Source organism: Astyanax mexicanus, chromosome 11 (assembly GCF_023375975.1).
Source record: "Astyanax mexicanus isolate ESR-SI-001 chromosome 11, AstMex3_surface, whole genome shotgun sequence".
Taxonomy (NCBI): Eukaryota; Metazoa; Chordata; class Actinopteri; order Characiformes; family Acestrorhamphidae; genus Astyanax; species Astyanax mexicanus.
In genome coordinates, this window is record NC_064418.1 from 35893146 (window position 1) to 36142954 (window position 249809).

The following is a 249809-nucleotide window of genomic DNA, read 5'->3' on the forward strand; positions in this document are numbered from 1 at the left end:
CATAAGACCTCATAACACTTTACAAATATTTTGACAATTTTTTCATGTATAGCTAGCGGACTCTACAGCGCCCCCTAATTTGTTCATTTAATAAATTAGCTGTGGATGTGTCAAAATTTGTCTAATCTTCTCAAATTTTGGTAGGATCGTAGATAGTATGACCCTGCACATATTTGCAATTGGCTTGTATTAGCTCCGCCCAACAGGAAGTCGGCCATATTGGAATTTGTAATATTTTTGCACATTTTTCACAAACTCATTTAAACTGCTCCTAAAGTCTTTGTCAGATTACCTCTTATTTCGCTGTAAATGAACAACAGACATATTTGATGATAATTGCCAAAGGATTAGTTGATCGGTAAAACGGTGACCCAATGGCGAGCAATTGATTCACTAGAGACGCAACACTAAACCAAAGTGAAACCATGACACGGTCAGAAAACAGATTTTTGAAAATTCATGAAACTTGGCAAAAACACAAGAGACATCATTACACACATTTTCAGCATTGGTAGGACTGACTCCGTCCAACAGGAAGTCGGCCATTTTGAAATATCTGCATTTTACACACATTTTTCGTGTACATTGTCAAACTACTCCTAGCAGATTTGTTGAATTCTCTTGGTATTTGGTAAAAATAAACATTGAACATATCTGATGATAAATTGTGAAGGAATAGTCGATATCTCAAACGAGGACGAAATGGCAGATGGTTGAATTTGTGAGATGCCACATCAAAACAGGAGGTCAAAACCTAGGTAATGCCAGGTGTTTTGAGGAGGTTATAACGGAGAAAAAGTCACAAAATTTGACCGGCCTGCTTATCTAAGGCTGTTCTTTGATGAAGAATTAGAATTTCAAATACATGTATTTTAACAGTGCTATAGCGCCACCTGTATTTTAAATGGATATTTCACGTGTTTAACAGGATAGAAAACTCTTGAATATTGGCACACTCAATAAGACCTTAAAATTACTTTTACCGGTTTCTCGGTTTGGCCCGGTACGATTTGCGCTGTTGTGCGAGGGCCCTACGTCCCCCTGTGACAGGGGGACAACTCGTTATTATTATTCTGCCTCTTTGCGCCCATTTTTGAGGCATTTCCGATACTCGAAAACTCACGCATTTTGGCACAGGCCTCAAGCTCGGCGAAAATTTTAAAGTTCCATAGAGGTTGGACTTTGACGTTGTTCAGGAGCTCTATAGCGCCCCCAAACGTCGGCAGTGGCCGGGATGAAGTTTGTCCAACGTGCACCAACTTTGGTACGCTCATTGACCTCCTCATAATCAACAAGAATCACTAGGTTTTATTTGACTCCGCCCAACAGGAAGTCGGCCATTTTGACAGGAAGTTGCAAAATAAAAAGTTTCCCGCTGGGTTTCGGAGTGGTTAGGATGTTTGAAAACTCCTAAAATTTTACAGAGCAATTTGGCTTAGGCCATACTTTGACCGTAAGTTGAAATTTCGTAAATTCGTCTTTCATCAGCTCTCTAGCGCCACCTATTTTATATCATATTTATGAAAAGCTCTCAGCCTCTTGATGATTGGCAGATTCAATAAGTCTTTGAAATGATTTAGGAATATTTTGTCGTTTTTCTCATGTGTAGCTAGAGGACTCTACAGCGCCCCCTATTTTGTTTAGGCCATTAAATTAGCTGTAGCTGTCTCAAAATTTCTCCAATATTCTCGATTTTTGGCAACAACATAGAAACTATCATCCCGCACATATTACCCTTTGGCTTGTACTAGCTCGGCCCAACAGGAAGTCGGCCATTTTGAAATTTGTGGAATTTTAATACATTTTTCACGAACTCATTCAAACTCCTCCTAGAGTCTTTGTCATATTACCTCTAAATTTGGTATGGATAGGCTCCAGACATACATGGTGATAAATTGCGAAGGAATAGTCGATAGCTGAAACGATGACGTAATGGCGGACAATTAATTTAATGGAGACGCAACACTAGACCAAAGTGAAACCATGACACAGTCATAAAACAGATTATTGAAAAATCATGAAACTTGGTAAAAACACAAGAGACATCATAAGACACGTTATTAGTATTGGAATGATTGACTCCGCCCAACAGGAAGTCGGCCATTTTGAAATATGTGCATTTTACACACATTTTTTGCATACTTTGTCAAACTCCTCCTAGGGAATTTGTTGAATACTCTTGATATTTGTCAGTAATAAACTACTAACAAACCTGATGATAAATTGCGAAGGAATAGTCGATATCTTAAACGAGGACGAAATGGCGGACAGTTGAACTGCTTGAGATGCCCCGTTAAAACAGGAAGTGAATACATTCTGGTGTTAGTAGGTGTTTGAGGAGGTTAAAAAGGTTAAAAACTCTAAAAAATTTACAGGCCTGCTTGATTTAAGCAGTACTTTGATCTGAAATTAAAATTTCATATATACGTATTTCATTGGCTCTATAGCGCCACCTAGGTTTCAATGCATATTTGACATTACGGGAATGCTCAAAACCTCTTGAAAATTGACAGATTGCATAAGACCTAAAAACACTTTACAAATATTTTGACAATTTTTTCATGTATAGCTAGCCGACTCTACAGCGCCCCCTAATTGGTTCGTTTAATAAATTAGCTGTGGATGTGTCAAAATTTGTCTAATCTTCTCAAATTTTGGTAGGATTGTAGATAGTATGACCCTGCACATATTTGCAATTGGCTTGTATTAGCTCCGCCCAACAGGAAGTCGGCCATATTGGAATTTGTAATATTTTTACAAATTTTTCACAAACTCATTTAAACTGCTCCTAAAGTCTTTGTCAGATTACCTATTATTTCGCTGTAAATGAACAACAGACATATTTGATGATAATTGCCAAAGGATTAGTTGATCGGTAAAACGGTGACCCAATGGCGAGCAATTGAGTCACTAGAGACGCAACACTAAACCAAAGTGAAACCATGACATGGTCAGAAAACAGATTATTGAAAATTCATGAAACTTGGCAAAAACACAAAAGACATCATTACACACATTTTCAGCATTGGTAGGACTGACTCCGCCCAACAGGAAGTCGGCCATTTTGAAATATCTGCATTTTACACACATTTTTTGTGTACATTGTCAAACTACTCCTAGCAAATTTGATGAATTCTCTTGGTATTTGGTAAAAATAAACATTGAACATATCTGATGATAAATTGTGAAGGAATAGTCGATATCTCAAACGAGGACGAAATGGCAGATGGTTGAATTTTTGAGATCCCACATCAAAACAGGAGGTGAAAACCTAGGTAATGCCAGGTGTTTTGAGGAGGTTATAACGGAGAAAAACTCACAAAATTTGACCAGCCTGCTTATCTAAGGCTGTTGTTTGATGTAGAATTAGAATTTCAAATACATGTATTTTAACAGCGCCATAGCGCCACCTGTATTTTAAATGGATATTTCACATGTTTAACAGGATAGAAAACTCTTGAAAATTGGCACACTCAATAAGACCTCAAAATTACTTTTACCGGTTTCTCGGTTTGGCCCGGTACGATTTGCGCTGTTGTGCGAGGGCCCTACGTCCCCCTGTGACAGGGGGACAACTCGTTATTATTAGGGCCCGAGCACCGAAGGCGCAGGCGAAGCCTGCACCGGAGGTGCAAAGCCCTATTGTTTTTGGTCCGTTTATTATTATTATTATTCTGCCTCTTTGCGTCCATTTTTGAGGCATTTCCGATACTCGAAAACTCACGCATTTTGGCACAGGCCTCAAGCTCGGCGAAAATTTTAAAGTTCCATAGAGGCTGGACTTTGGCGTTGTTCAGGAGCTCTATAGCGCCCCCAAACGTCGGCAGTGGCCGGGATGAAGTTTGTCCAACGTGCACCAACTTTGGTACGCTCATTGACGTCCTCATAAACAACAAGAATCACTAGGTTTTATTTGACTCCGCCCAACAGGAAGTCGGCCATTTTGACAGGAAGTTGCAAAATAAAAAGTTTCCCGCTGGGTTTCGGAGTGGTTAGGATGTTTGAAAACTCCTAAAATTTTACAGAGCTATTTGGCTTAGGCCATACTTTGACCGTAAGTTGGAATTTCGTAAATTCGTCTTTCATCAGCTCTCTAGCGCCACCTATTTTATATCATATTTATGAAAAGCTCTCAGCCTCTTGATGATTGGCAGATTCAATAAGTCTTTGAAATGATTTAGGAATATTTTGTCTTTTTTCTCATGTGTAGCTAGAGGACTCTACAGCGCCCCCTATTTTGTTTAGGCCATTAAATTAGCTGTAGCTGTCTCAAAATTTCTCCAATATTCTCGATTTTTGGCAACAACATAGAAACTATCATCCCGCACATATTACCCTTTGGCTTGTACTAGCTCCGCCCAACAGGAAGTCGGCCATTTTGAAATTTGTGGAATTTTTACACATTTTTCACGAACTCATTCAAACTCCTCCTAGAGTCTTTGTCATATTACCTCTAAATTTGGTATGGATAGGCTCCAGACATACATGGTGATAAATTGCGAAGGAATAGTCGATAGCTGAAACGATGACGTGATGGCGGACAATTAATTTAATGGAGACGCAACACTAGACCAAAGTGAAACCATGACACAGTCATAAAACAGATTATTGAAAAATCATGAAACTTGGTAAAAACACAAAAGACATCATAAGACACGTTTTTAGTATTGGAATGATTGACTCCGCCCAACAGGAAGTCGGCCATTTTGAAATATGTGCATTTTACACACATTTTTTGCATACTTTGTCGAACTCCTCCTAGGGAATTTGTTGAATACTCTTGATATTTGTCAGTAATAAACTACTAACACACCTGATGATAAATTGCGAAGGAATAGTCGATATCTTAAACGAGGACGAAATGGCGGACAGTTGAATTGCTTGAGATGCCCCGTTAAAACAGGAAGTGAATACATTCTGGTGTTAGTAGGTGTTTGAGGAGGTTAAAAAGGTTAAAAACTCTCAAAAATTTACAGGCCTGCTTGATTTAAGCAGTACTTTGATCTGAAATTAAAATTTCATATATATGTATTTCATTGGCTCTATAGCGCCACCTAGGATTCAATGCATATTTGACATTACGGGAATGCTCAAAACCTCTTGAAAATTGACAGATTGCATAAGACCTAAAAACACTTTACAAATATTTTGACAATTTTTTCATGTATAGCTAGCGGACTCTACAGCGCCCCCTAATTTGTTCGTTTAATAAATTAGCTGTGGATGTGTCAAAATTTGTCTAATCTTCTCAACTTTTGGTAGGATCGTAGATAGTATGACCCTGCACATATTTGCCATTGGCTTGTATTAGCTCCGCCCAACAGGAAGTCGGCCATATTGGAATTTGTAATATTTTTACAAATTTTTCACAAACTAATTTAAACTGCTCCTAAAGTCTTTGTCAGATTACCTCTTATTTCGCTGTAAATGAACAACAGACATATTTGATGATAATTGCCAAAGGATTAGTTGATCGGTAAAACGGTGACCCAATGGCGAGCAATTGAGTCACTAGAGACGCAACACTAAACCAAAGTGAAACCATGACATGGTCAGAAAACAGATTATTGAAAATTCATGAAACTTGGCAAAAACACAAAAGACATCATTACACACATTTTCAGCATTGGTAGGACTGACTCCGCCCAACAGGAAGTCGGCCATTTTGAAATATCTGCATTTTACACACATTTTTTGTGTACATTGTCAAACTACTCCTAGCAAATTTGATGAATTCTCTTGGTATTTGGTAAAAATAAACATTGAACATATCTGATGATAAATTGTGAAGGAATAGTCGATATCTCAAACGAGGACGAAATGGCAGATGGTTGAATTTTTGAGATCCCACATCAAAACAGGAGGTGAAAACCTAGGTAATGCCAGGTGTTTTGAGGAGGTTATAACGGAGAAAAACTCACAAAATTTGACCAGCCTGCTTATCTAAGGCTGTTGTTTGATGTAGAATTAGAATTTCAAATACATGTATTTTAACAGCGCCATAGCGCCACCTGTATTTTAAATGGATATTTCACATGTTTAACAGGATAGAAAACTCTTGAAAATTGGCACACTCAATAAGACCTCAAAATTACTTTTACCGGTTTCTCGGTTTGGCCCGGTACGATTTGCGCTGTTGTGCGAGGGCCCTACGTCCCCCTGTGACAGGGGGACAACTCGTTATTATTATTATTATTATTCTGCCTCTTTGCGTCCATTTTTGAGGCATTTCCGATACTCGAAAACTCACGCATTTTGGCACAGGCCTCAAGCTCGGCGAAAATTTTAAAGTTCCATAGAGGCTGGACTTTGGCGTTGTTCAGGAGCTCTATAGCGCCCCCAAACGTCGGCAGTGGCCGGGATGAAGTTTGTCCAACGTGCACCAACTTTGGTACGCTCATTGACCTCCTCATAAACAACAGGAATCACTAGGTTTTATTTGACTCCGCCCAACAGGAAGTCGGCCATTTTGACAGGAAGTTGCAAAATAAAAAGTTTCCCGCTGGGTTTCGGAGTGGTTAGGATGTTTGAAAACTCCTAAAATTTTACAGAGCTATTTGGCCTTGGCCATACTTTGACCGTAAGTTGGAATTTTGTAAATTCGTCTTTCATCAGCTCTCTAGCGCCACCTATTTTATATCATATTTATGAAAAGCTCTCAGCCTCTTGATGATTGGCAGATTCAATAAGTCTTTGAAATGATTTAGGAATATTTTGTCGTTTTTCTCATGTGTAGCTAGAGGACTCTACAGCGCCCCCTATTTTGTTTAGGCCATTAAATTAGCTGTAGCTGTCTCAAAATTTCTCCAATATTCTCGATTTTTGGCAACAACATAGAAACTATCATCCCGCACATATTACCCATTTGCTTGTACTAGCTCCGCCCAACAGGAAGTCGGCCATTTTGAAATTTGTGGAATTTTTACACATTTTTCACGAACTCATTCAAACTCCTCCTAGAGTCTTTGTCATATTACCTCTAAATTTGGTATGGATAGGCTCCAGACATACATGGTGATAAATTGCGAAGGAATAGTCGATAGCTGAAACGATGACATAATGGCGGACAATTAATTTAATGGAGACGCAACACTAGACCAAAGTGAAACCATGACACAGTCATAAAACAGATTATTGAAAAATCATGAAACTTGGTAAAAACACAAGAGACATCATAAGACACGTTTTTAGTATTGGAATGATTGACTCCGCCCAACAGGAAGTCGGCCATTTTGAAATATGTGCATTTTACACACATTTTTTGCATACTTTGTCGAACTCCTCCTAGGGAATTTGTTGAATACTCTTGATATTTCTCAGTAATAAACTACTAACACACCTGATGATAAATTGCGAAGGAATAGTCGATATCTTAAACGAGGACGAAATGGCGGACAGTTGAATTGCTTGAGATGCCCCGTTAAAACAGGAAGTGAATACATTCTGGTGTTAGTAGGTGTTTGAGGAGGTTAAAAAGGTTAAAAACTCTCAAAAATTTACAGGCCTGCTTGATTTAAGCAGTACTTTGATCTGAAATTAAAATTTCATATATACGTATTTCATTGGCTCTATAGCGCCACCTAGATTTCAATGCATATTTGACATTACGGGAATGCTCAAAACCTCTTGAAAATTGACAGATTGCATAAGACCTAAAAACACTTTACAAATATTTTGACAATTTTTTCATGTATAGCTAGCGGACTCTACAGCGCCCCCTAATTGGTTCGTTTAATAAATTAGCTGTGGTTGTGTCAAAATTTGTCTAATCTTCTCAAATTTTGGTAGGATCGTAGATAGTATGACCCTGCACATATTTGCAATTGGCTTGTATTAGCTCCGCCCAACAGGAAGTCGGCCATATTGGAATTTGTAATATTTTTACAAATTTTTCACAAACTAATTTAAACTGCTCCTAAAGTCTTTGTCAGATTACCTCTTATTTTGCTGTAAATGAACAACAGACATATTTGATGATAATTGCCAAAGGATTAGTTGATCGGTAAAACGGTGACCCAATAGCGAGCAATTGAGTCACTAGAGACGCAACACTAAACCAAAGTGAAACCGTGACATGGTCAGAAAACAGATTATTGAAAATTCATGAAACTTGGCAAAAACACAAAAGACATCATTACACACATTTTCAGCATTGGTAGGACTGACTCCGCCCAACAGGAAGTCGGCCATTTTGAAATATCTGCATTTTACACACATTTTTTGTGTACATTGTCAAACTACTCCTAGCAAATTTGATGAATTCTCTTGGTATTTGGTAAAAATAAACATTGAACATATCTGATGATAAATTGTGAAGGAATAGTCGATATCTCAAACGAGGACGAAATGGCAGATGGTTGAATTTTTGAGATCCCACATCAAAACAGGAGGTGAAAACCTAGGTAATGCCAGGTGTTTTGAGGAGGTTATAACGGAGAAAAACTCACAAAATTTGACCAGCCTGCTTATCTAAGGCTGTTGTTTGATGTAGAATTAGAATTTCAAATACATGTATTTTAACAGCGCCATAGCGCCACCTGTATTTTAAATGGATATTTCACGTGTTTAACAGGATAGAAAACTCTTGAAAATTGGCACACTCAATAAGACCTCAAAATTACTTTTACCGGTTTCTCGGTTTGGCCCGGTACGATTTGCGCTGTTGTGCGAGGGCCCTACGTCCCCCTGTGACAGGGGGACAACTCGTTATTATTATTCTGCCTCTTTGCGTCCATTTTTGAGGCATTTCCGATACTCGAAAACTCACGCATTTTGGCACAGGCCTCAAGCTCGGCGAAAATTTTAAAGTTCCATAGAGGCTGGACTTAGGCGTGGTTCAGGAGCTCTATAGCGCCCCCAAACGTAGGCAGTGGCCGGGATGAAGTTTGTCCAATGTACACCAACTTTGGTACGCTCATTGACCTCCTCATAAAGAACAAGGATCAGTTTGATTTATTTGACTCCGCCCAACAGGAAGTCGGCCATTTTGACAGGAAGTTGCAAAATAAAAAGTTTCCCGCTGGGTTTCGGAGGGGTTAAGATGTTTGAAAACTCCTAAAATTTTACAGAGCTATTTAGCTTAGGCCAAACTTTGACCTTCAGTTGGAATTTCGTAAATTCGTGTTTCATCAGCTCTCTAGCGCCACCTATTTTATATCACATTTATAAAAAGCTCTCAGCCTCTTGATAATTGGCAGATTCAATAAGTCTTTGAAATGATTTAGAAATATTTTGTCGTTTTTCTCATGTGTAGCTAGATGACTCTACAGCGCCCCCTATTTTATTTAGGCCATTAAATTAGCTGTAGCTGTCTCAAAATTTCTCTAATATTCTAGATTTTTGGCAACAACATAGAGAGTATCATCCCGCACATATTACCCATTGGCTGGTATTAGCTCCGCCCAACAGGAAGTCGGCCATTTTGAAATTTGTGGAATTTTTACACATTTTTCACAAACTCATTCAAACTCCTCCTAGAGTCTTTGTCAGATTATCTCTAAATTGGGCGTGGGTAGGCTCCAGACATACGTGGTGATAAATTGCGAAGGAATAGTCGATAGCTGAAACGATGACGTAATGGCAGGCAATTAATTTAATGGAGAAGCAACACTAAACAAAAGTGAAACCATGACACGGTCATAACACAGATGATTGAAAATTCATGAAACTTGGCAAAAACCCAAGAGACATCATAAGACACGTTTTTAGCATTGGTAAGACTGACTCCGCCCAACAGGAAGTCGGCCATTTTGAAAAAAGTGTGTTTTACACACATTTTTTGCATACTTTGTCGAACTCCTCCTAGGGAATTTGTTGAATACTCTTGATATTTGTCTGTAATAAACTACTAACATACTTGATTGTAAATTGCGAAGGAATAGTCGATATCTTAAACGAGGACGAAATGGCGGACAGTTGAATTGCTTGAGATGCCCCGTTAAAACAGGAAGTGAATACATTCTGGTGTTAGTAGGTGTTTGAGGAGGTTAAAAAGGTTGAAAACTCTTGAAAATTTACAGGCCTGCTTGAATTAAGCAGTAGTTTGATCTGAAATTAAAATTTCATATATACGTATTTCATTGGCTCTATAGCGCCACCTAGGTTTCAATGCATATTTGACATTACGGGAATGCTCAAAACCTCTTGAAAATTGACAGATTGCATAAGACCTAAAAACACCTTAACAAATATTTTGACAATTTTTTCATGTATAGCTAGCGGACTCTACAGCGCCCCCTAATTTGTTCATTTAATAAATTAGCTGTGGATGTGTCAAAATTTGTCTAATCTTCTCAAATTTTGGTAGGAGTGTAGATAGTATGACCCTGCACATATTTGCAATTGGCTTGTATTAGCTCCGCCCAACAGGAAGTCGGCCATATTGGAATTTGTAATATTTTTACACATTTTTCACAAACTCATTTAAACTGCTCCTAAAGTCTTTGTCAGATTACCTCTTATTTCGCTGTAAATGAACAACAGACATATTTGATGATAACTGCCAAAGGATTAGTTGATCGGTAAAACGGTGACCCAATGGCGAGCAATTGATTCACTAGAGACGCAACACTAAACCAAAGTGAAACCATGACACGGTCAGAAAACAGATTTTTGAAAATTCATGAAACTTGGCAAAAACACAAAAGACATCATTACACACATTTTCAGCATTGGTAGGACTGACTCCGCCCAACAGGAAGTCGGCCATTTTGAAATATCTGCATTTTACACACATTTTTTGTGTACATTGTCAAACTACTCCTAGCAAATTTGTTGAATTCTCTTGGTATTTGGTAAAAATAAACATTGAACATATCTGATGATAAATTGTGAAGGAATAGTCGATATCTCAAACGAGGACGAAATGGCAGATGGTTGAATTTGTGAGATGCCACATCAAAACAGGAGGTCAAAACCTAGGTAATGCCAGGTGTTTTGAGGAGGTTATAACGGAGAAAAACTCACAAAATTTGACCGGCCTGCTTATCTAAGGCTGTTGTTTGATGTAGAATTAGAATTTCAAATACATGTATTTTAACAGCGCTAAAGCGCCACCTGTATTTTAAATGGATATTTCACGTGTTTAACAGGATAGAAAACTCTTGAAAATTGGCACACTCAATAAGACCTTAAAATTACTTTTACCGGTTTCTCGGTTTGGCCCGGTACGATTTGCGCTGTTGTGCGAGGGCCCTACGTCCCCCTGTGACAGGGGGACAACTCGTTTCTCTTATTTTCTGTCTACTCCTCTCTCTTTTTGTTCTCTTTTCTTGTCTATTTTTTTTATTGCTCACTTTCTTTCTCTTTCCCTCCCTTTAAGGTCCTCTTCTACCATATTCTCCCACTTGCTCTTATTCTTTTTCTCTCATTTTCTTTCACTTCCCTCTCTTATTCTGTTTCTTTCTTGTCATTTCTCTTATTCTCCGTCTCTCCCTCTCTCTCTCCTTTTGTTTTGTCTTGTCTCGCTTGTTTTTATTTTTTGCCCAATTTCTTATTTATATCTCTCTTTTTCCCCTGCTTTATTGTCCTCCTCTCGTCATTTTTTCCCCTCCCTCTCTCTCTCTTTCTGTGCTCTCTACCACTCCCTTGCCCTCTTCTCTGGTTCTTCCTTATTTTCTCTGTTTCTCCGTTTTCTCTCGTACAATCTCTCTCTGTGAAAATATATGCAGTGTTTAAATGGGTGAGGAGGCGGTTTTTTCACACAGATCAGTGTACGTTCTGCTCTGTGGTTTTGTGGTGACGTGACATTGTCAGTTAAAGGAACGAGTTATTAATGGTGTTGTACTGAAACGATCTTGTTATTGATGTGATCAGTTCATATTTGCGACATCAGCGTCAGCACAGACGCATCAGAATCACACGGCCCTGAAATTAAAGTGAATCTATTTGCTCTAGGCTTTGATTGGATTTGCTTCAGTATAAAAAAAAGTCACTCATTAATTTTACTGAAAGATTAATGAAGCGGAAGCAAATGAGATTTACAAACACTGACAGCTCATAGATGTAGGTGATAAGAGCGCAGGAGGAGGGGCCTGAGAGAAGTCTCATTTACCTCGACTCCAGCTTTTAAATAAGTGCAGTCCTAATCTCTTTTAACTGGAACCAATTTGGCTAATAATCCTGTTAGCGGAGAAGACACACACACACAACACACATCTTATTTTCCAAGCTTCCCTGCAAGCTAGTGACATCATACAGCTCTGAGATGTATAGCTTTTTGTATGGTATATGAAGCACATGGTGTCCTAAAGTATAATGTACAGAAGAATTGGTCCAGATCCAGACTGCTGAGAGCTGCTATTTTATTTAGTAGTGCTATGAGCATTTTATTTAGTAGTGCAGGACAGCATTTCAGCATTTCCAAAAGTTAGAATCATTAAGATAAGACTTTAGTTTTATTTCATAAAAAAAGCATGGTATCAGTTAGCCATTAGACTCGTGGAGAGGTGTTGTGGGGGAGGCTTGAGTACATAAGGCAGCAGTTAAGGCAGTTAAACACTAAACGTGATGTGAATAACCACATGAAATAGTCAATTATTGTGTTTTTTTCCCCCACAAAATGATACACACCAGATGCCCCGCAATTTTGTTTGGAATTTCACTGTGTTGACTTCACCGCAAATAAATGAACAAATGTGCAGAATATCTACGAGCACAACAACAAAAAACAGAAAACCAACTAAACATGACTAAATTTGACTTATGAATATAGAATCAATAAAATGTGTCATTTGAACAAGAATGAACAAGATTTTGCTTAAGAGTCTAAAGAATTTGAAGCACTTTCAAGACTTTTAAAGATAACTTTGAAAAAGTTCAAGTAGTAAATCTAATTTTTATTGATCTGGTAGCCATGTGGCTTCTAATGCTAGTGTCAGGGTGTGACCAAATGCAAGGCAAAGAGGCACATTAAAAATAAACACATTTTTATTTGTTGGCGCCTTTCAAGACACTCAAGGTCACCTTACATTCGAGAAACCCGGTTTACATACAGTACGTAGATCAAGTAGTACATACTTAAAGCAAAGAAGCAGTAGCAATGAAATATAAATAAAAAAGCAAAGTAAAAACAAGATGAAATAAATACAGAATTTATTAAAATAACTTAAAATACAACAATCATAGTGAGTAGGCCATCTTGAAGAGATGCGTTTTAAGAGCAGTTTCAAACTGCGTAATTGAGTCCAACCCACGTATGTGAGGAGGAAGCGCATTCCAGTTTCAGGGCTGCATAAAAAGAGGTTATGAAGAGCTCTAAAAGTAAGTAGTAATATTTTAAACATTAAGGAATTTAAAAAAAATCATTTTATTGACTCTTACCATGGTAGAACTTTCTTGCAAACTTCTGGTTTAGGACGTACTCTCCACCCTAATGAGAAGCAAAGCCACGAAATTGCTAACAGTGCAAACATTGCCTTTTTAAAAGATTGGCTCAGCCTATTTTACACAGCAGGGTTAATCACTTTTTAACATTTGATTTTAAACAATTATTTTTAACTGGAAAATATTATACATTTAATAAGCAACATAAACAAGTTTACCAACAACATGTTAGTCCTAAATATTAAATACAAACAATACTGCTTAGCGATTTAGTTCTCTGTTAAGACACTGGTTTCCCCTCTAGAAAGGTACCAGGTAGTACATTCCATTACCCACAATTCAAAGCATGTCGATAAAGACATGCTCAGTAGGCCCGCACTTCCTTTAAAACCACCACCTGCTGACCCACCCTGCAGATATGGCTCCTGGGGGACAGACAAAAGGCAGTAAAACAGTTCTGGTGAGCTCAATAAAAATGTTAAAACTCTCTCATTCTATGGTCTGACTCTTCCTTTACTAGTGTGCACTCCTAGCATTGAAGAGTTTTTTTGGTCTATAGTATGTGAATATGAACAGTGGTTTTAACCTTTTATGAGTTCGTTGAAATAGGATAAACAATTGAATAGGAATGGTAATATTTTAACAGCAAATTCAGGGCAATCTTAAAAACAAAACTATGACTCAAATAGTATTTAATGTTGTAATATATGAACAAAAATTGGAACAAATTTAAGCTGTAAACATGGTTGGGACCCAAGCATCCACCAACTCATGTGGGCCTTCACAGCTAGTCAGCAGTATTGTAGCAACACTTGGTATGGAGATATGAAACAAGGCTGTAGTCCTGTTTAGCATTTTTATTTACAATAGTGCAAAAGTGTAGCATGAATGCTAGTAAGCAGCGGCGTCCTTATCCACCCTCCACCCCAACACCATCAATCATAAATAAATATTAAAACTCTCTAATAACCTCAACAGAATAGGGCAGTTGCTGAGCATTCTGGGAGTCTTGCTCTGCTGCAATATTTAGTGAGATCAGGAACAGAGGTTTCAGGTACATTTGATTATTCTGGTGAGAACAGTTTCTTTGTCTCATTAAACTTGAACATCGTTTGAGCTGACTTTAGAGCTGACAAATAGTACATTTTTTACATTTGTTCTATTTCTTTAATATGCCTTCTTTTGTGTTCTTACATTCTTGTTTCCTTCCTTGATATATTCCACTATTATTCTGGAACATATTGATCAGTTGATTAAAGTTCCTGAATGATTCAGTGTAACTATTTTTAAAAAAAATCATGCTTTTAATGTGCCCTCCTGGTTTAAACGGCCAGGGATATGGGTGCCCCTATGCCAACTCTGCGGCCATGCCCAAGTTGTTCCCACGGCGGAAAGGACTCAGCAATGAAGTCATAAGGCCACCCAAGCAGGCTCAGCCTATTCGAAGTGCAGAAGGAGAACGGGACAGCGATCACGCTGCCGGACATTTTCCGTCTAACCACCAGGGGAAGTAAACAACGTGAGTGGAGGGATGTTGACTGGCAAGATCTTATCTGTGCTCAAAGCAAAATGAGCAATTTTCTAAAAATGTCTGTTTGAAGATGTGGGTTTGCAGCTTGTTCACACAAACAGAGCGAGAGTGGCACAGAAAAGGAGCAATAAACAGTGGTGAACACGAGGAATGAAATTACAGGAACCATGAGTTGTTAGATCGTGTGGCGTGCATGCATTGAATGTCATTCGAAGCAGACCTGAGAGATTCCAACTTAAACAACCAATCAAGTGTTCCCAGATCGCTGTGTGTGTGTGGGAGATGAAACAGCATCCTCTTTCAGAGTACAGAAATTTCTCACACTATTTCACCCTTTGCTTAAATCAGCAGTAGAGACACACTGTTTAAAAAAAAAAACTTAAGGTTGATCTCCTTTACATGATTTTTAAGTCAGCTGGACAAAAACTATTGAATTACACCTTAAAATCCTTAAAATATAGCAAAATTATGACCTCATCTAAGGTTCTAGATAAAAGTTGGTGTAACTAAATCTGTGTTGGCAAAATTTAGAATTGTTGTTGAGGCCAAGCCAACATAGCTTTAGTTGAACGGGGTTTACAGGGCAATTCTGCAGGGGTTTTCACCTGATGTTGGTCACGCTATTCATATATTGGGCATATATTGGGCCTCCAACCTCTCACTTATCATCAGTGTGTAGATACTGAGGTAGAGAATATACAGTATTTAATGGAATATAGAATTTGCAGCAAATATTGCTGATATGTATGTGTGGAATGAAGGGGGTTCCAGTATAGTCTTTGTGTAGTTTGTGTGTGTGTGTGTGTTAGGAGTATGGGGGGTTTCACCCAAACTCCACCCAGATAGGGACTTGAACCCAGGAACCCAGCACAAAGAGGCATTACACTACGTTCTTGACGTAGTGTAGTGGATAACATCTATCTATCACAGTCAAGTTCAATGCTGTGCTATATAAGTTAAGACCACCACACTACACCAGTAACAGTCATTGGATAAGAATCCTACACTCATCTACCTGTGTATCATCACTGAAATGTACGTCTCTCTTGCTGAAAGTGTCATCCAAATGCTGTGAATAAATGTCTATGGGTCTTTAGAATGACCATTTTGCACCCCCACAGTTAAATATCTCTTGTATATAACACAATAAACTATATACTGTATGTTGCATGCTATAAATTATTGATCTGATCTATAACCACTGGCTGGTTAGGTGCATTAAACATGTAGGCAACTGTGGGAAAGTTCTCCTCAAACTGGAAAAATAGCTCAGAAAAAGAGGAATAAACAGACTGGCTAAAATGAGAAAGGCAATTAGATATTTGTTTATAAAGAAATGTTTACAGCATTTCAAGAAACAAGACTGCTATTTCTACTCATGCTGGTCTAAAATTGCATTCTGTTGGGAATTTCCCAGTCGCCCCAGTCTCCTCAGTCTCCTGTTGGTGTTGTAATTGTTGTGTGAAGGCCAGTTTATCTCAGACGCTGCTGTGGAAGCGCGGCAGTCGTGCAGATTGTCGGCCGCAGCCGGATCTAGATTTGATAGCCTACAAGCTCCAGGGTCCACCCCCAGCCTCTACCCCACTGCTGGACCCACAGCACGGAAAAATCCCAGAGCCGGAGGATCAGAAGCAGGACTGATGGAAAACAGGGGTGCTGCTAATTACTGACTAGTAGGAGCTGAGGAAGGCTGTGGGAGTGTGATGAAGGTCAGATGATTGTGCATGTTTAGGTGGGTTCCATTCAGAGCAAGGTCATGACTGATTTTGGCTCATTCAGACCAAAACTCCCTATCTCTCCCTTGTGGGATTCACACATTCCAAGACGGTGAAATTGCTCAATCCCTCAGACCTACTGAGAGCCTGGATGCTCTCCAGAACAGAGCTGGTCAGAAACTCCTGCAGCTGCTCATGACTAATTTTACACCAATACCTTTTTTCTTCTTGTTGTCTTTACTTTCACCTCCCCGAACATTGTGTAAGTATAAAGTTTCTAAATGAAGTGTGTAGTGCAGTAGGTTATTTAGTGGTATTGTTTCATTATCATGATACGAGTTCTCACAGCACTGAGAGAACTGTGATAACATTGCAAATAACTCCAAACTAAAATTGTATTACCCGTGTGCAGCATCAGAGGGAGTTCTTCATGGGAGTTCTTCAAGCAGGCTGGATGTAGAGTGAGGTAGAGCAAGGTAGAGGTCCACAGTAGAGGTGGGCGTTAAACGCAGGGCCAGTATTGCCGATATCGATACTGATACCAATACTTTTTAATATTTAAGCTTTATAGATCCAAATGATCCAAAAACCTAGGATATAATTTCACCAAACATTGTAAGTGATAACAAAATACTTTAGTATCACAATCAACATTTTTTGTTTAGAAACAATGGAACAGTAACAAAACAAAGTTTAAATATAAAATAAAAAAATATAAAAAAAATAAAATAAAAATTCTCCCCTCACTAGACATCTTTTCTAGTTCTTTGTTTCTTTTTTTAATAGAATTGTCATTTGGAAAAACAATAAAAAATAAGGAATTGTCTTCCTTTCAGTGCAATTCAAATGCAAGTTTTTCTTAAATAAACAGAGTGTAAAAAAATATCACTCAACACAAATCTCCTGAGGTAGAGGCGTGTCGACTCGAGGAGAGCGCTGAGTGGGCGGGGCCAGGCTGAGCCTACCTGCGTGGCGGTTTGGCTGGCTTTGCTGAGCCATGTGACACATGTGCAACAACAAGAGACCAGAGAGTAGACTGTGGTGAATCTCGCGAAGCAGTCAGTGCGTGCGGCAGAGAAAAAAGCTTGAATATCGATATTTTTACACGAGTATTGCTCAATACCAGTACCAGCGTTGGTATCGATATTATCGATATTTGGATCGATCCGCACACCTCTAGTCCACAGTGAACACACACCAAACTACTTCCTAGTCTGAGAAAAAAAGAACAAATAAAATAAGGCCAAGTTCAGAAAGAAGTATTTAGGTTTCAGCATCAAATATTGGGAAATCAATTGTGTAATTACTTTATACATCATCCATGATTTCTATAAATAACACTTTTCAGACCCACTCTAGTCACTGGATAACCGGTCAGGTTCCTAGAGTTTTTACTTAACTGGGAAAATCTTTTAGATACAGAGCAATTTACTACAGGAAACTCTAAAAACTTTTTGTATTTTAATTTTATTCTAATTATTAACCATTTTATCGCTTTACATTTTTTTTTTTTTTTTTTTTTTTTTACAATTAACTTATTTTTCAGTCCCTGTAAATGCTCATCTGCATTGGAAATGAGGGTTACCATCAATAGATTACCCAGTGAAAATAAAGGCTGACTGTACACCCCTACTATTATTTTTCAGTAATTGTTGAAAACTTGGCCAGGGCAAAAACTCTCAAAAGTAAAAGCAACCACATGTAGCTCCACCCCTTACCTCTGATTGGCTACCAGATACCACCTGCAGGACATTTCAGTTTATTACAGTAGAATTTACATGCACTGCATTTGACTTAAAACATTCCACCTACTGGACAAACAGGGTTTTCAGTGAGAGAAAAAAAAAAAAAAAAAAAAGACAGTGGTCTGAGGGAGGGGAAGAAAAAAAAAACGACATTTCCAAGGCAATATATTTATAGTCCACACAAACATAAAAATCATACACTTTTCTTTTACTTCAGTAAAAAGATTGGCACCAAAACAATAATCCAAATATTATATTAAAACAGCTCCTCATAAATCAGAACACCACTGCCCAATCCACACATCCACAAGGGGCCTGGGGACAAAAAGGTAAACAAGAAAAAAAAAAAGAATATGGTTATTATTCACACAATGTTTAAGAACACTAAAAAACACCTCAGACCTAAAAAAGTGACAAGACTGTCTTCCTAATATTTCATATTTACTCCTAAGCCCAGCCAGGCTTTGAAGAACCACTAGCACAAGTGCAAGGACTGCAATTATTTATGACCCATCAGCTTCTTAAATTTAATAAAGTGAGCAAAACCCAAAAGAAATTCTAACACCAAAAGAACAATAACCAGAAAAAAAAAGAAAAATTAATCAAAAACCAAATCTCAAAAAAATAAAAAAAATTATATATATATATATATATATATATATATATATATATATATATATATATATATATATATATATATATATATATATCTTATGAACATAAACAAGAACTTGTTTTTACCTTAAACCCAAATAGCTGTGCCTACCATACCAAAGTCATGCCCCTAGTCAGGAACTAATCCTAATAAAACAAACATCACTCATTTAAACACACCAGATAAGAAATGCTGACATAAATAAGGACTACCACCTGTAGCTTTTAACCAGGTTACTAAAAAAAAAAAACAAGAATCCATATTATCTTAACAGCACAAATAGCTTCAGCTTCCAACAGGAACTACAGCACGAAAAATCAAATGAAAAGAAGGGAAGATATGCCTATAGTCTGCTTTTAAGGAAAACAAAAGGACTAATTTACAGGCAATCAGAGCATGGAAGAAACCATTTCGCTAATTAGCCACTACATGAAGGGGGGAAACAGCAACCGAGAGCATAACCAGGAAGAGACAAAATGGCCGCTCCAGGAAATGGAACACAGCAAGAAAACAAAATAAAAGTCTATGCCATCAAACATGGAAGGCACAATAAAATTATTTTTACAAAGTAATGTCTATTGGTCCATTCATAATAAAATAGTGATATCATGTAAATAACAACTAGCAGGTTCATATTATATCAAAACATAAAAAATGAACCAGCATGACTAATGTAGTTCTCCTACCATGTCCTAAAAATACATTTTATTTGTAATGCAATTTACATTTCAAAGAAATCTCAAAGTGCTACAGCAAAAATAAAATCAGAAACAAACTTTTAGGAACAAGTGGATAAAAACAACAAAAATTACACACATCAGAGATAAATAAAAATGTCCTAGTAGGCCTTTTTGAATAAGAAAGTTTTATGCTTTTCCACAAGTATGACCAGACTACTAGTCAACTAATTATAACCAACTAATCAAATGGATGAACAGGCTGGTCATACTGACGATGCTGATAGACCTTCAAACTTGACTGTATTGATTGTACACTATGTTGGTCAGGTAATCATTAAACACCATTAAAGACCAGCTTATACGATCTAAAACCAGCTGCCAGCAGGGAGGGCATCAATTTCTGTAAAAATGATATTTAAATGCAGTATCAGAGTGCAGACTATAGTCACTCTCTTATTGCAAAAGACTGACAAACCTGATGCATGCAGCACCTCTATAAAACTCTGTAAGTGTGTGTGCACATATTGTTGGGTTTTTGTTTCTTTCTTAAGATGCAGAGAGGCCTACATTTAATCTACACTACTTTCCTGAAAATGTGTGTGTGTGTATTCTTGAGAGTGAGAGCAAGAAAGAGTATTCCTCTGGGACAACTCCCTGTTATGTTTCACAGATTGTTTCATTTTCACTTTCCACACAAAGGCAGGTAGAATAAATTGCATCTTTCCTGTTTGCTTATGATCTTGTGACTGCGGTATTTTTCAAGTGAAAAGGAGAAAAAAAACGGGTGAGAATATCAATGCATATTTCTGCCTGTCAGTGGTGTAGGATTGCTGCTTTTACATTAAGGCATATTGTGTTTATTTTTCTAAGGTGTGATTTCATCCATGAAAGCAATTTATTCTCTCTGCAGTATCTCATGGTTTTGGAAATGCTGTTGAAATGCTGTTGTTAATATGCAGTGGGAAAGAGAGAGAGGATCTGGAGAAACTAGTGGGACAGCGAGAGAATTTAAAAGAGTGGTTCATATAACAGAAAAAGATACTCTATGATGGTCACTGTTAATCAGGTGTTAAGCTTAAAGCTAAACATTTTTTTTTGCTGCTTTGAGATCATATTCTGAGACAGATCTTCCAATATTGTGTAGTTTTCTCCAGGCTTGACTTTTAAATATCATGACCATTTGTTTTGTTTGACCACTGGCCTCTTGTGACTTATGGTAATTTATTCAATATGATGAAATACAGTTTTAGAAATTCTTTATATGTATATAAATAATAATAATGCAATTACCCAGCTTGACTATATACTAAACACTCAGAAATGCTTCTGCTTTCAACTTAGAAACAAAATAATGTGTATTGCCACTTTAATATGATTTGTTGTTGAAGATGATGTTACTGTTGTTATGCTTAGACAGCACTGTATTTTATATAGTCACAGAGACTATAAAAAAAAGATGAACGCCGTGTCGCCGTTCCCATTCGTTCAATGAAAATGAAGGCAAAATCTTCCGCCATGTTGGCGATCCCGAAACCCGAGTCTGCGCAGTAGAGACCAGAGGAGGGCGAAAGACTGTGGAGAGCAGCCTACTCATTTACATAACCCCGCCCCTGAGGGCTGCCTCACGGTCACAGGCTGCAGAGCGGAGCTGACTGTCTGTTATTGGTCCCGCCAATAACCAGCCCTTTTACAATAACCACACCTTTTTGAATAGAGCTGAATAACGTTTTTAAAAACGAATTCTGTGGGGATATAAAAATATGACAATATAAGCAGAGGTTTCACTAGCTGCTGCATTTAAATAAAGGAGGTAGAATTACAGTATATTAGAAAAAAACGTGATTGAAAGTTGTCTGTTTTGCCATTGAAACCTATGGGGATGGGTGGGGTTACACGGCTTTCTGAAACCGAACAGCAGGGGGCGCCCGACCTGTGGTGGCTTCACTTTTGAGAGACGATGCTCTCTGTCCAGCTATACACAGTCTATGTATAGTCACACCCATGAAGCTGTCCTAAATTGAAAGAGAAAGACAGAGAAACAGAGAGATGGCTGCTTGGTGTTCTGGCAAGTTACACACACACACATGCACACACACACACACACACACACAAACTGGGCTGTGCTAATGAGCTCTCATTAGTGTCCTGCATCTCCCTGCTGTCCTCTCTTTATTATCATAATTAGGCCACTCTCACCTCTTTCCACAGACATGCAGCACATGACTCCACACGTTCTCTACTGCATCCGCTCTCATTCTCCATCTGTTTGCTTCTGCCTTACCTTTCTTCTTATTTGGTCTTTCCGGTCAGGTTCTGTATGGGATTCCATCCCTGCCTATCCAATCTCTCTCTCTCTCTCTTTCTGTCTCTCTCTCTATCTCTGTCTGTCTTATCTACAGCATTTGATGTGGTCTGACACATGAAACAAGCTGTTGCTATTTAGCTACAGCACATCTAACAATATGTGAAGCTGTGTTCCTGCACACACACACAGACACACACCTTTTCTCTTTTTAATTTAACATCTAACACTACTCTTAGTTGTGCACCTTGTTGATAATTTGCTGTACAGTGGAAAAATCCATCTGAGGATGACAGAAAGAGAGCCTCGATGAACTCAGTACATCACAGCCTCAATGTCATGCACACATTTGGACCTATGACAAGAGAACTGCAGAGCTGCCAGCCCTTGAGTGAATACATAAATGGAAGAGTAGGTCAAAGGATTTCATCTCTTTTTGAAATTCCTAATGAATAAAAATATAATTAGTGGAAATTAGAACTAGATCTAGACTGAATTTTAACGAAGGTCAAAAAAGCCTCAGCTAATGAGAGACACTCTTTATTGAATTCTGTTTGGATAAAGAGAGTTTTGGCTAAGTATCCCTCCAACAATATTATCATTAGCTTGCATTGCAGTCTTTAGAATGTGGCGTTTCAACAGGATGTGCTTGGTGTTATTGGAATATCACTTTCCTAATGAAATGCTGCATGTGCTGGCACACAATGTGCCACATTTTGTAACACAATGCATTTCAAACGACATCTGAGGTGTTTTAGAGCAGATAGGGAGTCCTATAAAGAGGTGAGATATATAAACTGTGAATGAAAACCATGCTGCTGTGTCAGTGCTGATATCCGTGCTGTTTTTATTAAGCCTCTGATTAGTCCTACACCCTTAAAATAACCATGCTACAAAAGGCTCTTTGACTAGGGCTATAAAGGAACAACCTAATTGCATAAAGAACCATTTTTATAGAGGTGTGTGAAGAACATTTAATTTGGGAAAGAACCTCTACATCTAGAGATGGTTCTTTAAGCCTTTAAAATGTTCTTCACACTCACAAATTTCACACAAAATTTAAACTGACATGCCAGAAGTCATTGGATGGTAAAATGTAAATGTTCAATTGCTGAAGTTGTTTTATCATTTAAAGGAACAGTGTAAAATTAAATGTGGGTGTAATAAAACATGATAAAGAGATATATACTAACCTTTGTTGAATAGCCCACCTCCGTTCTCCCGCAGCTTTCTGAGATCCAGTCATTTATTATAGTTTGTCCAGACAAGTTTTAGAATGGATTATATTGGGTATATTTTGCCCCTGCATATAAATAAATTTTTACTGATTAAATCACTGTTATTCAGGCTCAAAGTAGCTCCACACCTCATTGGTAGAATCTAAAGAGCTATGACATTTAAAACAAGGCATTAATAACACACATAATAAGTACATTAATATTATGCTTATTTTTGAAAATAAACTTTGATCATACTTTAAAAAAGTGTATTTTAAATAAATAGAGTACTATGAAGTACACTTTTTAGTTAGTGTAATTTAGTATACTTCTAAAATACTTATTTAAAAGTACTTATTTTAGAAAAATGTGTTAAAAACAACTGTTACAGCAGTTCACTTTAAGTACAATCTATTATGTAACTTTTTTATCAAATAAATTAATTTAATTATTTTAAATTTGTAACATGCTAAAAATTGTACTACAGTATATTACATGTATTTTGTACCCAATGAAGTATACTAGAAGTGTTCTACTTACAAAAGACAGGAACAACAAGCTTATTTGTACTGTATAATGTAAATAGATCACATATATTTAACATCAATTCTTAGTACATTTCTAATATACTCTGTGTATATAATAGTGATACAGTTGTTATACTCAATAAATGTATAATAATTTTACTGCAAACATATTTTTTAAATATGGGGTTACATTCATGAAGTAGTATGTTTAAATGTCACTTAAGTATATTTAAAATAATTACATTTTAGTACAGTTAAGTACACTTAAAAGTAAGACTTTTGTACTATTTTTATACCATTAAAGTATAATAACTGATCAAAATATAATTCCTCACTCAAATAAACATCTTAAAAAATATTTTTTTAAACCAGCTAATATAATTTAATATATTGTTACAGATTTAAAGCTGGTCTCATATGAGCCATATATACAACTGTCCCAAATTCAACTACATACATTTTTATATTATTTTATATTATATATCATGCATATTATGCTTCACAATATATTTGACAACACACAAACAGTCCTCCTGCGTCAGTAAAAGCATTATTTCCTGTTAACCGCCATATTGCTATATTGCGGTTATCACAACAGCCCTAATAATAAGAAGCCATGTTCTCTGGATATTAAGTTTAAGAAATTGAAATTAGTCCTGGCTTTCTGTAGACAGTTCTGTAGTCAGGAATAACTGTAAATTCTGCAGTTTACTGAATAAGCTTATTCTCTGCCCACAAACCAGCCCTGCAAAACCAATCTTGTTGAGCACTGATACATCCCCTCCTCCTCTGAGCCGTCCTCCGATTCCCCAGGCTGCCTCTCCTCCTCTGTTCTGAGTTCTCTCTCTCTCTGAGGAGGGCTGCTGGATTGACAGTGAGGCTCATGGGTGCACATGTCTCTAGAGTTTCAAACATCTCATCGTGCATTTATTTTTGGAGTGCCGATACAGAGCCCCCAAACATCAAAGCAGAGCAGCAGTGTGTACCCAGCTGCAGCAGGTGTGTGTGTGAGAGTGTGTGTGTGAAAGAGAGAGTGTGTGTAAGGCAGATGTAGTTTACAGTGGGGTGTCAGTAAGGCAGTGGTGTGTACGAGGAGGCAGACAGTGGAGGTCCTCATTATCGTAAGGTTGATTTTGGCTGTTATCATTAGGTTTATATTGACTGTTATTAAAGCTTCCGAGTGGCTGTTATCATTAGGCTTAAACCGTCTGCTATGATTACAGTGATGTTGTCTATTGTAATACATTTGATGTGAAATGTTATCATGACTCAGGATTGACTGTTACTACAAGCTTAATAATAGCTGTTATCATTAGCCTTTATGCTGACTGTTATGATAAACTTGATATTGACTGTTATGGAAAGGTTTACACTAAGTCATCATGAGGCTGATTTTGTTTGTTATGATTAGGTTAATACTGACTGTCATATTAACCTGACTTATAATAATGTTGATACAGGGATCTTGCACCATTTTACAAGTCAATTTTAATGCTTTTTAAAACCTCAATAAATATAATATAAGACCCAAAAATGTAGTCATAATTTCTTTACTTCTCTCCCGGGTTAAGTTAAAATGTTAGATAACTCATCGCTAATGTTAGCCAGCTTTTCGTTAATGTTCCCATTCTATCCCTGGTAATGTTAGCTAGCTTGCTTTAGCTAGCAAAAGCTTGCATTAAAGTTAGTATGTTAGCTAGCTCACCGCTAAAGGTAATATGTTAGCTAACTCCCCACTAATGTTAGCTAGCTTTCTGCTAACCTTAGCTAGCGTTCTGTCCCTGGTAGCGTTTGCTAGCTTGCTTTAGCTAGCTAAAGTTAATATGCTAGCTAGCTTGCCACTAAAGTAAGTATGTTAGCTAGCTCGCCGCTAAAGTTAGTATGCTATTTAGCTCGCCGCTAAATTTAGTATGTTAGCTAACTCACCACTAATGTTAGCTAGCTCTCCGTTCATTTTAGTTCTCTCCCCAGATTAGATGTTTACAATAGGCCACCTGCATTAAATGCACCATCTAAAAATGTAATACCTACAGCAAATTTACTGTAAACTTAAGATAATTTAAGACCTTAATTACTCAGATTTTAATTTAAAACGTTTTAAGACTTTTTAAGGACCTGCAGAAACCCTGTGATAATATCTGTGTGATAATAGACTTTTAAAATATGATTAATATCAAACTACCACCTCCAGAAAACATATTATTCCAAGTAATCATAGACCAACCAAATAAATCCTGTGCAGAGCAAGAATATTGTAAGGGGCTATAAAGTGTGTCAAATAGAGACTATTAATCAGTGAGTTTACAAATGTATGTTTTTAATGCAGCTAAATATTTTCTTTGAATTCTTGCTTGGAATATTTATTATTTACCATTTATTCAAAGTAAAGCAAAAAAAGAGATATGTTTTTTTGCTCAGAACAAATAATCATGTGAGTATGTGTTTGTGTGTGTCTAAATAGAAGTTGTGTGCTATGCATAGAGGTGTAACAGATCACGAATCTCACAGATCGGAACACGTTGCAAATTTTGCTATTTCAGTCAGAATATTTTGAAAAGTAATTATCTGTTTATTGAAACATGAAGAAGTCTGTAGTGACTGGGATTTAGCAGCATGGCTCCAGCACATTTATAAATCCTTTGTTTTCCCTAAGGCTGCAACAATAAGCATTCCACATACGTTAGTTACGCACATATACTGTATAGTTCACATGCATATAGAACTGTGATGGGTGAACTGTACAGATCATGGATTATCCATGGCCTACTACACCGCTATCTGAGTATAAGCATGTGTGTGAATAATTAAGAGCACCAACAGCCTGGGGTAAGAAGCTCCTCCTCATTCTTGCATAATTAGTTTATATAAGCGCAAGTATATATATGTACAGCTCTGGAAAAAAATAAGAGACACTTAAAAATTATGAGTTTCCTTGATTTTACCAAATTGAAAACATCTGGAATATAATCAAGAGGAAGATGGATGATCACAAACCATCAAACCAAGCTGAACTGCTTGAGTTTTTGCACCAGAAGTGGCATAAAGTTATCCAAAAGCAGCGTGTAAGACTGGTGGAGGAGAACATGCCATAATTTATTGTCCTGACGGACAGTTCTGGTGGAAACAGAAGAGTTGAGGTGCACATTGAATTCTGCCGTGATTTGGGCAGCCGTGTTTTTATGGATACAATCCGGGTTAGCACCCGAACATCTCTTTTAGACAGCTTCCTCTTGCAACCACAGTTAATCCTGTTGGATGTGGTTCGTCCTTCTTGGTGGTATGCTGACCTTACCCTGTATACCGTGGCTCTTAATACATCACCAAGACTTGCTGTCTTGGTCACAGATGCGGCAGCAAGACGTGCACCAACAATTTGTCCTCATTTAAACTCTGTTATGTCACCCATAATGTTGTGTGCATTGCAATATTTAGAGCAGAACTGTGATCTTACCCTGCTAATTAAACCTTCACACTCTGCTCTTACTGGTGCAATGTGCAATTAATGATGATTGGCCACCAGGTTGGTCCAATTTAGCCATGAAACCTCCCACACTAAAATGACAGGTGTTTCAGCTTCATTGTCCAACCCCTGTATGTAGCTACAGTACAAGTAATGTATATTTGTAGAGATTCCAATAATTTTCACTGAATGTAGTTTGTGAATCTGCTGGTACATCAAGATTAAAGACTGTAAAATGGCTGTAAATAGAAACCTGTCAATCGGCTGTAACAGTAAAACAACACAGGTTTATTATGTCAAAACTGTGGGAAAAAACAACAACTGACATTTAGCACTCTCAGTGCTATATATAATCAGGGAAACGTTTTAGTTTTTCTAGAAATAGGCACTGCACGGAGCACCGTTTCAGCGTTCAGCGAGGATGCTGTCAGTATTCACCGGATGCACAGATCCGCAACACTATCAGCGCCTTCGCTTCTGCCTGTTTTCATCTCTCCTCACCTGTGCTTATCCTTCGCTCTTTATCTCTCTGCCTTCCCTCAATCCCACTCTCTCTGCTCCTCAGCCCTGCTGTCCCAAAGGAGCGCTCACTGAGCCAGCATTGTCTCTTCTCGTTAGACAGAGAGAGAGAGGGGAAGATGAAACACTAGAGCAAACTGGGAAGAGTGCAAACGTTAGACAGTGAAAAGAAACAGCGAAGGACAGGGATAGCTACAGAATTGGAAATAGAGAAAAGGCGCGAGAGAGAGGAAGAGTGGGAGAGAGAGGGGTACACATGCTGTTTTTTTTTCCAACACTGTGGCCTAATTGGCAGAAGGGTAAGAGGCAGTGGAATGAGCAGGAGCTGGAGAGAGAGAGAGAGAGAATTACAGAAAGCTGCTCTGATGTTGGCATGCTCATGTGCTGATCCACCTAGTGATCTCTCCCTGCTGCACTAATGATGTTTACCCTGCACCTCTCTCTCCGCTGTTTCCTCCGCAGGCCTGGCTCTGCCTCCCTCTCTCTCTGTCTCTCACCAGGCACAAACAAGCCAGATTCTCAGCGTGCTTTTCGCAGTCATCAAAAAGGAGTTTGTTTCACCCTTTCACCTCTTCTGCTGCAATACAGCAGAGATTTGATCATGTTGCTGTAGGAAAAGCAGTGTTCCACTGGCCCTGTTTTAACCTCCCATTCGTTTTTAGTGAAGAATAGAGTCAGGTGCTTTAATAGGTGTATCCAGGCCATATTCTATGGGAATGAGCAAGCTTGTATTAAACCTTTAGTCTAAATCATTTTTACTTGTAGTTGAGCCTTGGAAACATGCAATTAAATATCTTACCAAGCTCCTGCAGACCAGTGCAGTAGTGTGGAGAATGTGTCCAGAAATTACAATTTAAAAATACATTGTTGTTATACATCATATACCCTTTTGTTGTTTTTGTCCAATTAGAACCCACAATGGACAACACACTGTATTGTAATGATCAGGACTGGTGACGTCTGGCTAAAATTGTCCATAAAAAAAGACAAAATGTCACAAGATTTATTTCAATCCAGTGTTGCATTAATTTCTCACCAAGATCTTGCAGCATTGATGATGGTAGAGTCTGACCGCTGCACAAAGCAGCGCTTCTCCAGCACAACCCAAAGATTCTCAATGAGGTTAAGGTCTGGACTGGTGAACAATTCATGCGTGAAAATGATGATCTCATGCTCCCTGAACCTCTCTTTCACAATTCCAGCCCCATGAATTCTGACATTGACATCTTGGAATATGGCCGTGCCATCAGGGAAGAAAAAATCCACTGATGGAATAACCTGGTCTATATTCAGTATATTCAGCTTTAATTCTTTTGACCCCAGATCATTTGCTTAGTTAAATAGCTTTTTTTTTTTTTTTGGCCAGGCAGTGTATAATGGTTATGATTAGTTATGAAGGTTACACAGTGTCTCCCACTTTAATCGCTTGTGTTTTCATCTTGAACAAGAGGTCGGTTTTAATGTAAATGCAAAAATAAATACATATTAATTTGTCTGTTGAGCAAAAACAATTAGCCATGTTTCTGAAGTTCTCGTCCATCCTATGGCATTCGTTTTTGCATTTACGTCTACATTCCGTTTGCTAAAGCTAATAATGTAATTCTGGCCTCCTAGCATCTTCCAATTCCATTTTTTCTTGTTGCAAACAAACGTGTCAAGTCTGAAGTGTTATCCTCTGCAGAGTGGATGTGTGCTGTGTGGTCTTAAAGCTGCTATTTCATAAACACCCCAAAGGCAGATATGCAATCTACTGTATACAGTACACCCGGACTGCAGCCTGGTCCATTAACCAGAGAGATGCTTACAAACACACCAAGCCTCCTCTATAATTCAACATTTCAAAACACTCCGAAAATAATCTTTAGAACGACACATCACCCGCAGTGACTTCTGGGTTTTATATCTTGTATATCTCGGAGTGAGCTGCGAACGCGGCGGCCCCCAGATTGCATTTGGAAATGATTAATTCACATGGGGCAGGCTGTGCATTTATGCATATTCCTTTGTGAGCTCTGCTATATTTACATTTCTGTCACAGGCTGATTGTCTTCTCTCCTGTCTTATCCTCTGCAGTCCTGTCTGTCGGGGTATGAAATGCTCCCTCTCTCCAGGAGGTCCTTTTAATTAAATCTATGGACGAAACAGCGAAGGCAGAAAATGCCCCATTAATTGAACAAGCCTACCTCAAATAAACTTGTGTTTAAGATCCAGAAATCTGTCCTCCTCCCCCTCTCTCCTCCTCTGCCCACACCCCCGTTCCCTATTGGCTAGTTCTCCAGTCATCCACTCTTTTGTCATCCTCACTCTGCCTTGAATCTTTTCCTTTCTCTCCTTTTATAAGAGGATCTCTCAATTTAATTCTCTCTTCCCTCTTATTCTTTCCATTTCTGACTAATACTCTTACTTTCTCTGTGTTCCCCTTTTTCTTTTATTCTTTCTCACTTTCTCTCTCCTCATGTCTCACTTCCTTTCATTAACTCTCTCGCTCTCTTTTCTGTCTCAATTCTCTCTGTCTCTATTTTATCATATGTCTCTCTCTTTTGTTCTTTATGCTCTCACAATCCCTTTCTATCCACGCCCACTCTCTCTCAATCTCTCAGTCTCTTCTCTTTCTCTCTTCTCTTTCACTCTTTTGTTCACACTCTCTGCCTCTTTCTATCCTCATCTCTCTCTCTCTCTCTTTCTCTCTCTCTCTCTCACTCACACACACACATACTGACACACACTCAGTGGTTGTGTTCATGGTTTGACTGCAGGCTCTTGGTTTTCCGCTGAGGGATCTAAACTGAAGCAATTTGAATTTCTCCGCCCCCAGAAGGGAGCGTTTTGGAGGATTTTTGAATGTTAACACAAATTTTCAAACAGCGCAGTCATGTTTGTGAGGGTGTGTGTTCTTGCCTTGTGGATATTCAGTTAATGCCAGACTGTGGAGCTAAGCAGATTTAAGCCCCACTCTGTTTCTTCCCTAAACTGCAATCTGGCAAGAGAGACATCAACTGACGGAGGTTTTTCAGACTGCACAACACACACCAACCAATTAACCATGACTTAATTACAAGTACACACAGATTTGTCCACAGAGTACCTCATTCGTCAACATTACATCACACCAGAGACAGGAGAATGGATCAAACTCCTGTTTGTATTCATGTGTTTGATTATATTTGTAGATTAGGTATGTCCAGGTCCACACACTATGTCATATAATTAACATCTCACAACACACAACATTAAATAAAGCAGTGATTTATGTTGCTTTACACTGGTTCATTTGACAGCAGAAATATTCAAGGCCTACAAACAAACTGAGGTAACTGAGGTAATAAACTGTAGCATGACTGCAATTCTTAACACACACCTTAGATGACTGTATATACAGCCATGTAAACATCTTGGTCACCTTGTAACCACAGCCACAATAACATAAAATCACACAGTGAGTTTGTACAGTAAGACCATGTGTTTACAGTGCGATGGCTGAGTGTTGCCTTTTGCACTTGTGTGCTTGCATTGTGTATGGATTCTTACAGACAAAAGAATTCAATTCAATTCAATTCAATTTTATTTATATAGCGCTTTTTACAACAAAGGTTGTCACAAAGCCGCTTTACAGGAAAAACAGGTCCACGCCTCTTATGATCAGCACCACAGAGATGCCAATTTTATGGTGACAAAAAAAGCATCAGACCTGGTAGCAAGGTTCCACTGTTTTAAAAGCAGCATCAATATTTTCAGCCAAAAAATAACCCTAAATTAATATTGATCGAGAAAACGCTAAAGAAAAACTGACATAAAATATTTTTTAAGCTATTGGAAAATATGCAATAGTTTTCATGGGAAAATCTCAATAAAAATACATGATGACCTGAAGGCAGGGAGAAGGAAAAGGAATAATTAACATAATCAATACATCAATTTGTAATGTGCCGACAAAGAAAGAAACCACTAGTGTACAATCAAACAGACATGCAGCAGGTCCACCAAGGAAAACAGCAGCTAATGACGGAAACATTGTTAAGACTATAAAGAAATAAGACAAAGCAACAGGGAAGAGTGAAGGTCTCATAATTCACATACTAAAAAAGACTGTAACAACAGAAATATAGAAACCATCCCACAAAATGCCAACCACTCATCAGCAGTAAGAACTGGCAGATCAGACTGAAATTTGCAAATAAACAGAGATGAGCCTCAAACTTCTTGGAACAAAGTTTTATGAACTGATGAGACCAAGATTAACTTTGATCTGCACATGATCCAAGACACACACGTCCTTTGCTCGAACATATTGAAGGTAGAGTCATGGCTTGGGCTTGCCTGGCTGCCTCTGGAACAGGATCACTGATCTCTAAGGATGGTGTGAGTCACAGTGATAGCACGTTTGAGAGCTGATGGAGAAAATGCATCCAGTCTAATGAGAAAGAACTTCATCATGCAGTAAGACAAGGCCTCAAAACTCACTGCTAATACAACAAAAGGACAAATTGGAAAGTTTTAGACTGACCAAGAATGAGAACGTAATCTGTCTGTAAAATAGTAATAGCTCAGAATAGAAGGTTGTAGAACCCAAGTGCAGAGCAACAGAATCCGAAGCAGGTAAAAACTCTACAGGAACCCCACAACACAGGTGGAAAACAAAAGCACAAAAACGTGCGGAAAACAAAAACTCGTAAAGGGGCGGGAAACCAAAAAAAAAACGAAAACGGGTGGAAAAAAAAACGAAAATGGGTGGGAAAACAAAAAGCCCAAAAATGGGTGGAAATAAAAAAAAAACGAAAACTGGTAGGAAAACAAAAGCCCGAAAACGGGTGGCAAAACTAAATACCCGAAAATGGGTGGGAAAACAAAAACCTGAAAATGGGTTGGAAAACAAAATACCCGAAAACAGGTGGGAAAACAAAATGGGTGGCAAAACTAAATAACCGAAAATGGGTGGGAAAACAAATACCCGAAAACGGATGGGAAAACAAAAACCCGAAAATGGGTGGAAAAACAAAATACCCGAAAACAGGTGGGGAAACAAAAACCCGAAAACGGTTGGGAAAACAAAATACCCGAAAACAGGTGGGGGGAAAAAAACCCGAAAATGGGTGGGAAAACAAAAACCCGAAAACGGTGTGAAAACAAAAAAAAACGGAAAACAGGTTGGAAAACATAAACCCGAAAACAGGTGGGAAAACAAAAAAAACACAAAAACGGGTGTGAAAACAAAAAAAAAAAACAAAACTGGTGGGAAAACAGAAAAAACAAAATGGGTAGGAAAACAAAAAAGCGAAAACGGGTGGGACAACAAAAAAAACCCTTAAACCCGGCAGAGATCCGAGAAGGCAAGTGGGAGAGTAAACAAAGCTGGGCAGAGAAGCTTGGCCGCCCCTCATAAACCGGGGGAGAGAGAGAGAAAATAAAACAAACGGCTTCTCAGAACTGAATGGGGAGTGTATAAGGTGGTAGTGGACGGAGCTGTGGAGAAGGAGGAACTGTGGTTAACAAACAAAAGGTAAACAAAGAAGAGTAGCAGCGATCCTCGCGCCGCTCGCATACACACAAACGCACACACTCACTCGCTCGCTGGATAGAGAGTGAGCACGAGGGAAAGGGGAGCAGAGCATTGAGTCGCTCAGCCCTTACTCCCACAGATTCGAGAGAGAGAGAGGGATAGGGGAAACTCGAGAGGGGAAGAGAAAGCCGGCTATGCTGTCCAGTCTCACTCCGAGCACAGGCAAGAAAATGGCACTTGCCATAGATAGAGCAGGGAGGAAAAGAGAGCCAGAGCTCGGAGCAAAATCCGGCATAAATTCGCTCCCATGAGCTTCAAAGATCCAGCGCTGAGTGGCTGGCTGGCTGCCCTTAAATAGGTTGTAGGCAGGTGTTCGAAATTAGCCAAATTACTTCTCAGTGCTGGTCTGGAGTGCCTTTAGGCACCCTGGAGTCCTTACAGATGGATGATCACAAGCCATCAAACCATTTTAATGTTTTTTTTTTGCATCAGGAGTAAAGGAATAAAGTTATTCAAAAGCAGTGTGTAAGACTGGTGGAGGAGAACATGCCAAGATGCATGAAAACTGTGATTAAAAACCAGGGTTATTCCACCAAATATGAATTTCTGAACTCTTAAAACTTTATGAATATGAACTTGTTTTCTTTGCATTATTTGAGGTCTGAAAGCTCTGCATCTTTTTTTTTGTTATTTCAGCCATCTTTCATTTTCTGCAAATAAATGCTCTAAATGACAATATTTTGATTTGGAATTTGGGAGAAATGTTCGTAGTTTATAGAATAAAACTTCATTTTACAGAAACTGATTCAGAAACTGAAGTGGTCTCTTATTTTTTCCAGAGCTGTATTTAGACAAAAGTACTGGGACACCTGCTCATTTGTTGTTTCTTTCAAAATCAAAGGTATTAAGAAAGATCTTGTCCTGATTTTGCTGAAGTAACTGTTTCTACTGTGCAGGAAAGACTTTCTACTAAATTTTGCTGTGAGAATTTGATTGCATTCAGTGACAAGAGCATTCGTTTTGGCAAGTTGTTGGATGATCACCAGTCCACCTTATGATCCCCAACCCCTAACTCATCCTAAAATTACATAATGGACCACCACCATTGAACACAGTTCCACTGGACATATAGGAGCAGTTACCTACTGGGCAGAGATTAAGCCTAGTCTTGGACGACACAGAATTTTGAATGTAGATTTTCTGTTGAAAGGAAAAATAATTCACAACTACATTTAATTCCTGTCCAGGGAACTGACCCATGGTGTATCTATAGATAGAGCTCATAAAATCAAGAGTAGCCTATTCCATAATGTACCACATAGGAAATATATACATAAAAAAACATAAATAATTATGATCAGAAACTTTAAACTGACTCATCGGCTGCAAATGACCCTTGAAACTGTGATAAATCATCCGTACAGAAACTTAATGCTAAAGTAAATGACTGGAAAGTGCACAGCTACAAAGTTTCCAAGCAATGTTCAATCACCCGGACCTGAAGTCCGGACATGGCCTTAAATCACAGACATTTACACAGTCATGGCCTACTGCGTTTTACAGTACCTGAGATGAGTAGTGTTAGGGTGATGTTCAGGTACAGGCGCTGGGTGTGTGGCTCCCCTGTGGAGGCCATGACAGTGGATTTGATGTGGGGTTGAGGAGTTGTACTAACTCATTTCCCCTCCGTGTTCCCCTGCTTGGCTCCTGCCTCCTGAAAGGAGCCCCATTGTGAGGGGCTGGATGTCACAGTGCTGGGGGCACGGAATGCCCGGGTGCTTTACAAAGACGCTCCTGTTCACACTGAACACCCCCCCTCCTTCCTCCTCTCTCTCTTTCCCTCGCTCTCTCTTTCCTTCTCTCCTGCACCCTGCTCTAGGCCAAGGTCTGCACAAGTACAGGCTAAGTGATAGATGTGTTCCGTTACACGATCCACGCTGCACTGAGCTCTCTGTGATTAGAGCGAGATTAGACGCAGGCGGAGAGACACCACGCACACAGACAGTCTGAAACTCAGACAGACAGACAGACAGAGAGTTGGAACGTAACAGCAGGAGTTCAGAAACTGACCTGGGTTCACTTTTTTCACTGAAAAGAAGTTTAATGGATACATTCCTCTTTGCTTTTAATGACTCTTACTGTTAATTTATGATCTCAATCAAACTGAAACCTGAAGATATAACACAGCAGTGTAATTTCAAATCTTAACAATAATACTTTTCATCTTAGCCATATTAAAAACTTTTCAAATACCTGTTTTTAATAATTTTGCTGTTTATAAGGACACACTTATTTATTTATTTATTTATTTATTTATTTTTTACAAAAGTACTGGGACACAATAATTGAACCCAGGTGTTTAATTTAATCTAATTGCCCCATGTGTATAAAGTAAATGCAGTCAACTGTCATTCCACCTGTGGAACCTGTAAAAAGGGTGGGTCCAATTCGATAATAATGCCTATACATTTTTACTGGGATGTCATAAAAGTTCCTGTTTGTCCATATAGCATATGCTAAAATTTCTACATGAAACAAACCTTAATTTTAAAGCACAATTTCTATTTATTTGCTGTTTATTTCAACATAATTTACTGCATTTTATATGAGTATATCACACACATAAAATATACCATATTCACAAACCATACCCATTACCAATGCAATACAAATAAGCTTATACAATATACATAAACCATCGGTATACACTGCATACATAGATGCAGTATAATATAAAAAACAAAATGTTTATTTAAGCAATACTGCTCAATGGAAAAACACTATCACTCTTAACTCTCTTAACTCAAGTAAACTTTCCTGCAGGTTCTTGGATGTCATGGGGGTTTTGGTTCACCTTTTTGGTTCACCTTTTTTTAACAGCAATTGAATTGTCATGTTCCTCATCTTGATCTCCAACCTATACAGTTCCCCTGAATATAAATATATATATATATATATATTCTTTTAAAAACACAAGCTGAAAACGCTTTTTACACAGTAATTTAGATAAGCCTGTGGCCTGTGGTTCATATGTGCTAGCATGCTAACTCTGAATTGAACAGTCAGAGAATAAAACATCACCTGTGTGATCTGTGTATAAAATGTATATTGTGCATGAAGGTTTGCCATAAATAGAAAAAAATATAATTTCACTTACAGTTGTATATCTATAACCATATTTTTTGTTATTCAGACCATTCTTTGTGATTTTTCTATAGCCACCCATTAAATAAACATTAAGGGGAAAAAAGAAAACTATGAAATGTGGGGGTGAGCAGGTTATGAACATATTTTGTTGCAACAGAAAATCATGTTTTAGAGAATGGTATCATATGTTGCTCATCGGGGAGTTCTGTAAGAAAAAAATGAACATAAAAGCAGAGGGTCAGCAGAATGATGGAAATTGTTACAACATGGACGGATGACCAGCAAGCCACAGAATACTTCTAGCATTAATCAAGTTAATTTCACAAAGCTGTGGCTGACCACAAGACACCAAACAGGTGATTCAGCTAAGAGGCGGCGGCAAGACAAAAAAAAAAAACACACTGGTTTTGGTGATGAATGCTGCGGCTGTAATGTCCTATCAGTGAGACGGGCGGGGACGGCCGTGGCTGCTTTCTGAACTCTCTCTCTCTGTGGTTCCTCTCCGCTTAGACTCCTGTTTCGCCTGTAATTCTCCATTTTTACTGCCTGAGGCTCCAGCCATTATCAGACAGCTCCCAGTGTAAACAACAGGGAGGACCATCCATGTCAGGATATGAAGTGCCGGTGGTAGCCATTGAGTGGGCCTGGCTCTATTATCTACAGTTGTAGACAAACGCAAGCCAGCTGTGTCCCACAGGCCTCCAGAGCAGCTGATATATTAACTCACCTATTTCCAACAAATACATTTGGGGAGAATCACCACAGAAGTTGTTTAGATTGGTCTGAAGTCTTTGGTCTTTTTGAATGGCTATAGCTTGGATGAGCATTTGTGAAAATATGCAACATGATTAAATGTGATACTTTTCATACTTGGGTTTCCCAAAAAAATATTAAAATTTTTGCTGTTTTGTTAAGAATTACTGGTCCTGTGTGACTAAAAGACTAAGTTAAATTTAATTAGGCAATAAAAAACACTTTTACTTATATTGTGTTAGTGTGTGGTATTGCCTCTGGAGTGCTATCTCACTGCTTAACTGCTAGTGTGTGTGTGTGTGTGTGTGTGTGTGTGTGTGAGAGAGAGAGCGAGAGAGAGAGAGTTGTTCCACAACCAAGCTCATCACCACCATTCAATTTATTGTGAATTTGTGCATGACTCAGCTCCACCGCTCAGAAACTCAGCTAACAAACTCTCTGCTTTTTCCATCACTGAGACACTGAGTGCACAAAGTATGCGTGAACCAGCACAAACACACATATCTCACAGATAAACACACAGACACACACACACACACACATACTCTAAGAGAAACCACCTCATCACCCCGCATAACCTTCTCTCATACACACACACACACACATACACACACAGACATACAAATCACTCTAAAACTAAAACAGTGCCTTATTTGCACAGTTGCTGAATGTGTCGACTTTTCCACCCACTGGCCACCCGGCCTCTCTCGATGAGAGGTGGTCAGTCTGAACTTAATTCAAATCATGCAGAAACTCAGAGAGGAAGAGAGAGGGTGTGTGTGTGTGTGTGTGTGTGTGTGCGAGTGTGTGTGGTTTTCCTGGACAGGGACACTTATGCATGTGCACTGTCTTGTCTGCTAGAGAGGTAACCAAATATGAGCACATTATTTAGAACATATTAAAAACAGAAAATACATTATACATTCCACGCTACTTCTTGTATCTTGGATTCACAAGGATTGTGTGTTTAGTATTGCATGTCTGTAGTAACTACCTTACAATAATTGAAGTTGCAAAATACAAAATACTAATACTAAACATAGTTTTAATCCAGGGACCACGTTCTGATAAGGTAGTGTAGTCTATAAATGTATTACCCTACATAATGTATGTTAAAGTGTGTTTTTTTTAAGCAGAAGCAAATAAAAAAACAGCAAAAAATGTGCTGTATTATTTTCACATGAGAAAATGCAAGCTGGGGTAGCAGACAGGGTAGCACAGTTTTATAGATATAAATATAAAAATGCACTTTGATAGGATGATTTGACAAAATAGCACAGTTTTTTTTAGAAAATTTGTATATGGCCCTACAGTGGCATAACTCAGAAATAAATCTACATTTTTTAAACATATCCATTTTTTCTCTTGTCTAACTGTCATTCTCTCCACTATGTTGGCCAGATACCTGTAACCAAATCCATACACTATGATTGGTTTTTACTGGTTTTGGATAATCCTGATTAAAATGGTGTCTGAATAGTTTTCCACCAGGACACTTCAGAGAACCACATGAATACCTGCAAATCGGGTTATATTATATAAAACCAAAATAACCTCGCTGTCTATACATGTATATCTGGTATTTCCACATATGTGCTACCAGACAGCGGCGTGTTTGCCCACATGCTCTTGCTTGTTTATATATGCGTGTCCCCGAATGTTCATCTGTGTGTGTTTGTGTATCCAGGCTACCTGTTCTGGAATGGTATGAAATGGATTTCAGCCTGGAGCGCAGTATTTCAGTTATCTCTCGCTCGCCCGCTAAACATTCCAGGAGACAGCTGTGCATGAAACAACATCCTGTCCCGTCTGCAGCTCTGGCCAGCTCCCCCTCAGCCAGGCCAAAAACTGCACCCTAATACACCACCTGCACAATCTGCTCCTCACCAGCTCCTGCCCTTCTGTTCCTCATGCTGGAGAGACCTTCTGAAGAAACAGAGAATTTGAAGTCTGTCTGGACATACATCTCAATTACATGCTTTTATTTTTATTATCACTTTTTGGTGAATTTTGCAATTCCACAAAAACACCATTGTAATGATTTTAAAGCAGCTTTAAAAAAATGGACTTATCATACAGTGCTGCTTAATATGTCAATGTCCCAAAGAAAACATGCTCCATATTAGAAGATTACTAGAAACTTTGACAGGATTATTAGTTTCATCTTCTAAATACTTAGGCATCATGCTAGATGATAAGCTCTCTTTTAAAACACATATTGAGTATATCACTAAAAAGCTAAAGTTGAAACTTGGATTTTATTTTAGGAACCGTTCTTGCTTCACTCAACAGGCTAAGAAAAAATTAGTTGAAGCAACCTTTTTACCAGTTTTAGATTATGGGGATATAACATACAGACTTGCCCCAAAAACGACACTGCAATCGCTAAAATCCGCATTAAGATTTATAACAAGTGCCAATTTCTTAATACATCACTGTAAAATGTATGAAATGACAGGTTGGGCTCCACTATCAGTTTTTGTGTATAAAGGAATTATTGGTCAGCTTCTTTGTATAATTTACGCTCTAGTAGTTATATAACATTAGATATTCCTGCTGTTCGGTCTGAATTTGGAAAGAAGTCTTTCAGTTATGACGCACCTTCAACCTGGAATGATCTTCAGAAACATTTTAGATTAGATCAGTTTATCTCACTGAGAGAATTTAAATCATCTGTCACAAATGTTCATACATATGCTTGTTCTTGTTAAAGTATTTTGTTTGTATGTATGTGTGTATTTACTTCTCTATGCTATAAGGGTGTAGATTAGTTGATTTGTGTTTTTGTGCTGCTGTCTTGGCCCTCGTAAAAGAGATTTTTAATCTCAATGTGACTACCCTGGTTAAATAAAGGTAAATAACAATAAATTAAAAATATGTAGTTATTGTAATATATGTGTTGTACGGCCGGTGGTGGGGTGGGGGGTGGTTGCAGAAGGGGTACCCACTATATATTCACTGCACGCCACTGGAATAGCATGTCATAAAAACTCACATAGTGATAATGTGTAGGTGTCCCAATATGTTTAACAATAGTACATAATAACATGTATACAACATGTTACTACAACATAATCGTACATAGTCGACACATTTTACATTTTCAATGGTTGCAACAATGGGATTTTGGCTCAGTCAGCACAACTGTATAATTACACATGCAGCATGATATCCCATAATCACTGTATTTTCTTTTGCCTGCTTTACATTAAACTCAGTTAAACATGCGAGTGGCTTATAAACTGTTTTTATAGGAGTGTAATTACGATTTGGTGAGTGTCTTTTCAACAGGATATCATTACGTTGCACGCTGAGCTGTTCTGTATTTTTTCCCCCTTCAGTCCCGGCTACCTTAGTCTGTTAATTTGGCAGCCATGATGTCATGAGGAGTAAAATGGAAAGCATGTGTGGCCTACATCCAGCAGGACTGAAACTACGCAGGGGCATGGCATGGATGTATGTATGTATATATATATATATATACGTATACGTGTGTGATTTAGGGGCTTGCTTGTGTGTCATATATGCTGTTTGCGGTGGTGTACAGATCGTGTGCGAGCTGCAGTTGGAGATGGCGGATGTGTGATCTGGCAGCGGGGAATGAGTGGCTTTATAAAATTACACACATGCTTGCGTCTGTGCCAGGCTCCTCCATGAGCCAGGCCAGACAGACAGAAGGAGCAGACAGACAGCAGTGTGTGTGTGTGTGTGTCATTGCCAACTAACCACTGTCCCCTGGGGCTATGGGACACCACTGACACTTTTTGAACAAAAGCGCTGTCGAAGTGACAAGGTTCTTACAGACACACACACACACACACATATATGCATGTATACACACACACTCACCGTGAGAACACATTCATAAAACATTCCTCGCTTGTTTTCTTTATTACTGCTCTGTGTTTTTGGACCGCTTGGCTCAACGTTATATTCATAGTTTACCGTTTGAACCCTATCATCAATTATTGAGCGTGCTGTGTTTTTGTACCGCACTCTTGTGGGTGTGTGTGTGCATGTTTTCCACCATTCTGTCAGTGTTTCATTAAATATATGGATGTCCCCTCAACTTTTACTCGCGCTTTGTGGTTATGGTCATGGTAACAGCGAAACAGTTGGCGGAGGTTTGGCTGGAGCACATGTTTTCTCTACCTCTGAAAGAAAAACAGGATTCGCGCATTTTAAAGGCCGGAATGAAGGAGCTTCATCCGCCCTGGAGTTGCACCGAGCGCCTCCGTATTGTTGCGGCTGCTCCCTGTCATCACCCCTGCTTTATACACAGCACAACTGCTTACTGTATGATTAATGTGCAGGGCCTGCGCTCAGCAGCAAGAATGACAGATTCTCAAGGATAGGGAGAGAGAGGGAGACAGAGAGAGAGAGGCATAGAAAGAATTGGAGACAGCACATTGAATTTAAATCTAACAAGCTGACTGTGGTACACTGCCAGAGCTGTATTGTCACCCAGACATGTGTATAACTCAGCGTAAGTGACTCTAATCCAGAGAGTACTGCTGCACAGAAAGTGTCAATATCAGTGTGGGTTCTGTAGCTGCTTACACTACAACAATGCATGTGTTGCTATGACCACAATAACTCACATAATAACTCAGCTCTACCCTCTATCCTCTTCTGATCATGTTCTCATGCTCTTCCAGCACCCAGTCGTGCTGCTTTTTAAAAAATGAATAGCCAAGTTGGTGCAATAACACTGCAATAATGCCAGAACTTTGAAGCAGTTCCATATCTTAGATCCCGGTGAAAACTTTCTGGCTGAAACTTAACAATATTACTAATCTGCCACACCCACTTTCAAAATGTTTTTTATTATTTGTTGTTGTTTCATCATAAAATGATTTATGGTTGTATCATATTCAAAGTGAACGCAGTCTGAAGTAGGTTACTGCTGTGAACTCTGATCATAAAGCAGCTATACTAACTCAACATTTTAACAGAATATTTGACATTATTTAGAGCTAACATTTATTAGGACCATAGCAAACTGGCTTTTAAATACAACACAAAAAGATTGTTGTGTCTTCAGCCTATAACTTAAACCCCCCACCTCCCAAACACTCATACTTCTGTTTTTTTTTTTTTTTTTTTTTTTTTTACAATTTTGTGGAGGAGAAACTCAAGTATAAAGCTTAGATGAAGCAGGTATATTGGGTGCTTACAAGCCTGTCAGATAAGGTATCAAAACTGATCCCTTTTATCTGGCCCAAGCCTGGATGATGCAAACATTTCAGGTCAGGGCAATTTTGGTACAGATCCAGCCCTCATCTACATTATTTGCACCCTGATACCTTCCAACGTCAACTTGAAACCTCATATTCTACATTCACAAAGGTTAATGTTGATTGTAGATCTATATTTGTTTTTATGGAAATATAAATATAGTGTTTTAATCATACATGCAGGTCCATTTCTTAGGAAGGTGTTGGATAAAAATTATATTTTTTATTTGTGTTAAAAACACTGTTGTTTAAGCAATATTCTCCTAATCCAATCAGTCTAATTTCCTCTAATTGAGCATATGATACTATTAATTTTGTAAGTTTATTACAACTGTATTATTGTTGTGATCTACATCAATGGATCTGCTGCCGCACTGAACATGTAAATATATAAACATGCTAAAGGTTTTGTAGAAACCCATGCTCCATTTTATTTAATAAGACAAAAAAGCATTAGTGAGGTCTGGTTTGAGGTTGATGTTTGTGGTTAGTTTTGATTCACTCCAACTCATTCCAAATACACTGCCCGGACAAAAAAAAACAAATGTCTTCACCTGGATATAACTAAGCAGTTAATCTGGGGTTGATGCTGCAGTTGGTCAGGTCTAGGTTCAGCAACAGTATGTGCTGAAAGAATGAGGTCAGCTGACTACCTGAATATACTGAATATAGAACAGGTTATTCCATCAATGGATTTTTTCTTCCCTGATGACACGGACATATTCCAAGATGACAATGCCAGGATTCATGGGGCTGGAATTATGAAAGAGTGATTCAGGGAGCATGAGATCATCATTTTCACACATGGATTGTTCACCACAGAGTCCAGACCTTAATCTCATTGAGACTCTTTGGTATGTGCTGGAGAAGCGTTGCTTTGTGCAGCGGTTTGTGCAGACTCTACCACCATCAATGCTGCAAGATCTTTTGAAAATTAATTAATGCTGCAAAACTGGATTGAAATAAATCTTGTGACTTTGTTGAAGCTTTTTTAAAACAATGACAGAGTGAATGTGTGCCGCAATCCAAGCTAAAGACGGTTCAACGAAATATTAGAATGTGTGGCCTTTTTTTTTTTTTTGGCCAGAGCTCCAACACTCCATCACAGTAAATACAATTCCACTGCTCCAAACCCTTCACATGCATTTCTTTGGCCATTATATAAGCTGTGAATATATCCATTATATATGGGTATCCATACTGTATATACACACACATGTTGTCTCTCAGCAGAAATATGGCTGTTCATAGCCGTGCTGAAGGGCCATAAATAAATTGTTGAAAACTTCAGGGCCTCCGTCTTCAAAAGGCTCAGAGCGAGCCGTCCTGCATAACGGGCTTGTCCATTAAACCATTTATTTTCCTGTGAGTAGCATTGCACCATTGGTGTTAAGGCTCTGTTTCCCCTGTCGCACAGCAGGAGGCTCCATCACGGCTGCCTCCACAGACAGACAGACAGCTGCAGCTGCTCACTGGAGGTGCAGAAAGGAGGCAGTACACAGCAATTGCTCTAGATACTACCGCCCCCTGCTGGATTGCCGGTGATGTCCACACTCCGGTATGGGAATGGTAAAGACCTATGTCCAGATGATATGCCAGCATAGCCAGTAGAATAAAACAGAATTGTTAAGGCTTGGTTTTCCCGTGAGGAAGCCTCAGGCTAGTGTGGAAGGGACCCAGCCCAGTGTCTAAGGTGAGACTTCTGAAAGATTTTAGACAGTTTTCACACAGAGTGGAAGCATGAGCCCTTCTGTACATTTTCCTTTTTTTTTTTTTTTTACAAAATAAAACGTATACTACAAGGTGCATTTTAAATCAGTTCATTTTCAAAAAATCGTCAGTGCGCCTTATAATCCAGTGCGTCTTATGTATTAATTTTACCAGTCAGGGTGTAAGAAGCAGTAAAGCCACTCCGCTCAGCACTTAAGCAGGAGCATTATTAGCACTAGCCGCTAACTGCGCTAAGCACTCGCTGTTGTGCCATTCAGAGGCAAGTATATCAAACTGTAGTCGGCGTGTTTTACGTGTGAAAACAAGCTACGTGGGACGAACTGCTAGCTAATATTGCCCTGGCTTACCGGAACACTCAGGGTTCCTCAGTGTAACACTGTCAGGCAGCACTTACTAGTGCTAACCCTGGCTAGCGCTAGCTTTTAGCCGCTAATGCTAATGCTGTTGCACTCAGCCTTAGTGGAAATCAGGAAATCTAAGCTTACATTAAATAAATGGAAGCTCTTTACTCACCAGAATAAACAGTTTTCAAGAGAGAAATCTGTGTAGATTAACACCCAGTGTTTGTTTAACTTTAATAGAAAGTGTTTTTTCTTAAGAATTACAGTTTTGTTCACTTAGCTTAGCTTTACTTATGATGACACACCTGTTCCTTACTAGTGTTGCATAATAAGACTTATAATCAGATGCACCTTATGTATGAAAATAGATGAGAAAATAGACATTTATTGATAGTGCGCTTTATAATCCTGTGATATAAATACAAATGTTCAAATGTTTGTGTTTAACCTCACTCACAAGATAACACCTCAACACATATACAGGTGTGGGTGCTCCCAAAGCCATCACCTGAGGTGTTCAGTTTGTATACAGTTATCCTGTGACTTTTATATGTATATGCCCACAAACAGCTTATCCTGTCCCTGTAGAAAAGTATTGCCTGTTAATGAATCTGTTTGCTAATACCAGACATGAGTTTTTGGAATATGATGTGTTCCAGTGCAGAGCTGTGGTTCAGGCTCTTGATGTGGTGATATCTGTTATTAATATGGAAATGATGTTTTTAGTTTTCTGTTTTTATCTTTTTTGGTAAAGAAGAGAACGAGTCTGTTACAGTCTGTTCCGTTCCTTCCGTTCATGATGAATCGCCGTCCAGTCTTCCGTTACCCAGCCTGAGCTGGATAAGAGAACGATATGTTCAGGCAGTCACAGCCAGAAATGATCTGTTCACTTCTTCACTTCAGTGAATCACTTAAGGGTCATCCAGGAAACATCAGTGAAGTTCTTCAGATCCATATTTGAAAGGAGCCTATCAAGAGTTTTTTTTTACATTAGAAAAGCTTTGGAGATCGCTTTGGATTGGAGATCAGGATTGCTTTGCCTACACAAATAATATGTACAAGAACGTCTGGCATAATCTTGTGTCTCCATTAAAATTGAGTGTTTTGATAAGAAGAGTCTTACGGTGAAGTCACTGACTGTCTGTTTCTTTCCATGCTTGTCCGTTTCTCCTCAGATGTGATTCGACAGTCCCGATTCCAAAATGGTTGGTACGCTTTGTAACTTGATGGCAGCAACACCTCACAAAAATTGGGACATGGGTAAAAAGTGCTGGAAAAGTAAGTTGTACTGATATAAAACAGCTGCAATATGAGCAATTTAAGAGCAACTTACTCACATGACTGGGTATAAAAAGAATTTAAGAGAGGCAGAGTCTCTCAGACACAAAGATGGGCAGAATGTCTCCAATCTGTGAAAAACTACATCTTAAAATTTGGAACAAATGTAAAATTGCAAAGATTTTGGAAATCCAGCAATACATTTACAGATCATAATATAATCAAAAGATTCAGTGCTGGTAATCTTCAGGCCCTCAGGCAGCTGCCATCTTTGCTTCTGAGAGACTCTGCCTTTCTATAGTGCTATTTTTACACCAAGTCATAAGAGTTAGTTGCTCCTATATTGCTTCTATTGCAGTGGCTTTTATTGCAGGGTTCCTGCGGTTCCTTAAAAAGTCTTAAAATGTCTTAAATAAAAATCCGGGTAATTAGGGTCTTAAATTGTCTTAAATTCAGTCGTTTTAATGCCGTGGGAAAGCATATACTAACTTTAGCAACGAGTTAGCTATCTACGTACCGAGGAGAGAACTAAGATTAGCAGAGAGCTAGCTAATATTAGCGGCGCGATAGCTATGTAACCGGGGAGAGAATTAAGGTTAGAGGAGAGCTAGCTAACATTAGTAGCTAGCTACGTTACCGGGGCACGGACTAAGGTTAGCAGAGAGCTAGCTAACATTAGCAATGTTAGCGCAGAGATAACTAAGATTAGCGGAAAGCTAGCTAACTTTAATGCTGGCTTTGTTCTTTATCACAATGGAACAAAATAAAAAAAAAAATAACAGAAAATGGAAAACGTTAAGTTTTGATTTCCAAAACAATAAATTATTTTCTACCAAAGAAATTATGACAAATTTTTTGGGTCTTAAAATATATTTATTGAGGTCTTAAAAAGGCCTTAAAAAGCAATGGTGCCAGTACCCTGTATTGTACCACTTACTTTTCCACCCTTTTGTTGCCTATGTCCTTGCTGATGCTATCACATTCTGACTTTTAATATCTGATATTCTCTGTTCTGTTGTGAATAAAATATGGGTCTATGAGATTTGCAATTGGGGTTGTATATTAACTATGAATGGTGGTGCTAAGAGTGCAGCAGCTATACAGACAGCATTGCTAATAAGTAATGCCCTGCCTTTTTCAAATGCAAGACTACTGTAATATTTGCATCACTGAGTGCTTGTAAAACTTGTAGAACCGAAGCCTTCATCAGACCCAGCTGGGCACCACTGGAGTGTCTTATGTCCTCCACACCTGTCGTAACATATCCATCAAATCATCATCATCATTCCTCTGTGGAACTGGAACCTCAAAGCAACATTTGTAATAATACAGATACACACACCCATTAGGCTTCTCAGCTATTCACAAAGAAGTTATAGAGATATCAACTGCAGTGAAGTAATTACTGGAATGGCCTGACGTTTGTGTATACAGAATGCCTGCGTCATACAAAGTGTTGATTGTTGGCTGTAAAAGCTCAGCGCTTGGGAATTACATATTTTTCATTCTTTTTTTCTCTCTTTCTTTTTTTGTTGACAGCACAGATCTTATGATTTATAATCTGTAAATGAGATGCACTTGGTTAACAGCAGAGCTGTCACTGAGTTGGACACTGTACGAGTAGATGAAAAGTAAATTGAAACCAGGCCACGAGATTTGCTTATCTTGATCATATATTACAGTAAAGTACACCTCCAGCCGTCCTGCCGGTGCTTTTGAAGGCCTCATAAATAGGCCTTTCCTGGGAAGGTCACACTAAACCCTTCCAAATAAGAATAATGGACTTGATGACATTACTGCAGTACTTATTCTATTCATTTATATATATATATATATATATATATATATATATATATATATATATATATATATATATATATATATATATGTGTGCATGTACAGTTCCTGCCAATTGGAAGGAAAGTGAGCCTTTTATCGGGTTCCAAACATATGTTTCCAATGTACTTGAAAGCAGTAACTATGCACGCTCTGGTGCCAAAAAAGCAGACTCCTTATTTAAGCAGCAAGATTGTCTTTAACAAAAAGGCTACTTTTCATTGGGGTAAATGTATCCTTCAGTAGGTATGAAAAGGCCACTAACCCTCTAGGGTAGCTTACTGCTCTGGATCTTGCTCTCTGTAATAGCCTTTCATGAGTGGTCCCCATAGGGAAATCTGATGAATGGCCTAATATGCACATAGATCATAAAGGACTGGGCATATACATAGTTTGAAAAATATGTATGTGTATCTTGGGTTCATACTGCGAAGGCTTCCCATTATACAAATATAACATGACTGTATATGATATGTAATAAAAGTAAATATAAATTATAATACATACAGAAATCAATATTTGGTGGAATAACCCTGGGTTTCAATCAGTTTTTATTCAGTTTACACCTGTCTTACACTCAAATACATATCAAAGAAATTTATAATTTAAAAGTGGTCTCTTATTTTATTTTCCAGACCTTTATGTTACATTATGCTGTATGTATGTTTACACTGTCCACCAAAAACCCTCTCCAACCCTCTGTATATCAAAAATTCAAAATGAGCGGACAAAGAGAATTGCTCACAAAGAACAAACAAAAAAATAGCTGTAAAAACACATAAACTTAAAAACTGAAAATTAAGAGTTTTTCCTTGTATGTATTTAGGCTTATTTATTCTCGTTTATATGTAAAAAATAAATAATAAAATACTATACTTTTCCACCAATTCACAGTGGTACTGCTCTGTTCCATCCATATCTGTAAGTTTTTATTGATCATGTACAAATATATATACAGATACATGTGGGAAAAAAAATAAGAGACAACTTAAAAATCTGATAAGTTTCTTTGATTTTACCAAACTGAAAATCTCTGGAATATAATCAAGAGGATGATCACAAGCCATCAAATCAAACTGAAGTGTTTAAATTTTAGCACCAGGAGTGGCATGAAGTTATCCAAAAGCAGTGTGTAAGACGTGTGGAGGAGAACATGCCAAGATGCATGAAAACTGTGATTAAAAATCAGGGTAATTCCACCAAATATTGATTTCTGAACTTGAATATGAATATGAATATGAACCTGTTTTCTTTGCATTATTTGAGGTCTTAAAGCTCTGCATCTTTTTTGTTCATTTTACTCAAACATATACCTATAAAGAGCAAAATCAGAGAAACTGTTTAAGAAACTGAAGTGCTCTCATAATGTTTTCGAGAACTGTATATGCAAAACAAAAAAATAATACAGAATTCAGACATATTCGATGTTCAGCATGAATAAGCATTTACATAAATATATCTTTGTCTATGTTAATTATGTCTATTAATATGTGTATGTACCATGTATAAAATCACAACATTATAATTGGTTGGTTAAATAGATTAAATTTTACATATATTTTAATATGTAACTGTTTATTCTAATATAAAATTATGTTTATTCTAATATATGTCACATGACTAAAATCTATATATTGCCATTGAAATATATTGCATTTAATTTGTCAAATGATGGATTTAAATTTTAGGGTAATTTCAAACAACAATGTCTGGAGTTAATATTAATAATAAATATGAATAAGCTTAGATTTTCTGTTGCTGCAAATTTGGAGAAAGTTTTTTCTTGCTCCATAGATTTTAACTCCATAGATACTAATCTAGGCATATTTATTAATCTTAAAGCATATTAAATGCTTTAAATGCTACTATGAAAAATCCAGTAACAATGGATATTGATAAACAAATGATTGAGTAATGAATAAAAATCTGTGCACTTTAAAAGAGTAAATTTAATGCATGTATCATCTGTAAACAGGCAAAAACTCTGCTGTTATTTGTATTAGAGATTCCCAGCATAGTGGCCTTCTATTAAACTCTCTCAGACTTCCTTCAGGGAGAGTGCACTTCCTGTGGTTGTCTGCTGTCTGCCCTGGCGTGGTCCCCTCTGCGTGACTCGGGCCTGTCTTGGGACAGGCTGCGGGAAGGCCCCCTCCCTGGTTGGGCCGGCATCCATCCCCGCTGGCACATAACTGTGATCTCACACGGCACACACACAGTTCATACACGGCAAACACACACACTCCCACACAGAAACACATACCCACACTGCCTCACAGCCTCATAAAGCCTCAGTGCTGGAGTACGGGTTGGGCCAAAAGTTTACAAGTTTGGACGGAAAGCTCTAACACTACGGGTCACAGGAGGAGAGAGAGAGAAGGAGAGAGCGAGAAATAGAGAACAGAGTGAGAGTAGCGGGATTCACGCACACCTTACCTTTTATTAAGCCCAGGGTAACATCAAGTGCACCAATGGAGCGATCCAAATGCGAAAATAATAACATTGGCAAATCCGAGCCAGAATTCATAACCTCCGGTGGGGTAAACTTTTAAAAATGCCTGGGTTTGTCAGATGGTCTTTTGTAGTTTAACTCGCCTGAGTCGGTGTGTGAACATGATCCAAATCAGAACTGGAAAGATCTGGTCAGAGCTGATAGTTTGTTGATGCTGTAAAAAAAAAAAAGCTGGAGGGATATTCAGGATATGAGGAAAATAATGGAGCTGGCACTCTGGAACACAGTGAGTTTCACATTTGTCATCGTTCTCCATTATCTGTTATCTCCTCTATCTAGTATTGACAAGTGGACATTTTTTTTGCTCAATGTGGCTCAGATCAGATTTTTTTCATGGCTGTGTGAATGTGCCAAATTCAATTTTTTTAAATCAGATTTGATTCACTTTCATATCTGGCCCTGAATCGACAGTCCATAGACGTGACATAAATGTAAACGGTCAAATCAGAATTCATGAATCTTTTTGCTTTTACATGTCGCATGCGCTATGTGCTTCTCTCTCCTACCCACATTCCACTTGGTGCAGCTGTGGCAGCTATAGCTGCATAAAACAGCAAAAGCAAACCACCTGGCCTTTTTTCTCCTCCTCGACCTGAGCATGTAATTCAGATGAGCTGTTTGCTGTTTCTCCACTCCAGCAAAATATGCTTCACATATGAGCTGCTATCACATCTATTTCCCTTTACAAAGCTATGAGTCGTCTCTCAAACATGACGTTTTTTGTTGTTGGTGAAGAAGGCGATGTTTATACATGTATCAATGTGTGCATGTGAGACGTTCATAGTCTGGATGACTTCAGAATTCCTTTACAATGTAGAAAAAAAAACATGAACAATTAATTTTTGACTGGTACTATAATATCAGGATTTATAGGAACCTATCTAGAAGTTAAGTCAGAGTTGGTATTGGTAAAATCAGGCATCGCTATTGAAAGGGAAAAAGTGGTATCGGTGCGTCCCCAGAGTAAACAGAATTTTCTGTGATCAGACAATCTGTGATCAGACAATGCTGTGATCAGACAATGCTGTGATCAGGAAATTGAAAACATGTCTGTCCAAAAAGTGTTAATATGAGTATTTACCGGTAGATGACAGCAGTAAAGAGTGTTCCCTTGTGTTTTTTATCACATTTTTTTATTCAAGCAATTTTGGGATTGCAAGAACTAACCTCCCTTGTTCCTCTAAACTGTTCAGTCTCCTAGAACAGGACAGCTTTGATAAAAAAAAAAAACTATTGTTTACAGGAAGTAAAAAGGAAATGATGTACATGTTGGTGTGCTTTTTATGCAGACACAAAAAATTGGATCTCATCTTGTCACACTGGGAGTTTCCAGATACAATCTACATCCAAAATGCATGTTAATGCCAGGTGTAAACAGGCCCCAAGTTCCTTCCTTTTGATCTGAGGAGTTTTTTTTTTTCATACACACTGTTTTCATTGGAACTGAAAAATCTGAACTATTACATTAGTAGATTGAAATGGGTGGCCTCTTAACTGCTTACTGGAATTTTGCTTTGGGTCTATTTTTACAATACAAATGAAATAAAAAAGAAAAATACGAAGTGCTTATTATTAAGAAATAACCCTGTAAAAGTACATTGCATATTTCAAATCTATGTTCCAACCTTATGCCAAGCTGTTACTGGGACTCATAGCAATGATTTAAGCTATGATTAAGTACAGTGACTTACTACTTCAACTCAATACTCCATCGGCTTCTGTTCTTCAAAACTCGTCAGATTGAGCTACAGCGATGCAGAAAGATGAGATCTCTTCTTTCTAGAAGAGAGAGAGAGAGAGAGAAAGTATAAAAGTGGAAATAGCAGGAGGTAAAGGGCAGCAGGAGACAGGAAGTTCTCCTGTGCTGAAAGGCGTAATAACTGATAATAAATAAGACCAATATAAGAGAACTCTTTCTATATTCTCAGGTTACACATCTGCTCAGCGAGAGACAGAAAGAGACTGACAGGTGATTACACACGGCCACGTCTCCGAGAGAGAGAGAGAGAGAGAAAGAGAGAGATTCTCTCGTTTCAGGGCCCCTCTGCAAACTCTCTCCTTTCATCTGTGCACCTGTTTCTCATTTCCCGCTCAGGCATGAGAGGGCCATGCGGATGGCTATAGCGGCTCGTCCGACACGGCTGTCAGAGTCCGTCAAGAGAGCAGGGCTTTTCCCCTCCACCAGGAGCATGGACCGAGGCATCTGCACACACACACACACACACACACATCCTCAGCTGTGGCTGGGTCAAAGGGTGTCTTAGGGAAGTACCAACACTCCTGGTTTATTTCTCTATAAACTAATACGCTAAACACATAAAGACCTATCCGGACGGGGGGACATCTGTGAAAAATATAAAAATAACACTTCTACTCAGTGATAAAACTCTTGCATCTGGACTGCAATTGAAAAAACAGGAGGACCAGTGAGTTTTTTGGCTTTCTGTCACATGATATCACGTTCAGTAGCTCCTCCATTTCCACTTGTTGTTGTGTTTACATGGATCTCAGTGGAAATGCACGTCCAACGTGTAATTATAGTGTGTAGCAGTGGACAAATAGCTATTTTATTCAAAGCAAGGTGACGAAACTCAGAAATGTGTGTCCAGACGGGATTAAAACCACCGGAGGACTACTTAGTTCTGAGAAAAACAGAAAGTAATTCAGCCTGTGATTTTTTTTAAAGTACGTCTGAGAAAAACCCATACATGGTCGTTCCGGGCGGGAATAAAATCACAGAGGACCCCCCATAAAAGAGAAAACTAATCCCGTCCAGATTAGGCTTAGTAAAAACACACATTTACTCGTTTTAACAATTACACTGACATGCTGCCAAAAATCATGGGATAGTGATATGTAAATTGATCATGAAGTGTTACCCCAGCAGATGATTTGGGTATGCCCACACCTTTGTTGTGAGGAGCTGGTGTGAGTGAAGTTTAATGCTGTCCAGCATGCTCATGGCAAGTTCACATTTCTAAAGTTGTGCAGGAATTTAACATACCTCGATCTACATTGTCACTTGCATCATAGAAGGCATTATCACCCACAGTGGGCAGCGCAGTGGTATTGTATTTTGTACTGTATTATGATTGTGACCAACAACCTCTGTCTAGAATTGCCCATGCAAATCTACAAAATCATTCCACTCTGGATTTATGGCGTCTATGTACATGATTTATATAGCATTTTCCACCTAGATTATGAATATTAAGCCTGCAGCAGTTTAGCTTATTTTAAAATCATAACCAAAAGTTATGAACAAGCTGCATTTCAATGTGGGGAGAGTTCATTGTTGATGGTAATGGAAAACAAACCAGGTATCAGGTACCCAAAAGCTAGTTGAGCCAAGTAGTGTAGGTACCATTCAGTGGAAAAACGGCAAAACTGTTAAACATGGGGGTGGATGGATCATGTGTATTCAGTGTGTGTTTGCAGCCAGTGGCATAAGGAATATTTCACTGGTTGAGGGTTCACTAAAAATATCAACAAAGTCAGGAAGCAACTTCACACTGTCTGTCAAAAAAGGCTGAAGATGAAAATATGGCTTCTCCAGCAGAATAAAAAATAAACAATAAAAAACAAAACTGTACATCTACACAGATTTATATCCTGAAAACTGTTTATTTGGGTGAGTTAAGCGCTTCTGTTTACTTACAGTCATCTTAGATTTTCAGTATTTTACCTCGGTTAGCAGCACTTAGCTCCATTTATTTTAAAATAATTTTTCTTCTGCTCTGATCTTTAAACACCTCACACCTATAAACACCCCCACACACACTCTTCTCACCGTCAAGGGCACATCTCTCCATCTCCTGTACCCCCTCTGCTCCAACCAGCCATATCCTCTATTTCCTTCTGCCCATCACTGCGGCTCCATATGTCGGGCGGCTGCTTTGATCACTGATCCGTTGCTGTGGGATGGTGATGGGCGTAGAGGTTTCTCTCTCTCTCTCTCTCTCTCTCTCTCTTTCTCTCTGTCTCTCTCTTTCTCTCTCCTCCTGCACCCCTCCATCCCTAAGGAGGCCTGAGCGCCTGTCCAAGTGCAGCTGCTTCCTCTGAGCACTGGATGATGGAAGTGAACAGGGGTCAGAGGGTTCCACGCATGATCCTCTCACGTTCCCCTCCGCGGCTAGGCGAACACGAGCACCGATTTGCTCTCGGCCTCACGGCGCTGGAATGATGTCTCTGGTGAATATTGCATCATTGAGCGTCTAAATGCTTCGAGCACCAGAGACTGGGACTTGGATTCGGCACTGTGTTGTGATATATACACTGTAATTCCGTTCCTATAAATCTGACTATGTTTTAGCCATGTTACAAAGCTCTCCCCATGAAATAATCTTTCAGTGCACAACTGCTACACACAGACTGCTTGCAACACAGCTTCAATAAAGCAACACTGTGTAATATGTGTATTTTTCACTAGCATACCTATGTTCCATCAATATAATATATTCTTCTAGTTGTAGGCTATATTGTATTTTATGTACACTCCTAAAAATGGATTGTGAATGGTTTGAGGCTTGGAAATATGGTACTAGAAGGACCCTTTAAAGAAACAATTTTTTACTAGGCATATCGTCATAATTACATTAGCGATTTATTGTACAATATAGGAATATGATCTCATAATATTAATATTACCTATTGTGTTTATTCAGCAAGAAGAGCCCACCAAAGTAAATTAGCTAGTATGTTGAAAAAAAACTGTGTTTTTAATTTTACTTATGTTCTATTTATGTAGGATATTTAAACATTTACATTAAACATTTATATTCCAGTTTCATTGTCTGAATATTGTGAATAGTTAGACGTTCATTGTTCTTTAGTGCAATTGCATTGTTGTGCTATCATTATTATTTCAGTGGCATTATTTGTCAATAATATTGGTTTTTATTAGACATTTTAGACATTTTTAGACAAAACATTCATTATTTTGAAGATATATATAAGAAGATTTTGCACAATATGGGTTCTAACCTAATATTTGCTTTTGATATGAATTCTGATTAATATAAGTATATACAAATAGACAAAAAATGAATACAGGTTCTGTTTGGGATCTCATGACAGATGTGAGTATGGAGGCCTCATGGTAACACTTCAATCTGTCCTTTGCATTTAAGCGACACACTCCCCCAATTGCTGGTGTGATGATCAGGGGAGCTATTACATACTACAGTCAGTCACCCCTAGTAGTGATACAAGGGACAGTAATAGCTCAGAAATATACTGCATGCATGTGTTGCCTCTCATGACTGGGCATGTTTCAGCAGGATAATGCTCACCCACAGCAAGGGTTTCCCCGGAATGTCTCCACTAGTCTGCAACAATTTCCTTGTCTTGCCTGGTTAAATATCAGTTTTGGCAACCAACAAGTGAAAAGCATCTACAGGCCCAGCTGCAACAGGAAAAAAGTGCTGCAGGATGCCATACAGAACCTGTATACCTCCTGTATCATAGTCACCTGTATCTCTCCTTGTGTCCAGGCTAAAGGTGGCCCAAATGGCTACTAGAGCCTTCTTTTAATTTTACAGTTTCCCCAACAAACGCATCCTTTCAGTCATGAATGACTGTTTTTTGTAGTTCATGTGGGATTAATAAAATCTATCTTTGACCTTATTGTTTAGCAAATCGACCATGTGTCATCACTTGTCGTACTCATTCTGTGGCTTAAATGACTAAGATGGAAAGAAAGTCTGTTTAATGTCATTGCACATTGCACTTTGCTCTGTTAATTATTTAATGAACATGAGCAACATCTACTGCACTGCTCTGTTTACAGATATATATCTTACCTTGTGTAGTACATTTTTATAGCCTTATACATGTATATATATACATATATTTTCTTCTTTTTCTCGATTCTTCTGTGTTTTAATTTATGTTTGAATCTGTTTCTTATTGTATTGTTTTGTTGCTGCTGGATGCCTAATTTAGTATCTATCTATCTATCTATCTATCTATCTGTCTAATTTCCCAACAGACAGAGAAAAACCGAGAGAACAGGCTAAATGGTAACTGATGACTGAATATGAACACAAGGCAAACTAAGGTATCTGGTAACTCGTAACATCTTTACACAAGGTCAGGAGTGCTGTATAAGAGAGTGTAGAATTTTCTGATGTAGCTGTGAGTGTGATTTCTCTGCCTCTGGAGTAATCTCTGGACTTTGCCATGGTCAGTCCGTCTCTGACGAGGAGCAGCTGCTTCCTGAGTCTGTCTAATGTCTCCTTTACCGGACTGTTCCCATCTCAGCCTTACCATCACTGCTCTAGCCATCCTTCTGCAGCGCTGAACTGAAAGCTTAAAAAAAAAGAAAATACAGATTTACACAGATTTACACTTGCTTTGTAGCCAATGTGTACTGGTTGTAAAACAGTGAGGCAAAAGAAGCAAACATTATACCACATAATGCCCCCCAAGATAAGTGTCCCACCCCGTTAATGTACCTAAAACATAATGATTTATCAAAAACTTAAATAATTGAAATAACTTTTATTCTGAAGCAATTTCTAGCATCACCCCGCTACACATTTCTAATGCCACCCACTGTATTTACCCTGGTGCAGGCCCTGCACATACATAAGTCTGACCTCTCAATGTGATTGGCAGAGAGGCTTTTAAAAATGCTTTTATGGCCACTAAATGCATCTCTGTAAATGCAACCAGTTCACCTTGCTCACCTGTAGCCTATTCTATCCTGCTCAAGGAACCATTTGTAGCATATTGAGTTTATGTCTAGACTTAGACTCTGTTCCTGTTTTTGATACATTACACAGTTCCTCACAAGAGAGCAGCTGATTCTGTACAGTCAGCAACATGAAAGAATAACACTGACAGAGCTGAAGGGACGCCACAGTGTGACGCAGCACCACGACAGCTTGTAGAAAATGACTAAACTGAACTGTGAATGGCTGCTGAGGGGTCAGCGCATGCACAGCTGACAGCAGGAAACAAAACTGTCCTTTATTAAGTTTCACTCAGTGACATCACACATAAATGTGTTTAAGAAGACTAGAGGGATCCAGTAAAGGAACGTAACAGAACAGCCCTGTAAATCTGAGCGTAAATCTGAGTGTAATTTATTTAACACGGGTTTGTTAAAAGGCTTAAGAATGAGAAGCACATGGTCATGGGTGTGGGGCATTCTTGTGATTCCTAGGCAATGCTTGTCTTATTAAATCACCCCTATATTAACCAATTTCCCCCGTTCCCTGTGTGCCGAGCAGAGAGTAAAGCAGATGGAGTGGCAGGCCGAGGCCCCGGGCGGACACATGCTGCTCTGAGAACTATAGTCAGTTAGGACACACTAATTGGGCAGAGCAAGCCGAGTGGATCCACTACACATGCGAGAACTCTGTGGCCAGCCTGGTGAGACTGGTCAGGGGTGACATGGTGAAAAGTTCAGCCTCTGTTCTCACTGAGAAGTCTCTTTCCCTTTTTTCTTTAACCTAGCTTGCTCTCTCTCCCTCTCTTTTTCTCTCTCTTTTAAATCCATTCCGTGTTCATGTTTATGACCACACACACTAAAAAACTCTGGGTCAAGCTCCACAGGGCAAAGCTCTGCGTTTTTATATAGAAAACACTAAAAGCGAAAACAAGCTGAGATCACGAATGCGAGGTGCAGGGAGGAGGAGTGCAGGCTGTGCGTGTGAGAGCCTGGGCTTCTCTCAGCATCCCGCAGAGACGGCTTATACCTGCCAATCCTCTGCTGGCTTTCTTTTACTACCAGTGGTTTCTCCACCCCCAAAACCAAGACTTTTTACTGCTTTCTGTTTTGTGTTTCTCGCTGTTTACATCTTTTTCTCTTCTGACCAAGCTTTTGGAATTTTCAGTGTGGTTGTCTGAAGCCCATTCTGTCCCAGAACTTTCGTTGTGAGGACTGCAAACAGGCCATTGACCTTTTAACCAATCCTATAAAGGTTCATACACATTGATTACAAAAATAATTTTGAATGCTTTTCTGTCCATTTGTATATCTAAAATGTACAATTCTCTTATACCTTCACACACAGAGTGAACACACTGTGAAAGATGAATCCAACAGCAGGACTGTCACTGTTTGCCAGTGTGAAGGTCCTTCACACTCCAGGGTCCTCCAGCAGGTTTGTTTCAGACTGGTGCTGGTGTGACCTCTGCTGGCTAATTTGTTACACTGCTGGATCCTCACAACAGGGGGCAGCATTGTTACTTACAGGAGCTTCCAGGTTCGCATTTCACAATGCTTGGCACAGGCTCGTTCAAATGATGGTGGATTTGTTTGTGGCACATTTTATAACATAGGACTAAATAAAATAAATTCAGATGTGGTATTAAAAATGTATTGTTTTCTCCACAAGATTGCACTTGTGAGAGACAGGCTTTCAAATATTGTGATTTAAATATTTACTTTTTTTAATGTTACAGTAAAACTAATTACAGTAAAATTGCCACATAAATGCACTGGTAATAGGCAAAGACTGGCTATCTCCTGTGATGGTGGAATTGCTATGCCATTATGGGAAAAATAGAAGAAATATTCATAAATGCATATAAACAACAAGCATGCAAAAGTGTACTGGTGAATAATTATTACAGTGTGTGAAAATATAAAAAATATCTTCAGTTATAGTGGAATAGTGTAGGTATTATGAAGAAATATGCATAAATGCAAATAACTTGTGCTGCGGTTAGCCAAAGACTGCTCTATTAAATGGTAGTGGACTTGTTGTGGACTCATTACGGGACAAATGTGAGAAATATGCATCAATGCATACAGTTTATATATGAAAAATTGTACAGGTGAGAATTGTAGCCAAAGACTGCCTCTCATTTGAAGGTGAAATTGTTTTAGAATTTACAGGAAAATATGAGACTTAAATATGGAAAACTGTACTGGCGATAGCCAGGGACCATCTGTCTCAAATGTTGGTGAAATTGTGTTGAAATTGTGTTTATAATTATTGGGAAAAAAATAAAAAATGTGTAAATTACATTTATAATATTAAATAATTCGTTTAATTTAAAGAGCATTAGGGGTTAGGTATGGGAAATTGCACAGGTGATAGCCAAGAACTGCCCCTTATAAATGGTTATGGAATAATTATGATATTGTTGGAAAATATGAAAAATATTAATACATTGCACAACAAGAGTGCAGTGGTGGATGTGGCCATCACTGGTAGTATGCCAAAAATGTCGATGTCACGTCTGGTGCTGTTAGCTCCTCTGTCCCTTCCACACCAAGCTCTAACGGAGGTTCTCAGGTTAACAACTACACTACCCAGAATGCACCACCCGCTGACATCACGCACTCACCTGATCACGTGACACCTCACCTGCTTCCACCAGGAAGCCCCGAATACTGATTACTGGCACTATAAAGGTGCACGCCAAACAGACTTCATCGCCGCGTATTGTAGGTTATCCTCATACAAAGCGTTACTTATCTCTTGTCTCAGTTTACTTTGTGTATGACCTTGCTTTTTGTTTCTCGACGCCGATTCTTGCCTCTGCCTTTGATATTGGATTGTTTGTGTATGACCTGGACTGTACTTTCACCACCGCCTCTTGGATTATCTCTGATACTGGATTGCTTGTGTATGAACTCTGGACTGTCTCTCGTTTATGGTATGGTTTTGTCTGCATTGCTCTGTCTACTGGTGATCAACCATATTTCTGTATCGACCCTGATTACATCTGTTTATTATTATAATAAACCTACTTTGTTTTTATCAGTATCTGCGCTTGTCTGCTATTCTGTTCTGACCATGACAGAATACGCGGCCGAACTAAATCAGATAGCAGATACTGAGGCTATTAGATCTGGTTTAGCCAACCAGGGGAGGCTACTCGGTCAGCACCAGCAAACGCTCGCTGGTGTGACCCAAGCTGTTTCTGAGCTAGCCCGCCAGCAAACCACGCAGCAGCAACAACTAGCTGAGCTGCTAGCTCACCTCAGAGGCGTAACTGAGCCTAGCCCTAGCCCGTTAGCTGCCCCCAGTATGCCTAACGCTAACTCTTCTGTGCCTGGATTTTCTGTCTCTAAACCGGAGTTGTTTGATGGGGATCCGGAAAAATGCAGCGGTTTTCTTTTACAATGCTCCGTGTTTTTCAGTAATTCACCGCCTACAACCGATAAAGCTAAGATCGGTTTCATTATCTCACGGCTTTCTGGTAAGGCACTCGAGTGGGCTACAGCTATTTGGGAAGAACTTTCTGGGGCTAGTTACACTGACTTTTTGGTTACTTTCCGCTCAGTTTTTGATCATTCGCGTTATGGACAGTCTAATGGAGAACTTTTGCTGGCTCTTAAGCAAGGTCAGAAGCCGGTGGCTTCCTACGCTCTGGAGTTTCGCACTCTCGCGGCTGGTAGTGGGTGGAATAACGCTGCTTTGATCAACGTGTTTAGATGCGGACTTAATCCAGATGTACAGAGGGAATTAGCCTGCAGAGATGATTCCCTGACCCTGGATCAGCTCATTTCACTGTCGATCCGGTTGGATCAACTTCTCTCGCGCCGACCCAAGATCAGTCCTCGCACTCAACACACTCCTGTGTCTCTGCCCCGCGCTCCCACTCCAGAGAAAGCTGCGCTGCCTGCCCCAGAGCCCATGGATATCCAGAAAACCCGGCTAACTCCAGAGGAGCGGCAGCGTCGAATCCGGCTTCGCCTATGCCTTTATTGTGGAGAGGCCGGGCATTTCAAGGCTGAGTGTGGTCTCCTGACCCGACCTGTGAAAGCTCCAGCCCTGGGACAGCGCGTGGAGTGCTCTCCACGCGCTAACGTGGTACGTAAGCACAACACAATCCTTCGCTCTAAATGTTTTACTTTGCCTGTTAATATTGTGTTACCTACTGGTATGCTGTCTGTCCCAGCGCTTGTAGATTCCGGGTCGGAGGGGAACTTCATCAGCCAGGACCTAGTTAAGGAGCATGGAGTGCCCACCAGAGAACTTCTACGTCCATTGGCCATCCATGCTGTTGATGGAAAGACTGTCCGCTCCAAGCCGGTTACCCTGCAGACTCTGCCCATCACTCTACAAGCCAGCGCTCTTCATTTTGAGGAACTACCACTTTTCGTGCTTCCCTGCACCGAGCATCCAGTTATCCTGGGCATGCCATGGCTGAAGACTCACGATCCCACTGTCTCCTGGCGCGATGGGGATATCACGGTTTGGTCTGCTCACTGTCATGAACATTGTTTAGCTCTGGATAGTCTAGTTATTCAGTCTACTTCTGTAGAGAGTCCTGAAATTTCTGATCCCGTTGTTGTACCCCCTGAATATTCAGAGTTTTTAGAAGTGTTTAGCAAGGAAAACGCTACTAAATTACCTCCGCATCGATCTTATGATTGTGCCATCGACCTAGTGGAGGGTGCCACCCTACCCAAAGCTAGAGTCTACCCCCTTACACTCGATGAGGAAAAGGCTATGCATGATTATGTCACCGAAGCATTAGCCCAGGGTTTCATTCGGCCGTCGAAGTCCCCTGTCGGGTCTGGGTTTTTCTTTGTTAAGAAAAAGGACGGGGGACTGAGACCTTGTATTGATTATAGAGGTTTGAATGCCATAACAAAGAAATTTGCTTACCCTTTGCCCTTAATTCCTTGTGCTCTCGAGCAACTGCGTACGGCTACTTACTTTACCAAGCTTGATCTGCGTAGTGCGTACAATTTGGTTCGCATTAGGGAGGGGGATGAGTGGAAAACAGCGTTTACCACCACCAATGGCCACTACGAATATTTAGTTATGAGCTATGGTCTCGCTAACGCCCCCGCAGTGTTTCAGTCATTTATGAATGATGTTTTTAGAGACATGATTGGCAAGTATGTTACACTTTTTATAGATGACATATTAATCTATTCCTCAGACCTTGATTCCCACGTGCAGCACGTGCGCTCGGTTCTCCAGAGACTTTTGGAGAACAATCTATATGCTAAAGCCGAGAAATGCGAGTTCCACCTTCAGAGAGTCGCATTTCTCGGCTATGTTATCAGCTCCCAGGGAGTCCTTATGGATGACTCGAAGGTAGACGCCGTTACTAGCTGGCCTGTTCCCCAATCTATCAAAGATCTCCAACGTTTCTTAGGATTCGCCAATTTCTACAGGCGTTTCATACGCAACTTCAGTACCATAGCTGCCCCCCTTACAGCATTAACTAAGAATGCTACCAAAATTCTCAAGTGGTCCCCTGAAGCTGACCAAGCTTTCCAAGCGTTAAAAGCCGCCTTTGTCTCTGCCCCCATTCTCACACATCCTAATCCAGATTTACCCTTTGTTGTTGAAGTCGATGCTTCTAATACTGGCATCGGAGCAGTTCTCTCACAACGCAGCGGTTCACCGCCTAAGCTTCACCCCATAGCCTTTTTCTCAAAGAAAATGTCACCAGCGGAGCGTAATTATGGGATAGGGGATAGAGAGCTGCTGGCTGTAAAACTAGCTCTAGAGGAGTGGCGTCACTGGCTGGAAGGTGCTGCACATCCATTCACCGTTCTTACTGATCACAAGAACCTAGAGTATCTCCGTACTGCTAAACGTCTAAACCCCCGTCAAGCTCGTTGGTCATTGTTTTTCTCCCGTTTCAATTTTTCGATCTCGTTTCGTCCAGGTAACCGTAATACTAAAGCTGATGCCTTATCTCGTGTTTTCAGTGCCCCAGACGACACATGCCACGCTTCCGAACCCGAACACATTCTGCCACCCACTGTGAAAGTAGCAGCTATTAGATGGGAACTCGATGACCTTATTCAGCAGAGTCAAGCTAACACACAACCTCCGGAGGGTTGCCCTCCTCACAAGATTTACGTACCTGAGCAGTTTCGCGATCAGCTCATTGGCTGGGCACATGCTGCCCTTACGTCCGGTCATCCAGGCGTTACACGCACGCTACAACTAATCTCAGCTCGGTACTGGTGGGAAACCATGCGAGCTGACGTTCAAACTTTCGTGGTTTCATGTTCTATCTGCGCACAATGCAAAACACCCAAAACCCTTCCAGCCGGTAAGCTATGTCCTCTACCTGTTCCAGAACGACCATGGTCACATATTGCAGTAGATTTTGTTACCGATTTACCTGAATCTGAAGGTTACACTACTGTCCTTACTGTTGTAGACAGATTTTCTAGGGGTGTTAAGTTTATCCCTTTTCCTGCTCTTCCTACTGCTCTTCAGACCGCCCAAGCTATATATACACACATTTTCAGACATTATGGGGTCCCGGAGGACATTTTGTCAGATAGAGGTCCTCAATTTACTTCTAGGGTATGGAAATCGTTTTTTGAACATTTGGGTGTACACGTGAGTCTCACTTCTGGGTTTCATCCCACTAGTAATGGTCAATGTGAGAGGGTTAACCAAGAGTTGGGAAAGTTTTTAAGATTGTACTGTTTTAAGCATGCGTCAGAATGGTCTCAGTATTTAATTTGGGCTGAAATAGCTCAGAATTCCCTGATTAACTCCACGTCTGGTCTCACTCCATTCCAGTGCATTCTGGGTTACCAGCCTCCGTTAGCTCCGTGGACAGCATCATCCACTGAGATCCCCGCTGTCGACGACTGGATGAAGCGGAGTGAGCAGGTGTGGGAGGAGACGCATCAGCAAATCTCGGAGGTTTTACGGAAATATAAGGAGCAGTCCGACAGACACCGTGGTACCACCCCCCAATACCAACCCGGAGACAGGGTGTGGTTGTCGACCCGGGACTTGAGGTTTGAAGGGGCCTGTAGGAAACTGCTGCCTAAGTATATTGGCCCATTTAAAGTGTTGTCTCAGGTTAATGAGGTGACTTATAAGATCGAGTTGCCGGCTCAGTACAGGGTGCATAACTCATTCCATGTTTCTCTGCTCAAGCCTCTTGTCCCAGGTCCGCTTGCTGAGGGTGTTCCAGATGACGTGCCGCCCGCGGCAGTGGAGGGGGAGGATTCGTCTACCTATGCGGTTCGAGAGGTGTTGGATTCACGCAGGCGTGGCGGTGTGCTCCAGTACCTCATAGACTGGGAGGGTTACGGCCCTGAGGAGCGTTGCTGGGTTGCCGCCGGTGACGTGCTGGATCCTGCTCTACTGGCCGAATTTCATGCCCGTCACCCTAGTAAGCCTGCTCCTCGACCCCGTGGGCGTCCCAAGCGCTCACTCTCTTCTTCGGCTCCGGTGCGTAGGGGTTCCCAGTCTCGCAACCCCCGCCTGCCCGTCACCTCTGAGGCTACGCCTGGTCCTCCCGCCGGTACTCCCTGCCCGTCGGGTGGACGTCGTCGTGGTCGTCCCCGTTCCGGCTCCGTTCCGACTCCCTTGGGGGGAGGTACTGTCACGTCTGGTGCTGTTAGCTCCTCTGTCCCTTCCACACCAAGCTCTAACGGAGGTTCTCAGGTTAACAACTACACTACCCAGAATGCACCACCCGCTGACATCACGCACTCACCTGATCACGTGACACCTCACCTGCTTCCACCAGGAAGCCCCGAATACTGATTACTGGCACTATAAAGGTGCACGCCAAACAGACTTCATCGCCGCGTATTGTAGGTTATCCTCATACAAAGCGTTACTTATCTCTTGTCTCAGTTTACTTTGTGTATGACCTTGCTTTTTGTTTCTCGACGCCGATTCTTGCCTCTGCCTTTGATATTGGATTGTTTGTGTATGACCTGGACTGTACTTTCACCACCGCCTCTTGGATTATCTCTGATACTGGATTGCTTGTGTATGAACTCTGGACTGTCTCTCGTTTATGGTATGGTTTTGTCTGCATTGCTCTGTCTACTGGTGATCAACCATATTTCTGTATCGACCCTGATTACATCTGTTTATTATTATAATAAACCTACTTTGTTTTTATCAGTATCTGCGCTTGTCTGCTATTCTGTTCTGACCATGACAGTCGAACACAGGCTTTTAGAATTGGCCAGGCCTCAACAACTATACACTCACCCAGCAGCTCAGAAAAGCACAGCGGTATCCCAAATGTAATATTTTATTATGTTTATATTCACTGTGGTAGTAGTAAACAGTATTGTGTACTTAGTTGATGGGCATCACCTGATCCTGTCTGTCTGTCCATGTTTATGTGTCTGTTCTAGCCCCACCACTAATATTCACAATTCACAGTATTCTCACCTGTGCCTTTGGTGTCTGTCCTAGCCCCACATTAAGCACTGCAGAGGGTGGTGAAGGCTGCACAGAGGATTGTTGGAGTTAGCTTCCCCAGCACCACAGACATTTACACCTCCAGATGCAGGAAAAGGGCCACCTGCATCAGGAAGGATCCCACCCACCCAGCACACGCACTTTTTGTCCCACTCCCCTCAGGCCGGAGGCTGCGGAGCATTAAGTGCAAAACAACAAGACTCAGAAACAGCTTCATTCCGGAAGCTGTAAGACTCTTAAACTCCACTTAACAACACACTGCACTGACACCAAGAACAAATTACTGTTTACTGTTTACAAACATGGTCACTTTACTTGCACTGAGACACTTTATCTCCACTGCTCTAATTCACATTATCGTGCTGCTATAGCACACTTGCACTCTGGACTTCATGTTGCTGAACCTTCTACTCTCTATTTATTTATTTTTATTCTTTGGGATATTTATCTATCTATTTTGTATATTCTATTTCTTTTATTGTATTCTTTTTTTTATCTATATATCTATTAATAACAGCTCTTTGGGTGTAAAACTGGATCGTGAGATCACAATTTCGTTCCACCTCATGTACCACATGTGATGCGAATGACAATAAAATCTCCTTGAATCCTTGAACCACTTATATTCACAATTCACAATATTCCCACTTGTATCCATTCTATAAAAAAAATCTATATGATTATAAATAAAGTTCAAATTAATGCGCTGAATAATGTCCAGTGTTCCTACATTTTTTTAAATGTGTGTAGAATGGCATCCAGCTTTTCACCTACTATAATTAGTTGCTGTTGTTACCACACAAACACTAGTTCAACCACTAGATCTCTTTAAAATGATTGGCTACCACTTCTTTTCCACCGGTCTATGCCATAGCTGGACCACAGAGAGGTGGAGCAAATGTTGCCAGATGTTGCCCAGGTTTAGGCCATATCAAAGTTGCTATATGTAATTTAATGAAAGCTTTAGGTCTAGATAGAAGTATTAATTATACTATATGTATGCTTTTTTGATGAGGACAGATGTGTTAAAGCAGGAAAATCACAAAACTAAAGTGCAGTTGAGGCCTATAGGACTGAGGAAATAGCTATTCTGCAATCTGTCAATTTAGAAACTGGAGATTTACTTTCATCAGAAGTTGTCTAAGAATAATTTAATTACAGAACAGGCACTTTACTGGAATGTCTTTAAACACATACGTGATTATTCCATTCCTCCCACACACACACACACACTCTCTCTCTCTGCCTACAGCAGGCACTCTGTCACTCTGTTCTGAATATAGTTATAAAAAGACCATTTTAACTTAAACGCCCCTACCAGTGAGATTTCCAACAAAAATTGGGGAGAGCCTCACAAATAAGCTGGTGCTACATTTCAAATGTTTGGCTCTTTGTTAAACTTGCTCAGCCAACACCCTGTAAGCATCGACAGCTGACTACTTTATAAACCTTATACATACACTCCTTTTTTATGATTTTAGAATTACACTTATGTGCAATCCTTAAATACATTTTCTTTCTATATTTCAATCACTATTATGATTAATCATCATTATTCTTTTCATTATTATTACCACCACTGTTAAGGTTTGTTTTACACAAGAACAGATGTGACGATCAATCTATGTGTCGGTATCGGATGATTTTTAGCCAGAATACGATATCAGTGATCAACCGATATTCCTCTGTTTTAGCCGGAGTTTAGAGTTAAGCCAGAGACTGTAAAAAAGATGGACGCCGTGTCGCCATTCCCATTCATTCAATGAAAATGAAGCCAAAATCTTCTGCCATGTTGGCGATCCTGAAACCTGCATAGTAGAGGCTAGAGCAGTGGTTCCCAACCTATGGGTCGCGACCCAACCTATGGGTCGCCAAAGATCCACGATGGGTCGCGAAGCCCTCTTGATTTTAAGGGGTTTAATTTTAATACTATATATAGTCTAGGGTAAGCAAAATTCGCCGCGCTGCGCTGCGCTCTCTCTGTCTCTCTCTCTCTCTCTGGCGCGCGCGCGGGCGCTCTCTCCGGCAGCGCGGAGCTGAATTCAGCGCGAGGCTGAATATAATAATATAATAATATAAGAATATAAAACTCAGTTTAGTTAAATAAATGAAAATGAGTGAGGGCCTGTAAAGTTAATCAATTATTGTCCAATATTTGGACAGGTTGAGGTTTTGGTGAGCTGTTTTACTGATTTGAAACTGAAACTAAAACTGATATTATTCTTTTTTTTTGTTTGTTTTTATTTTATATAAATTATTTTTTATTCATTTTAAATAGTTGTATTATTTTATTGATCTAATTATTTTTTTCTTCATAAGATAAAAATTCCTTATGTTTTATGTATCAATTTTTCCTTTTTTACGTGTTTATTTTATTCATCTATAGTAAATGTCAGTTTTTATTTGTCATTTCTAACCCCCCACCCCAACCCAATTATACACTTACATCTTTTACATTTGGGGGGGGGGGGGGGGGGGGGTTATGTTGGGTCACCAAAGCTTACAATGGTAAAAATATGGGTCCCTGAAGAAAAAGGTTGGGAACCACTGGGCTAGAGGAGGGAGAAAGACTGTGGAGAGACAGTCTACTCATTTAAATAAACCCGCCCCTGAGGGCTGCCTCCACAGAGCTATACACAGTCTATGGTCCCACCCATACAGTCATCGGTCTCACCCTGACTAGGTGTAACCCAGCCCTTTTACAGTAACCACACCTTTTTAAATAGAGATAAATAACGTTTTAAAAGACAAATTCTTTGGGGATATAAAAAATTGACAATATAAGCAGAGGTTACACTAGCTGTTGCAATTGAATAATGGAGGTAGAATTACAGTATATTGGGGAAAAAACCTGATTGAAAGTTGTCTGTTTTGCCATTGAAACCTATGGGGATGGGTGGGGTTACACAGCTTTCTGCAACTGAACAGCAGGGGGCGCCCGACCTGTGGTGGCTTCACTTTTGAGAGACGATGCTCTGTCCAGCTATACACAGAATGTGGGTTGAGCAGTTAAACTGGAAGCTGCAGTTCCTCATTCAACCACTAGCTGGAGCTGCAGCAGCAGGTCTTCACACACTTAGTGCTACGAGCTCAGCCACAAGCTACAAGCTACAGGCTCAGCTCAGCTCAGCCTGGAGCATTTTTACAGTTTCTGCAGTTCACATGTGTAGGGCCAATGCGCCTTGCAGTGAAATGAAAATAAAGATTTTAACCTCACTAACTGGTTAGTGGGCTCCTCCATTCCTTATCGGTTTATACTGGACGCGCCGTAGAAGCCGCAGCTCTGCTCAAATTAAAAGCACATTGATCAGTTAGCGCACCATCTCATAATTATAACTACCCAGTTTAGCAGACACGGCCGCCAGGTAAGACTGTTAAAGGCAACCGAAGACTATTAAAGGCTATTGAAAGGGCTATCGGGCAGAAATCAGTACAGGCAGGTTGGATAAGTGAGCATATTCACGTCCTCTCTGCGGAGAATACGCAGCGCTGCCACAGTTTCGTAAAAGAAAATAGTCTTCCTCCGTGTTGTACTGTTTATTAAAATCATTAAAACAGATTTCGCTTATTCTATCCATTTGGAAATTAAGTTAAAAGCTCAGTTTTATTGCTGTACTTACTAAAAAATGTGGGGTTTATATCAGGTCCAGGCTCGTAATGACAGTTTATGGTGTTTACCAGTTTACCAGTGTCTTTTTTTGGCGTAGCTGTAATAAGGGGAATCTGTACCAGGTTTGCCTGGCATCTGTGTGGCATTAATGTGGCATTTGGCCCCGCCCAAGATCGGCACGGTATCAGCGATCGGCCGATCAAGATGCAAGACAAAAGGCGATCGAAATCGGTCCCATAAACACCGATGGGTCGTCCCATCTTACATAATAGACATAACATGTAGCTGTATAGTGACCTTTAACCAACAAGTCATGAACTGTTTTGTCCAGAAAGGAATGTCCTCCCATGGATTCTTTCTGTAGCTTTTAAGAAGTTTTCCTTGTCACTGTTGTTTCGGCTTGCCTGAAGAGTCATATTTAGGCCACCAGTGGGCAGTACTTCATTACAAGAGCAGATAACTAGGCACCTCATTATGTTTTCACCACTGGGAAAGTCATCCTCGGTAAAAGGCCGTTTATAACTGATCTGTATGCCTTGTCCACACAGTGACTACAAACCAACTCTGGCAGCCAGCACCCCGTGCCACACATAAGCATTGACAGCTGAATATCTTCTAAACCTTTTAAATACACTCCTTCTTTATGATTTTAGAATTATGTTTTTGTGTAATCCTTAAATACATTTTACTTTATTATATTTCAATCACCATTATGATTAGTCTTCATTATTCTTACCATCATTGTTACAGTTTTACACCAAAACATAATAGACCTAATATGTGGCTGTGTAGTGACCTTTAACCCTTTAATCCTTTGGGACATTGTCTAGAAAAGGTAAAGAAGGTCCTTCACAACTGCAGTTTGTTTTTACTGTAAGAGCACCCATAGGTAAGCACATATTAGGCTAAGGCATTTTGAAAATGAAGGCACATCTTCATTATTTATTGCAGGACGATTGGACACTTGATCACATTTTCCCATAAGAAGGGCAGCCAATAAGGGACTTTGGGACTCTATTGTTTGCCACTTTAGAGGGCACTTCAGTGCTGTTTTTGTTTGTTTGTTTTTTTTCTACCGTAGGGGGCTAGAAACGAGGGACTGGGAGGTCCTCTATTCCTACATTTGCGTAAGTTTGTTCTTGCAAGATAACTTGTCCATTCTAACTAGTCCAGTACTTCACGTTCTTGGTATTGAGAAACACTGGACTACATACAGCCTAGCCCTACAGGAAGCCCCCTGACCACAACACACTAACCACTGCCTGGAGTCCCCAACATACGGCTCTTACTCCTAACCCAGAATTTGTCCTCTCTCCTCTTTAACCTAAACCAAAAGTCAGGTTTTAAACTTTAGTCTAGTTCTGGACTGACAGACAGAAATCCTGCTGTGTTCTCACTCTCCACCAGCACACACATTCCAGTACTCCAGTCACGTGAGCTGCTGTTCTGTGGTCGGAGTTGAAGCAGTTTGTCCCTCGGCGCTTTCCATCGCGGGCTTGTCCTGCAGTGTAAACAAACAGGGCCGAACCCACCGGAGTTCCCTGCGCTCGGTGCCGCTGCGCTGACAGCCTGACAGATGCAGCTCCTGCGGGCTTGGATTAGCGGGAAAGTCCGGGTTTAGAGCCTGAGCGAGCTGCAGCACAGCAGCGCTGAACTGTGGAGAGACTGAGGGCTGCGCTCAGCTTACTTTCTGTTCTCCAGGAAAAGCTGAACTAAAGGAAGAGACCAGCGGACTGACTCTCACACAGCCGCGGGTAGACTGAACCTACTTTACTATTAATATAACTTCTGATAACGTTACATGATCTGATTCTGTCGGGCTGTGAGTTTGAGAGTGAGTGACCGAGTGAATATGTGTGAGAGAGTGAGTAAGAGCAAGCGTGGGAATGTATGTGAGTGAAAGTAAGTGAGAATGGGTGAGAGAGTGAATGGGTGAGTAAAAGTAAGTGATAATGGTTGAGAGAGTGGATATGTGAGTGAGTGAGTTACTGTGAGTGAAAGTAAGTGAGAATGGGTGAGTGAAAGTAAGTGAGTGGGTGAGAGAGTGAATGGGTGAGTGAAAGTAAGTGAGAATGGGTGAGAGAGTGAATGGGTGAGTGAAAGTAAGTGAGAATGGGTGAGAGAGTGAATGGGTGAGTGAAAGTAAGTGAGAATGGGCGAGAGAGTGAATGGGTGAGTGAAAGTAAGTGAGAATGGGTGAGAGAGTGAATGGGTGAGTGAAAGTAAGTGAGAATGGGTGAGAGAGTGAATGGGTGAGTGAAAGTAAGTGAGAATGGGTGAGAGAGTGGATATGTGAGGATGTGTTTGTAAGTAAGTGAGGGAGCAAGTAAAAATGTGAGTGAGAATGGGTGAGAGAGTAAATGTGAGTAAGTGAGTGAAAATAAGTGAGAATGGGTGAGCGTGAATGTGAGGATATGTTTGTGAGTAAGTGAGGGAGCAAGTTAAAATGTGGGTGAGAATAGAGAGTGGATAAGTAAGTGAGGGACAGAGTGAATGGGTGAGTAAGAGAGTGAATATGTGAGAGTGAGTGAAAGAGAGCAAGCATGACAACATATGAGTAAATAAATAATTGTGTAAGAGTGTATATGTGAGTGAGAGTGGATAAGTGATTGAGTGAGTAAGAGTAAATATGTGAGTGGATATGTTTGTGAGTAAGTGAGGGAGCAAGTGAAAATGGGTGAGAATGGGTGAGAGTGAGTGAGTAAGAATGACTGTGGGTGAGAGGGTGGGTAAGATGGTGAGTGGGTGAGTGATTGATAAAGAGTGAATATGTGAGTGACAATGGGTGAGAGAGTGAAAATATGAGTGAAAGTAAGTGTGAATAGGTGAGAGTGAGTGAGTGAATGAATATTTGAGTGAGTGAAAGAATATGTTAATATGTGAAAGATAGCAAATGAGTATGTGAATCATGGAAAATGAATACATTAATAAGTGAATTAGTGAAGGTGAGCAAATGAATATGTGAAGGAGTGAAAGTGAGTGAGTGAATATCTTCACCGTTCCATGTATAGTTGCTGTTTTAAATATGCATGTTTTTCATTGCACAGTGATGATATGTGAGTGAGAGAGAGTGAATGAATATATGAACAAGTTAAAAAGAGCGAGTAAATATGTGAGTGATTGAATATTTAAGAGAGAGAGCATGAGTGAGGGAGAGTGAAAGTGAGCGAGGGAGGAGTGATTGGCAGTAGAAGGAACCAAATGTCCTCAGGCAAATGGAAAATTGTGACATTAAAATGGTATCCAAGGAAAACACAATAAATCTTTTTTTTTACTTGAAGAACTGGTATAATTTCCTAATCATTTTGCCAGATCCCTTGGAAACTTAGGAACACTGCACTGACCTGAGGGATATGCAAGTGGGGCCTCCTGTTCAGAACATGTAAGTAATAATGTTTATTTTTATAGTACATTTAAAACCAATGTGCTTCAACAGTTAAACATTTAGAAGTTAAACGTTCAGCTGGGATTTAAAAACAGGCACAGATGGGGTGTATCTGATGTCAAATAGCTGGTGATAGCAAAAGTAGGATACTTTTTTGTTTGTTTAAGCAAGACTATAGTAATTGGGCTGCTGATCTCAAAGATATTGAGGGAGTGTACATAGAGCACAGGATGTGTCCACAACATAAACAAGTCCATTTAAGGGTTTAAAAACATCCATGCCATTTTATAATAAAATATTTGATGCTTTTTAATTGGGTGTAGACTGGCCACGGTGTCATTTGCATATTTATCTGTGTTTGAGTGTGTGTCTAATAATATCCAGTATGTACATTTACATTTAATCTCTAACGTATATGTTGGAATTTGACAGCTAAAAGGCCAAAATGAAAGAAATGAAGGTCAGACATCGCTGAGGATGGCAGTAGATCAGCCACTCTGATGGAAGGACAGAAAAGGTAATTCTTCTCAGCCTTAACTGATTTCTGTCAGATATACAGTAATAGACAAGTTTGGGCATCTTTGGCCAAATTACACAAATTGTTGTTTTTATTGAAGAATAGATTCCACAAATGACTGGAAAATCATAGATGAAATTTTTAAACCTTAAGGGTTGAAACCTTAAGTTGAAAAGAACAGTACAACATCAATTGTACTACAAAATATATGAAACTGTCTCAATACAAGAACTGAATTAATTGTAGGTGCTGTGAAAAACCCCTGTAAGGTGCCCAATGATTTGTTTATGTTACGAATGACTATTAGCTACAGATACCGTGTTTAAAAATAACATACAGATGTTTCACAGAGTGTCTCATTTGGCCAAGTATACACAAACATTGTAGATTATATTTTTGTTTACTTCTGAAGAGAAATGAAGCCAATAGAAGCTTGTTCCAATGTGCTGCTTTTTTTTTTTTTTTGGCTTGTATTTTGACTCTTATTTTTGTATTTTGATTTTGAGTCTGATTAAACATATGTGACTACAGTATATGTGACTACAGTGTACATCTCACATCACATATCACTTTGAAATAGCTGTTTGTTGCCATTCTTGACATGACTAAATACTTTTATTCTGTGTGTATTTCTCCTTAGCTCTGAAGAGGATGAAGCCTCCCAAAAGAGGGGGGTGCTTTACAAGTGGCAGGGTTACTCTTGTACCGTTAACCCAGAGAAGGTGCTCCTGCCTAGACCTGTGCTTCAGGCTGCCTTGGGGATTAACCATGGAGTTCTACTAACAGAAGGTAGATATTGAACATATAATTAATCTTATTAACCATCAAATATGACTCAGGTTAGCCAGCATTGCACAAGCTGTGTGTGAGTGTTGTCCTGCCCATTCCATCAGAGTTACTTAGTGCAGTATTAAGTCAAGCCTGGAGTAGTATCTATTAGTCAAAAAAGAATCAACATAATTTCTGCTGGTACAGACAACATACACATATTGTGGCGTCAAGTGTCAGCATGTAATCCAGCTCAGATTAACAGCTAAAATCCTCTCGTTTACAAAGAATATAAATCCAATTTTAATCCTATAGCAGCCATCCAGTACATGTGTACTACTGGCTGTGTGAATGTGGGATCTGCATGCTTTGTTTTCACAACAGAGCGGCGAGCGAGGGAGGGAGGAGCGAGTCAGATCAGAGATGACGAGTCCTTTCACGGTCGATTCAAAGTCTGTTTAGTCTACTCACAAGTTCTATTAAAGCAGGACAAATATATAATTAGAATATTTATTTATACAATGGTATAAATGACAAAATTAATGAAAATCTGTGAAAAATGTTTGATTTAGATTTTTGTTGCTGACAAGAAAAAAAAAACATTTGGTGCATCAGTCATTTTTAATCTTTGAAATTTTTCCTTTTGCTAGGTGGACTTGTCTACAGCTTTGGAGAACAGCCATGGAAGCAAGATGTAAGAAGCCAGGCAGGGGACCCTGTCTTGGAGAGCTCTCTGAAGGACCTGCTTGTGGTCTGTGTGTCTGCAGGCAGCTTCCACTGTGGGGCTATCACAGAAGATGGTGGGGTTCACATGTGGGGTGAGAACTCCAATGGCCAGTGCGGTGTCTCTGGTTTGAGCTTAGTGCCTAATCCTACCCGTGTCAGCATCGTGGACAATGAAACTGGTCCTCCAGAACATGTCTGGACCCTGGATGTGGCATGTGGGGCCCAGCACACCATAGCCCTGTCAGGGAAACATGAGGTATGGGCGTGGGGTACAGGCTGCCAGCTGGGCCTGGTCACCAACGTATTCCCTGTGTGGAAGCCGCAGAAAGTAGAGCATCTATCAGGGAGGTACGTGGTGCAGATTGCCTGTGGTGGGTTTCACAGCCTGGCTTTGGTTCGCTCATTACCCCCTCCGGGGTCACATCATCAGTGCATGGATAAATGTGGCCAGTGTAAGCAGCAGCGTTACACCATGATTGACAAGGACGACCATGTCATTATTTCTGACAGCCATTACTGCCCGCTAGGTGTGGAACTAACTGATGCAAAGCAGGATCAGAAATCTAAGCAGGGATCTCCAGCACTGACGCCAAAAACAGATCTCTCAGACCTTGGGTTCTCTGAAGACTTCTGCCCCAGTCAGAAAGCTTTAGATGGATCCTACCAAGAAGACACAGAGGTTAAGAAAGAAGAGCTCCGCAATGAACCATCTTCTGTGTCCATGACTGACAGCTCCAAAGCTCCACAGCAACACCTCACTAAACTAAGAACCAAAAGTTCTCCCTACCCTGACGAACAAGCTCTGAAAGACTACCTCAAGAGGATGTCTGATCAGTCCGTTACTGAGCATTTCGAGACTCTCTCTATGGCAGGGTCACGTCCTCCAAGCCGCCAAACATCACTTAAGGATCCGTACAGACTGGACCAGAGTGACAAACCCACATTTCCTTCTTTAGTCAAACTCAGCACAAGCAATAGTTTTGAACTCTCAGATTTTGCACCAGTCACTTCACAAGATAATACACCACATTCTTTAATAAACAGCCCAATTGGACAGGCTACGTCTCCAATGGAGGATTCTGTCTGTGATTCCTTACATAATGACTCTGACAATAATGAGGTCGTCAGTCCTAGTGACCCTATAACTACTAACGATAGCGAGGAGGACACCTGTGACACAGGCTTGGTGCCTCTGAGAAATCATCTGTATCCAGATGAGTCTTTAGAGGCTGTAAACAGTGCCAGCCTCATTGACGTTAGGATTGATTTCAAGGAGGAACATAGTCGCAGAAGATCTTTACCAACTCTACTCACAGAAGGTAATTTCTAAGGAAGTTAAATATAATGTTAACAGTTCTTTTCTAACTCTTGATGATGTCAATCAGACAAGATGTTATTAGGTGTCTGGACTCTGTACCTTCAGTTTTTTAACTACGCAATATAAATCTAATATAAATCTAGTAGATCAGTATGCCTGTATGTCTAGATCATAAGTAGTTGCCTGAATATGGAAATAATGTTTAGACAAAATTCCACATTTAAATAGCTTTGTCAGACATTAGTATTTTTCCTAACAGAATTTTTTTCCTAACCTTTAGAAATGTGCTTTAAGCTCCCACTAAACACTGGATAAGCTGAGAGATATAGAACCCTGCATTGTACACTGCAATGGTAGAGTAATATTACAGGCTTTTACACAAATATGAGTTTGTGAATGTGCTTTGCAGTGTTTTTACAGTTCTTGCTAGGGGTGTTGTGTGTTATCTTGTGTGGTAGCCGGGTTTTGGCCTGGATTGAAAATTTGAAGGGAAAACTGCTACATATGTTGCTTCACATAATTTCTGCTATCTGTGTTACTTTATTGTGCTGTTTATATTTTTCCTTTTCCAGATAATGGTGCATACAGCTCTGGAAAAAAATCAGTTTCTCTGATGTTGCTATTTATAGGTGTATGTTTGAGTAAAATGAACATTGTTGTCATTTAGAGCATTTATTAGAGCATTTATTTATTTGCAGATATATTGGCTAAAATATAACAAACGAGATGCAGAGCTTTTAGACCTTAAATAATGCAAAGAAAACAAGTTAATATTCATAAAGTTTTACAAGTTCAGAAATCGGTATTTGGTGGAATAACCCTGTTTTTTAATCACAGTTTTCATGCATCTTGGAATGTTCTCCTCCACCAGTCTTACACACTGCTTTTGAATAACTTTATGCCACTCCTGGTGTAAAAATTCAATCTGTTTAGCTTGGTTTGATGGCTTGTGGTCATTCATCTTCCTTTTGATTATATTCCAGAGGTTTTCTATTTGGATTTGTTTTTTCCCCAGAGCTGTATATACAATTCTAAAACGTCTATGTAAGATTACTAAACAAATGACTATGCAGAGTTTTTACATGCCCTCAGAAGATTTAAATATTTGTGAATTTTAGAGACCTGGTAAAAAATAGAACAAGGCTAAAAATATTCTCTGAAAAAAGTGAAATCCTGTAATAGCCATAAGAATATGACACTGCTTAACAAATGCCTCAAAATTTGACACTGCCGCAAATTTACTGTGGAAGTGGTTACTTAATTTCTGTTGAGCATCTGTCAGTCAGCTATATTGAGTCTAGCTGCATATCTTTGCTCCCAATTTAGTGACAGATGTAGAGATAAAAGAATGAGGAAGTAAGACACTTTATACACACGTTTATCACCACCGAATGAGACATACAGTAAGTGCAAGCTTTTTGCTGTGTTCATGACTTTCTTTCTTACTTGCAGATTGACTTCCTTTCTGTATAGCCATTTTTAATCTTTAATAAAATAACACTGAACTGTTTATCTCCAGGAACAGCTTTGAAAGTGATAGAGAATAAAGGCGCAGCACGCGCAAAAGGGAGGGTGCGCGTAAGAGAGAGGGGGGGCACGCACGCTACAGAAAAAGGACGCAGCGCGCGCAAAAGGAAGGGCGCGCGTGAGAGAGACCGAGAGGGCGTGCACGCGAGAGAGAGAGCAGGCGTGATCTAAATTAATCACATTCATCACTTTTAGCTAAAAATTATGTTCGACTGAACAGTTAAAAATGATTTTAACTGAGGAGCGAATTAATAATTGGCGTTCACTTAAAATTCCATATCTTTTTTTATTTCACCTGTTTACCATACCAGACATCTTTAGACCAGAATTACCTCAGTGGAACAAAATACAATAACAGTCCTTTTCACTTCCAGTCTACTTCTCAAACACTGTATGTTCCACAACAAAATCAAGCAACATATTGTTGTTAACAACATTTCCAGCCTAAAATGTTAATACTGAATGATATGGCAAAAATTTATATCCAAATATTATATTGCAAAAAATGAGAAATGGCTGAAATAACAAAAAAGATGCAGAGCTTTCAGACCTCAAACAATGCAAATAAAACAAGTTCATATTCATAAAGTTCAGAAATTAGTATTTGGTGGAAAAACCCTGGTTTTTAATCACAGTTTTCATGCATCTTGGCATGTTCTCCTCCACCAGTCTTACCTACTGCTTTTGGATAAGTCTCTATGTTCCACTTAATTATATTACAGAGGTTTTCAATGTGGTAAAATTAAAGAAACTCATTATTTTTAAGTGTATCTACATGTCTTAATTTTTGTAATAATTGTGATATCAATATGAAATTGAGTATAGGAAAGAAAAAAATGGCAGCTTAGCCACAAAGGCTAACAGCTACCTGGCAGTTAGTGAAAGTGTTTTTCCGGGTTTTGATGTCAGAATGATGTTACTGTGTAGATTGTGAATGTTCTGCTGTAGCGCTGGAAAGGCATTCAATCAACATAATGTGTTATTTTCCCTGTGAAATCAAAATAATGTGAAAAAATAAATGTGTTAGTGTGACTGCGGGGTGTGTGATGCTCTTTGTGTTCTTCTTCCTGTAGTATCCCCATTGGTTTTACATCGGACAAACCTTTCCAGAAATGGGGTCAGTACAACCTCAGATGGCTCTGAAAAGGAGGATCTTCTTCCTTCTCTGTTTACAGAGGTGTGGAGTTGGGGTAGGGGTCAAGAGGGTCAGCTGGGTCATGGAGACGTCTTGCCCAGGTTAGATGAACCTTTTATTATATAGCTCTGAAAAGAAGATGCACAACTTAAAGATGATGCTTTTCTTTGATATTACCAAATTGAAAAACTCTGAAATATAATCAAGAGGAAGATGAACTGCTTAAATTTAAAACTGCTGTATTTAATGTATTATATAATGTATTGTCAATAACAGTTTGTGTAATGCCTGAAACACTGGAAATAAAATAGCATGTCTCTCTTTTCAGGTTGCAACCACTTGGCATCAAGAGCTTGAGCAAAATGGAAGTTGTTAAGATTGTTGCTGGATCAAATCACTCCCTGGCCATAACAGCTCAGTGTCAGGTGAAACCACATTGCACATCCTCCTATTGTTTTAATGCTTCTCTACTGGTGTTTTGCATATTTTACACACTGAATATACTGATTTGGGTAAAGCTAGGGTATGTGATTTATTTTAATAACACATTTTTGTTATAGTTATTGACTCATGTCATTAAAACAATTAAATGTTCTGCTAAGAATTGCTAACAAAACCTATATGCACTTAAATATGCAGGCTATTGGACTGCAAATACTGTGAAGTACGTTCTTGTGGACAAAATGAAAGATTAGATGGCCTCCCTGCTTGTCTAATAAACAACCAATGTCCTGCCCACATGAGCACTCTGCATATGAACATATTTTAGTATGTGTGAAATCCGTTAGACAGCGCTACACCCACACACACAAACACACACATACAGCTAAATGTGAGCTAGTGAGCTAGATTTACAGTAATGCCAGTGAGAGTTTCACAGCTACATTCAACAGCTTGCACTGCTAAAGAAATAAAAGAAAGACAAGCAGGTTTTGAAGAAAATAGGGTAAATAAATCATTTTTTGGGTAAATTTGTTATTCATTCGATATATGTGGCCAGTAGGGGTGTCACGATTCTCTAAAGTGATGCAGAGTGATTCAAGTGATCTGTAATACACCACATTAGGCACTAATGGTCAAATTTAAATCATTAATTAAGATATATATGTAATGCCATCTAGTGGCTTTTTTGGTAGCAGCAGTGTACACATAACAAACTAAATAATACAAAAAATACAGGAACAGTCATGTAAAAAATAATAGAACAATTAGAGCTTTAACAAACTGAACTCTATCCTACTATAGCAGTTAAACAAGAAAAATAAGATTTTAAGACTTTTTCAGTCCCTGAGAATGACAAGTTTTTTTCTTTAACAAAGATTATTAAATTTATCTGAGAGAAAGATGCTCCTTAAGGTCCCAAAACTATTAACATATTTGAGACTAGACAAAACAACTGTTATTTTAATATTTTCAAGTTTTTCTTGATGAGAATGTCCACATTCTCTGGAGAAAGGGCTGCTCTTTGAGTGTGCTACAGTGTGCTGCGCCATTTGCGTAGCGTGCTGCGCCATTTGCGAAGTGCGCTGCGCCATTTGCGTAGTGCGCTGCGCCATTTGCGTAGCGTGCTGCGCCATTTGCGTAGCGAGCTGCGCCATTTGCGTAGCGCGCTGCGCCATTTGCGTAGCGCTCTGCGCCATTTGCGGGAGGGATCGTCGATCCTCTTTTTGACTTCGATGCTCGAGACCATGACATAATTTCATGACATTGGCCCTTATTTATCAAGGATCTCAGAGTAAAAGTCCTGATCTGAGATCACCTCTTATGACAATTCAGTTAACTTTAATTTCTCTAATCTCTAATCTGAGAAGTTAATGGGCCATTGTTAATTATGGGCCATTGATAAATATGGGCCATTGTTACCACATCAAGTGTGGTTTGATGGCATTTATGATATGTTAGTCTATGTTTTTTCTTTTTTTTCTTAGTCCTTTTTTTTTGTTTAAATTAAGTAATGTAGAAAGTATATCAATAGTATAATCAGGGATAATCAAGCTTTTGTTAGAGTAAATTCCTCTACTGCTTGGGAAAAGGTTTTGTACTAGATTTTGTACTAACAAGCATTGTTATTATAATTGGATTAGTGGGGTCAGGATGCTGGATGATCACCACTACACAATTTAACTGCACTGCCCCACAGCTTAGTGCTGGGGGGCTTTAGACCCCTGTAGCTTATGCCTGGCATTAGGCCTAGTGCCAGTAGGTTCATGTTGATCTTATTCTGTTGGTAGGGCTGAAAGTAAGGGATAGTATTTTTTTTTAAAGTAACTGTAAGTTTACCACTCACTGGTTTCAACAAAATATCCACTCCAATGTTAAATGTCATGATTTTGTTTTATGCTTTTGTTAACATTTTTTTTTTGTTGTTTTTTCAGGTTTACTCTTGGGGTAGCAGTAAATTTGGTCAGTTGGGTAATATGAACTCCCCAAGCACTGTGCCTCATCTTGTGAAGGTATTAATCAGCCACCATTACCTTTACTAGTAGAACAGCTGTGTGTCACATTATGTATCTAACATGTATTTATACAGCTCTGGAAAAAAATAAGAGACCACCTTAGTTTCTAAATCAGTTTCTCTCATTTTGCTATTTATAGGTATATGTTTGAGTAAAATGAACACTGATGTTTTATTCTGTAAACTACGGACATGTCATTCAGAGCATTTATTTGCAGAAAATGAGAAATGGCTGAAATTACAGAAAAGATACAGAGCTTTCAGATCTCAAATAATGCAAAGAAAACAAGTTCATATTCATAAAGTTTTAATAGGTCAGAAATCAACATTTGGTGGAATAACATTTGGTTTTTATTTTTTTTTTATACATCTTGGCATGTTCTCCTCCACCAGTCTTACACACTGCTTTTAGATAACTTTATGCCACTTCTGGTGCACAAAAATCAAGCAGTTCAGCTTGGTTTGATGGCTTGTGATCATCCATCTTCCTCTTGATTATATTCCAGAGGTAAATTTTGTCAAAATCAAAGAAATGTATTATTTTTTTAATGCAATCAATTACGGCACCAATTTTGACCCTCTACTTCCTGTGTAATATGCCTTGGCGCTTCCAACCTGATACAGTTCACTCATTCCATTGGTCAGATAAATGGTGCAGAAACAGAAATGGATTCTGGGAAATTGTGTTTTATTGTATATAACATGAAAAATGACAAAAAGAAATTTATAAAAATACACAGGACATTTTTAAGGGTAGTACACTTTACATTCAAATGTCCACTATAAAAACGTGCGTCTTAAGAAGAACAAGTTCAATTAATCACAGAATATTGTTGTAAATAATTTGATTCTTTTTAATCCACATGATTCATGACACCACTAATTACGTACAGTATATGAACTCACAGGTCTTGTGTTGTATTGCTATAGATGTCAGACGGTATTCGAGTGTGGGACGCAGCAGGGGGACAGACCCACACTGTACTGTTGGCTGATGGAGACTGCTTCCAGCCCATCCTGTACTACACTGGAGAGCAGATTCAGCCACGAGCCGACTCTCAAACTGGAACATACACTCAGACACCTGCCCTGCTGCCCTTCTGCATGAAAGTACATATGTGATTTTTAATCATTTTGTTACGTAATACTGAATTATAACATGATTTGTAAAATGTTGGATTATGAAGGTAATATTAAAAAACTAACCAAAAATATTATGCAATATTAATTAGTTGGTTATACACACAATCAATAAAACAGATTTCATTTTTCAAGTCAAGTCAAGAGGCTTTTATTGTCATTACATCTGAGTACAGGTACACAGTGTGATGAAATTACGTTCCTCCGGAACCATGGTGCAACAGAACAACAAGCAATAGACAACATAAAGTGTAGGAGTGACGACAGTGCAACATAAAATTATAAAATTATAACACTAAATAACAATAAATACAATAAATACAAAGGACGAGACCATTTAAAGACAGGACAGTGCAGTACCGATACGGTATAATAAGTGTATAGTGGGGATAAGGTGCAGAGATGTGTGACATACTGTAACATATAAAACATATATAATCACAGCAGTTACTGAGGTAGAGTTTATAGTTTTTAAGAGTGCAGTATGGAATATACTAAAAGAGTACTGGTATGTGGTGTGTTTATGTATCTATATCCAGATTGGCTATGTGAGCAGTGTAATTGCTGGAGGAGTGAACTGTGCGGCTCTGGCTGATCAGAATGTGATGGGGTTCATTGCCACTTTGCACGAGCTGGCGTCAGCAGAGAGGAAGTTCTACTGCTCTCTGAGCAAAATGAAGAGCCAAATACTGCGACCCCTACTGGCTCAGGGTATGTGGCAACCTTAAGAATTTGATAGTTTAAAAAAGGGATGTCTGCACTTTAAGGTTTTTTAGTTCAGCCTAGATTTTCTTTGTTTTCCCTGCTAAGCTTTGTAACTGATTTCTGAATGAGGTTGAATAAGGTGTGTCTGAGCTGGAAACTTAGTAATCTAAAGTAGCCAAACAACTTTTAGGACCAGTTGGACAACGCCTTTTGTATAAATAAAAGGTTCAGGATGGTGCAGCTTATAAATTTTATAAATTTTATAAATTTTTGTATGAAATGCAGATTTCTTTATTGAGTATTTATTGAGTTTTATTACATTGCTTTCATTATATGTAGAAATAGCTCTATATTCAAATTTAACCTGAGAGTGCAAGTCGATTTTTCAGATTTTTTGCTTAAAGTCCTGTGAATTTGATGAATATGGTTTGCACCACAGACGTTGCACAATAATTTTTATGGACTTTTTATGATTTCTATGAACTACAGTTTTAAAAACCTTAACCCCTTACCTCTTTTAAATATCTGTTATTCAATATTATATCAAATCTCCTCAGTAATATCGCATAAAAGATGAAGAACTTGTACTTAATGATTTTAGATATAAATGTTCATATATTTTTTTAATAATTATTTTCTGACTTCCTCTGATTTGTCTCCTAATAGAGAATCTCAAGTCATATCTGGGCAAAATCTCCATGCATCTGTTCCAGAAAATGGCAGGGTGTTTCAGTCGACTGTGCCATCTAACGGGGCAGAACAGCACCTCTCTCACCCAGTTCCTGCAGCACAGCAGAGATGTTAAATCACTGGCTATTGTGAGAAAGGCAGCCCTTTTCTTAGACACATATAAAGAGTACGTCTTTTATTTCACTACAAAAAGACATTTGATTCTATAATCATACAAAAGAAGACAATGTATCACTGGACTAGACTCATAAAACACCACTGATCTTGGTTATTTCCATTTCCATTCACAGTTACAGCGGCCCTGTAGGGAACTTCCTTGTAATGGGAGGATTCCAAGCCCTGGTGAAGCCCTCACAGTACGTTTTATACTCTCTTCTCGTTCATCACCCTGAAGGTATTTCTGAGACCTTTTCTGATATGAAACCAATTTCCCTCGTTTCAGAGAATGTCTCGGGAAAAAGCTGGACCTGATACAGAAGCTGTTGGAGCTCAAAGAGAAAAATGTGGCGCCCAGTGATTTGCTACTGAATCTGTTTTACATGCCATTGCAGCACCTGCGTGACTATGGCAGACTTCTTCTGAAGCTGGCCACTTGCTTTGATGTGGTGAGTGTAGAAACTGTTCCCAGTTTCAGTTCTCAATCCTTCATCCAGGTGTCTTGTAGTAGGTGTTACACTTGTTTTCCTCTCAGACGTCGGTGGAGTATCAAAGAATTCAAGATGGCTGCTTGCAGTATGAGGTCTTGGCTCATCTCCTAAGCAAACAGAGGAAAGAGGCAGAAACTACTCACACCTTTTGGAAGAACTTCTCTGGAAAGAGTTTGGTGAGAACCTGAACTGCTCTCTGGTTTTCTGTTTTTAGTTATAGTAAAAGTAAGAAATCTTGATTATTTGATAAAGTGTTCAAGATCATAGAGCATAGATTCTCTGCCAGAACCCAACCCGAGGTCCGACCCAAAACAAGATTTCCCACCACTTTCCTCAGGCCAGGTCGGGTCGGGCTCAAGAAAATAGTCTGTTACTTAGGCGTTTGTTTTTTAATGCTATTTTTATTTTATATAAAGCTATGGCATAATAATCACAATATATTAAAGTATCAAATCAAACTGTGCTTTAAATAAAGTTGCACAAGTGCGCAGTGCACACTCCACTTGTCCGTATTACGCACTCGTGCAGTGCAGTGCATGGCCTTATAATTGTAGTTTGTTTAGAATTTTTTTTCTATTCTTAAACCATGGTATATTATATTAGATTAGAGGAAAGTCATTCAGATGTAATTCCTTTAGCCTAATTTTCTAATGTTTAGGCCTGTGGAACATTGTTCGCATTGTTTGTGTTTTAATCTTTCAGAGGTCTGTTCTTGATTAACATTTTACTTAAATAATAGGTCTATGCTTCTTCAGTGTTGCAATGTTAATTAACATTATTCTGAAAAGATTTTGCTCACTCAAACAGCCTGAAAATGTTTTTTAATGCTCAGTTTTAATGCGCTACTTATTTTAAAAAATGTTGGGTTTAATTCGGGCTTGGGCTAAGGCTCAAAAGGAAGTTTATGGGGCCGGCTCGGGCGGAACGTGCACTGGCTCAGAGTCGGGCTGGATATTTTAGGCCCGATCTAAGCTCTAGTTTAAAATGTTCATGTTTGTACATGTTTGTTTCTTACTCTTCTCCTTTGCAGGAGTCCCTGCGGAAGCCGTCTCGTCGTTTAGTGTGTGAGAGCGGCAATAAGGGCCTGACGCTACAGAACGCTGGAAGATTCTCAGTCAACTGGTTCATTCTCTTTAACGATGCCTTAGTTCATGCACAGGTTGGTCTTCTTGTGCTGTTATGTCATATATTAGTTTTTTTAACTGTGTCGTGTCGTATGGTTTTAAAAATGTAAGTTTTACATGTCTTTTTTCACTCAGGGAACCATTCCATCTAAGAAATTTGTAAGTATATTTTGGTTTGGTTGCTCATGCTCCCTAGACTTGGTTTGGGACTCGTTATCTGCCATTGTTGTGTATTTTGGCATGATCATAAATAAAAAAAATAATAACTGATACCTTACATTTAGATCCAGTTTTGTTAAACTGAAGTAGAGTAGTTTATTTTTTAAGGAGAGGAGAAAGGAGTGAAGACATGTTCGAAGCAAGCACCGGGTAGCTTTTAGCCTAGCATAGGTCCCTGTCTGCTCTTTAAAAGAGGGCACAGAGGTATTTCCGGTTCAAGTTCTGCCTGTTTCCTGTTCCAGACACTTACTATTCAACACCCCAAGAAAAATATAGTTTTATGCGCATTCTGTGGACCCCTTTAAATGTAGCCAGAGATATATATTTTGTAAAAAAAAAAAAAATTAAATGATAAAAACTTGCTTTGGAGTGACCACAAATATGGTCCTACCAATCCAAATAAGGCAGAATTACAGTTAATAGCTGCTTGTTAATAAAAAAATAAAAACTGTCCCAAGCCAAGTCCTGCCCTTCTCTCTAACCGTGCTGATCATTGATCATTATGGGCAGCCAGGAAACCTTTGTCCTTCTAATTGCTCCACCTTTTATTCTTTTTTTTTTTTTTTTTGCTCAGACCTCAATCCTTTGTGATTAGTGACTCATTCTGCTGACACGCCTTTGTTGCCAAGTTTCAGCCTGAGTTTGCAAAGCTCCTCTGGAATGCTGGACTTGATGGTTCATTGTGTGAATGTGAATTGGTATTATGCAGTCTGCAGGTTGCTGGTGCTGATCACTTCATGTTTCACTCAAACAGAAAGATCATCATCCTCTCACTTTAATTTCTATGTTCTCACATTTTTTCCATTTTCAGTTTCTCTGGTCAGTCTTTTCTGAGCTTTGATCTTTGGACGGCTAAACAATGTGTGGATGCAGCTTCTTCCTGGGTTTCACTTGAACTCTTCACTCTTGATTATGATCATGTTAATCGATGTTTTGATTTGCTCCCTCTTCTTAATCTTTTACTTGTTTAAGCACAGGCACCAGAGACACATGCATATTTACACAGTCTTGTGTGTATGTGTTAATTACAGGGCCTCCTATCGTGTCTGGGCTAGAGCTGGGCAGTGTGATAATATCTAACTTCCTCCTGATAAATTACATTAATACGTCACAAAACACATGTTGTGGATATCATCAGTTTCTCAACACCACACAGCAATATCTGTCATATTTAAAATTTTCTTTTAGTCCTAGTTGATTGGAATTAGATCAGTGCATTACATTAAAAAAAAAACTTCACAGATTTCTCTCCTGAAAATTGTTTATTTAAGTGATTCAAACATTGTAATCAAGGTAATCAAACCTTGATCTGCCACTTTAAAGACTACCCAATCTGCTTCAGTTATCCAGTAGCCTCAGTAACAGCAAACACGAATCATATTCTGTTGTAAGTGGTTTGTGCACTGTGTGTATATCACTGCTCTCTGCCTCTTTCTCAGTTCTCCTCTCACTTTGTTTATTCGCTGGCAACACTCTGGGTGGAACCCTTCTCAGACGAGTCTGTTGGCCTGTGAGTTATTCTTTTACTTATTCACCTTTGTCCCAGATATTATTGACTTCATACCCTCACATTTCTAATATTGTTTCATACCTGGTCCAAACCGCTGTTTATACTTACTCATGAGCTGTTCAGGATACAAAGGAGGTACCAAATTACTGTATAAATGCTTTTACTCAGCACTACACTTCAGATGTATGCGCTCTTAAACTCTCATCTCTTCTCAGCTCAAGGATAGTTAAGTAGCTACAGCTACAGTGGTCCAGTGTTTGTGTACCCTTTCAACATTTAGAAATTTAACCTAAAAATACCATTTTTTTATGCAAGTTAAAAAAATAAAAGTAGATTAGGAGAACCTCATCACACAAATTAGGCAAAAACAGTTGTATTTATTGAGGAAGATGAACCAATATTAGTAGCAAAGCATCACTGTAGTGAGTTGAATGAAGAGTATGGAATCCTTTGCCCTCCAAAACATGCATAGTTGTTCTGTTGTACTTAAACATTGAGATTCTGCTGACATCTCCCTCAATAATGTTATCAGGCTGGGGCTGAAGCTGACGACCCCTGAAGAGAGCTTTGTGGTTCTGGCATCTTCCCCTGAGGAGAAGGTACAAGGCTTATCCTCTTCTCTTGGTTTATACTGATCATCTATGCTGAGTAGAATTGTTTTCTTGCTTTTTTTTTTCTTCTCATCGCTCTGTTTCTCTCTCTCTGTCTCTCCACTCAGGGAAAGTGGCTATGGGCCATCAACCAGGCTGTGGATGATGCATTAGGAATAGGCCTTGATAGGAGGGGCATTAGTTTCTCTGGCAGTCAGAGGGTGGAGCCTCCTATCTCCCGCACTGCCACTCATACCTTCACTAAAGAGGGCAGACTGAAAGATGCTACATATATTGGCCGCTGGCTCTCTGGTAAACCCAATGGCAAGTAAGTGCATCAGAAATAATAATAATTTCACAATATTTCAGGGTATTTTTGCTATAACATTATATATTGCCAAAATGACAAAACACTGGAAAATATTTCATTAATTTTAATGTATATAGTTGTGCAACATAATAAGTATTCAGTTTTAATTAATAAATGTAGGAGCAAAATTAGTATTACAACAACTAAATCTGTGTTCTTTTGTCTATTTTGTAAGCAACAGTAAATTACTAGGACTCAAAATGGACTCCTTTCAAGACTAAATAGTGCTATTCTCGCAATATACTACTGAATCGCAAAAAATGAGAATTAGGTTTAAAATGTGAAACTCGTATATTATATAGATGTTTTACACACAGAGTGATCCATTTTAAGTGTTTATTTCTTTTATTGTTGATGAAGTCCTGCTGGAAAATAAAATCCGCATCTCCATAAAAGTTGTCTGCAGGGGCAAACATGAAGTGCTGTAAGATTTTCCAGAAAAATACTCCACTGACTTTGGACCAACACCAGCAGATGACATGGCTCTCCAAACTATTACTGACTAAATTTTGCAGGTTTCATTTTCCAGCAGGACTTGGTACACTGCCCACACTGTCAAAAGTACCAAATGGTTTTATATAATATTACATAACATAACAATATTTTTGAGATGCTGATTCTTGAGTTTTAATGCAGTGGGAAAAAAAACACCTTTATATTGAATTTTTGTTTAGAATAGAATACAACTGAAACAGTCCACAAAAAGTCTCACATTCTTAAATCTATTATGTATTTATTTTTTATATCTATCCTAACAGAGGCACCCTAAAGTGGCCTGATGGCACAATATACTGTGGCACGTTTAAGAATGGCCTGGAAGACGGGTCAGTAAACAAACCAAACCATACACAAACATGACTGTTTAACTTGTAAACAAGGAACTTAACTGACCTTATTTGTTTGTTGTGGTGTTTTCTGTGCAGGTTTGGTGATTATATGATGCCCAATAAAACCTTCAACAAGTATGATCGTTATAAGGGCCACTGGAAGGAAGGCAGAATGCATGGCTTTGGAACATTCTGGTAAAAGTCTTTCCTGCTCTTTAACAAATGTTAATATGAAACTGTTTTAGCCTCATGATTCCAGCTGGTCCTTATCCAGTGTGTGTTTTGTAATCAGGTATGCTACAGGTGAAGTATATGAGGGCTCGTTTCAGGATAACCAGCGCCATGGCCATGGCATGCTGAGCAGCGGCCGCCTGGCCTCCCCGTCATCCAGCAGCGTGTTCATTGGCCAATGGCTTCATGACAAGAAAAACGGCTACGGGGTCTTTGATGACATTACTAAGTACTTAATTCTCTGCTGTTAATTTCACTTTTTAATTTTGTGCCTTTTTGCTGTAGATACTGAATGATAATTTCTTATTAAATATTATTTAGAAAAAAATAGTACATATTGAATAATAAGCACAGACTAAATAATAATTATTGTTAACTGTTAATGCGCATGCGTGTCCCACGGGGGGGGGGGGGGGTCGTTCTGAGGGAGAGCGATGTAATGTGGTTGTGTGAATACGGAGAAGTGAAGTTTGGAGTTCGTTTAAAACGCGTGTCGTCTTTGTTCACTAACAATTATGTGCTGAATAATAAGTATAAATTCAATATCTAGTAGATACTAAATAAATATTTAGTACATATTTAATAATAATGAAGTAGATACTGAATAGTTAGCACATATTTAATTTATAGATACTAAATAATGTGTACTTACTAAATAATAATAAATACTGAAAAAAGTTAATACACTTTGAATAATATATAGATACTAAAATAATGAATTATTAAAACTACTTAGTAATACTGAAAAACTACAGGTACTGAGTATTTAGCATTTCCAGAATAATCAGTGGTTACTGAATAATTAGCATATACTAAATAATTTATGCACTGAATAGAAACTAAAGCTCTATATGTCAATTGAATTATCATTATCATTAATATGCACTACATAGGGACTGGGGCTTTATGGGTTAATATTTTACTTTAAATAATTAGAGTGTATAAAATGGAAGCATTAGGGGTTAGTAATTACTGTCACATGTTATCATATTTACTTTTTAAAAGCTTTACTGTGCAGTGATTAATTTCCCTTTCTTTGTTTCCTTTCTTAATTTAGAGGAGAAAAGTACATGGGTATGTGGATGGAGGACCAGCGTCAGGGGAGCGGTGTTGTGGTCACCCAGTTTGGGCTGTATTATGAGGGAGCCTTTAGTAATAACAAGATGATGGTGAGTTCTTGTGAGCTGCTGTGGCACTAGTGCACTGTTTGACTGAGGTATAGAAATTAATCCTCACTTGTTACTTGTTATTCCAGGGCAATGGGCTTCTGCTGTGTGATGATGACACTGCTTTTGAAGGAGAGTTTTCAGAGGACTGGGTGCTGAATGGAAAGGTATTATTTAAACTCTAGCACAAGTGTACTTTCAGTGAACTTGGTTAGCTATTCAAGGAATCATCCTTATAAAAATCATGGATTTTTATAGTGTGATGTGGTTGTGTGCAGGGAGCCCTGTCCATGCCTAATGGAGACACTTTTGATGGCATCTTTGTGGGCGAATGGGGCTCTGATCTGAAAGTAGCTGGAACTTTTATAAAGCCAGGCCTTTATGATACTGAGAAGAAGGAGAATATGCCCTTGTAAGTATCTGAGTGACACTCCCACTGAGTTTTACATCTTGTTGGATATAATACTTTTTTTGGGAACAATATCAAGTTTGGACTTGTTTTAGATAGTGTACCTGTCTGTGTGTGTGTGTGTGTTTGTGTGTGTATTCAGGGTGGTCGGTCGTTATGTAGTTCCTGCAGAGCAGAAGTGGAGGGCTGTATTTGAGGAATGTTGGAGCCGGCTGGGTTGCGAAACTCCAGGGCAGGGAGATAACGAGAGAGCCTGGGAGAACATCGCAGTCATTCTGACAACCAGCCGCAGACAGCAGAAAGAAAGGTACATACAGATTACATGCACACAATGTAGGATAAAAGATCAGATATACAGTTGTATGAAAAAGTTTGGGCACCCCTGATAATTTTCATGATTTTTAATTATAAATTATTGGTTGTTCAGATCAGGAATTTCAGTTAAATATATTATATAGCAGATGAACACAGTGATAGTTGAGAAGTGACATGAAGTTTATAGGATTTACAGAAAGTGTGCAATAATTATTTTAACAAAATTAAGCAGGCGCATACATATGGGCACCCTTGTCATTTCATGGATTTGAATACCTTTAGCACTAATTATTGGAACACAACATTTGTTTGGTCATTGAACCTTGATCTAAATATGCAGGGAAATCCAATTATAAGAAAAAAGTTAATGTGTCCAATTGCAAGTTTTTCTCCTCTTTGTATCTCTGAAGAGTGGCAACATAGAAGCTTCAAAATAACTCTTAAATTACTTTAGAAACAAAGATTGTTTAACATTGTGCTTTAGGGAAAGGATACAAAAATCTATCTCAGAGATTTCAGCTGTCAGTTTCCACTGTGAGAAACACAGTAAGGGAATGGAAGACCACAGACACAGTTCTAGTTAAGGCTCAAAGTGGCAGACCAAGAAAAATCCCAAATATTCAGAGGACAAGGATGGAGAGAACAGTCATAGTCAACCCACAGACCAGCTCCGAAGACCTACAACATCATTTTGCTGCAGATGGCTTTGAGAACATTGTTCAAGATTCAGTGGTAAAGTTGAATGTACAAAGAGTGCTCACTTCCTATTTGTAGGTATGTTCGCATATTTATATTTCATGGTCAGACAAAACATTTAATACTCTCATATCAGTGTGTGCAGCCCAGGTACTCTGAGCCGCTCGCAGTGTAAGATGCTGGAGAGTTTGGAGGTGATTCCTCAGCACGTGGGGCCGGTAACTGCTGAAACCTACGACACTATCCGCCGCTACATCGTCAAGGTAAGACCACTTCTCTCAGTGAAGGTCTCTAACTTTACAAGAGGTTCTTTATTAAGGTAATAAAGGCAACTGTTCTACAGAGAATAGTTGCACCACCATTTGAAAGTATTTAGGGTTCATTATCTACATTTTTGCCTTGTAAAATGTTTTTCCCCATAGGAATTGGGAGATTCTTTATAAAACCATTAACAAAAAGCAATCCTGTTTTTGTGATGCAAACTTTTTTTTTTTCATTTCAATTGTTGCAAGAAATATTAAGTGAACCCTTTTAGACATACCTGGATTTCTGCTTTGATTACAGATAAAATATCACAATTATAGACAAACTCAGTCTAATGATTGATATATATATACAGACTCCAGCAATGCTTTTGTAGGTTTTTCAAGCTCCATGCATTTCTATAACATACTTTCTGAGTTTTTCTGTATGTTGCTTGCATCTAGGCTATGTTCACACTTCTTGCTTGTGAAGAACAGATTTTTCAGTATCAGGCTTTGTGGGACTTTAATGACCAGAGAACATGTACTTACACTTACATTTTCTAGCCTGCACTGTGGATGTTCTGCTAATACTTACCATGCTACGCTCAGTGATGTTCTCTAGGAGGAGAATTTGGTTAGTGGTGTTAAAAAGTATTGACCCTGCTCCCCCCGTGAGTCTACAATATGACGTCTATCCAGTTGCTAGTGGTTGAATTATATTAATAATCTCTGCAGAATTCCAGGTACCTCCTTTTTTTTGCAGTAGTATCTAGAGACAGTTTTGCCGATTAATTTGGTTTATATGATTTTATTTATATTTTAAAGGATTATCCATAGACCATAAACAGAAATCATATTCATGCCTGTGGACAGTGCATGACTATGACATCAGCACTACATTTTTAATGTCATTAATATGCACTTATTATGATGAGAGTAGAAATCTAGAGGTTTAGGTTGGTACAAAATATAAAAGCTCACATTGTAAAAGTAATGAGTATTCTCATGGATTTTGGCTGCTGTTTGAACACAATATGTCTCTGCAGATGTTAATTTTATCTCTGTTGCACTTACTGTAATCTATCCGCAGTCATGTGATACTCCACTACATCCTCTGGGCTGGCTGCTGGAGACGCTGGTCACCTTGTATAGAATGACGTATGTAGGTGTGGGTTCAAACAGGAGGCTCTTACAGCAGGCGGTGCAGGAGATCCAGTCCTATCTGAAACGCATCTTCGAACTGATCGGGTAAATGCACATTTATACTAGTTTTGAATAGTTGTAGCTGTTCATTCTGGGGGTAGGGTTTTGTTTTAGCTTAAAGCAGGAATCTCCCAGAACTCCAGCCATATATATATTCCTATAGTCAGTCTTAGCATAAATTTATGATCGCTAGGACAATATGACATTACATATTAAACCACATATCAGAAATATTTTGTTATTTTTTCAGTTTTGATTTAATGTTTAGTTTATTACACTTCTGATTTTCGTTGAACAGGTTTAGACTGCATTGAGCAATGTAAACTACAGACTGCTCTCATAAATTAGCTTTAAAGTCACAACAGTACATTAAATTAGCTAAAATATCTAAATGTTTATATGTGTATCAGTAGTTTAACACTATATGATTTCTTCTAGGTTTTTGTTTCCTGGTCTGCCTGAAGAGGGGGGCTTTATCTCTGAATCCTCAGGGAGGAGGCCCAGTGACTCCCTGTGCAGCAGCATTAACTCTGACACCGGGCAACAGGGGTAAGTCTGTGATCTTATTCACACCAATATCTGCTAGATTCTAAAAAAAATACATTTAAGTCAAATCCTGCATTAAATATGTGCTGTTTGTTTAATTGAACAATTAGGTAGCTGTAGGTTGTAAATAGAGCTGGGCGATTAATCTATTTTATCGATATTTTACAGTTAAGGACGATGTGTTTGTATGAAAATCGATTTTTTCGAGTTTTCATTTTCACCACCAACGCTCCCCTGAGCTTAACCCCGGCCCTCTCTCTGCCGCGCAGCACCGCCCCCCTCTCCCTCCCTCCCGCGCGCAGCACCGCCCCCCTCTCCCTCCCTCCCGCGCGCAGCCCCGCCCCCCTCTCCCTCCCTCCCGCGCGCAGCCCCGCCCCCCTCTCCCTCCCTCCCGCGCGCAGCCCCGCCCCCTCTCCCTCCCTCCCGCGCGCAGCCCCGCCCCCTCTCCCTCCCTCCCGCGCGCAGCCCCGCCCCCTCTCCCTCCCTCCCGTGCGCAGTCCCGCCCCCTCTCCCTCCCTCCCGCGCGCAGTCCCGCCCCCTCTCCCTCCCTCCCGCGCGCAGTCCCGCCCCCTCTCCCTCCCTCCCGCGCGCAGCCCCGCCCCCTCTCCCTCCCTCCCGCTATAATTTTGAGACGTGACTGCCTATTTAAAAAGCAACAGAAGTAGTTCATTTGTTGAAGTTTATTTGTATCATTTCTAACATATTTAGAGTGTTTTTCTCTCTCACAATGTTAATCCTTTACAGCTTCAAAAACATGTATTATGCAAATTAGGCGATGACGCCATTTAGCGACTTCTAGCTACTTTTAGGAGATTTTAGTAGGGGAAAAAAACGATTTAAATCTAAAATCTGATTTTTTTTTTTTGTTTTTTAAATCGAAGATTTTTTTTTTTGGGCCATTTTGCCCAGCTCTAGTTGTAACATATGTCATATGTAACAATACGATCTTTTCATGATCCATATTTAGCTTTTCAGATTTGGATTTTAAATAAACTTTTAAATACACTGACATGCCAAACATCAATAATATTTTATTATTCCTTTTCCTGGCCAATCTAGTATTGCATTCATTTTTCACCAAGATCTTGCAGCATTGATGATGGTAGAGTCTGACCACTGCTCAAAGTCTTCTCCATCCAGCACATCCCAAAGATTCTCAATGAGGTTAAGGTCTGGACTCTGTGGTGAACAATCCATGTGTGAAAATGAGGATCTCATGCTCCCTGAAGCACTCTTTCACAATTCCAGCCCCATGAATCCTGATATTGTCATCTTGGAATATGCCCGCCCCGTGTAGTACTCATAATAATGAGAAACAAAAAAAACATAACAAAATGTATATTTTAACAGAAACAGTTAGTCATATTTTTTAGCCATTCATTTTGTCTTTTAAAAATGAGACCTACAGTCGCGGTCATGAAAAAACTGGTATTTTTTGATGTTTTCCAGTTTTTTATCTTAAATGAATCAAGCGATTGTTCTTTCTAGGTATCTTGTCAAATTATGTAATTAAAAAAAAACAAAAAACATTTAAACATTATTCTGCTATATCATAAGAAGCCATGGTTATACTTAGGAAAGATTACGTTTTGATAAGCATTGATAACATTTTATTTTAGCTAAACTAACGCTACTAAACTCTTACCTCAGACTTGGTGATTCGCTGCTTGTGCAGTTTCACCACGTCGAAGCACCACAAAGAGTCCACTTTATATCATAAAATCTGACGCGAACGCTGCCCGCTTTGACCGGTGTTCTGTTGAGTTGTTCTACCTTGTCAAACTGTGCTTCCCTAATGTATATTTATGGTCTCGGTAAAACGCGGACTCAACCTGAGATCCTATTTAAACATATAAGTACTTACACAAGATAGCTAACGCTAAATATTTGGTATAACCAGAGCCATAAGCTCCTCCTTGGTTATCTGACAGTGTCGGCTCTGTGGCAGCCCAGCTTCAGCTCTGTCTGTGGGCAGTTCCAAGCTAAGGTGGGCGAGGCCATGAACTGACAGGTTGATGTAGACACAGAGCTGTTTCTAATCGACTTGTTTTTCCTGAGTATTTTCTTTTACTAGCTATGGCAGAAAATGGGGGTTGAAGAACAGTTTCATGTTCAGCATCATATACAACTCAGAGAGACCTATAGTATTTCACAAAGAACAAGAAAAAGTGGATTTTAGCGGAAGGAAACATGTGGATGAACAGCTGAAACATATGTTGATATATATATGTTATATATATATATATATATATATATATATATATATATATATATATATGAAACATTACATGCAAGGTTTTTGTATGACAGTAACTATGCTGTATGTGTGCATGTGCTTTTTGTGCTGCAGCTGGATCGTTAGTAGCTCCAGTCTGCTGATGCCAGTTTTGTTGCCTCGTCTGTATCCTCCTCTGTTCATGCTGTACACACTGGAGCGAGAGCGAGAGGAGGAGGTGTACTGGGATTGTGTGTTACGCCTTAACAAGCAGCCTGACTTGTCCCTTCTCACCTTCCTGGGAGTGCCTCAGTGAGTCACTGAACTAGCAAACAGACATTCTTATCACACACACAGACACACACACACACACACAACCATACACACACACACACACAGACACACCTGTAATCACACCATCTCATTAGCACCCTGCTATGCGGTCTGGCAGTACTTACAGTATGCAGTGTTCTTAAAGAGATAGTGCCCTGGTAAAAGTACACTATATGGACCAAAATTATTGAGACACCTGTCTATTCATTGTTCCTTTCAACATAAAAGAAGCTTTTGTTGAAGTTTAAAGGCTTAAAGAAAAAAAGAGTTTAAAGATAAAAAAGTCTCCAGTCTTGATCCCTTACTTGCCACAATGCATTAATCTTGCACCTGTCTCTTTACTAAGTAAACAGATAATATATTAATATAACCACGAATATATAAGCACATTCATTTGTTCAAAGAAAAGGCAAAAGGTATAAATAAATTCACAAATGTAAATCACAGTATAAAATTGACTATTAAATTGTTTCCAAACTGGATCATTATCAGTCCACTAATCCATAGATTCCATCCTGTCTATATAGGTCAAAACAGGTTGCCAGATACGATGAAATCTACCACTACAGCCTGCCAAAGTGTAATTAATTTTTTCTAAAATCAAAAACTGCATTATGTCGTTCACCAAATTTTTAAAAGTAGGAGGATTTTTCTCTTTCAACTTAAGTATTATAAGCGGTCTTGCCACTAAAGTGGCGAAAGCTTCCACCTTTGAGCCAGATTTCCCTAACTTAATCTCCTAAGGGGTCACCACGGGTATCGCTGTTATAGGGGAAGGCTGGATTGGCTGCTCAAACACCCATGAGGAAAAGTTAAAGACAGAATATTTTGGGAAAAAACTAAACTTGTAAGAATATGTGGCTATTTCTGTTTGACATCTGTCACATACTGAAATCATATTTTGAACAAATTTGGCCAGCATGCCCTTAGCCTGGCTTAGTAACTTAAACTTTAATTAAACTTAGCTTAATTGATTTATTTAAAGGAATGTTCAAATACATTTAGCCATACAGTATATTGTATTTGTTTGCCTGTTTATATGTTTGGTTTTCATTTTGCAGGAAATTTTGGCCGGTCTCAATCTCTGTTCTTGGAGAGAAAAAAGAGGTGATGCTCTGATTTGATATAAAGTAATAAATGTTTGTATTATGAATAGTTTATTATATGTTATACAAAATCTATAGATATTAAGTAGATGATTGTTATGTGGACTTTGTTAATGTAATACGGATTAAAAAAAAAAACTTTTCCTTAATTGACAGGTGCTGGCTAGCACTAAAGATGCTTGCTTTGCTACTGCAGTGGAGACCCTGCAACAGATCAGGTTATAAAGCCAAGATGCAGAAAGTTTGACTCTGTTTCTGTTCTATTTCTGTTTTCTGTAGATCTTATTTAAATGATTTTTTTTGTTCTTTTGTCTGCAGCACAACGTTCACTCCAGCAGATAAACTGCAGGTAATTCAGCTGACGTTTGAGGATGTCACACAGGAAGTGCAGGCTGTGCTGGGCCATGACTTTTTGTGGTGTATGGATGACCTCTTTCCCATCTTCCTCTACATAGTTCTGCGTGCACGGTGAGCTTCATATTCTGTTGTCTGCTCTGCATAAATGTAGGTGTTTGATGTCTTGGCATTGTGCAATACAAATGGGAACAGATACAGTATGTGTATGTTTTAAGATGCACATATATTATTGTATATATTGTTATATACAATATAACATGCAGGGCATTGACAACAGTACAGATAAATTAATTTATGACTTACAGGTGAAAAAGTGCAAGGATTCTTATAAAGAATGAAGGAGAACCTGCAACAGGTTTCTCTAACAATCAGAAAAATAGTTGTACCCAGAGAGAAGGTTCAGATCGTAATGCTGTTCAGAAAGCAGATAAAGGTTACCAGGAACAAACAAAAAAAATCGTAGACTGATCTGGGCAGTAGTTATTGAGTTACACATACAGAATGCAAACAATGTGTGACAACAAACCATTTATCTTGGTGCTGAACACAGTGCCAAGATAAGATGGATGTGTTGGTTGTCTTAACCAAAAAAAAAAGCAGAACACATCACATGTCTAGAAGCCTGGTGTCATGGTGTGCAGTGCAGTTTTGTACATTACATTACATTACATTGTATTTAGCGGACGCATTTATCCAAAGTGACTTTGGATAACCAATAAGCATAAGCAATAAAGGATGTAAAAATCCAAGGCAAAAAGTAAAACATTTAGCAGTAAATTTAGGGTTAGAGGAAGAAAGGAGGAGGGAAAGAAGAAAATTGTTAGAAGTAGTTAGTTTATAAGAGGTGTTAGGAGAGTAAGTGCTCTTTGATCAGGTAGCGAGTTACACTCCTGCTGGTAGGTAGTGGTAGGTAGCTTGTTCCATCATTGGGGAGCTAGGAAGGAGAAACTCTAGTACAGATGCCCTTCAAATCCTATAATTTCCCCAAAAATCATCAGTGCTCTTTTTAATCCGGTGCGCCTTATGTTTGAATTTTACCAGTCAGGTTGTAAGGAGCAGTAAAGCCACTCCGCTGAAGTACAGCGTTATAGTTTAGTTCTCCAGCACCAAGACTCGAGACTGGAGCACTGTTAACATTAGCTGCTAACTGCACTAAGCGCTAGCTCTTTTGCTGGTCAGAGGTGCATAATATCGGTATGTAGCCTGCTCCTAACCCCAGCTAGCACTGCTGGAGCAGCATTAGCATTACCCTCTAACTGCGCTCAGGTTCAGTGGTGAGTATATCGGACTGTAGCCTTATCGATTACCATGTTAAAACAAGCTATGTTGAACAAATTGCTAGCTAATATCGCCCTGGGTTACTGGACCACTCAGGGTTCCTCAGTGTAGCACTGTCTGGCTAGCCTTAGTAAAAAAATCTAGATAAACAGAAGTGCTTTCCTCACCCAAATGAGCAGTTTTCAGGATAGAAATCTGTGAAGACTAACATCCAGTGATCATTTGACTTTAAAAATAATGTGCCTTATAATCCAGTGTGCCTTGTGTATGAAAATAGACCAGAAAATAGATGTTTTTTGAGAGTGCGCCTTATATTCTGGTTTGCCTTATGGTGCAATAAATACAGTAATAGAACATGACTTATAAGTGACTCATATTCCCATTGCTATAAACCTAAACAATAAAATAAGAAAAAAAAGATTTTATAATATGTTTGCTTGGTAAATTTCCCTACATGTTTAATGTGTGTATGTGTATTAATTCAGCATCAGAAACCTGGGCTCTGAGGTGAGCCTCATAGAGGACCTGATGGATCCTGCTCTACAACATGGAGAACTTGGACTCATGTTCACCACTCTCAAAGTACGGATTAGAGTAACTCATACACTGTGTCAATATCACACACCATCAGATTCTTAGTATATTAATATAGTACACATTTTATGTTAAATGTCACACATCCTTAGGCTGTCATGTCGCAACTCATATAGTATAAGACTATAAGGCTGACTGAAGTCTTATTTACTTCTGCATTCTGTCTTCTGTTTTATCAGGCTTGCTACTACCAGATTCAGAATGAGAAGACTACAGGCATCTAGAGGCAGATATGATCACCAGGTCTTTGAGGTTTGGTCCACTGACACAGTTTTTGGATGCAGTGCTTTACACTTTTTGATCAAGCAGTTCAGCAAGCAGTTATCCTCATATCCTCAAATGTGACTGTACTGTTGGGAGGAAACTCTGCATTGACAGTACTGAAAAAGATGTTCATCTTCTATTTTTACAGCTGCCTCATCGCACAGTAGTATTTGTGAACTGTCTATCTGATTTTATTTGCTGCTTTTTATACACTGATATTTTACGATGGGCTACTTTTGAATTGTGCACAGGTCGTTAAATCTCAAAAGGGATTTTGGAAATATTGTTAAAGTATTATTGTTATTGAACTTCAGTGGTTTTAACTGTTGATTTATTATAGGGATGCACTGACATGAAGATTTATGGCCGAAACCGAACAAAACATTTGGGCTAAGGCCAATAGTCTTTTTCTTAAATGTTTGTTTGTTGTTGCAGATTTTTACCATATTTTCTGCACTATAAGGTGCACTATTAATGAACATCTATTTTCTGGTCTATATTCATACATAAAGTGCACCGGATTATAAGGCACATTGTGAGACACTAGTAAGGAACAGGGGTGTCGCCATGTTTCCATTCTAATTTAGCAGAGTAAGTAAAAAAAAAAAAAAAAAATTTAATTTTAAAATTGGATGTTAATGGATGTTAATCTACACAGATTTCTCTCCTTTATTTGGGTGAGTAAAGCACTTCCATTTAAGTAAGTAAATTTAGGTTTCCAGGGCGATATGTTTTCCCCACGTAGCTTGTTTTAACACTGTAAACATGCAGGCTACGGGCCAAAAATACTTACCTCTGAACAGTGAAAGAGTTTGCACTTTGCACGGTTAGCGGGTGATGCTATTGCTGCTCCAACAGTGCTAGCCAGGGTTAGCAGCAGGATACACTCCAATATACTCGCCTCTGAAAAGCAAAATTTGCAGCTAATTTTAATAATACTTCAAGCCACGGTTTTAGAGAAATGTCACTGAAACTCCCATATAACGCTGCACTTCAGTGGAGTGGCTTTATTGCTATTTACACCCTGACTGATAAAATTCATATATAAGGTTTTTGGGAAAATTAAAGGATTTTAATTTTAATTTTATAGTGCGCAAAATATGGTAAATGTTATAGCCTAAATAGATTTTTGTTTTGCTTTTCAATAAGAGCAGTTACAAAATTACATACCAAACATAAATGTTGCTGAACGCTGTATTTCATTTAGTTTATGCGAGTAGAGATTAAAATTGAACTTGAACTGCTGTTTGACGGCCGTTTGCCGCCTCTCTCCTTGATCCGGTGTGCAGCACGACTGGGAGATACCGCGAAGATGCTGAACAGATCCTAATGTTAGCAGAAACGCTGCAAATGTTTGGTGTGAAGTATTAAGTCTTTTCACTTATTTGTTTGACAAATATTTTCGGTTGCCAAATATTTGGTGCATCCCTAATTGACTGTAACTGTTATAACTTGTAGCTAGCATACTAACTGCACTCTCGATGACCGCTTGTCTTGTGCACACTCCACACACCTCACTGTTACAGTTTCTGCCCTGATTTAAGCAACCATAAAGAGGGAATTTATATACTGTATTTTTGTAGTGCTAAAACACTGGAACCTTTTGGAATGTATTATTTAGATAAATCTATTTGTTTAATGACTGATTTTGTAGTTACTGAGTTCACTGACTAAAAACAGCGCTGTTCTGAATGTAGCATTAGTGAATAATATGAATACTATTATATGTAGCCACCTGTAAAAAACGAAATTATCGTAAAACAGGAAATGCCTGTCGATATAAATGAAGCACTGGAAGATTTACCAAAAATATCAACTATAATAGATCAAAATATAAACTATAATACAAAGACAGAAATTGTGAAAAAAGCACCATGCAGAGTGGGTTACTTACAATAAGTACTGTGTTTCAGTGCAGACAAGCGTTTTTGGATGTGTGTATGTCTATTGGGTGTATGTAAATCCACACATCCATATGTTACTGCCTTTGTCTTACTGAGCTCTTCTTTTCTACCACCAGCATCATCAGAACAAGTGTTATTTTGTTTTTAACATTTTGACCTATTTTAACCATTTGAATCAGAAACTTGTTCTGTTTACATTGTGTCAACATTTCACAATGTATGTGCCCATATAAATACTTCAAATTATTACTAATATTTTCCACTGACTTACATGGAAAGTCAAAAAAGTCTTCTGTGAATTAGTTGTTTTTGAACATATCAGGTTCCTAATGATCATGATGATGTTTAAAAATCTGTTACACATTCTTCTTCATGGAATATCTGCATTTGGAAGTGTTTGTGACCTGTAAAAATAATGCTGTGCTTTTGTTACATCTTCAACGTTTTGCTTTAGTGCAGTAAAGGGTCTCACTAAGCTGCTTAAAATATTTAATGAATATTTTTGATTAATAGTTCAGTAGCTCTGTTAACACTTTTTTTTTACTACTGAATATTTCAAGACTGAGTTTTTTTTTAAGGTAAATGATAGTCGTTGCTCCTTCACCACCACATAAATGACTATAACTGACTGACAAGAAAATAGAGAAAAAGAGGTTAATTTTTTTGTATATTATTCTGATTCTCTCGGTGAAGCTCAGGCCATAAAGAGCAAAAGGGCTAACATTATTGTGATAAAGGGCTTACTGATAATATAGCTATAAATTGTCTGAGTGTGTTTTGTAACTCTAGTAGGGAATTTCCTGTGATCTGCTGAATTGATTTGAGTAAATTACTGAGTTATTACAGAAATAATATATATGAGAAAAATAAATAAATCTTTTAACAAATAAATGCATGGCCTGTGTCTCTCTTATTTCCTCATTGATCTCAACTGTTTTCTACACTGGGGGCATCTAACTCCGGAGGTCCTGGAGTGGTGGTGGCCTTTAACACAAATTGGTGATCTCTGTGCTGTTACATACTGTACCTGTATTTAGCTGTAGTTATACAATGAATTAGGAATATCACCAAACTATTCTGCACTCTGGCCACCTCTTGTACTACTACACCACTGGTGACATCTTGGTGAAATTGTAACTCACTTTAAGGCCCGTTTTATTTTTGAAGTGATGTGAACCTTGTGCCAGGGCATATCTGTACATTCTAATCATTACTGTACTTTGAGTAAAGCGTTTTGAGCTAAAATAATTTATCATTATTGTATTCTGATCAAGCAAAACCATAATATGAATACTGTGTTTGATATGTTCAGTTTATTTCTGAAATACACAGTGGAAAATACATTTAAATATGTATTACATAAATGTACACATTAGTGTTTAGGACTCGCAGGACAGAGTTGAATATGCAGTTTTCTTTTGGCTTTGTTCAGATTGCCAGCCCAAATCTGGATTGTATCTAGATTGATTTTGAATAGTCAATAACCACATAAAATCAAGGTTCATGAAATGGAGGTGCGATTGTTTAAATTGGATTTGGACAGATGTGTCTTAGTCAAATTAGACTAACAGATCTGATTTCAGTAACAAATCTGTCATGCCTGCATCTAAACAAAGCCTAATATTCTGTCAAAGGCTAAACAGTATTTTTTATAGACTTACTCTCAAGTATGTAGAACAATACATGATCAGCTTTTATCTGTATTATATTTAAGCTCACATATTTGAACAAAATGATCATAACCATAAACCCCAAACCCAGCATAGAGGGGCTGAGTGAAGGTGGTGTGGACTCTGTGGAGGAGGTTCATTGTGTCAGAGATGCTGTAGAAGCACAGAATTCCAGCACTCTGATCTACATACACTCCTATCCTGGAGCTGTTGGGGACCACAGGTACTGCAGTCTCTTCTCTATTGTGTTTGAAAAGGAACCTGGAGCCACGGTGGATCAGACTCCAGGACTGATCATTAGACCCAAATCCTGACTCACTATCTTCCCCTTTCCTGTTGATGTTTTTGTAAGAGACTGCAATATTAACATTACCGGTCCTAAACTCAGCCTCCCAGTAACAGCGTCCAAACAGACTTTCTCTACAGAGAACTTGCTGAACTCTGTCAAATCTCTCTGGATGACGTGGATAAGGTCGGGGCAGGTGCATCACTGTCACAATTTTGTTCCTCCCACTCAGAGCAAGCTGTGGGTTTGCTGTGTTTGGATCCAGAGTGAGCTGACAGGCATCTGATGGAGAAGAGAAATTTCAAACACTTAGCCCAAAATGTAAAATACAGTCACATGGCTAATGCCAGAAAGTGTTATCACAGAGGATGGCTTGGGAATTCTCACATCTGCAGGATGTGAAGTGTTACCTTGTAAGTGAGGCTGAACACTCATTGTGAATGTCAATTTGAGTGGGAACTGAAAAGTGAGTACTAGATGGATGGGAAAATCCATTTTTTTAAAATGTGCAAGAATTTAGCAATCCTTAATACACAATTTCACGTGTAGTGGGAAGGTGATTTATACATATATACAGTGCCCTCCATAATTATTGGCACCCCTGGTTAAGATGTGTTCTTTAGCTTCTCATAAATTGAGTTTTGTTCAAAATAATATAGGACCACGATGGAAAAAAAGAGTAAAATACAACCTTTAACTGAAGTGAATTTATTCAGTAGGAAAAAAATCCCACATTAAGAAATAATTATTTAACATCAAATCATGTGTGCCACAATTATTAGCACCCCTGATGTTAATACTTTGTACAACCCCCTTTTGCCAACAAAACAGCACCTAATCTTCTCCTGTAATGTTTCACAAGATGGGAGAATACAGAAAGAGGGACCTTTGACCATTCCTCTTTGCACATTCTCTCTAAATCATCCAACGACCTGGGTCCTCTCCTCTGCACTCTCCTCTTCAGCTCACCCCACAGGTTTTCAATGGGGTTGAGGTCTGGGGACTGAGATGGCCATGGGAGGAGCTTGATTCTGTGTGCGGTGAACCATTTCTGTGTAGATTTGGCCACATGTTTAGGGTCATTATCTTGCTGAAAGACCCAGTGACGACCCATCTTCAGCTTTCGGGCAGAAGCCACCAGATTTTGTTTTAAAATGTCCTGGTATTTTAGAGCATTCATGATGCCATGCACCCTAACAAGGTTCCCAGGGCCTTTAGAAGAGAAACAGGCCCACAGCATCACTGATCCCCCGCCGTATTTCACAGTGGGCATGAGGTGCTTTTCTGCATACTCAGCTCTTGTGTTACACCAGACCCACTTAGAGCATTTGTTGCCAAAAAGCTCTATCTTTGTTTCATCTGACCAAAGCACACGGTCCCAGTTGAAGTCATAGTACCGCTTAGCAAACTCCAAACGTTTGCGTTTATGATTGTGAGTGAGAAATGGTTTCTTCCGTGCATGCCTCCCAAACAGCTTGTTGGCATGTAGATAGCGCCTGATGGTTGTTTTGGAGACTTTGTGACCCCAAGAAGCTACCATTTGTTGCAATTCTGTAACAGTGAGCTTTGGAGAACTTTTTATTTCTCTTATCATCCTCCTCACTGTGCGTGGTGGCAAAATAAACTTGCGTCCTTGTCCAGGCTTGTTTACCACTGTTCCAGTTGTTTTAAACTTCTTAATAATTCCTCTGACAGAAGATATGGACAGGTGTAGGCGAGTAGCGATTTTCTTGTAGCCATTGCCTGACTTGTGAAGGTCAACACACATCTGCCTCACTTGAATGGTATGTTCCTTTGTCTTTCCCATGTTGAAGATAAATGGCCTGTGTCACGTCATATTTATACCCCAGGGAAACAGGAAGTTGTGAATTACTAATTAAATGTTCCTACATACTCTGATCAACTTCGTGAACTACTGTAGAAGTGACAGAAATACTTTTATTAAATTTATTTCCTAAGAATTGTTAGGGGTGCCAATAATTGTGGAACAGGTGATTTTATGAAGAATAATTATTTCTTAGTCAGGGATTTTATTTCCCCCTTAAAATTTACTTGAGTTAAAGGTTGGACTTTACTTTTTTCCCATCGTGGTCCTATATTATTTTGAACAAAACTCAATTTATGAGAAGCTAAAGAACACATCTTAACCAGGGGTGCCAATAATTATGGAGGGCACTGTATGTGCATGTGTGAGAAAGATACTTACATTTCAGAAAGTCATCTCTAGTCTGTGATAAATGGAAATAACCTGGTGGTACTCTCTGACTAGGAGCTGTCAAGGATGAAGAAATAAACCCTGAAAATGACAGAAAATCTTAGACACCAGCAACAAATCAAAAACGATACTTGGACAATTACAGTCCAGTACTTAATACCATAGCCATGAGTGCAACATGTGTTTCCCACATTGATTCAGTGTTCTTATAACTTTGCTTAGGACATTAGAACTAGACCTAGTTGTTAAACTAGTGGTTAGGTGATGGGTCAGTTCTAACAGAAGTGGATTAGATGTTGCACTTATCTGTTACACCTGTAACAGCTGGCTATGGTATTTAGTACTGGACTGTAATTGTTAGTTAATGTAAAGTATTAACTGTAATTATTTTTAAAGTTTTCCCTCTAAAGATCTGTTAGCCAGATTATGTTGCTACATTTGTGATGGTGAGCAAATCTTCCAAAATTTACCCATCTTGCTCATGCATTTTAAAATTAAATTTCTCACATAATATTCTCATATAACTCATTATACCTCCAGAAAATGTGACAAGTTTTGGTTCCACTTGTTCCATTACTTCAGTGACAGCTTTCTTCAGTTTCTCCAAGGAGAATAGTGGACTGATTGGGAATTGGGGTATTCCTGCAGATTGTGGAGGAGAAGAAAGAGACTGGAAACACTGCAAAGAGATAAAAGAAACACACACAGATAAATACACTTTGGGAGTGATTGGATTTGTATCTCTTTTAAATGTGTCTTGGGTGTGTTTGCTCCTGCATTTTAATGTGACTTGATCTTATCCAAAGAGTACCATGATGAGTACCAATGTCAGAGAATCAGAGATGTTACCTGGAGGAAATTTATGGGATCTTCTGTGTCCAGAAGCTTCTTCAGCTCAGAATCTCTCCTCCTCAAATCAGCAATCTCCTGCTCCAGTTTCTTTTGGAGTTCTTCAGCCAGACTCAGTTCGACCTTCTCCTGAGCTCTGATCAGCTCGTTCATCTCAGAGCGTCTTCTCTCAATGGACTGAATCAGTTCAGTAAAGATCTTCTCGTTGTCCGCTACTGCAGCCTGTGCAGAGCGCTGTTAGGAGAGACACAGAGAGGGAGAGCTTAATCTAAAGCAACTGTTTTAACTACTGTTCCACAGTGGAGCTCATCATTGGCTGATTGGAGGACAGTACCAACTTGGGGCAGCACTTGCTCAGTGGTGGGTCAGTGTTACCAAGTTTTGCTAAGTTACTTGGGCTCTTGGCAAAGCCCCTTAACACTATGCTCCAGAGGTGCTGCAGCGATTCCTACACTAGATTATTTATAGTCGTAAACCCCCTTTAATAATTCCCCACGTGCTGAGCTGCCTCCTGCTGTTTGCTTGATGGTGGTGCAAGTCCATTTTGGTTGGATGTTGGTCTCTGTATCATAAGGCATTTTCTACTGTGTACACTTACCAGTGTTTGGCACAGTTGTCTAAACCCTTTTGTTTTTTTATTCCTTCTTTTTGTTTTATTTCAATTTCTCTCCCATGTATAGAACTGGCCCTCCACTACCCTGCTGCAAGACTGAGCACGTGTCCTACACTCACTTGCATTCTCACAATGCATGACTTGCTGTCACATTAGTCACAGCTCACATTATTATCTCAGTCTTTCTGTCTAATTATTGTTATTGTTGCTATTTGCTGTGCTATTTGGTGTTGACCAGATCAAGATAAGCAGATGTTCCCCTTTTAAACTGTGGTTCCTCTTAAGGTTACTTTCTCTTCACCTCGGGGACTTTTTCCTTGCCACTGTTGTAAAGCTGCTTTGTGAAAACTTTTTTGTTGTTGTACAAAGTACATTTGTGAATAATACCTTTAAACTTAAATCTGAACTGCCCTCTCGGTTCTGCATCAATGGCTCTTAAAATTACTTTATTACTGTGTACAAGCGTATGTTCAACGCAGAAATAGGCTACATGTCCAACAAAAAATATATTGAATATGGCATAATTGATAAAGTGGCTCCTCCTGTGGTCAGTGTACTTACTCTAAGTGTCTCCATAGCCCCTCTCAGATCCTGCAGTTTCTTCTCCGTCTGCTGGATTCTCAGCTGAGATTCCCTCTGAGCCTCCATCAGCTGCTTCTGTAGACAAAATACAGCGACATACATGAAGGAAGTTACATGTTAGACACACAGGCATTTACGAATATTGTGTGTGCCATGTCTTTTACATTGCTTATAACAGCTGGTTGTTAATTTACTGAGCTTTCTCATTTATAATAACCAGTTGTAATGGCAGAGCAGACAGTAAAGTTCCTACCTGTTTCTCATCTCTTTCTGCTGCAGCTGACACGGTCTTGTGGCCACTGTGTTCATCCATCACACACAGAAGGCATATACACTGCTGATCAGAGCGACAGAAAACCTCCAGCAGTTTATCATGACGACAGCAGAGCTTCTCCTGCAGGTTCACGGAGGCTTCGACCAGCTTGTGCTTCTTATAGCCAGGAGATTCATAATGAGGCTGAATATGAGCTTCACAGAAGGAGAGCAGACACACCAGACAGGACTTAACTGCTGTTTGTTTTGTTCCAGTGCAGATATCACACTCCACACCTCCAGATCCAACAGGAGAAACTGCAGCAGCAGAAACAGCAGCAGCAGGAGCAGCTTGAAGCCTCTTCTTCCTCTGACTCTCAGCTAGTTCAGCCAGCATGGTGTTCTTGTTGAGAACAGGCCTTGGGCTGAAAATGTGTCTGCACTGGGGGCAGCTGTAAACCCCCTTCTGATCATCCTGACCCCAGCAGTCCTTAATACAGCCCAGACAGTAACTGTGTCCACAGGGAATAGTCACTGGATCCTTCAGCAGATCCAGACAGATAGGACAGCTAAGAGTGTCCAGCGTTTTCAGAGCAGCTTCTGCCATTTTACTACCCTCACAGAGACAAACAGACCAAACAGGAAAAGAGGGAGATTCTACTTTTGTTTCTCCAGAGTTTTCTCTTTCTGTGGGAGTGGCTTTCTGTTCGTGTTTGTGTGAAAAGGACGTTTGAACTCTGAACCAATGAGTTTAGTTTATTTGTTGCTTCAAAGTGTATCTTATTTTTTTAAAAACTGACAAAATAGAAAAAAAAAATCTGTAAAAACATTTTTTGCGAAGTGTGAGTCGGTTTATGGCGAGTCTGACCACTCCCTATCTCCCCTGTTATATCAGAAAATGCTGCTAGAGGGAGCCTGTGAGTGAATCCTCAATGAATGAGGACAGGGTAAATGCAGCTAAAACTAACATTTATAGTTTTTAACTACTTGTACAGGACATTTCTGTCATTTCTAAAAGTAATATTACCCCATAAGAACCAAGTCCCAGTTCTGAATATTGATACAATTTTTTTTTTTATTGTGATACACAACTACGGAAATAATAAAAAGGTTAAAATACTAAAGTAACAAAAATGACATTAACAATTTCATAACTTGAACATTTTGTTCTAGAAAGGGTGTAAGAATTAGTTGTATGTGACATTTTTTTATTATTAATTATTATTATTATTATTATTATTATTATTATTATTATTATTATTATTATTATTTAGACTAGGCTAAGCTAATGCTAAACTACAGCAAGCTAAGCTAACCTAGCCACAGGTTAACTAGCCGGCTAGCCAACAAAACAGGCAGAAATGCTCGCAAACGCGCAGCTTTCACATGAAGACGACTCCGCGGAGCAGGAGAGGAGATTTCAAGGTCCTAACCTTTACCATTTTCGTTTATTCCCAATTTAAACTAACGTTGTGGTGTTAGCCTGTATGAACCATACACCGTTTTGTAGTTACGGTACTTCTGTTACAGACAGTCTGCTTTTTTTTTTGGAATAGTGCTGGACAACCTGGCCAAAATTTATAACACGACATATTCCTCCATTTCGGTCGATACGATATAATTTTGATATCGATGTAAATACTTTGAAGGCTTTAGAAAAACTGCTAAGAATCCCTGCAGTGAAAATCTGTACACTAACGTTACTGTCATAAATTTTAATTTAATTAAGTCTTTAAAACCTCCTCTAACAAAAACTGTGTAATACTTTATATATTTACTCACGTGTGAAATATAGGTGTGCTCTCACGGATTTTATTTGCTCACGTGTAAAATATAGGTGTGCTCGTACAAATTTTCCATGCTCTTTCTCAGATTAACTCTCCTCTTGTATCTGCGCGCGCGCTCTCGGATATATCATTCACGAGCTGGACAGAGCATCGTCGTTTAAAAGTGATAAAAGATAGATAAATAAATAAATAAAACTAATTGAAAATGAAAATAACAAAATGATAAACTAAGTTTAAAAACTAATTTAAAACAGTCACAGGCTTTCTGATAATGATTAAAAACTAAAAATGTAAAATTTAAAATGGTTTAGTGATCCCAGCGAGCTGAGCTTCAACATGTCCTCTAGTGAGTTTCAGCCCGCTGGTGCTCTGTGGTTAAAAGATTTTCCCAGTTCACTAAAAACTTTTGGTATCTGACAGATAATCAAGTCACTGGAACCAGTCTAAAAATGACTTATTTATTAAGATCAGAGAGAAGAGATATAAGCTGGCAAATGAAAATGAAAGTGATTTATAAATACACAGTGAAAAAACGTGCACTGTGCGTAAAAGCGCATGCCCTGCGTAAAAAAAGCGTGCCGTGCGTAAAAAAGGCGTGCCGTGCGTAAAAGCGTATTCCGTGCGTAAAAAAGGCGTGCCGTGCGTAAAAGCGCATGCCCTGCTTAAAAAAGGCGTACTGTGCGTAAAAAAGGCGTGCCGTGCGTAAAAGCGCATTCCGTGCGTAAAAGAGCATTCCGTGCGTAAAAACGCGTGCCGTGCGTAAAAGCGCATTCCGTGCGTAAAAGCGCATGCCCTGCGTAAAAACGCGTGCCGTGCGCAAAAGCGCATTCTGTGCGTAAAAAGGCATTCCGTGCGTAAAAACGCGTGCCGTGCGTAAAGGCGCATTCCGTGCGTAAAAGCGCATTCCGTGCGTAAAAACGCGCGCCGTGCGTAAAAACGCGCGGCGTGCGTAAAAGCAGATGCCGTGCATAAAAGTGAGAATGTGTGTAAATGCGCATTTCGTGCATAACTAAATGCGCGCCATTCTTAAAAACGGTACGGAGTGTAACACGTGACTACTTCCCATGTGTCGTATTATTTATATTATATTTATTTTCCTGTACACTGACTCGAAGCAAAAAAAAAAAAACTGTTCACGTTTTTAAGGTCCTGTAGGGCCTTGTGAAGATTTTCAGAGAAGAAAGGGACATTAAAAGACTGGAAAGGGACTGAGGAATGCAACTACCTTCAGCTAGTCAGTTTTTGGAACTCTTACTATGTGCTTTAGTTAACTATTGTAGTAACGCAGACAGTGCTTCTTATTGGTGGAGAGATTTAACTTAGAACGTCCTATGTCTGTTTAATACAGAACACGTGTTTTAGTTTACAATTACAGGATTTTTTGGCCAACCTAGCCGAGCTATGTTGCTAGCTAACTAACCGTGTTGGTGCACTTGCTAGCAAGTTTGCTCTATTTTTCAAAGCGTGTCACTTGTTTTTCTCCTGCCAGCTCATATAAATCTTTGTATGCTGAAATGTTTTTTTGATTTTCTTTTGTATGTTCAGGACAGCTGTAATTTTACAAAGTAAAAGGGTGGTTTGTCAACATGAGAAAATTATTAATAAGTGTTTATAAACAGTGTTGTTCAAATAAAGATGGTTAGGCATTTGCATGATTCCCCTATAAAATGCATAATATCATTAAACATTTCAAGGAATTGTAAAGAAGGGCAAAGGTATGGCGTCGTTTTACTGCCAAAATTCAGAAGCAAAGTTTTTGAATGCAAGAGCCTATTTCATGCAACTCTCACGGATTTTATTTGCTCACGTGTAAAATATAGGTGTGCTCACACAAATGTACCATGCTCTCTCTCAGATTAACTCTCCTCTTGTATGAATCTGCGCGCGCGCTCTCGGATGTATCATGCTCGTGTGCTATCTAGCTGGTCTTAATGTTTCGAGAGCGTGCTCGCGGAGCGGTACCTGCTCAAACGCGGAGCTTTTCACTGCAACAAAGCTGCCAAAAGTCTCCAGCCAAATCAGACGTGGCAACAGGATTTGACCAATTAAATTCCTAATGCCGCTTGCTCTGCTTTCCCATTGGTTGAAAAAACTGCAATGAATTCCCCCGCCATCCTACCCACTGTAACTTCTACTGAAACGTTGATATTGTGGTGTGGACCGGATCGCGGCCGAGCTTTATCGCGGGAGATTTTAGGTGCGGAGCGGAGCGCGGCCGAGATCCGCTCGGTTAGGGTCGGTTTTGCTGCATCGCGGGACATTTTAGGTGCGGAGTGGACCGGAGCCTAGCCTAGCCTAGCTGGCTACGTGCCTGTATGATTACGTCATCACGCACTGACGTAGCCCGGCTACGGAGGCTGATTGTGTTCAGCTCGAGGAGGGTACGGCGCGAGACTGGGAGCCTCCACCATCACAGCTGCATCACCACAGCTTGTTGGGCGTGGCTTCCCCCGCATACGCGTTTGTGGGCAGAAAAAAAGCGGTTACTTTACAGTGTAAATTGGACAAGCTTGTGATTTGTTAGCTGGGATATATATGTGTGTATGTGCAGATTGAATAAAGAGCCGGGAACCAGACATGCTGTTCTCACAAGTCATTTTTTACCCTGGTCAGCATCACCACATCAGGTTTCAGTGGCATACCGGGCTGCAGACGAGCCGCCACACTTGGCTAGCTAGCATTAGTTTTTTTAGCTAGTATTGACCCACACCCTTGACTGGGCAGAGAATAAAAGAGAGGGAGCAAACTCAAGAGTATTGGGGTGGAGTTCGGGGCAGCTTCCCTGTAAAGCGTGAAGCCGAAGCCTTTCGACCACTGCAAGGATTTAAGAAGAGGTCTGACTGTGAAAGGCTTGGGAACTCCAACGTCTGAGTGTTGGAAGTGCGACCTTGTAGTCTTTAAGAAAGCCAGAGGATGAGCCGATGCATGAGGAAGGCAGTGTGGAGGTCCAAGGAAAGAAAGGTAGGGAATTAATTAAGGTGTGGGCGATGAAGTGAGAAGACGGAGTGGGAAGAAATGGGGCGATGGGAGACAGAAGAAGCGTAACGAGGGAGGACAGACAGACTGAGGAATGAGATGGAGGGAGAGAGAGGAGGAGTGGTTACGCTCGAGCACCACCCTACGAGACTGTAGGGAGGCGGAGCCACAGCCCACCAGCGGGCCGGGCGGAAACACGCATGTTGGAAAGGGAAACAGGGAAAAAGGGAAAAAACGGGCCGCGGTAACGGCGTGGGCACCAGGCGGCAGAGGTAAAAGAGAGAAAGAAGTCGCCGAGAGAGCGAGAGAAAGAAGTCTGGAGGTAACCTTTCGGTAGCGGCCAGCCCGGGCCGAGGAGCCAGGAGAGGAGATACCAGCCGCGGCGGTTGGGGAAAGACGCACCGTAATCAATGAAGGCAGCCGGTGGAGGAGTATGTGTGGACGAGAACAGCCGGTCGTGCGAGGTTGGACACCAGCCGCAGGAGACATAGAGGTGGAGTACCATCGTGAACCAGGTAAAGAGCGGGAATCAATTTAATCAGTTTAATCGCGAGGTTGTTCAACGAGCAGGTAACGTTAGAGAGGAAGTGACGGTTTAAATAGGAGTGAGGGTGTGAATCAACTCCCAAAACTAAGCTATAATATAGCTAGCTTTTTGCGGATGTATTCTGATCGGTATTACGCAATGAATGTATCAGTGGTAATTTTCCCAAAATAAATAAGTCTGTACACATGTATGAATAAAATACAAAAGGTTACACGTGAAGAGTTAAGTTACATGTGTACAATATGAAGACTAGCGTTATATAACCTCTATAGTAGACTCCTGCCATTTCATGGACTTGCATATGATGACTATTTTATTTATTAATGGAGTGATTAGATAAACAAGGTACTAGATTATTACTGTAAATACTGAGTTACCTCAAGAAAAGCTTTGTCCGTTTTATCAGGTCCACAACTTTTACCATATTCACATTTTCCCCCCCATTTCATTTAGGTCAGTTTTCAGATGAGAGATTGGCTCCGAGCCTTTGTCATCATCCATCCACTATTTAATGTATTTATTGAGTTTCATCCTGTAATGCTAATGTCAGAGGGTAGTAGTGTAAGCCTCTGACGGGGCTAAATTAAGTCTGTGCTCCCAGATGTTGGTCCCGCAGTGAAAGTGGATTTATTGGACTGTATTTGGCAGCAATTTTCCTTTTTAACTCTTAAGTACCCAGAGCTGGACTCATTCTTGATGTGCTTAGCATGTGTAAGGGAGCACTAAAAGCAGAAAGAGTTAAGAAGCTTTGAGTGGCAGGCGGTGTTGTGGAAGAACTGGTAGGGTGGAGGCCTCTGCCTCCCGGGATTAAGCAGGATAGAGAGGGATTACAGGCTTCTTTTCTGGCCACTCTTTAGTGTAAAATCACGTATATGTTGGAAACCGGGGCAAAGGCAGGGCATCACCCAAAACCGGGGGAAAAAACATAATAGGATGGTACTCTATCTCCTGCCCCACTGATTGTGGACTCTAGAGGGGAGAGGAAGAGCTGAGAGTGAGGTATGTGTATTTTGGTAATATCTGATCATTGTCTGATCCTGCTGTCTTTACCTAAAAGAAATGCATAAAATATTGCATGGTGAGAATAGCTTTTTACATTTTACGAAATGCATTTAAATAGTGAAAGTAATACCAGTGATAATCCAATTTATTTCAGAATGTGTGAGCTCTAAAGTGATTTAATTCTAATGGGTGCATAGTGTTTTGAACTGTTTAGCAGTCTGGGTATCTGTCTAAATCTACCTGCCTGTCTGTATACCTGTCTTTCTGTCTGTCTGTCTATCTATCATCTATCCATCTATCACACGTGTCAAACACAAGGCCCGCGGGCCAAATGTGGCCCGCCACGTCTTTTTATGTGGCCCGCGAGAGCTTGTAAGATCTTAGTGTCTATAATAAATAAGTCAGAAGCGTTCTTTGACCAAAAAATACATTTCCCACAATGCTTGTCGATTGTATTACCCGCAAAGTTACGGCTTACTGCCACTACACGGCAGTGTAGTCATTGATGTGGAAACCCTGCCGGAGGGAAGGTGTAACTTCGCGGGTGGAATTGAGACATATAAATGTTTATCCCATAATGTCCAGAAAAAGAGAAGTTGATGCAGACGGACGGCTGTGCTTCAAGGCGAAAGACCGGTATGCCTTTTGTGTTACGAAGAGTGTTACTGACCAAAATAAACTCTTTTTAGGAGAGATATAAGTTCTGTGTAAATATTTATAAGACAATAGCTGACAAAATCTGTTTTAATGACGTTAATAAACATCACTGGGACAGCGCTAGTCGCAGTTTCACCGCAGCAAAGTACGAGGACGTGAATCACTTATCTAACCAGCCTTTACTAATTTCTGCCCTCAATGACCCTTTCAATAACCTCCAATAGCCTTTAATAGTCTTCAGTAGCCTTCAACAGTCTAACCTTGCAGCCGTGGTGTGTCCACTAAACTCCTGAGGTTAGCAGCGCGATAACTGACCTGTTTATAATGTAATCCCAGCAGTGACTCATGCTCTAAACGGCTGCTGTTAGCTGATTGGGCTGAAAGATGAACTGTAGAGAGCTGTATTATTCGGTTACAAAAATCTTTATTTCATACACAGAAGAACTTAAAAATTTTAAAAACGCTCCAGACTGGCTGAGCTGAGCCCTGTAGCCCGTGGCTGGGCTGTAGCTCTGACTCAGTAACAAGACTGCGGACTTGTGGTGCTGCTGCTGCAGCTCCCACTAGTGGTTGGATGAGGAACTGCTAAATCTGAGGAAATGCTATGTTCTTAACAGCTCACAATTTTTGATTTTATATTTATTAAGCCTTATTTCAGTTAATAATTTCAAAGTTAATATAACTTGATGTCATTTCTATTCACTTGAATAGTTTGGTTCTTGATTGATGGAGTTTTTGGATTTCATGACATGACAAATTAAAAGGATTTATGTTAATAGAGCAACAAGCAAACATTTTTTCCATGCAACTGTAATATTTGATTGAATAAATAATATATTGAGAGTTATTTAACATTAAGGAGTAATTACATTCATTTACATATATTACATTTGGTTACATTTTATTACATTTATAAGTTACATCTGGCCCTCGGAGGACAGCCAATATGCCAATGTGGCCCTCGGCCAAAATGAGTTTGACACCCCTGATCTATCAAATCAAATGAGATAAAGGCAGCTTAACAGAAATGTGATCACAGGACAGAGAATCAGACAAGACATTAAACATATAATACAGAACCCCCAGTGTGAGGTATCTATCTATCTATCTGTCTGTCTGTCTGTCTGTCTGTAGAATTTCTATGTATATAGCTTTCTATTTAATAAACAGACTAGGTCTCGGTCTATAAGTCTATCTATCCATCCATTCTTCCATCTGCCCATCCATCTATCCATCCATTACTCTGTCCGTGTATATGCTGGTTTAGATAAGGTGAAGATTATTAAGGGTCTGTTTAGACCTGAAATCCTGTCTTGGTCTCAGTGAGATCATGCTAAATATTTTTTTTTACCTATTTCATCTAAGGCCAGCATTTTTATAAAACATATCCTGTTGGAGAGCTATTTCTGAAGCACTGTTTGGGAACTGAGTGTGGTGATAGATCAGTATGGACCGGATTAAATCTAGTGCATGGTGAACTCAGCACTTCTTTATATAAAGCGACCCAGGTCACATGAATTTATTAGAATACTGAAATTGTGTCTCATCCAGTGTGCTGTACGTGACCCAGAATGTCACTCATGTCTAGGTACAAAGCACATAATCTGTTTGTTGGTGTTTTTGTTTTAATAGAACCTCTGTGATCTAGAGTACGGAAACACCTGCCATGAGGCAGAGGGTGGAGGCAGAGCAGATGACTGACACCGGACTTTGTGAAAATGGTGAGAATTGAACGTTGATAATGCAAGTAAATCAGCTGAAAAAACATTATTTAATTGTAGATAGCCCAATAAATCACATTCAAGAATATGATGTATATTTCAATGCAGATCATGTTAAAATAAAATTGTACTTACATTTACATTATCTATAAATTATTAATGGGGGCTTAATACTCTATTCATTCTATGTCCTTTACACAATGTCTGTCCATCCTTCCTTCTCTTCTTTTTAGGTCTAACTAAGATCCTAGCAGAAGTGGTAGAGGAGGTGAGGTTGTCTATAGATAAGGACATTAATGGAACAGATCTTCTCCACAGTCTGCTCAGTGCACCGTGGCTCAAATCTCTGCTCAGGGTCAGTGAAAGCATTGCTCCATATTTAAGATTTAATTCATACATTTTTAAATCCAGCCACTCAATATGCAGCATTTAAATTAAAATGGGTCTGAGGAAACTTTACCTTGCCATGCTTCATTAACAGGGTAATTCGTGGTCAGTGTACATACTGCTATCCCATCTTTAGAATGACTTTTCGAATGTCATTTTATACCTCAGAAGCATATTCGTGATTGTATGTATTTTCTATAATTTTTCTCTGCCAGGTGTATGAGTGTTTACTGGAGTACAGGAGGATTTCCCCCAGCCCGTATCTCACCTATGCCTCAGCACTCACTCAGGAGGTGAGAAATCCCTCTCAGCAGCACACATACAGAAGCTCTTCATATCCACTTACTGCTACTGACCTCTGCCCTGTCCTCTCTGCTGTGTCCTCAGATCATGGGGGATATGAGGTCCCTGCCTAACCCCTCCGCTGAGGCCCAGGAGCTCTACATGCTGCTTAAAGCACCTCATTGTCAGGTGAGTAATGTGAAGGAAAAAAAGCTCAGAAGATCTTAAGAGAGTTTTCTTGTGTGTTTAGGAATTTATAGTTTTTTGCTTTAATTGTAATTACTTAAGTTCTTTAATCTTGCAGGATCAAGTACAGAATTGTCAAACTGGGTTCCTTCAGTATTGATATCTGTCATACACAATGTCTAAATGTTTGTGGACAACCCTTCTTATGAATGTATTAAGCTACCTTATGTTACACTACATTCAATGCTAACTCTGATGTACAATTGCGCACACACACAGCTTTTGTAGTCCCTGTAGAGATTTGTTTAATATTTTAGGGATGAGTTGGGGGTGAGGTGGGGCAGTGATCAGCCAACATCCTGACCGCACTATTGCTCCTGTTACTAAATGCAGTCAAATCTTTAAGTCAAAGCTACATACTGTAGGCCACTAGGGGCGCATATGGGTATGACGCCTAACTGATCAGCTCCGTGGGGCAGAGGGCTAATTTCACTTTTTTGTGCACCTTTTTTCATATTTATACACCAAAGTTTGGTCTCTGTGAACTTTTGGACACTTTAACATCATACCGTGTGTGCGGCACGGTCTACTATGGCGGCTAATCGTCCCAAGTCGGAGTCGTCTCGTACAGGCCGCGGCAAGACCGCGGCGGTTGACTCTTTAGCTTCACCGCAATCTGAGAGTGCCGGACCGGAGGGCATTCTGAGCTACGAGTCCTTCCAGAAAGCACGATGTACGATGAGTCAAGAAATATGTGGTAAGATTGACGGGCTAACCGCGGAGCTTCGTTCTTCCATTGACTCACTGACCAAGAGAATCGATGGCCATAACGAAGTTTTGACCGAACTTTCGCAGACAGCCTCCTCTCACAGTGATGCTATAACCAAGATGGAGTCGTCTCTGCTCTCGCTCCAGGCAGAAGTCAAGGCACTAACAACAAAATGTGAGGACTTAGAAGGGCGGCAGAGGCGGAATAATCTCCGTTTATTTGGTGTTATGGAGGGAGCAGAAGGACCTCGTCCAACTGAATTTGTTGGTGAGCTGTTGCAACAGCTGCTTCATCTGGAGGAGAAACCCATGTTAGACCGGGCACACAGATCTCTCCGCGCCAAACCCAAAAGCGGCGAACCCCCGCGACCATTTGTGATTAGAGTTCATCTCTACCAGACCCGTGAGCTGATTCTACGACGTGCAAGAGAAGTCTCAACCTTACAATACCAGGGTAAGAGACTGTCCATCTTTCCTGATTTCACCAGCTCCGTGGCCAAAAAACGAGCCGAGTTCAGCAAAGTTAAGCGCCAGCTCAGGGATTACACAGGGCTCAAGTTCGGGCTTTATTTCCCAGCGGAACTAAGGATCACTCTCCCAGATGGACGAGTTCGTAAATTCGAGGACCTGCTGGCAGCGCAGGAGTTCATACAGAAGGATTTAAAGTCACTAGCACCGGCCGCAGGTGGGAAAGACTGAACTTTTCTTTTTAGAACATAAAGGTGCACATAGCAGCAGGTTATCACCTTGTGGACTTGATATGGACATGTACAGGTAACTTTACTCTGCGGTGTTAAGTACAGCCCTGTAACCTGTAATATGGTTATACTAATCTTAGCCCAGATAAAGGTGAACCTTTCTGCTTGTTATAAGGTTACGGCATTAATGCTATTTTCTTTTTCATTGTTGGAAAAAATATGCTTATCATGTGTCATGATCCACTGCCCTAACGGAATAGGGGTGAGGGAATGTTTAGTTGGTACGGCCATCGTTTGCGTCTTATCACAGTTAAGAAAGGGGAGGGTAGTTTTGCGCGTATCTCGTTTGGGGAGATACTTCAGCAGTGGGGAGGGGGGTTAGAGGGTGGGGAGCAAGATTCTCGCCGCATGCAGTTTAGGTTCTTAGGAGTTCTTATACAAGCCTCTCAAACACGTTTTTTTAGTTATTTGTTTCTCTCTGTTTTTCTCGTTTTGGTTTTAAATATATATTTTTTGTTTTTTAAAATCCTCGGCACTCTCGATTGTCAATATACAATGATCAATATCTGCACTTTGCAGTATGGCAGTGATTGATAATGTAAGACAACAGGGAGAACGTGATATCAAGTTCATTAGCTGGAATGTTAAGGGTCTTAACCAACCAATTAAACGTAGCGAAATACTACATCATTTGCAGCATCTTGGAGCTCAGATTGTTTTCCTGCAGGAAACGCATCTAAAGAAATTGGATCATAATAAACTCCGTAAAGGCTGGGTAGGTCAGATATTTCACAGTACATTTAATGCTAAAGCAAGAGGCGTTGCTATTCTTATACATAAAGCAGTACCATTCAGAGCTTCTGATATTATAGCAGATTCGTGTGGGAGGTATGTTGTGGTCACTGGGAGAATTTATAATACACATGTCACTTTAGTTACTATCTATGGCCCTAACTGGGATAATGAACATTTCTTTGGTGAAGTTTTTGCCAATCTACCGGACTTGTCAACAAGACATGTGGTGGTAGGGGGAGATCCGAAGATGGACAGGTCCTCCACCAAGACCAATACATTATCCAAGTCTGCCCAAACCATTAAAACATTCATGAATGATTTTGGTTTAACGGATGTTTGGCGATATCTCAACCCTCAGACTAAACAGTATTCTTTTTATTCAAATGTCCACCAAACATTTACTCGGATAGATTATTTTTTAGTAGATAATAGGTTTTTGTCACAGGTTCAGGATTGTATGTACAATGCCATAGTTCTTTCTGACCATGCCCCTCTTATATTGACTTTATCTGTTCCTCAAGATTTTTCTCCCAAAGCACCATGGCGTTTTAACAACCGTTTACTATCAGATGATAGATTTGTCAAAGTTATCACTGCGGAAATAATTTTTTCATTAGTGTGAATAAGACCCCTGGGGTATCACCTTCTATTTTATGGGAGACGTTAAAAGTTTATATCCGAGGACAAATTTTTGCATTTACAAAGTATGAAAATTACATAAGAAGAAGAAAAATATCGGAGCTCACTCAACAGATCTCAGACTTAGATGGCATGCTGGCTAATTCTCCTGACCCCCAGATATAAAAAACGGCTCAGTCTCCAGACAGAGTTTGATCTTCTATGTACAAATAATGTGGAGGAATTATTGCTCAAATCTAAGGCCACTCATTATGAACATGGGGATCGTTCAGGTAAACTGTTAGCGCACCAGCTAAGGCAGCACGCTGTAGCTAGACAAAGAAATCAAATTCAAACACCTACCGATATAACATCAGATCCTAGACTTATAAATGACCAGTTTAGACAGTTTTATGTTTCCTTGTATACATCAGAACACCCTTGTGATAATTTGGCACTGGACAATTTTTTCAGTAAATTTAAACTACCAACTCTGAGCGCAGACCAAACTATGGAAATGGATGAACCCATAACAGAGGAGGAAATCATAAGGGTAGTGCAGAGCATGCAGAATGGAAAATGCCAAGGTATTGATGGGTATACGGTAGAGGTGTGCCAAAAAATCGATTCACATAAGAATCTTGATTCTCATTTACTACGATTCAGAATCGATTTAAAATGTCCCAAAATCGATTCTGAGGGGCGGGTTTTAGACTGATTTTGGGCTGGGTATTTTTGTTGGACCTGGCAACCCTGGGGATAGCGCTTGTCCTTTCAAACGGAGATCTTCCAGACACACACAGAGCGTAGGTGTTTGAGAATCACCGGTAAGATGGCAGAACAAGCACTATATTACATTAGATTAACGTGTAGTTTCAATGTTTTATGGCAGAATGCTTCATAACAAGCATAAAAAAGATCGCTAGTAGTTAGTTTCAGTAACTGTTAGCTAGCTAACTAGCTAACTTTCCAGTTCCACCTTAAATAACGCTACAGGTGGCAGCGGGCTGCAGCATTTAAGGCGGAACGGAAAAATACAATAAGCTAATCAGAGCTAATTTCAGCTCCTCATCACAGAGGAATTAAGGAATGGACCATATGAATTAATTTCTCCACCTCCTGCCCCCTTTCTGAAGAAATACAACGACCTTAAATTAACTAGTTAATCAGCAGCTGCTCCTGAACTTTAGCGCTCCACTGCTATCATCACATCAGCCCAGCAGCGTCACCTACACACCACCGCTAGTAGCCTGGTAATAAAGCAGTGTTATTTATTATTTATTTATTGTTCATTAACGTCATTGTGATATCCCAGTGATTCCTCTGTCATTGAGGACCCACATTCCTGCACATTTTATTGTTTTTGTAACACATTACCTGCTCCAGGACCAGTGTATATTATGGAGGGTTTTTTTTTCAATAAGATTCATAAGCCAGAAGCAGAAATTTTTATAATTCAAATCGTTTTGAATCAAAAATCGATTTTGAATCGAATCGTGGCCCCCAAAATCGGAATCGAATCGAATCGTGAGATAGTAAACGATTCCCACCCCTAGTATACGGTGGAATTTTATAAGAAATTTATTAACAAATTAGCTCCCCTACTACTTGATATGTTCCAAGACTCATTCGATAACGCTAGTCTACCGCAAACTCTTGCACAGGCCTCAATATTTTTAATATTAAAAAAAGGTAAAGATGCCCTACAATGCGGATCATACCGCCCTATCTCACTACTCAGTGTGGACTATAAAGTGCTTGCTAAACTGCTAGCAACCCGTATGGAGTCGTGGCTACCTAGCATTATCTCCCCAGATCAGACTGGTTTTATTAAAGATAGACATGCATTTTCTAATATCTGACGCGCATTAAATGTAATCTATTCTCCCCCAACACAAGATGGCCCTGAAGTTATTTTATCAATGGATGCAGAAAAGGCTTTTGATCGTGTGGAGTGGGGTTATCTTTTTTACACACTGGAAAAATGTAACTTTCCACAGAATTTCATATCCTGGATTAGACTTCTTTACTCTGCTCCAAAAGCCTCAGTTAGGACCAATAATCTTAATTCTGTTTACTTCCCGCTCCAAAGATCAACAAGGCAAGGCTGCCCATTGAGTCCGTTATTGTTTGCGGTGGCCATAGAACCTCTTGCCGAGGCGCTGAGATCTAACGACAACATAACTGGTATATTCAGACATAATAGGGAGCAAAAACTCTCACTTTATGCAGATGATTTGCTTATTTATATCTCCAATTTACCCACTTCAATACCCACTATACTTTCAATCCTTGATTCTTTTAGTTCTATTTCGGGATACAAATTAAATCTGTCCAAAAGTGAATTATTCCCCCTCAATTCAGCTGCCACCAAATACTCACTACATACCCTGCCTTTTAAAGTAGTACATGATAAATTTAAGTATTTTGGAGTTTCTATCACAGATAAATTTGAGAATCTCTTCAAATGTAATTTCTGTCCCCTAATAACCTCCATTAAAAAAGATTTAGCCCGCTGGTCCTTATTACCATTATCTTTAGCCGCAAGAATTAACACTATCAAAATGAATACCCTACCTAAATTATCATATCTCTTTCAGACCCTACCTATTTTTATTCCTAAATTATTTTTTCGAAAATTAGATACCCTAATTTTGGAATTCATTTGGAACAAAAGGCCCCCTCGATTACGTAAATCATTATTGCAACAAACGAAATCATTAGGCGGTATGGCACTTCCACATATACAATTTTATTATTGGGCAGCCAATTTACGTGCATTGCAGTTCTGGATTAGTTACAATTCATTTCATTCTCCCCCAGAATGGCTACATTTGGAAGCTGCCTCTATATGCTATTTTATATACCCCTTTAGACCATAATGCTCCCACCACTATTAAAAACACAGTTGTTAAATCATCTGTGAAAATTTGGAAACAGTTTAGAAGGCATTTTAATTTTCAAAATCTCTCCCTGTCTTGCCCACTTATCTCAAACCATCTCTTCCTTCCATCAACTCTTGATAAAGGGTTTAACAATTGGGATAGAGCAGGGATTAAAACACTGCACGATTTATATGTCGAGGGCACTTTTGTATCTTTTCAGTATTTAGTAGAAAAGTTCTCAATCCATAAAAATAACTTTTTCCGTTACCTTCAAGTACGTAGTTTTGCCAGCTCTGTAACTCCCCAGTTTCCCTCAGCCCCTGAACCCACGGCACTCGACAAGTTTCTAAAACCACTGCCACTATTTCAAAAAATGATTTCTCAACTTTATAACTTAATTAGTTTGGTTCAAGCTACATGTTTAAGAAATCTTAAAGAGCAATGGGAGAAGGATCTAGATGTACTCTTAACTGAGGATGAGTGGCAACAAATATTATACAGAATTCATTCATCCTCCTTCTGTGCTAAGCATGGAATGATTCAATGTAAACTCTTTCACCGAGTGTATTGGACTAAAGCCAGACTTAACTAAATTTATCCAGATACAGACCCACTATGTGATCGCTGCCATCGGGACACTGCCTCCCTAAGACACATGTTCTGGCTATGCCCATCATTGTTCAAGTTTTGGACTGAAATCTTCTCAACATTATCTGAGGTTTTAGAGATGCAGTTGGATCCTAACCCCGTTACAGCAATATTTGGTGTCCTTCCATCTGCCTTGTTAATGTCAAAACATCACTCTGATTTTGTAGCCTTTGTGACTTTGTTGGCAAGACGGTTAATTTTATTGAAGTGGAAACTTTCGGTTCCACCTATGTGTTCTGAATGGATTAGGGATGTCCTTCGGTATAGCACACTGGAACGAATTCGATGCACTCTGAATGGTTCTCTTTCAAAATTTAAAAAATCATGGCAGCCCTTTTTCACTTTCATGGATAATCTTTCACTTGCTGCAATTCCAGAATAATGGTAAAATGTTTCTCCCTGTACTCAAAGCTTGGAACATTCTCCTTAATCAAAATTATACTAAGAATTTACGCATGTCCTTATGTTGTGTGTCCGAGGAATGTTTTTTTTTTTCTCTCCCCCTCTCCCCCTAATTATTTAATTATTTTATTCTGTCACCTATATAAAAACAACCTTGTCCAACTATTTTTTTTTTTTTTACTTTACACTAATTTATTTATTTTATTTACTTTGTGAACTGCTTGTGTGTTATATTCTGTGAACCAGAACAATGCTACTTAATATGCTGTATTTGCTGCGCTCCCCAATGTTCAATGTCAATGCAAAACAGACAATAAAAAGATTTACTCAAAGCTACATACTGTAGTAACTAACTGGATAAACCTATTTTAAGCCTTGATTTAGGAAGAATCATTAAATAAGCAGGTGTCACAATACTTTTGTCCATTTAATATGTGATATTGGATAGTGAACGCTAAACACAGTTATGCTGTTTTTATGTATGAATTTTGAAAATTGTCCAGAGAATTAGGTCTGGACATTATAAAGAATTGCCCTTGCACACTTTTTTAATGATTTTCCGAATTTTCCATTGTTCTGGTTGGTATAGCCAAGGGTAGCACCTTTTGTAAATCATGCAGGAGGCACTTAATCTGTATGTATGACCACAGATGCCCATATCAGTTGTACTGGGCATTACCTGGACATTGTATTAGAGGGCTGGTTGGATAGAGTCTGGGTAATGTCCAGTACAACTGATGGACATTTGCCTTCACAAATACAGCTTCCCTGTTACTTTTTGTGTAATATTCAGAAAAGTTGTGGGTTATCATACATGGTTGATTTACAGAGGTATTCTCCCCTTAGGCCCTGCTTTCAGCTCATGACTCTGTTGCTCAGAAGAACTACGGCCCAGTCTTGCCACAACTTCCTGATGACCTGCCTGAGGATGAGGAGGCCATGAGGATAGTCTGCCTAGTAAAGAACAAGCAGCCCCTGGTGAGCTTAGTCTTCGTAAACTTCATGTGCAATAAAAGATGTGATTTGTCAACAATAATTTCTTCTTTTTTTGACTTAAATCAAACTATGACTTAAGTATTAATCTACAATGCAGATTTTTTTTAAATAATGAAGAAACACTGCCTTTAAGGTGTATCCATTTTTTTTATTGGTACTGTACAGGTTTTAATACATTCAAGGTCAACAATTTATCTTTAGATTCTAGCTTAGTTTTAAAACCCCTTTACCTGTTGACGTGTTATGTTATTGTGTAATGCAGCTTATGTAATAATGCAGTGAAAGGTATAAGGTGTTTGCACACCATGTTGTTCGTGCTCTGTCTGATCAGCCGTAAGTATCTGACTGTTATGCAATGATGCTACTTTTTTTATTTGGTTTATTATTTACAGCTGATGTCAAGGATGTATACAGTTACTGTTTCCATTAGGTTTATACACTCTTTTCAGTGGTAAGCAGTGTGCATTTGTTTAGTGTTTGGTGTAAATTCTGTGTTTGTGTATGAAGCTGTGCTTTTTGCTGTTTTTTTAAAGAATGACATATATTAGGTAATTAAATGCTATTGTATTTTTAACCTAACATGCACTTAGGACTTTTTTTTTCAACCTCAAGAAATATATTTAAATGCTTTGCTCTTATTGGTCACCCCATGTATTAACCCTCATTCTGAAATAGGTGTGTGTGTGTGGATGGGCCGATACGTATTATGTTAATGTTTTAGTTTTCTTTAATATTCCATGGCAGTAACCTTTTATTTGAATATAGTTAAATACATATAGTAATTGTCTTTACTAATCTGTCACACACAAGAATGTTGGAGGGGGCATGTACGCTCAAAGAGACAGCCTGAGGCGACTTGCCTTGATGAGGCATGTGAGCTCAGGTGAGGATCTCTCCCCACAGGCCTCAGGGGGTCCATCAGCTTCCTCTGGCCTGATGCCCTCCCCACCTGCAGGCCAGCCCCACTCCATGCCCAGCTACCAGTCATCTGGCAACTGCAGCCTGTGCCTCCATAATGGCCGGTTGTCAAGAGGAGGGCTGAACCAGTCTGCTCCAGCCGTCTTCAGCTCAGTGCCTGTGGGTAAGAGAACAGGAGGAATGGGTTAGCTTTGAGACATTTATTCATGGCTGCTTTTCTTTGCCTTTTGATTCTTTCTTCAATGCAGTCTTAATGCCTTTATTATTGCTTAACAGAGTTTATTGAAACCATAGACTGTATATAAACATGGACTGGAGGACAGTTGTTGAAAGGTTATACCAAAATGTCGCTTATGCTCTCTGATGGCTGGCTGCAGTACAACTTCTGACCCTGCCCAGTTGGAGGGAAGCAAGATATACAGTAAACATTATCATATTGTATAGAGATGGACCGATCAGTGTTTTTGAGTCTGCTTTCAATCGCAGATACCGATCTTGGGCGGGGCCAAATGCCACATTAATGCCACACATGTGCCAGGCAAACCTGGTACAGATTCCCCTAATTACATCCACGTCTAAGCAAACACTGGTAATTTATGCTGATAGTAAATAAACAGAAGAGTGTTACTGACCAAAATATACGCTTTTCATGAGAGATATAAGTTATGTGTCATTAATTATAAGACACCAGAATTTTTATATTTATATGCCAATACTGCAGGAATGTATCCCAACATCAGCCGCCTCACAGCCTGTTTTTCGGAGTCAGCTTACTGCCTAAAATAGCTCATATTTACTGTTAATTTATAACTAATAATATATTATTTTAAAAAGAACAACAGTAATCTAACGCTCCAGCTAAAGCTTAGATTGGGCAAAAAAATCCGGCCTGACTCTGCCCGCCCAGATAAACTGTTTTTATGAGCGCGGACCTGATATAAACCCCACATTTTTTAGTAAGTAACGTTACAGCAATAAAACTGAGCTTTTAACTAAAGTCCCAAAAAGTTGGAATGAACGAAATCTGTTTTAATTATGTTAATTAACAGTACAACACGCTATTTTATTTTACGAAACTGTAACAGCACTGCGTATTCTCCGCAGGGAGGACTTGAATATCACTCACTTATCCAACCTGCCTGTACTGATTTCTGCCCCCAATAACCTCCAAAAGCCTAGTCTTCAGTTGCCTTTAACAGTCTTACCTGGTGGCTGTGTCCACTAAACCGCATAGTTATAATTCTGAGGTGAGCGGTGCACAAACTGAACAACGTGCTTTTAATTTTAGCGGAGCAGCGCGTCCAGTAGAAACCGATACGGAGTGGAGTAACTCCGTTACTGCTGCTGCTGTTAGCTTTTGTGCTAACAAACTCTGTTACTCCCTGATTGGGCTGAAAGATGAACTGTAGAGAGCGGTATTATCCGGTTAGCGGGCTTAAAACCTTTATTTTTTTTCACTGTGAGGCGGACTGGTCCTACACATATAAACTGCAGAAACTGTAAAAACGCTCCAGATTGAGCCTGTAGTCTGTAGCTTATGGCTGGGCTGTAGCACTAACTGGGGTGAAGACAGCGGGGGTCCTGCTGCTGCTCCAGCTCCGGCTAGTGGTTGGATGAGGAACTGCAGCTTCCTGTAAGCGAGCCGTTTCACCAGCCATCCACACACAACACTGCTTAACTGCTTTACCCTGAACTCTAGGCTAGGATAGGCTAAATCAGAGGAATACCGATCGCCGATATCGTATTTTGGCTAAAAATTGACCGATATCGATACACTGCCGATCGATCGTCCCATCTCTAATATTGTATTATAGTTACACTATTTGAATTCGATTAATTAGTAAAAAATATTTGGTGCCGAGTGGTCCAGCAGTCTAAAGTGCTGCTGATATTTTAAAGATTGTATGATCATGAAAATTTACCACGAAGGCTTGAAAAGAAATTTATTGGTAAAAAAAGTGTATGAAAAGGAAGTACTATAATATATTCACCCTTATATACAGTACAAGTATACTGTTTTATACACAGTACGTGTGTTATGTTCTTACTCTTACATATTGTACACATTTACTCTTATATACAGTAACCCTATATGGCATAAATCGTATTTAGGAGAAAAAATATTTCACTCCACTTTTTGAGAGCGTAGCGATTCCTGTTGATATGTCAGTCACAAAATGATGATAGGAATACCCCAAAATTACTATAAAATGATTTTACATTGATTTGTATACATTTAAATATAAACGTGCTGGACATATACACTTTATTTAATGGTGCTCTGTACTTTTATTTTAACTTTTATTGTTGAATACACTTCTGAATCTCACTTAATCTGGTATATATGTTCTTCATACCTCACACAGAGAAGATTCAAAATCATCTCCCCAACCAGACATGTGCCCGAACAGCATCCAGCCCCTCCGCCCGCTGTTCTAAGTCTCCTTGTGTGGGCTTCTCTTCTGGAGTCAGCTCTCATCCCCACACTGCTCCATCCAGTCCCCCTCTCCGGACATGCATGACCACGCACACTGTCTGTGCACCTCGCCACACCCTGGAGCTGACCAAGCAGCACAGCCTGGACGAGCTCAGGACCACCGTGCACAGCATGGCCAGCAGAATGGAGCGCAGCAACAGCGATGTCCGCAGCCTGAGCCAAAGGATGGTGGCAGTGACCGAGAGGATGACCGACAGTGTAGAGGAGAACGCTCAGGCTCTGAGCCTGCTGGCAGAGGTGGTGGACAAGCTGCAGGGCCTGATTGTAGCCAGCAAGACACATGAAGCCTCATGTTGTGCTTCCAGGCCTTCAGATGAATCGCATCATGTGTCATCAGGACCACCAGCCACAGCTAAATCACCAAGTGTTCCTCACCAGGCTGTTTCTGGAAACCATGGCAAGTTCTCTAATGCCTCTTCTTCTTCTTCATCATCTTCATCACCCTCATCCTCTTCTACTTGTTCCAGCTCTTTTAGCTCATACACAGACTTTCTAACATCACAGGAGCCTTCATGCACGCATAGAGGAGCTGCTATAAAAGCAATGGCCTTCAGAAGTGAAAAGGAATCAACGGTTTTCTCTAATGGTTCACCAATGTCAAGGCCAAAGGATGACTATGGAACAATAGGATGTCTCTCCAGCAGGAAGAGAAAATCAAAGATCAAGAAATAATTCAGACTCTCCTGATGATGTTACTCCCCATGGAGCAGCTTGAGTTTAACAGGCAATTGTTTTTTTTGTTTGTTTTTTTACTGTGTAATTCCATGTTTTGTTCCATTTTGTGTGAATTTTACTCACATGTACTGTGCAAAGTGGAGGTGGGCAATATGTCAAGATTTTTAGCATAACTTCAAATGTATCAAATGTACCATTATACACAATATACAAAAATATTACTTAGAATATTGTGGATATTGTCAGTGCTTAAAAAACACCAACCACCTGATCAACACATTTTATTACAAACAATGTAATTATACCTGTTTAACTGAGGGAAATGCATCAAAATGTAAATATAATTACTAGTTTTGAAGATTGGAAGATGCTTGAATATGTTACAATAGGTATTTTTATACCATATGGTATATACCTATGTCTAGTTCCTAAGGCATATCTATCTAAGGCATTTCATTAAGTGTTTGTTTGTTGTTGTTGTTTTTTTGTGTTGTGTTTTATTCATTCTTCCTTCTGTTCTTCTCATACTAATGATCTTTTTCATCTCTTCTTCTGTATGTTTTTCACTGTATATTAATAATTCATTTCATAATCTTTGTCTTCATCATTGCTTAACATCTAAAGGTTTTATGTGACATTGTCAATAGAGTTCACTAATGTGTGATGATGAACCAGTAGTCATTCTTAATTTCATAGGGTGCAACTATCAAGAAAGATGAGAAAACAGGAGAGATCTTCATTGCCAGGGTGATACATGGAGGACTAGCAGATCGCAGTGGTATGTGGGCTGGTCATTGCGACTGTATTGCTCTTATTAGCTACAAAATGTTGATTAGTTTGGTGCTATATGGTAATTAAATTTTATTTGCAATGTAGAAATATAGTGTTTGGTAGGTAGGACACATAGTGTGTGTGTCTAATGCAAGAGCTTTCAAATCATATGTATAGCACTTCTTCACAGAAATCTAGTAATCCATCAAAAAATCAACAAAACAAATAAAGCACTAGTGAGCAAAGCAGTGGTCCCAGCGGAAAAGATTACACTCTATCAAAGCTGGAAAAAACAAACTCACCAAAAATTTTACACTCCGGTCAATCGACTTAAAATTATTAATAGAAACTTTCCATGCCATCACATAGCACTGTTATGCTTAGATGTACTAATATAGTCATATTAGTGTTAATATCAGTCAGTATAGTCTTATTTTTCGCACTATAAGGCGCACTTAAATTCAAATCCTTAAATTATCAAAAAAATCATCGGTGCACCAAGGCTGAAGCAATATTAGCATTATTCGCTAACCTTGCTAAGCGCTAGCTCTTTCACCATTCAGAGGTGAATATATCGAACTGTAGCCTGTGCATTTACCGTGTTAAAACAAGCTATGTAGGATGATCCGCTAGCTAATATTGCCCTGGCTTTCAGGAATACTCAAGATTCCTCAGTGTAGCAATAACCGTCACTAGCGGTTAGCCACTAATGCCAGTGCTGCTGCACCCAGCCTTAGTAGGAATCTGGAAATCTAAGCTTGCTGTAATTAAATGGAAGTGCTTTACTCAACCAAATGAACAGTTTTTAGGAGACATCCAGCACTCATTTGACTTGGAAAGAAAACTTTACCCTCCACTGAAATAGAAGAAAAACATGGCAACACCCCTGTTCCTTACGAATGCCTTAATGTGTCTCATTGTGTGGCTTATAAGCTGGTGCACATTATGTATAAAAATAGACCAGAAAAATAGATGTTCATTGATAGTTCGCCGTATAGTGCAAAAAATACTGTAATAATAACAAATACAACCACAGACATGGGAACACACTAAAATACTGGCATCCAACCATTGAAGTCAATGGTTCAATTGTAATTATGTTAGCAATGTTAAACATCTTCTAACAGTTGTAATTGGTTTTATAGGTCTTCTCTATCCTGGAGATAAACTGGTAGAGGTGAATGGGGAGCCAGTGGAAGGTCTGGAGCCTGTACAAGTCATTCATATACTGGTAAGATTGGCTCACTTCCTCTATGGAAGAAGTGCACTGCCGTATATAAGAGTGAACTCATTTTTTGTTTGTTATTTTTTTACATTTGGCAGGTGCATTCTCAAGGAACTATCCTGTTTAAGCTGATCCCCAACTCACCACAGCCTGCTATCAGCCAATCAATCGTAAGTATAATCTGTAATTTAATCTGACTTTACACTTAAAGGTGATATAACTGATCTTACCATTGAAAGTAATACCAGCAGCCCTACACATAAGTAGACAATAATGGTATCTGGTTCTCATAGTTCAATAAATAAAATAAAATATCTTGGTCATTGTTACTTCAGTTCCAAAGCTTGGGTTTATTACAAAACAAAACAATCTTCAGTGGAGGAGCACCCACCACATACTGATGGACAATGTTTTTAAATATTTTTTTAAGATGATTTTAAGTTTTAACATATTAATTTCCTTCATCTTCTCTATGCCTAGATGTTTGTGAGAGCTATGGTGGACTACAATCCACTGCAGGACCCTTCCATTCCCTGCGCAGATGCAGGAATGGCCTTCAGCAAAGGGGATCTGCTAGAGATTGTGGACCAGAAAGACATTCAGTGGTGGCAGGCCAAGCAGATGCCCAATGCTACAGCCTGTGCAGGTCTTATTCCATCTATAAGCCATTTCAGAAGGTAAGTGACAAATAAGAATAATACCTCAGGTATGATCTTCTTAGGAAGGTCCAGTAATGTTTATCTCGTTTCAAGTCTCTATTTATATGCTATTTATTCAGGATAATTTTGTTTCTTTTTGTCTCTTTTTTTGTTTCTTCTTTGCAGCAAGAAAAGGGAGTTCTGGTGGTCTCAGCCATATCAGGCCCACACTTGCATAAAACCCTGTAAGTAGATCAAAGACACACAAGCAAACACACACATCCTTTTGCATTGTGACAGAAGTGTTGTATAAGAAGACACTCTTCTGTCATCTTCCTAATGGCTGAACTCAGAAGCTTGATTATCTGCTCCTTATTGAGGCAAACTGAACTCAGGAACAGTATCTACCTTTGATTTGTGATAAAACATATTAAAAGTATTCAGATATTTGTGTTCTGGTTTTTACTGCATCCCCTAATCTTGCCTATATGCAGTGAGTGCAGCTGATGTTGGTATGTACAGCTGTTGGATGTGAAATGCTATTCTAGTTATATGAGCCCTTCCAACAAATAACCACATATCAAACATTTTTGGAATAAATTTCCTCTATTACTGTAAGTTATTTCATTTGAAGTACCTTACGCAATAAACAAAATATGTATAAATTAACATTTAGTATTTTTAAGTTAAAGAAAAAAAGTGACAATAACCGATTTCTCCCAAACATGAGCAATGGTCAATATATGGTTATTTTTTGGAAGGGCTAATTTGTGAATGTCTTAGATTAATCCTATCCAGTTCTGGTGCACTAGATTCTTTAACATTGTGTTATCAGAATACAGACAAAAAAAGGTCATGACTGCAGAGCATGTTTATTGTCTGTTTCTTTTAAAGGAGAAAAGGATGGAGAAACTATTGAAGAGAATTGTCTAGAAGCAGGTGATGACTTTATGCTACATCTTCATTGCCATAATATAATATATAGAAGATATATTGACAATATACACTCTATAATTTGATTATGTGTTTGTTTGCAGATGACGAAGATTTAGAAACCGGTAGGTAAGTCTTTTACATGGAAGTGTTAGATATTTAAAAAAAACTTGTTTGCTTCTGTATTCTATGTAAATTACAGTTATGATATTACTTCACTTTGAGGTATATTTGAGGTTTATTTGTATAGATTCAGAATCATATTGTTAGAAAAGTGGATACAAATGCAAAATTCAAACATTGAATGTGATTATTCTGTATGTATTTTACTATATTAAATAGTTTTTAAATAAAAATGCAAACTTTTTGTTGACTGCAATCAATCCACACAGTAATGCTTTGAAATATACTAGAAAGCCTTCCATGGACAGCACATACAGTTACTCAAACAAAAGCAGGATAAATTCTTTTTGAAAATCCTTATATATTGTATTTTCATACTGTATTTGAATTTTAGATGTTTTTTTTCCACTTTAATGCATTCTGGAGCCAAAGAACTAAAATGACAAGTTATCATTTAATATAAACTATGATTTCCAAACTTTTGAATAGTGTTGTGGAACTTTGCTTTTGTTAATGACATTATTTCTCTGTGTTCTGCTCTAGAGGATGGTGAACATGGTGGACATATAGAAGACTTTTATATTGGTAGGCATTTTGCATTGTATTTGCATTTGCATTGTAGTCTAGAATAATTAATGCTACCTGACACATACAGTCTAGCTGCATATTACATACAAATAATGTAGTCATCAAGTACAGCATAAGGTTTACACTGTACAAAAAAACTTAGTGTTATTAAAGGTTTTATAGTTATAGAAAGCAGAAAAAAGGCATTTAAAAGCTTTGAAATCAGTTGATAGTTTGTAAACTATAATGTGACCTGATTCTTTAAGGAACAGCCACGGGGAAACCACACAGAGCTCACCACAGACACTGGATTATACTATAGAATGCGTGCTCGTGCCTGAAACCTAGTGAATAAAGCAGTAAATGAGTCACAGAAAGTTACTAGAAACTATGAAAAAGCACTTATTATTAAGGTTTTTTACAGTGGCTTATTCTCAGATACTCACCGTAGTGATGCTATATGTTTGGTTTCTGATTGGATGGACTGAAATGAAGAAATATTTTGTAAAAACAACGATAACAAAATGTAGTTGATTAATACACATTCCTTATAATTAAATCACTGTATATTGGTGTATAATGGACTGACTGATTTGTATAGCGGGGTTCAGGAACAGCCTGCGGTTGTGGAGGAGGAAGGCACTCATTAAGAGGAGGCAGTCCTGTCACTCCTGCAGCAGCAACAGCTGTGCCTCAGCCAGTCCCTATGAGGAGGTGATCAACTACCAGCGCAATGCCAACGAAGCCCCGCGCCTCATCATTCTCACGGGTAAAAGCTCTTATGTGTGCACAGATTTTGCTGACTGTTATTTTCAAACAGATTTCTGTGACCACTAAAGTATGATACTTTGATATATTTTACTTTAGATTTTAGGGGTAAACTGTAACACTAACTGGGTTTTAAAGTTTACATTTATTAAGTGTTTAAATTGTGACAGTAATGTAATAATATTTGATTTTTTACCTAAATGAAATCTGAATCATGCGCGTATCTAGCCCTTTTTTAGAAGTGCGCAAGCAAAAATCCCCCTAAAAGTGAAAGCAAAAAGGTGTTTGTTGTTTTTCTAAGCAGAAGTAGATATATTTTTTACCTAATACGGTACAAATATATCATTAAAAAGGATTTTAAGAATGAAAATACAGCAGTCTCCCTACTTAGATGGTACAGTCCCTTTTCTCTCGACGCTGCGGTGCTCCAGTGCACACAGTTAAACAACACTATTTATACTGTTATTGTCCTACACTTTTAAATTTATTAGGCTCTTAGGCTCGTATCCGGTGAAAAGGTGTTTAAAATCAAAGTTTACATAATAGTTTAGTCTGATTTAAATCTAAATAATTCTTCTTCTTTTGAAACCTTACCTTTCCTGTGAACTCTCCTCAGATTCATTTACAGTCTGTTTTTTTAAAGGGGGACACCAAAAAACTCTGATCTTAGAATCACCTCTGTTCTGAATGCATAACTATGTTAGGAAAGCCTGCAAAGAACCCTGTAGTTTTGGGGATTCTCTTTCCTTAAATGTCAGATCAAACTTACAAAAGATTTTTTTTTTAATGAGCTGGATCAGGTGTGATTGGTGTGGAATATTTAAAATGCTGGTTCAACCCACTGTCTATAATATAGTAAATTGTTGTAATTCTTCATTTATGAATCATTTATGATCTAATTATGTAAGAAAAGTGTGTGAATCTGATGATAAATCCAAAATAATATGAAACAAAATACTTCATTGGATATAATATTTTAATGTGTGGTTTATTTATTAACTTTACACTGTTTGTCTCAGGTCCATCAGGAGTAGGAATAAATGAAATACGTAGGAGACTCGTCAAATTCAATCCCAACACTTTTCAGGCACCTATACCATGTAAGTTTACACTGAGAGAGAATTTGAGCAGTGAACTGAATTTGCTGGTACTTTGATTGTATATGTTGGTATATAATTGGTGTAATCCATTTGGTGTCATGTTTAATTCACCCCAGACACTACACGACCCCCGAGAGGTACTGAGCTAAATGGACGAGAATATCACTTCATCACCAAAGAGCTGTTTGAATATTTGGTGGTTAACCACAAGTATGTGTGTATATATACATAGTTTTTACTTTCTTTGATTGATGTTTGTTTCATTATTTTAATAATAATTTCTATTAAAAGTTCTGATGATGGTGGTTTTTGGTTCATCTGTTTAAATGCTGCAGATTTATTGAATATGGGGAACATAAGGGTCACCTGTACGGCACCTGCTACGATTCCATCAAAGACGTTCTGGACAGTGGGAAAACCTGCATCATTGACCTCGATCCTCATGTTAGTGTTTAATAATAACATATTATTACATATGTAGTCTATTCACATTTGATTTTTGGAAAATAAAAAATGTATCTTGTTTACTGCAGTGCATCCCTGCAGCAAGAACTAAGATCCTGAAGCCCTATATCATCTTTGTAAAACCTCCATCTGTTAAACGCATGAAGTTAACAAGGAGGGACGCCAAGTTTATCGCCGGCAGCTACTTCAAGAGAACTTTTAGGGTAAGAAAAGTCATCTTGTGTTCTGTTCAGTGATTCTACAGTGTAACTGCTAATGTTTATTTGACTTTAGACATTCTTTGTTGGTTGGGAACTCTTAAAAAATGAAGTGTGCCAAAAGGGTTATTTATAGTAATATTATAAAAATCTTATTGAAGTAATTAAAATGTTTTTGTCTGCATCAGTCAGATGTAATATATATGTTTTTTATTTTGCTTTCTGCTTCAGGATGAGGATTTTGAGGAGATTGAAGAGGCGGGGAAGCTGATGAAGGCTCAGTACAGTCAGTTTTTTGACTGTGTGATTGTAAATGACCGACTTCAGGACGCATGCAGGGATCTTTTCGCAGCTATTCGGCACGCTCAGGAGGAGCCACAGTGGATACCAGCCAGCTGGATAAGCCTTGATGAACCATGATACACACAGAACTGATGTGGAAATGGAGCATTATGTATTATGTACTATCTATGTGTAGATGTAATAGTTCACTATATAGGTAGTAAGGTATTTGAAACTGATTAAAAATGTGAATTTCATGCATTTGAGTGGGCAAGAATATCAGCTTTTAAATATATACAGATATGTTGACTTATTTGCACTTATCGAAGTTCATTTTGATAACTTATACAATATGTTACACTTTTTAGAGAAGTATAAAAACAGATACCCAATTCTGCTTGTCTGTGGACAATTGTATGTTGATTTTGTTGATGTTGATATTGAACAAATCCCAAGTGCACAGAGGACTAACGTTGGAGGTTCAGTCATTGTGTCAAATATATTGTTTTATTACAGGATTTTGCACTAGTTCACTCTGTTTGTTGCAAACTGCTCTCTTTGTGTTTTTTTTTTTCAATTTTATATCATTTACAACCAGTCTGTTTATTTTTTATGAGCCACAATATCTCAATTTTCTCACAAACTCTAGTTATCTGAAAATATTGACCTTATTTAATAAAAGTATATTTTGAAGTGTGTTTTGAGTGTGATTTTAGTATTATCCAAAAAATATTGCTCCCAGAAGAAATCATCCAACAGTTATGAAACTTAGTGGGAGGTCGTGGCAGACAGTCACGGAGGGACTCTATAAATGGCAGCAGTTCATCTTCAGTGGCGAGTCCTGCTTTTGTCTTAGTGGAGAAAACCAAAACATCTGTGTGTGTAGGTACTGTGGTCAGTGCCAGAATCACATTACATGTCTTGAAGGCCTGAAGCCCAAAATTAGGTTTTCTGAGCACACACATCTACGCTTTATTCCAGCAGGACGATGCTCGTCCACATACTGCTGACATCTCAAGAGCTTGCCATGAAGACACAGTTGCTATGCCATGGCCAGGGATGGATTATCGTGGGACACCATTAGGAACCTCTAGAGCTGGCATGTTGCATTGCACAGTACTTGTACTTATGTTTAGCTCAATATATATGACAAGACTTGCCCATATCAGTACATTGCAAATCCACACCTTTTTCTTGTTTTTCATTGAAACATTTCTTCTGTCTGAACCCATTGGTTGCTTGGAGAGAATAAGCAAAAATTATATATATTTTTGTCCGTTGTGTTAATGCGTGTTTGTGCTGTAATGATGTGGCTGAGGCATTATGTTTGGAGGAACTGTCTGTTATAGTGTATGATGAATGACTATTCTTTAAAGAATGTTTGAATCAAAAGGCTGATGAATGGTCTGTTGGCCTGCATTATGTCTGTGTGTGTGTGGGCATAAGAGCTGTGCCTGTGTGTTTATATCTTCCTCCACGTCCTCAGAACACACACCAATCTCTGCCTCACTAATTCCCTGCTTGGCAGATGCAGGCCTCTGTGGATTTAGTGCAGGATTAGATGGCCTCAGAGCAGCTCTGGGCCACCCTCCTCCCTCCACTCCGCCATATCCAGCACCATGATGCCGACCTGAGCACAATGGGGAGAAAACAGGCAGTAAGTCAGACTATCTGTCACTTACTTAGAGCTTACGGTCTCCTGCTCACTTACTAGAGCTTACGGAGCAGGAGACCATACTGTAGCTAATGAAGCACATACTGGGGCTGGGTTTGGGTTAAGTTATGTTAAGGCTACAGATTGGGCTGGTGACTGTGGATTAGTCTGCGTTCCTGATTCAGTCAGTATGTGTGGGTGTGTTTAATCTGTACAGGAAATTTCCCACCACATTGTCTTTCAGCATGGTCTGCTATTATTCGATTTACTTAGCTAGGTAATAGTTATTTTGTCACAGCTGTATAGATATAGAGTGCTAATTGATCAGTATTCTCAGTATTCCACAGTTCATGCATACTATACAGGGAACATATTATTCATGTTTGAACAGATTTTATCCAGGTTTTGGTTGGTTTTCATGTTAACTATACATTTATTTTGTTTAGGCAAGAACACTGTCTGTATATATTCCTCACATCAGTTTACAGCATCTATTTATCTTTATCTGCTCACAATTCCACCTTTTTCTTTAACTGTCTTTCCGGATTACCTGGCATTTGGGTTGGGGTTACCTTGTTGTCTTCATAATCTGGTTATCTTAAAGAGTACACCTGAATTTAGATCTGGGATACTAACTAACTTTTCCTTCTTCCCCTCCTTCACTCCTCTATCCCATTATTTCCCTTTGACCTCCTTTAGGCCCTATCTAAAGATGTTTTTACCTTTAACTTCTATTACTTTTGTACTTTTGTAAGTCGCTTTGGACAAAAGCGTCTGCCAAATGTAATGTAATGTAATGTAATGTAATGTGATGTAACTAATGATACAAGAGAGCCTGGTTTGAGTTTTTAATGGTGAAGTTTTTTGTCTTGTTTTATGATTCCTATCTACTTATTTTTATATTAGTTCATGTTCTAATGCTTTTATGAATACCTCTTTTTTCTATTATTCTCTTGTCTTATTTTGCCTTAAAAGACAAAATATTAAATTCTGTAGTTCATCAGGCCACAATAGTAGTGGGAAAAGTACAAAACTACTAGGGAAATATTGCTTTAATAACAGAATCTTAAATACATTTAAAACCTTACTGACTTCCTGTGTAACTTTCACAGATGTATGAATAGAGAATGTGATTAACATTTTAGGAAAGTATTTTAACTTTCACCAAAGTACAAAAGTAAGCCACAATGCCACTGAACACATTTTGGCAGTAGGTAAAAACAGAAAAAGTGAGCCAAATTCAATGTATCATCTTAAAAATTCCTCAGAGCTGCTGTGAAACATCTGTAATACAGGGAATTTATATCTTCTGCAGAAACATGTAGTCAGTCAGTGAGTTCAGAGAGCTGGTGAGTTCAGTAAGAACTGGAAGGGTAAACAGAGGATCTACAAAGTATGAGACATTTGTAGTTTCACTAGACAAAAATGAAGACTTCCTGTATTTAATCCTGTCAGTGAATTTGATTTAGACTCTACTGGTGATCTGCATTAGGTGCATTGGATCACAGTCACAATTCCAGTCAGCTCTGTGTAATGGGTCTAATCATGCCTGCGACTGGCAAGCATGTGTGTTTGGAGGTGTACTCAGGTGACGTGATTGGATTGTGATCTCATCAGCTTACCTGTGAAACATGTGGAGGCTATAGAGAATAGTTCTACTCAGCACTGGAGCCCAGGGTTATGGTGCTGGCCTGTACTAGAACTGTGACTGTAATCTACTGATATTGCTCATCTTTCACTGGACTATTCTGGTTTACAACTGTTTGCTCTCTTGTCTTTCAGCGTGGAGTGCCTCCAATGCAAAGGTCAGTTTCTGTGAAGATTATCTACTAATAGAGGAATGAACTCTATTGAAATTGAAACCTGTAGTAATAGTAACCTGTAATAGTACATTTTATTTGTGTGTTCTTAAAAGTTGAATCAGGTCTGTTGTTGTTTTTATAATAGGCCAATATAATATAATATAATAACCACATAGTTAACAAGTATTTTTATTATTTATCACAGTTTACTTACTTAAAAATACCCATGTAATTGTATTATTTGTGCTAGCCATCTTAATTATGTGCATCATACATTCCTCAACTCAGAACAACTGACTCCTCCAGATGTGATGATAAACTTTTGTCTCGTTCTTTCCCTTCTTATCCTTCCATGATTTCACAAAACACAATAAAGTCAAGAAAATGGAGGTGAGTTTGAGATCTGGAGCTGACACCGACCACAAATAATTTGTTTATTTCTATTTCTCTTTATTTCTAATTCTTAAACAAATCTACAGTCCCAGGAAGAATTGTAGACTGGTATAGACACTTAGTAAAAAACATTTACAATACACCACAATTTACATTACAATTTACAATTTTCATTTCTATAAACATTATCTTCAGCACAGTCACTATAAATATATTTAGTAATTAATGTCACCAAACTGTTTTCCCCCTACAGATCATTGTTTGTATCATGATATCATGATAATTCACACATAAATAAATTAACAAATAATTTGCCTCATTTCTGGTGTTAATTTTTACCATTTGAAGCCCTTATTGTGTGTAATATATGGAAATACCTAATATAAACTCTAAATCAGCCATTTTTTTTCATGTACATGTTCATTATATTAATTTATCACTAAGCTAAAGTTATTGTTAAGATATGTTGCTCCAAATATGATATTTTAGCAATATTTTTCCTGTATTTTTAGACATTTAAAGGAGAATTAAATATTTCTGCAAATGAACTTGTCTCATTTACAAAAATAATTATTTAAATAATCTTACATTTTTTTATTTATCCAAATAATCATTTAATCATCTATGCACATCAATGCTCCAGAGACTTCTTCTCCACTTGGCACCACTTGGCACCTTGTTTCGAAGAATGCTAATTAATTTTACCTCACTGCCCGTATTACTCACCTAATCTAATCTTAAATGCCTACTAGTATCTGATTACCTTAATGACTTACCAAGGAAAGACCAAGAGAGAAACTCTTAACATAGTTCTGTAACCTTTGTCTGCCCTCTGCCCAGACGAGCTGCCCACTGCCAAACCCAAGAAGAGAAAGGTTAAGAAGGAGATCAGTGATGTGGAAGAGACGGAGGGTGAGTACTGCTGTACTGTACTGCTGATCAGTAGCTCACTGTGCGTTTATTCTCCTCTTGTTTTCTAAGGTCTGTTTTATGTCTTTCTTTGTTTAGCACCATTGGCCTTACCAGCAGGAGCAGAGCCTGCTATTGAGATGGAGGGGTTGGCCAGTCATGTGGAGTCGGATAACAGAGATGTTCTGACCCCTGAGCCTCAGGATGTCCCACCACAGAGGAAGAAGAAGAAAAAGAAGGCACATACACTTGGTAATGTGTAAACACTACAAATTTATTACACATAGTGGTGTCAATTAATTATAAATGTTAATATGATTATTAATCGTGATTATTCATACCTTTTCTTCTTCTAAATAGTAAGATTTTAATAATGGGTATTATATGTAAAGGTTAATAAAAGAAACAGTGTAAGATTAGCAAAAACCTTGTTTATATTAGTGAAGTAAATTGCTTCTATGATGCAATCCTTCATTTATAAAGATACAGGTGTTATTTGATTTCCCAGAAAGGTGCAAATCTTTGTTTTTTCAGTTGTGTTTATCTAAGTGTGTAACACTGTTGTTTTCCTAATGTTAATGGCAGATGAAGGTGATCAGCAAGATCTTGTAAATGGGGATGCACGTGAGGCACACACAGATGGGGAAGAGGTTCCGAGGAAAAGCAGAAGGAAGAGGTAAAAATAGAAATTGAATCATAGCCGGCTCATAATTAAGAGATAACAAAATGATAGAATTCACACATTTTTCTTCTCTCACATCCCCTCTACAGAAAGTCAAAGATAGCAGAGAACCAGTACACAAATGAACTGGGCGTGGAAGAGGATGACATTGTGACTGACGGACACGCCCCCATCACTCACCACTCTCTGTTCTCAGCTCCTCTGGGCCACAGCCAGCCTCTCAGTAAAGTGTTTGTGGAGAGAAAAAGTGAGTGTAACGTACATGAACACTCTGATTAAAGAACTGCTTTAAATGGTAATCATTCTTCTGCTAATGGGCTGTGCTGTATGTTTAAATCTTATAACATTTATATGTGTGCAGGAAGGTTTCAGGCGAGAGATCGCCTGGATCTGACCCGGGAGCAGTTAGAGGAGTTCATGGAGGTGAGACCCATATGGAACACTCGGGACGTTGCCATGAGGGTTCACAGTGGTTTCAGGTAAGTAATATATTTTTTGCAGTGTTTCAAACCCTAGGCTGCATTTTATAGCATCACATCAATGTCAATTGTCTGGGGAGCAAAAACACCACGCAAAATTTTGCTTGTGTAAATTTCTTTCTCGTGAGTGCAACTGTGAAACTTGTGAGCACAAAAATAAATTAATTGTGTGCACGCTGAACTAAATATTGCTCTCGAGCTTCATTTTTCTCCTTTTCAAGTGCCTTTTTCCCTCAAATTCACAGTTGTCCTCGCACGCTATGTGCATAGCCTGCAGCTGCTCTTTTTGCTGGAGTGAAGTTTTTGCGTGCAAGTATAGATGGGGTGGTTTTGACAGTTTCTGATGGGGTTTAAGGTTACCTCCCTCTGCAAATGCTATTGGCTGATATTTCTGGGTTCCTTATACGAACAGCCTGCTTCAGAAAGCAAAGATGGAGGAATTCGGGGAAAAAGGATATATAGCTAGCTATGCTAAAAGCCAAACTTTGGGTTTATCTAAATAATAATAGTTATAATTCGGGGTTGCACATTTCTGCTGACCGCTTTGCTCTGTCATTGCACATGGCGCACCTATAGGAATAGACTCCTATATGACTGTTGTCTAGGTTCATTTTAGTCAGACATAGATTTTGTTGACATAGATTTGTTGTCTTCAATATTAATCTACAATGTAGAAAATAATAAAAATAAAGAGAACAACTTGTGATTAGTACTGTAAGCTAAATGATACCTTATATACATAGCAAACTGAATTCTCTGTTAGTGCTGTTTCCCCATTTAGCTGATAAAAATAACATTGTGTCCAACATTTTTTATATCTCTCTGACTACAATGCACCTGGATGTAGTGTGCTTCTAATTCTGACTTCACACGTGGAAATTAGATTCTTCTAACTGACTAGTGTGTGATTGGATTATAAATGTCTTACCAGCTTTAAATTAGGGTTAGGGTTGGCAAGCCATATTGCCCAACAACATACAGTACGTGTCCATAAGAGAAACATAACAGAATCAGAGAAAGCTTAGTTAAGTATGGTTGTACGTAGCCCTGAATATGTTAAGGGGTTTCGCTACCCATATAAAGGGATGTATTGTTCCTTGGTATTGCTATAGCAGAGCCACATTTACTGCTCCACTTCATATTCTGCCTGTAAGAGCCACCAGAGCTAATGGGGTAGTCAATCAAATGATTCTGCAGTACCAATAAGAAACAGTGCTGAACATCAGCAAGAAAAAAGTGCAAGAGCATACTGAGAAAAAAATTAAATAGTCGATTTAACAGACACAATGAAGAGAATGAACATACCTACAAAAAACCTGATCATAATCATGTTTCTGGGGTGGACTATTTTAAAAAAAGGACAATTGATGTGAAACCTTGACAGGTGTTAATTCTATTAAATGTCTGTTAAGCCCCGGCTAGATCTCTATTAGCTCTTTGTAGTGTGGTAATAACTTTCCTTATCATACTAAATTCAGTTGCTATTAAGTTGTTTTTATGTAGTACTGCTGAGATATGTCTATGAAATGTCTATGTATGTAGTTTTGAAGGAGAGAAGCTAAAGTGTGGATGATTAATGATTAATTTTCACTGATTCATTTTAGCTTTAACACATCACATCTTAATCTGTCACTGAATACTAAAGACATCATGCCTTACAGTAGGTGTCTGTGATTGCCTCCTACAGGATCATCGGGCTCTTCTCTCATGGTTTTCTGGCGGGCTACGCTGTGTGGAATATCATAGTGGTTTATGTGCTGGCTGGAGAGCAGCTGACCACACTGCCCAACCTACTACAGCAGTACCACAGCCTAGCTTACCCGGCCCAGTCCCTGCTCTACCTGCTGCTGTCTATTAGCACTGTGTCTGCCTTTGACAGGTGTGTGGGAGTAGTTGGTACATTGCAGTCTATACCTGTTTGCACTCACCAGTCCCAAATGACCTACATTTAACATTTTAAATACAATTTAAATACAGATCTAAACCAACAACATGTAGTTGCTGGAATTATCTAACATTTAGTGTTAACATTATTTAGAATAACAGGGCAAGCCATCAAATAACACAAATCTAAGGAAAAATTCTCTGATCTTCTCTTTTTTTCTGCATAGGGTGAATCTAGCTAAGGCTTCCATGGCTCTGCGAGGATTCCTCACGCTTGACCCAGCAGCCCTCGCTTCATTCTGTGAGTCCAAATGAATAGCAACACTGTTAATGATGCTTGTAGGAAGTGAGCTATTCTTTCAGTATAAACGTGCGTCTGTTGTGTTCCTAGTGTACTTCGCAGCTCTCATTCTATCTCTCAGTCAGCAGATGACCAGTGACCGCATAAACCTGTACCCCACTGCCAATAAGACACTATGGTAAATATACTGTTTCATATATTATTTACTTTCGGATTTTCTTTGTATCAAAGTAGAATATTAAGTGTAAAACAACTAATAGGAAACATAATTGTTCCACAGTTTTGCAGTATTGCAGTATTTTTTTTTCGCTCTCAACTCCAGGGCTTGCTTTTTTATTAATTCATTAATTAATTTATTAAATTAAGTTTTTACATGTCACATGTCCACATTTCTCCTAGAAAGAGTGAATTCCTTGTACTTTACCTTTAAAATGTAGTTAAGGTTTAAAACTGGACTGTGAACTGTAAACATGTATCATATTAGATACGTATTTGAATTTATGAGATCTCTACAACAACACTGTTAATTAAATATTGAAATAATCAAGAATTAAAAACCTAAAGTAAAAAATATTTTTTTTGCTTTTAAGTTCCCAGGTCACATTAGAACAGATGCAATTAAACACTAATTAAATTAAAGCGGCAGTCCGTAGTACACGTGTCAAACACAAGGCCCGCGGGCCAAATGTGGCCCGCCACGTCTTTTTATGTGGCCCGCGAGAGCTTGTAAGATCTTAGTGTCTATAATAAATAAGTCAGAAGCGTGCTTTGACAAAAAACTACATTTCCCACAATGCTTGTCGATTGTGTTACCCGCGAAGTTACGGCTTACTGCCACTAAACGGCAGTGTAGTAATTGATGTGGAAACCCTGCCGGAGGGAAGGCGTAACTTCGCGGGTGAAAATGTTTATCCCATAGACTGTATATAAAGATGGACGCCGTGTCGCCGTTCCCATTCATTCAATGAAAATGAAGCCAAAATCTTCCTCCATTTTGGCGATTCAGAGACCAGAGTCTGCGCAGATGAGACCAGAGGAGGGAGAAAGGCTGTGGAGAGACCGCCTACTCATTTAAATAACCCCGCCCCTGAGGGCTGCCTCGCGGTCACAGACTGCAGAGTGGGGCGGAGCAGAGCTGACGGTCTGTTATTGGTCCCGCCCATAAGCAGCTCTTTTACCATAACCACACCTTTTTTGAATAGAGCCGAATAACGTTTTAAAAACCGAATTCTGTGAGGATATACAAATTTAACAATATAAGCAGAGGTTACACTAGCTGCTGCATTTAAATAATGGAGGTAGAATTACAGTATATTAGAAAAAAACGTGATTGAAAGTTGTTCTGTTTTGCCATTGAAACCTATGGGGATGGGTGGAGTTACACAGCTTTCTGCAGCCGAACAGCAGGGGGCGCCCGACCTGTGGTGGCTTCACTTTTAAGAGACGATGCTCTGTCCAGCTATATACAGTCTATGGTTTATCCCATAATGTCCAGAAAAAGAAAAGTCGATGCAGACGGACGGCTGTGCTTCAATGCGAAAGACTGGTATGCCTTTTGTGTTAAAAAGTGGTACTGACCAAAATAAACGCTTTTTAGAACAGATATAAGTTATGTGTAAATATTAATATAATAAACATCACTGTGACAGCGCTAGACCAGCCTGTACTGATTTCTGCCACAATAACCCTTTCAGTAACCTCTAATAGCCTTTAATAGTCTTCAGTAGCCTTCAACAGTCTAACCTTGCAGCCGTGGTGTGTCCACTAAACTCCGTAGGTTAGCAGCGGTCTAACTGACCTGTTTATAGTGTAATCCGAGCAGTGTCTCCGTGACGGCTGCTCTAAACTGCTGCTGTTAGCTGCTTGGGCTGAAAGATGAACTGTAGAGAGCTGTATTATCCGTTTAGTGGGGGTAAATCCTTTATTTTCTACACAGATTAACTTTAAAAAGTGTATTAAAAAAAAGGCTCCAGACCAGGGGTGTCAAACTCATTTTGGCCGAGGGCCACATTGGCATATTGGTTGTCCTCTGAGGGCCAGATGTAACTTATAAATATAAGAAAATGTAACCAGATGTAATATAAAATGAATGTAATTACTCCTTAATGTTAAATAACTCTCAATATATTATTTATTCAATCAAATATTACAGTTGCATGGAAAAAATGTTTGCTTGTTGCTCTATTAACATAAATCCTTTTAATTTGTCATGTTATGAAATCCAAAAACTCCATCAATCAAGAACCAAACTAGTCAAGTGAATAGAAATGACATAAAATACAAGTTATATTAACTTTGATCAAAATGTTTGATACTGAAATATGGCTTAATAAATATAAAATCAAAAATTGTGAGCTGTTAAGAACATGTGACAGATTTAGCATTTCCTCAGATTTAGCAGTTCCTCATACAACCACTAGTGGGAGCTGCAGCAGCAGCAGAAGCCCGCAGTCTTTACTGAGTCAGAGCTACAGCCCAGCCACAGGCTACAGGGCTCAGCTGAGCCAGTCTGGAGCGTTTTTAATTTTTTTTTTAAAAGTTCTTCTGTGTATGAAATAAAATAACCCCACCAACCGGATAATACAGCTCTCTACAGTTCATCTTTCAGCCCAAGCAGCTAACAGCAGCAGCTAAGAGCAGCCGTCACGGAGTCACTGCTCGGATTACATTATAAACAGGTCAGTTAGCGCGCTGCTAACCTCAGGATGTTTATAACTACGGAGTTTAGTGAACACACCACGGCAGCAAGGTTAGACTGTTGAAGGCTCCTGAAGACTATTAAAACAGGCAACGCAGCGTAAGCAAAAAAAACAAAAACCACACACACACACACACACACCAAAATACAAGTTAAGATAAAATATGAAAACGAACATAATAAAGCATAAATAATTAAATTGAATTGCGGGCCAGATGTATGCTTATTTTGTTAACCCGGATGTGGCCCGCGGGCCGGTACTTTGAGACCCCTGCTCCAGACTGACTCAGCTGAGCCCTGTAGTCGCCTGTAGCCCGTGGCTGGACTGTAGCTCTGACTGAGTAAGTTATAGACTGCGGGGCTTGTGCTGCTGCTGTAGCTCCGACTAGTGGTTGGATGAGGAACTGCAGCTTGCTGTAAGCGAGCAGTTTCACCGGCCATCCACTCACAGCACTGCTTAACTGCTTAACCCTAAACTCCTGAATCAGATCGGCTCAAATCAGAGGAATATCTGCTGATCGCCGATACCGTATTTTGGCTGAAAATCGGCCGATACCGATACATCGATCGTTTCATCTCTATTTATGTGTTTATGTAGTTTTTGTAATTAAGCATCTAGTTTGATGCAAGGCGGTTGCAGTCAGTTTTTTTTGTAAAATGCTAAATCTGTCACATGTTCTTAACAGCTCACAATTTTTTATTTTATATTTATTAAGCCTTATTTTAGTATCAGACGTTTTGATCAAAGTTAATATAACTTGTATTTTATGTCATTTCTATTCACTTGAATAGTTTGGTTCTTGATTGATGGAGTTTTTGGATTTCATAACATGACAAATTAAAAGGATTTATGTTAATAGAGCAACAAGCAAACATTTTTTTTTCCATGCAAATGTAATATTTGGTTGAATAAATAATATATTGAGAGTTATTTAACATTAAGTAGTAATTACATTCATTTTATATTACATTTGGTTACATTTCATTACATTTATAAGTTACATATGGCCCTCAGAGGACAACCAATATGCCAATGTGGCCCTCAGCCAAAATGAGTTTGACACCCCTGCCGTAGTATTTTGTTTCTAACCTAAAAGCAGAAGCATTTCTTAGTGGAGAAGGGATAAAATATTGTGTTTAATGGTACCAGTGTGCTGGAACGACCATCTCTGCCAAGTCTAAAATATTCATTGTAAAAACGGCGGTCTCAGGTCGCTTTTTGCAAAGTTCATTTGGCGACATCTTACGTCTTTACTTGCATACGTCACATGTACATCCTCTGAAAGCGGATCCGGCTTGTTTTACGGTGTGTTCACACTGCAGCGACCCGAAGCATTTTTCACTCCGCCTCCCACTGTTCTCTTTGGAGAGCGGCTGGTCCTGAGCTGGATATTTTAGCAGGGTTCACCAGGCGATAAATGGATAATGGATTTTAATAAACTTGCTCGAGTGGTGAAGAAAGCGATTGGCAGCGATGCCGCCTTGCTGCAGTGTGAACGTACCATTACTGAACGCGTGCAGCTGGTGGAGAAATGATGGGAAACTTCAGTAGGGGAAACTCAGACCCCAGTAGCTCATTTACTCATAATAAATACAAAGAAGAGTCTAAAGCGCTAAAACCAGGATTAATATTAGACTGGCGTTTGAACGGTGGAGAAAGAGAGATCCGTGACCTGAAAGGGTTTAAAAGGCAAGAGCTAATTCAGTTATTTGGCTTTTACTACTAGATTCTAAAGCGCTGTAGTCAGAGTTCTTACCCAATACTTGGGCTGTGAGTCCGTTTGGGTGGCGATATGGTAGCGAGTCCAGTACGATAACACAACAGGGGAGACTGGATGTTGAGTATTAGCAGAACCACTTTTATTGTTATACAACTCTCTCCCTCTCACACGCACATACATACACAATAAGTCTAACTCGCCCCCTAGTGGCTACAGAGCTTCCTATATTTCTGAACGTATCATACAGAACATATTCACATTTTTGCTCTACTAATTATTATTTATTGCTCTTATAAATATATAATATAAAAAAATATAATATAGATACTATATATATATATTTACGTCTATTTACACATGCTTATTGAAGGCAAATGTTTATTATTCTCACATGATTAATCATCAAATAATGCCTTTAAACTGCATTTCACCATATTTAGTTTTCTAGTTAACTGTCTGTTGGATGTAATTGCGCTCAGTATTTCATCTTTTCATTTTCATTTTACACAATTTATTTACATTAACCTGCATTACAAACACCTTTACCCTAAACTACAAATGATCGTATGTATCCGATTTAAAAATATTTTAAACTAATATACAGTATTTTCACTGACAAAATTGACAACCTTAAATCTCGGGCGCGGCTCGCTCTCTCTGGCTGAACTTAACCTGGAATCGGATTCATCCGCTCTAAAAAAGAGACCGCATCACACCCGCCGTTTAAAACGATTCTTCCGCATGATCGGTGCAATTACCCATTCTCACCAGAGAGGGCCCTCAATCCCCCAAATACCAAAATTTACGGACAACGCCAGCATGTGAATTTGTTCAGATCCATCACCGGCTCACCTGACTTAGCACTGATTTACCAAACCAGGTGTAGATAGGTTGGTAACTGTAAATATATATATATAAAATTAACACTTTAGTAGAAGCATTATATGTATTTAATAGGAGAATTTGATAGTTCAGGTTTTAAAGGATAGTTTTATACCAGAATACCTATTTGTTTTAAATAATACTGTACTTTGCCCACAGTACAAAAGTACACAGATATGTATTGTTGTAAATTACTTTGTACTGTGTATTTTATTATCTATTGTTTTATAATATCTTGTTTCCAAAAAAAAAAAATATTTAATTAAATTAAAAAAATAAATAAAAGCAATATCAACAGTGTTTTCTGATTGTAGGCCTCCAGGTTCAGAACACCAGATTCTGCAGCCCTGGATTGTGGTGAATCTGGTTGTTGCTTTACTGGTTGGACTGGCGTGGATCTTTGTCTCTACCAGGCCAGACATGGACTACACTGAGGGTAAGATATGTGTGTGTTTCATTACACACCTCTGGAGCTTTAGATGCTAATAATAATAATATTTAGTAATACTGTTAATAGTCTTCTTTAAAGCAATGGTGTTCTCCTGTGTTTGTTTCACAGAGTTTTTAATGGCGATGGAGGTGGAGGAATATCCACGACATGATGAGAAATCTGACCTACCTGTCTAAAGCCCAGACACATCACCAAACATCACATCAGCAAATCACTACTCACCAGAGGAACCAGTGCTACAGGCATCCAAAGCAAAGCATCACGTGTTTTAACAGGAATTCTGTTTATTTTGTAAATTACAACTATGTAAATCAGTATAACTAATAATATTAAATAAAGTTTTTTTGTAACAAACTGTTTCCATTCTTTACAGTCAAATTTGATGAATATAAATAAACCTTTATTGTAATTATCTTAATAGAAGGGTAATATTTATATATTAATTAGATCCTGTGGAAGGCCATGCTACAGGTAATGGTAATGTGAATGGGGAGAAATGTGTGAAATATTACATTTAAATGGTGATAATACCAATAAGTTTTTTTATCTGCTAAAGTCTATTTCATTTGCACTTAAAAATGCACACACAGCATGTCTAGAATAGGAATCTCTGGGGGCCAGAAGGAGAAATATATGTGCAGTCACAGGCCACAGACTTAAACATCTATTGACGTTGGTGGCCAGCTGGGTTAAGTCCACCAATGTACTGCCATATTAGTGTTCATGCAAAATCTAGGCACATATGTATTCTCAATATGTCACCATTAACCACTGCAAAAGGAGGGCTTGCTTGTTTTAAAATAAAATAAAAAACATATGCAAGCCGACATGTAGATTTAATATAATTAAGCACTCATTTACATAACAAGGTGTTAGATAATAAATATAAACAAAACTATTCCATTTGGGAATGTATTGTAGACTGTCAAGTAAAAACACTAATTTTTAAATTAATGTTATTTGATTTTATTACTGAGTCAACTGAACTGACTACTGACTCTTTCTCTTTTTTTATTTTCAAATGTAAAAAAATATATTCTTAATTTAATTATTCATAATTAATCATCATATAATAATATATAAATATGATCTCACATTTTCATCACGAGTAAGTAGAGACGAGCTGCTGCATTCAGAGTAGAGTCCTGTGACCACTGGGGGCCGACACGAGTCCTGAGAATACACTCAATACAGGAGAAGTGCTGAGGCTGAACTACACCAACATTATAGTGTAGTATTCAGCGCAGTTTATAGAGTGCGATTGCGACTCGTTTAACGCTGCTATTAATAATGTTGCAATTATACATTATTATTTCATATACGTTAGACACATTACACACACATTTTCAATTTTGTCCCCATGTAGAGCACAGATTTCCCTACTCTTTTGTTTTATATTTAATGTTTTCTTGGTCTGTGTTTGTTGAATTTCTAATGTCTTAAAATTTATTAAAAAACAGTCACAAAAACATTTACATATGAAACATTTTTAGTTTACAATTAAGCATGTTTAATATTTCTTTAAACTACAATAAGAATTATATACAGAAATAGAAATATATAAATATTTATTTCTCTCTCTCAGACAACATTTATCCTAAATTCCAAATAAAAATATCGTCATTTAGAACATTTATTGTCAGAAAGTGAGAAATGGCTGAAAAATCAAGAGAGATGCAGATACCTTTTAGACCTCAAATAATAACAATATACATAAATAAATACAAATAATAATAATCCTGTTTTTAATCACAGTTTTCATGCATCTTGGCATGTTCTCCTCCACTAGTCTGACACACTGCTTTTGGTCAATTTTATGCCACTCCTGGTGCAAAAATTCAAGCAGTTCAGCTTGGTTTGATGAATTGTGATCATCATCCTCTTGATGATATTCCAGAGGTTTTTTTTTTTTATATGTATACCCAGTGTCCTTATGTCTTGTTCTGGGTATTGTGAATTTCTAATGCATTTAGAAATATACATAAGAAAAATGTTTAATTATTAAATATTTTAATATAAACAATTAGTTTTATTCATTGATTTACTGTTATTTTTTTTTTACTGTTTTACTGTTTTGTTTTTTAAAATGATACCATCATTCAAAATTACACACATCACACACACACACACACACACACACACACACACACACACACACACACACACAAACACAGAAACACAGAGAGAGAGAGAGCGAGCGCGAGCGAGCATCGTCGGTTGTGCGCGTGAGAGAAAAAAGATGTAAGCTGAAAGATGGCGGAGCTACAGATGCTCTTGGAGGAAGAGATTCCTGCGGGGCGGAGAGCGCTGCTGGACAGTTTCACTAACCTTGACAGAGTCGCTGAATACTGCGAGAGTAACTACGTTCAGGTAAATCGGGTGAATACTGATTTAAAGTGTTTTTAAACTTGCTCAACTCGAGTCTGCGGCTGGAAATGGCTAGTTAGCCTACTAGCAGCTAGCTGTACTACGCGCTGCTGTCCGAGGCTGTGCTCCAATACGCGCGCGCCTAGCTAGTGTAACTGTGTAGATCTTCTGTCCAGTCTATGCAGGAGTTGGCCGTTGGGTTTTGAACACGCTGCCTAACTAGGGAAGAAGTGCACGAATTGGGACTCAGCCCAACCGCTCATCTCGCCCGCTGAAGTGGAGTGTGTAACTACTTTAGGTAGGTTAGCGTTAACTAGCTTTCGTGTAAACGAGTTGTACCAGGTGTGTGTTTGTCAGCGAAAAAGTTTAACATGAGCTAACTGTCATTTAAAGTCACATGGCGGTTTTTGAGTTAACGTTCAGTTTGTAAACTTCGTGTAGACGTTAGTTAACGCTGCGTTTGTACCGCGCTGAATAAACGGGGGGTTCGCCGTGTTTGGCAGCGAGTAGACCTGAGGACTGTTAACTCACAGGTAAGTTACTGGTAACGTTAGCAGACTAACTTTACTGTTGTTGTTGGACTTTATGTGCTTTAAACAATGTGTCAGTGTTCAGATATAACCTAAATTAAGCTGGAATCACACTGTCTTAATGAACAGCTTGTGATTGTAATTAGTTAGTGTATAAAGTGTTTGGCCATGGCTTATAGGATGTTTCTCAGTCATGATCCTGCCCTGCACATTTAGTGATTCCCCCCCCCCCCATGTTGCATGAGGGAATCAGTTGTTTTAGTAGCAGGCTTGTATACAGTAATGGAGACCCAGACTTAAATAACAGTACAAATGCTCAATCAAAAAAATGACTTGAGTAAAAGTTAAATTGTCCTTTCGGCACCACACTTAAGTGGAAATACTAAATATTGAACATTTGTCCTTAAGTATTGCTAGCAGTTTATTCTAAATTGTACAACTCAAGTAACGGTAACTGTGTTCTGTAGTCTTTAATAGAAAGCAGTGGAAAGTTTGCAGAGCGATTCTTGATTCTCTGAATGATGAGGTAGCTTTTTTATACCCGGTGATGATGATAATGTGGGTTCGGAATAATTGTAACAAGTAACGATACAGCATTTTAGTACTTAAGGACAGTATTGAAATAGTTCTACTTTCCTACCATACATCTCCGGTTAGGGGCAGGTAAAGCAGGAGATGTGCATGGCAGTGTGTTTCAGGACCAGATTAGGTAAACACTGCTTTAGGGAAAGTAAATGACCCCTTCTTATTCAATGGCTTTTATTTCTTTTTGTGAAGATTTACTGAAGACATTAAGGCTACGCAGGAACATTTTTGTAAACAAAATGTGTTAAACACGAATATGCTTTATACTTTAGATTCTTCTAATTAGCCATATTTAGCTTTAGGGACAGATCTGCACACTCTTGGTATTTTAATCTCAGTGTCGTTATGAGGTAGAGTTACCTGGAATAGTTTTCTCAGCATCTTGAAGGAGCTCCTACAGGTGCTGAAAAAAACTTGATGATTTTTCTTTATGCTGTGTGAGGGGATAGTGGAAGCCAAACACTTTTTTGTTTACTGTGTAATTCAATATGTGTCCTTTAATTGTTGTGATGTTTTAATATTATATCTAAAAAAAACTTTGAATGAGAATCTGGTACTGAATGATCAGGTTTTGTTTTAACGAATAATTATTTTGATAGTTTTTACGAGTATTTATTTAGCCAACAATTTCTTTTCTGCCATGCCCTCAATCGCTTTAAAATATAAAAAAAACATTATGCTCTCTATATATTAGGGGTGGGAATCGTTTACTATCTCACGATTCGATTCGATTCCGATTTTGGGGGCCACGATTCGATTCAAAATCGATTTTTGATTCAAAACGATTTGAATTATAAAAATTTCTGCTTCTGGCTTATGAATCTTATTGAAAAAAAACCCTCCATAATATACACTGGTCCTGGAGCAGGTAATGTGTTACAAAAACAATAAAATGTGCAGGAATGTGGGTCCTCAATGACAGAGGAATCACTGGGATATCACAATGACGTTAATGAACAATAAATAAATAATAAATAACACTGCTTTATTACCAGGCTACTAGCGGTGGTGTGTAGGTGACGCTGCTGGGCTGATGTGATGATAGCAGTGGAGCGCTAAAGTTCAGGAGCAGCTGCTGATTAACTAGTTAATTTAAGGTCGTTGTATTTCTTCAGAAAGGGGGCAGGAGGTGGAGAAATTAATTCATATGGTCCATTCCTTAATTCCTCTGTGATGAGGAGCTGAAATTAGCTCTGATTAGCTTATTGTATTTTTCCGTTCCGCCTTAAATGCTGCAGCCCGCTGCCACCTGTAGCGTTATTTAAGGTGGAACTGGAAAGTTAGCTAGTTAGCTAGCTAACAGTTACTGAAACTAACTACTAGCGATCTTTTTTATGCTTGTTATGAAGCATTCTGCCATAAAACATTGAAACTACACGTTAATCTAATGTAATATAGTGCTTGTTCTGCCATCTTACCGGTGATTCTCAAACACCTACGCTCTGTGTGTGTCTGGAAGATCTCCGTTTGAAAGGACAAGCGCTATCCCCAGGGTTGCCAGGTCCAACAAAAATACCCAGCCCAAAATCAGTCTAAAACCCGCCCCTCAGAATCGATTTTGGGACATTTTAAATCGATTCTGAATCGTAGTAAATGAGAATCAAGATTCTTATGTGAATCGATTTTTTGGCACACCTCTACTATATATATATATATATACATGTACATATGTATATATATATATATATATATATATATATATATATATATATATATATATATATATATATATATATATATATGTATATTTATATATATATACATATATATATATATATATATATACATATATATATGTATGTATGTATGTACAAAGCCACATGGTTAATTAATTTCGTTGCTGTACCTTCAGTGCATCTATAATAAGTAGATAGTGGCACGACTTGTATCCGCAAACCCATTGTGTTGACGGGTTAAAAAAAGGAGAATAGCAGTAAGAAGCCCACGGTTCCTCTACAGCCCAAGCCTTGGTAAAAGGGCACGAAAGGCAGAGATCACAGTGTTGTCACTCTGCCCCTCCTTTGGGGAAGCATGCCCTTGCACTTCTTTCATTCCCGCATCCCTCGCGCCTCAGCCATGTGTCACATCCCATTTGTGACATCAGTGGAGGGAATGCAGAGTTACAGTGACCGACCTGGTACCAGAAACCTGATCTTATGTGCTGGAGCAGAAACCTTGGCATGACCCCAACAGAGGCCAATTTTGGCACCAGATTGTAATTTAATCCCAGGGCTGTTATGGTGGTACTGATGTTTATCCTAACTGGTACTGAGTATTGTTAAAATGTTGTTGATTGGCTATATTGCTGATTTGTGGGCATTTTGTGGGCTCACAATGGTGATTATTCTGGGAAACCTGTGGTACTTGTCCTCCCTCAGTGGGACAGAATAAAGTTTAGGGATTTTTTATTTATGAATGTGTTTATTTGTATGTTTGTTTTGAGTATTTTCACTACTCTGAATTCTTTGCTTTGGTTCTCAGATTTTTAAAAGATGAGGTAGTACCAGCCAGACACAGCATGCGGTGTCTCCTGAGCTTCTGTTGTAAAAAGCTTTCTTTCATGCTCTGAAGCTGTTCAGTCATCAAATCTTTAGTGTCCCCCTAACAGCACTGCCATTGTTTTTGAGCAGTGGAGGTTGCTCCCAGTGGGCACATCCTCAGGGAGGCTTGGTAAAGTTTTTATCACTTGTGCTTTATAACTAACAGCTATTTGTGATTCTTCAAGCAGTGATTTAACAATTCGTACAAGACTGTGACTGCAGTGTAGTGAAAAACGGCCAAAAGTGTTTGTTTATAATGTAATCTATACCAACAGTTGTTTTGCAGCCTGCTGCTTGAAATCAATACATAATTGACTTTTAACTGTGTCTAAATTGACCAATAACCATTAGGTTGGTTCCTGTGGTGTATGTGTGTGTCCGTGTCATTATAGACTGTTCTTTATCTTTACTGGATTAAATCTTTTTCATATCCAAAAACCCTCCAGGGCCCTCAGGTGTTCATTTTCGTAAGTAGGGGTCATAACCTCTGTGCACGAGTAACATTACACCAAAGCACAGCAGGTTACAGCCAAGCATATTTAGCACCCTATATGTTTGTACTGCCTACAGGCTCATCAAATAGTGCATGCCAATTTGACTTGACATAGCAGACGTGTCTATAACAGTATTGAAGATGGAATTAAAAAACTGAATATTCATAATTATGACTTTGAATATGACTATTTTTGTTTTTGGTGCAATAAGTATAAGATGTAAAATGCGTTGCCAGGTTTAACCATGATGTAAGGAGTAACTATTGTTGCTGCCATCCTGCAGTATCTCATGAATGGGTCAGGTCACATTCATGACATTCTTCTCTTATATTTAAACAACTAATTTTATCTCTACTTTTAACAAGGCGTTTTGGAAAATCATCTGCCTTTGTCAGAACATTAAATATTTTGTGTTGTGAATATCGTAGAGATCTATCAAATGATCTTTTGATTTTGAATTACTTGAATATGTGTGCTGCTTAGTGGCTGTTTAACTGTTTGTTAATGAACATAAACATTCTGGCTGATTGGTCGCATTAGGAACGTAATGTAAAGGTGATGTTTTTGTGCAATGTTTTTCCTGATTCCTTTCTTATTAGTTTTGTTGTGGCCCCCTTTGAGTTTAAGTGCAATAATCCTGTAGACTAAAGACCAGTGCTAAAATATTTATACTGTAGCACAGAATGGGTGTAAAATTTGGTGTTCTTTTAAAACAGCTTTCGGTACCATTTGGCTATTTTGTTTACAACAAGAAAAACAGATTAAGCAGCAAGTGTTCCTTTACAAAGCATACAGTAGGACAGGCATATTGTATTGACTCTTAATAATACTGTGTAACTTTTGATAGTCATACAATTAAGGATAATCTTTGCACAATTTCCTATTTTAATGCTTTTGTGATTTTCAAATGACTTAAAATAAAACGGTACAAAATACAATTTAAAACAAAATGTATTTATGTCACACAGAAACATGATATAACTGTCTGTTACATTGCTTAACACACATACACACACACACACACACTCACACAGTGGCAGACTATAAGAAGAGCTCAGACAGAGGAATTAGTCTGTGCTGTGACTACATTACCCCGCCCCCATCAGCACCTTAAACACACAGCCGAAAGTAACATAAAGGCATAATTTACTACACTGAAAAATAAGGGTGTTTTGAATTGCATTGTTAAAGATGACTCAAGTTTCATACCTACTGATATACTGGCTGTGATCTAGGGCTGGGTATCGCCACCGATTTCTATAATCAAATCGATTTTGTTTCCTGATTTTGTATCGATTCATTTAGGTTTTGTTTGGATATGAAAAGTGTTTTACATAAATGTAATACTTTAATTGTACAAGGAACACTCAACCTACCATTATTAAAAATGATTGTGTAATAAAATCTATGATGCACCATGTATGATAAAATAGACCTCCTTTTATGATTAAGTATATGTTGTTAGCTGTAAATTATTATCTTAACTTCATATTATATTTTTTCCACTAAAGCTATTTTTTTCATTAGGTAAAACCCCCTATTCTCACACACGTAAATATACCCTTTATAACACTGTATCACATTTAATTCACTGGCATGGAACTTCTCCAATAGAGAAACTGTGTAGGAAGGGTGGCAAAGAAAGCATTTCAGAAGGGCATTATGAAATGAATCTTTATATAGAGGGCACATCGTAATTTATTGCAAGAGGTATCCTACACTCTCAAAAATAACAGTACCTAACTGTCACTGGGGCGCTACCCCTTTTGTCACTGGCTCTCTTTAGTTAAGGGACATATTTGTACTCTTTTTCTTCGTGGCTAATTTGCACCAAAAGTTGCAGGTTTTCATTTATTTTGCCACATTTTCACCAATTAACAAATGTAATGGCCTTATTTTTGTCTTGCTCTTCAAAGAAAAGCCAATTAAGGAACTACAATATGTATTATAGATATTTATTAAACTCCAAACATCCCAGCAGATATACCTAAAAAGCACAATGTTTATACTACAGTCTGCCTGTGATGAGACGGACCCCTTTAGTTCGTGTGTGTGAGAGAACCCTGGCATCTGGATGTTCTACTGTCTCCTGTAGTTTTGGGGTCCGCTGTTCTATGAAATGAACTTTGATTTACCACTGTGGATGAAATGTTCTGTACAAATAAACTAGCCTTGCCTTGACTATGACTTCAGTGTGTTTCCAGTTGCCTCCTCCTCCCTTGAGCTGGTTGACTGGAAAAACTTGAACAATGACAACAGCCTTTTCCTAGTGAAGTGTGCACTTGCACATGCCATTGAATAATGTTCAGTGTCTGCCTGTAGCACCATGTAAAGTATGGAGGGGCGTTCTCCCATTCCAACCTCATCCAGCTGCTTTTAGTTAGCCAGTGTTGAGAGCCCTCCCACAGGTAATTAGAACCAGGTTCGACAGTCTGGGTTTAGGAGAGAGCTCTAACAGGGGCTGAGCATGTTAGGGATTCTGGGTAGGCATGGTGTTTCTAGAGTGTTTGTTTGGATGGTAACCCTGGACACACTATGACACAAGCATATTTCTTTCAGTGTACAATAAATTATGTATTCCCTTTTGGATGGGTTCGTGTTTTCCCCTGAGGAAGAGGAAGCAGATGAGAGGAATTCTTGGAGAGTTAAACTAACCCTTTGACTTGGAAATTATTGGTGGTTTTTGTTTGATTGGACCGGCTGATTTCTCTAAACTCAGTGAAGATCTCTCTGTTGGGACAGATTTCTTCTGTCCAGAGGTCTTCTGTGCACATCCGATAAAGCCTCACTGGTCAATCTGAATTCTGCACCAGAATGACAGAATGTCATTCGAGGCTCCTGTGAGTCTGTGTGACAGCTTTCATGTGCACTGACAGCTCGGTTAGTGCTGGTCAGAGAGAGAACAGCCACACTAAACACCCACAGCTACTACAGCCTGCTAGAGTAGTTAAACAAGATGTATATTTTTAAAAATGGTAGGTTGAGTGTTTCTTATACAGTTAAATCATTAGTACAAAGATAGTTTGGTTTATTGAATTTTGTTTTTCTTTTTTTTTTATCTGATTAATAGTTTATTAATAAAAAAAATACTATAGGCTGGAGATGGCGATGGACAATTTCAATCTAAACCTGGTTACATTGTATAAATTGCACTCAAAGCTGAATTATTTATTGGTTGACAAATTACCACCACACTTCTGCTTTTGAGTCAGATTTATTTTAGTGTGCATCCTCTTCCAGTTCATAATCTTTGCTATTAGGTTGAATTTCCCATTTTATTCTGTATGCTTCCCATTATATACACATTTGAAACACCAACTTGCAACAAACAATTGACATAATAATATATTTAAAATATATGATAATGCTGAATGTTATATATCAATATGCTGAAATATGCCTATGCTAAATTTATAAAAGCATGAAGGAGATATTTTTTTAAATATTTTTTACATCTCTGGGGTAACCCTAAAGATGCTTGTAAATTTGGTTAAAATTAAGATAAAAAAGGAGATACTTTTGTACTTGGTTAACTGTTTGAGGTAACAGTATTAAAATACTGAGTTTATTGTTTGGAAGTTTGTTTCGCTACAGGAAATTGGAGATATAATACAGTTATGTTTTGCCAAAATGAACACCTAATGATTTCAATTGATCTTTAACTATTGACTTGTCAAATAATCATAAATATAATTAATGATGGTGACCAGTGATGTCTGGCTGGAATTTTATGTATAAACAGATACGTCACTCTGGCTGACATCACTTGCTCACTCAGTGCAGGAGGCCCCACTTGCGTATTCAACAGTTTAGCTCAACTTCTGGAGCTTCCATCAGACACATCAAAAACCATGGGACATAATCAGTTGCTGTAACAGGATATATGGCTTGTCAGTGCATTTATGTGCTACAGACCTGTTCCATTCGCAGTACTTCTCTGCAGGGACTGTCTGTGGTGTGTGTTTGTACATCTGTGTCAGCAGTTGTTGCAACTTAAAATAGTTGAGGGAATGTCCATAAACATTTGGACATGCAATGTATTGTTCTTTGACTAATTATGTTCCTGAAACATCTAGATTATTGACTTGATTGATGATTATAAAAGAGGGTGCTTTGACTTCTGCACAGTAGTCTAAGTTGTATTTTTGTTCTCTTTAAATATAGAAGTATTTGATTTTGTTGGATATCTAAATAATGTAATCAGTAAGATTGTAAAAACCTCTAATATAAGACTTTTTCTCAGGTGCTTTGGTCACAGCATGACTGTTCAGATGGGCAAGATAACAGACACACTCACGTCTCCTAGTGCCCACAGAAAGGGTGGTCAAAGTGGGAATGATTACAGAGTAAACATAATGGGTGCTGTAATTATAGCAATTGTGCAGTGTGACTGCTGAAAATCCATGATTGAAAGGTGGTCGCTCAGAAGACAGTGGGCTAAAATTGGATTTTCTTTCCTCCTTTTTTGGTCTGACAATTGAGATTGCTCACTCTGTCTTAAGTATGTAATGAGCTGAAAGGATTTATCATGAAGGCTTTGTCTGGGTGTGTAATAGAATCCTCATTTTTGAGCAGACATTGTGATTGTGTTGGGTTTTTTTTAAATGTCTAGATTTACTGAGCTAAAGTGAGTTGAATTTCTATCTGATGTTGTTTGCTTTACAGTGATGTGTTGGCTAGAGCAGGGTTGGAAAATCAGGACTGGCAGTGTAAACAGAGGTGAAGGTCTGCTGGAAGAATAGTTGTCCTTTTAGGGTAAGGATAGCAGTTGGTTTCCTTTGTGGGCATTGGTGGCCTTTTGTGTGGGTGCGTTTAGGGATGGAAAGAAAGAAAAGCTTTGTTATTCTGCTCTTCTACCTCTCTCTGCCGTGATGCCATTTTTCTGTGTGTTGGGAGTGCTAAACATGTGTATTAGGTGAAGAAGTAATGCAGTTGTTGCCTCAATACCTGAACACTGCTGTCTAGACTAAAATACCTGTTCTCCAGACAAATGGAAAATTAAGAACATTTAAAAAGATTTAGGCTAGTTCTGCTCCTGTTTTGACTGTGTTTTATCACATTCTGCTGAACTGCTTCCATTCTTATTTCCCAGCTGCACTGATATTGATTTGTAATTGCCTCATAAAAGGAACATAAGTGGAATTGACAGCTTGCTGTGCATGGGGAACAATAAAGCAGGGCATTCAGAGTTGTCTGCCTGTAGTGGCACTCAACATAAGTAGCTGGCAGAGCAATTTTTCTTTGAGTAGTGATTTCTTACCTGTTTGATAATGACTGCATGGTTATGTTGAAGAGGGTGTTTCAGTAAGTGTTGGTAAATTAATGGTAAATGTCCGTCAGATTTAAGTTCTTGTTTTTTTATTTCCTCCTGATTTGAAGCTTTCTAAACACACAAACAAATATATAAACATTATCACAATACCTAGGGGTGTCCTGATTTGATCACATGATCGAAAATTGTTCACATATTTTTCTAAGGATTCTGGTGGAAAAGGTCCGGATAACTGATTTATTAAAAATATAATGTTATGTGTTACTCCACAAGTTAACTATATACACTGCAGTACACACGCACTGAGTATGCTCACTGTGTCACATTGTTATATGCAGCTCCACTGTTGTTTATCCTCCATTAAAGCTATTATTTACACTTAGTAACTTAGCAACTGAGTGACTGGAAAAGCATCAAAACTACCCTATAATAAAACAGAAAAAAGTGTACTCTAAATCTAGTCTGCCAGGCCTAAACCAAAATAGACTATTTTTACTGTCTCCCTCCTAAATATACAAAAAAACAAATACCAGCATTAAAATTAATCACGATCTTAATTATGTTTAATCACCAAATAATTGTTGTTGTGACATTTTCTTTGTTCGTTTATTTAAAAAAAATGCAGTTGTAATATAATAATTAAAAAATTAATAAAACCTTAATAGACAACTTTTATGTGTTCAGGACATCCCGAACAATACCTACAATACACACTATATAGGATACAGAAGATGCTCTGGTAGTCTTAGAAAAGCTCTTACTTTTATATTCAAAGTTTACTGAAATCCATCCTATTAATCAAGACTGCATATGTTCTTCGTTAGAAATTAATCAGTGTGTTTAAGGCAATTGCAGATTTCCAACATAATTTTTTCTGAGTGCATTTTCTCCCTAAATGGTAGGGCCTAGGTTTATTAGTTTATTGCTTTTTTTTTTATATTCTCTATGGATACTGTGACTTTTATGGTGAAGAGCTAGACCTTTTCTCATTGCAGTAACATCTGCAAACATGGAGTTTTTAAAGGTAAAGAGGTTTAGACTTGCAGGTCAGCATTAGACGTGCATTTTTGTGATCGTTCTATCAGTACACATGTACACATGAATAGCACTAATGTTTCATTGTGTTGCAAAATACCATGCTTGGAAACAACCCCCACAAATAATGATCCCTCACATTTTTTAGCCTGCAGTGATTTGCCACCTGAAAGTAATTATCGAGCTTGTCTTCACTGCGGCAGTGTAGGTGGTTCAGTATGTCTGAACGCAGACACACTGGAGCGAAAAGCAAATAAATCTGCTAGTGGCAATCTGGGGGTCCAAGCTATTTGGCAGAATCAGATCCCACACTGAATTTACTAATGTAGGGGAGTGCAGGGCACAGAGCCTATAAGTATCATAAACAAGGTCAGTTCTGTCTTAAACATGGAGCTTTGTGGCCTCCACCTACTTAATGCGCGACGAAAATTGCGTGCTTTGCATGAAGTTGAATGTGCCTTCGTGAATTTACGAACTGGAATACTTTCTGTCTTTTTGACTATCACCTACATTCTCAACCAATCAGACTTTTTTGTGTAGTGCCTTTGGCCATGGAGTTTGCCCAGCTTGGGCAAAAGCTTTAAGATAAAAAATAAACTTGCATATTTGGTTCGGGCAATATCTTATATTAGGGCTATAAAATAAATCCTATTTTTTCTTGATGATTTTTTTAAGGTAAACACCTCAAAAGACCTGTGATAACCACAAACTCAAATTAAATTAAATGCATGTAGCAACAGAGGGAGCCCTTTAAGCTGCAGACTGCACTCACGTGAAATATCTAGCCTTCAAAAAATTAGTGCAGACAAGCCAAGTGCTAAAAAAAAAAAACTATTTGATGAAAAAGTTTACGTCCAAATAAAGTTGTCCAAATAAGATATATTACTTAATATTAGTATACATGTTTTATTTATTTTATCTGCCCTGTCTTTTTTTATGAAGAGAACACAATGGTGGATTTAGATGTAGGGTGCTGTGATGGTTAGATTCGTAGGTTCTGGGGATTGATAACAGATGGATGACACTGTGCTGGTTAGTTTAGTAGGTTTTGGGGTTTGATATGACATGCGGATTATGACTAAAGTCTACTTAAATCTTTGGTTATTAACCTCAGAACTACGTAATGCAGCTAGCGGCTCAATGCTAGCTGAACTCAGCAGTGAGTATTTGTGTGAGTTAGCAAATTGTTTTTAGAGGTTAATTAGATGTTGATTTTTTTTGTACCATATCTAACCAGCAGAGTAACATCATTCTGATAAGTTCTACTGTTTAATATGATGTACATGATGTCTGTAATTAGGCTTTCTGTGTGTATTCTGTGTGTTTATGTCTAAATTCCATTTTTAAAGTGTACGGTTACAAGCTGAGCACGAGCTAAGGTGACTGAAACAGAACAGATGAGTCAGCCTACTGTTCCCTCAACCTCTGACTTTCCTTTGTGTCTCTACCCTACCAAAACGCAGGAAACACCATGGCTCTGAGAACGGTCTCACAGCTTCATTGTGCAGTCTTCTCCTCTCCTCGGGCAAGAGAAAACAGACTTCCAACTAGGTCAGGATTAATGGAGCCTAAGAAGAATGGTGGAGTAGAGGCCTAAGACAGAGAGCGAGCGAGAGAAAGAGAGGCGAGATGAAAAATGAAAGAGAGAGAAGGAACAGTATACCAAGCAAGTGAGAGGATAGAGAGAGGAAAGGACAGGGTGAACAGGGTGGGGGCATGCTGAGGAGAAATACTGTGCTGTCAGTATGTATAACAGTCCAGAGCCCAAATATTACTGGGTCATATCTAAGTGGTGGCCAAGTGCTAGAGACTTTTACATTACGTTGGTTTATTTCTACGTTGATGGCAAAAATACATTGTATATCTTTTAGTGTATTTGGGATGGAGTGTTTTATTGCATTTGCCTCCCACTGTAGTTTTTACCTTGTATTACATAGGACGACAGCTGGACTCGGAAGTAAATGGTTACCTGATTAATGATGCACATTGGTGTAACACCTTCTACATAGTTGCCTAAAAAAAGAACACAGTATTGTAAGGGTTTTCTATCAAAAATGTAATTACATTATAGTCGATATTGTGTTGCCATAACAAATAGGTTTACAGAAAGCATATTAAAATGATTCCTGTCATGAAAAATATAGGGAAGTCATTAGCCAGGTTTCAATTAAAAATAAACAGAAGTTATGCACAGCTGTGTAATTTGGGCAGAAAGTAATTGCTAAATAATTGCAGTTAACAGTTATATGCCAAACAGTATAAAGAAAACTAATAAACAGAGCATTACCAGACGTGCCAGGTTAATTATGTAAGTAAATAGGAGAAAAATAATCAAGCATCTGTATATTTTTCAAGTTTTTTTCAGGTTTATTAAAAGCAATGAAATTGTATAAAGAATAAAAACAACGTATATATATACGGGCTCTATTATTTACAAAAAGAAACTAATTTGAGAATTTTGAAGAATCAATTCTGTGAGTTGGATACCTTGCTTGGATCCAGTCATTTCAAGAATTCAAAACATTGTAATGTTTTTTGTTTAGCTGCATTATAAAAATATTATGTGAAGATGTAGAATATAAATATAATGCTCTGCTAAATCTAAAAAAAGCTCAGTTTTATTTGTTATTAACTTAGTTTGAAGACTGCTGTGGAAATATGGACAGTTGCTGTCATATCGAGATCCGTGTGTAGTGCAGAGGAAGACTGTAAAATGTTGTGTGTTCCTTTGTTGGTAACTGTAAGGTTATTACGTTAACATGATGAACAGTGTGTCCTGTTCTCTTCCTCTGGACCAGAGGCATGCTAACAGATCTGGGTCTGAGAGTATTCTTACGCTGCACATTTTTAATGAAGGGGTTGCTAATGAGCTGATGAATTTAGACTGGTTTGCTGGAACAGGGAAAATACAGGCCTCTGAGTTCTAATTATTATGCTAAGTCAAAAATTGAAAATTAACAGCTCAGAAGAAGAAGCTTTTTTTTTCTTTTCTTTTTTTTATATACCCAAAATCCATTTGTTGTAGTGCCTACCTGTCTGCTACTAATTTTTGAGAAATTTCATACCAGATCGGCTCAATCCTGGAAATGCTGAAATTGTCATATTTTGATTATCCTTTTTTTATTTGTTGCTTGTGATCTCAAACCTAAGGCTGAGCAGCTTTTCCGTTCAGCGCAAAGTGGCTAAACATGTGACTCATATTGTTAGAACATGAAGTCAACATGGAAAGATTGTGCAACTTTGTACATAAAAGCCCCATCCCATTTCGTCCCTTGGCTCTACCACTTAACCCCACCCCTCTGAATCGGGTGGAAAAGATCCTGATCCCTGATTTATCAAAAATGTTACATTTTTACTTGACGAGTAAAAGACTCTGCTGTATGCACTAGGCCTGTCAGATTTTTTTGTGGACGATATATTGTCCAAGAAATTATTGCGATGGACGATATTTTTGTAATTGTAATGCCACTGACATAATAACAGAATAGCATAAAAAAAACAATTCTACACTTTTTAAAACAACACAGTTTTCATTAATCGTTTATTAAAATTAGTTTGTATTGTAAATTAGTAGAATTATATACTTATTTCTTCACCTTTATGTATACTTATTCTTCACCTTAACTTTGTCACGCTGTGTGTATGGAGTCAAAGTTATTAAAGCATGACTGGCTAAAATACTGTTCACTGTTATATATGTGAACAAACATACAAATAAACACAAAAGACGGTATCACAATTATCAAAAATGATTGAGTTCATGCTCATTTATTGTACGAGAAATCTATATTGCAGTTATTGTGACAGTCCTAGCATTCACGCTTTGAGAATTTCACTGGCAGCAACAAGCCCCTCATATCACCCATGTTTGCCTGTTGTGTCTGTTCCTAACTGTTCAAGCTATCGCTTTGCTGCAGGCTCTCGGGCTCACTCACTTCCTGTAAATCCTATGAACTTCATTTCACTTCTTAAATATCACTGTGTTCATCTGCTATATGATATATTTGCTTGTTCGGATTTGCTGTACATCCAATGATTTATAAATGAAAATCGTGAAAATTATCAGGGGTGCCCAGACTTTTTCACCTAACTGTATACATGTGTTTAAAAACATAATGCATGGACACAAGCATATTTTTATAATGCAGCTTCCCTACAGTTGTTATTAAAATCCTTCAAAATCTTTTAGCATTTGCATCATCATTTGCTCCAGAGCTGTATGAGCATAGTTGTATGCAGTTGTATACTAGGTATACGGGTATAGTAGCTGCTCATCTTAAGGACTAGTTGTAAGGGAGAGAGATGTACATGTTTTCCTCTATGGTGCTATGATTTTCAGCTGCATATGAATATACTTAGAGGAGCCACGGTCTGCTGCTGCTCTGTGTAGGAAGAGGATTGTGTGGGTGGATAGTTTTTCATATTAGTCTCCATGATAATGATTTGTTGGAGTATTTATTCTCCCTTTCTGTGTTTCCCCATCTGTGTATGTGTCTCTTGTCACAATGATCAGTAAATCAGTCTTTACCTGTGTACAATTTTATCATGAAGTACTGGTATGGATACACTAATCTGTTACCAGTGTTGCTGATATTATCAATCAGTATTAACCACTGCCTTTGCCACAGTAATTGCTGGCATTTTTGCTGTAATTTAAACACTCAACCTTCTAATACTCAAAATTACTTCCATTGTCATGCCACTTATAATCTAATATGAGTCAATGTATATGAGAGCAATAAAAGCTGAACTAGTAAATCTGAACAGAAAATACTGCCATAGATAAAATAACAAAACTCACAAACTGAGAACGAGTTTAAGGGTATTAAAAATCTGTCAGCCTTGATTCAGTTAAAACTAACCATGGTGTGATTGCTTTAGAAGTGTGGTTCAGTAGGGTAAGTGCAAATGCAGTCTTTAGAACCAGACTTGTGGATTGTGACCTCCTGAGTTAATTCGTAAATTAATTTTGCTGTGTTTAGTTTGGAGTATGAAAACAATTAGCCCTTTTTAACAATGTGGAAAGGGCTCCATTCCGTGCACCTAAATTTGAACAGTTTGGTGTATTTCCACCATAAAATATAATGGAAAATATCATTCTGGAGCCAAAAGCCGAAATCGAAAACTCTTGTGCCTCACCTTCTGTTTATGACTTATTCTGTGACGTATACACTGTTTCACTATAACTGGTGTAAAAACTCTGGCTGACTCACTGAAAAGCACTGAAAAACAGTTTAAGAAAAATTATTTTGGTTGAAAAGTGGTAAATGTGTACCAAAAGCATTTATACGAAGCAAGCACAGGATGTTATGTAACAAGATATATGTGCTATAGCCATTCCTGAATATGAAGTTTGTACAGGGTCTTGTCTGGTGCTTTAGTTAGCAGGGCTTTTTCTTAAACCACATACATTAATGTTTTAAAATTACTCACCATTAGAACAAAAAAGTTAAAATAGTTCCCTGAGTGAAGATATAAATATATGTGCAAGGTTGGGATTCTTTCACAGGTACTGTGTTTTTTTTTTTCAGCTTTATCATATAATATTAATATTTGTACTTTTTCAAAAATGTGCTTTAATGCTGATATCATTGCTTAGATTTAATATGTTTTTAAATATTTTTCTCTGTTATTCACTTGCTGTATATTTATTCCTGCCGGTGACCATGATCTCACTCCATACTGCTGGATGTTTGCCCACTGTGACTGTGGTGCAGCAAATTAAATTCTGCCCGCTAGTTATTGCATGGATCATGCAGGACTCGCGGGCACACCCACCTTTGGCAGACCTTTATCTGCAGCCTTCTGTCATACGTGCGTCATGAATCGCCTTTTTTTTTTTTTTTTTTTGACTAATTTTGGCATTTTTGTTTGTATGGATGCAAAGTAAACCAAGGCTGAAATGTAATCAGGACCAAAGTATGCATCACAAAAGAGTGGTGACCATTAAACATGGCTAATCCTGCGTTTAGGAATGGAATTATCCTCACATGGAAGAATCTTGATGAGATTGACATGGAAAAAAAATTGATTTAATATTCTCTAGTATGCGTATCTCTATTTAGGCTGAAATCTGTACCCATAGCTATTTTCATATCATAAATTTAGTCAGTTTCTCAACCTCCTGCTCTTTTACCCATGTGCAGTCATGTTCAGAGGCTAGGCCAAAGCCTAATTATTTAAGACACCCTTTATAAGAAGTCATTATCAGGGTTTCCTGCTGCTTTTCTGCTCAGGTCAGTGTAGCGTGGCTTTGGTGAGTCCACTGCTGCAGAATCATTAGGCTGCAATTACCATATAATTACTCTGGAACCTAACCTCTATTACTTTGTTTGGGGGGGTGTGTGTGTGTGGCTGACTCTGGAAGATAGGAGAGTAAATTGCGTTTTCTGTCCTTGTAGTAACACTTCAGTAATCTTATCAGTGCTGTCCTCTGTGGAGAATGGGTTTTTGCTGTGCAGTCAGTGTTCAGAGAGGAGTCTCGTAGCATCTCACACCTGTAGACCAGCATCAGCCTTCCCTGAGGCAGAGGAATTTGTATCGGTCAACACCTGTTAAACACCTGTTGATGGAGCAGATTTGGCCCAGATCTGTTTAATGGGCCCTTATCTGGTTTGCAGTATGTTTCCTGCAGGGATGTTCAGATTGTGTTGACTTGTTTTAGCGGTCAGTATATATTCTGAATTAGGGTTGTGCCATATCGTATCGTACGTGATAAAATCGCCAAAATTTTTGAATACCGTGAACGATATAATACCCTAAAAATATTGTGCCATATCACCCATCCCTGATTATCATATCAGGGTACTACTTTTTGACTGTTTTTTACAAAAGAAAAAAAATCATAAAAAAAATGTAATATTTGGTTGCAGTAGTGTATTCTTGAAAAAAAAAAAATTATAATATCGGCAAGAGTATTGTTATCGTGAAAATACCATGAAATATCGTGATATTATTTTAGGGCCATATCGCCCACCCCTATTCTGATTGATCTTACACATCTGTTATACTCACTATCAATTATCAATAATTATGTGCAAATTGTAGTACTGTGTACAAGATAACTTTTTCCCGCAGGCGACCAGACTGTTGAACAGCCACTAGACCAGTGTTCTGCATCCATACAAACTCACTGCATCCTGCACTTACTTCAGACTCTTCACACTTCCACACACATATTTGTACATATATATAGCATTGTAATATCTATAAATTCAGTTATATTTTCCCTTACATCTACAGTGCAATACCATATGCCTATAGTGCAAGTTATTTTGTATATTGTTTAAGTTAATTGTTTATTTTCTATTTTATTTTATTTATTCTACTCTATGTTGTAAATGTTTTTATCTGCATACTGTGGAACCTGTACACCTGTACTCTTGTGATGTGTTGATACAGCCGACACTCCACAGCTGTAGAGAGAGCCCATTTGTAAAGACATTGATTTTTGCTTATTTTTACTTAATTCCGCATTAAAGCCTCATTTTGACTGTGTAGATGCTGGCAGTAAGTAGCATCTATATTAAGGCTTTATATCAGAAGAGGACCTTTTCATTTAGAACAGTCCTCCCTGTAAGCCGAAGCGCCTGTGGGTGGGGGTCTGTGTGAGAGTGCTCCCCTCCCCCCCCACTCTCACTGCAGGGGAATGTGAGTGCACCCAGCTCTGGAGCAGCTGTGATGTCATCAGTGCGCTCCACTGTTATTCACAGTGCACTGGATCTGCATATTAGTGTCAGCATGTCAGCATGTGTCCTGGGGGGAGGGCCCGCCACTCTGACCTACATGCCCGCCTGATGCTAGTCCACAACACTAACATTTACATTACGTTTTATTAAGCTCACATTTTTTTGTGATTTGCTGAACGAATTCTGGAAGATTGGCTGATTTTATGAGCTATGACTAATCTAACTGTTCTTTGAGAGTTCAGCTTTCAAGTTGTTTAGCTTCCAAACCCATTTAGATCACTTTTGAGGATCAATGATTAACCCATAGCCTTTTCTCTTATTAGAAATAACTGTGCTGCTGCTTTTTTGTTTTGGGTATTATTTTGTACTGTGAGGGGTACTCTGGGGTCTGGGGTATTGCAGGCGAGACGTTTGTTTGTGCAGTCATGCCGAATTTCACTGTGTTGAGCACTGCTTGAAGTGTATGTGAGGTGACTGTCCCCTCCTGGCACAGCAGTGGCACAAAGATGGGGATTGTGTTTAAACGCTCTCACGCAGAGTCACTCTCTCAGATCACAGCTCAGTACAGGAATCAAAGGACCCACAGTCATGTGACACACTGCTGCAAAATGTTGCACTGAGAGAAGTGCTGAGATCCTGACATTCCCCACGCACACACACACACACACACACGCCCCTGTCTGTCCGGTTTTTCATTCATTTTTACGAGACCACCTAGATCATAGGTTGCAACTAAAGAATAACCCACCCACTTCTTGATGACCGCTTTTATTAAATAATAAAAGGGCTGTTTATGTATTTTTATGAATTCAAAGTTGGGTATGCTTTGCTCCAGACAGCATAACAGTAAATAGCCTTTATTAATTACATAGTCATAATCAGGAAGACAGATCATCTACAGACTACATAATATATGAATGTATATTGATGATTGATTGCTTAATTTCTAGGAGTGTCACGATTTCGATATTTTATCGAAATCTATCGAAATTATGTCATGGTCTCGAGCCTCGAAGTCAAAAAGATGGTCAACGATCCCTCCCTCTAAGCTACGCAAATGGCGCAGCACGCAACGCAAATGGCGCAGCACGCAACGCAAATGGCGCAGCACGCAACGCAAATGGCGCAGCACGCAACGCAAATGGCGCAGCACACTAGCTGATGCCACGGAAATTGTGACTGCTCAAAGAGCAGCCCTTTCTCCAGAGAATGTGGACATTCTCATCTTTTTAAAGAAAAACTTGAAAATATAAAAATAACAGTTGGTTTGTCTAGCCTCAAATATGTTAATAATTTTGGTACCCTAAGGAGCATCTTTCTCTCAGATAAAGTTAATAATATAGATAAAGTATATAATATATAATAAAAAACTTGTCATTCTCAGGGACCGAGTCTTATTTTCATGTTTAACTGTTATAGTAGGATAGAGTTCAGTTTGTTAGGGCTCTAATTGTTCTATTATTTTGTACATAACTGTTCCTGTATTTTTTTTTATTATTTATTTTATGTTGCACATTGCTGTTTTAATAGTGCACATTGCTGCTACCAAAAAGATATGGCATTACATATATATCTAAATTAAATTATTTAAATTTGACCATTAGTGCCTAATGTGGTGTATTACAGATCACTTGTATCACTTTGCATCACTTATATCAAGCCCACCTTTTAAAATAAGATATTGTAAATTTGATGAATCAAACCAATGAATGACCATAGACTAATTTTAAGCTGGCATAGGCCTCTCTGCTGTAAAAAAAAAAGAAAATCGAATCGAATTGTGACCCTAAAATCGGAAATAAAATCGAATCGAGGATTTAGAGAATCGGGACACCCCTATTAATTTCCTATTTGATTCATTACTTACTTTTTTTGTATTTCTTCTTTTCTATGTTCCAGTCCCCAGATAAGCACAGAGCACTAGAGGAAACCAAAAACTACACTACTCAGTCCCTGGCCAGTGTTGCCTATCTGATCAACACACTAGCTAACAATGTGCTGCAAATGCTGGATATCCAGGCGTCGCAGCTACGCCGCATGGAGTCCTCAATCAACCACATCTCACAGGTAAGCCCAAGGCTCTGAGATGACCAGCTGACGCCTGCTCATATGCTTACATACCTTTTTATAAATATGCAGTGCTCTCTTGTGGAGAAAATGCTACAGCATGATTTAGGGACATTCTGGGTTCTTAAATTTCACTTACCATTAACAAAAATCCTTAATTTGCCTTGAGCTCTGTCCGGTAGCTCTAATTTAAAAATATCACAATATTTCAGGGTATTTTATGCTGTATTCTTGGAGATAGATTCTTGGAGAGTCTGGATATGTAAATGATAATAATGTAGCAAACTAAATAATGTAACAAAATAATTTTATGTGGTTAAGTAAGTAAAATTAATTAAAACACTAAAGTTCAGAATATTTAGTGTGTTCATAAAAATAGGAAAAATAAACAAAACATTCCCTTACCACTACTATCATTATATGTTTTTTTTTTTTTTTTGTTTTTTTTTTTCTATATTGCTGTTAGATTATATTGTGTTTGTTAAAATATGGAAACACCCCTAATTAGCTGATTGGTTAAATCAGGGTGTTGAACCTTTTGAAGGGGTTCCAGGTTTGTTTTCTCATTCATGCTTAATTTTTTCAGCTTCCCACCTGTTTCTTTCTCATATCTGCCAGACTTGAAGCATCTTTCCTGCATCACTGTCACTTCATGCTGCACATCATTCAGCCCTGTTTGAGGAGCTGGAGGAGCCAGCAGCGGTGGCTAATTCCCCCTTCCTGAGTTGTTTATTTAACAGCTGTCAACAGCATGCTGTCTAACGGGATTAAGGAGTGCCACGCTGCAGCTCCTCTAACATATTAATCAGCCTCCTCTCTTCAAGCTTTTTCCACATGAGCTTCTTCTGATTTTGCAGGAACTGAAATGAAACAGATCTGCCTATCATAGCCTTAAACTGTTCAATGCTTCTGTCTTTAGACACTTCAGACACTTTGCTTATCCATTTCTTATAAAATCACACAACGCATTTCTAGTGGTAAAAACAATTGCCATTAAAATACCTAGATAAAATACTGCAGATAATGTCCAACATGCTCAATACACAGTGCAACATGTATGAAACTGAACAGAATGTATTTGCTGCATATTTAAGCTTAAATAAGCTAAAATTAAGAGAAACGCAGAACAATGGTATATTACATTACTGATATGGGTTTCAAAGTCTGAAGAGATACATGACTCTTATTTATTTCAAGTTGTTCCTCTCTGAGCTTTCATTCTGTTTTGTTTTTTTGTTTTTGTATCAGACAGTGGATATACACAAAGAGAAAGTGGCAAGACGGGAGATTGGCATCCTGACAACCAATAAGAACACTTCCCGCACTCACAAAATTATTGCTCCAGCCAATCCTGAGCGGCCAGTGCGTTACATTCGGAAACCTATTGACTACAACATGCTGGATGACATTGGCCATGGAGTGAAGGTAGGATCACTTGAAGTCCAAACCACTTGAAGCTCTCATCTGTGAATGGTAGAAAGATATTTTCAGCAATGCATGACAGTGCTGTTTAATACTAACCGATATTCTGTGGCATAACTTGGCGTGTCTCTCTGTTTTTGTCTCTAAACTGTCACTAACCTGTCTGTGCTTCTCCCTTGCTTCTTTTCTCTGCTTCATTCTTGATTTAAGTGGTTGCTTAGGTTCAAGGTAAGGGCTTTTACATGTTGTGTGCAGCTCAGGGTGTTTTTTGTGGGAAGGTGGGATGATTTCTGCAAACTGACTAAAGCCAGAAACCGTTATAGGTTCCATGGTCATTTTAGTAATTTTACTATTTACGTAAGGCTGGGCGATGGTATATATTTTTAATACAAAATTTGATAATATTTCTGAAAATGGTGGTGATAATTGTTGTATTCAGGCTATTAAGGTTTATGTATTTTAAACTAGCTTACAAGACACAAAATGACTACATTTATCTTTAGTCTGTGAGGCAGAGGACAGGAATGGAATTGCAGAATGAGGCTTAATATGGACTTTGCACATGAAGACAAATTTGACAAATAAGAAATGAAAAAAAAATTAAACTAAGTTCAGAAAAATACAAGATATATTTTAGCCCCATTGTCCAGCATATATTAAATAATCCTTACTCCTGGCGTTACCCTGTGCTGTTTGCCTTATTCCTCCTTCCCCACACTGAGCAGAATAGCAGTGTGAGCATGCATGTGTTGTATTGCATATGACTTCAGACAGTGTGACCCTTTTTGCCACTTTGCCCATGTGTTAAGCTGCCAGGGTGGCACAAGCCGCTTCCTGTCTCCGTGTGCGTTTCTGATTGTTCCCATGCCAACGCTGTGCCAACGGGAACTTTCACACTGCTTTGCTTTTTTGCATGTGTGTGTGTGTGTGTGTGTGTAGCATTTTTGCATATTTAACTCCTTAGCAGTTTAAAATGTTTTTAATTAATTTTTATATTTAGAAATGTTTAATGCTTATATTCTTTCATGTAAATACATGTATTTATATAATTTTCTGTTTTTTTTTTTTTTTTTTCAGGTAAGCACCCAGAATATGAAGATGGGAGGTCTTCCTCGGACCACCCCACCCACACAGAAACCTCCAAGCCCCCCAATGTCCGGAAAAGGAACTATAGGGTATGTGCTCTAGGTGCTTTGCTGTGCTGGGCTTGAAGGCCACAGCTCTATACCAGCAGAATATTATTAGTTTGTTTATGTGTGCTGGGTTTGTGTGGGTGGCACATTTTGCTTCATAGACAATAGTCCTTCTCAGAAGTCAGATGTCATTCTTCATAATTTATAACAGCATTTTATGGGATGTGTCACAGTAGATTGTAGCTTTTATACGCACCCCCTACCCCCAAACACAAACACACACCAACACACACTCTGTTAAATCTGGGTCATATATGTGTGTGCCCATGCAGAACTCTGGTTTATGTGTGAGGACACTGCCGTAGGGCACGTGTTTGGGTCATGACACTTCCCTCTGGCTAAATTCTTTTTTTGGTCTGTGGGTGACATTTACTCTTTACGCTAACGAAGATGCTTGTTTAATCTTCGGGTCAGAAGATACACATGTTTAATGAGGACTGACCTCTAAAATTGCCAAAGCAAAAAATAAATTGCTCGATAGTAGACCTGTCACGATAAGAATTTTTTGTGGACGATATATTCTCCCAGATATTATTGCGATACACAATATTTTTGTATTTTTAAGACTATTAAATGCCACTGACATTATGATAACTGAATAGCCTTAAAAAGTAATTATACACTTTTTAAAGACAGCAAAAATGTAAGTAATAATTTATTATATTTTGTTTGGGAATTATATACTTTAATTATATAATTTCTTCACCTAATTTAGTCCACACTGTGTGTATGTTAGTCACAGTTATTGAAGCATGACTGGCTAAAATATTGTTCACTGTTATGTATGTGAACAAACGTACAAATAAGCACAATAGATGATATCACGATTATCAAAAATTATTGAGGTCGTGTTCATTTATTGTACGATAAATCGATATTGCAGTTATTGTGACGGGCCTAACCGATAGAAATAGAATCAGTTGGGCTCCAAGTGGTCCAGCATTTCAGTGATGGCTAGGTTTCACATGTTGTAGGCAACATGTGCTTATCTTCACCCCCCTAGTGTTGAGGGGAGTTTATATTCAAGGGGATAGGGTAAATGACCTTCCAAATTGGGTAAAAAAAAAAAGGGGTAAAATTAGAAACAAATTTACAGTATTAAGTCAGTTTCAGGCAATGCTGCAGCATCCCCTCCCCATTTTTTTAAATAAACTTTAGGGTGTATTATACTAAACTGAAGAATTACTGCACTTTTACACTGCTTTTCTTTAGCCTGCTCGCTGCAGGCAGCCTTATGTGCTGCTGCTAAGCCAGATTGGACAGTCATGCTACTGTGGCTATTAGCCAGTGTCTGCTGTCAATATCAGCCAATGTGACGTCCATTTGTCATTGTTTCTTATTCTGTATTCAATCAGTGCATCATGTGTATAGATCTATAGTATTTCAGCACTGACATGGTCAAAAAGGTGTCACTGTGTGTGTGTGTGTGTATGTATCTGTAAGTTTTGTCCGCATGATGATAGCCAGTGATGTTCGTGTTTTTGTATTTTGTCTGTTAATGTGTTAATCTGTTGTCCTTTAAAAAGGTGAAACTATGCCTGAGAAGCGGCATCCGTCTTTTAGGTTGAAAATGTAGCTTGATTTAATGAAATGCACTGTTCTGAATGAGGGTTAAGCAAGTGAAAGAGAGTAACAAAGAGAGAAGATTCTGTGCCCTGAATCTTAATGGTTTGTAGAGATGAATGGCATTGTGTTTGTAGGCAAAAACTTGCACTGTTTACAGATTACTGAATACTCACAGGTTGCTCTTTACAAACCTTTGTGAGAAGAATGCTTTTGACTTCTTGTATAAAGTTGTCATTTGGGAGATAAGAAGGTTTTATATGAATGTGTGCCGACTATGCTTTTTATGTTAAATATCTACAACTTTTGAAAAATTTTAACTGATCTAACTGGGAGTATTTTAACTTCCACTGGACCTCCTGTAGAGCTCAGATTATACAGTATAATCTGAGGTAATGCAACATTTGGTTCTTTTCTGGATAGCATGCTGATAGGAATTTGATTGAATTTTGAATTTCATAAAATAGACTTGGTTATAACCTATTGAGTTACTTGGTTTTTAACAAAAGGAGTTTTTAAATAATTTATTGTACTGATAGACATGGATGTATGATTTTTTTTTCCTCCACAGCTTCATGTTTTCTTTGTGTTTAACCAGAATAATATTATATTTTAAGTTTTTTTTAATATTATAAGTTAAGTTTTTTTTCCCCTGAACCTTCATTCAAACTTCTTCCAAACTCTTAAATGTGAATGACACATTTTTATAGCAATATGACCTGTTGTTCTGTTGTATCAAGTGCAACTTCTTCTCTTTTACATTTGTCATACCATATATGGGTTACATACAAACATATTTTTCTCCTGCAAAAGTAAAATGAATTGTTGCTTTAGTTTGTGATCATATGTGCTGAAATTCCATAATCACAGCATTATGAAATGTCTGCTGCTTTTAAATGCAAACAAGGCTTACTTTTGATGATATTGCATCATTGCAACTGTATTACCAAGCTAAAGGATAATACAAGGCCTAAACATCCCACAGACTTTTAAAGTTTTCAACCCCCTGCTCCTGACAGGAGGCATTCCCCCTATAGGACACTGGAGCCAGTGCGTCCCCCTGTGGTTCCTAATGACTATGTCCCCAGCCCAACGCGCAACATGGCGCCTGCACAGCAGCAGAGCCCTGTGCGCACAGCATCAGTTAACCAGAGGAATCGCACGTACAGGTACCCTTCTGCCTCATACCCATATGCCAACCTCCAGCTCTGTCTCTATCTATGTGCTTTCCATCACTCTGCTTTTCACTAACTTCAGTAGAACTTGGTTTGCTGCTGCATTAGTTTACAGGTGGTTAAATTTTATCATATATTAATTTATTTTATGACAATTAGAAAACATTGACTTGGGTCAGTTGGAGCAGCTCAAAAAACAGCTTAATAAAATTCAATAAAATAATACTTTTAGATCTGTTCTTTTATGAAATCTAAAATGATGAATTGTGTAGGTGTTAAGGGGCACTCGTTTCCTTAGCATCTTTTAACCATGAGTTTCTTATTAACATGCAGTCTGATTAGATACTTTGACAGATTGCAGGGAGACGTTGTTACTCGTGCCCACGCTCACTCTGCATTGGTCACATTCACAATTTCCATTCAAGGGAAAGCATGGATAATACATTTAGACAAATTCATATAAAAAGGGTAAACATAACTCTTAGGAATAAACTAATACTCTCTTCTTTCATTCTGATTTAAATCCTTTAAAAGCCCTGATTACAACCAGTAACAAACCATTAGACATATGGACATGGACAGTGCATTATCTCTCAAAAATAATGCACCAACAGGTCTAGCACTTCTGCTTTTTGGGGTAAATTATTATCTTTAATTCCTTCTCTGAAAGGCAGGGCAGATCTATTGAATAAGTTGGCAAATCTGGTTCCTCTTCTAGTCTGTACCGCAAACACTTTGGTTGCAAAATGACAACATAAGAGAAAATTGTGGCTTAATTTCTTAGAAGGGAGTGCACTCCCACTGTCACTGTTGAACTGTCAACTTTATAGAGGATTACCACAAACACTGTTCTCTGAATATTACTGAACCTGCTTCAGGGATGTAAACTGAGCATCTGTCATGGAGAGGGTCTTCTGATAGCTTACTTAGGAGAAAATAATGTCCAATGACTAAAGGACCTCTGTGAAAGTGAGCATGGTTGTGCATCGATTCAGCAAGGTGTCTCCTCCCTAACCCGTCTCTCCATCGGAGGACTTTATGGACTGTGAAACAAGAGGCTTCCTCCTACGCTTCTACGCTCCACTCACCCTCCCCCTTTCTCCTTTTGAAGCCTGAGACTTCTCCACTGCGTCTGAGTTTACGTAACTGTGCTCCGCTAGTTCTGTCTCGCCGTGTGCCATCTGCAGTGATGCCCTCAATACACTCCTGAAAGGAGCTGCAGAAATCCACCATGGATTAGGGCGCGCTTGCTTGCAAACACTCATATATGTTCACATATATCACATATGTTCACATACATCCCAGCAACGTCATGCAAATGTGTACGCGTGCACACAGATACTTTTCTAAAGAATATGCTACCCCCTTCATACCTGCACTACACATGCATCATTCCACCCACATGGTCTGGAATATTGCCTTTTCATTCAGCATTCTGGATCGGGGAGAGCGTGATAGATATTGTTTCTGTCCCTGTTGCTCTGGAAGTTGAAAATGTTACAAGACATCATGTGTGGGAATACTAAACAGATGATCAACCTTTGGAGCCTGGTGATGAGCAAATTATGCAGATAATGCAGATAGCCTGAGCAGAAATTGCAGAAATGGAATACGATTTATGATGTGCTTCACAACATTACATGTTAAACAGGCACATAAATCCTCATTTACAACCTTATATGAAAAAAAGGTTGTGACAGTATGAAAAATGCAAATAAAGAATGCAAAATTTATGTACAGACAGTATAAACATATTCTCTCTAGACAGCATTGTATTTGTTAATGTACATGGGTTGGACAATGAAACTAAAACACCTGATTTTAGACCACAATAATTTATTGTCCCGACGAACAGTTCAGGTTGAAACAGGAGAGTTGAGGTGCACATTGAATTCTGTTGTGATTTGGGCAGCCGTAGTTTTATGTTTTTGGATACAATCCAGGTTAACACCCGAACATCCCTTTCAGACAGCTTCCTCTTGCATCCACAGTTAATCCTGTTGGATGTGATTCGTCCTTCTTGGTGGTATGCTGATATTACCCTGGATACCGTGGCTCTTGATACATCACAAAGACTTGCTGTCTTGGTCACAGATGTGCCAGCAAGTCGTGCACCAACAATTTGTCCTCTTTTGAACTCTGGTATGTCACCCATAATGTTGTGTGCATTGCAATATTTTGAGCAGAACTGTGCTTTTACCCTGCTAATTGAACCTTCACACTCTGCTCTTACTGGTGCAATGTGCAATTAATGAAGAATGGCCACCAGACTGCTCCAATTTAGCATTTCAGGCCTACAACACATTTAGGGCTGGGAATAATTTAGGTAAAAACTGAATAATTAAATGTTTTCAACAGGTGATTGTAAACCTAATTTGGTAAGGCTGTATCATCAGAAGACTGAGACTTTGAGGAAGAAGAAGGACCTTTTGTTTGACAACAAGTGTTTGGGGAAAATAGAACCATATGACAAAGGAATTGCTTTGGATTATTTTTTCTATCTTTGCAGTATGCCCTTTTACCATAACTGTGCGAAACAGAAGCCTTAATTTTAATGTTAAACATTTACAAAATCAACTTCAGCTTTTCTTGGCTCTAATGCTGGGATAAATTATCACATAGTGCAGTTGTGTGTACTGTGGTCAGGTGAATCCGTATGGACGCCCTGTGCTCCAGAACAAAGAGAGTGTTGGTACACTTATGTGTTGGAAGTAGATTAATGTAGAAATGCACAGTAAGATCCTATAGCAACTTACCCTGCATTCAATACTACCTCTTTTTAAACAAGACAATGCAAAACCTGCGCTGCATGTCCATCTGTATACAAAAAGGAGACAAAATAAATCATTAAAAACAGTGTACGGAACCTCAGGCTGTTAAAATAAGAAAGAAAAACTAGTATAAACTGGTTTAGTAAACAGCTTCAGAATTTCTGTGAGCTGCAGTGCTTGTGTGCTCGCTTTGGAAAGGTCATTGCAGCATCCTTCCCATGCTCTTTCACCTCATCCCTCTCTTCCGTTGTGTAACGCTTCCATTTAAAGGTTTTTTTCCCCCCAAACTGCTTCAGCTTCGTGGGTCAGTCTGTCTTTGCTGCTCTCTTTCTCTCTTTAGTTTCTCTCCTTTTACATTCTCAAGGTTCTCTTTCTCGCTTTAGAATGAAGACCCTCATTCTTTCGCAACTTCATCTTTGTATATAAAATTTCATATACTCTCTCTCTCTCTCTCTCACTCTCTATGCTTTCCTAGCACATTTGTCTTGACAGTCTGTGAATTCATAGTGTTTCTTTTTGGTAAACTGTACCTAAAATTTGGGAAGAATTGGTTTGTAGATAAAATACACAATATACAGTACCAGTCAGAACTTTGGACACCTCTTTTTATTCAGTGATATTTTTACATTGTAAAACACATTTAGCTTTAAGGACAGATCTGCACATTCTTGGTATTTTAATCTCAGTGTCTTCATGAGGTGGAGTCACCTGGAATAGTTTTCTCAGAGCCTTGAAGGAGTTTTTGGAGGTGCTGAACAATAGTTGCTGTTATGCTGTTATGCTGTGAAGCTCCAGCTCATCCCAAATCACCTCAAATCACCATCTCAGATGGGTTTAGGTCAGAGGATTTGTTTACTAGGTAATTCCATGTGTCCCTAAATTGTTTTATATATAGTTTATAATAATCTACGGTGTAGAAAATAGATTAATAAAATAAAGAAATATAGAAAAACATTAAATAAGAAGTGTATCCAAACTTTTGACTGGTACAGTACTTCAAAATCCTTTCTTACATCTAAATGCATCTAAATACAGGCCGCATTATGAGCACAGACCCTGTCATTTAAGTGTCTCCTTACCAGGCACATGTGCTTAGGAGCTTGTGCTGCTGCTTCTCAGTTCATTTCAGGCATTTCTTTCTCAACATTTCTTCTGCTGCTCTTTACTGATTAAATCAGTGGACAGTAGTGTTTGGTGGCATCTAGAAAAATCGTCATGTCCAATGTCTTGTGACTGCTGTTCTGAGCCTGACCAAGGCGCTATGTGAAATTGTCTGTGTTTATACTGGTCTCTGTCTCTGTGTATCTGTCTTCTGTGTGCGAATCCTGTAGAAGAAAGCGATGTGTCTGTTACATTTATTTATTTATTTTTATTTATTTATTTTTTATGAAGTCTATATGTATAATGTCGAGTGTTTCTTGTGCAGCGGGAGCAGTGGAGGAAGCCATCCCAGCAGCCGCAGCAGCAGTCGAGAAAACAGCGGGAGTGGCAGTGTGGGTGTGCCCATCGCTGTACCAACGCCTTCTCCACCTAGTGCATTCCCAGGTAATAACTTCACCATTGTAGTGATCCTCTGCGTCCTCGCTTAAAATGGCACAAAGTTGCCTGAATGCAATCTGCAAGTTTCACCCCTGATTAGGCCAAACACCTTTCTATGATTTCTGATTTCTAAATGTGTGCTTTAGTTAAGTTAATACAAGTCAGAGCATTTGGTGTGCTTAAGAGCACTACAGCAGAAGGATCATTTGGCAAGACTCCTAACATTACATGTCTATTGATTAAAGTGCAAGTTGTTCTGGATAGAGTGTTAGCCAGATTCATTAGTTGTACATGTCAATAAAAGACAGTTACATTATGGATATAATGTACAGTAACTTTTCAATATCCTGCTAACTTCATTAAAACGTTTGTGGGAAGGCACTGTATATATTAGGGGGGAAATATTCAGTTGAGACTTCTGAACATCAGAGTTTTTGAATTAGTTTATCTGATTTTGCTATTTATTGGTAAATGTTTGAGTGAAATGAACATTGTTGTTTTATTCTACTACTGTTTCTCCCAAATTCCAAATAAAAATTTTGTTATTTAGAGCATTTATTTGCAGAAAATGAGTAATGGCTAAAATAACAAAAAAAAAGATGCAGAGCTTTCAGACCTCAAATAACGCAAAGAAAACTAATTCATGTTTTCAAGTTTTAAAAGTTCATAAATCAATATTTGGTGGTATAACCCTGGTTTTTAATCACAGTTGTAATGCATCTTGGCATGTTCTCCTCCACCAGTGTTACACACTGCTTTTGAAAAATGTTATGCCACTCCTGGTGCACAAATTCAAGCAGTTCAGTTTGGTTTGATGGCTTGTGATCATCCATCTTCCTCTTGATTATATTTCAGAGGTTTTTTAATTTGGTAAAATCAAGGAAAAACACCACCATTTAAGTGGCCTCTTAAATGTTTTCCAGAGGAATGTACTCCCCTACTTGCATACATAAAAATATAATATTGAATCTGCTTTAATGGTCTTTTGGGAGTCTTTCAGTGTCTGTCTGTAAAACAATATTTGGATCAAGTTACAAATTCCTTCATAAAGCCCTTAAATGCAGCAGTCCACCTTCAAGACCTTCCTGTAACCAAATAACATAAGGCTTAATCTTTCGGATTCTTCATTTCTCCTTACCGTTACTCTTCGTCCTTTTCTTCCCTGATCTCCAAAGCCTCCACAGCTGGTTCTACCAGCAGCCCTCCTGCCCCACCTAACTCCTCCCAACCTCCTGTCACATGCTGTAATTCTGCCCCCACCCAGTCCTTACCCAACTCCACTGCACCCCCTGATCCCTCTCTCACTCTTGCCTCCACCTCTGAGGAAACGCTGGCTTCAGCTGATTCCCCTCCCACCTCACAACCCCCCAATCCCGCTGCAGCTGCTGCAACCTCCTCTACCACCACCCCTGCACCAGGTGAGTGTGTCCCCACCTGACCTGCCAGACCCCGCCTTCTCTCCAGATCATGCCATCTTCATTCCCCAACCTTGCCTGCCATCATATGTCATAAGGAGGGACAGCATGAAGATATCTCCCTGTGTCTTGCTTTCATAATCTACTGTGATTCACCATCCAGCCTTTCCATCATTGTTCTTTACATCTTATGTTTTTTTTTTATTTGCTTGAAGATAGTATTTTGAAGAGATCAAAAATATACAGGTTTCACTTGTGTCCTTTTTTTCCTACTTTTCTTGAAGTAAATGTACTGTATTCTATTTTCATGCATTTGAGGATTTGATTACATTCAGTAACAAGAACCTGACTGAAGTATTGGATGGAGCACCACCATTGAAGAAAACACGGTTCCACAACTCCACAGTTCAGTGCTGGAGCGCTTTATTTGTGAATATTTGTTAAAAAAAAAAAACACCCAAGTGGTTAGGAGCAAAACTGTTATTAAGAACAATTTACGCGACTTACCTTATGTTCTAGCTTGTCGCGTAGCTCAAGACAGCAGTAAATGTAATTGGTCTGCTGAGCCTTAAACAAATGCAGATACACAAGTGCACAAGTATAAACGCCCAATGGCGTAGGCCCCTTTCACAGGTTATGCTGTAGACGGAGTATAAACCAGCCTTTAGCCTTTCTTTTTATCATACTCGCAAGTAACATGGTATTAGAATGCTTTCGTAAAAAAACATATTTACAGTAGAACTGATTGAAATGCTATTTCAGTGTTGCTCCACAATTCTCATATTCTAATAGAACCATAGAACTCAGCAATGTTGCTTTGTTAGCCTAGTACCAGGATTCACACCGAGAAAACCATCCAACAAATCAAATGAATCTGCCCACTCAGCTAAGTGTGAAAGTATCCAATTAGCCATGACCTCCCATGTTGTGTTAATCTCTGTTATTCTTCCACCCGGGATGCCCAGCATGAGCTGCGAGTGCCATCCTCCTCCTCACGTCCCCTGTAGGAATGTCTTGCTCACATGACATGTAAAGCTGGTCTCATTCAGAAGAGTTACAGTAGTGTATGTGTACTGGTGAGAAAGCTTAAATGCAAGCTGCATAATTTAGTTATAGCTTGGTTTTTACGTAAATTCATGAATACATTTACCTGGTTAAATTAGAGAGCTAACTTACTATCACTGTAGATTCTAAGATGGAGACTAGTCTGGGTTCACCTGCCCTTCTCATTGTCCAATGTGTTTTCAACTCATCCTTTTTTTCTTTTCTTTTTTTTCTTTTACAATTGTGTCTCTATCCAGCCCAGACCTGCAACACTGTAGGGGTGAGATTAGGTGCTAGGTGGATAAATCCAATTTTCATTTAATTTGCGCATGTCTGTCACTTTCAGATCGGTGTTTGAGAATGTGCTACACAGTTTCTTGGAAGCCGAGCATGTAGTCTTCACATAGCTGTGATGAATGTGGTGTGGGACATGTTAAATGCTCCCTTAATGTTCTGCTCAATATTTGAGTCACTGTATTTTATTGCAGAAGGTGTTGTTCCACTTAACTCTTAACAGGATTGCTTTAGTCAGCAGTATAATGAGGTATCTGAGGTTTTGATGAATGGTATTGCGCAACCTTTTTTTTTTTGTTGTTGTTCTTGTACTTGTGATTTATGTGTTCCAGTTGTAGCACAAAGTCTCATCTCAAACATTTGATAGAGATTTATATTTGAAACTGGTGTCTTTAATTTTGTTTATAATATTGACCCAAAAAGGAAACAAAAATTACATTACAAAATAAAAAATATTACATCGTTTTTTTTTCTTGGTGAGGATGTTTAATTTGATAGAGCAAATTGATAGACAATAATCGCTATGCCATTTATTAAATATAAAGCCATTGTTTTTACTTTTCAAAGCTTGTCTGATTAACATTTTAAATTGAAGTTCCAGTATAGCTCAGCATTGATATAACTCTCATGTTGTTGAAGATCATAGAAAGCTATAAAATAATAATGTCTAAGTTTAGGAACACTTGCCTCTTCTTCTGATTCTCTTGGGTTAACAAAGTTTGTTTTTTTTCTGAAGAAAATGCTTATATCAGTTTCATCAGTGTTCTCTCATAATTTCTGATTAGGCTTTTTTCAATTTGTTACATGTTGGTTCTGCATGCGGTGCATTCATGCAGACTGCTTTGTTTTAATGCATGAATATTTCATGTGCATTCGGTTCTTCAAAACTCAATTTTTCTGTATTATGTATGTAGTAAATTGCTAAAAAAGGTAAGGCCCTGGAAATTCTAAGGAAGAGTATAAGAATGTCCAGGTAAATTAATGTAAATGTTGGACCATCAATGAATTCCCATCCATTTTAGATCCACTGCTGTTGTTTCACTCTTGCAATCTTTTCTGTTGACACAGGCTTTACACCCCAGTTCTACAGCATGAATAGGCCTGTGCCCAGACAGATCACGCCCACTGTCGGAGGCTCGCTGCCCTACCGCCGACCACCTTCTGTCACTGGGCAGCCAGCCATGCCTGCCAGCCAACAGAATGGAGGACCCTACTACAACCAGGGCCAAGGTAAGCATGAGCACTATTAAACAATATTTTCTTTTCTATTATCATATTAACATTTTTATACAACAGCATACACCAACATAAACATAAACATTTGAACACAAAGCTAGCAAATGGCTAAATTCAGTTTTCTATCACAGAGGAGTACTATCCTCTTTTTGTGAAGAAATAGAAATGTTGCCCCAAATTGAACTAAAGTTCAGCAGTGAGGTTGGTGAACTTTACAGCTCATCTCTGGTCACACTTGCCGAGTCACTTCTAATGAAGCAGTGTCCTTTTTTTGTTATTTAATTGACAATGTTGCAGGCTCTTGTAGGGTTGTCCCATGTCTTAGGTGGAGGGCTTTATCTACTTCCCTCAGAAAAGTGACACAAAAATGCTTAGGGGTGCAATTAATGTTTATTTTTAAAGTCTACTCTTATGATTGTATTTTTGATTAGTTGATTAGTCAGTGATTATTTCTGCCATGTCCTCCATCTCTAAAAACAATAGGAACAGCTGAACATAAGATTTAAAAGGCAATTAAACGTCTAGATGTTGTTTAAATGTGGAAAGTGCACAACAGAGTAATTAAAAGTCAATATGTTGTTTTTGCCTTGTACAGCCTTGTATGAGTGAGGAATTTACCCATCTCCCATTGTGCTTCTGTCCCCAGCACTTAATGCGGTACTGTTTAGGGGTGGGCGATATGGCTCTAAAATAATATCACAATATTTCATGGTATTTTCAAGATAACCATACTTTTGGCAATTTGACAAAACACTGAATTAGGAAAAATTATTTAGAATTTTATTATTGCATGCAATATGATATGGCTAACTGAGAAAAAGAAAAAATATTTTTATCAGATTTGTAACAGAAGTCAATGATTCAGAATGTCATGATACTAGTAATGCACTCCAAATATCTCCATATATCCAGGATTAAAGTAAAATAAATTATACTGAACAAATATACTCTGTCTCTAGTAGATATATAATGTGTGAATTTTTCTTTTGCTAAAAACTACGAAAAAAGTAGTACTCTGATGCGATATTAAGGGTGGGTGATATGGCACGATATTTCAGGGTATAATATCGTTCACGGTATTCAAAATTTTTGGCGATATCATGTACGATACGATATGGCTCACCCCTAGTACTGTTACAAATATACGATTAGTCGACAAATTTAAGTAATCAATATTGTAGATTAAATCGGATAAGCGTTGCAGCCCTAGCCATGGTCTATTTCAGGTAGGGGTGTTACTCATCATTGGGTCTATCAATATCACTTAAGTACTCTCTGCTTGTATAGGATTGTGTACTGTGAGTTAGTTCCAGTACCACTTGCCTGATGTAACCATTCAACATGTTCATTTTTACTTGCATGATCTTTATTAGGGTAAGCAGACTTTAGATTGTAGCTTTAGATGTGTGGTGGTTGTGAAGTGAAGTCTACAGGCCTCCAGTTCCTGAGCACTTCGGATCACAGTCCGGGCTATAGCAGCTTGCATAGTTTAACACCTGTTTTTTCATATACATGTTTGTCTGCACACTAAACTAACTGCCCTATCTTTTTTCTCTTCCTTCGACCTACACCTGTCCTTTATCTGTGTTGCTTCATTATTCAACACATTCTTTCCTTTTCACACTCCTGCTGTGCCTTCTTCACTCCTCTGCACTCTTCTGTGTGTTCCTCTGCACCCTGTTTGGTGTGCTGCAGCAGCCTCAGTGGCGCCCCCTCCCCCCTCCATCCTGCAGATCACTCCCCAGCTACCTCTGACGGGCTTCGTGGCTCGAGTTCAGGAGACCAGTAAGTGGCTTTGAGCTTCACCCTTCTGCAGAGCCTCTTTTTCACACTCACCCAGAGTACAGCTCACATCTGCTTGGTTTGTAGCTCTGAAGAGTTTATGTTGACAGCAGCAGCAATCGATAATGTACCAGCAGCTTACATGTTGGAGATCCTATCTGTTCATGTGTGTCTCCATGTGTTTTTGCATGTGCACGTGTCTGCTTGTACAAGTGAATTCAGAGTAAAAATGCTTTACTCTCTTATGGTTTGCAAATCATGTCTGCAGAAATGTCAACAGAATGTCAACCTGTTGTTCTGTCGCCAGGGCTCCTCTGACCCTGCATGGAAAAGATTGCATGTTTTAATGTTTAAATGACCTTCAGCCTTCACTGTATGTCTTATGGTCCTTCTTGCCTCTAGTTTCAGATGCTCCTCCCCCACCTCCCCCCACAGAGGAGAGTGTGTTTGAGGAGGTGCAGCCCCCTCCACCTCCAGAAGACTATGAAGAAGAAGAGTCGGCCGTGGTGGAGTACAGCGACCCTTATGCTGAAGAGGATCCGCCTTGGGCACCACGTACTTATCTGGAGAAAGGTATTGAGTTTAAAATTAGAATGGAAGACACCATATTGCAACAGTATCTTTTTAGTTACTTCTCTTTGTCTGGCAGGCCCTATTTAAGTGATTTCTTGATTGAAAACAGGTGTGGTAGTAATCAGGACTGGGTGTGGCAAAAGAATTTGAACTGAAGTGTGATAAACCACAGTTATGTTTTAACTGCGGGGGCAAACACTTTTTTTACACAGGGCCATGTAGGTTTGAATTTTTTTTCTCTCTTAATAATAAAAACCTTCATTTAAAAACTGCATTTTGTGTTTGTTTTGACTAATATTTAACTTTGTGAAGTTTGATGATTTAAGAGTGACAAACATGCAAATAAATAAGAAATCATGAAGTGGCCAAACACTTTTTCACACCACTATACCGATATAAAATTACAAAGCATATTATAGGAGACATTCACACATCAGATGCCATTTTTAGGAAATTCTACTTAAATGTTTTTATTTGAGGTGCTGTGAGGAAGCCTTTTAGTAATAATTTTAGTGAGAGGAAATTTAAAAGTAAGTACTCAGTTTTTTTTAGTTCATGTAAGTTTCCACTGAGTCAGCTTTTAATTTCTATGTATTATTTGTTTTTATTTATTAGTATTATTATTTACTTCTTTTAGTATTAATATTTCCTTTTGTATTGGGCTCTTGAATTGCCTCTGTAACCTGAGTTGCCAGGTTTGAGGTTTTCCCACCACACTTGGGATACTTTTATATTCATCACAACTGCCAAAAAGCCTTAATTGCAAATTATTCCAAAATAAAAATGAACTGTGTTGTGAACGCCTGTGGCAATCTTAGACATTGGGTAAGTTATGGGCAAGCTTATGACTTGCAGGTTTCTATGATGCAGCTTGTAGTATCTCGCTGTCTGCTTTCTCTCTATCGCTCTAAAGACAACAGAAGCACTAAATGTGGTATTTAAATGCTGGGAATATGTTTAAATGTATAACAAGCTAGTGTACAGTGAATATTGGTGTTGTGCTTACATTTTTGGAGACACAGATATCCCACAATGTTTGAGCCCATCAAAAAGTTGAGTGTTAGAAGCAGAGACTGGTTGCTTAATACCACATTTTCCTGTTTTCTCAGTGGTGGCGATCTACGACTACACACAAGACAAAGAGGATGAACTGACATTTCAAGAGGGAGCCATCATCTACGTTATCAAGAAGAATGATGACGGCTGGTACGAGGGCGTGATGAGCGGCACGACGGGACTCTTCCCTGGAAACTATGTGGAGTCTATCATGCACTACACAGAGTGAGGCATGAGCCTTACTCTACCAGGCGCTCTGCTAGCATGCATGGGTCCTCACACAGATATCCGTGATATCAGACGGGAACGGTGGAACAGGAGCGATCTCAGTTTGTGAGAAGTGAGGGAAGGATGAACTTCAGAGTTCGGGAAATTGAACGTCGACACTTTATGGACTGTGACAGCTTTTCACCACAGATTGATACATAAGGAAGAAAAACACTAAGAGTTCAGCAAGGTTTATTAACAATAAATCAGTTTGATTATTTTGTTATGGTGCATGAAGGATTCTGAGCACAACCACTACTTTTTGTTTTACTAAAATATTAAAAAAATATATGTAGTTTTGTGGTTGAGGATGAGAAGATGTCTTTTACTTAAGATGAGGTGCTCACTGTGGTGAATCTTCCTTTTTATTTTGACATAACTTTATTTAATTTTTTTACTTTGATCGTCATCAGCATAGCAGAGTTTTTGGGCATTGTACTGGGGTTGGCCGGTTGACTGACATTCTTTGAAACAGGAGAAGGGCTATAGGTTTCTAGAGAAGGCAGCTGAGAAAGGAGAACACTACATGCACATGTCAAAGGACAAGGGAGGTCAAATTGTAATACATATTGTTGCAGTCACATAAAAATCTTTAAATGTAATTTGTAAATTTATATAATTGGAAAAAAAACTGTTAAGAAATGGAAAAATAGAAATACTCAAATTAGTAAAACCATTCTACACTGGTTTTGTCTTTCTCCTGTCAGGCTTCTATTTTTTGTGACACAAACAATAAATACGATCCATGTTTATGTATTTGTAATTATATTGTGTCTAATCGTAATCTCCAGTGACCCTGTATTTAACAGTTATCCAACTAAAATATGGCATGGAATAACAGTTGAGCTGGCCATTAAAGTATTGAGGCTTATAATCTTGGTTTAGTGTGTTCAGTATGTTAATACTCTTCAGAAAGCATCAAGGAGGTCAGCTTTCCTTTTTTTCATAAAGAAATATTGACGTTTTGCTGTAACAGCCTTGTTAGAAAAGGCCTATAGATCCTGTGGATTAATGAATAAGCAGGAAAAGAAGGATTGAAGGAATGAATGAATATTTATTGTGGCTGTTGAATAAATGCAGTCTAGACATCTCTAATATACTTTAAACAGACATTTCAAATAACACTAAACTTTTTGAGCAGTGATTTGGTCATGCCATATAATGGATATGAGCGTGCCTACACTGTGTAAATCTGGTATATTTGATGTAGCCGGATAACATGGCTCTTGTAACACTGTCAGCAGTTGGTCAGCCCCTGAACATGCAGTACTAAACAGTGTCCATTAATTTTGCCTGACGTATTATTATTATTTTTTTTTAATGATCTATATATTGTGTAGTGATTCTAACCAACTGGCCAACTTGTTTTTTATTTTTTTGATATGTTGTGTAGTGCTACAAAAGTTGCATGCTTAATAAAACTCAAACTTCATGTCATTTTAATTTCACATTCTTTTTCTCCTCTTTACCACACCTTTATCAGTTTATCATTGTAATGTCATCATTGACATACTCTCCATTTCTCATCTGAGGTTCATATTGCTGCTAAGACCTTTCAGAGTGAATACACAGTGGGGTGCTAATGAAGTGTATTAATTCTATTTTTGTGCCATATTGTAAAGTTATAATGCCTATATAATGCCTGATACTTCTGTTCACCATTAATTCATACTCTGCTCACTTACATGGTTTGGCTGATGTTCAGAGTTCTGCTCTGCTTTACAGCTGCTGTGAGTAACGCAGCTCCTCCCACCAGGATGATTAGAGACTGCGTCAATGGAATAAACACTGTGGAAGAAGAGGAGAGAGGGACGTTTTAGGTTGGTTTAGCAATAAAATGGCAGCACAGTCATATTCCTTATTTGGATTTGCAATAATACCTGGTGAACTAAGAGGTGATTAGAGATGCTATTTTGTATTTGTTCACTGAAGTAAATTGATAGCACACAGTTTTGCAAGTAGTAAGAAAAGCCAGGCAGGCAGATAAAACATATATTGAATATAGAGTACGTTTATATTTGAGATACTGAGATGAATGATGAAATCATTCTTAATTTAGTTTTGCAATCTGCAAAGTTTTCCACAGAGTATGCAGTTGTGCGCGGACTGCAGATATAAATATAACATATATATCTAAATAAAATTTATATTTATATTTCCATATAGGAGAGAAAGTGAAAGAAAAACTGTGAACTGTGTGAAGTGTCCCTTTATTTCTTTACAAAGTGAACTGATTAAGCCGTGTTTGCATGTTACTGTTCTGTGGATTTGTTCGTTCATAAGGACAAGGTGTCTCTGTTACAGTGCTGTTGAAGAACCCTTCTACCCACAGTAGCTGTGTTCCAAAGCCTAAGCTGCAACCAAAGTAGAGCAGGCCCTCCTGTAGGACTGTCCTAAAAAGACTCCCTCTGTTGGGAGTGTTGGTTACATCAATGGAACAGCTAATGAGGTCTTATAGTGCCATGTGTTAGGATAGGCTTTGGAAAACAGCTATTATATTAATCATTCCTCTTATTTGTTTTCCTCACAATAGGGTTCTAAATCAGCATTGAAATCTTGCTCATGCTCATCTGCCCTCTACTTCTTATAAACTAGCACCTGCCAGAGTCAAAGAGAAGTCCAAAGCAGTGCTTAACAAAACCCTGTCCAAAAAATTGGGACCACTAACATTACAGCTCTATGTTTGAACGCATCATCCAGACCAAACAGGACACAGAATCAAACACAGCTGGATAAACTGTATGATAATAAAGCTGTTGGAAATCATTCTGAGGCTGTGATTTGTTTGAGTATTTTTGCTGAGCACATCGAGTACTAGAGCTTAAATTTATTACATACAAATAGGAAGAAAGTTCTCTTTAGATATTAGGGCCATTGCAAGCAATGGGTGCCATTTGCTTGTTGTAACTCCAAATTAAACTTCCTTTTTATTTTTAACTCTTGAGTCTAATTACATGTATTTAACTATTCAAAACGTACTAGTCAAACTCAGGCAGCTTTACTTGATTTTTTTTACAAGGTTTCCAAACCGAAGATTGTTACACAACTCCACTAATTCCTTTAATTTTCTCTCAAGAAAGTGATCATTTTAAATAAATGGTTAACTTCATGTTCAAATAATTGATATTTGACAAAACAAATCACTCCTGTTAATGGCACTCACACCTGTTACTGGAACTTACTCCTGTTATTGACACTAATTCCTTTTACTTTTTTATGTTTTGAGCAACAGGAATGAGTTTTTAAAACATAGAATTAGAAGAAAACATAAAAATTGCTAAATGGTGGCTATGTTAATAGCATGAGGACATTGAGCACATTCTAGTGATTTTTCCAACATGTGTATTGTAAAAAATAAACAAAAAAACTCTTAGAATTAATTCAGGTAACAGGAATGAGTGTTGAGATTGACCTCTTCAGTCATAGCTACAATAAGATCAAATATACAGAAAAACTAATGAGGGAACTTAATTTTGGTCTTCTCATGATCTTAAGAAGAACCAACTGATGTAACTTTCTGTTGCAGATGTGACTTGTAGAATGTCCCAGATGTTTTAGATGAGATCATATGTTAGTTACAGTAACAGGACTGAGTGACTGAGCCCAGGGACACAACAAAAACGTGTATTTTAACTTAAATATTATGGATGTATTATGAAAAAAAATATTTTAAAGCATAGACAGTCACACAACAATGCAAAAAAACCTAAAAACTTAAAAAACTTTGCACATTTATACATGTATTTTTTTCCGGGAACAGAAACGCCACCCATTCAGCTGAATATGCCACTACTCTTTCCTAAGAAGGCACAGTACCTCCTCCAGTGACCATAACAAAAGACAAGACAACACCAGTGTCATAAAAAACAGTCAAATCTATACATTTGTTATAAAATGTACATTTCTTTCTAAATTGGTGAATGTAAATCAATCTAAGCTCCAGTGTTTCTCTAAAATGTTTAACTGAACAAGCCTTCCCTGTTTGAGATACGCTCATTCTTTCTGGCTTATGTAACTTGGCAGATCCTGCTCTCCAGATGGTCAGAGACAGTAAGTAAGATTGCTGGAGGGTTTCAGACTCTCAGGCCTGCGGGCTGTTGGCGTTTCAAACTGGAGAGGGAAGAGCCTTTAGTCTCCAGTTAATCAACATACCAAAGCAAACAAAGGAAGAAATCTAGCTGAACATGTCCTGAAATCGTTTCATATGAAGACAGTTTATGAATAGAAGTACTGGATGGAGAGCTTATAATACTAGAAACCTGCATTTTCTGAAGTAAAACGAAAGAATGGTTACACATCTGAATTTAACTCCCAGGTAGTTGCTAAACTGATGCTATTACAGGTATTCATGGTAGTGAATGGCGTGGTAGTGGGGGGAAAGTGGACCTAACTACCCAGGGCCCGAGTATGGAGAGGTACAGATTTTTTTCTCTCATGTTCCTTGTGTACTGGCATGGATAGGGGCCCACTGACATTGACAGTGTACAGGACCCAGAATTTGCTGCTACGCCCCTGCTCTTCTCTCCTTGTCTTGCTTTCCAGGATTGCCTTTGTTTACCCTGCCTGTTGTCTTCCTCGGTTACGCTTTGCGTGATCTCTGTTTCCACACGAAAGGTTTACACCCGTTTTAGTTTAGCACCCGTTTTCATTTCCCGCCCATTTTCGTTTTCCGCCCGTTTTCGTTACCCACCCGTTTTCATTTTGCGCCCGTTTTCGTTTTGCACACGTTTTCGTTTTCCGGCCGTTTTCGATTTCCAGCCGTTTTTGTTTTGCACCTGTTTTCGTTATCCGCCCGTTTTCTTTTTCCGCCCGTTTTCATTTCCCGCCTATTTTCGTTTTCCGCCCGTTTTCGTTTTCCACACGTTTTCATTTTCCACACGTTTTCAAACCCACTTGGGCTGTGTTTATTTTTTCAATATGAATATCGCTATAATTTCCCTTGACCCCCACACCACTCTCCAAACCATCACTGATTGTGGAAACTTCACACTAGACCTCAAGCAGTTCGAACTGTGTGATGATCAGTGATGGTTTGGAGAGACATGTCATCTGCTGGTGTTGATCCACTGTGTTTTATCAAGCCCAAAGTCAGTGCAGTTTTGTTTTCCCACAAAATCTTACAGCACTTTATGCTTCTCTCTGCGGACAACTTTTATGGAGATGCGGATTTCATTTTCCTGCAGGACTTGGCACACTGCCCACACTGCCAAAAGTAACAATTGGTCTTATACTCTCATTTTCTGAGACACACATTTTTGGGTTTTCTTTGGCTGTAAGCCATAATCATCAACAATAAAAGAAATAAACGCTTAAAATAGATTACTTTGTGTGTAATACATCTATATAATATATGAGTTTGACATTTTGATCTGAAAAACTAAAACAAAGTAACTTTTCAAGGAGTCCAGACCTTAACCCCATTGAGAATATTTGGAATGTGCTGGAGAAGGCATTGTGCAGTGGTCAGACTCTACCATCAATAATGCAATAAATATTGAAATAAATCTTGTGACATTGCAGAAGTTTATCAAAACAATGCCACAGTAAATGCGTGCCACAATCAAAGCTAAAGTGGGTCCTATTTTTATCATCCCTTTCAACAGAGTGAACAGTGCATTGTACAATCTTCCACCTTCATTTTGAAATGAGAAGATCTGGCCTCCCCACTACTGCGGAGTGTTTATCTGATCCACAACATCCTCAGGCGAGTTACAAGCCTTCATCAAAATTGTAAAGCATTCATTATGTGGTTAATTCCATGGTTGGGCATGTCTCTGTTAGCCTGACTGCACTGCTTGCCTTTGGGACACAGTGTGTGTATTCAGCCCTGCAGTGAAGGACCCACAGTATAGCTGCTCCTCTGAGACTCGACCAAGTGTTGAGGTTTACTGATGTGTGGAGCCAGACGGGAAGATGACATCAACTCTGGTCATACTGATTTTCTGCCAATGTTTGTGCAGCTCAGGTAGGTTACACCTTTGACTTGTAAATAGATGTGTAGTTTTATAGCTTCTGTCAAGAATGGCCACCTACGAAAACTTAGAGGCTTAGAGGTTGTCTGGTTTGTCCCTGTGTCTGTGTGGGTTTCCTCCAGGCCGGTTTCCTCCCACAGTCCAAAAAAACATTGAGATCAGGTAAATTGGTTACTCTAAAATTACACAGAAAAATGGAATACTCTAAATTGATCTGGTGTGTGTGTGCGTAAATGTATGTATAACTGTGTGCCCAGATACTTTGTTCTGGGTAAAATGCTGTAGTGCCCGATTCAGTCCTTCGGGTGGACGGTTGTTTCCGGTTGAGAGTACGCTCTGTGCTATTGGCTGCTGCTTTTCACCAGTGTTTGGTTGAGTGTTGAGTATACATGGTTGTGTGTAAAACGCGTAAATTGTAAAGTGTCCTTGGGGTTCTATATAAGTGTAACTTCATTCAATCATTCATACAAAGCCACATCTATCAAAACACACAAGACATTACCTGCAGTCTTTGTGTAAAACAGTGCTCCAGGTGTTACCATATACTATATACTGCTGTTTTAAACATTTCTGAACAGTAATGCTTAGTTTTCAGATCTTTAAACTCTTTTTTTTCAGTTGTTATTTAAAATAAAATCATAATCAAGAATCACTCATATATTTTAAGAATATTGTGATGTTATTTATTTATTTTATTTATTTACATCCCCAGCCCTACTTAAAATGGACTTTTTGAATTTGAATTTTTCTGATCAACTTAAAAGCACGTCAGGCAGAGCTCCCTCACAGAAGATTATCACTCCTGAATAGATGTTCGACAAGTAAAATGTATTTGACACTGTATATTTGAAAATTGTATAATTTCAAGATACATGTACGCCACTGCTGGTGTTGAGATAATATGGTGTCACAACAACAGATGTTTTATTTATTTATGCAGCACACATTCTTTTTTATATTTAAAAGATAAAAAAAGTATTTGTTTCCTGCAGGACTGTCAGTTTTTAGCTTTTATTTTTTATGCAGGACTAATTGTCTTTTTATCTTTTACTTTTTATGCAGTAATAAGTATTTGCTATCTTTTACATTTTATGCAGCAATAAGTAATTTTTTATCTTTTATTGTTTATGTGGTACTAAGTGTCTTTTTTAGCTATATTTTTTATGTGGGACTAAGTGTCTTAGCTTTTATTTTTTTTGCAGGACTAAGTCTGTTTTTAGCTTTTTTTATGCAGGACTGTCTTTTTTAGCTTTTATGTTTTTATGCGGGACTAAGTGTCTTTTTTCTCTCTTATGTTTTTTATGCAGGACTAATGGTCTTTTTAGCTTTTTTTAATGCAGGACTAAGTATGTTTTTATCTTTTATTTTTTAAACATGATTAAGTCTGTTTTTATCTTTTACTGTTTATGCGGGACTAAGTCGGTTTTTAGCTTTTATTTTTAATGCAGGACTAAGTGTCTTTTTTATCTTTATGTTTTTTTTATGCAGGGCTAATGGTTGTTTCGAGCTTTTATTTTTTATGCGGGACTAAGTGTCTTTATTTATCTTTTAATAAATATTCATATCTCCGGACAGGATTCCCTGTGGTGTTTAATCTCGGCCTGTTGGCAGATCTGGCACAGAGAGCTTCTGAAGCTGAAGTGAACGCACGATCTCTATCCTCCTTCCTCTACAGGGCTACTAACACAGCTGTTCGGCGGGTGATTTTATTTTTTCCTTTTTTATGTGATTCTAAAATATACTGTTTAATATCTCTGAGATTAAAGAGTCCACAAATTCTAAAACCTTGTGTGAAACCCTGCTGATGTTTTACAGGACACTGATGCCCTCTGGTGGTTTTGAGGGGAACTGCATTATTTTTTTAATTTATAAAATTAACACGTGGGACCCTAGACTAAAAGAAAGATTTGTCAACAGGTTCTGTGTTGGCTCCACATATACAGCTCTGAGAAAAAAATAAGAGACCACCTAAAAATGATTTCTTTGATTTTACCTAAATGAAAACCTTTGGAATATAATCAAGAGGAAGATGGATGATCACAAGCCATCAAAGCTGTGTAAGACTGGTGGAGGAGAACTGAGATTAAAAAATCTAGGTTATTCCCCCAAATATTGATTTCTGAACTCTTAAAACTTTATGAATATGAACTTGCATTATTTGAGATCTGAAAGCTCTGCATCTTTTGTGCTATTTCAGCCATTTCTCATTTTCTGCAAATAAATGCTCTAAATGACAGTAATTGTATTTGGAATTTGGGAGAAATGTTGTTTGTAGTTTATAGAATAAAACAAGAATAAAAATTAATTTTACTCAAACATATACCTATAAAGAAACTGAAGTGGTATCTTCATTTTTTCCAGAGCTGTAGATTCCCATCAGGCTCATTAATGGGGATTTGGAAAGCTCAGCTGGGTCCCGGTCCTAACATACACAAATCTACTCAGGGCACATGACCACCTGGAACCCTATGTTCTACTGTAGCTACAGTATATTTTTGAATGTTTGTAGACACCCTCTCTAATGAATTCTTTGAATCAGCTACTTGATATTGCACCAATTGCTGACACAGGTGTACAAATGCACACAGTGTTCTGAGGTGGGGTGCTGAACATCCACCATCCTGACCTTACTAATGAATCCTCTAATCACTGAGTGTAATCAACTCCTTACAGCAAGGCTCCAAAACAGCAGAAAAACTGGATAGTAGAGACAGTTACGCAAACAAACGCAGGATAAACACCTATTTTTTTTTTTAGATGATACAGAAATGAGTGGGTTTCTCATCTCTTTTGTCCTTGAAGTGTAGTTACTCAGGACTTAAACAGCTTTCTGAAATTTACTCTGGTATTAATTTAAGCTCTGGATTTTAATTATACCTAAAATAAATCTATTTTTATTTACCAGATCAGTCAGGTGGACTTTGATACTTATGACTTTAATCTCAGCTTTAACATGAGGAGAACGGACTGTCTCAAACACCTCACAGGATCTCCAGACGGCTGTCTCTTCAGCCTCAGACAGTTTAAAGTAAGTAATGTTTTTTCTCACTACATTAAATAGAACTACTGGTTATACATGTTTAACCCTCTTTCTGTCTTTCTTCGTGTATATCTAGCCTGTTCACCTCTGCTCCAGCTATGTGCGTGTTTCTGCTCAGTTCGTTTCTCCGCTGGAGGTCAGCTGTGATCTGAGAGCTCTGAGCTCCAGCTCTGAGTCCAGTAGTGAGGAGATGTTCCTTCGGGGGATACCGCAGGCTGGAGGGAGGCTCCACACACCGGGGTTCATCATCTGTGAAGGAGCTCGCAGCTGCTCCAGACTGCTGCTGTGATCAGCAGGAAATCTCTGAGAAAATGAAAGCAAGTAATACAGACAGACCTTCCACCCTATACAACAGGGGTTTATATCGTTTATGAAGTTCAGTGATGGAAGGGTTTTAAAATTAAAGAAAGATGTAAAATTAAATGATGTTTTTTTTTCTTCTGAAATCTCTGTGATAGAAAATTCAGCAATAGATGGGAAGCTTATCACACATGCATATGGTTTAAATGTTGTATATAAAAATATTTTAAGTATACATGAATTATTCACAACATTAAATATTTTACTGACACATAGGCACTTTTAATAAAATTATGAAAATCTTAGGAACTCTTTAGAGGCATCATGCCTAAGTAATGCTTGATTCACACTACACGTTTTTGGTTCAGAACCTGTGTTCACGATAAGGTGAAGTTAGAACTTGCTAACCTAGACAAAACACCACTATGAAATGTTTCTGGTGATTAGTGTAAAACACTAAGGCTATTATTTTTTTATCTTTCACTTAGACCACATTGGGTGATGTTGTTTAATGTTGTTGACCTGTGATTCTCCGTGTTGCTTCCAAGCTGGGAAGCTAAAAAATGCACTCCATTTGCAATACGTTTCCCTCTACGATTGTGAGAGCAATTGTGGCACTTACACAGCATAATTAAATAATCATAATTCACATCGATTTTTTTTTCAAATATCTAAAAAAATCTCAACAAAATCATATATAAATAATAGGAAAGTTTTAACTGTTGGTGAACAATTTTAATCAGGTTTTCGACGTATGTTATGTTTATGTTTCAATTGTGTGGTTATTGTCAACACTGCGACCGCTCATGTCAGTGACGTCGCAATTCTATTCGTCATTCCCTGTGAATCGAAGTTCGAACGTTCGAATGTTGGGACTCGCGGAATAAAAGCGCGAGACGGTCGCAGCAAACTTCAGTCTTCGCAGCGAAGCGATAGTGAGAGCGTACACGATGAGCCTTTTCCGAGCGATACTAACAGCGGCCGGAGCTGCAGCTGCGACCGCGGTGATTACCGGATCATATTTCTACCTGTTTCGATCCAGCGCTCAGAAGCAAGAGACGACCGAGGAGATCGCGGTCACTCCTGTGGAAGAAGACCGCCAGACGGTGGAGGAGAGGCAGGCTGAAGCTGAGCTTACAGTGGATCCTGACCTCTGTGAGACGGAATCGGTGATGGAAGAGGGAGAAGTTTACAGCCCTCAAGAAGAAGATCAGGCCCCTGCCATTATTGAGGATGGACCAGAAGCTTCCGGACTGCTACAGGACTCTGTCCTAGCAGAGAAGGTTGACGCTGAGGTGATAATGGAGCCAGACCGCTGTGAGGAAGAGACAGACGAGGGAGAAGTTTACAGCCTCCAAGAAGAAGGTCAGGTCTCTGCCATTATTGAGGATAGACCAGAAGCTTCCGGACTGCTACAGGACTCTGTCCTAGCAGAGAAGGTTGACGCTGAGGTGAAAATAGAGCCAGACCTCTGTGAGGAAGAGACGGAAGAGGGAGAAGTGTACAGCCCTCAAGAAGAAGGTCAGGCCCCTGCCATTATTGAGGATGGACCAGAAGCTCCAGGACTGCTACAGGGCTCTGTCGTAGCAGAGAAGGTTGAAGCTGAGGTGATAAAAGAGCCAGACCTCTGTGAGGAAGAGACAGAAGAGGGTATAGTTTACAGCCCCCACGAGGAAGAGCAGGCCCCTCAGATTCTGGAGGATCAGCAGACTCTTACCAGTGTGGATCTGGCTAAGGACCCTCCATCTTCTTCAAGTGATGACGGACCCATGAAAAAACGTTTTCGGAGACGAGGAACACGAGGAAGGGGACGTAAAATCATATATAAGAATGAAGGTCAGGCCCCTGCCATTATTGAGGATGGGCCAGAAGCACCTGGACTACTACAGGGCTCTGTCGTAGCAAAGAAGGTAGAGACTGAGGTAATTATGGATCCTGACCTCTGTGAGAAGATTCAAGATTCAAAGAGTTTATTGTCATGTGCACAGTAAGAAACAAGTTTCCTCGCACAAGGAAATTATTTCTTTGCTCCTCGCCAAGTATGCCGCATAAAGATAAAAGTAGAAACTATACAATAAGATAGAAATAAACTAACTAAATATAAATATTAAATTGGTGTTAAATTTACATCCAGGATGGAAATTTATACATGAAAACAGCAATGTGTTATGGATATTATTTACAAGTAAGTATATGTTATCTGTTATTAGAAGGAGACGCAATGGGTGGTGGAAGAGGGAGAAGTTAAGTCCCCCCAAGAGGAAGATCAGGCCCCTCAGATTCTGGAGGTGCCTCTTACCGATGTGGATCTGTCTAAGGACCCTCCATCTTCTTTAAGTGATGACGGACCCACGGAAAAACGGTTCCGGAGACGAGGAACACGAGGAAGGGGACGTAAAATCATATATAAGAAGGACATTGGAGAGGAGAGGAGCCAGAGAGAGACAACACAGTGATGGAGAACCATAGAGAGACTAAGACTCTTATTAGTCTAACTTTCTCAAAATAAAGAGAAATTTATTCAAGTGATTCAATGTGTTGTTTTTGTTGAAACTGGAAATAATAAGATGAAATTATGAAAATACTATACAACAGCATAACACTGCAATTATTGCTATTATTAAGAATAAATATGCAGACATTAAAATTAGAATATAAACATCAACAATATAACTATCCTAAATAAATAAAATAAAAATAAGATAAAATAAATACATAAATAAATAAAGGTTGTTTTTAAAACAGCAAAAAGCAACGTTCCAGCTCATTCACATTGATCGGCTCTTTTTTTCTGAATAAATAAATTAATATAAAGAAAAAATAGAAATGTATGTGACTGGTGAAATAAAATTTGGCCTCCACTATTAAATTTGTTCTTAAGTTCTGGTTTATGCATATAAATTGGTATGTACACTTGTTTATTAGTAATGTGTTAAGTTTTTTTCACATATCGAACATTCCGTTTTTGTTACAGCACTAAGAAAATGATTTAAAATGTAATAAGATCACTAGCCAAAATAAATAATAATAATAATAAAATAATAATAATAATAATAATAATAATGGTGATAACATTTTTTTTTTTACAATATATTAGTAATCCGTTCTAAAGCTCTGGTTTATGCATGCGAATTGGTTCTAAAATGCAGCGATTCAAAATAATATTCCATGTAAACTTTATAATTTATTAGTAATCTGTTTTTTCACATATGGACGATTCCGGTTTTGTTACAGCACTAAGACAATGATTTACAATGTGATAAGATCATTAACTAACAACAACAATACAAATATTAATAATAATAATAATAATAATAATAATAATAATAATAATAATAACGATAATTTATAGATATTTTATAATGTATTAGTAATTAGTAAAGTTCTGTTTTTTGCATGACGTCGCTTGGCTATGGGTAACGATATCTCAGCGACGCCGTGCCAGTGAGCAAACGATCTGCCGTAGACGGAGGCATCACAGAAACATAAGGACAGCTTAAAAGCATCAGGTGCGGGCCGTCTTGCAGACAGCAGACAGACATCAGACGTCATTTGATCATCAGGTAACGACGTCTTTGCGTCGTTTTGCCAGTGAGCAACGAGCTGCTTCAGATGCTTTCCATGTAACTGTGTGCATCGCATAAACGTCTAACCGACTGTCTGGGATATTTACACTTAATTTAATGTAACTCCCACATTTCCTAACACAGCGGAGGCACCAAAATGCGCTGAGTGCAGTTTTTTCCTATCCTCCTGTCTGTTACATTTCATCACCATATAACTTCTAAAAACGGCTGGATGGAGAAATGAAAAAGTGTTTTACTTCTTTACTATTTGCAGTAACTGCTTTTACTGCGGTCAAGCCAGCCCCCACTTCAAAACGCTTGGTCAAACTAGCCCCCACGCTGTTTCTTAGAGCGCGCATACACTGAACATTTCGGCAAGCGTGAGAAGGAACACATTTCAAAATAAAAGTCCCCCCCTTAATATCACGACATTATGCTATGGAGTGGTATTAAAAGGAATCCACATGATATCACATGTTATGTCTGATATCACATGTCAATTTCAGGTAGTCCTGGTAGTACACAAAATAAAAGCCCTGTAAATTATAACAATTATGTTAATTAAATAATAATAATACTAATAATACTACTACTAATAATAATACTTGTATGTGTCACTCACTTAATAGCAGGGCATTATAATGTGTCATTTCAAAATAAAAGCCCTTTAAATTGTAACATTTATGTAATTTTACACAATGTTTAGACTGTTATTAAAAGAAATCTGTCTGATATCACAGTTCAATTTCAGGTAGTCCTGATAGTACACTACTTGTATGTGTCACTCACTTAAAATCAGAACATTTTGATGTGTCATTTCAAAATAAAGGCCCTTTAAATTATAAAAATATTTTATTTCAACACAATGTTTAGACTGTTATTAAAATAAATCTGTCTGATATCACAGGTCAATTTCATATAGTTCTGATAGTACACAATTTGTATGTTTCACTCAACTAATATCAGAACATTTTGATGTGTCATTTCAAAATAAGGGCCATTTAAATTGTAACATTTATGTAATTTTACACAATGTTTAGACTGTTATTAAAAGAAATCTGTCTGATATCACAGTTCAATTTCAGATAGTCCTGATAGTACACTACTTGTATGTGCCACTCACTTAAAATCAGAACATTTTGATGTGTCATTTCAAAATAAAGGCCCTTTAAATTATAACAATATTTTATTTCAACACAATGTTTAGACTGTTATTAAAAGAAATCTGTCTGATATCACAGCTCAATTTTATATAGCCCTAATAGTACACCACTTGTATGTTTCACTCACTTAAAATCAGAACATTTTGATGTGTCATTTCAAAATAAGGGCCATTTAAATTGTAACATTTATGTAATTTTACACAATGTTTAGACTGTTATTAAAAGAAATCTGTCTGATATCACAGTTCAATTTCAGATAGTCCTGATAGTACACTACTTGTATGTGTCACTCACTTAAAATCAGAACATTTTGATGTGTCATTTCAAAATAAAGGCCCTTTAAATTGTAACATTTATGTAATTTTACACAATGTTTAGACTGTTATTAAAAACAATCTGTGTGATATCACAGTTCAATTTCATATAGTCCTGATAGTACACTACTTGTATGTGTCACTCACTTAAAATCAGAACATTTTGATGTGTCATTTCAAAATAAAGGCCCTTTAAATTATAACAATCTTTTATTTTACCACTAGGTTTAGACAGTTATTAAAATAAATCTGTGTGATATCACAATTCAATTTCCTATAGTCCTGATAGTACACTACTTGTATGTGTCACTCACTTAATATCAGAACATTTTGATGTGTCATTTCAAAATAAAGGCCTTTTAAATTATAACAATATTTTTATTTTATTTTAAGTTTTGACTGTTATTAAAATAAATCTGTGTGATATCACAGGTCAATTTCATATTTCATTTCATAATTTAAAGGGCCTTTATTTTGAAATGACACATCAAAATGTTCTGATATTAAGTGAGTGAAACATACAAGTAGTGTACTATCAGGACTATATGAAATTGACCTGTGATATCAGACAGATTTCTTTTAATAACAGTCTAAACATTGTGTTGAAATAAAATATTGTTATAATTTAAATGGCCCTTATTTTGAAATAACACATAAAATTTTTTGATATTAAGTGAGTGAAACATACAAGTAGTGTACTATCAGGACTATATGAAATTCAACTGTGATATCAGACAGATTTATTTTAAGAACAGTCTAAACATTGTGTAAAATTACATAAATGTTACAATTTAAAGGGCATTTATTTTGAAATGACACATCAAAATGTTCTGATAGTAATTGAGTGAAACATACAAGTAGTGTACTATCAGGACTATCTGAAATTGAACTGTGATATCAGACAGATTTCTTTTAATAACAGTCTAAACATTGTGTAAAATTACATAAATGTTATAATTTAAAGGGCCTTTATTTTGAAATGACACATCAAAATGTTCTGATTTTAAGTGAGTGAAACATACAAGTGGTGTACTATCAGGGCTATATAAAATTGAGCTGTGATATCAGACAGATTTCTTTTAATAACAGTCTAAACATTGTGTAAAATTACATAAATGTTATCATTTAAAGGGCCTTTATTTTGAAATGACACATCAAAATGTTCTGATTTTAAGTGAGTGAAATATACAAGTAGTGTACTATCAGGACTATATGAAATTGACCTGTGATATCAGACAGATTCCTTTTAATAACAGTCTAAACATTGTGTTGAAATAAAATATTGTTATAATTTAAAGGGCCTTTATTTTGAAATGACACATCAAAATGTTCTGATTTTAAGTGAGTGACACATACAAGTAGTGTACTATCAGGACTATCTGAAATTGAACTGTGATATCAGACAGATTTATTTTAATAACAGTCTAAACATTGTGTAAAATTACATAAATGTTACAATTTAAAGGGCTTTTATTTTAAAATGACACATCAAAATGTTCTGATAGTAATTGAGTGAAACATACAAGTAGTGTACTATCAGGACTATCTGAAATTGAACTGTGATATCAGACAGATTTCTTTTAATAACAGTCTAAACATTGTGTAAAATTACATAAATGTTATAATTTAAAGGGCCTTTATTTTGAAATGACACATCAAAATGTTCTGATTTTAAGTGAGTGAAACATACAAGTGGTGTACTATCAGGGCTATATAAAATTGAGCTGTGATATCAGACAGATTTTTTAATAACAGTCTAAACATTGTGTTGAAATAAAATATTTTTATAATTTAAAGGGCTTTTATTTTAAAATGACACATCAAAATGTTCTGATAGTAATTGAGTGAAACATACAATTGGTGTACTATCAGGACTATATGAAATTGACCCGTGATATCAGACAGATTTTTTTTAATAACAGTCTAAACATTGTGTTGAAATAAAATGTTTTTATAATTTAAAGGGCCTTTATTTTGAAATGACACATCAAAATGTTCTGATTTTAAGTGAGTGAAACATACAAGTGGTGTACTATCAGGGCTATATGAAATTGACCTGTGATATCAGACAGATTTTTTTAATAACAGTCTAAACATTGTGTTGAAATAAAATATTTTTATAATTTAAAGGGCCTTTATTTTGAAATGACACATCAAAATGTTCTGATATTAAGTGAGTGACACATACAAGTAGTGTACTATCAGGACTATCTGAAATTGAACTGTGATATCAGACAGATTTCTTTTAATAACAGTCTAAACATTGTGTAAAATTACATAAATGTTATAATTTAAAGGGCCTTTATTTTGAAATGACACATCAAAATGTTCTGATTTTAAGTGAGTGAAATATACAAGTAGTGTACTATCAGGACTATATGAGATTGACCTGTGATATCAGACAGATTCCTTTTAATAACAGTCTAAACATTGTGTTGAAATAAAATATTGTTATAATTTAAAGGGCCTTTATTTTGAAATGACACATCAAAATGTTCTGATTTTAAGTGAGTGACACATACAAGTAGTGTACTATCAGGACTATCTGAAATTGAACTGTGATATCAGACAAATTTCTTTTAATAACAGTCTAAACATTGTGTAAAAATACATAAATGTTACAATTTAAATGGCCCTTATTTTGAAGTGACACATCAAAATGTTCTGATTTTAAGTGAGTGAAACATACAAGTAGTGTACTATCAGGGCTATATGAAATTGAACTGTGATATCAGACAGATTTCTTTTAATAACAGTCTAAACATTGTGTAAAATTACATAAATGTTACAATTTAAAGGGCTTTTATTTTAAAATGACACATCAAAATGTTCTGATAGTAATTGAGTGAAACATACAAGTAGTGTACTATCAGGACTATATGAAATTGAACTGTGATATCAGACAGATTTCTTTTAATAACAGTCTAAACATTGTGTTGAAATAAAATATTGTTATAATTTAAAGGGCCTTTATTTTGAAATGACACATCAAAATGTTCTGATTTTAAGTGAGTGACACATACAAGTAGTGTACTATCAGGACTATCTGAAATTGAACTGTGATATCAGACAGATTTATTTTAATAACAGTCTAAACATTGTGTAAAATTACATAAATGTTACAATTTAAAGGGCTTTTATTTTAAAATGACACATCAAAATGTTCTGATAGTAATTGAGTGAAACATACAATTGGTGTACTATCAGGACTATATGAAATTGACCCGTGATATCAGACAGATTTTTTTTTAATAACAGTCTAAACATTGTGTTGAAATAAAATGTTTTTATAATTTAAAGGGCCTTTATTTTGAAATGACACATCAAAATGTTCTGATTTTAAGTGAGTGAAACATGCAAGTAGTGTACTATCAGGACTATATGAAATTGAACTGTGATATCAGACAGATTTCTTTTAATAACAGTCTAAACATTGTGTAAAATTACATAAATGTTATAATTTAAAGGGCCTTTATTTTGAAATGACACATCAAAATGTTCTGATTTTAAGTGAGTGAAATATACAAGTAGTGTACTATCAGGACTATATGAGATTGACCTGTGATATCAGACAGATTCCTTTTAATAACAGTCTAAACATTGTGTAAAATTACATAAATGTTACAATTTAAAGGTCTTTTATTTTAAAATGACACATCAAAATGTTCTGATAGTAATTGAGTGAAACATACAAGTAGTGTACTATCAGGACTATATGAAATTGAACTGTGATATCAGACAGATTTCTTTTAATAACAGTCTAAACATTGTGTAAAATTACATAAATGTTACAATTTAAAGGGCTTTTATTTTAAAATGACACATCAAAATGTTCTGATAGTAATTGAGTGAAACATACAAGTAGTGTACTATCAGGACTATATGAAATTGAACTGTGTTATCAGACAGATTTCTTTTAATAACAGTCTAAACATTGTGTAAAATTACATAAATGTTACAATTTAAAGGGCCTTTATTTTGAAATGACACATCAAAATGTTCTGTTATTAAGTGAGTGACACATACAAGTAGTGTACTATCAGGACTATATGAAATTGAACTGTGATATCAGACAGATTTATTTTAAGAACAGTCTAAATATTGTGTAAAATTACATAAATGTTATAATTTAAAGGGCCTTTATTTTAAAATGACACATCAAAATGTTCTGATAGTAATTGAGTGAAACATACAAGTAGTGTACTATCAGGACTATCTGAAATTGACCTGTGATATCAGACAGATTTCTTTTAAGAACAGTCTAAATATTGTGTAAAATTACATAAATGTTATAATTTAAAGGGCCTTTATTTTAAAATGACACATCAAAATGTTCTGATAGTAATTGAGTGAAACATACAAGTAGTGTACTATCAGGACTATCTGAAATTGACCTGTGATATCAGACAGATTTCTTTTAAGAACAGTCTAAATATTGTGTAAAATTACATAAATGTTATAATTTAAAGGGCCTTTATTTTAAAATGACACATCAAAATGTTCTGATAGTAATTGAGTGAAACATACAAGTAGTGTACTATCAGGACTATCTGAAATTGACCTGTGATATCAGACAGATTTCTTTTAAGAACAGTCTAAATATTGTGTAAAATTACATAAATGTTATAATTTAAAGGGCCCTTATTTTGAAATGACACATCAAAATGTTCTGATTTTAAGTGAGTGACACATACAAGTGGTGTACTATCAGGACTATCTGAAATTGACCTGTGATATCAGACAGATTTCTTTTAATAACAGTCTAAACATTGTGTAAAATTACATAAATGTTACAATTTAAATGGCCCTTATTTTGAAATGACACATCAAAATGTTCCGATTTTAAGTGAGTGAAACATACAAGTAGTGTACTATCAGGACTATATGAAATTGAACTGTGATATCAGACAGATTTCTTTTAATAACAGTCTAAACATTGTGTAAAATTACATAAATGTTACAATTTAAAGGGCTTTTATTTTAAAATGACACATCAAAATGTTCTGATAGTAATTGAGTGAAACATACAAGTAGTGTACTATCAGGACTATATGAAATTGAACTGTGATATCAGACAGATTTATTTTAAGAACAGTCTAAATATTGTGTAAAATTACATAAATGTTATAATTTAAAGGGCCTTTATTTTATAATGACACATCAAAATCTTCTGATATTAAGTGAGTGAAACATACAAGTAGTATACTATCAGGACTATATGAAATTGAACTGTGATATCAGACAGATTTCTTTTAATAACAGTCTAAACATTGTGTAAAATTACATAAATGTTACAATTTAAATGGCCCTTATTTTGAAATGACACATCAAAATGTTCTGATTTTAAGTGAGTGAAACATACAAGTGGTGTACTATCAGGGCTATATAAAATTGAGCTGTGATATCAGACAGATTCCTTTTAATAACAGTCTAAACATTGTTGAAATAAAATATTGTTATAATTTAAAGGGCCTTTATTTTGAAATGACGCATCAAAATGTTCTGATTTTAAGTGAGTGACACATACAAGTAGTGTACTATCAGGACTATCTGAAATTGAACTGTGATATCAGACAGATTTCTTTTAATAACAGTCTAAACAAATTACATAAATGTTACAATTTAAAGGGCCTTTATTTTGAAATGACACATTATAATGCCCTGCTATTAAGTGAGTGACACATACAAGTATTATTATTATTAGTAGTAGTATTGTTAGTATTATTATTATTAGTATTATTATTATTTAATTAACATAATTGTTATAATTTACAGGGCTTTTATTTTGTGTACTACCAGGACTACCTGAAATTGACATGTGATATCAGACATAACATGTGATATTATGTGGATTCCTTTTAATACCACTCCACAGCATAATGTCGTGATATTAAGGGGGGGACTTTTATTTTGAAATGTGTTCCTTCTCACGCTTGCCGCAATGTTCAGTGTATGCGCGCTCTAAGAAACAGCGTGGGGGCTAGTTTGACCAAGCGTTTTGAAGTGGGGGCTGGCTTGACCGCAGTAGAATATCTACCGCTCTGGCTTTAGTGATAATGTGATGTGGGTTTGGTTGGTGAGTATGGTTTGTAACATTTTTAGAATTGTAACGATGCAGCACATAAAACAATTATTAAAGTTAAAGTATTAAACTCACTGAAAATATATAATAAAGTAAAAGTGGAAGTAGGAGAAAGTTAATACTCCAGTAGAGACAGATACAGCATTTTAGCATTTAGGTAAAGTAGTTCTACTTGGTTACTGTACATCTCTGCCTAGAGCCGTTTATAGAATCTGCCGACTCCCTTCAAAAAACTATAAGGCGTTTATAAACTATGATTTTTATGATATTGCTTCATATAAACCCATTCATTTTAGACCTTCAAGTGGGTACCTTATTCTCCTCACAAGAGATACTTATGTTCTTGTGACAAAACATGCTTTTGGAGAGCAGCCAGATGAGTCAGCGAATTGTGGGCCTCATTTATACGTTTTTAATCTTGATTTAAGTATTAATATGCGTGAGGAAGGTTTTTACGCATGTACCTGCAGTTCCGTGCTTTAACACATGATGTCACTATTTCCCGCTCCCTCTGCAATCTTCTGAAGGGATACGCGTGCCTCAAATCTAGATTAAATGTACGCCCTTTTTTTACGCCATATATATTTTTTATAAATCACTGTTCTTGCGTGAGAGGTTGCGCACGCACATTTCAGCCCTGTTTTAATGCGTACGCACCCTCTCACGCAAGAACAGTGTTTTAACCCTTGTGTGGTGTTCGGGTCTGTGGGACCCGTTTACATTTTTTATCAAAGGAAAAATGATACCATCAAATACTAGCTGCGGTCCAATCTGAAGGGAGCTGCCTAGGTAGTCATTGCCTTCAAAGGCAGCTCCCTCGTTCGGCAGCATTTTCACCCATAAGGGATCTTATAAGGCAGCGCGTTCGGGACACGCAGCTACTATTTCTAACTCAAACTTATTGGCTTTGGGTCATTTTCTGTGAAGAACATATATCAGAACACATTTTTGATGAACACCCCCCCTACACATTTAAATTACATACAGGATGTTCGGGTCTACTGGACCCGGGGCTAATAAAGGTGTTTACTCTGTTCTCCTCCTGTCTGGGTGTGTAGTTTGTGTGTGTTTTGTTTCTGCCCCTGTTGTTCCTGTACCAGCTTGTAATATTGTTGAAGAATTAAATGGATACCTGTCAGAAATTGAATGCTCTTTTGCCCAAAAAATGAGCCACCATGCATAGCTGCCCAGTGTGATAAGAATGCGACTAGGATTGGCGGATGGCAGTTTCCCCGGTACAGGACATCAAGTCTTTTTTTTTTGAGCTTTTTATCCCAGATTCCATCCTAAACATTATTCTGAATTGCACTTATTTAGAGGGAAGTCCTGTTTTTAGAGAAAAATGGAACGGAGTTGGCCCTATTCCATAATTTTGCAGAATTTAAAACATTAAAATGCAGCGGGTCCACCAGACCCATGAACACTGTCTGAGTAACAAAAATATGAACACCATACAAGGGTTAAACGAGCGTACATTTAAGCAAGGTTTGAGGCACGCGTATCCCTTCAGAAGATTGCAGAGAGAGCGGGAATTAGTGACGTTTAACTATGACCACAACTTGGAGGACAATATGCAGTTAAACATTTGATCTTCGGACTAGGTAACTTTTTTTGGACGTTATGGTGACAGGTGCAGGAAATTGACATTATTAAAGAATACATATCATTTTTTATTTATAATATATCAACATCATTGTTATAAATATTGTTAATCAGTATGAATATAGACTATTTGATTAAGCGTCATTTATTAATAATTATTTATTATTAATTATTTAGTAGATTATATTTTTGTATCTATTTAATTAATTAACGAATTTAGGTATTTATGTATGTATTTTTCTATTTGAAAATGCAATCTGTGCGGAAAATTGTTAGGTTGATTTTAACCAGTCAACACCACTCTGATTTGCTGAGACCGCACTGATCACAACCATAGACTGTATATAAGTATAGACAGCACGACAGGGGTTGAAAAGTGAAGCCACAACGTCTCTTACGCCCTCTGGTGGCTGGTTTCAGTACAGCTTTTAACCCTAAAGCCTATTTCCATTCAACTGAATGAAAGATGACGGAATTTTAATCTAAAACTAGAAAAGGTAAAGTTCGTGAACGAACTTTAAGTTGGCTTGGAAAAGAACGCTAATAACGTTAAAAAGTTAAAATGGTTGCTAAGCTTTTTCCGTCTGAAGAGTGTGAAGAGTCATTGATATGCTGTTAACTTTTGGCTAAACGCTAAAAGTTATCCGGGGTGGTTGCTAAGGTGTTGCCATGGTATCCGGGGTTGTTGCTAAGGTGTTGCTAGGTGATTGCTAGCTGGTTGCTAAGGTGTTGCTATGCGGTTGCTAAGGTGTTGCTATGGTATCTGGGGTGGTTGCTAAGGTGTTGCTAGGCGGTTGCTAAGTGGTTGCTAGGGTGTTGCTATGGTCTCCGGGGTGTTTGCTAAGGTGTTGCTAGGTGGTTGTTAAGGTGTTGCTAGGTGGTTGCTAAGGTGTTGCTATGGTATCCGGGTGGTTGCTAAGGTGTTGCTAGGTGATTGCTAGCTGGTTGCTAAGGTGTTGCTTTGCGGTTGCTAAGGTGTTGCTATGGTATCTGGGGTGGTTGCTAAGGTGTTGCTAGGCGGTTGCTAGGTGGTTGCTAGGGTGTTGCTATGGTCTCCGGGGTGTTTGCTAAGGTGTTGCTAGGTGGTTGTTAAGGTGTTGCTAGGTGGTTGCTAAGGTGTTGCTATGGTATCTGGGGTGGTTGCTAAGGTGTTGCTAGGTGGTTGCTAAGTGGTTGCTAGGTGGTTGCTAAGGTGTTGCTATGGTATCTGGGGTGGTTGCTAAGGTGTTTCTAGGTGGTTGCTACGTGGTTGCTAAGGTGTTGCTATGGTATCTGGGGTGGTTGCTAAGGTGTTGCTAGGTGGTTGCTAGGTGGTTGCTAGGGTGTTTCTAGGTGGTTGCTAAGGTGTTGCTATGGTATCCAGGGTGGTTGCTAAGGTGTTGCTAGGTGGTTGCTAGGCAGTTGCTATCATTTCTAAAGTGGTTGCTAAGTGGTTGCTAGGCAGTTGCTAACGTTTTCCAGGTGGTTGCTAAGTGGTTGCTAACTGGTTGCTAGACAGTTGCTAGGTGGTTGCTAAGGTGTTTCTATGGTATCTGGGGTGGTTGCTAAGGTGTTTCTAGGTGGTTGCTAGGTGGTTGCTAAGGTGTTGCTATGGTATCCGGGGTGGTTGCTAAGATGTTGCTAGGTGGTTGCTAAGGTGTTGCTATGGTATCTGGGGTGGTTGCTAAGGTGTTTCTAGGTGGTTGCTAGGTGAATGCTAAGGTGTTGCTATGGTATCCGGGGTGGTTGCTAAGATGTTGCTAGGTGGTTGCTAAGGTGTTGCCATGGTATCCGGGGTTGTTGCTAAGGTGTTGCTAGGTGATTGCTAGCTGGTTGCTAAGGTGTTGCTATGCGGTTGCTAAGGTGTTGCTATGGTATCTGGGGTGGTTGCTAAGGTGTTGCTAGGCGGTTGCTAAGTGGTTGCTAGGGTGTTGCTATGGTCTCCGGGGTGTTTGCTAAGGTGTTGCTAGGTGGTTGTTAAGGTGTTGCTAGGTGGTTGCTAAGGTGTTGCTATGGTATCCGGGTGGTTGCTAAGGTGTTGCTAGGTGATTGCTAGCTGGTTGCTAAGGTGTTGCTTTGCGGTTGCTAAGGTGTTGCTATGGTATCTGGGGTGGTTGCTAAGGTGTTGCTAGGCGGTTGCTAGGTGGTTGCTAGGGTGTTGCTATGGTCTCCGGGGTGTTTGCTAAGGTGTTGCTAGGTGGTTGTTAAGGTGTTGCTAGGTGGTTGCTAAGGTGTTGCTATGGTATCTGGGGTGGTTGCTAAGGTGTTGCTAGGTGGTTGCTAAGTGGTTGCTAGGTGGTTGCTAAGGTGTTGCTATGGTATCTGGGGTGGTTGCTAAGGTGTTTCTAGGTGGTTGCTACGTGGTTGCTAAGGTGTTGCTATGGTATCTGGGGTGGTTGCTAAGGTGTTGCTAGGTGGTTGCTAGGTGGTTGCTAGGGTGTTTCTAGGTGGTTGCTAAGGTGTTGCTATGGTATCCAGGGTGGTTGCTAAGGTGTTGCTAGGTGGTTGCTAGGCAGTTGCTATCATTTCTAAAGTGGTTGCTAAGTGGTTGCTAGGCAGTTGCTAACGTTTTCCAGGTGGTTGCTAAGTGGTTGCTAACTGGTTGCTAGACAGTTGCTATAATTTCTAAAGTGGTTGCTAAGTGGTTGCTAGGCAGTTGCTAACATTTTCCTAGTGGTTGCTATGGTGTTGTTAAGTGGTTGCTAGGCAGTTGCTATCATTTCTAAAGTGGTTGCTAAGTGGTTGCTATGCAGTTGCTATCGTTTTCCTAGTGGTTGTTAAGGTGTTGCTAAGTGGTTGCTAGGCAGTTGCTATAATTTCTAAAGTGGTTGCTAGGCAGTTTCTAACGTTTTCCTGGTGGTTGCTAAGGTGTTGCTAACTGGTTGCTAGGCGGTTGCTATAATTTCTAAAGTGGTTGCTAAGTGGTTGCTAGGACGTTGCTAATGTATTCCAGGTTGTTACTAAGTGGTTGCTAGGCAGTTGCTAACGTTTTCCAGGTGGTTGCTAAGGTGGTTGCTAAGCAGTTAATAGGTGGTTGCTAAACCCTGGCTGGGGTGCAGGGGTGTCCAAACTTTTGACTGATAGCTGCTCCATACAGCAGCTCCTCCATACACTCACAGTACTGGAGGAGCAGGGGAGAGAAGGGGTTCCGTGCGCAGAGCTGCTCGTGTGTGAGTTAGAACTCTGGGCCCCCCATTCATTTCTATGGGAAAACTTCGTACGACATTTGTACGAAAACCGTACGACGTATTGTCAAAACGTTAAAATTTTCGGAAAGAACACGGTAAGTTCTATAGACCATCCGATTTTTGTCTTTGTATGTCAAAAATTGTTATCTACACAGACGTTCAAAGTTGTCCCCCATTCATTTCCTATGGGAAAAAAAAGCGTACGTTTACGAAGTTTTTACGAAAACCGTACGATATATCGCCTCAAAAAGCACAAGCAACCTGAACCGGTATAGGTCTGACGATCCTGCAAAGTTTCAGGTTTCTACGTTAAAAGCCCTAGGAGGAGATAGTGATTAAATTTTGCGAATAGAATAATAAGAATAAGATTACGAAGAACAATAAGTTGGCTTTTCCAAGCCAACTTAATTACACATCCAGGATTTTTTTGGAAAGTTGATTTCTGTACATTCTGCAAGCCCCACTCCTTTGTTAATAACCCCAGTGTTTTTTTTTTTTTTTTTTACAGTACCCTCAGGAAAACTTTCTCTCCAGTTTTTTTTTTTGGTAAGTGGATCATTTCTCTCCATCAGTTCATTAGTATTCATACTGTAGATCCATGCGGTTCTTGACTCACTTTCCAACTCGCGTTTTAGGTTTCCAAACCAAAGATTTATTTCTTTACAAAATAATACACAAGAAAACTGAACAAAAAACGATTAAAATGCTTATAAACAGAAAACTAGGTACTTATATTCATGTTCCTAATTCCTAAATCCTAAAACTGCGGTCAGAAAAGGTGAGGCTCCTTTGGCTTTTTACTGCTTGTCTTGTTTTTTTCTCCTGCCCAAAAAACACTGTAATTATCCGAATCTAACCTGCTACAGGTGCCTAGAGGTAACACACATTTCTAATGCCGTTACTGTTATACTAATACTGTCCCTTACACATACTTCGTTCTTCTCCATAATTTTAGTATTTACGTTAGGTTTTGAACCTAGCCTTAGGTACTTAACGATAGTTAACTAGGTTAGCCAACTCAGGTTAGCTAAGTAAAGTAACTAAACTTGTTTGGTGAAAATTACGTGGAGTGGGCGGGGTTTGAGCAGTCACACGGCCCCGCCCCCCGCCTCCCACCTCTGTCATGATTTTATGATCATGTATGTGTTTGTAGTGTCTTACACCACCTGCACGTGCTGGCCTTGCCTCTCTTTCTAGGTAGTTAGCTAACGTTAGTTGTCTAAGGATAGCTAAACATTGCCATAGTTTAAATGTAATATGAATTGCATTTGAAAATGAGCAGATTTTTAAAACTTGTCTTATGAATAAGCTAATTTGAAATAGTTTTTTTTGTGGGAAAAACCTAGATAAAATAGCTTAATGACGAAGTGTGAGAAAATTAAAACAGCACAATATTTTTCCTCAGGTGTAAGCTTAGCGCTGTTAGCTTAGCATTAGCTCAGTGTTCGTGTGAAGAATAAAGTTAACGTTATATGTAAATTTCATATAAATAAGCCAACTTGTTGTTGAAATTGTTTTGTTAAAATACTGCACATATTTCTGGTCAGGTGTTAAAAGTGTATCCCCGCATTATATTAATATTAGAAGTAACGTTAAGTAACTTACATGTAAATATTATGTAAATAAGCCAATTTTAAATAGTTTGTTGTTGGAAAAATTCAATAAAAAAGCCTAGCGATTAAAAAAAACCTTGCAAGATTAAAACTGCACATATTTCTCGTCTAGAGTTCAATGAATGTGTATTCCCACCATTAGCTTAGCATCAGCATGAAGAATGTAAATATTATATAACGTTAAATAAGCCAACTTCAAATAGTTTGCTATTGAAAAAACTTAATTAAAATAGCCTAGGGGTGAGACAAGGTCTGGAAAGATTAAAACAGCGGAATATTTCCAGTCCAGAGTTAACTGTGTTTTTGTAAAAGTGTATGGCTCTCCCGCTGCAAAAAGCCTGCAGTGTGTGGAGCGGTAGAGCTTAGATCGGGCCCAAAAATCCAGCCCGACCCGGCCCAAATCCATGCACTTTCTGGCCGAGCCAGACCCGACCTGAGCCATAAACTGTCATTCTGAACCCGAGCCATTTTTTAGTAATTAGAGCGTTAAAATTGAGCTATTTAAAACATTTTCGGGCTGTTTGAATTAGCGAAATCTGTTAAGAATTATGTTAAATAACCTTGCGACGCTGAAGAAGCATATTATTATTTCTTTTTTTTATTCGCTTCTTTCTTTCTTTATTCCTTGTCTGTTGTACAGGCAGTGTGAGGTTGGTGGATGGTGGCAGTCGCTGTGCTGGGAGAGTGGAGGTTCTTCATAGAGGGCAGTGGGGAACAGTGTGTGGTGATGACTGGGATATGAGTGATGCTGCAGTGGTGTGTAGAGAGCTGGGCTGTGGAGAAGCTGTAGATGCACTGGGCAAATCTCATTTTGGATCAGGATCAGGACCAATCTGGATGGATGATGTGGACTGTAGTGGATCAGAGTCTAGACTGAAGAACTGTAGATCACCAGTATGGGTTAAACATGACTGCAATGAAACCCACAATTCTGGAGTCATCTGTTCAGGCAAGCTACACTATGTTCATATAATATGTGCACTGTATTGAATAGTTACATTGTGTGTCTGTGCTGTCTGACTTTCATTTATTAAATCCTGTTGTTATCTCATTGTTTATGCTCTTGTGATATTTTAGGAGCCAGGCTGGTTTTAGGTTCTCGCTGCTCTGAGAGAGTGGAGGTTCTTCATGGAGAGAGCTGGGTCACAGTGTGTGATGCTGACTTTGACCAGCAGGGTGCAGAGGTTGTGTGTCGAGAGCTGGGCTGTGGTTCTCCTGTGAAGGTTCTGGGAGCAGCTGCGTTTGGTAGAGGGGAGGGTCAGGTGTGGTCAGAGGTGCTTCAGTGTAGAGGAAACAAATCTCAGACTCACTTCTGTCCAAAATCATCTTCACTCAAACACAACTGCTCCCATGATAATGATGTGGGACTGGTGTGTGCAGGTAAGAACTGCATTCAGCACAATGAGCCTGTGACTTCATCTATTCCTACTTAGACAGCCCTCTGTCTCAGTAGCTCAGCCCTGTGCTCCATTACCTGTTTGCCATTAAGACCTGGTGAAATTAAATATTTGTGACTTATTATATTGTTTGTTTGGGGTGAGGGTGTTATGTTTGTGCAGCATTACTGTTCTGGCATTTGTTTTTTAGTGGATAATAGTGTAATAAAGTGTAGGGGATCTGTGTTTGTCTAGAATACCTTGTAGTGTGAATTTAAAAACATTAAAAACACAGCTAGCAGAAACTTCCTGGTGGATAGCACTAATTATAAACACAATAGACTTTGGACAAATGTAATGAGTTTCTCTAGTCTAACAGACACAAGAGACTGTTGTTTTGGAGATAATTTGTGGATTTTTGGAGCTGCAGTAACACATTATACAAAATGGCTACAGCAACATGTATCCATGTGAATCACATGTAATATTCTGGGTTGGAGTGGAACAGACTTAGAATACTTGTACTGGCAGCACATAGTTTAAAAGCAAGAATGGTGAATTAAGTATGTGTCTACTGTTCTGTTCCTCCAGTCCATTAAGCAGGTAACAAGACTGGTGGAGGTCATATAGTGTCTGGAAAATAACTGCTCACAGGATTGCCAACAAATTAAAAGTCTATGTGTATCTTTTTTATTTTTGTTATTTTGAAACTGTAAAGGGAAAAAATATTAAAAATGCTAAATAGACGTGTCCACTTCAATGTTATGTGTTCTAAACATTAGGTCATTTTTATTTCCTTCTGTAGTCACAATAATATACATTTTGATTAGGGGTGTCCTATGCTGGAGTTATCTGTTCAGGTAAAACACTGTAAACAGGGACTGTATATTATCTGCCATGTAGGCAAAGTGTACAGCACATATGATTTTTCTTTTTAACCCACCGTAAATCCTTGTTGATTGCCAAGGTAAGTTGGTATGTTTAAACTGAGCAATCACCAAACTGTGCTGTACACTGGAATTCTCAACCAACAATTAATTTACTGATTTTTTTTTTACTGATTTCATAATTTTGCTGATCCATATTAATTTGTTTAATGTAATTCATAGCTTTACTGAACTTATTTTGAATCCTTATACTCTCTTTAGTTTTTTCCAATGCATTCATGAATCATTCATTGTGCAATATTTAGCATCATCATGCTTAATCATTTATCATTACTGATAAATAAGCTTTCTTTTTTTCATGGTAATTTTTAGGAGTCCTGCTGGTTAATGGCTCTCGCTGCTCTGGAAGAGTGGAGGTTCTTCATGGTGAGAGCTGGTTCACAGTGTGTGATGCTGACTTTAACCAGCAGGATGCAGAGGTTGTGTGTCGGGAGCTGGGCTGTGGTTCTCCTGTGGAGATTCTGGGAGCAGCTGCTTTTGGTAGAGGGGAGGGTCCGGTGTGGTCAGAGGAGCTTCAGTGTAGAGGAAACGAATCACAGATTCACTTCTGTCCAAAATCATCTTCACTCAAACACAACTGCTCCCATGATAATGATGTGGGACTGGTGTGTTCTGGTAAGAGCTGCATGTTTGTGATTAATGTCATTAAGATTAGCTCAATGTTTATGTAAACTTTTTGTAAGGAACTGTGAATCAGCAGGATGGGGTAAACATAACTGTGATCATTCTAAAGATGCTGGAGTCATCTGTTCAGGTAAATTGTATCAGTAAATTATTTTATGTTCCCTTCTGTTAACTAGGAACAGGAAACTGTTCATAATATATCATACATGTAAAACAAAGTCTTGTAAGTGGTGGGAAAGGACCCATTTTAGAGGCTTAGGGTCCAGTTAAGCGTAGTAGTACTGTTTGTAAGGAAACAGATAGCGTTCATTTAGTCAACTTTTCCACTGAAGGTTAAATGCCATATCTCTTTGGACCATTCTTGCTGTGTTAATGTCAGAGATTCAATGACATGGAAAGACATTTTCATGTTGAAGCAGTGACTCACATATGTTTAAATTCAGCTTTATGTTCACAATTTTTAAGAGTCCGGGTGGTTGGTGGTTCTCACTGTTCTGGGAGAGTGGAGGTTCTTCATGGAGAGAGCTGGGTCACAGTGTGTGATGCTGACTTTAACCAGCAGGATGCAGAGGTTGTGTGTCGAGAGCTGGGCTGTGGTTCTCTTGTGGAGGTTCTGGGAGCAGCTGCTTTTGGTAGAGGGGAGGGTCCGGTGTGGTCAGAGAAGCTTCAGTGTAGAGGAACTGAATCTCAGATTCACTTCTGTCCAAAATCATCTTCACTCAAACACAACTGCTCCCATGATAATGATGTGGGACTGGTGTGTGCAGGTAAGTGTTTTTCAAAAAAATGTTTCCCATTTTTACTCTTACTAGTTCATAATTCGGTACATTTTTCTTGTTCTTATTTTCTCTTACACAGACAGTGTGAGGTTGGCGGATGGTGGCAGTCGCTGTGCTGGAAGAGCAGAGGTTTTTCACAGAGGACAGTGGGGAACAATTTGTGGTGCTGGTGCAAATTTCATAGCGGGTTTTGTCATGTGTAAAGAGTTGGGCTGTGGAGAGCCGTTTAGGACTGATGCAGCTGTTCCAGGATCTGCACCGATCTGGATGAGTCATGTGAAGTGTACTGGATCAGAGTCTACACTGAAACTAATGTTTATCATTAGGCTGGGGTGAACACAGCTGTAATCATAATATGGATATTGAGCTTACCTGTTCAGGTATGTTTTAATTAGACAAAAACTGTAATACGTACGTATTACATGTATTACATTTGTGAACTTTCTGAGAATGTTTCGACACATCATAGACAAAATCAAATCAGAGATCCTATGATGGAATGTCACTGTTTTGTATACCTATTCCGTATTAAATATTCTATTACATAGTAAATTCTGACAGTTACAGCTAATGTGAGAAGCAGTGATGTTTTTTTTAACATTTGCTTTGACTTTTATTTAATTGCTGAAAATATTAACCCAAGATATTGTCTAGTCAGTTTCATTTTGTTTGATAAAATTTAATTTAATAAAAAAGGGTCTGCAGTACTGATTTGCTAGAGCACAACATTTGTTTTCAAAATTATAACCTGAATGAAACAAAATGCATTAGTCCTTTCCACTTCCAGACAACTTCTCAAACACTTTATATGCCAAAACAAAACGAGTCAACACACTGTAATTAGAAACATAGTGCCATTTCCAGCTTAACAATTTAGTGCTGGACGATATGACAAAACTTATGTCACAATATATTAATTTTAGTCGATGTGTTATCGTTTTGATATAAATGTGTACAGCTCAACTGAACAACTTCCTGATGTGTACATTATCACACACTGAGATTGCCAGACTATGGTATTCTATACCACTCTGCTGTTTCGCTTAAAAAAAATCAGTCAGTAAAGATTCTGTAAATACTGTACATATCTTAAAAAAAATGTTATAAATTGATGCTCCTTTATTCGTATGCAAATTACAAAAAATATAAATGAAGGTCACACATGCCAGATATTCTAGGCTACTCTAAAATAGTTAACATTTTTACATTTATTATTACAATAACAGCTTAAATGCTTTGCTGTGTAATAATAAAATATACCAGCCCTGCTTAAAATGATTAAAAATAATATGCAAATATGGACAGAATTAAGATATCAAATATGGACAATTTAGATATTTAATTATATTTTGACCAACAAAAAAAGTCAGAATAAAAAAAAAAAATTTATTGTTTTTCTATAAATCTTTTGTTATGATTTTCAAAATGGCGGATTAGCCACTATGGCTATTTGGCGATGCCAACTGTTTTCCTAGCTAAATTAATCTGTATTATTAACATGGATGAATTGGATAGATTATGTGGTTTGATATGATCTGTGAACTGGGATCTAGCGTCGGAGGTCAGAGGGCACAAAGTAGGGTAATTAATGAGCAGTATTTTTGTTATTTGTGTTCATTTTTTTATTCATTAATGAAGTGAACATGTTAATTTGACAACTCTAGTATTTTTTCATCTCATTACTAGCCTTCTGTTTTGTTTAGCATTTGTCTATTATACAAGTCTTTATTTAATCTGATTGTGAGAGAGAGAGAGATTTAACATTTTTGCATTACACACAGATCACAGGACATCCAGACTTGCTGATGGTCCTCATGTTTGCTCTGGGAGAGTGGAGGTTTTTCATGGAGCGTCTTGGTTCACAGTGTGTGATGCTGACTTTGACCAGCAGGATGCAGAGGTTGTGTTTCGAGAGCTGGGCTGTGGTTCTCCTGTGGAGGTTCTGGGAGCAGCTGCTTTTGGTAAAGGGAAGGGTCAGGTGTGGTCAGAGGAGCTTCAGTGTAGAGGAGATGAATCTGAGATTACTCTCTGTCCAATAACCTCTTCACACAAATAAAACTGCTCTCATGGTAATGATGTGGGACTTGTATGTTCTGGTACAGTATAATATGTGATATTATCGTCTAACATTTCTTTATATAATATACAGTATAGGAGAGAACTTGCTCTTTTACGAGTCTCTTGGTTGTAAATTCAGGTCATACTCAGGCTCGGCTGATGAACGGCTCAGACTCTTGTTCTGGTCGAGTGGAGCTCCAGTACCTCAGTGAGTGGGGTACAGTGTGTGATGTAAGCTGGGATATGAGAGCTTCCAGTGTCCTCTGTGCTCAGCTGAAGTGTGGGAGTGCTGTGGCTGTGTTGAGGTCAGACTGGTTTGGGGAGGGGAGTGGCCGGATCTGGGAGGATGTGTTTGATTGTCAGGGGAACGAAACACACCTGTTGAAGTGTCCCATTTCATCATGGAGTCGAACTGCATGCTCTCATAAACAGGATGTTGGACTCATCTGCAGTGGTGAGCTTTTAAGAATCTTAAACATTCTTATCAATGGGCTGTAAAGTGATTTTAGGAGGAAGTGCCGTTATAATGTTCTTATATATATTTTTTTTTTACTTCACTTCAATTAATTTACTAATGTATCTCAGTTTTGAACATGTATATACATTTCCATAGACAATTTTGATTTCTGAAAATCAATTTCTAATTTTGCTCCATATATAGCTCAGCTAATGCAGCAGTACCTGTAAAAAAACAATGTGTTTAATTTCTAAATCTGATTTATTTCAAGTGCTGTAAAAACAATCTTATTAAGCCTGTAAAATCTAAAATATATTTGTGGTACTTTCAGGTTCTTCTCTGGCGTCTCATGAGGGAGGAGTGCGGTTGTCTGGAGGGATGGAGTGTGAGGGGGAGGTGGAGGTGTTCTTCAGGCAGGAGTGGAGGAGAGTTCTGCTGGACTCCTGGAGTGAGTCTGAGGCCTCTGTGGTCTGCAGACAGCTGGGCTGTGGTTCTGTACTCAACATCTCCAGCTCCTCTTCATCCAGTCCTGAACACAGCTACATGTGTGTGACAGGTTTCAACTGCTCTGGGAGTGAAGCTCATCTGAGGAACTGCAGCAGCTCACAAGCAGTTAACTGCAGCTCCACGGAACAGCTCTACATCACCTGCTCTGGTACATTTAATTCAAATTATTTGGAGTTGTAGTGAATAATGCCTGTTGTTAGGGGGAAATTGTTTTATTTTGTTTTATTGTAAGGGTTATTATAATTATTATGAATCTGAAATGAACCAATCATCATGTGACTACGGGTGAACTAAGAAATCATACTTTGAACTGGTTTCTCTTAATTTTAGGCTACAGCTTCATCAGGCTGGTTGGTTCTGGGGGAGACTGTGCTGGAAGGCTGGAGGTTTTCCACAGTGGATCATGGGGGACAGTGAGTGATGAATTGTGGGATATTGAGGATGCGCAGTTGGTCTGCAGACAGCTGCAGTGTGGAGTCGCCCTCAGTGCTCCAGTACCAGTACCAGCCCGGTTTGGATCTGGAACTGGACCCATATGGCTGAATGAGGTGGAGTGTGAGGGGAACGAGGCGTCTCTGTGGAACTGCAGATATCAGCTGTGTGGAGAGGATGAATGTGGACACAAGGATGATGTAGGAGTCGTCTGCTCAGGTACAGTGTGCTGATTGCTGGTGTTCTTACAACACTTCACCTGTCAGACCTCTAAATTTTCTCTTCAGTGCTGAAAGTGAGACTTAGTTAAACTGTTAAAATAAGACTTGTTAAACCAATCTAAAGTTGTTGCCATGTGGGTCAGCCAGACCTCTTCCTGTACCTTTTTTTTCTTGTTTTTTTGAATGTGTCAGAATGTATCTAAAGGGCAAACTAAATTGTTTCAAATTGATCTGTATTTTGGTGTCTTTTTTAGGTATTATGATAAAAGTGCAGTTTACTACAAAGTCAGCAGTAGAGTGCAGTAACACATTCTCTTCTAACTTTACTACAGACTAAGACTTAATTTATTCTTATTTTTGCGCCAATTTCCAAAGCTTTCTTTAAAACAAATATATTCAGGTTTTTTTTTTTTTTTTTTTTTTTTAACAATATACACTTTTTTCGGATCCTTTTCTGTTTAAAGGCCTTGGCACTGCTAACTTTTGTACCATTTGAGCACACTGGATTTTGTACCATTTCAGGTTATTAACTGGGCTGGAGAGCTTAAAAAAATGGCAAAAAAAATGGGGGTGTTCTAAAACTTTTAACTAATAGTGTAGATTCACAATAATGGTGTACATTTACTAATAGGAGCCTGTTCTGTCCGAAAATCGCACTGAAAAATTGTTTTTGTCATTGCTGGAATAGTTCGGTGGGGTTAGAGAAAAAGAGCAGTCTGGTGCAGCTTGAAGTTTCCTGTGCGCCCTGTTAGAATGCCTGGTGTTATTTGAAAATCACAACCAGACTGACTTTTAATTCTGTGCGTTGGTGTGAAATGAGGGGGTTTGCCGCTCAATTGAAACTCTCAATTGTTATTGCTGAGATCATTATTTTAGTAATGAGTTTAGTAGTATTGATTTGATTTTTGTAGTATTTATAGCATGTGTCTCCATTTCTAGGAGAGAAGAAACAGCTTGCATTTGAAAACCTTCAAAAATTCTTCTTATTTCCAAACCAGGGTCAGTGCTCAAGTACGAATATTTGACTACCACTCCATTCACTACTTGAATAAGTATACATATTAATCAGATTTGTTTGTTTTGTCAAATAATTCTAAACTTCCCTTTTCATCAGTTGATCTTTGATTTGAGTTAAAACTGATTAAATAAAAACACTAATGCAGTTTGCTGTAGTTTTGTTATAAAAATGTAATATTATTCATGTGTCTGTTCATGTGTGATGTAGATTACATGCCTATTAGGTTGAGAGGAGGAGAGGAAATCTGTTCTGGGAGGTTGGAGGTGTATTATAATGCTGAGTGGGGGTCTATATGTGCTGATCTGTGGGACATCAGGGATGCTCAGGTGGTCTGCAGGCAGCTGGGTTGTGGGCCGGCGCTGAGTGCTAATAGAAGAGCTGTTGATGGTTCTGGTGGAGGAACTATCTGGATGAACAGAGTGAAGTGTAGAGGGAATGAGATTCACCTGTGGGACTGTCCTCATTCCCTGAAGAACCACACTGACTGCTCCCACAGTGCTGGAGTCACCTGTGCAGGTGTGCGAGAACGTTTTTTAATCTAGTATTAACTTCTCTTAAGATAACTATGGTTATGTTAAGCAGTGTACTCTGTATTTCAGTCAGGTTCAATATTATTATTATTGTGCTCCTCTGACCTGTAAAAGGGAGAATAGCATTTATATTATGGCTGATTTAGGCTCACAACACTGATAAATACACTAAGTAACATTGGCAGACAATAATGCAACAATATTTTTGAAAATACCTACAATATTACCATATCAGCCATATACTTCTTTTGTTTCAAAGACAATAAACACAAAAACAATAAATACCATTTCTTAAATAATGCTGCTCTAATCTCTTTCTCCTTCTGTAACCTCTTTTTCTTGACCATTTTTATGATATTTCTTTCAGACATATTTGTCACATTACCTTTTTCATCTGAAACAACTACAACTTACACCACAGGTACTCTTTTAATTAGTTCCTTTGTGTGATTTTTTTTAAGTTTAAACAACACTATGCAGTGTTCAACAGTGTTTTTATTCTGTGTTTTCAGTACCAGCACAGCTAACAGAGAAAAAGACAGTCCCTCCTTCAAAAAATCCATCATCTAATTTTCCATACATCTATCCAGTGTCTCTCCTGGTTCTGGGATCTGTGCTCTTCCTGGCCTTAGTGCTTCTGGTTGTGCTGTTTTATCAGAACAGAGTGCTCAGGAGAGGTAGGGAGATTTAGAGATCATCTAAAATCCACTTTCTGTACTTTCTATAATCATCATTAGTCCTTCAATCTGTCATCAGTCTTCTCTTCTACTGAACTGACTCCATGTTTCTTTCTTTCTCTCTCACAGTGATTTCTAAGGCGAGGAGGAAGACTCTGCTTGAGGCAGTCTATGAAGAGATTAACCATAAATGTGTCACTAACAGATATACTAAAAGAGGTAAATTATATGTAGAGAGTTTCACTGAAGGCAGTCTTCACACAGTATGTAAAGTGGATCTAAGGTCAGATATCAAATAGCAATTCTGAGTGTTTAAATGACTATAAATGAAAAAACTACGTGCAGTAAATCAATTGTAGCATTGTTACCTTATCTTACAGGTTCAAAATAATGTGTTACTCCACTGACTATAATAGAAGAATTACATATCTGTTACTATCAATTCAGGCCTGTACTGCTGTTAAAAAGCAGAGGAAAGGGATGGGGTTTGTTAGCCAACTTTCCCATTTCACCTTAAATGGTGCAAGAGGGGGTTTCCGGTTCCGGATGTAGGGGAAAGACGCAGGCGAGCGAGCTCCCAGATTAAGGGCTGACTAAACTTTAAATAATAACTTTTTCTCTCTTATTTTTCTCACGAAACGTGTACGTAGACTTCCTAGCCGGACCTGTCCTCTAAAATGAGCAGCTCAAAGAACTCTAAACACGAAACAAGAGCGCAAATTCTGGCTACGCGCGCCGCTACCAGTGCTGCGGGGAAGTTAGCATCGTTTGCTAATTCGACCGCAACGTGCTCCCAGCCTGCAGCGATGCCTGACGACCCAGCTAATGCCGCGCTCATTACAGCGGACCATCTATCTGCTGAATTTGCAAAGCAGAGGTCCTCGCTTAAGGAGGACATCTCTCTCCTCATTCGAGAAGCTGTTAAACCACTGCAAGTCTCCATTGTATGGAAGCCCATTCCCGCCACCTAAAAAAAATAAATAATGCAGCAAAATGTTTTTTTTATTATTATTAAGTAAACTGCTATCTCAATATTTTGAGATACTAAGTCAATATTTTGAGATACTAAGTCAATATTTTGAGATACTAAGTCAATATTTTGAGATACTATCTCAATATTTTGAGATACTATCTCAATATTTTGAGATACTAAGTCAATATTTTGAGATACTAAGTCAATATTTTGAGATACTATCTCAATATTTTGAGATACTATCTCAATATTTTGAGATACTAGTAGGCTGTACAGAGACAGAAGCAGGTGAGACAAAGATGCAAAATGGATACCATCATTGAGGACTACTTCAGACGTGGATTCACAAATCATGAAATATTGGAACTTTTAGAGGAATCACACAATATCAAAATAAGCCTCCGGATCTTGGACGAGGCTGAAGTTAGCTTCTTATTCGCCAGTGTCTTATTCAGATTTCCGTTCCACCTTAAATGCTGGCTGAACATTCATGCGGCCGCCTGTAGATGTCGCATTTTAACAGTAAAAAACAGCATGTAAGCAAAGTGCTGTGAAAACGCTCTGAATAAAGGGGAGAACACAATGCGAGGGACAGAGTTTAACTCTGAGTGAAATATAATGTAAATAAAATTAAATATGAATTAAAACGTTATTGCTCTCACTTTTGGCCTAATTCCCAGGTCATTATCTACAGGTGGCCGCATGTATATTCAGCCAGCATTTAAGGTATCTCAAAATATTGACTTAGTATCTCAAAATATTGAGATAGTATCTCAAAATATTGACTTAGTATCTCAAAATATTGACTTAGTATCTCAAAATATTGAGATAGTATCTCAAAATATTGACTTAGTATCTCAAAATATTGAGATAGTATCTCAAAATATTGACTTAGTATCTCAAAATATTGAGATAGCAATTTACTTAATAATAATAAAAAAAAATTGCTGGAGTATTTTTATTTTTTAGGTGGCGGGAATGGGCTTCCATACCATTGAATCTCTACAAGCTACAGTCAACTCTTTTCAAACACGCCTTACCTCTGTTGAATCTGTGGCCGGAGACAACTTCGACCGGCTAACAGCGATCGAATCCACCGTGGAGTCACTGCGTGGTACAAACCAAAGTCTTATAGATCGTCTTGAAGACCTTGAAAATCGCTCGCGTAGGTCCAATCTGCGCATTCTGAATATTCCCGAGGGCAGCGAAAAAGGCAAAGACCCGCTCAAGTTCATGGCTGAGCTGCTGATGCAAGTGGTGGGCTCGGATATCTTTCCTTCACCACCTGAGCTGGAAAGAGCTCATCGGTCCCCATCGCTTAGATCCAGCCTGAACAACTCTCCACGCCCGTTTCTAGTTTGTTTCTCCAGATTTCAACAAAAAGAAGCATTGCTGCGCTGGGCCAGGAATCATGAGCCGAGTTATCAAGGTTCCGCTCTCAGGATTTATCAGGACTTCAGCGCAACTCTCACAAAGAAGCGCGCCGCCTTCAACGGTGTGAAGCAAGCCCTGTATCAGAAGAACATTCGGTTTCACCTGCTCTACCCGGCCCGGCTGCGTGTTTTTCTGGGGGACAACATCCATGTCTTCAACTCGGCCGATGAAGCTCAGAAGTTCTTTGATCAAGGGTCCGGTAAATAGTCATCTGAACTTTTATTAAACACAGTCTTAACTGTGCCAAGAGCACACATGTTACCACCGTAAACGAGGTTATGTAGCGCTAAAATTTTTTATTTTGCCCTTGGTCCTATGTTTCTGTGTTCATTTAATTCGATTGCTTACAAATGTGTAAACTTGATTTCTTAGAAGCATTTGTATATACTCACGTCTGTAATGCAAGTTTCACCTTAATACCCTATTCTTTTTCTGGGAGCTCTGTAGTTAGCAGCGTTATGTGGTTATACTTTACGAAATCCGTATGTGAAAAGGTTAGCCTGCAGCTTGACTCAAGAAGAGAAGCAAGTATAGGCATTTGTTCTGGGAATGAGTTAAGGGTTGGGATTCCTCTGTACCCCCCCCCCCCCCTTTTCTTTTCTTTTTTTTTTTTTTTTTTTGTATACAGATTCTTTTACTGCTTTATATCTCTAAGGCAAAATGGGAACACGCTTTGTTAGCTGGAATGTAAAAGGTCTAAATGGACCAGTTAACAGAGCCAGGATATTCAATCATCTTAAGTACTTAAACTGTGACATCGCATTCCTGCAGGAAACCCACCTATTGGTAAAAGACCAAATTAGACTTAAAAAATCTTGGGTTGGACAAATATACCACTCTAACTTTAACTCAAAGACACGGGGAACAGCCATATTGTTTCATAAAAGGATCCAGTTTAACGCAACCCATATAAAATCAGACCCATTTGGACGCTTTGTGATTGTATCAGGCCTTCTGTTTCACAATCCTGTTGTTCTGGTTAATATCTACGCTCCCAATTGGGACAATGAAAAATTCATACAAAAAGTAATGTCTCTGATACCAGAGTTAAATTCCCATCAATTGATTTTTGGCGGAGACCTGAATTGTGTAATTAACCCAGCCTTGGACCGTTCTAACCCCACGTCCGCTATCCCATCAAAAATGGCTAAGACACTGTCAGTTTATATGGAGCAATTGGGATGCATCGATCCATGGCGCACACTATACCCTCAGAGTCAATCTTTTTCCTTTTTCTCCCCTGTGCATCACTCCTACAGTAGAATAGATTATTTTTTTATTGAAAAAAGCTCACTACCCTCAGTTAAAAAAATTGAATACTCAACTATAGTAGAATCGGACCATGCACCAGTCATACTGAATCTTGCACTCCCTTTTAATAATGTAACTCGGTCTTCTTGGAAGATGGATAAAACTTTGCTTGCTGATGCAGAGTTCTGTGATTTAATTTCTATTAAAATTGATAATTTCATAGAGTTTAATAAAAAAGACAACATCTCTCCATCAGTTCTATGGGACACGCTAAAAGTAGTAATTAGGGGTGAGATCATAGCATACTCATCTAAAATGAATGCAATGTGCAGGGCTGAGCAAGATGTAATTATTGAGGCCATAAACAGAGTCGATGCTCAGTACTCAATCTCTCCATCCTCTGAACTCTATAAAAAAAAACTAGACCTTCAAACTCAATATAATTTAGTAACGACTACTAAGACAGAACGGCTTTTGTTAAAATCACGTGGACTGGTTTACGAACACGGTGAAAAAGCCGGACACCTTCTGGCACAACAGCTTAAAAATCGGGCAGCTACTCAGCAAATTCCACAAATTAGGAAACCCAACGGCAAGGTAACCATTGACCCAAAAGAAATTAATGATACATTTTCTGCATACTACTCAAACCTTTACACCTCAGAAATACCCTCAGACCGCACAGACATGGATGTTTTTCTTAACAGCCTTCAAACCCCTTCTATTAATGAAGAACTTAAAAATGATCTTGATTTACCACTGGAGCAGACAGAAATCATTAACGCAATTCATGCATTACAAAAGGGCAAGGCACCTGGTCCAGATGGCTACCCTATAGAATTTTACCAAGCTTTTTCTAATAAATTATCACCCATTTTACTGGACATGTTTACTGACTCGTTATCTAAAGGTGTACTGCCACCAACAATGACTCAAGCCTCAATTTGCCTTCTGCTTAAGCCTGGTAAAGATAAATTAGAGTGTAACTCATATCGGCCCATCTCTTTGTTGAATAGTGATGTCAAAATCTTAGCCAAGATCCTTGCCATACGCCTGGAAACTGCAATGCATAACGTGATCTCTGATGATCAAACCGGTTTTATTTCTGGCCGACACTCGTTTGCAAACATCCGTCGTCTTTTAAACATCATTTACTCTCCTAAATCCAGGGAGACACCAGAGGTGGTTGTCTCCCTTGACGCAGAAAAAGCCTTTGATAGGGTTGAATGGCCCTACATGTTTTCGAGCTTAGCGAAATTTGGATTTGGACCCATCTTTATCTCATGGATCAAACTTTTATACTCATCTCCCAAAGCATCGATTATCACAAATGGCAAACAATCACAGTACTTTCAACTATCAAGAGGAACCCGTCAGGGGTGTCCCATCAGTCCTCTACTGTTTGCCTTGGCTATTGAACCCCTGTCTATCATACTTAAATCATCATCATTAATTAATGGAATTTTCAGAGGTGGACTAGAACATAGACTATCTTTATATGCGGACGATTTATTGTTATATATATCAAACCCTGTTCTTAGTATGTCACATATTGTTCATATTCTAAAGAGGTTTGGCACTTTCTCTGGATATAAATTAAATTTTGATAAAAGTGAATGTTTCCCCATTAATGATTTGGCACTTAAAATTCCAGAAAATATACTACCCTTTCATATGTCGAAAAAAGGCTTCAAATACCTTGGTATAAACATTACAAGAGACATGCAAAACCTCTTTCAAGAAAATTTTTCTCCTGTCTTGGAAAAAGTAAAACTGGACTTGAAAAAATGGAGGTCACTTAATCTATCTCTGACAGGGAGAGTAAACTGCATAAAAATGAACGTCCTTCCCAAATTCCTGTACTTATTTCAAAGTATACCACTGTATCTTAGTAAATCTTTCTTTAAATCTGTTGAAAAATCTTTTACTGAGTTTATTTGGAATGGCAAAAATCCCAGAATACGTATAGAGCTACTGCAGAAACCCAAGCAACAGGGTGGGTTAGCCCTTCCAAACCTTTGTTACTATTACTGGGCTGCAAATATTCAAAAAATAATCCACTGGCTTCATGCCCCAGATTCTGGGTGGTGTCAACTTGAGGCCTTCTCTTGTATCTCGACCTCTTTTAAGGCGTTGGTCACCTCCAATCTCCCCCTGTCTGCCTCAACCTTTACTAATAACCTAATTGTTATCAATACACTTAAAATATGGAATCAATTTAGAGAGCACTTTGGATTTAAACACTTCCTTCATATGAGCCCTATATGCAATAATCACTTATTTCTACCTGCAAAACTGGATTCTGCATTTTCTACTTGGTGTAGAAAAGGTATCTCTAGCTTTAAGGACGCATATATAGACTCCACATTTCCAAGCTTTGATGAGCTATCAGCAAAATTTAACCTTCGCCGATCTGACATGTTCCGTTACTTTCAAATCCGGCACTTTTTGAGAAATTTGGACCCGAACTTTCCTAACTTGCCTCAAACTTCAGTCTTGGATGACATATTAGAAACCCTCCCCAACATAAAAGGGTTGATTTCAAAACTAACAGACGTTATATCTTCCCTTAAAAATCTGACTCTGACTAAAATTAAGGCTGATTGGGAGAAGGAATTGGGTATAGTAATTGAAGAAGGACCATGGAACTGTGCTCTGCAAAGGGTTAATAACAGCATCTCTTGTGCAAGGTTAGGCCTGATACAGTTTAAAGTATTACATCGTGTTCATTTCTCTAAAGCAAGACTGGCCAAAATGTACTCCAATAGTGATATCTATTGCGATAAGTGTCACAACACCCCGGCCAATCTAACCCATATGTTCTGGTCTTGCCCCGCTTTAACCGCCTATTGGCTTTCAATTTTTACATTTTTATCAGAATCTCTTAATATAGATCTTCAACCTAATCCACTTACTGCCATATTTGGTATATCTGATAAAAGTCACAGAACAATCATAGCCTTTACAACCCTTCTTGCTCGCAGGAGAATTCTATTACACTGGAAATCAAAATACCCACCAAAAGCTTCTGTGTGGCTTAGAGACTTGATGCAGTTTATTCAGCTGGAAAAAATTAAATATTCCCTTAGGGGCTCTAGGAAAAAATTTCTAAATATTTGGGCACCAATTCTAAGCAATATAAGCAACATTAAATCTATAACAGACATTGATTAATCCTTCTTCAGTAAATCACTTCCTTCCCTCTTAGTTATATATTTGTTTATTATTTACTTGCTGATCTCATTTGACTTTGTTTTGTCTATTTGTTTTGTTCCATTGTTGTTGCTTAATAGTTTTGTTTGTTTATTATTATTATTTGTCTTTTTTTTTTTTTTTTTTTTTTTTGGGGGGGGATGGGGGGTTGAGGGATGCTGTGTGGGATTGGGGGAGATGGTGGGATGGGTGGAGTGTAATAATGGGGATTCGTTCATAGAAGTTGAAAAAGGGAGGGGGGAAAAAAAAAAAAAAAAAAAAAAAAAAAAAAAAGAAGGAAGGAAGGAGGGAAGGAAAGGAGGAAAAAAAAAAAAAAAAAGATAAATGGAAATATCTAGTTGTGATTGCTTTGTGACTTTGTGTTGCTATACATTTCCACAATAAATAAAAAAAAAAAAAAAAAAAAAAAAAAAAATGGTGCAAGAGACAGCAGAGGCTGCATCATTTAAGGCGGAACAGAACAATTAAATAAAATGAAAGCTAATCCAAGCTCCCCATAACAGGAATTAAGAAATTGACAATTGTTCCTTAATCACCAACCTTTCTGAAGACATACAATGCCATAAAATTAGCTAGGTTACTGAACCTTAGTGCTTCTGATGACGTATCTGGTGCATGAAGTGTTGTCCCAATTCTTATGGGGAGGATTTCACCCTTTACACTCAAAGAATGGTTGGGGTAAGTGGTAGGGCCATGGGGTGAAATGGGATTGGGCTTAAAGCCTCATCTCATTTTCAGACTTACAAATACATTTTTTTGCTGTAGATTTTGATTAAATAATTGAACTTTGGCATTCTGACTGTTCTGATCTCCTTTAACAGGAAGTTTTATCTCTGAAGATCAGCATTCAGGATATGAGGACGTAGATGAGGAGCTTCTCTCAGGTAAGTTGACATATACTGAATGTGTGTTAGAATTCTTAATGCAGAAGAAAAAACATATATATATATTTTGTTTTATAGAAAAAAGTTCCATGCAATATGTGTAGGGTTCTGAAGTGTTTTAGCAGTTAGCATCAGGCTTCAGGCCGATAAGACTCACCCCTGAACGGGAAAATAGTGAGCGTGGTTAGCGGGTAATGCTAATGCTAAATTCAATTTATCTTTGACTACTCCAGTATATCCATGTCTGGCACAAGTTAAAAACAATGTCTTGCCTACTGTACAGTTTGTAATAGTGATTTTAGGATTGCCCAGGGGTAACTAAAGGATTGCAAAAGGCATGTTGAGGTGAGTTAATATCCTTTGGTGTGTGGGAGTTTTTTTTTTTTTTTTTTTTTTAAAGGGACACACTTTGATTTGTCAACCAGTTCTGATCGCAGAGGGCGACAGTACCAATACATTGAAAACCCCTTAGTATTTTAAAAGTTTGAGTCTTTGAGTAACAGTGTCTTGCTGCCATCATCCTGATGCTGCTGTGCTGCAATGCATTTTTTAATTTTTACAGAAAACTATGGCGAGGTCTATGATGATATCATACCTGCTGAAGAGAGCCCACACATTACAACAGGTTTGGATATTTTAATACGTACGATTTATTGTGGACACATGGTAAACATGCAAATTATATTTGCTTTTCACCTTAATCAAAAATATATCTATATATGTCTGTGCAGCATACATTATTATGGTTTTCTATATTATGATAATAAAGTGTGATTTTTTTTCACACCTATAAAGAATGTGTCTTCTTTTTTTTTTCATTTTTAAAAGCACACTGAGCAACATGTTTCAGTTAATTAATGCGCTTCATACTGTTTTAGATAAATAAATTAATCATTACAGAGAGAATAAAGGTTTTCTCAACCACCCTCGTGGTCCCATGGGCTCACAAGTTCCTGGCAGCGCCAGAGTCGGCCCGTTTCTCATTATAGATTAAGCAAGTTTGGACTCTTGTACTTTGTCAGAACGAACTTGGTAAGTTCGGCTCACGAGTGCAAACTCCAGAGAACAGGACTTTTATTTTGTAATTGGAACTGCTGTGATCAGTAGAGTAGTAGGTGCATCCTTAGATGCATTTCCACAAACATACCCTACACCCGCCTCACAGGGCAGACAAACCGTCTTTGTTTGGTCCATCGCTCACCAGCCTTGCTGTAGTTCACAGGGAACCCACAATATTCCCACACTTAATCAGAGTTTCTGTAATCAGGATTAAAACTAGTTTTATATACTCTGTAAAAGCATGAGAAACACAAAAAAGTTGTTTGTATGTGTAGTTAAAAGAAACTGTGACTTATCTTCATGGTGGATGTTATGTGTTTGGATCTGCTGTCTGCAGGTGCAGCTTTAATGCTGTATTTTGTGTGTTTACTCTCTCTGAAGTTTGTCTCCAGAAGGTAGCTGACTTTGTACCTTCCTTTGCCCATAGACACACACACAGACACAGACACAAGGAGGTGGAGCTGTGTTAATTAGTGCTGACGCTTTTTAAAAATATGGCGAAATGAAAAAAAAGCTTCTTCTGATTTGTCACTGAAAATGTTTGATAATTTCCTCTCCTCTTTCTAATAAGGTCATAGTGAGTGTGATTGGCGGCTGTGGGGAATCTCTCTCTCTCTCTCTCTCTCTCTCTGTCTCTCAGGTTCTTGAGTCTTATCTGGCTGAGTAGAGGTAAAGCTTGTTCTGCTGCTGAGTTGAGCAGTGTGTGTGCAAGAGATGGACATCCGAGTTCTACTCATTTTTCTATTGACCACTGTCACTCTCGTCACATCTGGTAAGTATAATATACTGGTAAAAAAAAAAAATATATATATATATATATATAATATATACAGCATATTTAAACTAACTTTGTGGACTGTATGTATACTGGCCTCTTTTTCTGTTAGGATGTTGTTGGAAAGGCAGTGAATGGTATAAATTCCTTTATCCTCGAAGAACTTAACTACTTTCTCCACATCGGGCCGGGGATTGTCATGCACCGTGAGAAACCACGGACTCACTGCGCCAGCGTAGGGTCTTACAATGGGTTCAAGGATTTCATCTCAATACCTAAGAGCAGGCAGGGTACTGTTGTCTAACCTGTAGAGGCCTGGGCATCTACAGGCCTCCCCAGACCATCACTGATCCCCCACCAAACCAGACATGCTGAATGATGTTGCATAAAGTGGCATTTAATTGAAAAGTATATATTTACTTTTTGATCTTACATTCATGTGATTTACACTTTGCTATCATCCAGTCAGCCCATTTTAGTATTGCTATAGAAGTACAAATTAGTGAACTGATTTCTTATGATCTCTAAATGGGAGCTTTTGATGTCCATGATTTGGTTTAAATGTATTTCAGCCTTGTTTGAGTATTATTATTTGAGTATAAGTGTAATTATTCTCTGATTATCAGTGTGTTTGTTTTTTTCTCCACACAGACAGTGTGAGGTTGGTGGATGGTGGGAGCCGCTGTGCTGGGACAGTGGAAGTTCTTCATAGAGGGCAGTGGGGAACAGTGTGTGATGATTACTGGGATATGAGAGATGCTGCAGTGGTGTGTAGAGAGCTGGGCTGTGGGGAAGCCATAGATGCACCACGGAGAGCTCGCTTTGGATCAGGATCAGGACCAATCTGGGTGGAATATGCTAACTGTGCTGGATCAGAGTCTTCACTGAAGAACTGTAGGTCGTATGATTGGGGTAGACAGAGATGTAATCATGATGAAGACGCTGGTGCTGTTTGTGCAGGTAAGATGCAAAAAAATAAAACATATTACACAGAGATGTAAACAAATGTGATGAGGCCTGTGTTGGAATGTACTGAATTAATTAAACAACTGTTAGTTGTTTTATATACACCCCTGTAAAAAAACTTCTTTGTAACATGAAAAGTTTAAGCCTGAACCTAAATTCACTTTCATACACTTAATAAATGGATTATTACAGAGGTGGTTTTGAATGCTTTGGTTTAGAATTAGCAACTAAGAAATAATATATATATATATATATATATATATATATATATATATATATATATATATATATATATTTTTTTTTTTTTTTTAAATCCTTGTATTTCAGTTAATGAAAAGTGCAAAATATAAAAATCACTGCCCCATATAATTTAATTCCCTTCTATTCAAATTAACCTCCCAGCCCTCCCAATGCTGTGTGTTAATATTAACGTACGTGTTCTCTTTGCTCTTATAAACACATTGTAGAAGTCAGACTGGTGGGCAGATCTCACTGCTCAGGGAGAGTGGAGGTTTTTCATGGAGAGAGCTGGGTCACAGTGTGTGATGCTGACTTTGACCAGCAGGATGCAGAGGTTGTGTGTCGAGAGCTGGGCTGTGGTTCTCCTGTGGAGGTTCTGGGAGCAGCTGCTTTTGGTAGAGTGGAGGGTCAGGTGTGTTTAGAGGAGCTTCAGTGTAGAGGCAGCGAATCACAGATTCACTTCTGTCCAAAATCATCTTCACTCAAACACAACTGCTCCCATGATAATGATGTGGGACTGGTGTAGGCCTGGACAATAATTCGATATCGGTATTTATCGCGATAAGAAATGTTTCAATAACGGTGATATCAGTTTTGTGGTATATCGATATGTATTAGAATCATGGACAGGCGTTTTTTACTGGCGTCAGCTCGCCGCAGAGCTCAACACATTCAGCCTCCGTAGCTGGGCTACGTCAGTGCGTGATGACGTAACCACACAGGCACGTAGCCAAATAGGCTAGGCTAGGCAAGGCTAGGTTAAAATGGCTAGGCTCGGGTCCGCTTCGCTACGCAGCAAAAATGTCTCGCGCTGGAGACAAACGGAGCCGGGACGAGCGGATCCAAGGCTAAGGTAGACTCGGTTCGGTCGGCCCCGGATCCTCGAGGCCGGCCGCAGGTCCGCTCGCTCGGCCGAGGGTCCTCGAGGCCGGCCGCGGGTCCGCTCCCTTGCCGCTTTGCTGCAAATTGTGCCGGAGAGTGCAGCCGACCAGCAGCGGTAATGTTCATACATCTAAACTGTTCCACCACTTCAAGCAACTCCACTACATACAATATTTTTCTTATACTGACTGAAGCACTTTTATAGCTTATGTTGTAACTAAGTTATTCATAGTTGATAAAGCCTGTAGGTTTGTTTATTTGACGGGAAAATCTTGTTGCTTTTACGTATATAAAGGCTTATTGTATTCTATATCCTAGTTGAAACACTTGTTTTAATCTGTTAAATTTGTTCACAAAGAATAAGAAGCTCTGCCTCTGTTGTAATTTAAAGTTATTTTTATTGGTAATAGTTATATAGGCTTATGTTTGACAGGGATGTCGTTATTATTTTGCTATATGCAAATAATATTGAGCATTGATATATTTTGACTACTTTTATTTCTAAAGTATTAAAGTTTTTGTGAAAGGAGGTTTCAAAGGCTTAAATTAAATTTTCAGACAGTAGTAGGTACAGATTTCCATTAGATATATAGATAGATAGATAGATAGATAGATAGATAGATAGATAGATAGATAGATAGATAGATAGATGTGCATATAATGAGGGTATCTGATGCCAACCATACAAAAAGTGCAAATACACAGTTATATAATAATTTAAATTCGCAGTGCTGCAGGGATTGCAGGGCTTCTTAGCAGTTTTCTGAGGCCTTCAAAGTATTTATATCGATATCGAAATTATATCGTATCGACCGAAATTTAAGGAATATATCGTGATATAAATTTTGGCCATATCGTCCAGCACTAGACTGGTGTGTGCTGGTAAGAGCTAAATGGCTTATGTATTAATTTTGAGATTCAGTCTGATTTTTCAGATTTCTACATCTTTTCCTCTCTCTTTCTCTCTCTGTTGTACAGACAGTGTGAGGTTGGTGGATGGTGGCCATCGCTGTGCTGGGAGAGTGGAGGTTTTTTATAACAGAACATGGAGATCAGTGTGTGGTAAAAACTGGGATATAAGAGATGCTGCAGTGGTGTGTAGAGAGCTGGGCTGTGGGGAGGCTGTATTTAAAAATGTTCAGTTTGGTCCAAGATCAGCCTGGATGGATGATGTGAACTGTAGTGGATCAGAGTCTTCAGTGAAGCACTGTAGATCAGCTGGATGGGTGGAACAAATTTGTAATCGACTTGCTGGAGTCATCTGTTCAGGTGTGCTCTCCTAAATCTTAAAATACTTGTCGTTGGAATGTATATCAGTTGTGCACAATTTATTTATTATAGCATTTCTTCCTAATCTGCCATAATCATGACCTACTTTCACCTATATTAACCCACTTTTATTTGGTTAAGACCACTAGATCAGTCACTGTTTGCTCAATCTCAGACCTGGTTTTGCGTTTAAAAAAATAATGTGGCAAATTACTGTATAGAAGAAAACTATAAGCTGTAATAAACCTAGTTAACACTTATAATACAGCCTGTGTTTTAGAGCTTAAGTTCCCATAACTTACAGTGTGATTTCTCTGTATGAACTAGCACATACAAAATACTTACCGGGTCTTACTAGTACTTAAATGTAGGTAATAACTTGATATACTAAGTCAAATTATTAAAAAAGCTAATTATTATATGGAGATGAAAAGTGATTTTCACTGTAAGACAATACTTAATTATAGAATGACTATTGCTGTAGACATGATGGAGAAATACATTTTTGTAATCTTTCCTTTCTGGTAGAAAATAATGGATTTCCATGCAGAAGTCCCATTCACAAAGAAACAGGCGTTAATATTTTTTAGTTAATTACAGTTACACCTTAGTTCAGTGGTACATGGCCAGAGTTTTTATCTTTATATATTTTAAGCAGTTAATTAGTACATTTGTTTGTGTTTAGTGCTTAAACTGTTAATTGACTCCATGTGTAAGCCCACACTGCAGTTTTTCACTGTCATCAGTTCTTCACTAATATTAGTTTCATCGGTCCTACAGTAGAACCCTGTGGAACTTCTTAAGGTTTCCAAGTACTTAATGCTGTGTGTTAATGTTAATGTACATGTTCTCTTTCTCTTATAAACTAATTTAGGGGTCAGATTGGTGGGCAGATCTCGCTGCTCTGAGAGAGTGGAGGTTCTTCATGGAGAGAGCTGGGTCACAGTGTGTGATGCTGACTTTGACCAGCAGGGTGCAGAGGTTGTGTGTCGAGAGCTGGGCCGTGGTTCTCCTGTGGAGGTTCTGGGAGCAGCTGCTTTTGGTAGAGTGGAGGGTCAGGTGTGGTCAGAGGAGCTTCAGTGTAGAGGAAACGAATCTCAGATTCACTTCTGTCCAAAATCATCTTCACTCAAACACAACTGCTCCCATGATAATGATGTGGGACTGGCATGTTCTGGTCGGTATTTCACTTCCTTTTGTCAATTTCACACAAAACACTGACAAAAACACACATCCACCAAATTCAGATAACAGACAGGTGACGGAGACACAAATCCACCAGTTTGATTGATTTCTGTATTGCACAATATTATGAAAAAAGATATTAAGACATTAAAACATTAAGAAACCTTTAATTTGATTTGTCATTTATGTCCTTGAGGGCTAACCAGACTTTTTAAGTTTACAAGGAGTGCTGCAGAGAAGTCAAAAAGCAAAAGTTTTATACATATGAAAAAATGTTTAGACTTTGACTATGTTGAATTGTTTTTGGTGACCATTTTAAAAGAAACTTACAAAGTCTTATTTTTTTATCTAAAACTACAAGTATGTTTTTTTTTTTTTAATGTCTACCATTGATTTACAGGCAGTGTGAGGAATAATAAATTATTTCATTTAGACTAAGATGAGTAATATTTAAGGAACTACACATACAGTGTGTAATGCAACATGTCAGATGTGTGGCATTCCTAATGTGATTTTGCGATGTGGTAGAGTGCTGATCGTGGGTCCAACAGTATCCAGCACTTTTTAGTGGATTAGTGGATTGACCTGTCAATGTGTTTAGCCATGGCATAGCACATCTTTCTTCTGACTAGCCTTGTAATCTGATGCTTTCTTCTGGGTGCAGTGTTTTTTGATGATCAATGTACACAAATACTATACTGTAGGTGACAAGCGAAGACTTGTTGGTGGTCCTCACGCATGCTCTGGGAGAGTAGAGAAGCTTCATCGGAATTCTTGGCTTCCAGTGTGTGATGCTGACTTTAACCAGCAGGATGCAGAGGTTGTGTGCAGCTGGGAGCTGGGCTGTGGTTCTCCTTTGGAGGTTCTGGGATCAGCTGCTTTTGGTAGAGCAGAGGGTTGCCTACTGTTTTTCCTCTGTAAATTCAGGTCACACTCAGGCTCGGCTGATGAACGGCTCAGATTCCTGTTCTGGTCGAGTGGAGCTCCAGTACCTCAGTGAGTGGGGTACAGTGTGTGATGTAAGCTGGGATATGAGAGCTGCCAGTGTCCTCTGTGCTCAGCTGAAGTGTGGGAGTTCTGTGGCTGTGTTGGGGTCAGACTGGTTTGGGGAGGGGAGTGGCCGGATCTGGGCTGATGTGTTTGATTGGCAGGGAAACGAAACACACCTGTTAAAATGTCCCATTTCATCATGGAGTCGAACTGCATGCTCTCATGAACAGTATGCTGGAGTTATCTGTAGTGGTGAGATCTTACAGTTGCAGTATAATAAATAACTGAAAGTTTATTACTCCCTCATTTTAAGCCAAGTAATATATTTTTTTCTCTTCAGGTTCTTCTCTGGCGTCTCATGAGGGAGGAGTGCGGTTGTCTGGAGGGATGGAGTGTGAGGGGGAGGTGGAGGTGTTCTTCAGGCAGGACTGGAGGAGAGTTCTGCTGGACTCCTGGAGTGAGTCTGAGGCCTCTGTGGTCTGCAGACAGCTGGGCTGTGGTTCTGTACTCAACATCTCCAGCTCCTCTTCATCCAGTCCTGAACACAGCTACATGTGTGTGACGGGTTTCAACTGCTCTGGGAGTGAAGCTCATCTGAGGAACTGCAGCAGCTCACAAGCAGTTAACTGCAGCTCCACGGAACAGCTCTACATCACCTGCTCTGGTAAGCATTGCACAGTTAATATATGTATAATTTTATTTGTATGTATGATAACATGCAAAAGTGCCTCTATTATCCATATTTTTGAACATTTTAGAATAATTATTTGGCAAATATGAGTACATATACACAACACATATCTTGTGAAAGGAGTTTGAAAACATCTTTTGTATTTGTGTAAATTTTAGGTACATCTAACACAGTCCACAGCTCCATCAGGCTGGTTGGTTCTGGGGGAGACTGTGCAGGAAGGCTGGAGGTTTTCCACAGTGGATCATGGGGGACAGTGAGTGATGAATTGTGGGATATTGAGGATGCGCAGGTGGTCTGCAGACAGCTGCAATGTGGAGTCGCCCTCAGTGCTCCAGTACCGGTACCAGCCCGGTTTGGATCTGGAACTGGACCCATTTGGCTGAATGAGGTGGAGTGTGAGGGGAACGAGGCGTCTCTGTGGAACTGCAGATATCAGCTGTGTGGAGAGGATGAATGTGGACACAAGGATGATGTAGGAGTCGTGTGCTCAGGTACTTCGTATCTTGAATTGCTCAGTTTGTAATGATCTTATAATCAAGTACCAATGCCCTATCTATGTACAACTGGAGGTACATTTTGAATAATTAAAGAAGAAACTTTTGCACGTTTAAATCAATGTGCATAACTAGCTAGCTATCTTTCTCCCGCCAGAGTATAAAGAGATCAGACTGACTGAGGGCTGTGAGGGGAATCTGGAGGTGTACTATAATGGAACCTGGGGGAATGTGTGTGTAAATGGGATGACTGATGAAACGGCAAAATTGATCTGTCAAGAGCTGAACTGTGGAAGAACTGGCAGTGAGTCTTGGTCTAAAGCAAGAGTGGAATCAGCTCCTAACTGGCTGGATAATGTAAAATGTAGGAAACATGACTCCACTCTGTGGCACTGTCCATCTTCTTCCTGGGGGGAGAACAGGTGTGATAATCGCAATGAGGTTGCTTGCATTACCTGCTCAGGTAGGCAGATATGATGAGGTGTTAAAGACTTTAAAGAATGCTAGAACTAATGTAGTTTGTAATTGGAATTTCATAATATTTGATTTTTTGTCCTACCACAGAGAATGGAAATACACTAGATTTGACAAATTGGCTGTGTGATTCATCTCCTCATGAGAGACCGTGCTCAAGTAAGAAAACTTATCATTATCAAAATGATCATGTCTTTGATAAACTACATTTTCTTTCTTTTTGACTGCATGTTCTGCCAGCATGCTTTCACTAATAAGCAATTCTTGTCTTTGCTCGCACTGTTTTATTTGTAGTTTGCATATTGTTTTGCACTTTAACATATTTTAGATAACACTTCTACAGTGATATTTTTAACAAAGGTTTAGAGAGGGATTCTGGGTAATGGAGTCCATCAGAGTGTCTATGTAAGTCTGAGGAATTCAGGTGTAGACAGGACAGGTGTGGTGGATGGGGGTGGGTAATATGGCCCTAAAACAATATCACGATGTTTCATGGCATTTATCGCGATAACAGTACTCTTGGTGATATGACAAAACACTGAATTAAAGATATTATTTTAAAAATACACTACTGAAACAAAATAAAAATTAAATTCTGTTTTTGCATATGATATGGCACCCCCCAAACTACGATATAAAAAAATACAAGACTTTTTATCAGATGGTAACAGACATCAGTGATTAAGAAAGTCATGATACTATTAATGCACTCTATATAATCTATATAATTAATAATAAAGTAAAATGAATAATATTGGACAGATAAAAACAGCAACCCCAGTGGTGCCCTGCAGTGGTAATTAGGGGTGGGTGATATGGCACGATATTTCAGGGTATAGTATCGTTTTTTGCGCTTGATACGATATGGCACAGCCCTAGTGGTGGAAATAACAGGTGTAACAGACAGCTTGCTGAAGACAGACAAACTACACTCTATTAGAAGCAATATCTTATTTAAAAAAAAATATTAGTTTAAAAAAATCAACTGTTTCAACTAAAACGGTAAAACAAGGTAAGTGCTTTTTTTTTTACTATGGCTACTTCTGTTTTTTTTTCTCCTGCTCTCTTCTGCTTGTACATATTTTTCATCTTACAATGCTTTTTTGTGGTTTACCACATCTCTATAAGAACATATTTCATCATACAGTATATACGACTGTTGTAAATGTTTGTAAGTCTTTGATGGATAATCATTTTTTCCCTCTGTGGTGTGTTTGTAGAGCACATTCCTCTGAGGCTGAGGGGAGGAGTAGGAAGCTGTTCTGGATGGCTGCAGGTGTATCATAATAAAACATGGGGGTCTGTATGTGGTGACCTCTGGGACATCAGGGATGCTCAGGTGATCTGCAGGCAGCTGGGTTGTGGGCCGGCGCTGAGTGCTAATAGAAGAGCTGTTGATGGTTCTGGTGGAGGAACTATCTGGATGAACAGAGTGAAGTGTAGAGGGAATGAGATTCACCTGTGGGACTGTCCTCATTCCCTGAAGATCCACACTGACTGCTCCCACAGTGCTGGAGTCACTTGTGGAGGTCAGAGGAACAGACACAACTGAATATATTTGCCTCCTAACTGTTACAGAAACTTTACACATGCTTGAGAAAAATACTTACATCACATTGTTATTTTATGCTCACTCACTAGGCTTCCTGTATCATACTTTGCCTTTAAATAATAAAAGAGGACAGATGGGACATTTTGTCTTGCAAGGTCAGGGACCACTTTTCTCCATTGTAAACAGGCTTGATAGCAACTTCGGTAACTATTGTTGATCATAATGTTGGTCACACACATTTGGTTTCCATCATTTAATAATTGTAATGTTTTTGGATAGAAAGGATAGAAAGCAACAATAGTGAGAGTCTGTATGTGCTTTGCACCAGTCTGTCTAGATCATTCTGTGTTTATAGACATTTCATATGTCATCTTCCATAATATTCATCACAAAATTATTCACATCCAATAAAAGGACTGTGTTCATGTATAAATTGTCTATACATTTTGTATATTTGTTTTTTAGATTCTCAACCACAGACAAGAAGAATCATACTTCCACAAACTCCTCCACCAGCTGTTCCCTCCATCTATCCAGTGTCTCTCCTGGTTCTGGGATATGTGCTCTTCCTGGCCTTAGTGCTTCTGGTTGTGCTGTTTTATCAGAACAGAGTGCTCAGGAGAGGTAGGGGGATTCAGAGATCATCTACAATCCACTTTCTGTACTTTCTCTAATCATCATTAGTACTTCAATCTGTCATCAGTCTTCTCTTCTACTGAACTGACTCCATGTTTCTCTCTGTCTCTCTCACAGTGATCTCTAAGAGGAGGAAGACTTCAGCTGAGCCTGTCTATGAGGAGATTGACACCAGGCTCATCCCTAAAAGAATTACTGTCTCAACTGAAAGTAAGAGTAAAATGTTTTTTTTTTTCTCTCAAAGCAGAAATGTCTGATCTTTACAGAAATAATGTAGCAGTTAATCAAATACTTGTCAGATAACTCTCTTTTCATATTGTTATATTTTAGTGTTTAAATATTTAGTGTTTTTTTTGGAGATTTTCTTCCTTTGTTAATAAATTACACCAATTTATCTATCTTTTCTTCCCACTGAATAATGTTCTGAATAATGTATCTTCTCATTCAATAAAATGTATTTATAAAAGCTATTGGATAAAAAAACTTTTAACAATAATTTTAGTTTTCTTTGCTTTTTATTGTTCTATGTATTGCTCTTTTATTGCAACTTTAATATTCACTATCATAGGGCACTACCAGTATTTTCAGTTTCCAGTAGAGGGCAATGTTAGACTTTTAGACCCTGTGGATGTTTAGTTTCTGTAACAGTAATGCAAGATGATTGACAGGGATTATTTTATTGTTTGTGCATGGAGTTTCTGTAGGTTCACATGTGCTGTAGGTACCAAATGTGTAGCACCTCAAACTATCAAAATATGTTACTGTGCCTGTTTACTTTTTTGAGTTATTTCTGTGGCGAGAGGTCATGAGATCTTGGGGAAAAGGGAAAAGAAAGAAGAAAAAAAGGAAGAAATAGGGAGACACTTAAATCAGGCCCTCAAACCCACATTTACATTTTTTTGTAACAAATAAATAGAAAACACAGACACAAGCAATAACAATGAAAAAAAAACACTTATTTAGAAAGCAATTTACAAAGCTTTGATCTGCTCTCCCTCTCCTCTCCTCCTCTTTACATCCTGGAAGCCTCCTTCTGCTGATCTTCCTCTTTCGGGTGGGGATGGAGACGGTGGAGTGGCAAGTGCTGCTGCTTGAGCTCCAGGACACTGAAGATGCTGGGTCTTCGGGGACTGGGCCTGAATTTACAGAAGAGAAAGATCTGTAGATTTACTTTCACATAGTTACTGTAGTCCTGTAATAGTTTATCCAAATAAGAAGATCTACAGTTCTCCATAGTTCATACATTTGTCGCATTAACATACACTGCTTTTAGCTTGTATGGGATCCTGGGCAAACCCCTGATTCAGCACTTCTCTCATACCATTTTATACACTGCCTGTATTTGTAATTAATGTACTAAACTAGAAATGTCAAAAAAAGTAACCAAATAAATAACTTTACTGCAGGATACACACTATCATGATGAAATAATAGAATTAGTAAAACAACTATTTTTTTTAAACAAGCAAGCCTGGATGAAAATGTTCAGAACAGAGAATTAAGAATGACAAGTATTTAAAATTAAGTACAGATACAGTCCAGCATTTATTCTGACAGGTGACTTTAATTTAGTTTTAGTCTTTTGTTTGTCACACTTTAGTCATTTAGTCAACAAAACATTTTAGCCTAGTCTAGTCAAATAAAAAGTATGTATTACATTTATGGTTTTACTGTTTTAGATGTGTATTATTTATTGCTAATATTTATTAAAACACCAGCTTTTAAGTTTTGTTTCATTTAAATTAAGCACAAGCTATTTAAAACAAGGTGTATGTATGGACATATTGACAATTTAAAGAACAACTCCCAGGTTCAGATGATGCAAAAATGAAAGACAACCAAAACTGAGATAAAATGGCAATACTGCTAATTAGGGCTGCCACAAACGATTATTTTTATAGTCGACTAATCACCGATTATTTTTTATGATTAGTCGACTAATCGGATCATACGTTAATTGAATATAAAACACAGTTTATCACAATAGAATGCAGCTGCTATTATACAACCATCATTAGATTTCAGCTATATGCTAACTAAAAATAAAAACAATTAAAATCATAGTTCATTAAACCTTTAATGAAATATGCAGCTTGTTGTAACAGACAATTATTTTACTGTTTAGCATAAAGTGTAAACAACTGTGTAAAATAAGGATAAGGCACTGGCATTTATGAAACATCTCAACCGTGAGGTTGTTTGAACTATTATGAAAAAAAAGTATATTAATAAAAAATGCCTCTCTGTCCAGATATTGTGTACATTACCGTCTCTCTGTCGCACTCAGTGTGTCTTTAGTTTCTGCCTGATCTTGTTTTTCTGCCAGTTCTTGGGCTCCCTATCTCTTTATAAAGGCGTTTTTCCCTGTCCGCGTCCCAATTCACTAGCCAGGGCAGCGGTCTGCACAGATCTGAATTGCAGAGGAGAGCGTTTGGTGATTTTACACCACACATGACTGATCTGTGAGTTTACTGCACCGAAAAGCACTGAAAACAGAAGCCACTGTCAGAATGAAATCCTTCTCTGTAGTTTATCGGTTTGGGACGGCATTTGTGACAACGTCCGGGTCCGGATCGCGGTCCGCCTATTAGTGACCTCTGTTTTAAAGCTATCAAGATGAGTAAGTTAAGTACTAAGTTAACGCTCTGTTTACGCTAATTTTAGCAGCTAAATAGCAATTTAGCTTCTTCGTCATTTAATCAGCCACAACATGCCTCCTTTTCAGGTGCTCGTGCATCGCGGTTGTGCTGCCGAGGAATGCAAGTTCTTCATTGCAGATATTGCATTGCACGCGTTTCACTTTTATTTTCTTGGTGATCCCACACTTTTGAGTTCTGTAGCGGGGTAGCCATGAAACCAGAGCCTGTCTGTATAATGTCCTGAGATGTCGTCCACTACCTACCCCGGTTTCCACTACTGCGCATGTGCGTCCAGGACAGAAAGGCAGTCGCAGCAGTTTGGAGAGCAAAAACAAAGAAAAAAAAAAAAAACGACTAATCGACTATTAAATTAGTCGTCGACTATTTTAATAGTCGACATAATCGTGACTAGTCGACTAATCGTGGCAGCCCTACTGCCCTACTTCATTTTAACAGTTTCTCAACTAGAATCTCTCCTTTACTCACAGCTAAATTGGTGTACTCTCATTATACATATATGTATATGATATATATGTGTGTGTGTGTGTGTGTGTATAATAAAATAGCATTTTAAAATCTAAGAACTTGCTGACAAATATGATTCATCTTTATTCTGAAGTGCTCAGAATAGCAGAGGACTGACAGCTTAGGTACCATACTAATGCATACATAACTACATAGGTAGTTAGTTATCTATATTGTAATAAGTTTTTCACAGTCATTACATTGCAAAAAACTAAATCTTAGCAAGTGAAATTATCTAAATTTAAGGCAATAAATCTTATTTTCTTCTCTGATAAGACTTTTTGTCTTACTAAGCATGGTGTAAGTGTTAGATTATTTTGCTTATTTTAGGGATAATTATCTTAATCATTCTTACTTAGAATTTGTACCTTATTTTAAGTAATTTGAACTCAAAATAAGCACAATTAAGCAGCAATCAAGTTATTCTGTGTCCATAAACAGTGACTTTTTTTGCTTGATTTAGGTGTTACTTCACTCATTTTGAGACTTTGCCATTGCTTTTTTGTAAGAAATCTTACTAAGAAAATGTTGCTTACCCGATTGGCAGATTTGTTTTGCTTAATACATATATTTGTCTTAATTTGCATATATTTTATGTCTAGTTTTTTTTTTTTTGCAGTGTAGTGTAAACTGCACTGTGAAGTTTTAAATTAAGGGATGAAATTAGTCCCCCTGCTTCTTTTACCCGGTGAAAATAGTCACACTTCCATTACATTATGCTAACATTACTTTGTTTTAAAGCAACTGACCTATGAAGATAGTGAGCCAAATTTAGGTCGAGCCAAGTTTATGAAACTACACACTTTTACTGCAGTACAGATTTACACTCTCTAATAAATAATCCATCTCAAAAGCAGAAAAAACGTACTTTATACTGGGAGGCTATATCGTTAAATATAGGGAGTATAGGGAATGTTTTCTTCTGATTTTGAGCTGGACTTTTTAGCAGGGTCAACATTACTGGCTTTCAGGAGCCTAATCTTTAAATTCTTAACAATTAGCTATATTGTAGCGAAGCTGCTTTTATATTCTGTTCACTGTGAATTCACTGTTCTGTTCTGTGCTGGGCTTGTGATTGGGGTAGGGGGAGGGGCAGAGCAGGAAAGCCCGTGTGTGTGTGTGTGTGTGTGTGTGTGTGTGTGTGTGTGTGTGTGTGTGTGTGTGTGTGTGTGTGTAAAGGGAGAGAGAGAGAGAGAGAAGAGCTGCCCGTGAGTGTGTGCTGAGAGTGAGA

The 249809-nt window shown here is 38.4% G+C and overlaps 9 protein-coding genes and 2 long non-coding RNA genes across 33 annotated transcripts; 8 read left to right on the forward strand and 3 right to left on the reverse strand.

The window, feature by feature from the left end:
- Positions 1-13075: 13075 nt before the first annotated feature.
- LOC111194902 (uncharacterized) lies at positions 13076-17002 on the reverse strand. 2 transcript variants are annotated; one of them, XR_002651350.2, is made up of 4 exons: positions 16972-17002; positions 13660-13748; positions 13321-13369; positions 13076-13227 (listed from the first exon to the last, which is right to left on the reverse strand). It is a non-coding gene; the product is annotated as an uncharacterized LOC111194902 (long non-coding RNA). The 2 variants fall into 2 exon arrangements; XR_007441115.1 differs by lacking the exons at positions 13660-13748; positions 16972-17002 and having other exon boundaries at positions 13321-13652.
- A 1501-nt stretch (positions 17003-18503) lies between these two features.
- LOC111194901 (uncharacterized) lies at positions 18504-19434 on the reverse strand. Its single transcript, XR_007441116.1, has 2 exons — positions 19056-19434; positions 18504-18629 (listed from the first exon to the last, which is right to left on the reverse strand). It is a non-coding gene; the product is annotated as an uncharacterized LOC111194901 (long non-coding RNA).
- A 50556-nt stretch (positions 19435-69990) lies between these two features.
- Positions 69991-102144, forward strand: als2a (alsin Rho guanine nucleotide exchange factor ALS2 a). 3 transcript variants are annotated; one of them, XM_049484582.1, is made up of 35 exons: positions 69997-70492; positions 72051-72120; positions 72556-72640; positions 73281-73429; positions 74059-75453; positions 78053-78215; positions 78443-78539; positions 80490-80567; positions 81500-81679; positions 82249-82420; positions 83081-83270; positions 83395-83460; positions 83547-83709; positions 83796-83927; positions 84782-84910; positions 85011-85034; positions 86534-86604; positions 87137-87203; positions 87323-87522; positions 88323-88388; positions 88488-88586; positions 88684-88851; positions 89680-89791; positions 89878-89955; positions 90067-90200; positions 90340-90504; positions 91345-91471; positions 92544-92701; positions 93095-93205; positions 95553-95729; positions 96812-96857; positions 97013-97074; positions 97175-97324; positions 98977-99073; positions 99265-102144. In XM_049484582.1, the coding sequence occupies exons 3-35, from the start codon at positions 72624-72626 to the stop codon at positions 99307-99309; spliced, it is 5088 nt and encodes a 1695-aa protein (XP_049340539.1). In that variant the 5' UTR covers positions 69997-70492; positions 72051-72120; positions 72556-72623; the 3' UTR covers positions 99310-102144. The 3 variants fall into 3 exon arrangements, with proteins under 3 accessions (XP_049340541.1, XP_049340539.1, XP_049340540.1); XM_049484583.1 differs by lacking the exon at positions 85011-85034; XM_049484584.1 differs by lacking the exons at positions 91345-91471; positions 92544-92701; positions 93095-93205; ... (4 more) ...; positions 98977-99073; positions 99265-102144 and adding an exon at positions 90997-91215 and having other exon boundaries at positions 69991-70492.
- A 403-nt stretch (positions 102145-102547) lies between these two features.
- LOC103028003 (E3 ubiquitin/ISG15 ligase TRIM25) lies at positions 102548-108815 on the reverse strand. Its single transcript, XM_007239994.4, has 6 exons — positions 107722-108815; positions 107448-107543; positions 106274-106507; positions 105959-106103; positions 105416-105505; positions 102548-103491 (listed from the first exon to the last, which is right to left on the reverse strand). Exons 1-6 carry the CDS (start codon positions 108325-108327, stop codon positions 102941-102943), a joined length of 1722 nt encoding a protein of 573 aa, XP_007240056.3. The 5' UTR covers positions 108328-108815; the 3' UTR covers positions 102548-102940.
- A 3977-nt stretch (positions 108816-112792) lies between these two features.
- On the forward strand, positions 112793-137536 carry mpp4a (MAGUK p55 scaffold protein 4a). 5 transcript variants are annotated; one of them, XM_049484598.1, is made up of 21 exons: positions 112793-112998; positions 116322-116410; positions 116644-116765; positions 117013-117090; positions 117185-117268; positions 124926-125057; positions 129862-129943; positions 131082-131167; positions 131260-131331; positions 131642-131838; positions 131986-132044; positions 132294-132311; positions 132694-132738; positions 132837-132857; positions 133399-133440; positions 134024-134191; positions 135210-135290; positions 135407-135500; positions 135626-135734; positions 135824-135958; positions 136184-136927. In XM_049484598.1, the coding sequence occupies exons 2-21, from the start codon at positions 116356-116358 to the stop codon at positions 136370-136372; spliced, it is 1869 nt and encodes a 622-aa protein (XP_049340555.1). In that variant the 5' UTR covers positions 112793-112998; positions 116322-116355; the 3' UTR covers positions 136373-136927. The 5 variants fall into 5 exon arrangements, with proteins under 5 accessions (XP_049340555.1, XP_049340557.1, XP_007240058.3 ...); XM_007239996.4 differs by lacking the exon at positions 112793-112998 and adding an exon at positions 113803-114029; XM_049484599.1 differs by lacking the exons at positions 112793-112998; positions 135824-135958; positions 136184-136927 and adding exons at positions 113903-114029; positions 137216-137536.
- Positions 137537-137707: 171 nt separating this feature from the next.
- Positions 137708-150444, forward strand: tmem237a (transmembrane protein 237a). The gene is made up of 13 exons (XM_022680270.2): positions 137708-137891; positions 139671-139693; positions 140067-140080; positions 140924-140995; positions 141092-141244; positions 141578-141668; positions 141764-141921; positions 142036-142153; positions 143841-144032; positions 144265-144338; positions 144429-144516; positions 149954-150075; positions 150199-150444. Exons 1-13 carry the CDS (start codon positions 137796-137798, stop codon positions 150264-150266), a joined length of 1269 nt encoding a protein of 422 aa, XP_022535991.1. The 5' UTR covers positions 137708-137795; the 3' UTR covers positions 150267-150444.
- A 1822-nt stretch (positions 150445-152266) lies between these two features.
- abi2a (abl-interactor 2a) lies at positions 152267-191441 on the forward strand. Of its 11 annotated transcripts, XM_022680266.2 has the most exons (13): positions 152325-152460; positions 152634-152755; positions 172501-172668; positions 173917-174093; positions 174301-174318; positions 175168-175265; positions 177866-178015; positions 182219-182337; positions 183507-183749; positions 186153-186314; positions 188016-188105; positions 188505-188675; positions 189785-191441. In XM_022680266.2, exons 3-13 carry the CDS (start codon positions 172606-172608, stop codon positions 189958-189960), a joined length of 1467 nt encoding a protein of 488 aa, XP_022535987.1. In that variant the 5' UTR covers positions 152325-152460; positions 152634-152755; positions 172501-172605; the 3' UTR covers positions 189961-191441. The 11 variants fall into 11 exon arrangements, with proteins under 11 accessions (XP_022535985.1, XP_007240060.1, XP_015458772.1 ...); XM_007239998.3 differs by lacking the exon at positions 152634-152755 and having other exon boundaries at positions 152269-152460; XM_015603286.3 differs by lacking the exon at positions 152634-152755 and having other exon boundaries at positions 152269-152460; positions 188019-188105.
- Positions 191442-195634: 4193 nt separating this feature from the next.
- LOC103030629 (secreted phosphoprotein 24) lies at positions 195635-199447 on the forward strand. Its single transcript, XM_007240004.4, has 4 exons — positions 195635-195963; positions 197546-197670; positions 198876-198998; positions 199087-199447. Exons 1-4 carry the CDS (start codon positions 195912-195914, stop codon positions 199297-199299), a joined length of 513 nt encoding a protein of 170 aa, XP_007240066.3. The 5' UTR covers positions 195635-195911; the 3' UTR covers positions 199300-199447.
- A 777-nt stretch (positions 199448-200224) lies between these two features.
- On the forward strand, positions 200225-201839 carry LOC111194859 (retinitis pigmentosa 1-like 1 protein). Of its 2 annotated transcripts, none has more exons than XM_022680000.2 (2): positions 200225-201232; positions 201521-201839. In XM_022680000.2, exons 1-2 carry the CDS (start codon positions 200261-200263, stop codon positions 201764-201766), a joined length of 1218 nt encoding a protein of 405 aa, XP_022535721.2. In that variant the 5' UTR covers positions 200225-200260; the 3' UTR covers positions 201767-201839. The 2 variants fall into 2 exon arrangements, with proteins under 2 accessions (XP_022535721.2, XP_022535722.2); XM_022680001.2 differs by having other exon boundaries at positions 201524-201839.
- Positions 201840-210177: 8338 nt separating this feature from the next.
- Positions 210178-224448, forward strand: LOC125804891 (deleted in malignant brain tumors 1 protein-like). Its single transcript, XM_049484603.1, has 7 exons — positions 210178-210429; positions 215713-215750; positions 217458-217766; positions 217895-218197; positions 219453-219755; positions 223390-223713; positions 223896-224448. Exons 3-7 carry the CDS (start codon positions 217556-217558, stop codon positions 224228-224230), a joined length of 1476 nt encoding a protein of 491 aa, XP_049340560.1. The 5' UTR covers positions 210178-210429; positions 215713-215750; positions 217458-217555; the 3' UTR covers positions 224231-224448.
- A 381-nt stretch (positions 224449-224829) lies between these two features.
- LOC111197164 (scavenger receptor cysteine-rich type 1 protein M130-like) lies at positions 224830-247072 on the forward strand. 5 transcript variants are annotated; one of them, XM_049484588.1, is made up of 20 exons: positions 224830-225229; positions 225444-225752; positions 226134-226187; positions 226279-226443; positions 226573-226662; positions 234136-234198; positions 234761-234823; positions 236684-236992; positions 239099-239389; positions 240264-240566; positions 241502-241816; positions 241905-242228; positions 242414-242749; positions 242910-243215; positions 243317-243385; positions 244447-244755; positions 244868-244933; positions 245244-245402; positions 245532-245624; positions 246441-247072. In XM_049484588.1, exons 2-20 carry the CDS (start codon positions 225449-225451, stop codon positions 246452-246454), a joined length of 3633 nt encoding a protein of 1210 aa, XP_049340545.1. In that variant the 5' UTR covers positions 224830-225229; positions 225444-225448; the 3' UTR covers positions 246455-247072. The 5 variants fall into 5 exon arrangements, with proteins under 5 accessions (XP_049340545.1, XP_049340544.1, XP_049340546.1 ...); XM_049484587.1 differs by having other exon boundaries at positions 224830-225217; XM_049484589.1 differs by lacking the exon at positions 234136-234198 and having other exon boundaries at positions 224830-225217.
- Positions 247073-249809: the final 2737 nt, after the last annotated feature.

What these genes read in the sequence shown, in the direction of transcription:
- LOC103028003 (XM_007239994.4), bottom strand. Translation starts at nt 108,327, where the DNA reads ATGGCAGAAGCTGCTCTGAAAACGCTGGACACTCTTAGCTGTCCTATC. An exon ending in GGGCTATGGAGACACTTAGA is followed by an intron (nt 106,508 to 107,447) that starts GTAAGTACACTG and finishes CTCTCCTAACAG; the next exon opens with CGCTCTGCACAGGCTGCAGT. An exon ending in TAGAGATGACTTTCTGAAAT is followed by an intron (nt 103,492 to 105,415) that starts GTAAGTATCTTT and finishes CTTCTCCATCAG; the next exon opens with ATGCCTGTCAGCTCACTCTG.
- tmem237a (XM_022680270.2), top strand. Translation starts at nt 137,796, where the DNA reads ATGGCCTCAGAGCAGCTCTGGGCCACCCTCCTCCCTCCACTCCGCCAT. An exon ending in CAATGGGGAGAAAACAGGCA is followed by an intron (nt 137,892 to 139,670) that starts GTAAGTCAGACT and finishes CTTGTCTTTCAG; the next exon opens with CGTGGAGTGCCTCCAATGCA. An exon ending in AGGAAAAGCAGAAGGAAGAG is followed by an intron (nt 141,669 to 141,763) that starts GTAAAAATAGAA and finishes TCCCCTCTACAG; the next exon opens with AAAGTCAAAGATAGCAGAGA.
- mpp4a (XM_049484598.1), top strand. Translation starts at nt 116,356, where the DNA reads ATGAGGCAGAGGGTGGAGGCAGAGCAGATGACTGACACCGGACTTTGT. An exon ending in TTAAAGCACCTCATTGTCAG is followed by an intron (nt 117,269 to 124,925) that starts GTGAGTAATGTG and finishes TTCTCCCCTTAG; the next exon opens with GCCCTGCTTTCAGCTCATGA. An exon ending in GCGCCTCATCATTCTCACGG is followed by an intron (nt 134,192 to 135,209) that starts GTAAAAGCTCTT and finishes TGTTTGTCTCAG; the next exon opens with GTCCATCAGGAGTAGGAATA.
- LOC111197164 (XM_049484588.1), top strand. Translation starts at nt 225,449, where the DNA reads ATGCCTATTAGGTTGAGAGGAGGAGAGGAAATCTGTTCTGGGAGGTTG. An exon ending in TGCTGGAGTCACCTGTGCAG is followed by an intron (nt 225,753 to 226,133) that starts GTGTGCGAGAAC and finishes TATTTCTTTCAG; the next exon opens with ACATATTTGTCACATTACCT. An exon ending in TGTAGGAGTCGTGTGCTCAG is followed by an intron (nt 242,750 to 242,909) that starts GTACTTCGTATC and finishes TTCTCCCGCCAG; the next exon opens with AGTATAAAGAGATCAGACTG.
- LOC125804891 (XM_049484603.1), top strand. Translation starts at nt 217,556, where the DNA reads ATGAGTGATGCTGCAGTGGTGTGTAGAGAGCTGGGCTGTGGAGAAGCT. An exon ending in TGTGGGACTGGTGTGTGCAG is followed by an intron (nt 218,198 to 219,452) that starts GTAAGAACTGCA and finishes GGTAATTTTTAG; the next exon opens with GAGTCCTGCTGGTTAATGGC. An exon ending in GCTCTACATCACCTGCTCTG is followed by an intron (nt 223,714 to 223,895) that starts GTACATTTAATT and finishes TCTTAATTTTAG; the next exon opens with GCTACAGCTTCATCAGGCTG.
- als2a (XM_049484582.1), top strand. An exon ending in TCAGACGAGTCTGTTGGCCT is followed by an intron (nt 86,605 to 87,136) that starts GTGAGTTATTCT and finishes TAATGTTATCAG; the next exon opens with GCTGGGGCTGAAGCTGACGA. An exon ending in TTCTTGGAGAGAAAAAAGAG is followed by an intron (nt 96,858 to 97,012) that starts GTGATGCTCTGA and finishes CTTAATTGACAG; the next exon opens with GTGCTGGCTAGCACTAAAGA.
- abi2a (XM_007239998.3), top strand. Translation starts at nt 152,344, where the DNA reads ATGGCGGAGCTACAGATGCTCTTGGAGGAAGAGATTCCTGCGGGGCGG. An exon ending in CAATCAACCACATCTCACAG is followed by an intron (nt 172,669 to 173,916) that starts GTAAGCCCAAGG and finishes TTTTTGTATCAG; the next exon opens with ACAGTGGATATACACAAAGA. An exon ending in GGCTCGAGTTCAGGAGACCA is followed by an intron (nt 188,106 to 188,504) that starts GTAAGTGGCTTT and finishes TCTTGCCTCTAG; the next exon opens with TTTCAGATGCTCCTCCCCCA.
- LOC111194859 (XM_022680000.2), top strand. Translation starts at nt 200,261, where the DNA reads ATGAGCCTTTTCCGAGCGATACTAACAGCGGCCGGAGCTGCAGCTGCG. An exon ending in CAAAGAAGGTAGAGACTGAG is followed by an intron (nt 201,233 to 201,520) that starts GTAATTATGGAT and finishes ATCTGTTATTAG; the next exon opens with AAGGAGACGCAATGGGTGGT.
- LOC103030629 (XM_007240004.4), top strand. Translation starts at nt 195,912, where the DNA reads ATGACATCAACTCTGGTCATACTGATTTTCTGCCAATGTTTGTGCAGC. An exon ending in CTAACACAGCTGTTCGGCGG is followed by an intron (nt 197,671 to 198,875) that starts GTGATTTTATTT and finishes TTTATTTACCAG; the next exon opens with ATCAGTCAGGTGGACTTTGA. An exon ending in TCAGCCTCAGACAGTTTAAA is followed by an intron (nt 198,999 to 199,086) that starts GTAAGTAATGTT and finishes GTGTATATCTAG; the next exon opens with CCTGTTCACCTCTGCTCCAG.